This window comes from Hyaena hyaena, unplaced genomic scaffold (assembly GCF_003009895.1).
Source record: "Hyaena hyaena isolate Hyena2069 unplaced genomic scaffold, ASM300989v1 scaffold_453, whole genome shotgun sequence".
NCBI lineage: Eukaryota > Metazoa > Chordata > Mammalia > Carnivora > Hyaenidae > Hyaena > Hyaena hyaena.
In genome coordinates, this window is record NW_024081083.1 from 534,721 (window position 1) to 823,078 (window position 288,358).

Below are 288,358 nucleotides of genomic sequence, written 5' to 3' on the forward strand. Positions count from 1 at the left end.
GATGGATCCAGGAAAGAGTAGGGAAAATGACAAATAAGGGGAGTGAATCACAGGTAGATGACAATCCCCACCTCCCACATGGACAACAGGAAGTCACAACTTGCAGAGCATGTCAGGAGGGGAGGGAGAGGCCACATCCTGCCATCTAGAGCTAACATCTATTGAGTCAGCAGACAGGGAAGCCATGTTTGGAGAGAAGAGGGTTCCAAAAAGAACCCGAACTCTGTCTTCCCCTGGAGGTGAGAAATGTCTGGGAGTGTTGGGAAAACTGCGAATGTTCCCTTTCAGGAACTAGTGAGCCTTTGGTTTCTTGTCAGCATATAAACATGCTTGCGTCCCTACCACCTAAACACACACACACACAAACACACACACACACACACACACACACACACACACACACACTCCACTCTATCTAGACTTTAATAACCATATTGTTTTGCTCCTCATCAGAGTCCTATATTTTAGAAAAGCCGCCTACAAAAATCTCTCCACCTCCCCACCTTACATCTTCTTTTTAATCCATAGCACCCAGCTTCCATTATCATTGCTTCCCCGAAATGGATTGCAGTCAGTTCACAAAATGACCGCTTTTCAAACTCCATACAGTGAATACAATTTCATCATTGTCTGTTTTCACATAAAGACAGAGACCCAAACAATTAATTTTGAAAAGTAAAAAGTTACCCACCAGGTGTTTCAATTTAACATGTAAAGACAATTCTTATTTACATAATGGACTTCTTATAAAAACTAACACTAAAGGGGCACCTGGGGGACTATGTCAGAGAAGTGTCCGAATCTTGGTTTTGACTCAGGTCATGACCTCATGCTTTGTGAGTTCAAGCCCTGAGTCAGGCTCCATGCTGACAGTGTGGAGTCTACTTGGGATTCTTTCTGTCTCTCTTTCTCTGCCCCTTCTCCACTTACACATGCATTCCCTCTCTCTCAAAATAAATAAACAAACATTTTTAAAAGAATGGATCTCAGAAGAGATATTTGGACTAAAATATAATTTTGGAAATCATGAGAGTAAAGAAAATGAGTTGAAACATGAATATGATGATTGAGTGTCTCTTTCCTGTATTTACCTTCTTCTTGTGAAACTACAAGGACATAACATGGTTGACTAGGATCGAAGACTCTCCAGGTCTTGATGAGGAGTGAATAAAAGGGACCCAGTTGGAGTCCTTATGGAGGGACCCATTAGGCAGAAGCCTAATGTAGACCACACTGCAGATATCATCTGTATGCATCTATAAACACTGAGGGGGGCCAGAACAAACTAACAGAAGTGACCTCAATTCATAATACAAAGGAGAAGTGTTTAAAAACTCTTATTGCTGTCATCAGATCTTTGAGAGTATATTACATGCATTACAAATAAAATAAATAAAAGCAGAAGCTATTATGACAGGAACAATCAGTAGACAAGAAAATATTCCTCAAAATGAAAACTATTGGTATCAAAGTTAAAAACTCAACAGATTCTGGGAGAAAGATCTCAGTAAATTTCCCAGGGTGTAGAGTGAAAAGGTGGAAATGGGATAGATGAGAAAAAGCAGTCAGGAGACATTCAGGATCGATTCAGGAGGCCCAACACCCAATTAATGTACTCAAAATGCATTCAGAGGCTCAAAGTGGCTTCTTGATTTCTTTATAGATAAATAATGTGATCATCCTCAGGCACCCCCAACTAATTAGTTGCAGAAACCTATATTCAAGTTCAAATCAATAAATTCAATCCAATGCAATAATTTTAAAGTTCCTTGGGTAAAGCTCCATCCTTTTGATCTCCTCTCCTTCCCTCTGCTCCCCCAAGAGGCCAGGTGGGGAAGAAAAGATGTGACAAGGCAGCATGAGAAAGGACAAGGTAATTCTTCATGTCCATGGGCATACTATCGCCTAGACTCTTCTTCCTCTCTACTAAAGAGTACCAGGGGGGAGCCTGGGTGGCTTAGTCGGTTGGGCGTCCGACTTTCGCTTAGGTCATGATCTCGCGGTTCGAGCCCCGCATCGGGCTCTGTGCTGACGGCCAGCTCAGAGCCTGGAGCCTGTTTCAGTCTGTGACTCCCTCTCTCTCTGACCCTCCCCTGCGCACGCTGTCTCTCTCTCTCTCTCCTAGAAATAAATAAAAAAATAAAAAAAAAAAAAAGAGTACCAGGACTTCGGGAATCCCAGGACTGCTGGTTGTAATAGTTGACCTTATTGTGTCTTTGAATATTCTTGAACCTGCCATTGTGGTCTATCCCTGGTCTCTTTGGCTAAGTGAAGGCCAGGCCTACTGGGGATCCCCGGCTGATGTGGCCTCACTCCAGTTCTCAAAGGCATGTGGAACTCTCTTAGTCTCCTCCTTGTGCTATTCCTAGTCCTTGTAGCTTCTGAACAACTTAGCTTATACTCCTGGGGCCCCTCACCCCTCGCCACAACAGGCTGGGATTGCATCTCAACCAACTTCCATGTGTCCTCTGGGAACTCAAGATTGTTCAGGAAAATAAACCCTGGCTACCTCGTCCTAACTATGTTGGGCCAAGGAGCTTACCTTAGGGTTGCCAACCCCTCAGTGTTGCCTACCCCCAGGAAGTTTATGGAACACCCTGCTCTACTGGCCCAATCAAGGAATAAACATCCACCTCAACTATTTAACATAATCTCCCCAGTGTAGCGAACCCCCCCAGAGAGCACCGATCAAGTTGCATCTCCAACCATTGTCTCCTGTGTTCAACAGTCAGCCACTAGGAACCAGGGGAACAGGGTTGGGGCATTCACTCTTTCTAACTGGACTCTTCTTTGCCCTGTTTTGGGCATTAATTCTCTATGGTCTCATCCACCATGCCTGCCTTTTGATGCGTTAGAGAGATAGGTAAAGGGATTTACAAAGTTTCTATCTCTCTCAGAGATCTCTAGATTTCAAGCCTGTCATTTTGCTTTGACTTCAAATATCCCTTGTTAAGTATCAGAAGCTGAAAATTGTCTCATTTTTGTCTCTTTGCATTTCGACTGTAAAAATTCCAATCCTACTCCCTAGGCAAATTGATACTCCAAGTTAACCAGAGAAAGGGCCAAATGGGAGAGAATATTCACATATTTAAAAATACAAACCCCTCTTAAATTAACATACTCTCTTGAGAACCTAAGAGATTTTCTTGAGCTTTAATGGTTGCCTCTGGAAGTACGGCTGGGGGAGTGAGAACCGACTGGGGAATATACAGCTGGAATTTTTCTTGTGTTTCATCATATGCATTACTTTCGTATTTTATTTTCTTTTACTTTATTTCATTTAATTTCATTTTATTCAGAGAGAGAGTGACAGTGCATGCACAAGTGGGGGAGACGGAGGGGCAGAAGGAGAGAAGGAGAGAAAGAAAATCGTAAGCAGGCTCCTCACTGAGCATGGAGCCTGAAACAGGTTCGATCCCACAATCCTAAGATCATGACCTGAGCTGAAATCAAGAGTCGGATGCTTACCCGACTGAGCCACCCAGGCACCCCAATTACTTTAATACTTTAATTAACACTTTTGTGGCATGGGGAACTGGGAAAATCCCCATCCTATACTTTGAGCAAAGAAGATCCTTTTGCCCAACAAGAGTCACTTCCTCTATACCAGAAAGATGGTGGTAGTGGTGGACAGTGACAAACAACCTCTGTGCTCAGTCGAAATAGTGACTTCTCAAGAGATATCGATCACAGGGGAGGTCACATGAGTGTGATGAGTAGACCCGAAGCAAAGACCCAAGGAGCCTCATCTTGAGTACATCTGGCATGATATCCTGGCCTCATAAATAGCTAGGAGACACATTTCCTGTCATTCAAGCCGGTGAGGGCTGCTGCTTCTATAGTTTGAGTTACATTCTATGATTCCCTTTAGACTGATCTCCAAGCCCCTACTTATTATCCCCTCTATTCTTACTATCATTCACACCCTTATCATTTCTCACCCTAATCAACAGGCTGTTTGCCATTTCTTGCCTTGTCCTCAGCTCTGTACCTGCTGCTCTCACTGGCAGTGAATGAATACATGGATAAATGGCTACTGATTTTGATTCACTAAAACCTATTTGGGGTTCTCCAGCCTCATGATCCTCCTCATTATTCAATCAAGAAAAATGATTGTCATTATAAAGCATTTCTTCAATTCTTGAAACTTTGTTTCACTACTATAAAGGCAAAAATTTACTTAATTGCTAATATGCATATTTTAAATCATGATAAGGGCACCTGGGTGGCTCAGTCAGTTGAGCATCCAACTTTAGCCCAGGTCATGATCTCACCGTTCATGGGCTCGAGCCCTGCATGGGGCTCTACACTGACAGCTCAGAGCCTGGAGCCGCCTTCAACTCTCTGACCCTTTCCCACTCACACTCTGTCTCTCTCTCAAAAATAAATAAACATTTAAAAATTTTTAAAAAATCATGTTGGGGGTGCCTGGGTGGCTCAGTTGGTTAAGCATCTGACTTCTGCTCAAGTCATGATCTCATGGTTCATGGGTTCGAGCCCCATGTCGGGTTCTGTGCTGACAGCTCAGAGCCTGGGGCCTGTTTCAGATTCTATGTCTCCCTCTCTCTCTGACCCTCCCCCACTCGTGCTCTGTCCCAAAAATAAATAAGCTATAAAAAAATTAAAATAAAAAATTATGTTAGAGTATTTTAAAGGCTTACACATACCATTATATTATTTACTTCAGTACATAGATATTTCTGTACTGTTTTCTAGATCATTAACTCCCCCAAATAATTCATTTGACCAATTAATATATAATTTGAGTAAAGGGAAAAAAGACATCCCAACCAATTGTTTAAGTGTTAAGATAAATAAAACAGCTGCCCCTGAAGAATTATAGGACACTACCTCACTTGCTGTTATCTTATTTGGAAATAAAATTACTTCTAAGTCCTTGCTAAATAGTAATGTTTTGTAGCAAAAGAATGGAATGATTTTATAAGAGGACTAGAAATAACATAGCAGATTTTTGAATAAAAGTTTACTTTGAAGGTGGCTTAGAAATTATTACTCCAGGGGCACCTGGGTAGCTCAGTCAGTTAAGCATCCAACTCTTGGTTTCGGCTCAGGTCATGATCTCAAGGTTCGTGAGTTCACACCTCACACCGGGCTCTGTGCTGACAGCGTGAAGCCTTCTTGGGATTCTCTCTCTTTGTCTGTCTCTGCCCCTTTCCACTTCTGCTGTCTCTCTCAAAATCAATTAAAAAAAAAAAAAAGAAATTGTTATTCCACTAAATTCTGCCCATCCCTGCAGGCACACAACATCACATGACCAATCTCTCTCTCTCTCCTCCCCCTGCCCTCTCTTTCCCTCCCTCCCTCTCCCCCATCCTCTCTTTCTCTCTTTCTCCTTCTAAGGTCCATAACTTGACATTTGGAATTTCCCTGTGAATTTAAGCAAACCCTCAGAAGGGCTGGATTTGGGGAATTGATATTATTAGTAATATTCATAGAATGAAATACATACAAGTGCTTTTAGAGAGATACACCAAGCTACAAAATTAGTCACTAGATTTGCTGGCAAACTATTTCTTATTTTTACAGGCCACTCTACCCATTCTTTTTGCCAGGCACAGGGATTAACGAGTACATGTGATAGTTAACAGCTCCCCCAACAATCAGCAAAGCTGACAACAACTTTAGAGTAATTCACATGCTTCGAAATCTCTGACATGCAAAACCGTGAGTTCATCCAACTCTGACATCATGAAGTAATACTATTCTTTTTATCAGTGAAATCACTGGGTCCCTTCTAACCCCCACCCTCCCACGTTTGTCGTTGAGTATTCTCTGAAATGTGTGAATGATTACAAAGGGATTTTCTTTAAAAAATAATTAGAAGAGCAACATGCAAGCTCTTTTGCTCTGCCATGCAAATGAACCCACCAATTATTGAATTAAGCATGGTGTTCTTTTCGCCTTCCCTGAATAGTCTAGATGAGGCTGTCTCTTCTTCAGAGAGGAAAAAAATCCAGTTCAGAACAATGACATCTGCTGATCAATATGTGGGCTAAAAAAACAAAAAACAAAAACCCTGCAACTTAATACATATGAACTGAATCATCCTAAGCCTAAAAAGGAATCATCTAAACAGAGAAATAGGAATTCTTATGAAAATCTAGCAGATTTGAAACTTGAGCTGAATCAGGTACATTGCTGTAACTTCCTGAGCATTTGTGTTGAAAACTAATTAGGAAATCTGGAGATAGTACTTGGTATTCGTAACATGTCCCGGAAACCTTTGTGTCAGTTCTTTCGATTCCAACCTCCCATTTGGAAGCAACCCAGAATCTAACAATCAGACAAGCTTGACTCACCAAGATTCACTCTCTCAACGTATATCACTCAGTGAGAACATGAGAGCAATAACGTGGTGAATGGGGTGAGAGACAGAAAGTAAGAGAAGGCATTCTATGACAATGACAGTAAAACAGCACTCCCTCAAGAGTACGCTCAGCTCTTTATAAAACAAATGTGTTGTTTCTCTGCTTTTGTACATAGATATGTCTTTAAACATGCAAGAGAAACCACACGGAGTAACTGGAAATCAATCATGTCAACATTCCGGTCTGCTTATTTCTAAACCACCGGCTGGAATTCAGCTAACCTAAACTTGACGGAATGTTCATACAACAGCTGGCAACAGGACATTTTTTAAAAAGGGGGGAGAGATTCTGAGCATAATGACAATGAAAATATAACCCATGACATTGCTCTGAGTTTTGACAGACGTTTCAGGTCAGCATAACATATGAGCTCAGAAATGAAGTTCCAGCCATGTACCTTTCAGAAAAAGGCTTTCTGTATAAATAAAGTCGTTACAGAAAATGACTAGCAGCATCATACCCTAAGCATCTTGGCCAATAAGAAATTGAACATTAATGGAAACTGACTATTCCTTACATGTCCCCATGAGCTAATAGATGAAACATCCAAGGCATCTGGAATTACTTGCTCTGTGATGGGCTGTCATACAGTTTATCATCCCGGGACCGATGTGATGTGGCTAGTGCTCTTAAAAGCCCTAGTAATTCTGCTGCTAAACTAAGGAGCAACAGAGGCAGCATTTGCTGATCACCAGGACAGGTGGAAAGAGATGGGACCTGAACAAAACTACTTATCACGCCCCAGTAATATGCACAGAAGAGAAGAACAGGACAGGCACATTATTTTTAAATTGTGTCTGGCCAGCATGTCAGTATTGATTGAAGACTCCAGCAGCAGAGAAAAGAGCCATGTCTGCATTCAGAGACGAAGGGGCAGTTATCCACTCTGGTTCTTGTCAACTGGCTGGATCGGTCTCTAGTTTTGAGGACAAATAACAATAAAAACTGTGAGCATCTTACGGTACCTCCAAAGAAAAGGTCACCGCCACCCCCCAACAAACATTAAAAAATAAAGAAACCAAAACCAAAATAAAACAAAAAAAAACCCTGAGAGTCTTCCCACCCTTCATATTAGAAAGGCAATCTGATGTGAAAATGTTCTCTCGTAAGTGATGGAATGTGCAGTCACGCACCACCAACCTGGTGCTGAATATCAACGTGCCTGTTCTGGAAGAAACGCTTATGGGGTTGGACAGAGCACCCCGTTAGAAAGAGAGGAGCTTCAGTGTGCGAGGGGAGGCTGTGCACTCTATTTCAGGAGACAGGGGTTTATCTTCCAGTGTAGGGCTTTGATGTTATTCATATGCTAACAATATCAGCATTTCCTCACTGCGCTCAATACACAGGGAATAAAAGACATCATTTGCCGACATGAGGCTCCACGCTTTCCGTCCAGCATACGGATCGACAATGTGCGTTCAGCCACCACCGCTAAGCCACCGCATAACCTTGAAATTGTTCTTTTAGCACTTGAAGATTCCGGTCAAAATAATTTGCCATTTTATAGAATAAAATGATGAAACAAAGTATTCCAACTGTATTTGCCCTCCATTCCTAAAATGTAGCTTCAGGGCCCTGAGGGTTCCTTTTCATCTCGTCTGAGCACTGGCATCTGATGTGATTGTTAACATAGCTGGCCACCAGATGAAGTGAATTATCTAAACTGCCAAAGTTCCCACTTTCTTTCCAATTTCAACATCAATTTAACACAGAAACTGAAGGGTATTACGAAAGCTTTAATATGAACCATTCCAGACACAAGGGGAAAATAATAGGGAAGGGTTTTGCAAATAGCCACACAAATATGCAATTTTTGAACCTAAAGATGAGTCAGGAAAATGAATAGAACAACAAAGTGTCCATGGTATGTGCTCTGGCCAACAGTGATGGAGAAGTACCTCTCTGTCTTACATAAACATGCTTTTCAGAACAGGGAAGGGTTTGACCAAAGAAAATAATTGGAGTGAACTTGGTGGGTCATTAACTAAATACAGTCATCAACAGCAAAGTAAAGACTTCTGAGGTAAAACATTTCGAAGTGCATTATCAACGTGGACAGTCTGGAATGTTTTTAATAGTCTCCTCTCTGGGTTATTAGGGGCCTTTTCAATAGACGGCTCACTTTTCTCACGGAAACGGTTTTCTCCATTCGGATCCCGAGCTGTTAACAGAATGCACAAGCATATGTCCTGCATATCTCTTTGAAAATGAGACCACTTCATAGCTAATTCATAACAATAGAAACTGATGCTTTCTCACACAAAATAGAGCACTCGCTAGTATATTCCACATAAATTAAAGCGTACAGATTTAAACCAAAAGGATACAAATTAACATCAATCTTTTTAAACCTTCACAGTATAAATGGCATTAACTTGCAAAATACGTAAAGAGATGTATTCCAACTATACAAATTTGCCCTTACCAAAATATGAGATTGGAAGACTTGAAATAATATCTGAAAAGTCATAATTAGCTAAGATTTGATAATGTTCAAGTTGAATACATACGACTTTGCTGGCTAAAAGCATTCCTGAAAGTTAAGAACATTATTACAGGTTTTCCTCAAGAAAATAGTACTCCTTAGAGTCAACACATGATCTAGATAGACAAATAGAGAGAGAGAGAGAAAGTTAGAAAGTTAGCACTTTTTCTATACAGAACTGCTCCAATCACCATTTCCACCTTAAAAGCATAATTTGGGAAAGTGCAAGACTATTAAAAATACATGCATTGATTGTACAAAACATTAATTACACTCTAGATAAAAGTAAACAGGATACTACCGTATAAGGACTGCATTGACTGTTCCCATATGGATTGCACAGGGAATATTATTGACAAATTCAAAACAACCATATGCAATGTTCAATGGCACTTCCAAATATAAAATACGAATACAGTATTTAATACATTAAAGCATGCTGCATTCCAAATGATCAAGCAATTTACTGAAGATTAGCATTTAAGAAGCAAATAACACTACAAATACCATATGCACCTGTTAATGATTTATTGTTTACACTGGTGATATTCATGAGATTGATCTTATGTTAAAAGCAAGTTTTCAGAAAACTTTCTGGCCTAGCACTCTTTGTGGTAAATTAAAGGAAAATTATAGGGGCGCCTGGGTGACTTATTCGGTTAAGTGTCTGACTTTGGCTCAGGTCATGATCTCACGCTTTGTGGGTGTGAGCCCCACATCGGACTCTGTGCTGACAGCTCAGGGCCTGGCGCCTGCTTCAGATTCTGTGTGTGTGTGTCTCTCTCTCTGTGCCCCTCCACTGTTCATACTCTGTCTCTCAGTCTCTCAGAAATGAATAAAAGCATTAAAAAATTTTTTAATAAAGGAAAATTATAGATCCATCTTGCCCAAAGAGACCTTTGAAATCACATAGTCTTATTTTAAAATGGAAAAACTGAAGCCCTGAAATGTCAAGTTGCTCGCCCAACGTTACAAAGTCCAGAAATGGCAGAGTCCCAGGTCTCCGGGTTCCAAGGCCAGGCCCCAAATGAAAGCTACTCTAATTTGCTCATATTTCCTCAAAACACATATAAGTTTTTAAATCTCCTTAGGCTCCTCTGTTGTCCAACACATCATTTGCAAAAACACCCAACTCTGGGTCTGACCGTGTAACAACACCGATTCTTTCCCGGTGTGATTTCACTGACAATGACTCACACTTCCCTTGGACTCACTGGGGAATACAAGGAGGTTGACCTCAATAGAAAAACAGACATGTCTCCATAAAAGTCAAAACAGAGACGAAGACTATTTAATCCTAAAATGGGTTCCATGGAGAACGCCTTAAAAAAGGATGTTCTGTTCTTCCTTCAGAGCGTTTTGAGACACATACCAAACGTATGCCAAGGCCTCCTCCCCTCTGCCACCAGCCATGGCCGGAAGGAGAACAGAAAAAGCCTAAAAATTAAAGCAGCCTGTATTGCTCTCAAGCACACACTTTGACATTATGTAACTCTCCAACCCTCCTTCCTTATAGCCCATCTGCCTCCAGCAGAAACAAGAAGCTACCACTCTTGAAAAGTGTTAAACCAAATCACTCAAGTGAAACTCCAGACAAAGGCTCAGAAATAAAACAGCAACTTTAAAGAAACCTGGCCAATCTCTCAACATGCACTTTTTCCCCCAACAGAACCTTAGGAACTTTCTTAACACTGAAATGTCAAATACCCAACCAGATTCTTAGTAAATTCGATCAGGACAATAACTGTTTCCCCTTGAACAGCGTTTTCATTTCAAGGCAAACACAGTCCAGCCTAGAACATTCCCTCAAAGCCATGCTGATAATAGGAATTCAATGCTTTCAAAATGAACATCTTGAACGTTCACACCAGAAAGCCTCCAGTTTGGGATTTGAGGAGGGAGAAAGTTAATATTACAATATTACCAAAACAGACCATTTTCATGTTTATTACACAAGTACTGGGTCTTCTATGGATTATGGAAATTGGAGATCCCTTATAAGGCTTAAAAGAACTTGTTATTAAGTTATAAAATCATTCCCTCGCCATCCTATAGTTCGATATCCAATATTGTTTATAAAGTTCTGAGGGCTATCATTAACCAGATGTAGAAAAGGACTCTGCTCCCAGATTAATCACGCTAATCCCTTCCCTGGCTCAGTAAACCCTACTCTTTCATTAAACTAGTTACAAAGAAATTATCTTGTGTTATTTTAACTTTCAAGAAGACAGTTTAAGTAGGTTCAATGTAGTACATAGAAATATCTATAGGAGCCAAGCTACATATTATCTGTGTTGTTGTTCATTGTCACTTTGCAAAAAAAAAAAAAAAAGGAAATAAAAATCAATAAGCCCTAGAGTGTAGGGATTATATGACTAACGTATGTACCCACCTTGTCCACTAACATGATGTAATAGCTACACAAACCAAATGTGATATTAATCATCAGTAATGGGATGCTTACCAGCTTACATACTAGTGGCACTGCCATCTAGGCCCAGAGATTTCCTGGACCAGCGATGGCTGCTGAATCTCTTTTTGGCATGGTATATAGTTACTACACTCTGGATTTCTTTTTTTTTTTTTAACAGATTATTATCTTTTTTAGTTTATTCATTTATTTTGAGAGAAACAGAGAAAGGGTGAGTGGGGAAGGGCAGAGAGAGGGAGTAGTGAGAGAGAATCCCATGAGAAAGGGGGAGAGAGGGGGGAGCAGAGAGAGAGAGAGAGAGAGAGAATCCCAAGCAGAATTTGTGGGGCTCGAATTCACAAAACTGTGATATCATGACCTGTGACCTGAACCAGAAAACAAGAGTTGGACACTTAATTGAATGAGCCACCCAGGGACCCCTGTACTCTGGATTTCTTAAAGTCAAAATCCACAGGGCAACAGTGAGATTATAGGTCTGGATTTAGCCATTTAGAATACAGCAGGTCAAGTAGGGATAGGTGATGTCAGCTCTGTCAGAGTTACTCCTTGGATTTAGACACCTGGGAATGGAAAGGAGTCAGGCTCTCACTAGAGTTCGATCACAAATATCTTCTCAGTGCCTTCTCCAAATCAGTTTTGATACACCTTAGGACTGACCATACTGGATTTTCTCAAAGAAATATTGCCCAGTAAGCACTGCCTTGGTGTAGAGAAGGGGCAATTTAGGAAACTTCTCTGAAATAGGATCTGAGAAGAGAGCTCTTAGTAGAGGATTCCTACTTGCAACCAGTACTTGGGTTTGACTGATTAACATTGAATCAAGACAATTTGTTCTGAGTATTATTCTAATAATCAACTTCGGGCTATCCTGGGAGATAGAGAAGAGACTTTTCTAAATTCACCAAATTCCTTGGCAAAAGAGAAAAAGAAAGCTAGTAATCTTGGCGTGGTCTGTATATAATTATCTACCTTCTTGCTGCTTGAAGTGTGTACCCAGGGATCAGCACACACTGATGGTGGCCTTCAGTGGCCATCTCAGGTGGCCATCAACTGAGAACATGCTAGAAATGCAGATTGTCAGATACCACCAGACCTCTGACAGCAGAATCCATTTTTAACATGATCCCCAGGTGACTTATGTGGACACTGAATTGTGAAAAGCACCAACATAGTTGTGTTTATGAAGGTAGAACCAAAGAGAAGAATTAAACCCAATGTATTATCTTTATTTCTTTCCTGCATCTCGTGGAAAATGTCAGCTTGATATACATCGTATAAGGTCCCAGGGCCACACAAAGGATTTCCTTAACACCACTCAAGAAACCTGTTCCCTCGTATCCCCAAATCATCAAATATCTTGAAACAAATAACAGAAGGCTGAGAGTCAACAGTCAAACAGTGGCTCTCCCGTGCCTGTATTTGTGTGTCCTCAGGTAAATCCATTTCTCTTTCTATGTCCGTTCTCTACTTGCTACTGTGGGGACTCCTGGGATTCAACGCTGGACGAAACAGACATGGTCTCTTTGCTTTCATTCCTCATACATAAGCGCAAGAGCGTTTAAGGCAAAAATGAGCACAGATTTTTTTTTCATGGTAAGTTCGAAGAACAGGAAGCAATGGCTGAGCACAGTGCAGGATATATGGTCACTATTCTGGGGAGTTAACCTGGCATGAGAAGAGTAGTATGACATGTTCACAAGTTTGATCTCGAGCAAAGGGGAGCCATTGCTAGAGGTTGGGGATGGGAATGATGTGAGAAGAAATGGAATTTTAGAGCTATTGCCTGGGGGGCCTTGGTGGCTCAGACGGTTAAGCATCCAGCTTCAGCTCAGGTCATGATCTTGCGGTCCATGGGTTTGAGCCCCGCGTCAGGCTCTGTGCTGACAGCTCAGAGCCTGGAGCCTGCTTCGGATTCTGTATCTCCCTATCTCTCTGACCCCCGCTCACACTATCTCTCTCTGTCTCTGTCTCTGTCTCACTCTCTCAGAAATAAGGCATTTAAAAACAAACAAACAAAAAAAAAAACAGAGCTGTTTCCCCAGTACTGATTCAAGGTCCACACTTGAGAGAAGGGGCTGAACACAGGTTATCCATTAGGAGGATACGGAAGTAAACCATTGAAGAGAAGGTGAGATCTGAAAGTGGGAGAAAGGGCACATAAGGAAATAGTAGGGCTTCAAAATGAAGGCATGTGTGTACAGGGGAAGGGGTAATGGTGGGGGTGACGAGTGAAAGAAGGAGGAGGTGTAGACAAATCCAAAGTTTCCAATAAAAAAATGCTTTTTTTAAATGTTTGTTTATTTTTGAGAGAGAAGGAGAGCGAGCAGGGAAGGGGCAGAGAGAAAGGGATACAGAGAATCCCAAGCAGGCTCCTTTCCATCAGTGCAGAGCACTATGTGGGCTTGAACTCACAGACTGTGAGATCATTACCTGCAAGATCATGACCTGGGCTGAAGTCAGACATTTAACCTCCTGAGCCACCCAGGTGCCCTCTCCAGTAGAAATTTCTAGCAGCAGTTGAAAAGAAGGAGAAGGCTGTTACGTGGAAGAGAGAACACGGTAGCAGGAGAGTCCTCAGTTTTTGTCAGCTCTCCCTCGCATCTTAAAGGTGCATACGTCTCTTGGAGTTGGAAGGACCTTCGCTAACTGCACTTCCTCCTGAAATGTCACACACATCCTCAGAAGTCTTTCCTTCCAAATCTGGGCTCTTCACAATGTCAGCACATCCCATTTTGAGTCTAGCAGGGGGTTTACTGCTTGCCCTTAATCAGTCATCTTGTCTGAGGAGGACATCCTCCTTCCGTCCTGTCTCCCGATATCAGCCCTAAAATATCCTCAGATCTCCTCAAAGCTCCCATTCTCAGTGAGGACTGATGGATGTGGGGGGGAGGGGGGGATGGGCATGGAGGAGGGCACTTTGGGGATAAGCACTGAGTGTTATGTGGAAACTAATTTGACAATAAACTATTTGTAAAAAAAAAAAAAAAAAGATGCGAGGGAGAGGACACAAAACCAGCACCAAAGAGACAACGAAACAGCAGCAAGCAAGACTCTAGTAGTCGTAACGGAACAAAATGTGTTCCGTAGACAGAAAAGAGGACTGATAGAAAGGTTTTCTCGTATCTGTATTCTGTTTGATGGTGACCTGTGTTTTTGTAATTTCTAGGCTTGAGAGGTAATCATCGCAGTGTGGCTCAACTTCATATTTCTGTGGGGTCACAGAGTGCCAGATGCTTTCCTCTCTCTACAAATGATGAAACATGCTCAGAATGCTCAAAACCCCCGTTTCCCAACAAGGTGTCCTGTCCATTAGCTCTCACTGTATTGATGTATACGTGTCCCCATGAATACTAAACACACATGGACCTCACTGAATACCAATTACTGTGTATCCAGGACACTGCGGGGAGAATATTAGAATCCTTTGCCTATCTGGGGGTGCCTGGGTGGCTCAGTCGGTTGGGTGTCTGACTTTGGCTCAGGTCATGATCTCATTGTTCATGGGTTCGAGCCCTGCATCGGGCTCTGTGCTGACAGCTAGCTCAGAGCCTGGAGCCTGCTTCAGATTCTGTGTCTCCCTCTCTCTCTGATCCCACCCTCCCATTCACACTGTCTCTCTCTCTCTCAGAAATAAATAAAACATTTAAAAATTTTAAAAAAAGAATCCTTTGCCTATCTGATTTAGAGATTCAAAAGGAAACCCACATTGGGTAACCGGATGTTCCTTCTAGCAGCAAACTGCTTCCTTAGTCATCACCTTAGGGTGAACCATCAAAAGAATTGCAGAAAATCATATCTGATGAGGCATTAAATGCTGAATTTTATTTAAAACCAGCAGTATAGGAATAAGTCAGGCAGAGAAAGACAGATATCACATGTTTTCACTCATATGAGGAACTCGAGAAACTTAACAGAAGACCATGGGGGAAGGGATGGGGAAAAACAATAGTTACAGAGAGGGAGGCAGGGAGGCAAACCGTAAGAGACTCCTAAATACAAAGAACAAACGGAGGGTTGATGGGGGGTGGAGGGAAATGGGTGATGGGCATGGAGGAGGGCACTTGTTGGGAAGAGCCCTGGGTGTTGTATGTAAGCGATGAATCATGGGAATCTACTCCCAAATCGAAGAGCACACTGTATACATACACTGTGTGTTAGTCAATTTGACAATAAACTCTATTTTATAAGTTAAATTAAGTAATTAGCACTATAGCAGTGCCTGGGTGGCTCAGCCGGCTAAGCGTCAGACTCCTGATCTTGGCTCAGGTCATGATCTCAGTGTTCATGAGTTTGAGCCCTGCGTTGGGCTCTGCACTGACAGGGCAGAGTTTCCTGGAGATTCTGTCTCTCCCTCTCTCTGTCCCTTCCTCACTTGCACTCTCTCTCTCTGTCTCTCTCTCAAAATAAATAATTAAATGTTTTTTAAAAAATAAAATAAAATTAGCTTTATAATCAGTAACTTGAGTGTATTTTCCTTTGTAATTCAACTACCTAAATACGCCTGCCTCTGGCTGAAGTAGCACCAGCCTCTCTGTCCTCAGAGAGAGACTTTAGGGCACTCTCCTTGGGACATCAAATTCTGATTCAAAGACTTGGTGGCAATAAATGGCTTAAGCGGACTCAGAGAAACATGCCACAATTTTCTCTCTTGCTTACCAGCATTAGGAGCTGGCGTGGACTCCCAGGTGAGAAATGGATATTTTGTCACCCACCACAAAAAACCATCACAAGTACTGAGGATAGTTCTGGTGGGTGATCTAAAGAAAGGATTGTGCTGCACACCCTCCCACCCACACAGAGTAAAGAGGAATGGGAACCATGAGAAGTTCTAAGGGTACAATGTGGGCCAGAGCTAGTAGCTTTTGTCTATTATTCATGAGAAGGGACAGTGAGGAGGAGGGAACAGAGAAGGAAGCAGGTGGAAGCATAAAGGTCAGCGTGAGACAAAGAAGCAGAATGCGGCAACCTCAGCACAGTGAACTTATAATTAGTTCAGAAGCAAGAGGCCATGACAGATGAGTCTGCCAATGGCAGGGAGCTTGAACTCGTTCTGATGAACACTATACGTGAAACGAAGTGCCAAAGTGGGCTACAAAACTGGTGGAAATCAGTTCCACAGAGGCTACTTCTCAGCCTGACATTAAGCTAAAGCAGAGGCAGCAAAGGAGCCTCCTTGTCCCTTCCCCTCCCCGCTCCTCTGTCTTCTGGCCAACATTGTGGACTGGTCCAGTTTAGAACCCTGGAGAGACAGGGCAGGATGGGAGTCCGTGCTGGAAAGAGCGTGTGCACACGGAAACAGATCTGGAGTCCAGCCTGTCCAGCTCCTAACTAACTGTGGGGCCTCGGGTAACTCACTCAGCACCCAGCCTCATTTTTCCCACATCACGGATAAGGACTCCGAGGCACAGAGAGGTTAGGCAACAGTTCCGAGAAAGTGAACCTTGAACGGGTCAGCGCTAGAGTCTGCACTCCAGAAATTACTCTCTGTTATCAAAAGTCTTCTTGGAACAAATCTTTTCAACTTCTGCATTTTACAGATGAGAAAACTGAGGCTTTCATTTGTGATGCTATTTAGTTTCCGTCACACAGATGGCCGAGGCAGTCAGCCCATTGCGGGAATCTGAGAGCCTGTTTCCATCGGAAACACTCCCCAGCCCCAAATGACTAATCCGGGGCCTGCCCTGAAGGCAGACATGCTTGGCACATTTTATCCATCCACTTTCCATTGCAGAAAATGCAGTGAGTCATGTTATTTATTCACATGAGATTCATAGAGGGAAAGGCATCTCAGTAAGAAAACCTGATGAATTTGCAACTGGGGTAACTGATTTTATGCTTAACATGAAAGAATAGGAAGAGAGAAAGGGAACCAAATTTTAGCAAGTAGTCGCTAAGCTTGGCACTCTGTTCACTGTGAATGCTGACAAGGAACATCCGATCCTCACGGACGTGGAAAGGTCCTGTGGTCAGAAGGGTCTAGTAAGAGTTAGTAACCATAAGAGTCTTATTTCAGAGGCTATAAATCAAACAAAAGCAATCACACTGTTTAGTAACGTTTAACTGGCTGCAGGGAGCTAAGGCGAACATTGCTACTGAGGAGGAAATCTGATGACCACAGCCTTTGGAATTCAGCCGAAATGTGTAGCTACTCATTGAGTTGGCAGGTGGTGACTGGCAAACTTCCTTGGTACGAGGGCAAGTTTCTCCAGACTGAGCATGCTGATTCAAGCTATAGGAACTTTACCTCACACTGGCACCCACCCGCCCCACCAGGAGGTTCTCAGCTTTGGGGGAGCATTAGCCTCAGGTCCCACTGTAAGCAAAGGGACAGAAAGAGGAAAGAGTTCCTTCTTAAGGATTGTCTGTCCTAAAACCGCCTCTGGGTAAACAATTCCAAATGAAAGAGTGTTGTCTTTCTTCCCCCGCCTTAATATTAATCAGATCCCCCATTACAGCAGCACTGAATTTTCTAAGATGAGAATGATGACACTCTAAGCCAGAGACATCAAAATCCAACTTGAGAACCTCAAGGGATGCTTCCTGAAAGAGAGAAGACGCCATATTTTCTGAGCAAACCTTGCATGGCGCCTTCACATGCAGGAACCCGATCTCTCCATTCACCACGCCTTTAACATGTTACAACTGTGCAGCCCCTTTCCTGGTGTTGCTGCGTCCCATCCACTCACCTCAAGTGGAAGTCCTCTCCCCTGAGCCATCCCCCTAAAGCTTCTGGATTCCAGATTAGAGGTAACAGCAGGGGTGTGGCTGAAGCAAGACCACAGGAATACGATTCTCCAAAGCAACTAGGTCTCCACCAATACAGAAGCAACGAGGAGGGGCCTTGGCAGGGGCGCGCTGCCTGATGGCGCCCATCTTGTGCACTCTTGCACCCTACATCTCCCACCAAGACTGTAGCGTTTCCAAGCGCTGACTCTGCCAAAACCCAGGACCTCAGCGGGACAAGTGCTACGGAGAGTGATTGATTGAAATTCAGAGCACTTTGCGGAATGATTTGTTTGACATTCCCAGTAGGAAACTCTTGTTTGTTGAACTTATTATTCATTCATGTATTCATGAAAAAAATACAATAAATGCATAATCTCTGCATAGTGCCTCAATGATCACATTGAAATGAACCCAGCGCTTTGCAGTGCTAAGCAAGGTCTTCAGCCTGCAACAGAACAGTTTTACATCGCAATATCATTAACTGTGCCTAGAGTTTACATTATGCTTATAAATCAGCAAGGGAAATTTAACCTGCATTGTAATTTAAGGTTATACAGAGAATCGGGCATTAAAAATGCATATGCATAATAATAACTCCTTGCGTGACTTTTTTTTTTTTTCCTTTGGTTTCCCTCTTACTGAGTGATTTAACAATTACCATGTTGAGATGTAACTGAGTCTGTTCAGCTAGTGTTTGTGTTTTGACTTTTTGACAAGGAGAATACAAGCCAGGGGAAATGCGGAAATGATTTCCAACATCCATGGGTAACTTGGGAAAATGGCTCTTTAAATAAGTTATTAGAGGAGAGGAAAAGCCTGCTACAGTCGCGGGGAAAACAAGAGCTGTCAGATGCTGCGTTTGAAAACAACATACGACAGAGGCCCAACGCAGAAGGGTCAGAGCGTTGCGAAGGCACGTTCTGTGTCTGGTCCTTAATGTTTACATTTGCAGCTGCTATGGTGACATTCGCTGCTTCTCCTAGGGCCAGAGGGTGCAGGGAATAAAGGGAAGGACCCTCACAGCATGGTGACCTTCTTTCAAAAGAGAATGTTCCTGTTGGTCATTAGTAGACAAAAAAAGAACTGAAGAACTACATCATGCATGCTCTCACCCCTGAGTTTTCCTTCCTAAGATCTCAAATACCCTTAGGGAAAGGTCTGATACCCCTAGAAAAAGGTCCGATAGAGCATATTCTCTTTTTACAAATGTAATTTACCTGACTTTTCTCCTGCTCACATGGGTAAGACTCATCTGCAAAGGTCATAATGCACACTAATTTCAGGGCTCAATGAGCCAAGAAGAGAAAACAGTAACCTGAAAGTGCTTTCTGAAGCCCCGGCTAGCCAGACTCTCGAGGTCCCTGGTGACCCTGATCATGGTCTAGCTTTGATTCATGTCTCAGGAGTATCTGTCGAACCTGGTGTGCTTATTAAATATCTCGCATCAACTGCGCATCCGGAGCCGTCACCAGCCACCCCCGCGCAGCCTCCGTCAGGCACCTCCACCCAAGTTCTTCAACCAGGATGAATCATGCCCCTTGCCAGTTCCCAAACTCTTGCCTCTTTGCAGTGTGGTCCTTTTTAAAATTTCTGTTTCCCCACCCCTAGCCAGGTGCACACATTTGGAGTCAATACACACCACACATGTCTCACCAACCTATTTTGGGTCTGTCTTTCCGTTTTCAAATGACTCATCAGAACTAGCCTGTGTTCTTCCCTGACCTTCTGCGACAACACTCCAAGACATCTCTGTTTCCAGAAGCTGCACATGTCAGTACACCCAAAGCTGCTGAAATAATTTTCTCCAAAGTCTGGCTCTGCTATATAATTCTGCGGCTTGGGGCGCCTGGGTGGCTCAGTCGGTTGAGCGTCAGACTTCGGCTCAGGTCATTATCTCATGGTTTGTGAATTCAAGCCCCGCATCAGGCTCTGTGCTGACAGCCAGCTCAGAGCCTGGAGCATGCTTCAGGTTCTGTATCGCCCTCTCTCTCTGACCCTCCCCTGCTCACGCTGTGTGTCTCTCTCTCAGAAATAAATAAAAACATTTAAAAAAAATTATAATTCTGAAGCTTATAAACATTTCATTGTTTCTCACTTCCTACTATTTTCATTCAGAAATTTCTTCCCTAGGGGCATCTGGGTGGCTCAGTCCATTAAATGTCTGACTTTTGATTTTGGCTAAGGTCATGATCTCACAGCCATGGGATCAAGCCCGGTATCAGTCTCTGGGCTGACCGCGCAGAACTTGCTTCGGATTCTCTCCCCCCTCTCTCTTTCTGCCCCTCCTCCACTCATTCTCTCTCTCCCCCTCTCCCTCCTCTCTCTCTCTTTCTCTCTCAAAATAAATAAATGAATATAAAAAAGAGAAAAAGAAATTTCTTCCCTAAATTTTAAGACACTTCTCAGAATTCTTCACCACACCCCCTTCTTTTATGTCATTATTCTCCCCGACTTTCCATCCTTGCCCACTTGCCTGTGAAGATGTGGTCTCTCTTCACATAATGCTCTCTTCTCTCTTTAGCCCTCCCATTTTCCTGAACTTGACTGAAAACACTCACCTGCTTTGAAAACCTCAAAATGTATGATTTGAGAAGACAAATGAAATAGGCAAAACTGCAGCAAAGGAAGCAAAGAAAAAAAGTTACACAGATTCTAAAACATTAGAAATGAGAAAGGACCATATGAAGAGAAGTAAAGGAAATTTTTTTAAATCCTGGAAGGATTATAGATTTAAATGCAAAGGAATAAATTTTAAAACACAGATGAAATGCAAGGTGCCTGGGTGGCTCAATCGGTTAAGTGTCGGCAGTCGGTTAAGTGTCCACAGTTGGTTAAGTGTCCGGCTTCAGCTCAGGTCATGATCTTATGGTTTGTGAGTTCAAGCCCCGCATCAGGCTCTGTGCTGACAGCTCAGAGCCTAGAGCTTACTCCAGATTCTGTGTCTCCCTCTTTCCACCCCTCCCCGGCTCATTCACATTCTGTCTCTCTCTCTCTCTCAAAAAGAAAAAATAAATAAAAAAGTAATAAATAAACTACAGATGAAATGCAAAAAAATCATCAAAATAAGTGAAAAAGAAGAGATGGAAAAATCCAAATATATCAGTAATAATAAAAGACATTTCAAAGGCAGGTAAAAATATCAAAACCCTCCACCTTAAAATATCTGACACAGATACCTTCATGGGAAACCTAATACACAATGTATAAATTCTATGTTTTTAAAAGTATTCCAGAGCATGTTACAATTTTTTAAATGTCTTAAATAAATTTACAAATTACCAGAGAGGATACTAAAGTCAAAGAAAAATAGGATTAAAAATTACTCTAGAAGTGCCAGGGTGGCTCCATGTTGGTTAAGCATCCAACTCTTGATTTTAGCTCAGGTTATGATCTCACAGTTGTGAGATTGAGTGCCACAGGTCTGGCTCTACAATGAGTGTGGAGCCTGCTTAAGATTCTCTTTTTCCCTTACCCTCTGCCCCTTCCCCCTTTAATCTTGCTCATGTTAAAAAAAGGGGGGTCACCTGGGTGGCATAGTCAGTTAAGCGTCTGACTCTCAGTTTTCACTCAGGTCATGAACTCACAGTTTGCGGGATTCAACCTCCCTTGGGCTCCATGCTGACAGCACAGAGCCTGCTTGGAATTCTCTCTCTCTCTCTCTCTCTCTCTCTCGCCCTCCCCCACACACACTCTCTCTCTCAAACTTAAAAAATACTATAAACCAATCTCAGTTATGAATGCAAACACAAAATTGTTTATTAAAATGCTAGTACAATGATCCAAAAATGTACTAAATGGGAAATATATTACAAAAAGTAGGATTTCAAATATGAATGTAATTATTAGCAGTGGAATTCAGTATATTAATGAATTTAAAAACCAGGCGATAACCTACCATTTCTGCAATGAAGGAATAAATGGTAATGGATTTGCTCTCCCAGCATAAATAAATAGAAAACTGGATAGATTCCAAGAAACAACTGTTTTCAGACTTTGTGCAACAGGTAGCACATGACTGAGGACAGAGGAAAATTCAGGTTAGTCCTGTGCTCCCTCAGTCGTTCTGCCTGCAGGCACTTTTTAGAGCATAAACATGGAGTGGGATTCCAAGCAAATCACACTTAATGAGTAATGTAAACCTCTACCAAGCCAAGCAGCAAGGAAGTGTAGAGGAATTCTAACTTGAACAGTCTTGAAGCCCACACAGAGCTGAGAAAAGTTCAAGTTCTGATAAGTCATAGTGAAGAGACCTCATTGAGAGCACAGTGCATTGAGGAAAGATCCCCAAAGGATTATGCTTGAAGAGTAGAACTAAACTGTCACTCAGTCCTCCCTAAATAAAGGCTATAGTAGGTCCATGGTAACAAAGTTGAAAATAAGCCTGGAAAAGATAGATGACAACAAAATTTCATACCCTTTAAAGGACAACACAAAAACCAAGATCTTCAACACAATGTCTAACACCTAATAAAAAAATTACTATATGTGTGAGGAAGCATAAAAGCCATCTACGTGAAAAAGAAATAAGTTCGGTTTCTATCTCAGGTCATTCATAAAAACAAATTCCTAATAATCATTTAACAATGAATAGTATGTAGGTGTATATGTATACATGAAGATAATACAATGAATTAATAAACTTAATATGAAACATATTGAATTACATCTATTATATCAACAGATGATATTCATAAAATACTGATATAAGTAATTATAGGGAATATGTTATATTTATAAATAATGCAATAAATTCATAAATAATAACGTAATATATACAATAACATGAATATAAATGAAAATATAAAATGTATTTAATACTCTGTGGCAGAAAAAGCTTTTCTAAGCAAAACATAAAATCTAGGAATTTAAAGGAAAGATGGACACCTTTGACTACTTAATTTTTTAAAGCTAATAGAAAAAATATGGATAAATGAAATTAAAAGACAAGAAAGACATTGACATAAATGTTTGTGACATCTATAATATGCGAAGACCTCCTACAAACTATTTGAGAAATAAGACAATCCAACAAAAGTGTAAACAAAAAGTGCCAATTTGTAGGAAATAAAAAACTCGAATGGCCAATAAACATGAGAAAATCTTAACTGCATTGCTTCTTAGGGAAAGTCAAAATAAGTTATGTTTTATCTTCACCCATTAGTTTTGACAGCAATTAAAAGAATTACTAATATTCACAGTTGACGAGACTGTGAGCAAATGGGCAATTCCATAGAACCTCAATGAGTACACAAATGGGTACTGTTTGAAGATCAATTTGGTAATATCTACAAACATTCAAAAATGCGTATGCACTTTGACCCAACAATCGTACTTCTAAGAATCTGTAACACAGAAACGTTCTAACATGCACATAGTAATGAGGCAATATTAAACTGAGGACTCTGAAGTATGAAAATTTTACATTCAAATCCTACTTCTGACTCTTGTCAGCTGTGGGACCCTGGGAAAGAAGCAATATCTCTGAACCTCAGTTTTCTCATCTTTAAAATGGGAATAGTAATAGGACCTAGTTTACAAGTTCACTGCAAAGAAAGAATCCAGTAATTCACATGAAGGACTTAACATGGGATATGGCATGCCATAAGCCTTCAGTAAAAATAAATTAAAATTTTTCTTCACTCCCTGCTGTATCTGTCAGAACTTAAAACAGTGCCCATCCCATAATAGGAGTTTCATAAACATTTGTTGGCTGAATTTCATGTTTTTATTTCTACCGCAGACCTTATTTCCTCTGGGAAATAATCCCTGTGTTAGACGCTGTCATCTCCCTGATGTGTCACTCGGGCCCCCTTCAAGAATAAAAGACTTAGGACCCCAGCTGCTGGCTGGAAATCGGCCTCAGCAGGAACCTCCTCTGGATCCCAAAGCACACGCCTGCTCCAGGGCCACCCACATCAAGTGACTTGTTGACATAAGGACTTAAAAGCCTAAACCTCCCATTTTAATTCAGTAAAGCCCATCTTCACAACTCCCGAAGGGGTCACCTGAGGTTTCCAATGAGACCATCAGTCTCTCCCACTACCAAGTCCTGCTTCTTTTCCTTCCTTCCCAGGTTTTGACCCCAAGCACATGCCCTACTAAGTCCTCTAAATGCTCATCTCAGAGTCGGCTTCTCCAGGACCCCAACTTGTGACAGTACTGATATCTAAATCTAAAGTAGCTAAAGATCCTCTCCTGGGGACGCCTGGGTGGCTCAGTAAATTGAGTGTCCGACTTCAGCTCAGGTAATGATCTCACAGTTCATGTCTTCGAGCCCCCGCATCAGGCTCTGTGCTGACAGCTCAGAGCCTGGAGCCTGCTTGTGATTCTGTGTGTCCCTCTCTCTCTGGCCCTCCCCTGCTCATGATCTGTCTCTCTCTGTCTCTCAAAAATAAATAAATGTTTAAAAGAAATTTTTTTTAAAAAGACCCTCTCTTTTAATACCCTGCTTTTTTTCCTTCGTAATTTGTGAATAATAGTAATAAGTTTGTGTTAATTTGATATCTCCTGGACTAGACTGTAAGCTAAGCACAGATACTGTTTTTGTCTACACTGTTCATATTTTATCATGAAATTCTAAATAGAATTTTGATTTTTTAAAATATTACATTAAAATATTATTTATCTTGATTACTGAGTTTTGGGGGGGCCTCCTGAAATTTTGTGCCTCACTTCATCTCAGCCTGGCCCCAATTCTGGCAGAAACCATATATTTTTATTATTCTTTGCTCTGTGCTCACTTCAGCACTACATATACTATTATTCTTTGTTTGTTTTGTGTTTTGTGTTCATGTTTACCACACTTAAGGCAATGTCTGACATACCGTAATCACTCAGTAAAATAACAAGTGAATAAACGAATGAATTTACTTACAAGGGGTTTCACCACAATGCTGTTTGTGATAGAAAAAATGTTAACAATCAATAAAAGAAAATTTCAATTCTAATATACCTCTGCTATGTAAATTTTTCTTAGAAGAATGAGACCCACACATACTCACATATGCTAATATGAAAAGGGCTCTGATACATAAAGACAAGTGAAAAAGCGAATTGCAGAATACTACAGAGTATGACATGAGATATATATATATACATACACAGAAAGATAAACAGACATAGATACCTGAATGGATATATAGTATGTTATATACTAAACCCTAACAGAGGTTACCTTTAGGTGAGTGGAACTGTAAGTTTAAGAAGGATGTGAAGGGAAATTGATATCCAGGAATAACCATAGTTCTGAAGGGTTTAAGCTTTCTAAGAACATGCGATCACATGAATTTCTTTTAAATGTTGATTTATTTTTGAGAGGTAGAGAGAGAGCATGAGTAGGGGCGGGGCAGAGAGGGAGGGAGACAGAATCCAAAGCAGGCTCCAGGCTCTGAGCTTTCAGCACAGAGCCCGACGTGGGCTTGAACTCATCAACTGTGAGATCGTGACCTGAGCCAAAGTCAAACGCTTAACCGACTGAGCCACCCAGGCGCCCCAATCACATTAATTTTTAAAACTTAAAAAATTTTTCAGAAAGCTTTTCCATCTCCACAGAGTGTTCCTTAAGGAAAGACTACTGAGTACCCTTTGCTGCAAGCCTCCTAGTATGCAGTGACAACTCTAATTGTTCCCATGATGCACTGTAAGGCTCAAGTGACTCACTTCTGTGTATATTCTGTCTTGGCCATCAGATTGAAAATTCCACGGAGGCTGAGACCGATGGCTCTTTCCAATAATGCCTTCCCAATAATACAGTCTAATGCTATTCTACCCAGCGTTGTACTGACTACCTCATAAATGTGAGGCCATATGGGTCTTACTCATCGTATTTGTATATGGCATACTAATCTGTTACTGTGGGATTTCTCTTTCTATACACACGAGAGATTATAGTGAGTACTTGGCTGAGGCAAAGTTATAAAAACAAATACAAGCCATACTTAGTCTGCAAGTTACCTTCCCACAGAGGTTTCTATGCACCAATATCACTTATGCTAAAACTAATACAATATCCTAGGATACCAACATACTGTCAGGCTATATGAGAAAGCCCTGTGAGACACCATTCAATCAAACAGGGGGTCAAACAGAGGTACCGGGCTGGCTCAGTTGGTAGAGTGTGCAACTCTTGATCTCAGGGCTGTGAATTTGAGCCCCACGTTGGGTGTAGAGATTATTTAAATAAATAAATCTTTTAAAAAATATATAAGGTGTCAAACAATCTCTTCTATCTGTAAAATTTTTCAGACAGTATTGAGTCAGATGAAAGAGGCAATGGTAACAGATGACAGATTTTTAGTGTGGTATCTTGACCCTTCTTCTTCCAATTTCTGATTCTGGAGATAGTTCAGCATGTTGCTTGAGATCCAGGAACTCCCGGGGTGGGGAGGGAGGCGAAGGGGTTGATGACTATGGACATGTCAGTGAAGATCTGGAGGTGAGAAAATTACCAAATGGCCCCCAATGAACCAAGGCCATGGAGGTTTACCTTTATGTCTCTCTTTGTAAATTTCCTGGAGCTGCTACCTATATTGAATTACAGTGTGACATATTTCTTCCAAGTTGACTTATGTTTGCAGGCAGCTTGACGTGAATGGAGCAGGTCCTGACATGAGTTTAAATCTCTAAATGCAGAGAGATTCAATGTAAGTCAGAGTCTTACTATAACATTACCTGTTGACACTGCAGTAAATTAGGAGATCAATTACCTTTAAAATTTCACTGTTCCCACGCTTGCAGTCAGACTCAGACAATCTTCTTATCTACAGATTTGATTGCACAACTACTCGGATTCTAAAATCCTAAAAATTCTAAAATTGGAGGATGGGGAGGAGGAAGAGTGTATTAAAAATGTAAGGGGGAGTGGTTTAAAAAATCTGGCAGCTGAAAGTTATAAATCTTAAAAGCTTATTTTAAATTCTAGCTAAAACGAATCATCTTTATTTAATGTTCTTATTAAAAATGAATGGGATACAACTGCAAACATGTGAAGATTAGCACAGATACTTGGGAGGCAAAAAAAAAAATAGTCACAATTTTCTGGTTTACAATGAAATAACGATGCTTCAAAAAAAATTTTTTTAAGGAAAAAGTGTCACTTGGCACAAACCATGTATTCGTTATCCATCTGTCATCACTTCACTTACTATTTTTCAAGTAATGAAAATTTCTCTGCGCATTCTGCATTTCTCTTCCTGAAGGTCATTGACGGTGCAGAAGAGAAGTCACTACATCCATAAAAACATAAAGACAACAGGCAGCATCTCACATACCATTTAACAGCCAAGGCTCAATTCTGTTTGGAACCTCTTACACCCAATGTTGCTCAGAGAAAGTCTAGTTCATTTGAATAAGATTCAGTGCATAATCAAGCTGGAAAGACAGAGAGTTCGGACTAAAAAGAAGCTCCAGATCAGCTCCAGTTTGGAGAAACCACACTTATGAGACAAAAGGATTGAAACATCTTGTTTTGGATATATTGTGTTTTATAGGAGAATATTCTGATAAAGCTAGGGTTCTACATGAAGGTAGAAGGCTGTTGCAAGTGTCTCTTTCCCTAGAAAGTTCCAAATAACAATTGAGACATCGAAGCTCTTCAACCATGGGTAAGACAATACACTCAGCAAATGGGTTTATAAATAATCCACCCCCGAAAACATTTCAAAAACCTTCCTCCCTCCCTCCCTCCCTCCGGAACCCTCAACTTCAATCCTGAAGCGTAAGGAGCAACATCTGTCATGTCCCCAGAAACAATTCTAGGCACAAAATGATATGCTTCTGGAACAGCAATTTTACATCTCCATGCATGGAATTCATTCTGGAAGCGTGACGATGCTAAGAATGAGCAAGGACTTCAGCATCAGAGAAATATGGTTTTCTTTGCTTTTCACCTTCCTATTCTCCAGACAAATATTTACCTTTGCTACACCTCCATTTCCTCATCTGTAAAGTGGAATAATAGTACCTCACAGCACCTGAGGGTCAATGAGACGTCCACGCACTAAAGCACAGAGCACATTGACGTTACATGCGATTGCTCAACAGGGCTACTTCGCCCTGTTCGTTTCCTTTTCTATGATCGTGTCTTTCTACCTCACAGCATATTTTCTTCAGAGCAAGGGTACCAGCGGTGCCGGGAAAGCTTCACACGTATCAGGCGGCATTTCGGATGTCTAAACCAGTGAACTGTGAATTACGAGAGAGATGAACAAAGTCAACCGCTTCATAAGGACTCAAGCCTTTGAGACCAAGTTAACATTTATCTGTTCTAAGCAACTAACTGGATAAGTTGTCAGGGAATGTTGAGCAAAAAGAAATGGCTATTAAACAAATACGATTCTGGTCAAATGAGCCTAAGCTTCTATGAGTTTTGCGTTATGATTTATGCAGGAATAGACAAGTCAGTGAATTAGCGCTGGGCTCCTTAATGTTCTCTTTCGGGGATTCTTCTGCAAGGGGTCTGTCGTGATAAAACTCCGAGGTGGGTCCATCGTGATAAAACTCCGAGGTTAGCCTGCTGCTTAGAACAAAATATCAAAATGACAGGTAAAATAGTGAAAACTTCCATGTAGTGGGAAGATAACAAATACCACCAATAAATTCATAAATAATACAAATCTGAAAACATTGTTGTAAATCTCTTCCTCTCCCTGTTCCCCAGGAACCATCGACTTACTTCCCCCAGGCATTTGAAAGAGTGACCAGGGTATGAAAACTAAAGGTGTAGCAAGGTAAGCAAAAAAGAGACAGCTGATCGCTCAGGAGAAAGTAAGTGTCAGCACTTACCAAACTACGTGTCCCAATGAATGTACACAAAAGGAAACTTTTGCAGGGTCCTTGGCTTTATAAATACTGGGGGAAAAAAAGGGGGGGAGAGCGCGTATTAAGCAATCACACTCCCTCATTAAAAGCAGCTTGTCGCAGGAAAGCTGGGTCACTGCCAAGATGGCAAATAAGACCGTTCCAAGCCCGGCACCCAAAGCCTGTGTGACACTAGGGGCCACAGCACACCACTTGAAATGATGTGCTTCCTGCCTAGGAAATGATACGGATGGCCGTACCTGACTGAGTGTAACAGGGGCATAATGGCAGGCTGTGAAGGCTGCTTTATTTGGTAATTATTTGGAAATAGGTCTCTATACTCGCTACATAATTTCTCACAGGGATGCTATATCATCTGAGGGCTTCATGTTCTAGTCACCTGGAAAATGTAATCTACAGTGGGGGGGGGGGGAGAACAGCAGGACCGTGATATCTCTACAAGGCGAAAATGCCAGCAGTGAGAGCAGCACACTGATTTAAGGGCTGCTGTCAACATTCGCTTCCTGTGGGCCCCGAGGACAAATACACTCTGGCAGGGAAGCAACTGTGGGTCTTAGAGACAGACAAAGCTCCTAGAACTGATTATTCAGTCGGGTCCCCAGGAAATCTTAACACATTTCATATTTTTCAATTTGAAAGAATGGTACTACTTATCTGGAAACCTCCTCTGTCCCAGAAATATAATCCATCAACAAAAAATATCACATCAGTAAAAAAAGAAAGAAAGAAAAAAGGGAGAATTAAATGTCTGCCTATTTACTGGTTTCTTTTCAAGATCCTATACGCTGATATATGACTGACATCCCTCTGTCCGTCCCCCACCCCTCAAAAAAATCATGACTTAGTGGGACCATTCTTGCCAGGTACAGCAAATGACTCAGTAAAATGCTGCTGGGTTGGGATCTTAGATTCTGTCACAGGACAGTTCATCCCTGGACAGTTTGTATTTAGAAAGCGGATCTAAGACAAATGTACTAAAGAGCCATATAGGGACGGCTGGGTGGCTCAGCTGGTTAAGCCTCTGACACTGGTTTCGGCTCAGGTCTTGATTCCATGGTTTGTGAGTTCAAGCCCCACATCGGGCTCTGTGCTGACAGTGCAGAACCTGCTTGGGATTTTCTTTCTCCCTCTCTCTCTGCCCCTCCCATGCTCATTCTCTCTCTCAAAATGAGTAAACTTTAAAACAAAAATCTTTTAAAGAGCTGGACATAAAGTTGTTCAGATGGGTTTTACTTCTGATATACAAGTTCTGATCTATCGGGAAACCTGAAATTTTCACCATGTATTCTGATATTGTCACTTGGAATTTAACACCTGTGTTAATGTTATCACTGGTCCTAATACTCTTAGCCAATGACTGAGACCAGGCTTTAAGAAGAAGGAGCCTTAAAGGAATTGTTACTCTTTAAATCTGACATATATAGCTACTCTGCCAATTTCTGCAAACATTTAAAAATTCAAAGCACATAGAAACAAGCAAAAATGAAAAACGATACATACAAAGATTCTGTCTCCTCTCTCTGCCCCTACCCTGCTTACACTCTGTCTCTGTCTTTTTGTTTATTTTTGAGAAAATTGTAGAGGTTTAGATTTGTATACAAGTATTTCTAAAAGCCATTACATAAAAGAAATTAAATTCTTTGGCGTGGGGGCCAGGGAATAGTTAGGAACGAGCATACTGCTGTCCTCAATTCTAACTGTAATGTTTTGTTTCTTTAAAAATATCTCAAGTGAGATCACACAAATCTTCAGATTTAATAAATCTGTTTAGTAGATATATACATGCTCCCTAAGGTAGCCTCTGTCCTTGTCTACAAATGTGAAATATTTCCTAATAACATTATTGACATTGGAAGAAGAGGGAAAATAAAATACAAGTAGATGAAATTTGTTTCTCTGTACCTGCAATAAGGGACAAAGAATTTGAGACCATGCATTCTCACCGTCTGTTTGAAAATAAAACAAATTAGGGGCGCCTGGTTGGCCCAGTCGCTTAAGTTTCCAACTTCAGCTCAGGTCAGGATCTTGTGGTTTGTGAGTTCGAGCCCCACATTAGGCTCTGTGCTGACAGCTCAGACCCTGGAGCCTGCTTCCGATTCTGTGTCTCCTCACTCTCCCCCACTTGCAATCAATCTCTCTCTCTCTCTCTAAAATTAATAAACATGAAAAAATAAAAAATAAATAAAAATAAAGTAAAACGAATTAAAAGAATCAGGCCACCTTCTTCCTACTTTCCACTTCCCTCTGCCCTCACTGCCAGAGGATCACAGTCACCTGGTTGCCCTCCAGTGGTTGGCTGCTGGCTGCCAATTCACACAGAACCTGTTAACACATTAGCTAGTGTCTAGTCATCCAAATTACCATTTCAACCTACAGAGAAGCCCACTTGCATGAAAAGGCTGTAAGAAGACAAGTTAACAGTCCAATAATGCTCAATCTTGCAATCAATAGGGAATGCGAATTTCACTGAGCATTCTGTCTTACAATATCCTTTTTTAATTCCAACAATTATTGCAATTAGACAAGAAAGGGAAGAATCATAGTATGATCTTGGCCTGAGAAAGTAAACATGATGGTCCTTTTGGGCAAGCCGTAGAAGAAAAACACAAAGTAGTAAGATTAAATCATTGCTCCCATATCTTCTTCCTCCCAGAGATGTGTTTACCACCACCTTACAGTATTTTTGGGGCAATGGTTTAATCTATTCACTTTAATTTCTTTTTTTTTTTTTTAAATTTGTTAATGTTTATTTACTTTTGAAAGACAGAGAGGTGGAGAAAGAGAGGGAGACACAGAATCCGAAGCAGGCTCCAGGCTCCGAGCTGTCAGCACAGAACCCAATGTGGGGCTTAAACCCACGAATATGACCTGAGCTGAAGTCGGATGCTCAACTGACTGAACCACCCAGGTGCCCCTATTCACTTTAATTTCTTTTTTTTTTAAATGTTTTATTTATTTCTAGGAGAGAGAGAGAGAGAGAGAGACAGCGTGAGCAGGGGAGGGTCAGAGAGAGGNCTGAGGGCTTCATGTTCTAGTCACCTGGAAAATGGGGGGGGGGGGGGGGGGGGGAGGGGAGCACAGAACAGCAGGACCGTGATATCTCTACAAGGCGAAAATGCCAGCAGTGAGAGCAGCACACTGATTTAAGGGCTGCTGTCAACATTCGCTTCCTGTGGGCCCCGAGGACAAATACACTCTGGCAGGGAAGCAACTGTGGGTCTTAGAGACAGACAAAGCTCCTAGAACTGATTATTCAGTCGGGTCCCCAGGAAATCTTAACACATTTCATATTTTTCAATTTGAAAGAATGGTACTACTTATCTGGAAACCTCCTCTGTCCCAGAAATATAATCCATCAACAAAAAATATCACATCAGTAAAAAAAGAAAGAAAGAAAAAAGGGAGAATTAAATGTCTGCCTATTTACTGGTTTCTTTTCAAGATCCTATACGCTGATATATGACTGACATCCCTCTGTCCGTCCCCCACCCCTCAAAAAAATCATGACTTAGTGGGACCATTCTTGCCAGGTACAGCAAATGACTCAGTAAAATGCTGCTGGGTTGGGATCTTAGATTCTGTCACAGGACAGTTCATCCCTGGACAGTTTGTATTTAGAAAGCGGATCTAAGACAAATGTACTAAAGAGCCATATAGGGACGGCTGGGTGGCTCAGCTGGTTAAGCCTCTGACACTGGTTTCGGCTCAGGTCTTGATTCCATGGTTTGTGAGTTCAAGCCCCACATCGGGCTCTGTGCTGACAGTGCAGAACCTGCTTGGGATTTTCTTTCTCCCTCTCTCTCTGCCCCTCCCATGCTCATTCTCTCTCTCAAAATGAGTAAACTTTAAAACAAAAATCTTTTAAAGAGCTGGACATAAAGTTGTTCAGATGGGTTTTACTTCTGATATACAAGTTCTGATCTATCGGGAAACCTGAAATTTTCACCATGTATTCTGATATTGTCACTTGGAATTTAACACCTGTGTTAATGTTATCACTGGTCCTAATACTCTTAGCCAATGACTGAGACCAGGCTTTAAGAAGAAGGAGCCTTAAAGGAATTGTTACTCTTTAAATCTGACATATATAGCTACTCTGCCAATTTCTGCAAACATTTAAAAATTCAAAGCACATAGAAACAAGCAAAAATGAAAAACGATACATACAAAGATTCTGTCTCCTCTCTCTGCCCCTACCCTGCTTACACTCTGTCTCTGTCTTTTTGTTTATTTTTGAGAAAATTGTAGAGGTTTAGATTTGTATACAAGTATTTCTAAAAGCCATTACATAAAAGAAATTAAATTCTTTGGCGTGGGGGCCAGGGAATAGTTAGGAACGAGCATACTGCTGTCCTCAATTCTAACTGTAATGTTTTGTTTCTTTAAAAATATCTCAAGTGAGATCACACAAATCTTCAGATTTAATAAATCTGTTTAGTAGATATATACATGCTCCCTAAGGTAGCCTCTGTCCTTGTCTACAAATGTGAAATATTTCCTAATAACATTATTGACATTGGAAGAAGAGGGAAAATAAAATACAAGTAGATGAAATTTGTTTCTCTGTACCTGCAATAAGGGACAAAGAATTTGAGACCATGCATTCTCACCGTCTGTTTGAAAATAAAACAAATTAGGGGCGCCTGGTTGGCCCAGTCGCTTAAGTTTCCAACTTCAGCTCAGGTCAGGATCTTGTGGTTTGTGAGTTCGAGCCCCACATTAGGCTCTGTGCTGACAGCTCAGACCCTGGAGCCTGCTTCCGATTCTGTGTCTCCTCACTCTCCCCCACTTGCAATCAATCTCTCTCTCTCTCTCTAAAATTAATAAACATGAAAAAATAAAAAATAAATAAAAATAAAGTAAAACGAATTAAAAGAATCAGGCCACCTTCTTCCTACTTTCCACTTCCCTCTGCCCTCACTGCCAGAGGATCACAGTCACCTGGTTGCCCTCCAGTGGTTGGCTGCTGGCTGCCAATTCACACAGAACCTGTTAACACATTAGCTAGTGTCTAGTCATCCAAATTACCATTTCAACCTACAGAGAAGCCCACTTGCATGAAAAGGCTGTAAGAAGACAAGTTAACAGTCCAATAATGCTCAATCTTGCAATCAATAGGGAATGCGAATTTCACTGAGCATTCTGTCTTACAATATCCTTTTTTAATTCCAACAATTATTGCAATTAGACAAGAAAGGGAAGAATCATAGTATGATCTTGGCCTGAGAAAGTAAACATGATGGTCCTTTTGGGCAAGCCGTAGAAGAAAAACACAAAGTAGTAAGATTAAATCATTGCTCCCATATCTTCTTCCTCCCAGAGATGTGTTTACCACCACCTTACAGTATTTTTGGGGCAATGGTTTAATCTATTCACTTTAATTTCTTTTTTTTTTTTTTAAATTTGTTAATGTTTATTTACTTTTGAAAGACAGAGAGGTGGAGAAAGAGAGGGAGACACAGAATCCGAAGCAGGCTCCAGGCTCCGAGCTGTCAGCACAGAACCCAATGTGGGGCTTAAACCCACGAATATGACCTGAGCTGAAGTCGGATGCTCAACTGACTGAACCACCCAGGTGCCCCTATTCACTTTAATTTCTTTTTTTTTTAAATGTTTTATTTATTTCTAGGAGAGAGAGAGAGAGAGAGAGACAGCGTGAGCAGGGGAGGGTCAGAGAGAGGGAGTCACAGACTCTGAAACAGGCTCCAGGCTCTGAGCTGGCAGTCAGCACAGAGCCGGACGCGGGGCTCGAACCCATGAACCGCGAGATCATGACCTAAGCGAAAGTCTGACACTTCACCGACTAAGCCACCCAGGCGCCCCTCTTCACTTTAATTTCTATAGCTAATAAGTAACCTGTGTCATCTGGTCTTAGGCACTTTCACAGTGCTTCCTTTGAAAAATGATCCCACTCTTACCAAGGTGAGGAATTTAGCCCAGTCTTATTTTCCACATTAGGCTGATCTCGGCCAATATAACTTAGGAGTTTAAACACAAATCACTGTTTTACTACACTTTTATATTATATAGAGTATCTTTCAAAGATAATTTTTAATGCTCAAGGATTATCTAGATAGTTCTATATGTTTAACTTGTATCAATGAATAATATCGGTTTTTTTACTCAGACTTCCTCAATTGTTACTTCTTATTTTTGACTTTTGATCATTAGGAGCTGTGCTTTCCAAACTTTAATGTCCATATGAATCACCTAGGGATCTTGTTAAAATCCAGGTTCTAATTTTGGTAGATCTTGGGAGGGGTTTGATATTCTGCATGACTAACTAGCTCCCAGGTGGTTCTGATGCCTCACTTTTCATCGCCAAGGAGCTAAAGTAAAGTTTTCAGTGATACTTAAGTAGTGTGTTTTCTGTGTCTTTGCATATTTGAGAATGCCTTTCTATTGTTTATACATGTGAATAACATTTTCACTAGCAACAGTATACTTGAAGCACAGATTTTTCTCACAAATCTCTTTGGTAGATACCCTATTACCTTCCAGTGTTCTGCCTTGCAGGGAATATTAAGGCTCACCTTACTTGAGACTTTTGAAATACAGCACTAACTTTTTTCCTCCCTGGAAGCATACAAGAGATTTTTCACTCTCACAAGAAATCAAACTTTCACCATAATAAATCTAGACATGTTTCTACTTTCATTTTATTTGGTGAAGGCCTCAGTGAGCACTTTTAATCTGATATTTAAAACTTTTTTCAAGCTTATGAAAAAATTTGTATTCATCCCTGACATGTGCCCTATATTTTTTATTTTCACTTATCAAGGATTCTTATTTTCCTTAAGTCAGATCATCTCCCCTTATTCTTCATACTTATTGATTTGATCAATAATAGCTACAGATTTTAATATTTTACTTGTAATAATTGATAGGACTAGACAGAAAGACAATAAGGATCCAGTAACTTGAATAGTATCAGCCAACTTGATATGACTTTTATACAATACAATGAGATACATTCTTACAATGAGATATGTTACAACAATGAAAATGACAGATGTTTGGCTATAGTTTCTATATTTGCCAACATCAATGGATCTTAGAAACAAAGCTGAAGAGGGGGAAGGCATTTCATAAAAAAGTAGCTTCACTATAAAACTATTTTCATAAAAATAAGCAAAACTAAATAACATATTGTTATTATATATATATAGTAAACGGTAAAGAAAAACAAATAAGAGAGGAATACAATACAACTCACTATACTTCTGGGAGAAATGAATACATAGTATAATTACTTCTTAAGATATTCTTAAAATATTACTTCTTTGTATTTACTTCTTAAAATTTTCAGGAACTTTGGCTTGACGAATTCCTATCCCCTTTTCCTATGCAAAGAAACCGAAAAGTATGGCCAATACATAGAGCAAAAAAATAGTCATCACAAAATGATCTGAAGGGGCCCCCCAAATTAGACTTACTCAATAAAACTTACACATTAGTTAGCATAAATATACTCAAAGAAATTAAGAAAACCATGTATAATGATTAAAGGATGGGGTGCCTGGGAGGCTTAGTTGGTCAGGTGTCTGACTTGGGCTCAGGTCATGATCTCGCAGTTCATGAATTCAAGCTCCACATCAGGCTCTGCGATGACAGTCAGAGCCTGGAGCCTGATTTGGATTCTGAGTCTCCCTCTCTGTCTGCCCCTCCCTCTCTCATGCTCTGTCTCTCAAAAGTAAATAAACTTTTAAAAAAATTTTAAATAGTTTATCGTCAAGTTGGTTTCCATATAACACCAAGTGCTAATCCCACTATATTTTATTTTATTTTTATTTACTTTTATTTTTTAAATAGTTTATTGTCAAGTTCATTTCCATATAACACCCAGTGCTCATCCCCACAAGTGCCCTAAACTTAAAAAAAAAAAAAAAAAAAAAAAAAAAAAGAAGAAGAATTAAAGGATCAAGAGAATGAGAAGACAAACCATCATCTGGGAGAAAATACTCACAACGAACATGGCTAACAAAAGACTGTGATCCAAAATACATAAGAGGAACATTTAAAAGTTGACAATAAGAAAAGGAACACCTAAAGATAAAAACCAACACAGCTATAAAACATATGAAAAGATGCGCCTCATCACAGGTCATCAGGGAATTGCAATTCAAAACAGTAAGAAGCTACCACTGCACACTTAATAGAATGGTAGAAATCCAAAACACTAATAACACCAAATGCTGGCCAGAATGTGCTGCAACAGGACCTCTTATTCATTTGCTGGTTGGAAAGCAAAATGGTACAACCACTCTAGGAGAAATAGCTTGGAAGTTTATTACTGAATGAAGCCTACTCTTACAATATTATGCCGCAGTGACACTCCTTGGTATTAACCCAAATGAGGTGAAAACTTGTCCATGCAAAAACCTGCTTTATAAAAAATATATGCTTGTGGCAGCCTCAGTCATGATGCCTAAATCTTGGGAGCACCTAAGGATGTCCTTCAGTAGGGGATATGAGTAAAGAAACTGGTACCTCCAGAAAATGGAGTTATCAGTCAGCGCTAAAAATAAATGAGCTACCAAGACATTAAAAACATGAATGAACCAGGGCTCCTGGGTGGTTCAGTCGGTTAAGTGCCAACTCCTATTTCAGCTCAGGTCACGATCTCACGGTTTGTGAGTGTGACCCCTGCATCAGGCTCAGGACTGACAGCATGGGGCCTGCTTGGGATTCTTCCTCTCCCTCTCTCTCTCTCTCTCTGCTCCTCCCCTACTCAGGCTCCCTTTCTCTCAAAAAAGTAAACATTAAAAAAAGTTATTTAAAAATTTTTTAAAAACATGGATGAATCTTAAATGCATGTGACATTCTGGGAAAGGTAAAACTATGAAAACAAGAAAAGGATTGGGAGAGGGATGAGAAAGGTAGAAGACAGGGGAGTTTCAGGGCAGGGAATCTAGGTATGATCCCATACTGGTGGAATGCATCACAAAATATAAATTTGTCAAAACCCTTAGGATATACAACACCAAGAGTGAAACCTAATGTGAAGTGTGGCTAAGAGGTGGTAATGATGTGCCTATGTGGGTTCACAAATCTGCACTCTGGTGTAGGATGTTGATGGTGGAGAAGGTTGTTGGGAGAGGTAGACAGTACATGAGAACTCTGTACTTTCTGCTCAGTTTGGCTGCACAACTGAAACTTCCAAAAAATAAGTCTGTGCATGTATACACAGACCAAAAAAAAAAAAAAGGAATTAAAGTAGAGAAAGACAACAATGTCACACAGAAAAGCAGGTATCAGTAAAGAATAAGGCTTTATTTAAAAAAAAGAATCAAACAGAAATTCTGGAGTGGAAAAGTACAATAGCTGAAATGAAAAATGCAATGGAGGTGGTCAGCAGCCGATTTTAGGTGGCAGAAGAAAGAATCAGCAAATTTTATCCAATGTGGGGGACAATAAATAAAAAGAATGAAGAAAAATGAATGGAGTCTCAAAGAGGGGAAGGCACCATGCATACTAGCATATGCCTAATGGGAGTCTCAGATGGAAAGGAAAGGGAGAGGGGAGCAGAAAGAATATACAAAGAAATGATGGTTGGGGCACCTGGATGGCTCAGTTGGTTAAGCATCTGATTCTTGATCTCATCTCAAATCCTGATCTCAGAGTAATGAGTTCAAGCCCTACACTGGGCTCTGTGCTGAGCATGAAGCCTACTTAAAAAAAAGAGAGAGAGAGAGAAATAAAGAAACGATGGTTGAAACATCCCAAAATTTGATGAAGAAGATTCATCTACAACCCAAGAAGCTCAATGAATTCCAAGGAGAAAAAAATTCTCAAGGATATCTACATCTAGATACAACATAATTAAGTTGGTCAAAGACAAAAAAAAAAAAAAAAAAAAAAAGAGAGAGAGAGAGAAAATCTTGAAAGCAGCCAAAGACAGAGAATCCAGGATATACAAGCAATCCTGGGTAAGATTAACAACAAATTTCTTGTCACAAACCTCAAAACAGTCCATTAACATAATCAACGTGTTGAAAGAAAAAAAGATGGTCAACCAAGAATTCTATATCCAGAAAAACGACACTTCAAAAGTGAAAGAGAAATGAAGTCATTCCCAGATCAACAAAAACTGAGAGCATTCATCCCTGATGTACCTGTCCTACCAGAAACACTAAAGGAATTCCTTATAGTTAAATGAAAGAGAGTAATTTGAATCCATATGAGCAAATAGAGAGCATTGGTAAAGATAATTACAGTGGTGACTATCAGAAATAAAAGTCTATTGTTGTAACAATGTTCTTCTCCTACTTGATTTATAAGACAACTTTATAAAGCAATACCTATAAAAATGGGGATTGGCTTACATGTGAAGATTTAATCTGTTTGACCATAATGGCACAAAGGAGTGAGAAGAGAATAAAAGTATGCCAAAGTAAAGTTTTGTGTTCTGTTGAAGTTAAGCAGGTACCATTGCAAACCAAATTGTTGTGAGTTAGGATGTTAAATTTAGTCCCAGAGCAAACACTAAGAAAATAACTTAAAAAAATAGTTAAAGAAATAACAAGGGCAGACATTGGTAGAATGGAATTTTTTGAAAAATACAATCCAACTACGTAAAACATACTTTAAACAAAGAGACCAAAAAGTTGAAAGCAAAAGAATAGAAAACAATCAATGCAACAGGAATCAAAAAGAGAATGAGAGGCACCTTGGTGGCTCAGTGGGTTGAGCGACCAACTCTTGAGTTCAGCTCAGGTCATGATCTCTTGGTTTGTGACATTTAGCCTTGCATCAGGCTCCACCCTCGGCGTGGAGTCTGCTTATGATTCTCTCCCCCCCTCAATCTCTCTCTCTCTCTCTTTCCCTCCCTCCCTTCCTCTCTCAAAAGGACAAGAAAGGAAGGAAGGTAGAAAGGAAGGAAGGGAGGGAGGGAGGGAGGGAGGGAGGGAGGGAGGAAACAAGAATGGTTATAGTAACATCACACACAACACACTTTCAGACAAAATTGTTCATAAATAACCTTAATTTCACCAGTAAGGCAATCAAAGCACAGAGAAGTTAGGTGATTTGTCCAACATCAGAGAGCATACAATTGAGAGGCAGGGAATGAAATTTTGGAAGTCTGGCATCCAGAGACAGAATGAACTTAGAGGAAAATATATAATCCTTGGCTTCTGAATTTCAAAACGAACGCCTAAAATTCATGTTTACACCGGCACTTGGCAAACCTTTGCCCCCTTCCTGTTTTTGTAAGGCCCATGAGCTAAGACTATTTCTTAAAATTTTGAATGGAAAAAAAAAGAAGAAACTTTCATGACACATGAAAATTATATTAAAACATTGTCAGTTCTACGCATTTTGTCAAAATCAAACTTGAATACCCTCATTTGTCATACTATACAGGAGTTCCATGGCTTAGTAGAGAAAAGGTTTCATTTCTATTTTTTGAGCTCAAGGCCAAGACTGAAATTTTTCTGAATGACAAGAACTACCTTCAACCATGATTATCCAGCATTGAATGTCTTGTGCAATTAGTTTTGCCAAAGCCTCTATAATGTTTTTAAACGTAAAAGCTCTCCATCAGATTTTTAGCTTTGGCTGTGACAATGAAGATGGTGCTGGTCTGACCTTCCTATGGAACACAGCCCTGAAAGCTGGACAACATGAAAATTATCTGAAGGTGTTCTAGACAGCTGATTCAGGCAGTATTTAAGGGACTTTGCTTTCCTTGAGAAAAGGAAAACACAGGAAATGAACACTATGCTCACTTTGGCTGTTTTTTTTTCCCCTAAGGACATTCAATTTACAGAACTGAGGAAAGAATGGTACCCAGGCTAAAATAGCAGTCTTGCTGGGCTGACAAGATAGAGATCCAAGTGAGGGCAGCCACAGAAGCTAAAATGTAAGGAGGAGACCTCAGAGACCAGGAGACTAGAGGTAAGAGAACCTCAAAATCTGTCAAAAGATTCCCCTTCTATAGTCAGCCTACAGGCTGTATTAGTATAGAATTATATCACACACACACACACACACACACACACACACACACACACAGTAGAAAACAGCAGGTGGAAGGCTAGAAAGTTAAGCACAGAGGTAAGCAGCCTCCTGGTGCTGAGAAACAGGTGTTGGAGTTCAAGGGCTAGACCTTCTGTATGCTTCGAGAGCGGTACCCACGGGCTAACGACTACATCCTTGGAGTAAGGGGGAAAACCTGAGCCCTAATAAACAGATATTTACAAGACCAAAATGACTGGCCATACTCCTCTCCCTGCCATAAACCTTAACCCACCAAAACCCTCTGTCCACTCTGTTGCCCATGGTCTATTTGGGTAAGCTCTATTACCCTTCGCATGCAGGTATACATTTCACAACCAGCCCTCCAAAGGAAAAAAAATCTGCGTTTGTAGCTTTTGCCAATTTCTATTGTGCACATACTCCCACCATGACCAATTTCAAGCTAGCAGTGTGACTTCACTGAACACCGATTTGAGACAGGATGGGGACATATTACTCTCACCAGCTGGCGTGAGTGGGCTCCAACACGGTTCTGGAACAATGAAGCTTAAACCCTGTAGTTAGTTCCCATCCTCAAACTCAGCAAAGAGGAAGGAGTGACTTTATAAACCCAAATATCTCTTGCAATTTAGCATTCGTTTTAATACTTGGAAATGCTGAATTAATCTGAGTATCTCTTTTCAGAGATGTCCTTTTCTATAAGGTAAGCCTTACCATATAACAGTATTCTTGAACATAATGTCTTCTTATGAAGAAATCTGATGACTACAGCGTGAGTCTCTCTCATTCAAAAACAAAAGAAGTGTCTTAGATGGCAATGAAACAATTTTCTATGGATTTACCTTAAACACATGCTGATTAAACATAGTTTGATTCAACAAATACTTATGGAGTGTGTGCTCTATTTACAGCACTAGGTAATGCAGTGAAGGGTTTCCTGTGTCTTCAACTGTGCTTATCAAAACAAATATTCAACAGTCTAAAAGGAAACTTGTTATAAGGAAGTTTTTATTTTTCAGGATTGCAGCGAAGTGGGGGCAGGGAGTGAGACCCAAACGAAGAGCATGGATACAATAGCACATGTGATAAGGCTGAAAGATTAGAAAATGGAAATTCTGGGTTCCAATCCTCCAGCTGGTACCCTCTTAGTGGTGTGTGAACTCAGTTTGAGGCCACCTCCACTGTGACCCATTACCAAAAGGGGACATGTTTCCATTCTGGCTTCATGAATTTGGGATCTTATTACCTGATTTATGCCTCTCCTCCTCCCCTGGGGAAGGGTAAGCCAAGTTCTTCTGGGCTGTTTGCATATGTCTAAGTCACAGGTTTCTAGCATGTAGGAAAAGTATTCTTTTTCCTCCTGAAATCCTGGCCTTATAATGAATTTACTCCATAACACAGTGCCTCTCTGAGGAAGAAACATCTTATTCCTATAGAGGTGATAGCTTGACTTCCCTATGAACCTTGGTGTATAAAAACATATTCTAGGGCGCCTGGGTGGCTCAGTTGGTTGAGCATCCAACTCTTGGTTTCAACTCAGGTTATGATCCTAGGGTCATGGGATCAAGCCCCGTGTCATGCTTCACACTGAACGTGCAGTCTGCTTGGGATTCTCTCTCCCTCTGCCCCTCCCCCACTCATGCTCTTTCTCTCTAAAATAAAAAAAATAAAATAAGTAAATAACATATATCCTAATATTACATGCTCTATCCTGCTGAAATATGGCATTATATTTGCCTTAGCTTATACGGATTTCTCTTGGGCTAACTTCTGCTTAGCTTTGTTAAACTTAGTTAATCAGATATAGCAATACAGGGAAGTGTACTAGTATTTTACTGCAACTGTAACTAACTACTCTAAATGTAGCAGCTTAAAACAACACAAAGTCTATTATCTCACAGTTCTGGACATGCAGAGCCTGAATTGGTCTCATCAGGCTAAATGTGGGCTAAGTGTGGTATCAGCAGGGCTGAATTCCTTCTGGTGGCTCTAGGGGAAAATCGTTCTCTACCTTTTACAGCTTCTATAGGCCACCTGCCTTATTTGGCTCATCCGCCTTCAAAGCCATCAATGACTGTGGGTGTTTCACACCTCATATCACTCTCATGGTGACTCTCCTGCCTCCCTCTTTCACTTACAAGGACACTTGGAATTACCCTGGGTCAACCAGGATCCACCAGATAATCTCCCCATCTCAAAGTCAGCTGATTAGAACCTTAATTCCCATTTGCCGCAAAATGTAACACATTCACAAATTGCAGGGATTGGGACGTGGACATTTTAGGAGGGCTATTATTCTTCCTGTTGGAGAAGGGGATGGGGTCACAGCTAGAGAAAGACCAAAGAAGATGCAGAAAACGTTTACAAATCCATGTGTTCCCCAAAAAAGTAATGAAGCACTGTTACTACAAAACTAAAATACATACTTTGTAATGGTCATTCCCTCTCTCCTGTGTTTGTGGGGCTGAGGCTCACTCACTCTACAAACAGAATAGCCTTGGGAGCATCTGCATTCTAAAGTAGAAAGGTGCTTAATCTTTTGACTATACTGCAAAAGTTGCTCCATTAGACTTGAAAGTTAAAACACTAAAGTCACTCACCTCACAGAGAAACAGGAGTCCAAAGAGGTGATATAATTCACCTACATTTTCACACTAAGTAAGCCAGAGACTGACTTAGAAACTGGGTGATTCAGGGTGCCCGTGTGGCTCAGTCGATTGAGCATCCACTTCTTTGGCTCAGGTCATGATTCCAGAGTCATGAGTTCAAGCCCAATATGAGGTTCTCCTCTGAGCGTAGAGCCAGATTGGGATTCTCTCTCTCTCTCTCTCTGCCCATCTCCTGTTCCTGCTTGTGCATGTGCACTCTCTCTAAAATACAAAATAAAACAAAACAAAACAAAACAAAACAAAACAAAATAAAATAAAATAAAATAAAATAAAATAAAATAAAATAAAATAAAATAAAAAAGAAACCAGGTCTCTCAATCCTCAGTTCAGGGGTCTTTTCCTATCCAAGGCCACATGCCAGTGACCACGGGTCTTCAGTAACTTTGCTACTGTCAGCATGAAGGAGAAGATGAGTGTAGAACGCATCACTCTTGAAAATGAAAATGATCCCATTCCCTCCAGTGTGATAAAAACCCATCCCACTATCATCTGAATGCTAGTGTAAGTGCTGAGACGATTTATAGGTGCAAGGAAATTGAGTAGACCATAAATTAGTTCCTAACGTTCCTCTGGCAAACAGTGTTGATTAGCTGACACCACAGTTATTCCAAATGCCCTCACAGAAAAGAGGTTAGAAAATACAAATACTCTTTTTTTTCCACACCATCCAGTAAGAAATAAGAAGAATTCTGCCAAAGGGATCAATGATGTTCTGTGAAAGCTTTTGCCCTCGTGACAAATGGACAGTCAGACCTAGGTTGTGTCTTCCTCTTTATTCCTACTTGGAGGACAAGAACTCTTTTGTTTGTTTGCTGCTCTATTCTAAGCCTTAGGAAGTACCTAGACTACACACAGATATTTTGGGGGGAATAAATAAATAGTGTTGAATTATGCCAGAAGTCACAGCAGCTATTTGAAAACAGAGAGGGAAAATCAGGTGAATTCCAGAGATATCTTCCGCGACATCACGGCGCCAGTGAATTAACACCAAAAGCTGCTTCCCTTCCTGTTGTTATGTGACAACATTGAATTCGACTTGATATTCACTCTAAGTCTGGTTGTCTGTTCCTTGCAGCCAAAAGCATTACGAACCCGTGGCGTCACTCTATGGGCTCTACAAGTCTGCACATCAGACCTACGAAAACAGCTGCTGTCAGCAAAGGTAAAATGTATAGGGTGATGATAATGTTCAATGTCTTGATGGAGGTTCAGGTGTGCACTTTTCAAAACTCAGCAAATCTACACTTGGGATGCATGTGTAATTATTCTAATTTTAACTAAGAGAATAAAAGCTGTAAATGAACATTGAACTCTGGATAATGGCATGCACACTGAAGTGTCATCCATCAGGAAGTATACCGATATCTACAATTTACCATGCAGGGCATCAAAAGGAAAAATAGGGGCGCCTGGGTGGCTCAGTCAGTTAAGCATCTGACTTTGGCTCAGGTCATGATCTCACAGTTCATGGGTTCAAGCTCTGCGTGAGGCTCTGCGCTGACAGCTCAGAGCCTGGAGCCTGCTTTGGATTCTGTGTCTCCCTCTCTCTGCCCCTCCCCTGCTCATACTCTGTCTCTCTTTCTCAAAAATAAACATTAAAAAAGTTTTTTAAGGTAAAATATTGACTGAAGTATTGATACATGGTAAAGCAAGTACAACAGAATGTTAGAGACAAGGAGTGGGTAGGTGGGTGTTCACTTTCAACTTTCTTGTAAATTTGAAAATGTTTGTAATAACCCTATCTTATTAATATAGGGGCCAGCCCTGGAGGAAAGGATAGTTTTGAAATTTCTATTTACAAGAGACAGAGTAGCTCTCTGCCTAGGGGTAGGAGGAAAGAGCTTTTCAGGAGAGCATCTCCTGAAACTGTGTAGCAGTCATGGTATTAATCCACACATAATCAAATTCTGGATGGCAATTTCTCTTTGAACTTGACAATATTAATACTAAACTTTCCTGAAAGAATGAATAGATAATAATACTAAGGAATTCACACAAAAAATAAAGTAATAAGGAGGAATTTATTCAGCTGCATATTAAAACAAAATAGAAGGCTAGTAAGGGAGAATTTAGCCTAATTAAAATGTAATATACTCCATTTCTGGAATTACGGTACATATGATATATCTTTTAAAAGCACCTAGAAACACTGAATTCAATGTAACTAACATCACCTAAAAGCAGAGGTGAGATATGCAAAAAGTAAGGGTAGTTTCCAAAAGCCAAAGCCCCAGAGCCCAAATAAGAACCATCTACAGATCCCTCCCCATCTGAGAGTAGAATCCATTTGACCAGTGATCATGTGTGAGAAGAGGGACACCAAAAGGAGAAATTTTAAAGACAAATGATTTCATTAAGCATTGTAACAAATATTTGAAAAACAGGGACAGCTTCATGGGCAAGTGCACTCGCTGATGGTCATCTAAATAAGTAATCTCCAAAATATTTGAAATTACGGTTTGATCAGGAAAAAAATAACTATTGATCATGACCTCTGTAACTGTCAGTTCTCCAAGGAAACAGAACCAATGGGATAGATAGCTATAGATATACATGTGCATATGCATATGTGTACACCTATGTAAATACATATATATTCATATACATATATCTAGGCATATATGTATACATAATGCATATACATAAAGACAAAGATCGCTATGAGAGATCGGGTCACACAACTGTGGAGGCTGAGGATTCCTGTGACCTGCCTTCTGAAAGCTGGAAGATCAGGAAAGCTGGTGGTGTAGTTCAAGTCCAAACCCGAAGAACTTGAGAACTAAGAGGCCAATAGTTTAAGCTCCCATCTGAATCTGCAGGCCCAACATCCCAGGAGTGCACATGTCATAGAGCAGGAGAAGATGGATGTGCCAACTCAAGCAGGGAGCAAACTCCCCCTCCCTCTACCACTTTATTCTACCAAGGCCCTCAGAGTATTGATGGTGCCCACTCACCTCGGTAGGAGCTATCTTCTTTACTTAGTCTACCAATTCAAATGTTCATCCCTTCTGGAGACACCCAGCAGTACTATTTTGTCACCTACCTGGGCACCCTGTAGCCCAGTCAAGTTGACAAATACAAGCAACCATCACAACTCCTGTAGGTTTATGTATATACTATATTTATGTGCTAGATACTAACAAATTATGTATATTATAAAACCATACTCAGAAATGTACATTGAAAATATGAGTTTGCATGGGGCCACACATTCATATGTACATATTCTTAAAAGGATTATCTTGAGCACCTTCTGGAATACTCATGCTCCTCTCCCTCAATTTGAAAACAGTTGGTCTAGGGGCGCCTGGGTGGCTCAGTTGGTTGAGCATTCGACTCTTGATCTTGGCTCAGGTCATGATCTCAGATTTCCTGAGATCAAGCCCCACATCAGGCTCTGTACTGACAGTGTAGAGCCTCTTGCGATTCTGTCTCCCTCTCTCTCTGCCCCTCCCCCTCTTATATTCTCTCTCTCTCTCAAAATAAATAAATAAACATTTTTTTAATGTGATGCTTTAAAAAACAATGTTTGGCTAGGAATCTACCCAAGGGATACAGGAGTGCAGATGCATAGGGGCACATGTACCCCAATGTTCATAGCAGCACTCTCAACAATAGCCACATCATGGAAAGTGCCTAAACATCCATCAACTGATAAATGGATCAAGAAGATGTGGTTTATCTATACAATGGAATACTGCATGGCAATGAGGAAGAATGAAATCTGGCCATTTATAGCAACGTGGATGGAACCCAAGGGAAGTCAGGAAGAGAAGGACAGATACCATATGTTTTCACTCATATGTGGATCTTGAGAAATTTAAAAGAGGACCGTGGGAGAAGGGAATGGGGGAAAAAAGTTACAGAGAGGGATGGAGGTAAACCACAAGAGACTCTTAAAAACTGAGAACAAACTAAGGGTTGCTGGGAGGGTGGGGAAAGTGGGTGATGGGCATGGAGGAGGGCAATTGTTGGGATGAGCACTGGGTATTGTATGGAAACCAATTTTACAATAAATTATATTTTAAAAAAACAATGTGTTATTTCAAATCTACATGCTTTCAATTATTTTTGTTATTTTCCACACACTTTATACTTTAGAAAATGTAGCTGTTTTCATTTGAATAGATGTTTTTTTAAAAACCTGAATGTAGCGGGTGCCTGGGTGGCTCAGTCAGTTAAGCGTCCAACTTCAGCTCAGGTCAAGATCTGAGGGGTTCGGGCTCCATGTCAGGCTCTGTGCTAACAGCTCAGAGCCTGGAGCCTGCTTCAGATTCTGTGTCTCCCTCTCTCTCTGCCCCTTCTCGGCTCACGCTCTATCTCTCCCTCCCTCTCAAAAATAAATAAATGTTTAAAAATTTTTTTAACTAAAAGTAAAACATAATAATTTCTGTTACCTTTTACAGAAAATGAAATCTTAATAATCAAATGAGGAAAGGAAATGGGGTCGGGGGAGTTTCACTTTCTTTTTTCTTTAAACTATATGTTTGTTTAAATATAGAAAACTCCTATTCTTCTTTGCCGGTGTGATTCTGAAGCAGTCTTATCCCATGGGCACAAGTCTGGACTGGAGCTGGGTTGAGTGAAATACTGAAAGCTCCCCATTCCACTGAATCCCCACATCCGTAGACCAAATATAGCCCATGGGCTATCGTTTCCAGCCTCCTCCTCTAGCTGCTGAGGAGGCCACATTTGGCACATAACAGAGAGTATAACCCTTGTGTAAGAACAGGTTCTCATTTTTATTTATTTATTTGGTTGGCAAAGTTCAAAATGTGTTTCATGTTCTTAATCAAATGTTACCAACTGTAATTGGACATCTTGATAAATTTGCCACAATCATGATGATTACTGATTTCAGTACTCAACCCAGATACCTATGCTTCTTGAGCTCATGGGTAAATTCTACCTGTTCTTGCCCCTTGTCTCCTTACAGCTCCAACCCTGCAGGCTTCCCTTGTTATGAGAGTCCTTGCAGAAAGTTCTCTACAGGAGTTCTTCCACCAGCCAGAAATCTATACCTTCCCAAATGACCATTGGAAGTGACCATAGCTTAGAAAACACATGCCACCTTATTGGACGTTGTCATGTATCAGCCTCACAGGAGAATGTGAAAGGTGCTCCTCTGTAAAAAGTGCAAGGGACTGTTACTTAATTTAGTTATTTATCAAATTCTTGCTTCTATCTGCCTGTCAGGTATAATACCAATCTGTGAATGCTGGTAAGCTATCACTGAGGACTACTCCTCATAATATTCATGTAATAGCCCAGAGTATATCAGTATTTGACTGGAAAACTCAAGGCTCCAAACAAAAAGTCCTTATCCAGGTGGCAGTAAGTCCATTAAGGCACTGTAAACTGAACTTACGTGTATGCTAAGTGAATCTGTTTCTAGGAGATTAATAGATACTCTGGGTTCTGATTACATATTACTCAGTCTGCAGTTCTAACCCACAATCTCTAACACCTTGTTTCACTCTGTGCCTTGGAATTTCATTGAGAGTTCCTTAACATGACTGTAATGCCATAAAGCCAGAATGAGCACAGGTCAAGCCCTAAAAAGAAGATGTCAGCAAAAGGAACAAAAAGCAATGCACACCTTGCCAGAAATAATCATATATCCTTAAAACTAACTCTTTACTTTAAAAGGTTAAAGCAATTTTTTCTGCTGCATGAATTACCAAGATCCTGGTTCCAATTTTCACTTATTTTTACTTTGCCAGGTTGGGTCTCAAATTGCATGGTATTGATGCAAACACACTAAAGGGACTTAATGTGAAATATGTGAAATTCAAGCATCAGAAAAGCATCATAAGCAACAAGCAAAAAGGAATAAAATCCAAAACAAAACATTAGAAACAACAAACAACACCCTCATGATCCATTCCCTGAATTTCTAGAACACGTAATCAGTAAGCAGTTATAAAGCCAGAGAGGGGCACCTGAGTGGCTGTTGGTTGAGTGTCCAACTTTTGATTTCAGCTCATAGGATCCAAGGGCCATGGGATCGAACCCTGTGTCAGGCTTTGCTGAACATGGAGCCTGCTTGAAATTTTCTCTCTCTCTCTTTCTCTCTCTCTCTCTCTCCCCCCTTCCTCCCTCCCTCTCTCTCTCTCTCTCTCCCATTGCCTCATTTCTCTGCTTATGCCATCTTTCTCTAAAATAAAAATTAAAAACATAAGTTAAAAAACAAAGGCTAGAGAATTCACTCTTCATAGTAAAACTTAGTCTTCCAGGGAATTTCCACACACCACTATAATCCACCTGACAAATTAAAGAGACAGAACCTCGAGGTAAAATCCTACAGTGGGCAAGAAAGAAACACAATTGGGTATCATTTGTGTCATGAAGATGTATAGGTTCTGAGGACTGATAAATCTGAATTTGGACAGATGTATTTTGCTGTTTTTCTCTCTTTAGTAGAGTACTATGTTCAGAATAAAATGCCTCAAAAAAGTATTTTATATTTATCAATGTTGGAACTTTCGTAGTAAATAAAGTACCTCTTTTTTTTTTTAATGTTTTATTTATTTCTAGGAGAGAGAGAGAGAGACAGCGTGAGTAGGGGAGGGTCAGAGAGAGAGGGAGTCACAGACTGAAACAGGCTCCAGGCTCCAGGCTCTGAGCTGGCAGTCAGCACAGAGCCCGATGCGGGGCTCGAACCCGTGAACCGCGAGATCATGACCTAAGCGAAAGTCGGACGCTTAACCGACTAAGCCACCCAGGTGCCCCNGACTGAAACAGGCTCCAGGCTCCAGGCTCTGAGCTGGCAGTCAGCACAGAGCCCGACGCGGGGCCCGAACCCACGAACCGCGAGATCATGACCTAAGCGAAAGTCAGATGCTTAACCGACTAAGCCACCCAGGCGCCCCATAAAGTACCTCTTTATAGACAAAGATCAGACTCTTTGAAGGGAATCCATTTACAGAGTGGGCCCCAGCCATGAGATGGGGAGAATGTCTACTGAAAAACATTGTATCTGTAAAAAGCTATGCCCATAGTTTTTAAGAACAAATGGACTTGTGAGTCTGTTCTGCATCGTCTTCAGGTCTTCCATCTCTGAACAGCATTGCCAACCAGGGTCTCCTTCCCACACTGCAATGGTGAATAAACTAAGTGTAACATAACCACACAGGAGCTAACATGACTGGGATTAAGTAGGTCCAAGCAAGCACAATGGCTGCATTTCAGGTGGGATGGTTCAATATCAGAATATGTGCCTCTGCACGCCAAGATGCAAAGGGCAGGTAAGCCATTTTGTTTGGTGAAACAGGGTCTTTTCTCCCTCAAGGGAGACTATGCCATGGGGTCAACGCATTAGCAGGTCGGTGTTTCAAAGAAGAAAAGGGATGCTTTTCCTAGGTGCTGGAAAACAGGGTGATTTAGACACACGTGAAAAGTCTAAAAGAACCTGGCTGACTCTTCCCTGACAGAGGAGGAGAGCCACAAATATGATAATAAAATTCCAATTTCATGAAGTCGATGCTAGAGAATGGAAAGACTTCCTATTTCTGCTGTGGGTCACCATGGGGCAGCTTCAAGAGCCATCACCATGGAGGGGTGCCAACCTCAGCTCAGGTCATGATCTAATGGTTCGTGGGTTCGAGCCCTACGTCAAGCTCTATGCTGACAGCTCAGAGCCTGGAGCCTGCTTCAGATTCTGTGTCTCCCTCTCTCTCTGACCCTCCCCTGCTCATGCTGTCTCTGTGTCTCTCTCAGAAACAAATTTAAAAAAAAAAAATTTTTTTTAAAGTTTAAGAAAATTTAAAAAAAAAAGAGCCATCACCATGGAGTTCACACAACACAACAGGAACAATGACCTTGGAATGTCAGTACTGCAAATCCATCACGGTAGCTCTTTATATGTGTTATTTGCCTAACGTATCTTTCTTTTCTGGGCCGTTTTGATAAGTAAGTGGCTCCTTTCTCATTAGTTTCCTCTACAGCTACCTAACAGCTTGATAAGAAATGAAGAGGGGTGCCTGGGTGGCTCATTTGGTTAAGTGTCTGTGGTTGACTGTGGTTCAAGTCATGATCTCATGGGCTCCGTACCAAGCATGGAGCCTGCTTGGGATTCTCTCTCTCTCTCTCTCTCTCTCTCTCTCTCTGCCCCACCCTTACTCATGTCTCTCTCTCAAAATAAATAACTACACATTAAAAAAAACACAATCTCAAATTAAAAAGAATAAATGAAGAAATGTAAATCTCCCCCTTACTAACCAAAGTGCCTTAAATATAGTACATGTTCCATAAATACTCATGGAATCAAACTTTACTTAATCAACATCTGTCTGAGGCAAATACACTCAGAAGTTATTCATCAGGATCCAGGACGCATCACCTGTGTGACTTGGAAAGAGATTTGCTCCCGCTCTAATCCAAGGAAGGGTGTACTCATGAGTATTTATATAAGTAGCACTTATTAGGGGGAAAATCTACAAGCAGAGCAGATGACAGGTGCTCTTAAAAACCTTACCCTTCCCTCTATCCACAATCTCCCACAGTGATTGCATCTCACACTTCCAACCCGTTGAGTTTATAACTTCCCTTCCTGTAGCATTGAGTGTGGATTTTGTCTCCCAAATCCAATCCAGCCCTCTTGAGGTGTAGTGCACTGACCACCGGGGAGGGAGAGCTCAGGACGGCCTGGGGCCCTGTATAGCTTGGGTTCCATCCACTGATGGTCTCTATCAGGTAGATGTGCTGCTTGTGATGAGCAAGGGAGATAGGGGGCACAATGTGAGTTTCTGCTGCTTCTTTATGTCGCCAGGAAGAGCCATGGAAGGTTTCAATTTTTCTGTAGCAGGAGCCATAAAGAACCAAGGGTCTGGGCCTTAGCATGGTGAATGTGAAGAAGCAGGACCAGAGCACCAGTTTTCATGGTGTGGATCATGTCTGAGGGGGTACAGTCCAGAAAGAAACATCGGCATGGCAGATTTCCCAGAGAGGTGCAGATGAGCTACCGTGATGAGCGGTTCTAATTTAGTCCTGGAAGCCCAGCCAAGGCTTGTTCCTGGCCCTCTGACTATTTGGGAAGCACCTAATTAAACATCTTCTGCTTAAACTAGCTACCAAAACTCTTCTCTTCATATCTTTCTCCTTCTATTTTTTCTTTCATTTTTAATAGTTAGGCAAGTTCAAGGGGAAAATAAGATTTGCCTAAGAAACCCTAAGCTTTATATGTCAATACATAAGCATGGCCAACCATAGCACAGAATTTTTACAATGACTCACTAAAGAGGAAAGATGGGGTGTATGAAGTAACGAAGTTCCTGATACAAGGACCCAAAAAGCCTTTCCAGGAACCAGGAGAGGAGCACTGAGCGGCAGGCAAGACAGAATGTATCCATGGGCGCCTGGGTAGCTCAGTAGGTTAAGCATCCAACTCTCGATTTCAGCTCAGGTCACAATCTCACGGTTCGTAGTTTCATGCCCTGTATTGGGTTCTGCGCTAATGGTACAGAGCCAGCTTGCAAGGATTCTCTCTCTCTCTCTCTGCTCTTTCCCTGTTTGCTCCCTCACTCTCTCAAAAGAAATAAAATAGGCATGCCTGGGTGGTTCCGTTGGTTGGGCGGCCGACTTCGGCTCAGGTCATGATCTCGTGGTTCGTGGGTTCAAGCCCCACGTCGGACTCTGTGCTGACAGCTTGGATCCTGGAGCCAGCTTCGGATTCTGTGTCTCCCTCTTTCTCTGACCCTCCCCTGCTCATGCTGCCTCTCTCTCTCTCTCAGAAATAAATAAAACATTTTAAAAAATTAAAAATAAATAAAACGTTGAAAAAATTTTTAAAAAGAAATAAAATAAAACTATATATAAAAAAAAGTATCCAGACTCAAAGTTCCTCACTCACTACTCAGAAGGTCAAACAGCAACAACAAAAACCTGTGGGAAGAAGAACTACCCGGACAGTTCAGGCCTGAATTCATAACTATCAGGGCTGAAGCCTCTCTTCTCCTAACCTAGGATGACAGCATCTTAGAAAAGCGCCACATTCAACATGAAAGAGTTAGAGTAGCAACAGCTGAGCACAGGTGGGCATAAGGGCAACTACTATGTTCTATACTAGGGGGATATGAAAAAATAATCAACAGTTCTTGACCCTCCCCACCATTAGGGAAAAACAGTAATATGGGAGTTGGGGGATGGACGGCAGGTAAGCAGAAAGATGTCTGAGATCAAAAGAGGGATAAACTGCCAAGGTGAGAGTTTTATAGTTGGAGGCAGAGGCCCATTACCACCATGCCACCCCCGAGGCCAGCTGGGCGAGCCACACATCATTGGATGCCAGGTCAGAAAGTTCACAGAACGGGCACACCAAGGAACGTCAGTGAGACAGACTGGTGCCGAAAGTCCAAACAGGAGGAGAAAACTCCAGCAGATGCCAACGAGTCCATATATGACTTTCCTGATGCCAGAATCAAACATAAGCTCTTCCGTGAAAACAGATCACCCATAAGCGGTAAATTAGGACCAAGAGGAGGCATAAAGACTACGTGACAGACTGAGAATGTACCTACAGGTAGGTAAGAAAGAAATTGGACGCTGAGGGTGATAACATCTGAATTGAGCTGAGACGTCATGGACTGGACTGAAAATATATGACTAGAGTCAGTTGTCGGGTCAAGGCAGACTGGGAGACTCAAGGACACAGTGTGCTTAATTACAGAAAACAGAATTTCTTGCAGAAAAACCCATCAGTCATTATGTGTAAATTTTGACCCTACTCTAAGAGCTGGAATGTATTGAGGGCTGGCCAAGCGCCAGTCACTGCCCTAATTAAATGCAATAAACATTATTTCTTTTGATCTTGGTGTGGCCCAATTAGCTTCATTTTCCAGGTAAGAAACTGAATCTCACAAGTATTAGATAACCTATCCAAGGATGAACAAAATTAAAATTATATCTGTGACCAAGATATGATAAAGCCGTTATCTACAGCCAAAGAGTATTTCATAAAATACTCCAGTAAATAGTCAGTTACTTCAAATGTTTTCTTCCTTCTTCATGCTCTCTGCATTATGGGTTGGAAAGGAAGAAGAAAATTCATCTCACCAAAGCGATATTCTTCCCATACCTGGAGTTCGCGTTCCTGGTCTTTTTCTTAATAATATGTCCAACACAGTAGAAACTGACAGTAAATAGACAAAGAAAACAAGAAAAAGAACACAGGTATTTAGATCTGGACAGACGGCAGTTGCAATTAGACATTTCTCACGTCTCCCTCACTATGTGGCTAATTCACATAGAAAGGGCTGGCTACCAGGTACTCTTCAACTCTTAGTCCTGAAACAAGAATTGTGAAATCAATATATGTGTTATTTTAAAAATTCCAGGGGCACCTGGGTGGCTCAGTTGGTTAAACATCCAACTTTGGCTCAGGTCATAAATTTGTGTTTCTTGAGTTCATGCCCCGTGTCAGGCTCCGTGCTGACAGCTCAGAGCCCGGAGTCTGCTTTGGATTCTGTATCTCCCTTTCTCTCTTCCTCTCCCCTGCTCGCTCGCTCTCTCTCTCTCTCTCTCTCTCTCAATAAAGATTTTTTTTAAAAAATTCCAATGCAACCTGATTTTAGGTGGGCCATAAAACTGAATCTGAAAGAACTTGCCAGTGGCATTTCTTTTTCCTGTCACCGTCTGGGGGACTAGGCCCAGATACACTGTTTTCCAATATTCTCCATTAGAACCTACATGATCATTTCTATCCCTTCACAATTCAGGAAGTCGCTCATACCCCCAAATCAGACTACGCAGGCTTACAGAAGAGACCCCATGTGGGATGCACATTGCCCCGCTTTGTTGCCCAGATTCCATTCTCTTGTTCTGTGCTGATCAAGTCATCCCTGATGCTCAGAAGGCAGGCCGGGGCACCAATGGCAAGCTCAGACTGGGACAGCTGGATGGAGTCAGCTCGGACCTGACCGGGAGCCCAGAAACCCTCCTTCCCCAGCCAGGCAGGGCCTGAGGGCTTTGCTGAGGGCTTCCACGGGACAGCCAATGCCACCCAATGGCTTCTGGATAGTTGTCTCCACAACGTGTGCTGCTGCTGTCAGACTGCTGAGCTGGGAACCTTTCCCAGAGCCCCAAAAGCATGTTCTTCTCTGGCCTCTTCTTTCTGCATTTATTTTAGCATTCAAAACACCAGGAATTCCTAAGGATGTCTTGTTTACTTTTGTATATCCCTAACGTAGAGGCTGCAATACAATAAGCACTCACACAATGTTTATTTGAATGAATGAATGAATGAATGAATGATAGAATAATCAGAAAAGGAAGCATAACTACGTAAAAATATATTTAATTTAAAAATAGCTTTTCTGGGGCATCTGGGTGGCTCAGGTGGTGAGGTGCTGACTTTGGCTCAGGTCGTGATCTCACTGTTGGGGGTTCAAGCCCCGTGTTGGGCTCTGTACTGACAGCTAAGAGCCTGGAGCCTGCTTTGGATCCTGTGTCCCCCTCTCTCTGCTCCTCTCCCACTCACACTCTGTCTCTGTCTCAAAAATGAAATAAACATTTTAAAAAACTAAAAATAAAAATAGCTTTTCTTCAACCTGACATCACTGCCCAGATCCAAGGAATGATGCCAGTGCTACCCAAACTTCAATCTAAGAATCACCTAGAGATCTTATAACACAAGTTTTGATTCATTAGGTCTCTGATTGTGCCTGAGTTTCTGCATGTCTGAAAATCTTACAGGTGATCCTACTGGCTCAGACCACATTTCGAGTAGCAATATACTAATCAGCATCAACTAAATGATATTACCATTATTAAGATCTTAGTGAACTTCCTCGGGTAAGGCTAGCTTACCTCTGATTAATAAAATAACCTATGTGTCTTGGCACGCAATAGCGATCAATAAAAAAAAATAAATCAGAATTTCATCAGGAAGAGAGTAAATTTAGTTTATTGATGGGACAAGGAAATGGACCCAGTAATTCAAAAAGGGAGTTTACATGGAAATTCTTCTCATTAGTATGCCTCAGAATGATTTCAGAACCTTCTATCAAGTGAGCACAGTATGGTGAGCATTGGACATTGGTTAAATGCACGTGTGAAATCTATGGTTTTAAAATGTCTTCAGACCAAGGTTTAATTCTTTCAAATGTCTCTGGAACTTCATTTTCAGGAAAATGGAAAAAATAGTGAAAACCTGATCATTATCCCAGGAGAGTTGTAAAATGTTAACATTTGTAACAAAGTAGTGAGCAAAATGGAATTCCTGTTGAGCAAAATGACACACGAAGTTGACTGTGGTTCTCCAGAAGCCAAAGCCTGTGAGAAAGAATGGGAAAGACAATATCTTCCCATCGATAATTTAAAAGCATGACTCTGGAAGAAGATACCCATTTCTTTGCAGTAGACTTCGAACTCTATAGTACATAGAACACTATGGTACACGCTGGCTTCTAGAAATTAAATAATCACAGGAAAGTCTCTACTTAAACTTTATTTCCTAGCAACAAATACGTAAAATCATGGCCATGTACCTGATTAGGAGCTAACATGTAAGTGAGAAAATTAATAGTACTTAGCTAATAAACATAAAACCTGAAACACAGAGGTGAGATGGTGGTGTCCCAAGTGTCCAACTCAACCATCATCAACCACCCAAGCAAGGCCTCCATCTTGTTCTACTTTAATTTCTTTATCCTCAGTTTCCACTCCCAAACCACCCCTGCATCTGTACAAAATTATGCTAATATGTTTAACATTTTTCGTGGACCACTTGGGTATATTTGAAATATGGTGCTGTCTATTGTGTGTTTGTTTTAAATTTGCCCTAAGCAAACTATTTTATAGGTGTTGTAACCTCACATTTTTCCCCTCAATGCCATGTTTGAAATATTTTTCTGTAGAAGGATTTCCTAATACTATTTCTAATTTGTTACCTCTGTCAGTATCTACAACATTTTAGCCATTTATTTCCCTAGAGATAAACACCTAGATTGTCAACCACGCCCTGCCTTACAAATAATGCTTAATGGAACATTCTTATACACACCTCTTCAGGGACCAGAACACAATTTCCACACAAGTGGAATGAATGTATTGTGAGACTCATGCATGCTAAGTTAAACTAAGTATCTCCAGATCATTCTCAAGATTAGCTCTTTGAGCCTATAGCCTCTGCTTTATCCAATGTTCTGGATTTCCTCTTTCCCATAACATTTTTAAAAATACTATAGATATTATTCCTTGTCAGTTTTTGACTTCTCAGATAATGTTTCCTAGCCAATTCCCTGTGAATTGACTTTACTGATGGTGCCCTTCAATTAAGAGAAACTTATATTTTTTTATGTAGTCAAATTTACCATTTTTAAAAATCTTATATGCCTTGTACTTTTAGGGGTTTACTTAATCATTCTTCCACAACTCAGAATTATGGAGATAGCTTCTGCTGTACTTTTTATTCAGTTTACAATTTTACCTTTCGTTTTTAAGCCTGTAATTAATCTAAACTCGATTTTTCTCTAATAGTGCTCTGTTTTCTCACTTTCATCTAATAAAGAAACCACCCTTTTCTATTAGGTCCACTCCTACACATATCAGATTCCAGTGCAGACACAGACTTGTTTTTGAGCACTTACTCTACTACCCAGATCTATTTCTATGTTTCTGCACCACCCTGCCTCATTTCTACAGCTTGGTAGCAATCTTACCTTTCAGGATTTACTTACACTTTTCTGAAATAAACTCACTCACATTATGACATTTTTTAGTTGCTAGATTCAATGTACTAAGACTTGGTTAAGAATTTCTGCATCTCTTTTCATATGTGAGAGCCACAGAAAATTATTCTTTCTTGAACTAGTCGTAACAGATACAATTCCCCGATTTTTTCTGGTTCACAAAACATAGACTGTAACATAAATAGATCCCTCGATTTCAAGGGAAAATAAGTATCACTCTGACCCTAGGAGTTGAATTATGATTGATTTCATCCAATCAAAGGCATTCAGCTCTCCTCCACCAGTGATTTCTCTGGGTATCGGTGTGTGACCCATTTCTGGCGAAGAGACATAATAGGATGTGTGCTTGGGACCTTCCCTTCTTCTTGTACAAGTAGCTGCACTTGGGGAAGGCCTTACCCTGCCTCTTCCTTTGCTTGTGAAGTGTGAGTGTGAGGCTCCCAGTTACAGTATGAAGGAACACTGTGAAGATGAAAAGGAAGTAATAAAGATGGTAGAGAAGACAGCAAGAAAGAAACAAGGCACCTGATGGCATCAGCAAGTATTTTTGTTATGTAAGAAAAATAAACCACTATTTGTTTAAGGATGGCTATGTTTTATAGTGACTTGAAGCTGATTCTTAAATTATACACTTTGTCTTACTGTAGGTTTTCCCAGAAGCAGACCCTAAGATAAGGATTCAAGATGTAAAAACCCTACATAAAATACGTATTAACCGAGTACAAAGGTATACAAAAAGGACAATATATCAAGATGAAATCTGGTTTCTTCTAGTAAGATGGGCTGCTGATTGAACGTTTGAAAATCAATGTAATTCACGACATAAAAAGATTAAATTAGAAAAATCACATGATCATCTCAGTAGATGCAGGAAAATGATTTTATTAAATTAAATATCTATTCATGACTTTAGAAGTTCTACTATAATAGAAATGGACAGGAAGAGTTTATTGTGTGAAAGAGTATCTGTGCATCGTACCGCAAAAATTACCCTGAATGGCAAAATACTGAAAGCTTTACCTCTGAGAATGAGGACAAGATATAGATGTCTTCTGCCATTCTAGTTTAAATTTTCATATAGATCTTTATATAATTTTTTAAGTTTATTTATTTATTTATTTTAAGAGACAGAGAGAGAGAGAGAGAGTGCATGCTAGCTCATGAGTGGGGGAGGGGCAGAGAGAGAGAGGGAGGGAGAGAATCCCAAGCAATCTCCACACTGTCAGCAAAGAGTCCAAAGCAGACTCAAACCCATGAATTGTGAGATCATGACTTGAGCCAAAACCAAGAGTCAGACCCTTAACCAACTGAGCCACCCAGGCATCCCTATTGTCACCACTTCTAATCTCCACTGTCCTGGCCACTACAACAGGCACAACAAGAAAAACATGATAAAAAAGACTGGAAGACGAAAATCAAAACAGTTACTTTATTCTACTTGACATAATAAGTACATTAAAAAACGCCAAAGACTCTACACGTAAACTTCTAGAATTAATACAAGAAGTCAGAGTAGTCACCATATTCAAAATCTGTTTCAGGTTTAAAATCTAATAACAAACAGAATTTGATTTCTTAAAATTGAAAGAACATTTATAGTAAGATTTTAAAGTCACCTAAGAGCTTGGAGCATTATCTACTGAGAATGATGCAAAATCCTAGGAAATACTACTGAGAGAAATTACAGAAGACCTAAGTAAGTAGTGAGATGCAGTATGTTCCAGCATTCACTCTGGAAATCTGGCCATTTCCCTGGCTGGCCTAGGAAATGGAATTCATTGAAATTCCAAACAATGAAATTCCAAACAACGGGATGTATGTTGGGCTGTTCCCCACGATGTGGGTGTGTGTGGAAACTGGCTGGCTTAAATGTTATATGGAAATTTAAAAAAAAAGGATCAATAATAGCCAGGACTTTTTATTCTTTCCAAACAAACAAGAAAACTTCTAGGACCAGACATAAATCTACTTTATTGTTTTTAATTTTTTTAAACATTTATTTATTATTGAGAAACAGAGAGAGACAGAGCATGAGCAGGGGAGGGGCAGAGAGAAGGGGAGACACAAAATCAGAAGCAGACTCCAGGTTCTGAGCTGTCAGCACAGAGCCCGACATGGGGCTCGAACCCACAAACTGCAAGATCATGACCTGAGCTGAAGTCGGACACTTAACCGACTGAGCCACCCAGGCGCCCTCATAAAACTACTTTAATGAAGACAGTGATGTATGGGTGCAAAAGTAGGCAAAGGAACCAATGTAAGAATACAGAGTCCAGGACAAAGTGGCAAATAGGAAACCCCAGACCCTCTTTTCCCCCAACAAGGATGACTCAACAACAATGGACAGACCACTTCTCTTCTGCGAGAAACCTAGAAACCAATTAAGAAAACCCTGGACCCCACAAAAGCACAAAACCAGCCACACTGGAGCCAGTAGGATAATTCACTGCACTCACTCACCTAAACTCTTCACTCTACTCAACATGGCAACATCAGGAGAAAACTCCCAGCTCCCAGCTTCCTTCTGGGGAGGAAAAGAGAAGGCTGACACATATGTCTAACATTTGGACTTTTGGAGAAGTTGTCTGAGAGACTGGTTTCCACAATTTGAGCACTGACAGGAAACAGCACCAGATTGGGGACCAAGAGAAAAAAGGGTTTGGGGCACTCACTTGCAGTATTCCCTCTTCCAGCGTGGTGTGGAATGCAGGAGAAAACCACCCAATTCCCAGGTTCTCCTGGGATAGGAAGGAGTGAAACATATGTCCAACATACTGTCTTTTCTGGGGGCTTCCTGAGGGACTTGTATGGGTCTCCTGTGTCTGAGCACTGATAGGACATAATGGACTCCAGATGCCTGGGTGATGCTGAATGACAAAAGAGAGCTGGCCAGCTTGACGCTGTTCCTGAGGACCTGTGGTATAGTAGTCATGATGGTCCAGCTCCGTGGCCTCTCCCTTGAGGAAACAGAAGAGCAGAGCATGTGTCCAAAATTCTGTCTCAATGCTGAAAGGAAAAAAACCAGCCAACCCGAAATACTCTATCTAGCAAAATTGCACTTCAGAGATGAAGGAAAAATAAAGCTGAGGGTGTTCATCATCACTAAACTTGCCTTAGAAGAAATGCAATTTTGGGGCACCTGGGTGGCTCAGTCAGTTAAGCATCCGACTTCAGCTCAGGTCATGATCTCACGGTGGTGAGTTCAAGATGCACATCGGGCTCTCTGCTGTCAGCATGGATCCACTTCAGATCCCTGTCTCTCTCTCTGCCCTTCCCCCACTCATTTTCTCCCCCCCTCAAAAATACATAAACATTAAAAAAATTGTTTTAAAGATAAGCTATTTCATCTTCATTGATTCTATTCAGCCAAGAAAAGTGTGTACCTGTGTGCATCAAAAGTCACAGAAAAAATTAATTTTTATGGCAACATTATTTAGAATGGTTAAAATTTGGGGAAAAATAAAATGTCTATAAAGAATAGAATGCATAAACTACAGTTTATATAACAGGATAATATACAGCAATAAAAATGAACTAATGATTGCTACATACAGCATCACAGATGAACCTTATAAATGTAACATTAAGCTACAATAGCCAGACACAAAAGAATAATTTATGATTCCATTTTTATAAAATTTGAAAACAGCTAAAACTATGCTATGGTACATAAACCCTGTGGTAACATTTGTAAGTAAGGGTGACAGGAAGAAATTGTCAATACAAGGGGAATTTCTGGAGTTTGGGTACATCCTAGTTCTCATTCTGAGAGGTAGTCACATGGGTGGGTCAATTTTCTCATAAGCCATCAAGCTATATACTTACAATTTGTGCATTTTCCTCTAAGTATGTTAAGAAAAGGGCACGTACTAAAAAGTACCTCTGTTTCTACTGACTCCTATCTGCTTGGTGATCATATCTGCCTTCTAACCCAGGGTAACCCCTGTTTTCTTTTTATCTGACCCACTCTGTGTTTTGTTGTTTCGTGTTTTTTACTTAAGCTTTTTATTTTGATATGCTGTTGACACTTGCGCAATATGGGAGTTGGGGTGCTGACCCAAGGTAGTCAAAATTCCATGTATAACCTTTGACTCCCCCCAAACTTAACTACTAATAGCCTATGTTGGCCAGAAGCCTTGCCAATAAACAGATGATTAACATGTATTTTGTATTTTGCATGTAGTATAGACTAGATTTTTATAATAAAGTAAGCTAGAGAACAGGAAATGCTGTTTAGAAAACCCTAAGAGAAAATACAATGACTGCATTTGCAAAAACAAAAACAAAATACGTGGAAGTGGGCCAGTAGAGGTTAAAACCCATGTTCTTCAAGCACCAACTATAATTGTGGATTCTCAGGCAGTTTTAAGAAATAATATACCAATATCTCATGATCCCTTTACCTACTTTCCTTCAATGGTAATGTTTTGTAAAACGAGAGTAGTTTCACAACCAGGATAATAATGGTGATACAACAAAGAAAAACAACATTCCATCATCACAAGGATCTCTCCCATTGACTTTTATAAATACACCTCCTTTCCTCCCGTCTCAACCCCTAGCACCACCAATCTGTTCTTCATTTCTATAGTTTTGTCCTTTCAATAATGCGAGATAAATAGAATCATACGTTATGGAATCTGTTGGGAATAGCTTTTTTCACTCAGCATAATTCTCTGGAGATTCATCCGGGTCACTGTCTACCAACAGCTCTTTGCATTTTACTGTAGACAAGTATTCCACAGTGTGAATATTCCACAGTTTATTAACCATTCACCTGTTGTTCCCAGTTTGGGGCTATTATAAAGAAAATCACAATACACATTTGTGCACAGGTGAACATAAGTCTTCATCTGTCTGGTTCAAATGGACAAGAGAGCAATTACTGTGTCATACGGTAGTTGCATGGTTAGTTTCCTAAAGAACCTGCCAAACTATTTTCCGGAGTGGCTGGACCATGTTACATTCCCAGCAGCAAGGTACAAATGACCCAGTTTCTCCACTTTCTCATCAGGCTATGATGTTGTCGCTAATTTTTATGTGAGCCTTTCCAATAGATGTGTGGTGACATTATCATGGAGGTTTGGGTTCGGATTCCCCTGTTAACTACTGATGTTGAGTATCTTTTTCATGTGCTTAATTTGCCATCTGTGTATCTTCAGTGAAATGTCTAGACCTTTTGCCCGTGTGATAATTGGACTGTTTGCTTTTATACTGTTGAGTTTTGAGAGTCCTTTATATACCCTAGGAACTAGTCTTTTGTCTGATGTGTGGTTCACTAGTCCTTTGTCACATACACAGGTTTCCTTCCCCTCAGTGGCTCCTTTTCATCTTCCTAACAGCCTTTCACAGAGCAAATTTTTAAATTTTCCTAAAGACCAATTTATCAGCTTTTCCTTTTACAGACTGTGTCTTGGTGTTAAATCTAAAAACATTCGCCCAGCCCTAGATCTTGAAATCTTTCTCTTACAAAGGTTTTTAGTTTTCTATTTTACACATAAGCCTGTGATTCATTTTAACTTTTTCATAAAGTGTGAGGCTTAGGTGTAAGGTTTATATTTTTTTTAACCTACAGATGTTCAATTGATCCAGCACTATTTGTTGAAAATGCTGTTTTAACTCTACGAAATTGATCCTGCATGTTTGTAAAAACTTAAGCAGGCATGTTTGCATGTTTGTGTGTATATGTGTCTGTCTGGGGTGTCTATTCTGTTTCAGCGATGTGTATGTCCATCCTACCCCTAACAGTACATTGTAATTATTATTGTAGCTACACAGTAACTCTTGACACTGGGGAGATGGATTCCTGCCACTCCATTCTTTTTTAAAATTGTTCTAGTTACTGTAATTCCTTTGTCTTCCCATATAAGCTTTTTACACTCTTGTCCATACCTACTATGTGTGTGTATGTGTGTGTGTGTATGTGTATATATATATATATATGTATGTATATATATATGTGTATATATATATGTATATATATGTGTATATATATGTATATATATGTGTGTGTATATATGTATATATATATGTATATATATATGTATATATATATGTACCAGTGATATATGTGTGTATGATATATATATCACTGGTATTTAGATAGGATTTCTATTAAAGCTGTTTATCAATGTGGGGAGATTTGACATCATTATTCTGTGGAGTCTTCCAATACAGAAACCCAGATTTTTCTCCATTTTGGTAGATCTGTACTTTCTTTCACCAGTATTGTGCACTTTTCAGCACGCAAATGCTGTACAGGTTTTGCTCGATCTCCACTGAAGCATTTGATCTTTGTGAGTAACTGTCAATGGTATTTTCATTTCAGTGTGTCTATGTGTTCACTGATAAGTCTATAGACATGTAATGGATTTCATATGTTTATCTTGTATCCTGCAACGATGCTGAACTTGGTTTTTAGGCCTTCTGTTTTACTTATTTATTTCCAATCTTTTTCTCACTTTTTGAATATTGAAGGCCCTAAGAATCTAAAATGTGCTGCTTTCATAATATAAATATCATAAAAATTCTCTCTGAGCTTCTTGGGAGTCGAATGCCACTGGCCACGGACTATTTCCATGTATGTTTTAGATTTTGGAGGTTGTGATCTCCAATTTGGTGGAGCAGGAATTTACCAGCAGGAATTTAATATAATCTGATTTATGCTGTTTGTGTGATCTTACATTTTCTCCCAAAGCACTCTAGGTCTAGTCTTGTCTTAGGACTGACTTTTATGTCACTTAAGAATGTACACGTGCATTATAGTATACTCATAATTAAGAATTCTTTGAAAAGTATTTTTCTTCTATGCAAAGAATTTTTTCCTTCTGGGCTGGTGAGTTAACAAAAGGCTAGAAAAATGCCAGAATTTTTCTAGTCCGTTTTGCACTCAGGGTACATATAGCTCCTTGAGGGCTTAAACTTTAAGCACCTGCAAATTCAAATTTCCTACTTCATTTGCCATGTTTGGCTTCATCATTTACATCAAGTCCTTTGGTTATTAAGACTAGTATCCCATATCTAAGGTAACCACAACATCAACTCCTGTGTGTTTCTCTGGTTTTCCACACCCTCACCCACCTCCATTTTGATTTCCTAATGATTTCCTTTACTTTCTTAGAGCTCAGTTATGCATTTAGCGTGACTTATTATACTTTTCCTGGCACTTCAGGATGTTTTTGGAATATGAACATCTTAATTCTATTAAGATAGATGGAATGTGAGGTGTTATTGTTTTGATTCCACTATTAAATTCTTGTCATTAATGTTTTACTCAGAATTTATCATCTAGGCTCCTAAGTGAAATAGGCTTATAATTTTCTTTGGCTTTGTAACCAAGATTACAGTAGCTTCGGGGCGCCTGGGTGGCTTAGTCGGTTAAGCGTCCGACTTTCACTTAGGTCATGATCTCGTGGTTCGTGGGTTCGAGCCCCACGTCGGGCTCTGTGCTGACTGCCAGCTCAGAGCCTGGAGCCTGTTTCGGAGTCTGTGACTCCCTCTCTCTCTGACCCTCCCCTGCTCGCGCTGTCTCTCTCTCTCCTAGAAATAAATAAAACATTTTTAAAAATTTTTAAAAAAAGATTACGGTAGCTTCTAAATAAGTTGGGTGGCTTAACAGTTTTCTATTCTGGGGGGCAGTCTGCATGATATAGAGATTCTACTACTCAATGTCTTCGTAAAATTCTCTTACTAAGTATTCTGGGTATGAGACTTCAAAGCCAGGAGGTCTTAAATCTCCAATGCAGTGGAGTTTTTTGATGATTATTGGTCTATTCATATTCTCCTTCCTCATATCAACTTTGACATTTTCAAAAATCATTCATTTCCCCTTTTTGAACAGTATGCATATGTTTCTTCATAATATTCTCAATTACTTTATTTCTGTGTTATCTGTGATTATGTGAATTTTTTCTGTACTTTTCTATACTTTGTCTTCTCTCTCTTCTCATCTAGCTTAGATCAGTCTTGGTGGATGTTCGTCTCTTATAAAACTTTCCCAACCAGCTATTGATTTTGTTCTGTACTAAAGAACTTTAGACACAGAATCATAAAGTTAATATCTTCCAGACATTTTTGTTATAAAAATATTTGGTACAGCCATAAATTCAAAATATCATAAAACAAATCAAGAACTTATTTAAATCTAGATAGTGCTTGAGATCAGTGAGGTCTCTTTGCTCTTAAGGCCAGTATTTTAGTAGGCTAGCCCTCTTGTGCCTACTAATCACCTCAATCATGCCATATGTATTACCCATTGTTATGATAAAGAAACCACTACAACACTCCAAGCATCTGAGTTGTTCATACAACAGCTTTATTCCAGCAGTTACTACATCATGATGAATAGCACTTTCCATAATATAAATTATGTTCCTTCAGAAAACAGAAAAACATCATTTATGTTCCTATTGATAAATATGAAGGCTAGGAGAGACCTACCTGTACTTACTTTCTAAAGGAAAGAAAGAGAGAGAGAGAGAGAGAGAGAGAGAGAGAGGAAGGAAGGAAGGAAGGAAGGAAGGAAGGAAGGAAGGAAGGAAAGAAGGAAAGAAGGGAGGGAGGGAGGGAGGGAGGGAGGGAGGGAGGGAGGAAGGAAGGAAGGAAGAAAACAAAGTGACACTTTCATAGGGGAGTGAAACCAAGAATCACAGGGTTTTTAAATCAAAAGTGACCAAAGATGTCAAATAGCTCATTACCCTCATTTTGCATTGAAGAAGTGTTGGCCAGGAGTATGGCCATGTACCAGATGATATCCCTGAACCAGAACTCACTAGATCACTGATTACAGACTGATAAGGAACTGAATTGGTTTTTTCCCTACTGGAACATGCTAGACCAAGAACAAAATTCCTAGACCCTACAGACTTGGGAGTGGTCAGAGAATGGCGAGTGAGAGAGGGGAATAGAACCTAGGGAAGAATCTTACAGAGCAGTTTAATGGGGACACAGGCATCTGAGGACACTACTAAAATTACCAAATGATAATAAATGAGCACGGTCCTTTTTCTTCATGTCACTTCTATAAATCAAAGTCAAAGGTCCCATTTGTTTTTTATTACTCAAGTTGGTATTACCGTCCTCATTGCTCAAACCATGATATCTTTACCTGCAAGTTATCTTCGTGATTATGGAAGGTGGGATGCAAGGAAGGAGGCAAACAGAAAAGAGGCATCCCATTTCTTTCACTAGAAAATGCTAATGATTGCCAGTATTTCCCGCCTGTCACATTTGTAAGGGAGGAGGGAAAGGAAAATATATAACACGATGTAATTTAAATTCGGAGCCTAATCATCAGTGACCTTTAAACTCTGAAATCAGTGCTACTGCCCACACGGCAAATGCAATTATGAGATTTGATTTCCTATACGTTGTAGGCACTGAAACTCTTTTAATTGACACTGATAGATATTTGTAATAACTTCTGTATAAATTAAAAATCAATGCCAATTTCAACTCTCTGGGTAATTTCTTCCTGAACAGACAAACATGTCACAGGTGCTACACATTTGCAAACGGCAAAACAACAAATAAAACAAAACAGAAAGCTGACACAGGGCTCAATTGTTCCAAACCCAGAAACGAGCTTTTGGCTACGGGGCTTACCAAACCCACCGAGCAACCTTGCCAGGTCTATGTCTGCTTCAGCCTTTAGGGAAACTTCCCAAACGTTATGACGGGCAGGGCCCCTCAATCGGCGGGGCTGTTTCTCCACTCCTACCCTCAGACTAAGCCACCAGCACGGTCTCGGCCTCATTCTCATTCCTGAGGCCCTTTTGTTCTGCTTTAGTGGGGACACGGCTGAGCCTAACGGAGCAGACCTCACTCTAGTGAGACTGCACACAGTACCCCGGTTCAGAGACTGCACATGGTTTGCGGGGGTCGCCCTGCAACACGAACTCACTGGACAACAGCCAGGCTCTGGCAGAACCATGCTACCAGAGAAACTCAGCTTACATGCGTACACACACGTGTACACGCGTACACACACACACACCCCCCTAAGTACTTGGAAAGAGGCTTGGTATGGTGGTGGTTCTGACTCCCACGGGCGTCTATGGGCAGGGAGCTGACGACACCTGTCACCACCAGGCAGGGAGACAGGACTGTGCACAGACACTCAGGGTCTCGGAGCACAGGCAGGGTGAAAAGCAGCCTCTCTGATAGAAACAACTACTGCCCTTCTCTAGCGCACTGCGTACCCTCGCCCTTCCCTTCTCAGCTGCTGGCTAGAATTTATGCACTTTCCATACAGCAACTGCCGCAGATCGGGAAAGCTGTCAAGGCTATTATTTCCTTTTTCTGGTCCACATTGATTTCATCTGAGACTGAACATATCCGTAATTGTGCCTGTCGCATCCAGTCTCAAACTTCTATACACTTCGGAAAGTATCCCCCGGTGACATTCGGCCATCTGGAGCGGGGGCTTCTTTACGAGTCCCCCCGTGTACATGATCGGGCCTGGTGGGGGACTACAGTCAAACCATTTTAGGCTTCCTTGTCCACAGGCATGAGCCCAGGAGCATTTCTTATAACGATAAAGAAGAAAACAAGAATTCACACGCTCACCTTAAAAAGAAAATTTACAGGTAAACCGGGTACAATACAAAGTTGTATTCAGCTGCACTGTATCACTTGTACAAAACTAATGGCTGGTCCGATTTTCATACTATTTTTGCATTTGTTATATGTATGTAATTAGAAGACCATAGAACTCAAACACAAGCAGGGGAAGAGATACGTTTCTATGTCCTTTGCGCACGCCTCTATTTCCTAAGGCTTCTATAGTCGTCTTGCATTGCTTCTGTTATAAAATAACAGATAAAAGTTCAGGTAGCAGGAGACGGGCTACGGGAAGAGTGTGCAAGGAGGGGAAGTCTCCTTACAGACCCCGAATGGCCACGTGTGTATAAACAGAAGGAAATGTACAATTGTGTAAATAAACAAACACAGAGCTCTGGAGAAGAGAGATGGGCTCATGAAAACAGCAGAATCGGAATCGCCCCCCAAATATTTTTATGTACACCCACAATGATATTTATACAAACTCGCCATTGGAGATTTCTCATATTACTGTTTTGCCATTTACGCAGCCTTGATGTTGTCGCAGAACCTTCTTTATGACACTCTATTGAGCACCTTAACCTTACCCTGGCGTATAAATTCAAACGGCAGTAAATTACAATATGGGACTCTTCCCGGTAACAGCTCAAAAACTAAAAACTCACCAAACTTTACAAACGCCATGATTTTTTTCTCCCTGCCGGAGAAATAAGGGACCCAGGGAAAAGAGGAGGTGGCTTCAAAGAAAAATAAACAAAAATACTATTCCCTTCTTTCAAGCCAATAACCCTGAATTGTAACTGCCTTGTAAATCTCCACCCACTTGTTCTCCATGTAAATCTCAAACAGTTCTCTTCGTGAACCCTCCCCTAGAAAGGGCTTGCCGGACGTTTATACAGAATCACTACTGGTAGGTTTTTCTGTGCAAGAAAAAAAAAGTCATGGCTGCAGTTTCATGCTTTAGGGGGTGCAAAAATGTATTTCAGGAGACAGCAAGCCTTTTCATTAAAAAAAAAAAAAAGACTTTAGTTCCAACTGTAATTATATTCTCACAAAGAAATTGAGAAATGGGATTTTCTTTTTTTGGTAGATCAATGGCTTTATCCAAGCAACAGCTCATGAATAAATCTCTTTTTAAAAGATCTAAAAATGTGACACAAGCTCATTATTAGAAAATATTCAAATAACTAAGTATATAGCTTTAAGGGGGGAAAATTGTAGTACAGTGTTCTGAACAGCAGCTGCATTCTCAATGATGTAGATTTTTTTTTTTTAATTATTGGGAAAGTACATTTTTGGTTAGATTAAAGTGTATCTTCTCTGAGATCACTTTTCTTACATATTTCAACTGTAACAAAATAATGCAACACTAATCTCTAAGACTTTTTTCGGTAATAGATGTTTTTCCTCAGTAAATCAATGCAAAGGCTAATTGGGGTGGAAGGTGACTATCTCTTGTGGTTATAAATACATTTGCATTGCTATCAATCTTTTCCACTACCAATGTTAAACGAGGCTGAACAACCGAGGGGGGAAAAAAAATAGCAACGTTCCATGTGAGTACATAGTAAATGCTGCCATCAAGTGGCCAAATAGAGAGTTGCCCTAACAAAAGATAAAGTTGTCAACTAAATTACTAACACAATGTTGAAAACCTGGAATCAATCTTGCTCAGAGTTTGATGAGCATTTTTATCATAAATGGGGGCCTTAAAACCAGGATTGATGCGGAAAATGTGCCCCACGGCCTGTTTTTGAACGGCCCTCAAGCTAAAAACGTGGTCCACAAAGCCAAAGCCAAAAACCCTACAATAATACTCTGCAAGTGAATATTCTTTAGCATATTAGTAGTTTATTAGTAAATCAAATGCCCAACGTCAAAACTGGTCTATGGCAATGTTCTATGTTGGTGGCACTGAACTTGAACTATTTCATGTTAAAAAGCATTGAATTCTATCTTCTGATGTCAATAAATTGTTTTAATAATCTTAGCACCTAATATGGACAAACTGTTTTTAGTAACTTCATTGTTCATTGCCTATAATTAACTTTGAGGCAGAGAGGATATCTGAGTGATGAGGAATAGCTCCCCGGGAACTCAGCCTGATACGTTACCACAGTAGGTAATGGGACATACAGATTATTTTTTTAATTTTTAATATTTATTTATTATTGAGAAAGAGAGACAGAGAATGAGCAGGGTAGGGGTAGAGAGAGAGGAAGACACAGAATCTGAAACAGACTCCAGGCTCTGAGCTGGCTGTGAGCACAGAGCCCGATACGGGGCTCGGAACCATGAACCGTGAAATCATGATCAGGGCTGAAGTCAGATGCTTAACCGACTGAGCCACCCAGGCACCCCCTGATTTTTAACTTAATAAAGATGGGCTCCCATATCTCTATGATTAATTGTAATGTTAACTTACTTTTATTTTGCATAGCAGGGAAGAAAACCATGATGCAGAAGTGAGAATGACAAAAACATGCTGTTTTTAATCAACAGATTTTAATGATGTTCGTGAGAAACTAGTTTTTCTTTCATGTATGTAATGGTATATGTCAAAGTGCTGAGCCCAAATGGGGATGTTTATTCTCAAAGACCTTCATGATAGAGGCAATTACATACTTCATCACTGCTTGGTGAACAAATACATTGTAAGCATACATTTCATAAGTAACAGAATTTTGGAAGTAAGAGCTGGTTCTGGGGTTTTCAAAGTTCTGTAAAACCTCTGGGGTAAAGCATTTCTCAAAGTGTGGTCAAAAGATCACCTCCAAAAGAATCACATAGAATGCTTATTCAAAAATGAGATTCTTAGACGTTACCTTGGGCCTACTGAGTTGGAATTCCAAGGAAAAAAGGGTAGAATTTAAATTTTTGACAAACCTTGTAGGTTACTTTCATGACCTTGAAGTTTAAGAACCTCCTCATTTTACTATATGAGAGACAAAAATGAACTGATTTTCTTAAGACCACAAAGGTAGGATTAGAATCAGAAAGAAAAACCAGTCTTCCTGCCCTCCAGTCTAAAATTCATTATCCTAAACTATTCACACCGGGAAATACGTTCCCATCTCAGGTCTCAGAATCTCTGCCCTATAATTGGGAGCCATTAACTGCATACAGAGGAGACACTTCTTGGGGCACCTGGGTGGCTCAGTCAGTTGAGCCACTGGCTCGGGATTTCGGCTCAGGTCATGATCTCATGGTTCATGGGATTGAGCCCTGGGTCAGGCTCTGTGCTGACAGCCCAGAGTCTGCTTAGGATTCTCTCTCCATCTCTCTCTGTCCCTCCCCCACTTGCTCGCACATGCATGTACTCTCTCTCTCTCCCAATAAATAAATAAATAAATAAACGTTAAAAAAAGAGAGACACTTCTTAAGTTATATCTTATGGCCTTAAATAAGCAAAAAATAAAAGGCGCCTCATTTTAACAAGAAGGGATAGCCGTGTGAGTTTTCCTTTCTCGTCATTCATCACCGTTATGACTCATAACAGCTGACTTTCTGAAAAGGGACCAGTGTAAAATGGTCTCTGCCCCTCTGCTTACTATGAAACCCAACAAAAACAAGGTCAAGAAACATAAATCAAAAAATGAACCCCAGCATGTCAGACTGTTTGCCTGCAGAGAGGCTCAGTCATTCCCCCTATGACTGGAGGCCTGTCACAGCAGGCCCCACTGGTCTTCCGACTTGCTCTGAGCACTCCGATGCAACGGAAGGGGTGCTCTCAGATGTCCTGGACTCGGCATGAGAGATGGCGAATCATCCGCTCATGTCTCAGAACACAGAGGTCACCGCGCCAGGAAGACAGCAGGGACAGAAACCACATGGAGAGGCCCAGACATCCCAGCTCTCCAGGCCACCACCACCGAGCCCCCAGAGCCCTGCAGCCACATAAATGAACCCAGGTGACAAAAGCATCCACAGAGATCTGGAGATGTCGTCAGTTGTGGTTGATTTAACTCATTAAGTTTTAGGGTGGTTATTACACAACAAGAGATAATTCACACACAAAGACACAGCCATAGCCCTAAACCACACCATATGAAGAAACCACAACTGTTGCCAAATGCGGTGAAAATAACACAACAGGGGCATGCATGCCCCTGAGGAGAGTGAGGGGTTCGTCACACTAGGTGAGTGGGATGTACCAAGACAAAAAAGAATCACTCTTTGCCAGAATGGCCTGAAGGCTTATGAAGAAGTAGTGGGACCCTCAGTAAACTTTACTTTGTATGACAGAGTAGCAGATATTATCGAGCTGAAAAAGAAACCAGAGATGTGCCAACTTTTCAAGAGCCACTAGGTGAAACAGGGTAAAAGAGAAATTGTCAGGGGCAAGTAGCCTTGCAGAGATGCAGGGAAAATTACTATGAAAAAAAGAAAGAAAGAAGGGGGAGGGGAGAGAAAGGAAGAAGGGAAGGAAAGAGGAAGGGAAGGGGAGGGGAGGGAAGGGGAGGGAAGGGAGGAAAGAAGAGAAAGGGAGGAAGGAAATGGGAGGAAGGAAGACAGGAAGAAATGAAGGAACAGAAAGTGAGGGAGGGAGGGAGGAAGGAAGGGGAAGGGAAGGGAGGAAAGAAAACATTTGTGGCTTCATTAGGTGCCAAGAGATTTCTGGCTAACTCTGAGTTGGTTAAATACCTAGGGTAGAATATTCATGAGAATGTCTTCCAAAGCCATGGTCTATATAAACTTCAAATGCCATGCTGCACTCTACCTAAGCCTCCTCTATACCATCCATCATCAAATAGCTGATTCAGATGTGCATTACAGATCAATAACAGATTTAAAAAAAAATCAGATGGAGCTTACACAAAAGTACTACCAAAAGCCTGAGAAAAATAAAATACGGCAAGCAGAAGGCAGATAAAAATTTGTAGGACTAGAACACATAAGGCCAAAAAATGAAAAACATGTATCTCTTTAAATAAGTTATTTTTAAAATCACACCTCTTCTGAAATAAGAATTCAGACAAGACAAGTGTGCCTGGCTGGCTCCATCGGGAGCACCTGACTCTTGATCTCAGGGTTGTGAGTTCGAGCACCATGTTGGGGTGGAGAGATGACTTAAAAATTAAATCTTAAAAAAAAAAAAATAGAATTCAGACAGGCATTGTAGAACTCAAGGAAAAAGATGACAAAATAAATGTAATGAGAAGTGATGTGTCAGAGTTAAAAAAAAAAAAAGAGAAGAAGGTTTACCTTCATGTAAACCTACATGAAGGTCACATTGAAGGCATCAAAAGGAGAAAACAACAAGCCATTTCTAAAAGCACAACTATACAGAAGGGCATAGATTTTTAAAATATTTTTATTATATTTTTATTTTTTATTATTATTATTAAATAGTTTATTGTTAATTTGGTTTCCATATAACACCCAGTGCTCATCCCCACAAGTGCCCTCCTCCAAGAAGGGCATAGATTTTTAAAGTAGTTGAAAGAAAATTAGTGTTCCAAAGCCAAAGGACACCCAACATGTATAAGTGACCTTCCTAAATATGAAACATAACAATAAATATGGAAGACTATAATAAAAGAAAAATTTATGAAATAAAGGAAGAATCAAACATAGAGCTAGAAGACTGTATGCCAGAAAAACAGTTGTTATAGAATCATCAGCACATAACCTGAGAAACTTACTAGAATTTAATGCTAGAGTACTCTGTAGGGGACAAGAAAGAATCCATTTTTCCTGTAAGAGAGAGTAAAATTTGGCTGACCTCAGACTTAAAACAAAAAGGTCACTACTGTAGAAAGTAACAGAGTGATATCTATCAAGTTCTCAGGGAAGGAGAAAAGAAACCAGGAATGTTCAGTCTTAACAAGTTATCATTCAAGTACAAAGTCATTGACAGCCACAGGAAACAGGCAAAAGATCAGGAGCATATCTTCCTTGAGCAATTCCTTACAACAACACCTGTAGTATGCTACCCCATAAATTGAGAGATGAATAGAGAAATCGTTGTCAAGACTGTGAGAATTTTATTTTATTTTTTTTAATGTTTTTTATTTATTTCTAGGAGAGAGAGAGAGAGAGAGACAGCGCGAGCAGGGGAGGGTCAGAGAGAGAGGGAGTCACAGACTGAAATAGGCTCCAGGCTCTGAGCTGGCAGTCAGCACAGAGCCCGACACGGGGCTCGAACCCACGAACCACGAGATCATGACCTAAGCGAAAGTCGGACGCTTAACTGACTAAGCCACCCAGGCGCCCAAGACTGTGAGAATTTTAAATAGAACAGAACATAAAGGTTAGAGACCATAGCAATTTAGAAATACAATCTACCTGAGGTGATATAAGGGAAGGGGAAGTCGGAATAAAGTAAAACCACACTCATCTCTTAAGAATTAAATAGATACTGAATCTTAAAGTGATAGCTCATTAAACCATGATTTAAGTATATAAACACATGGAGAAAAGATGAACATCTCAGACCATGTGGCAAATAAAAATGATTAAAAACAAAAAGCAGGTCATAAAAAAAATGACAGGTTCAAATAATATGGTGCCCCTTGGTGGCTCAGTTGGCGGAGTCACCAGCTCTTGATTTTAGCACAGGTAATGATCACACAGTTCATGGGTTCGAGCCCCAGGTTGGGCTCTGCGCTGACAGTGTGAAACTTGCCTGGGATTCTCGCTCTCTCTCTCTCTGTCTCTCTCTCTCTCTCTCTCCCTCTGCCTTTCCCCTATTCTCTCTCTCTCAAGAAACAAACTTAAAAATTAAAAAAAAAAAATTTTAAATCGATCAAATTTCCCTGTAGAGATGGGAGACATTCCTCTTCCCTCCTCCACAAGCAGGTGATGAAGCCCTTCCCTGCCTGGGAAACCAAAATTAAACAAATAATAAGAATAAATAAGAGTCCAATTTCAACATACCTCATTGTCTCATTCAACATTTACTCAACAAGATTAATAAGGTTTTTTTATTATTATTTTAGAGAGAGAGCATGCATCAGCTGGGGAGAGGTGCAGAGAAAAAGAGAGAATCTCAAGCAGATTCAACGTTTAGTGTGGAGCCCAACACAGGACTCCATCCCACAACCCTGGGATCCTGACCCAAGCTGAAACCAAGAGTCAATTTGACCTGTCTACTCTGAACTTTTTAAAGATTCTTTCTTTCATTGGCCACCTTTCAGGGTTGCTTTTACAAAAATACTGCCCTCTTTTATGTAATTATGCATCTTTCATTTCACTAGCACAAGGGTCAAGAGGGAGAAGATGAAAAATGAGCTTATTGGAGAGGTGATGGTGACCTGTTGTGACATCCTTCCTCTGACCTTTGCATAGCTTGCATGACATGCTTCCATGCTTTTCACAAGTGGCTGGAGTGTTCTGACAGTCCCTGCAGAGCTGCGGCATAGACCTCTCGGAAAAGACGCCCCGATTTGATTACAAGTAGCCTTGAACAACTGGAAGACTCATGGAAGCTACTGCCTGTTCCAGACACTAAGAGAACCACAAGACCCTCAGAGACAGCTACCTCATCATTCTCCATGACCCAAGGAGACGGGGGGAATGGGGAGGGGATGATGGGTCTCCTTACTGAGGAAGTGATGGCTAGAAGTGGCACTCTAAGTCACATCTGGGAGTCAGAACAGGAAGCCACTAGGAGCTGAGTGAGGGAGATTTCCCAGGGAGGTGGCTAGTTCCAAAGAGACCACGACCATTACAAAGCTGGGCATTCTAGGAAGGAAAGACAGCCTGAGGAGAGAACACCAGTATATACTGTAAGTGCCCAAAGAGAAGAATAAATGGACTCAGTTGGCTTAAATAAGCAAAATATATGAGTTACATATACCTAATCATAAGGTCTTAAAATTCTTTCTAGTTAAGCTCAAACAGTGCAAAGTAGATTTGCTTCAACCTTTCCACTAAAATGGATCTGCCAGTGTACCCCAGTGTTTATAGCAGCACTTCCAAAAATAGCCAAATTATGGAAAGAGCCTGAATGTCTGTCAGCTGATGGATGGATGAAGATGTGGTTTATATACACAATGGATACTACTTGGCAATGAGAAAGAATGAAATCCAGCCATTTGCAGCAATGTGGATGGAACTGGAAGGTATTATGCAGAGTGACAGAAGTCAGTCAGAGAAGGACAGATATCATATTAAAAAAATAATAATAAATAAAATAAAATAGATCCACCAGGTTTTGAGGTGGAGCCCATAAAACAGAGGTAAAACACCAGGAAAAGCTGATCTTTTACGATCCTCTAACAAAAGCATTAAACAATATTCACACGAATTTCCGGACTTGATGGATCTAAATGAGCTTTGAAAACGCATCACTTGGGTGTTATCCTGTGTGAGCTGAGTGGGAACATGACATCTCTTGCTGTCCTAGTGCAAGTGACCTACGTGGCCTACTTACAGGGGCAGGTAGCTGCACAAGCAGTGAAGGCAGCGACATCAAAGAAGAGAAAGCTCCACACGGAACTAACTCCTGACTTGTCCTTACCGTCCAGGTGTGCCCGGGGCCAAGGAGTCACATTTAGGCCATTAACACTTTTATCAGAACCACCTGCTTGAGAAATTACCTACGCCTTCATTCCATGCAGCTTATCCCACAAAAGAGAGAAGGCTGGCTGGATGTCGTGGTCACATGTTTTAGGATTCCCCTTTTCTCAGAGGGGAGGTCAGAAGCTTTTATTGGTAAATGCTAAGGAAAGTGGCAAACGGTGATCATAATGAAAACATGAAGCACCGCCGTGTGGCAGGCCTTCTCACACATGCTCTGCTGCGTGATCCCCAACGAGCAATCATGGCGTGTAATCTTCATTTCCTTTGAGGGGTGAGGATGGGGATGGGCTGGGGAGTGATCGGAGATCTCTAAGTTGGGGAGGATGGTCTTCTTGAATAGAGGAGACCAGAATCTACCACCAACACAGCACGCTGGTAGAAGAGAGTGTGATAACAGTGCATCCTGGGAGCTATGGCCTAAGGGGACCACAGAAAAATTTTTGCTGGCTTAGTTGTCCGTAGGGGACATGAATGCTCTGAATACCGCACTCACTCACTTTTAAATGTTCCAAGTGGCCCGAAACCATAAGCAGCGTCCGATCAACTCTGCTTCACAGAAGACCAGAGCCCTTAGCCCAGATCTCTGGCCTGATTATATTTCCAGGTACTTGTTCAAGACTAGGGTGGGGAAAGGCCTGCCCCTCTTGACTGGGGGTGGATATCTTGCTGACCTTTGAAGCAGGGGCTCAGATTTAATTTGGTTTTAGAAAAATAAAGCAATATGACATTTTATTACCTTCTACTTAATATAATTTTAATGAAACTTCACATATTTAATATCTTGCACTTGAGTATTACAGAGGAAAAACAGCTCTGCCTCATTAGTTTGGCTTTCTCAATCAGACACAGTCAACACAAACTCTCCCTCAGCAATACTGTATCATGCTCAAATAACATCACAGCATTTATTTGTTTGTTTATATATTTTTAGAGAAAGGCAGCATTAGTGGGGGAAAGGGGTAGAAGGAGAAAGAGAGACACAGAGAGAGAGGGAGAGTGAAGGAGAGGGAGAAAGAGAGACAGAGAGAAGGAGAGAGAGACACCTAAGCAGACTCCATGATTAGCACAGAGCCTGATGCAGGGCTCGATCCCACGACCCTGGAATCACAACCTGAGCCAAAATCAAGAGTCGGACCCTCAGCCAACTGAGCCACCCAGGTGCCCCTACATCACTGCATTTAATTTAACCGTTACCCAATGGTTTTAATGTACCATCATTCTATTTGGACACCGCCCCCAACCTGGCTACTGAACAAATTTAAATGTTGAGAGATATTGTCCTCTAACAGCAGTGAGATGAAATCTAGGTAGGAATGGGACAGAATGCTAAATTCAAGGCGCATCACCAGGATTGCTATGGACTTGCTAAAACTGAGTGTCAGTAAGGTGGACGTTAACAGCTCAATGGCTCCGGGAGGCACCTCCCTTTTCCAGCAAGCCCTATCTATGTACAATGGCCCATGCACATGTTGGGGGCAGAGTTAAACCTGTCTGGGACAGAACAGAGTAGCTGTGCAAGCAAGGATGGCCTCTTCTGATCTTTTTGTCTTGTAGCCAGCTGAACACAGCCCTCCAGGACAATCCAGCTCCTGACTCTCAGAACCAGTGACTGTTCTCTTATGTCACAGAAGGGACTTGGTGGATAATCAGTTGAGGATCTTGAGATGGAATTATCCTGGATTACCCAGGTAACTGTGTAATCATAATATGTCCTAATGTAATCATTATGTAATCATAAATGTCCTATGGAAAGGGAGTTAGGAAATCAGAATGAAGAGACCTTAACGTGACTGCAGAAGCAAAGATTAGAGAGATGTGGCCATCTTCTTCCAGAAGAAGCCAACAACCTGATTTTACCCAGTGAAATGGATTCCGGAATTCTGTCCTCCAGAAAAGCAAGGCAATCAATATGTGTCATTTCCAGTCACTAAGTCTATGGCCATTTGTTACAAGTGCAATAAGAAGCTAAGAGATAGCTCTTCGTTTCCATATTAATTCAGAGTGAAAAATCATGAGCTTACGGCGCCTGGTAATTTACATTGTGCTTTTACATGGCTGGCCTAAGAGTAAAAGTGCTCTAATATTGAGTTTCATTTTCCTTTGGGATTCAAGCATTTCAGACTAGAGAGAGAGAGAGCAGAAATCCAGCCACAGCGCTCGTAATGAAAACACGGAGTTCCTACACATGCCAGGGCTTCTCACACCAACTGGTCATCCTCACCAGACGCCTGAAAGGTAAGTGCTAGCTTCTCAGTATTTTACAGAAGAGGAAACAGGTCAGAGACTAAGCAACGTCTATGTCCCCCTCAAACTGCGCCCCTGACAAGCTTCTCCTGCACGCCCTTGCCACCCTCTGAGGACTGGGCGTCACCAGCTGGGCTCTACCGCACCCCCTCCTGAGCCTGCCCCGGGCACTCTGATTTGTGACAGGTGTACCTGCTTGTTCCCCACGCCCATCCTCTCCACGCAGCTTTGAACACAGTGACTGTGCTTCACTTATCTCTACACCTCTACAAGAGTGGCTGGCATTTGGTTGGGGCTTAATAAATATGCGACAAAATTAAGGATTAAATAAGTAACTACAGGGGCGCCTGGGTGGCTTAGTCGGTTAAGCGTCCGGCTTTCGCTTAGGTCATGATCTCGCGGTTCGTGTGTTTGAGCCCCGTGCCAGCTCAGAGCCTGGAGCCTATTTCAGAGTCTGTGTCTCCCTCTCTCTCTGACCCTCCCCTGCTCATGCTGTCTCTCTCTCTCTCCTAGAAATAAAAATAAAAATATTAAAAAATAAATAAGTAAGTAACTACAAAACTTCCCAAAGGGTGACTACCTTTGATGCTCATCTGCCTCTCCAGAGAAGACATTAGTGATCGCCCCCTCCTCCTACAAGTTCTTCTGGTTACTTACGAACAAGTCTAGACAATATATTTCAAACTCAAAAATCGGACAGGAGATAAATAGGTAAATAAGTGAAATAAGGGTCTATGATTCTTATCTCCAGATGTTTTTAACTAATTACTCTGGCTAACTTCAATGTTACATACATTGGTCCTCCTCATTGATCCCATAAAATTCCCCATTTATCTAAAATATACCGTCTTGGATGCCTGGGTGGCTCAGTCAGTTAATCGTCCGACTTCAGCTCCGGTCATGATCTCGCGGTTCATGGGTTCAAGCTCCGCTTCGGGCTCTGTGTTGACAGCCCAGAGCCTGGAGCCTGTTTCAGATTCTGTGTTTCCCTCTCTCTCTGATCCTCCCCTGATCTCTCTCTCTCTCTCTCTCTAAGAAGCAAATAAAACATTAAAAAAATTTTTTAAATATACCATCTCTAGATAAAGCGCCTACACTATTTTTTTTTGACAACCTACCTGGTTGGTAATATTTCTAGTCATTAATTTCAGATTCGGGAAGAGGGACTTCAGCCATTTTTCACAGCCCTGCAGAAGTCACGCACATTTCTGCTGAATCAAGCACAAGATAATGCTACAAGATCCACTCAACTGAAACACATCACCTCAGCCACCATACGTTGCTAACTATTAAAACAAAATGGGAATCGGTTTTCCAGTCCATAGTTTACCTAAAAGTCTCTCTTAGGCAGGTTTGACCTTTACATTATGAATTTCGTTTTGCTGTAAGCTCTTACATTTATATTACTGCTTAACATGCGCTCTTCATAGAAACCTCCCCTAACAATTCCTAACTGTATTTATTCATGCTGAGCCGTCTGCTTAACTACTTGCTGAAAATGCAGTACAGCCACCAGAAAAATAATCTTTGCTGTTATTTCAGAACTGTGAAGGTCAGACCAGTTTCACACAAAAGGAAATGAAATGTTTTGTGTCTTCAGGCCGTGCAGTATAATTTCAACTCTTTTCTTGCTGTTTACGATAGTGCCTTCACCTGGTCCTCATTTTACTCACTCTTTTCCCCTGCCCTCTCCCCCACGCCTTTTTAACTGAACAAGGTTATTTCTCATGCCCTACCATCTACAGAAATTATGTAATATGTACAGCGTCAAATATCTAAGTTAAAAACAGCCTTTGTTACCCGAAAGCAAAAATTGCACTCGTGAAACAGTTCCACAAAGTTCCTTAATCAAGTAATTAATCCCTTGGGTAAAATAATTTCTTTCAGTCCCAGTTTTGTGGAGTCCAATGATCTCACAGATCGCCTCCTGTTGGTTTCCAATTAAACCAGCACACAATGGAGATGTAAGCCCAACCCCAATTTAATCGGCTGCTTTCCAACGGAGTCTTACAGCAGAATGGCTAAGCGCTGGGGTTCGGAAAGACCTGGATTTGAAACTTAGTGCTAGTCAGTTATTTGCCATGTAAACCCAGGTGGGCCACCTAACCTCCCAGATGCTGAATTCAACAAAATGAATGCCCACTGTTTTATGATTATTACCCCCTTGCTTACAGAACTGTGGCAAAATAAACCTCGATACGATGGCAGAATTTGCACATCCTTTTGCAAATATGCACTTGGCACTGAAATCAGGTCAGGACCCTCAGAGTATGAGAAGGGAAGTTCTAGAGGACCAGGCAGTGTGTCAGATTTTGTGCCCACACACAGGACTGGCAAGGTAAAGTGCAAAAAGAACACAGCAGGCTTAGATGGGATTGGGACAAGGGCCTCTGAGCTCATATGTGAGGCACAGCAATATGTAAGATCCCGACAATCTACAAAGGTATTTAAGTAGCCTCACAATCATCCACTGGCTTTCAACCACCACTGCCACAATTCAGTTATGTTAGAGATCAGAGCCCAAGGAGGAGGTGGGGTTATAGCTCACTCAAGAAATTCACACACATCCAGTTTACAACTTTCCTATGCATCATCTTATTACGCACGGATATGAGAATGTTCTCCGATATGTGTTTTCCGAGGGCAGTGGGTTGAACGGTGGCCCCCAGAATACGTAGCCACCCAAACCTTGTGGATGTGACGTTATTTGAAAATGAGAGTCTTTGCAGATGTAGTTAAAGGTCTCAAGATGTGATCATGCAGACTGAACAGGTGGGCCCTAAATCCAATGGCAGTGTCATAGTCCCAGATGGAAAAGGAGCCATAGGCATGGTGTGGGAGGCCATGTAAGGAGAGACACAACCACAGCGCCCCCAGAGGCTCAGTCGGGTTTGAAGCCTGACTTGAGTCCTAGAAGGGAATCAAAGTACTCCTTCCTTCAGCAGCTACTTTATGGAAGGGCACATCTGATGGGCATGGCCCAATAATTCAATTTAAGCTGGGGAATAGAGAGGTGTTTCCTGATATGCCGGCCACCTGAATACCCGGGACATGCCCTTGACCTGTGGACAGCCCTCCTAACTCCAGGTCTTACCAGCCAGTGGATCTGGAGCTGTTAACATCTCACCTTGTTCGGGATCGTGTCAGGAGCCACAGCAGCACAGCGTTGTTCGGAGAACACCAGGGTCTTCGGCTGGGAGAGTCCATGCCCAGGGCACCAAGGCAGTACCTCTTCCCTCTTCCGCTTCCTCCCCTGGAGGCAGGTGCCTCTCCTGCTTCTCTGGCACTTTTCCATGGCCTATGACATGCAATAAACATAAATTCAGTTGCCAGTGTTTCTGACTTGAAGTGTCACCATGTCATTAACTCAGTATCTCTCTTCTGGGAGATGACAAGGACAGTGAGTCTCTGTCCTCTGTGACAGAGAAAGCGAGGAACCGCTGCAGGACTTTGCAGATCTCCAGCATGACAGACAGGTCATCAGAGGAGGCGTGAAATCAACAACTTCTTATGTGCCAAGGTAAGAGGTAGGGGCAGGACAGAGCACGTGAGAATACCTAGAGCCATCGGACGACCAGCTCTGGGGAGGGACATGGAGCTACGTAAGGAAAACCTGACATCCGGAAGGAAAAGATCTACCTGATGGAGGACAGTCACCAGAGCTTGGTGAGATGGGGCGTACACACAAAATCAGGTGGCACAGGAATTATCAGGATGACCCCAAGAGAAGTTCTACTGAACCCAGCCCACAACGGGGGCGGTCTTTCATCTGTGAGACCAACAGTGACAATTAATTAAGCCAGCTCACTCTCGAGGCCCTTCCACTATACTTTATCTTCAAAGAAACAGATAGCCCGCTAAAAAAAATGGAATTCCAAGCCCATTCTATTCATCACTGACTGTATATTCAGGCTGTCTGCTCTATTCTTTGCAGCGTCTAATGTTGTTTTGATTTCTCTTAGGGTTTTATTTTTCTCTCCCACTTCTTTTTGAGCTCTACCAGCTCACTATTCATCTCTTGCTGCCCTTTTATCATTTCGTCTTCACGCTTCTTCATCTCTTCTCAATTCTCCCTTTTCAAAGGGCCATGTCTTCTTTTATTCTGCCAAGTGACTCAGTTTTCCCCTCTCCTTTTTCCCCAAAAGCCTTAGTTCTAAGATAATCACTACACAGAAGCCAACATGAGCTATGTAAAGAGATATTCCCAGAAAAAAACGCTAAATTGTATTTAAAAACAATTCTAGAAGAAAATTTAAAACACTATACCAGAAATTCTATACCACAAAGCATATATACGCCACGGTACCAAATATGTCACAGACACAAAAAAAGAAAAAACAAACAAAAAACAAATGAAAGTAGTAGGGAGCTTTTATATATAATTAATGAAATAGGGGCCCCTGGGTGGTTGAGTCAGTTGTGCATCCAACTCTGGAGTTTGGCTCAAGTCATGGGCTCAAGCCCCACCCTGGGCTCCATGCTGGGTGTGGAACCTGCTTAAGAATCTCTTTCTCCCTCTGACCCTTTTCCCCACTTGTATTCTCTCTCTCTGTAAAAGTAAAATAAAATAAAAATAAATAAAATATTAAATAAAACAATAAAAATTTAAAAATTAATGCAGTAAATAGAAAAATAAAATTGTAATTTAAACGTATGAAACACGAGAAGCATCAGTAAAGAGGAGTGACACTAATGAAAAGTCATGAACAGGGAGAACCATGCTGTTAACACTGAGCAAAATCAAATGAGGGGCGCCTGGGTGGCTTTGTCATATGAGCGTCCGACTTTGGCTCAGGTCACGATCTCACAGTTCGTGGGTTTGAGCCCCGAGTTGGGCTCTGTGCTGACATCTAGGAGCCTGGAGCCTGCTTCAGATTCTGTGTCTCCCTCTCTCTCTGCCCCTCCCCTGCTCATGCTGTCTCTCTCTCTCTCTCTCTCTCTCAAAAGAAACAGTAAAAAAAGATCAAATGAAAAAGAGAAAACACTGTACAAATAGTAGAGAGAGTTCCAAAACAGGAATAAACAATGTTGCTGAAAACGGAAACAAAACAAATAAGACAGAAGTTTCCTAAAAGAGAAAAATGAGGGGGGGGGTGGAGTTCCTGGAATGAAAGTTTGAAAAGGTGTATTTTGCTCCTCCAAAACTGATAAAAAACAATCAACCCCAAGATTTTAATTTTTTTAAGGTTTATTTTTGAGAGAGAGAAAGAGACAGAGTGAGTGGGGGACAGGCAGAGAGAAGGAGACACAGAATCCGAAGCAGGCTCCAGGCTCTGAGCTGTCAGCACGCTTAAATTCATGAACTGTGAGGGGCTCGAACTCTTGAACTGTGAGATCATGACCTGACCTGAGGTAACATGCCCAACCGACTGAGCCACCCAGGGGCCACTCAACCCCAAGGTTTTAAAGAGGAACTCAAAAGATACTATGAGCACCAGGTTAAAAAAAAAAAAAATCCACCAAGTCTCCTGGAGGGGAGTGGGGGACAGGGAACTGAGCTCACTTTCCACAGAGCTCCCACTGACAGAAGACAGCGAGGCAGGGCCATAAGGCCCAAGGGCTAAAGGCTGATGGAGAAATTGTCTTCCCCATGGAGCTATTTTTCACAAATAAAGGCAAATAACACAAATCTGGGACTTGAGAGTAACTGGGAAAATGACAGCTGGAGGACTGGCAGAGTAAATTGATTCTACTCGAATTTTAAAACTTGAAATTGTGGTGAACAAAGAGGAATATAAATGCTGAACACACTGAAAAAAAATCTAACCAACATGGAGAGGAAGAAGGAAGGGAAGAACAAAGTATAAGGAATATAAGCACACCGATTTTTCAAATTTTGTGAAATAATCACGGGATATTGTTTGAAGCTGATAAATGGAGCAATGGAGATAATTATAGTTTAGAATATAAAGGGAAACACTTTAAAGATGATACCAAAAAAAAATACGAGGTAAATTGGGCACCTGGGTGGCTCAGTTGGTTAAGCCTCTGATTCTCATGTTTCAGATCAGGTGATAAACTCACAGTTCCTGAGTTCCAGCCCTGCATCGGGCTCTGTGCTGACAGTGCAGAGCCTGCTTGGGATTCTGTCTCCCTCTGTCTCTGCCCCTACTGTGCTCTTTCTCGCTCTCTCACTCTCTCTCTGTCTCAAAAATAAATAAATTAATTAAATAAAAAATAATAATACAACCAGGTAAATTAATGTAATATGCATACCCTATTATTGCATAACAAGACACTTCATTGATTTTAAGTCTCCATAAATCAATCCATAAATTAAGTGTGAGTCCAGAAAAAGAAACCTCATAAAGGAGTATATTTTTTTACACTAAAAAAAAATGAATTTTAAGGTCAAAAGGTAAACGTGCAAGGGTCAACTGTATGATGATGAATGGTAACTAGACTTCTTGCATTGAGCATGTGGTAGTGTACACAAACACTGAATTATTTAAACATTTTTTTTAACATGTATTTATTTTTGAGAGAGACAGAGTGCAAGCAGGGGAGGGGCAGAGAGAGAGGGAGACACAGAATCTGAAGCAGACTCCAGGCTCTGAGCTGTCAGCACAGAGCCCGATGCGGGGCCTGATCTCACACTGTGAGATCAGGATCTGAGCCAAATTCAGATGCTTGACTGAGTGAGCCACGCAGGTGCCCCACACAAATATTGAATTATTATGTTGAACACCTGACACTAGTACAACGTGATACACCTCAATAAATTTTACCTCAATAAAAATTATTCAATCATTAAAAAAATAAACATGCCAGTGTGGGTAACTTACCTAATTTGACATTAAAATATATTACAGGGGCGCCTGGGTGCCTCAGCTGGTTAAACGTTCAATTCTTGATTTCAGCACAGGCCATGATCTCACAGTTGGTGGCATCAAGCACTGCATCAGGCTCTGCACTGGCAGCGTGGAGCCTACTTGAGATTCTCTCTTCCTCTCTCTCTGCCCCTTTCCCACTCACATGCTCTCTCTCATTCTCAAAAAAAAAAGTATACTTTAAAAACTGTAATAATTGTCATAAAATATATTGCAAAGCTATGGAATTAAAAAGCTGAAAAAGTTGAATGGAGTATAGTCTAGTGACATATAGAAATAGATACAGATATGGAATATGGATATGGAATTTGATAAATGATAAAAACTATATATCTGGAGCAAAAGAGAAAGATTTCCATAATAAAAGAGTGGAAACTAGCACCTATCTGGAAATGGATTAGGCTAGATGCCTATCACTCCTATCGATATAAATTCCAAGTAGATAGAAAGATTTTAAAAGTTGTGAATACACAGTCTTTGACTCAGCCACTCCAACTCTAGAAATCTGTTCAATTTTTATATGCACTAATAAGTAATACTTATGTTAGTATGAAATAATTTCTAGGATTTATTTTTATTTATTTTTAATTTTTTGTTTGTTCATGTTTGAAAGAGAGAGACGGAGTGGGGGGGAGGGTCAGAGAGAGAGAGAGAGAGAGGGAGACACAGAATCTGAAGCAGGCTCCAGGCTCAGAGCTGTCAGCACAGAGTCCAACATGGGGCTCAAACCTATGAACTGCGAAATCATGACCTGAGCCAAAGTCAGACGCTTAACCAACTGAGCCATGCAGGTGCCACTCTAGGGTCTATTTTTAAATTAAAAAGGCAAGGTACAAAGTAGTCTGTCCAGTATGTTAAAACTTATACAAAGATATATATGTTTGTGTAAATGCGCATACATACATATATAGAGATTTTATATACATAGGTAGACATAATATGTATACAGTTTACATAGAGAACGGTTCTATTCAGGATATGCAAGAAACCAGTGTTAGACTGATTGCCTCTGGAGAGGAAGTCTGGTGAACTGCTTACCAGGCTGACGAAGACCTCCCTTTTCCTGTAGAAATATCTGTATGATTCGGATTTCCATTACTGGCATCTATTGCTGTTTGAATTAATAAAAGGACACTTAGAAGCTCCAAGTAGCACAGGTACCCAGACAGGTGGGTGCTGGGTTGCACTCAAGTCTCTTGAGAACTTCTACCCAGCTACTTCCGGGCTACAACCCCAGGAACAATGGACTTTCTGTACAAGCTACAGGCAATGTGGACCGAAGTCATAAAACACTCGGTTATTTAGAAAAGATGCGGAAAGTCAGAGTAATCCTATACTGCTCGAACGTATCATTTTCCAAAGAACTAATTCTAGAGTCAGAGGCCTATCTTAATACCAGGTTGTGAAGACAGAAGGATTATATTCATTGCCCGTAGTCTCAAAAACAAAATAGGGTTTCAGAAATTATGGAATCACAGAATTTACTTCAAGTATCAGATCTGGTCTCCTTCACTTGAGCCCCCCACCCCCACCCCCTTACATGAGGCAGATGCTTTGATTTCAAGCCCCAGTTAGAACAAACTGTGAAAAATAATCGGGACATGTGAGGCCCCAAATACAAGAATCACAGCCAAATTCACTCTTGTGTGACCCAGCCTAACCCAAATATTCAGTTTTCCTAACTGGTATACGGATGCTCAATAAAAATAGATCCCAGTCACACAGTAGAGCTTTGCTTCATTCTTGGTGGTAACTCCTTAGAGCATCAGAACTCCACAAGTAAACCTGACCTTAATTCGAGCCAGAAAGCAAGAAAGGCTTTCAGTGTCACTCCCATGAAAATGCCATACCCCTTCATTCATGCCTTTTTGTTCTGCAACCGTTTTTGCAGAAGGCTACATTTTTTTAAATGTTTTATTTATTTCTAGGAGAGAGAGAGAGACAGCGTGAGGGGGGGTGTTAGAGAGAGAGGGAGTCACAGACTGAAACAGGCTCCAGGCTCTGAGCTGGCAGTCAGCACAGAGCCCAACGCGGGGCTCGAACCCACGAACCGCGAGATCATGACCTAAGCGAAAGTCGGACGCTTAACCGACTAAGCCATCCAGGTGCCCCAAGAAGGCTACATTTTTAAGGCATATGATGATGGTGCATTCAAGGTGATGGAAAGCAAATAAAGAAGAGTGCATCAGTGCCATCTGGTGTAGGTTATCTAAGTCTCTTGAGAACTTCTCACAGGTTAGCAACCCATCATTTCCTAAGCAGGCTACATATGATCAGATGATGAAACAATTCTAGGCACAAAAGAGGAAAGAAATACTGATATGTGCTACCACATGGATGAATCTGGAAGATATGACCCTGAGGGCAAGACCCCCTTTTCAAAAAGCCACATATCATGTGATTCCATTTAGATGAAATGTCTGGAGTAGGTGAGCCAATAGAGACTGAAAGTAGAGGCGAGGTTGCCAGAGGCTGGATGGTGAAAGGAAATGGAAAGTGACTGCTTACTGGGGGCAGCACTTCTTTTTAAGGTGATGGAAACGTCCTGGCATTGAGGAGCGGAGTCGGGTGCACAACAATGTGAATATACTTACTTCCACCAAACTGTACGACTTAAAATGTTCAAAATGATTAATTTTTACTACATGAATTTGATCTCAACAATAGATAGAGACACAGATACATAGATACACAGAATTAAACACCTGTATTGCATATAGAGAAAACCTACAAGACGCCCGGGTGGCTCAGTTGGTTAAGTGTTGGACTGAGGCTCAGGTCATGATCTCCTGGTCCATGGGTTCGAGACCCATGTCAGGATCTGTGCTGGCAGCTTAGAGCCTGGAGCCTGCTTCCGATTCTGTGACACACTTTCTCTCTCTGTCCCTTCCCTGCTTGTGTGTTCGCTCATTCGCTCTCTCTCTCTGTCAAAAATAAACATAAAAAAATTAATAGAAAGAGAGAGTCTGCCTATTTTAAGGATTATTTTAAATCAGAGCATAATACATTTCCAATGACAAACTGTCTAGGAGGAAGAACACTTTTAGATCAGCAAATGGAAGTAACACTGCTCTGCATTCATATTCTTTTTGGACCCTAAATGCATTATGTTTATTGAGCATCACACACTGTGTTATTCACTCTAAGTCTATGATAAAAGTATAAAAGATGGAAAGAGATAAATAAAATCTCATTTTCCCCCAGGAGGAGGACACTTCTTTTGTGAATTGACAGGTATACATATGTGCTGTGTCTAAACCAGCAGACAGACTCAGGACCTCAGCTCGCCCAAACAGAAGATTTGAGTTCTTCTGAGATAAAATGCAACTTAAAGTTTATATTTTTAATCAATAACAAGTATACAACAGAGTAATCGAGTTCATTTCCGGTTCTACTTAACTATTCTTTAGTATTTTCCTCCATTAGGGCAAAATCAGAAGCAATAGAATTTTGCCCATTTCCCTTGCTTGCATTTTGGTTAACATCAGATTCGGGGAAACTACCCTTTGCGTCTAATACTCACAATGTGAATAAATGAATATCACGCTTTACAGTCTACACATAGCGGAAAGCAAAATGTTACGGCGCATTGGCATGGGGTTTTTAAATCTTGAGCTAACCAGATGTCTACATGCCAAAAACAATGTAAGATGATTAATATGAAATGTTCATAATACGTCCGCAAGATACAGAACGCAACTTACATTACCAAGGACTCTTTAATAAAGACCAACTTCCTTGCAAATCACTTCTTATATAAAAAGGTCTTTTTAAGCCTTTTTTTAAATTCTTCATTTATTTTTGAGAGAGAGAACCCCAGACAGACCATGAGTGGGGGAGGAAGAGACAGAGAGAGAGACACAGACTCCAAAGCAGGATCCAGGCTCTGAGCTGTCAGCACAGAGCCAAAAGCAGGGCTTAAACTCAGGAACAGTGAGATCATGACCTGAGTCGAAATCAGACGCTTAACTGACAGAGCCACCCAGGAGGAACCCCTAAAAAGCTCTTTTTAAAAGTGGATTATTATCTTAACAGCATGGGAAACATTTTTTTCATTTTAACTACCATTTTATAACTCAATTAATGTTTGTGTCAGCAACTTTATACATTACCTAAAGGAAAACTGAAGGTCGGCCAGCAGATATTATAACAAAAGGAAGCTTGAAAGAATTACGCTTGCTCTCTGACCTTTTTGAGAACCTGCCCCCAGTCTCCTGAGGGTGCCATTTTCTCCCAGATGAAAAGCAACCCACAGGCAGCCTCCTTTCTGGCTCACTTCCATCTCACTTTGAGGAGGACCGAAGTGCCATTCCTTTGAGTAACTTTCTCCCCTCCCTCATGCATGCACATCATCTCTACAAAGCCTAAATCTGATCCGTCCCTTCTTTCCACTTCCTCCTCTTCCTAGCTCATCTCCCCAGAGATTCCCTTTCTTCCATGTCATTTCCCCTCCTCAGTGGTCATCACCTCATCCCCACAGATTGATGGTTTCCTACCCCAGTAAACAAACACATTTAAGCTCCTCCGATCCTAAAGTCAAAACCAAAGACTCTCCTCCTTGGATCTTGCTCCTCCATACAGTTATTCCTTGATCACTTTTCCTCTTAACTGAGCCTCCTCAAAACAAGAGCATGTCTACAAAGTCTCTTCCCTTGTTTCTTCACCCACTTCTATGGTTTTCATCTTTCGTTCATAAAATACCTTTTAAAAGTCTAAAACATAAAAGCTATTCATGATCTCACTTTTTAAGAAAAAGTATTTCAATTAATAAACAGGGACTCCTGGGTGGCTCAGTTGGTTAAGCATCTGACTTTGGCTTCAATCATGATCTCACAGTTCACGTGTTGGGCTCTGTGCTGACAGCTCAGAGCCTGGAGCCTGCTTCAGATTATGTTTTCCCCTCTCTCTGACCCTCCCCCATTCATGTTCCCTCTCTTTCTCTCACTCTGTCTTTCAAAATAAAACCTTAATTTTTTTTTTAATTTAAATTGTTAATCAAAAATTTCCCCTCTCCATCCATGCCTATCTTTGTCAAAGGGCTCTTAGTAAACTCTGCCAGAGCTTCCTGACCTCTGGCCAAATGGCCATCCTTCCATCCTCTGAAGTAAAGATGAGCCATCTCCAGAATGGTGCAGCAACATACAACGTGCTCTTTTGTCCCCCAGGGGCAATTTATAAAGTCTACAGCCAGGAGAGGCAACAAAAGCATGCCATCCTTTCTAACCACTTCAGCTCTCTGTAACCTGAGAACTTACCCATGCTCCAGGTATTTCCATTAGAAAATAGAGGAAATCTACTCCTTAGGGTTCTAACTGTGAAAGAGGGGGTTGTACATGTATGTCATCATCTCTAGTATAGAAAAACGATAGCAGTGACCAGAATGTATCAAGAAGTTTATCACCAAAGACATACTGTTTGACTATCATCATTCTCTAGGTTTTTTCATTAAGTCAAGGAAAACAAAACTCACATGACTAGAGAGCTGAGAAACTAGAGAGGATACTATCTAATAATCACTTTAAAGCATCTTAAATGGAAAACTACAGGACCTTTCTTTGTTGAAGAGTCTCTGACAGAATCTATCCATTGGTATTCTGAAACTTGCATCTGCTATCTTGTAAAAAGAAGCCATTGACTTAGGACCTGCTCAGGAGAAGCGTTTCAGCCAAGAAGCTCCCTAAATATCATACCATTAGACTTCTAACAGGTTTTCATGTTTGTTGGCATTTATAACAGACAACGGCAGAAGTCTGACAACCTCCTTTTATTTCATTCGGTCTCTGTCCCCTGCAGTTTAACTGGGGTAGGTGACTTGATTTGTGGTTCACACCCAGACTAGCCTCATCAGATGGTTGTTTGCTCACCTACTTAGAGCTCTCTTCAGAAAAAGCTTTTTAATTTTTTGCGATGTGGACAGGCTAAAAATTTTCCAGATCTTTGGGTTCTGGTTTCCTTTTACCTTAATAATTTCTTTCTCCGGCTGTCTCTCTCCTTTCACATTTTACTATGAACCATCAGGAGGAACCAAGATGCTCCTCAACACCTCACTTAGAAATATTCTCAGTTACAAATGGCCAACAGACACACGAAACGATGCTCAGCACCCCTCCTCATCGGGGAAATACAAATCAAAACCACAATGAGATACCACCTCACATCCATCAGAATGGCTAAAATCAATAAGTCAGGCAACAATAGATGTTGGTGAGAATGCAGAAATAGAAGATTTGTTTTGCACTGCTGATGGGAAGGCAAACTGATGCAGCCACTCTGGAAAACAGTATGGAAGTTCCTCAAAAAATTGATACTAGAACTACCTTACAACACAGTAATTGTACTACTAGGTATTTATCCAAGGGCTGTAGGTGTGCTGTTTCAAAGGACACATGCACCCCAATGTTTATACCAGCACTATCGACAATAGCCAAAGTATGGAAAGAACCCAAATGTCCATCGATGGATGAATGGATAAAGAAGATGTGGTACATATACAAAGGAGTACTACTCAGCAATCAAAAAGCATGAAATCTCACCATGTGCAACTACATGGATGGAACCAGAGGGTATTATGCTAAGTGAAATTAGTCAGAGAAAGACAAATATCATATGACTTCACTCAGATGAGGACTTTAAGATACAAAACAGATGAACATAAGGGAAGGGAAGCAAAAATAATATAAAAACAGGCAGAGGCACAAAAACATGAGATTCTTAAATACGGAGAATAAGTAGAGGGTTACTGGAGGGGTTGATGGAGGGAGGATGAGCTACATGGGTAAAGGGCATTAAGGAATTTACTCTTTTTTTTTAATTTTAAATGTTTTTTTATTTTTGAGAGTCAGAGATATAGAGACAGTATGAGCAGGGGAGGGTCAGAGAGAGAGGGAGACACAGAATCCGAAGACAGGCTCCAGGCTCTGAGCTGTCAGCACAGAGTCCGACGCGGGGCTCGAACCCACGAACCGCAAGATCATGACCTGAGCCGAAGTCGGACACTTAACTGACTGAGCCACCCAGGCGCCCCAGCAATCTACTCTTGAAATTGTTGTTACACTATAGGCTAACTAACTTGGATGTAAATTTAAAAAATAAATAACAAATAATAAATAAATAATAAGATAGAATTGAAAAAAAGAAAAAAGAAAAAAAGAAATATTCTCAGCTAAATACTCAATCTCATCACTTGCAAGCTCTGTGTCCCACAAACACCAGGACACAGTTCTGCCATGTTCTTTTCTACCTTATAACACGATCACCTTTTCTTCAGTGTCACAGAGCATGGCCCTTATTTCAGGCACACCTTACCAGAAGGGCCTTTACCATCCATGTTTCTTCTGACACTGTGTTCATGATTATTTATGTGTTCTCTAAGATGGAAGCTTTCTCTGCAGCTCTCTTCCGTCTGAGTCCTCACGAGAATCCCCCTTCACAGTCCTTTCATGGCCATCTCGGCTTTTTCTAGCAGGCCCCTCAAAATTATGCTAACCTCTACCCACAATCCAATTCTAAAGCCGCTGCCACATCTTTAGAGACTTGTTATAGCAGAATTCCATTTGGGGGTTCCAACATCTGAGTAAGTCTGCTCCAGCTGACAGAAGAACACACCACAGATTGGGTGGCTTACACAACATTTCCAGACGCTCGGAAGTCCAGGATCAAGGTACCAGTTCATTTGGTTCCTGGTGACAGTCCTCTTCTTGGCTTGCAGAGAACTGCTTTCTTACTGTGCCCTCACATGGCAGAGAGAGAACTCTGCTCTCTCTTCCTCTTCTTATAAGCTCTAATGCCATCATGGGGACCCTACTCTCATGACCTCATCTAAATCTAGTTACTTCCTAAAATCCCCACTCTAAACATACCACTGCACTGGGAGTTAGGGCTTCATGTATGAACTTGGGGCAGGCGGGAGGGGACGCAAATATTCATTCCATAAAAACTCCGTTATAGAGATGAAGTGGAAGCCCAGAAAGATTGAGCAATGAAGCTAGTTTTTTATGGCCAAACCCCAAATAGAACACATTTCTGATTTTCTAATGCAGTTCTCTTTCTCTGAGGCCACTGTGTCATTAATGAGGTGGAAGAGTAGAGAAAGGGAGAGGGAACATTTGACACTCAACTCAGTCAGTAGAATCCCTACCCTGTCTCTCCACCATCTTTTTTTCCTGTTATCTTCAAAATATCTGGTATCTCCCATTGATTAGTTGCTTGCCCACAACACCTTCCTTGCAGATGTTTGAATTACGACAAACCTGTGCCTCAGTTTCATGCTAAAGATGCAGAAGGGGCTTCTGCCATTTAATTTTTCCTGGGCAGCGTACTTTCTTGTGCTGCTTAAAATAATGGATAGTCATAGCTACCATTCGTCAAGCACCTCCTGGGAGCCAAAGTGTGCTACGAAAAACACATCACATCTTCCTCACCAAAACTCCAGGAAATGAGCTTTATTCATTTTCTTTCTTGAAACAAGGAAAGTGAAGTTTGGAAAGTGAAAGAGCTGCCCAAAGTCATAGAGCCAGAACCAGAGCCATGACCCAGCTTTACCAACTGCGAACGACAAACCTCCCACCACATCGCACTCCGCCCTGGTGCCCAGGGTTCTTCCTCCTGTGGTGAGTCCCCTACGGCCACCTTTCCTTCAGAGCCCCATGCCCCCCTTAGAGATGAGACTCTGGCTCCCCAGCACTGGTGATGACAGTTCAGAAACCGAAAATCCAGAGCTGTTTCTCTTTTAAAACGTGGATGGAGAAGTCTTAATCTGCTTGGCCAGACGGGCTGCCTTGAGGACAAAGACTCAGGACAATTACGTAGTCTGGATCACGAAATCTTTGTCAGGGTAGGTGTCAGAACCTGCTTAATACATGCAGACGGAACTCTTTCTACATAGAAAGCTTTCCGCTTTCTTAAGCACCACATGAGGAATAAATATATTTCACAATTATTTAGGGAAATGCTTTTCTTAAGAGCAGACCCATTATTCAAACAAAATTATTCTGAAAACCTCAGTGTGTCAGTCAGCTTCACTGAAGGGTAGAGATGGCACCAACCGGGTAGTAAAGATGTGTGTGTGAGAGGGGGGGAAGCAACAGGGGTGAGGGAAACCAAAGAAAGCTGAAAAGATACCTGGGGAGGTGGTCCCCGCAGGAAAGCTGTGGGGGGGTCAGCTGTCTGCAGGAGCGCAGCCTCAGGAGCGTGGCCCGAGTGTGGGGCTGTCGCCAATGAGCTCGTGTCCAGAGGGCTGAAGGGAGACTGTCGTCGACTAGCTCATTTTCAGAAGCACGGCCGCTGGAGCGGGGTCACTGATTTGGCAGAGCTTGGGAATTAAGCTGAAAGTTTCTTGTATTAACCGTGGTCACTTGTTCACCACTTGGGACTTCCTGGCATCTGAAAAATAGGTACTTTCAATCCTTAGTTTCCCCTCCCTCCCACGCTTTGGGTCTTCCCTTAGTCAGGCCTGTAGGACAGAGCTCGAGGGACTGTCCAGATGTTTATTTGTGGAGGTATGATATTCAGTTGGTGTTGCCACTTAAGTGATTTGAGCACCAGTGAGTGTGGAGGGAAGAAAGAGCTCCAATTGCCAAACATTTGTAATTCATCATGTATATATGTTTTTGTACCCTGTAAACTTATCATGTGCCATTTTGATAACTTGATAAAAGAGCTGCATGTGAAATATCGAAGGCATCCTGACAAAGTCACTATGGGATGCAGGATCAAAGACAGAAGTGCCTTTCCTCCTTATGCAATGTTTTAAAATGAGATCTTAGGGGCGCCTGGGGGGCTCAGTTGGTTAAGCCTCCAACTTCGGCTCAGGTCATGATCTCATGGTTCGTAAGTTTGAGCCCCACGTCAGGCTTTGTGCTGACAGCTCAGAGCCCGGAGCCTGCTTCGGATTCTGTGTCTCCCTCTCTCTCTGTCCCTCTCCGACTCATGCTTTCTCTGACTCTCTCTCAAAAACAATGTTAAAAAACAAAACAAAACAAATCATAACGAGATTTTAATTTCTAAGGCACAATTTAAGATGATGTAGAATGATATCACATGAGAGCCTGGGAAGAGCACACCTGACTTGTGAAAGCAGTTTTTAAACTGAATGAGGAAGAAGGTCAAAAGAGCAGCTGAAAACCACGGAAGTGGCTGTTATGTACACTACCGGGTTCAAGATGGCCCAGTAATCCACTCAAGTAGATCACTTAGCAGTAACTCTGAAAGTAGTACAGAGTGTCTTCACACTATCGCACAGACAAGTGCTGGGAACAGGAAGACTCCAGTAAAAGCAGAGCGTGATGAATATGACTTAGGAGTCACTGCCAATGGCCATAAGATTTCTGGAACACTCGCATGAGAAGGGAGATGGTGGGGAAGGAACTCAGATGATATACACCTGCGTTGCAGTTGAGGACACCCAAGGTAAAAGGCAGTATGGAAAATATTCAGGCCAAGCAGAGAGGAAAAACAGGGATACAATTATGAAAATACATTGCAGAATGCCAGGACAAAGAAAGAAAATCAGATTAGGCACTAAGTGTGGAAAAAAAAGATTGAATACATAAACTTTAAAGAACACAAAATAGGAAGGGGTGCCTGGGTGGCTCAGTCAGTTAAGTGTCTGAGTCTTGGTCTCTGCTCAGGTCAAGATCTTGCAGTTGGTGAGTTCAAGTCCCACATCAGACTCCATGCTGACAGCACAGAGCCTACTTGGGATTTTTCTGTCTCTCCTTCTCTCTCTGTCCCCCTCTCCCGTTCCCGCGGTCTCTGCCTCTCTCAAAAATAAACGTAAAAAAACTTAAAAACACAAAAGAACACAAAATAAGGAAACACAACATTTAGCAGTGACAGAGAATACCAAATGTCCAAACGGTATCTCATTTTTTACCCCTAAATCCAGAGCATGTGACCGTTTTTTACATGCCAAAAAGCTAATCTCCCAGCAAGCAGAGATAGCAAAAATCGAAGCGACTGTTCTAGGCCACAAAAATGACCAGCAAGAAGGAACTGAATGATAAAGTGGAACTGTCAAGCACCAGGAGAGGATGTGAGCATCTCATGTTAAGATGTGTGATATCTCGCGAAGGGAGCTCAAGACTGTGATTCCGGTTCTACTACTAAAAATGATCCTGATAAGGAAAAAAAAAGGAATAAGCTTGCCCAAAAAAGAAAAAAAAAAAGTGTTTCTTCTGACAAGCTCAGCTTTTAAAAGAATCTGTACCAGAGATGAAATAGTATATGAGAAAAGGTAACATCTCATTTTAAACTCATGAGGTTTTTAAAATTAGTTGAGGATTTGTAAAAAAAAAAAAAAAAAAGTAAAGCCAACAACAAAAAAGGGTTTTATAAACAGTGTTGAGTCAGATGAAGAGAAAGGGCCACAGAAGAATGACAAAGAGACTGTAAGACTTAGCTTCTTTTCACATTTTTTCTAGACTCTTTTTTTTTTTTTTTTTTAATAATCAAGAATAACCTTCAGCCAGGAAAATTAAGGGGGCAGATATGCCAAGAAGGAAATGAAGGCCATCACAGGTACAGATATTTAAAAAGGAGAACTAAGTCTTCAGACCTGGAGATTTCATACGGAGAGACTGTGCAGGTGATAAACAGAGCAAGACAGACGAGAGACAGGAAATGAAATTTTTAATTAAAAAAAAGGAAAAGGTGGATTATACAGCTACAGACTGATAATGTTGATTCTAAGTAAGATTAGACTGAATTATTTAAAAGGCAGTTTATAATATTAGAAATAGAGGGGCACCTGGGTGGCTCAGTTGGTGAAGCATCCGACTTTGGCTCGGGTCATTATCTCAAGGTTTGTGGGTTTGAGCCCTGCGTCGGGCTCTGTGCTGACAGCTCAGAGCCTGGAGCCTCCTTCGGATTCTGTCTCTCTCTCTCTCTGCCCCTCCCCTGCTAATGCTCTGTCTCTCAAAAATACACGTTAAAACAAATTATAACATTAGAAACAGAAATGGTGATTAAGTGCAGTTCTTTTCTTTTTTTTAATGGGATAATGAGAATGGTGGACAAAGAAATGAACTAAACTCTTCCCCTGGATTTCCACCAGCAAGAAGCTGGTGGTAGTTACAGGGAAGAGGATTATGATGTAGTAGAACATTTTGAGATTGTGTTATTGGTTCAGTGAATGGCTACTAACCTTAAGTAAGGATTACAGTGACGTGGCACTGTGTTTTGCCCTGGCTGCCCGCAGTCGGACATTTTTACCAACAAAGGCATAGAATAAATGGCTTTGAATTTATCACTGCCATTAACGGAGGCAACACTGCTGTGTGATGTGACAGGATGAGGGTACAAATGTTTTTAAAGAGACAGGAGTGATGGCTTCCATCCAAGACAGCATTTGACAAGTAGCAGGCCTTATTCTTGTCTCCAAGAGCTGAAGCACATTCTCTGCATGAGAAATCAAGGTGTTGCTCGGTTTTAAACTCTATTGTAAGGGGGATGATAAAAGGTACCTTGCATTAAGAGCTATTATAAATGTCATCACTAATCCTTAGAGCCGTGTTGCCAAGAAGGCATTATCTCCAATTTGCGGTGGGGATACTGATGCTAAGAATTCAAGTAACTTGCCACCATTCTTAGAAGTTAGGTGAAGAAGTAAGAATCATATTAAATTTGTCTGATCTCAAAAATCCATGCTCTTTCCTGCTTTCACATCTAATGTCATATGGGAACCAGATATCTTACTGGCTTCATTTCCAACCCCCGTATGCACTGTGGTGTATCTTCTTTCTCATCATTGTAATTCTTGATGCTATTTAAAAATGGCCCTCCTTTTTATAAAGGGAAGATAGGTTCTCTTTTGGTAAGTAGTGATATTCAGTTAGGTAACAAAATAAGTTACCAAATCTGTCCAATGTGGACTAAGACTGAGGTTGGGAAACTATCTTTGGTCTGCCAGTCAAATCCGGCCCACCTTCTGCTTTGCTTTGGTCCACGAGCTAGGAGTCGTGTTTACATCTACAAGAGGTTGAAGAAAATCCAAAGACTATATCATGGCACGTAAGAATTACATGAAATTCAAATTTCAGTGTCCATAAATAAAGTTTTATGGGAACATAGCCATGCTCATTCATTTACATATTGTCGATGGCTGCTCTCATGCTACAAAGGCAGAGGTCACAGCTGTGACAGAGACCATATGTGGCATTCTTATTGCTCCACACTGCTGTTCAACACACTACAAATCTCAAAGATGCAGTCGTAATTCAACAGCATTGCCAGTGCCACACATATTGTCACATAGACATCTATTTTTTTATTACTAATGCCTACTAATCATGTAAAAAAAAAGTAGAGTGAACTTTAAGTGTAGCACTTTTAAGGCACAGTGGAATGTGGACTATCTGTTACACAATTATATGGCAAAGCATCGTGTTTATTAGGTGATGACGCTGTAGCTATGCGAAAAGAATACAATTTATGGTGACATTACCAGAAGGGGCACTCATCACAGTATCCCCCGGGCTCACAGAAGAGCAACAGCTAGAAAAGTGAGAAAACTTAAAACAGAGTAGCTCATCAGAGAAGAATTGTTTCACAGACACAAAGAAATGAGAACAAGGGTGCAACAAAGTGAAGTCACTTCCCAAACGGCTCACTGTTAGCCACATAGAGCTGTTTACTCATGGTGGGTTAAACTTAACTGTTTGCCTACAGCAGCCGGGAAGTATGTCCAGAGAAAATAAATTTGCTCAACACTAGCTTGCTAGCAAGGACAGGCACTTGGAAGACTCGAAGATATACCGACAGTCAACCAAAAACCAAGGCCAATGATTTCAGGTAGTTTCCCTTAGCCTTGGAGGAGTCAACAGACATTATCAATACTGCCCAGTTTTTGTTTACTAGAGAAGTCAAAGCTGAGCATGAAGTGACTCAAGAATTAGCTTTTATGAATAGCCTCCGTGGAGCAACTGTATCAAAGAATATTTTTAAGGAACTTAGGAAAACACCGATTCGGTGCAAGATGAAATGGAATCTGCTAAGATGTGTGGCCACAAATGCAGGGTGGTAAAAACGTGTGGGGTGGAAGAAGGTATCCTGCACACATTTACAAAGCTCGCAAAACTGTAAAACGTTTAAAGCCCATGTATATGTACGTTACTTGTTAGCAGGTATTTTGTGGAAAATATGTGCATTTGTCATGTAACTGGAACTAGTCAAGGGTGAGTTCACCCTTGTGGTCTCAGCCATCATCACTTCCATTAAGTTCTGCCAGAAATACACACAGAGTGTCCAGACTTGCCCAGGTATGGAGCACTTTGATGGCAGTGGTAAAGTTCTGTGGTGATGTTTCCAGCTCAGGACCAGGACCAAATTTTCTGAGCGAGCATCACCTTTGCCTCTTAGAAACGAATGCTGAATTTTGCTTGTGCGGCAGATGTGATGTTTCCTAATGAACTCAACTTAAAATCACAAGGCAGAACAGCGCTTCTACGTGACACTAACACTGCACGCTGCCGAGTCAATATGGTGGCGGCTAACGTGTAAATCACAAGTGATGTCAAGCTGCTCTGCACAACTTCCCGTGCCATCAAGTTCAAATGGAGCAAAAGGTCCATCCCCACACAAATTTGCAGTGGATCTATTTTCCAAACTCAGCTATAGTTCCAGCTGGACTTTTCGATCTCTGCACAAGTTCAAAGGATATTTCCATCTTCAAAATCCATTTAACCGTAGCACTGAGGAACATTTACTTAGCCTTCAACAGGAAGGGATTATACGGGCAATGAAATGATATACCAAAAGGTGAATGTCAAGAGTGGAATTCTACAAACCTCTTCCAAATGATAAATCTGCTCAATTAAAATCATACATGTGAGGATTGATAACAGTATCTGATGCTATCTACCTACGTAGAGACATTTTCAAAGAGGAAATAGATAAAATCACATTATGAATTGGTGTAAGAGATGAACGTTTACCATTGATTTCAAACACCAATTGAGTGAAAAAGTATCCCCTTGAAATAATCCAACTCTTATCATTAGTAGACTTGCATTACAAAAAAAAAAAATTGTACTCAGGTATTAATATATAGTTTGGATTTCATCAATAGAAAAATTAGTGGAAATTCTTTCTAGTTAGAGTATATAAGAGCCTTTTTGGTCTCTGGGCCCACAAAGCCTAAACTTTACCAAAATGTGCCAACCCTCATTCTAGAGCAGTGCGGGGGTGTTTTTACCTTTAAATACAATTGTAATATGGTGAATTTCCCTGTCTTTCTGGCAAAAGTGCTTTTATATCCCAGCAATACTACTTGATAATACTTCTAGACCTAAGTCCTTTCCTTGGTTATGATCCACGGATTCTCAAGAAGTAAATTTCCTACGAAAGAAACATGTGGGACTGCGGGAGACGGAGGCAGAGAAGAAACTAGTTCTCCTGAACGTCTGCAGAGCTTCGTACTTCCACTTGCTTGTACTCTATGTAGCAAAAGCAGTTTTTTGCTCGATTAATCCAGCTCTAGCACAAAAACCTTAAACACAAGACAAAAACAAAAGCACACCAAACATAGAACTTACGGCCTCTGTTTTGACTTGGGTCTAGGACATTGTTCAAGTGTACTCACTCGATGTGATTTCTAGCAACACACTCAGACGAATACAATTCCAGTAATAATATGTTTTTCTAATTTAGAACCATTAGGTCTGCCTGCCAGCCGCATTTTCTTTTTCTCACCAAAATGGTGATGATCTCTGGACCTTGCCTGTGCAGTATCAGAATACTAACTTCTGGTAACGATGCCCTCAATTCCCTTTGGGTGACACCCCCTTGTACCTCACTTCTCAGTCCAAGGGATCCCCTGACGGTGGGAAAACACCCCCGTGGCCCTGGTAATTGGCTCAGGGGCGGGCCTGCGAACCAATCAAGCAGTAAAGGTCAGTCTTGGGATTCTGTTAAAGGCTGAGGACAGCCGCTCTCGGTATTGGCTGAGGTGACCAGGGCAGAGCGAGGCCGCAGCTGCTGGGGCAGGGGGTGGAGCACTTTACTATCACACATGAAAAGTCTCCCTGGCAATGAAAGCAGCAGAGCAGAAGGCAAAACAAAGAGAGACAGAGAGAGACCGATTTGGGACTCTCCACCGGGATCAGGTAGGTCTGAAGACAGCGCTTGCACGGGACTTAAAGTTACGTGGGAGAATGTCCACCCTGCCAAGTAAGCCACGTGCAATTCACAGGGGCTGGCAGAGTCAGCTATGTGATCGCTCGGAACGAACCCCCGTTAAGTCGGATGCTTCTAGGTAAGGCCTTGTGACCACCAGGTCTCTTCTCCAACTCCTTCTTTGGTCTCCGAACGGCAGTGCTCTGTGTGCGCTGCTTTGTCTTATCTCAGCAGTGGCATCTTTCGGTCAGCCCTGCACCGTCAATACCAATCGGGGAGACTCCTTAGAGCACCTGGCACCAGACTGAACTGGGAGACACCGTCACAGATCTAGGCTCTCCATCTGCAATGATAAAGTCATCCACTTAAAACGGACGGATGACGCTTCATGTCCGCAAACACCCTCGTAGGAGTTCGTTTTTAGAGTGAAACGATTCTGTTTCTTGGCCTTGGTTGATTAGCGGCATTAGTTTTAATTATGTGCTCTATCACGTGGCTCCGGGAGGTGTAGAAGGGGTTTGTCTTGGACCTTCATTAAACAGAGCCCAGATACTCCCTGGTATGTACTTCTTACGACGGGGCTCCAACAAAGCAAAATTCTAACAGGAACAGAAACCCCCTAGAGCACAGAGCTGCATCTCACAGAGACCAGACCAAGTGGAAACTGGGAGTTTTTCAACGCCTACCTCATGTCAGGAGGAGCAGCATCACTTTGCCCACGATGAGAGGAAGGGGGGAAAAGCAAGTTTAAAAAAACTACCTTTATTTTTTATTTCTTTTTCAGTTACATACTTTTAAACAGGGATGTGTTTCATTATTCAGACATTCAGGCAATGTTGACTTCATTAGTGTCGACAGAAAAGAAGCATAAAAATGCAAAACATTGTTGGCTTAACCTGAACATACCTGCATCACCTATTATTGACCAGTTTGTGTTACCAGAAGCCTTACTCCTTGGCATTAAAATGGAGCACTTAAAAATATTGCTAAAAAGCAAATGTCTGCACACTGGTCTTTGCAGCAAATAAGGGTATTTATACTTTTAAAATATTTTAAGTCCATAATTGGATTAATATACACACCTTCTTATGTATAAGGAGTTCAGATCATATAAACACTGTACAGTCCAAAAACCCTACTGAGAATAAAACTAAATAGGCTTATGATAAGAAATACAGATATCGCATGTATTTACAAATATCATAGACACACGAATTTGGTCAAATACTGTAAAGAAAGAAGTGGTTTCACATTATTACGGCCAAAACATCCATCTGCATTGCTCAGGGCAAACAAAAAGAAAACCTCAGTATGCGACTCCTGTCATTTAAGACATCGTGACGGTATACAGACAGACAGAATGGGAAGGGCTGACCAAATTATACAGCAAATGTCTTCGAGGCTGAGCGTGGGCCTCTCAGATCAAGAACTTGAAATGATCAGAGGATTCAGAGCAACGATGATAAACAATGTCCTGATCTGCAGTATTGGTATGGGCGCCTAATTCAACAAAAAAAAAACGATACACCGAACTTTGGGCTACGAAGAAAAATAAATTACAAATACAATCAAATCCCTGTGAATGCAACAACGGAAGTCAGAAATGTAATTTATTCACTTTAATTACGCAGTTTAAATGATACCTTGAGACAATAAAAATAAATAAGCACGCCGGAAGGCATGCTGCTTACAGACAAAGGAAAGGGCTGCGTGGAAAGGGTAAGTAACAATGCCATCAATGGAAGGCGAGTGTGAGGATCTGAAACACATAATTCTCTCTCTAGCCAGTCTTTCTCTTTTAACTCTGCTCGAAAATTCTGGCTGGCAGACTGGGACCAAATACACTTGTGATCTTTATGGCTTCACACAAAGCACACGTAAAACAGTGGAATGGACTTCCTGTGTGTACAGAACTATTACTCTGTTCATATGCAGGCACTTCAACAGACTGGAGGCAAAGCACCTGACCCATCCTTTCCAAAATAATTTTCCGTCATCAAAATTATACTAAAAGGTAGGAAAATTCCAGAGAACCAGCAAAGTTGAATACAAGAGGCTAATGTGCACAGAGGGCAACAGAGTGACCCAGTCTTTATTGCTGGGGGTGGAGGGGTCTTTTTTTTTTTTTTTAAATCAAAGAGCAAATGATTAATCACCAGACACCACTGCATGGCACATCGACGTTTTCTGCTTAAGGGAGAGTGTGATCATTCAGCAGTAGGCTTCAGGGGGCTCTCTCCTCAGACTTCGACCTTATACATCGCGATGGGATTCACATTTGTTTCTTCTCCTTAGTGTATTTAAAAATCAAAAAACAAAACAAAAAAAAAAACCAACATATTTCATTTCTCAGAGTATTCATTTCTTGCTGTCTAACATACAGTATTACCTGGAAGCATAAAGTTACATCATACAAATATTTTGCTTTTTTTTCCCCCTAAGAAAAGCGCTTTTGCCACTTCAGCAACACTGAGCTTCACGAACTGGTGCGACAGAAGCGGAGCTTGTATTCGCCGCATGACCCGCGGTTCTGTTCTAGTGCCGCCCTCGGCCGCGCCCCGAGAGCTTCTTCCTCGGTACCTCTGGGCAGTGACTGTACCACGATTTCACAGAGAGAACGTGAACATGACTCACGGACAGCAGTACCATCGGGAGCACTGAAATCGATGCAGATGTCACACAAGAAATGAACGGCTCGTAAAGTAACTTCTTTTACGCGCTGAGGCAACGGGGCCTTCTCTGCCGCATTATCCACTGGGGGGGGGGCTTCCTGTTTGCTTATGCTCTTACAGAAAGTCATCAAAAACCACATCAGGTATATAACTGGCTGACACGGAAGATGCTATGCTGCTTTCTACAACAGGAGGGGAGCTTCTGAAAACATGTCCTTGGGATGCCAGGCATCGACACCACCTCACTGGTCCGCTCCGTTCACTGACGGGCAAAGCACTCGGGTGCTGACAAAACTTTAAAGCTTCCGTGAAAGTTAAATTAGAAAACAAAACAAAACAAAACAAAACAAAACCATATGAATGTAAGACAACCACAAAATGAAGTATGAGAGTATGACATTTTTGTTTCTAGGAGTGAGTCCTCGGAAACGCACGTGGTCACTACGGAGATGATTTTCATCACAAGACGGCGGACGAGCGCATAAGTAACTCCCCGTGATCTGTCTGTGTCCAGAGTCATTTGTGACGCTGTATGGTTTTCCTTTTCCTTCGTTTGAAGAAACAGCAGCACCTGCGGGTGGAGGGAAACGCTTCTTTTATTACAAGAGTACTGAAAGGGCCTCGGGAAGGATGACGTTAGCCTATTAATTTCAGTGGTCACAGAAAGCAACAGGCTAATGCAAGATACACGGTGAACATGCCAAGGAAGCAAACAGATTAGTGAGCCTACGGCAGAGTTATTGCTGCTGTGTCATCAACGTGCCTTTAAGGAGGAGGGCAAGGCATCTGTGCGACGTTAAAAGGAGCCACTCAGCTGAAAAGGCTTTGCACCCAGATGGGCTGAGAAGCTGCGGAATGCTGAATCCTCACTGACCCGCTGTATCCTGAACACTCATGAGCCTCTGGCAGCGGCAGGCTTTTATGAAACTCACCATACCCATCCTCTCCCTTTCTTCCTGATACTTACATCTGATTGTTAAGGCCAGGAAGAAAGCGAGGAGACGCGTAAGGTGAACTGGAATTAGAGTTAGGAGGAGAGAAGCAATGATGGTGAGGGGCACTGAGGAGGGCACTTGGGATGAGCACTGGGTGTCGTGTGGAAGATATGAACCACAGGAACTTACCCCCAAACCAAGAGCACACTGTACACACTGTACGTTAGCCAATTTAACAACAGATTATATTTAAAAAATTATGAATAAATAGGTGAAAAGAAAAGCAACAATGATCCTAATAGTGAGGATTTTATTCGCAGCAAGAATTCGTTTAGTTTCCAAAAGTTAAGAGGAATCCCAAGCACACTCTTCAATAAACATTTTCCACCAACTTACAAACCAGAAGAGAGAAAAGAACATGAACCAGAATGTCAAGTATGGCCGCCTTTCATTCTGCACAGGTTACGGTCAAGCTTTTCGTAAGTAAATTAAGGTAAAAATTATGCGTAACGTTTAAAATAGCAGAATCTAGGGGATTCCGTTTTGTGGTCTATGAGACAACAGCAGACTGGTTTTTATTGCTAGGTGAAAAACGCTAGCGAGGACCCCTGAGAGGCCTCGTTTCCCCGCAGGAAGTTCTCCTAGTCCGGAGAAGACAGCACACGTAACCCTGGAGAACCATGCCGAGGCTGGTACAAAGTCAAAGCTAAATGGAAAGCACTGAGTAGCAGCTCACAAGGACAACGAAAACAACAACAAATACATGCAGATGCATATTCTAAAAGCCTGGCACCCCCTCAAATAAAGGTCTAATTCTTTTCCTCATGCACAGGTAACCCAAAGTACATCTATCAGAACACCAAGGGGCTGGGCAACACAGACGGAGACTTCCTTTTTTCCACGGAAGTCCGATGTGGGTACGTATAAAAATAGGTCAATCCTGTTTTGTAATTAAAGAAATATTTATATGCATGGTGATTCAATGAACAAAATACTGCCAATTCAAAGCCTGAGCACAATGTGACCTTATAAAGATGTTCCTGTAATTCTCAGCAGCCCAACTGCATAAAAGAATATTCAACGAACGACTTCAAGCTAAGCATAACAGACCATATAACTTCAAGTGGCCTATCCAGCAAAAGACTGTGGAAGATGAAAAAATTACTGGATATCTTTTCTCTCTTTCTGCGAAAGAAATGTAAACAGAAACCCATTCTGTCCAGCTAAATTATATAATCGCTCCACCCACATTATCATTAGTCAAAAATAATTTCAGACCATTTATAGTGACTTATGGCATGACTATGAAATCACTAGGGGGCATTCAAACCCAAATTACACGACTGTGTTTTTTTTTAACCCCACTCAAACAACACATCATGATTAGACTGTGGAGTGTGAATAATTCAAAACTGTATATATCAGTTGATAAAGATTCAACTAGAAATATGTATGGCTATCAATCTTTATGAATTTTCCTCTAAGGTGACTGCCAGAGAAACCAGAGATAAATTACCCAATCAAGGGCCTTGAAAAGAGCCACTTCTGTAAAAGAAGACTCTAGGTACAATAGATTTTTCTTGCATTTATAAAATAAGTCAAATTTATTTGTAACTGTCAGCTACCCAAATACTTTCTCAAGTCTGTTATATACATAAATTTTCTAAAATAAAACAGTGAAATAAAAAGTTATTTAAGTCAAATGGCTAGAGATGAAAATCATGATTCAAAAAAAAAAAACCTTTTAATAAAGGACTTAGGAAAGAGTCAAAAAATGTTCATATTGTTTAAAAAAATTTTTTTAGTTGGTATTGAGAAGAGACCAAATACTCAAAATATTAAATTTAAGAATAGGATCACATTTCAATGGAAATTTATTATTTAATATAAAGTACTACAGATAATGTTCACTGTTCCTAAATACTGACATTTGTCTTTTCAAATTCCAAACTGCAATCTTTTAAAATTTTTTGGCTGAAAAGGTATTCAAAGAAGTGTTTAAAAAAGTGTTTTAAACAAGCCTTTTGGTGCGGGGTATTTAAAGCATTTTCCACACTTGTATTACTAGCAATTCACCTTGTCTGACTTGTTTTTCTAGTAACATTAATCTTCTTTCCAATTCACTAGACAGCAGAGTTCTTCCTATTTCTTAGGTAATCTTTCCTTCAATTATGTATTATTTAACACAGCAAGCCAGCTCAAGCATTTATTTGAGACTAAATAAGATTTTCAAATGAATCATAACAGCAGAGACCTTTTAAATTAAAAAGCAATCTTAAAAAGACATCTATTTTTAAAATGTAAATCCCACAAGAAAAAGAGTACACCCCTGAAACAGACTTGTAGTGAAGCTGGCGTGCTATTTAAAGCACTACCACCAGAGGGCAGCATTGCTGCATGCACTATGAATGCCTCCACATAAAGGCAAGATGCTCTGGAAGTACAATATGGTTGTAAAAGTTGAAAAGAAAACTGCTTTTTACCCTGTGGCTCGTTTCTTAAAACCAAAACAGATGATTTACAGTCTTAGTGATTAAGAAACTGGGTCTCCTATGCATTCCCTTCAATCTAAAACCGTGCTGCTCCCACACAGCCACTCTGTCAACGTGTTTAAGCTCCCCTCAGTCCTCAGAACTCATCTGAATTTATCTTATTTATTTACATATTATCTTACATTGAATGTAAGCTTCGTAAGGGGTTGTCCGTAGAAACACCCCACAAACGGGCACAAAAATGCCACAAAAATCTTTACCAACTAAATGGAAGACTTGCCTCATCATCGCAACTGCTAGTGTAAGAAGCAAGTCAGAAAAGCCTGTTCTAACATTGGAGTTCTTCCCTGGGGCCCACATGCCCTCGCGAAAGCTCACAGAATGCAGACTTTGGTGCCTGTGATGCTTCCCTGGGGAAAAGCGGTTTGTGCCAGACTCTTCAGGGAGACTAATCCCGAGTGGCACCGCTCTGTCTGCGTGCACCTGCCCCCCCCCCACTCCCTGCCCCCCACCCCTCCGCCTCCAGCTTCTCCACCTCCAGGAAGTCCTTGGGCCAGAACCTATGAGCTGAGGACTGGTGATACCAAGTGGCCCGCGTGCCATCCACGTATAACGAGCACAGGCAAATGTGTAAAAAGAGACCATGAGATTTTAACACTTGGTACAGCTGAAAGGGGGAAAAATTTATCGCTAACAGTAACTGTAAATACAGCCAAACGGCAGGAATACTTTGGAATCTTTCCAGATTATGCCTATGTGGTCCCAGCAAGCCAATATGCTCTCTCGGGTCAGGCTCCTGCTTCTGTGATTCCGGACCTAGCCTAAAAGCTTTGAAGCCATGTCTCTACTCTTAAATTCTTGGGAAATGCTGCTTCTGATGAACTTGAGGGTTGTCGCTGTAAAAACTGTTTAGGTAGTAAACAGGAAATCATAGTGGGTCAAAGTCCCTGTCAACTATGAAGAAAGCCTACGGGCCAAGGCACCACTTGTGACATTATACCGCAGTTTCCCCTTTACTCTCTGCCTCTTCTCTTCTTCTCGGATTTGACGGTCTTCCCAGATCCACATCATATACTTCCTTCTCACACAGCTACCCAGAAAATGACACTTGTTTCTCTGTCTGGATCTGAAGTTCCTATCTGTCCTTTCAGCAATAACTCAGTGTCTCCACCTTCAGTTGTGAGACTGGCTTGTACCTCCCAGACCCTACCCACTTAGGACTCTGGAGCCTAGCCTCTCCTTGTCTGGGTTGTTGAGTATATACCTATCTTTAATTCCTTGACAAAGAATTTTCCCCCTCAAAAACCTATAAATGAAATGTACTTTCACATATCTGGATCCCTTATGTAAAATATGCGCAACTGATCGGTTAAGCCAGAAGGGTTTAGACAGAAGCCCAAGTGCGTCCGCGTAACCACTCTAACTGGGAACCACAGATCTAGCCCCATCTTCAACTCCTTCCTCTCCATCCCCATGCTATTGGTCCCTTAAGTCCGAAATGACTTTCAAAGCTGGGTCATCCTCTCGGCCCAGCCTACTTCAGAGCCTGTGGCCTCCACCACTGCTAAGAGCCTCTTAACAGACGTCCAGGCTAAGTCTCCTCCTCTCCCCAGCGCGCCATCCAATCGTGCCTCCTAGAGGTGGCCTCACCCTTTGCCTTCTAAATCTCACCAAAGGCTCTCCACGGTCTAAGACGTTAAGTCCACACGGTTCTTACAATCTGGTTCCAATCTACTTCCACTCTCCTGGTCTCACTCGGCATCAAGCTTCTCGTCCAGGCAGCCCATACTACAGAAGGGAGGGAAGGAGGGAGGATGTACTGATGTGACAGAATCTAATGAGCCCCAGAAAGGACGTAAGCCTCAAAAAGTGCTGCCAAACTAACTGCCTCAAGGCTCAATCTGATTATCCTGTTTCTTGGCTTAAACGCCACAGCTTGCTTCTCTGTCCTGAGACCGGATCATGTCTGTTTCTTCCCTGGCGCTGAGGGTCGCTTGCAAAGGGGCCCTGAGACCAGCTCCCGCCACGGTGCGTTCACACACTCTGTACAGGCCCAGGTTAGTCCTCACGCCTGCTGCATTCTTTCCCGGCTCCCAATGCTGCTCGGCCGCTCACAGCCCATCTCCCGTACCCAAGTCCTGAGCCAAACCTACCAGGGTCGAGAAGCAGGACACAAGTGCCCTTACCCACGAAGAGGTCTCTGATCTCCCAGCCAGCAGCGCACGTTCCCGTCTCTGAAATCCAGCAACACCGTATCCTCTAGGCTAATCCTGGAATACCTTGTATTAGGCCACTGATTCCCAATCCTGCCTGCCCCTGAGAATTAGCTCACAAGCATTTTAACCGTACTGTCAACCAGACCCCCACCACAGACGAGTGAAGTCTCAAACTCTGACAGGGCAGCCTCAGTGCCGGCCTATTCTGCAGACTCCGCAGATGCTGCTGATTCGAAGCCAGGACAGAGGACCACCAAGTGACAGCCACTGGTCACATGCTCTCTGTTCCTAGGGAACACCAGGGCCTTGACTTCTCCTCATAATCATCATATTTCACCAAATACACAGCAATGTTGCGAAAGGGAAAGAAAGAAAAAAAGATGAAAAAAGGCAATGACGTGCTACTTAAAAAGTCAATAATTAAACCAAAGGAAGCCTTGTTTTCCTAAATTCCTGGAAGGAATGGTAAGGTACTATCATTTGTATCACCAGTCTTGAAAAAAAAAAAATTCTCTGCTACAGTGAAGAAGGCAAAAGCTCATTACTAATGAAGGAGCCACTTTATGTGCTGGATGACAGCATAATTTCCATCATTTGGAAACCTTAGATCGAACCTTGAGAGTCTAAAATATCCAGAGGCACTGAGTGGCTCAGCCGGTTGAATGTCTGACTCTTGATTTCAGTTCAGGTCACGATCTCCCAGTTGGTGAGTTCGGGCCCCAAGTTGGCCTCTNGGCACTGAGTGGCTCAGCCGGTTGAATGTCTGACTCTTGATTTCAGTTCAGGTCACGATCTCCCAGTTGGTGAGTTCGGGCCCCAGGCGGGGCTCTATGCTGACAGTGTTCTCTCTCTTTGGGATTCTCTCTCTCTCTCTCTCTCTCTCTCTCTCTCTCTCCCCCCTTCGCTCTCTCTGCCCCTCCACTGTTCTCTCTCCCTCTCAAAATAAACAAACATTCAAAAATAAATAAAATGTCAACTGTCAAATATATTATACTGAATGGGGGGGGTGAGGGGGAGGTCTGCCAATCACAAGGAAGAAGAAAGAAAGGCAGCTGGAAACACACCATGGAGGAGAAATCTTGGCAGGTTCCCAGAACCTAGAGACTGCTGGGAGAGAGAAGAGAAGCCCAAGACGCAACGTGGGATAAAAACCACGCTCACGTGTCTTCGTGACAGACTGAGATGGTACGAATGTAACATCACCCTGATTCGATGGAAACCGGTGTGATGTGTGGAAAGAGTTTTTCACCAGGCGAGAGGCAGGGGAGGCTGGAGGATTTCTGAATCCCATCTGGAGTAAGGCTGTCCTGAAATCATGGGTTGCTAACCAGGTTTTAAAAAAAGAAACAGCTTTCTTAAGCTAGAATTCACATCTCATACAGCTCGCCCTTTTAAAACGTACCATCCAGTGGTTTTTAATATATTCAAAGAGCTCTGCATCCGTCACCGCTATCAAACGTGAAAACACTGTCGCTGCCCCCAAAAGAAACCACCTAACCCCGCCTGTCAGCAGTGACTCCCGCCCCCCAATCCCTGGCCCTCGCCAACGACCGTGTTCTTCTCTCCTGAGTGACCTCTGTGGGCGTTTCACGTAGATGGAATCATAGATATGTGGCCTTTTGTGGCTGGCTTCTTTCACTTGGTATCGTGCGCTTGATTTCAGTGTTCTGCACTGTCAGCTAACGGTCCACTGTACGGACATGCCACATTATGCAATCACAGCTCTCTAGTAGTAACGCATCATCCTGCGTGAGGCCCTAGGGATCTATCTGAAGATGGAAAAGGTCTTGCTTTCAAGAAATTCGAGAAGCTTCAAGAAGCGGGACAGAGATCAAGAGAACATGCCGACAGCAGACTGCAGGAACCCATGGAGCACAGGGTTGGGAATGGAGAATGAAGAGGAGCAGAGGCCAGAGTAGGAGGGGACGAGGGGCCTGGGGCCAGCCACGTCAAGGAACCCGGACTTGAGGCTCCAGGCAAGGGAGGACCCTTCCTTCACGAAGAGCCTTCCAAACAGCACTTGTTTTTTTCTCATCTTGCACCACCTACAGAGGGAAACCCAAACCCATAAACATATACACCCACACCATCATCCCGATGAAATAAATTACTGTGCCATTCTTCCCAGTCACCTCCAGAGAGCATGCTCTGATCACCCTGGCATAAGTAAGGTTTTCCTTCATAAGCGCTTGCAGGTTCCTATACCTTTTCACGGGAGCTGTCAGGTACAAACGAGGCATGGACGCTAGCACACTGCAGTCCTCCCTGCTGCTGTGCAGCCTACTTAAGGGCAAGGGCAGTTTGAGATATCCTAAAACCCAAGCAGTGTAAGTGGTGATTAAATAAACTGGGAAAAGGGCATCGATTTCGTTAAAAGCAGGCACCTGGCACGACATGTGCACAGAACGGCCGGTCTGAGGGAAGAGGGTGGGTATGGACGTAAAAATGTGAGACACTGATGGGAGAAGCACACGGCTGACAGCACACAGACGAGAAAGGTCCCCAGCAGCCGGAAGAGGAGGAACAAACGGGGTGGGAACAACCATCAGGCCCCCGCCGTGCACCACGCAAACTGCATTATCAGCGTTCATTTCCGCAGCAACGACAAAGGAGGTATTCAGGGGCCCATTCTGCACAGCAAGAAGCACGCTTTGAGAAGGTAAGTGTACGTGACACAGGCAGGGGTGTCCCACCTGAGCCTGCCCGCCCAGGACATGCGCCTCCCACCAGGCCACACTGCCACCCTACTTCTGTAACTTGGCTTACGCCTGCACAAACACACGTCAACTGCGGTGTTTTTCTTGAGGTAAAAGTGCACAAGTATGTAGCGGACTAATTCTATTCTCAAATCTACTAAACTAGGTCATACTGTCAATAAGGTGATAAAAATGGATATGTGATCACTATGGGTCTTTAAAAAGAAATGCCCACAACAGAAGTTTCCTCATCTTGCAGCCAGCAACTAGGCATTATGCTGAAATTTATGTAAGGTTTCTTTTGGATGTGAGGAGAATGTTTCAAAATTTAATAACCTAAGTAACTTTCTTTATTTACCCCCAGGCGGAATCAAAATTTGTCCTGAAAACTAAGAGAAACATTTTAAAGATTTTTAAAAAATTTCTTTATACTATTTAATTATTTTTGAGAAAGAGAGAGACAGCATGAGCAAAGGAGGGGCAGAGAGAGAGGGAGACACAGAACTTGAAGCAGGCTCCAGGACAGAGCCTGACAGTGGGTTAGACCTCACGAACTGCGAGGTCATGATCTGAGCCGAAGTAAGACGCTTAGCCAACTGAGCCACCTGGTACCCCAAGACCTTTTTTTTCTTTAAGTTTATTTATTTATTTTGAGAGAGACAGACACAGTGTGAGTAGGGAAGGGGCAGAGAGAGAGGGAGACACAGAACTTGAAGCAGGCTCCAGGACAGAGCCTGACAGTGGGTTAGACCTCACGAACTGCGAGGTCATGATCTGAGCCGAAGTAAGACGCTTAGCCAACTGAGCCACCTGGTACCCCAAGACCTTTTTTTTCTTTAAGTTTATTTATTTATTTTGAGAGAGACAGACACAGTGTGAGTAGGGAAGGGGCAGAGAGAGAGGGAGGGGGAGAGAGAATTCCAAGCAGGCTCCACGCTGCCGGCACAGAGCCCAATGTGGGGCTTGAACCCACAAAGCTGTGAGATCTTGACCTGAGCAGAAACCAAGAGTCGGACACTTAACTGAGTGAGCCACCCAGACACCCTAAGATGAGTATTCTATTTTCTTTAAAATTTTTTAATGTTTATTTATTTTTGAGAGAGAGAAAGAGTGTGTGCGCATGAGAGCACAAGCAGGGGAGGGGCAGAGAGAGAGGGAGACACAGAATCTGAAGCCGACCAGGCTCCAAGTTGTCGGCAGAGACCGATGACAGTCTCGAACTCACGAAACATGAGCTCATGGCCTGAGCCAAAACCAAGAGTCGGATGCTAAATGGACTGAGCCACCCACGTGCCCCAACTAAGAGGAACGTTTTAAACATGGCATTAGGACTAGAAAAAAGAAAAAAGCAGAGGATAGTTTAAATTCAACATGAACTCAACTAACAGAATCTTTTTTCATAATATCTGCAAGTAGCAGGAACTATTTAGGACTTTCCTAACACCCTCTCTCTCCAGTTAATCATGAAATGTACCAGTGTTTTCCCTGTGTTTTCAATGGCAATACAATTAGTAAATGACCTACGGATTTAGTAAAGCTACAGGGGTAGGGGAGATCTGCTACGCGAATGAAAAATTACAAACAGGAAAAAAGAGAGCTGAAAACTCAAAATTCTTCCTGTTTAAACAGCAAATAAAGCCTCCGTGTTATAAAACAAACGCACAAGCATAAGCAGAGTGGGTGTTATCAACTACTCAATTAAAAGGTGCCCCCAAGTCTATGCCACTTAAAGCAAAAAAAAAAAAAAAAAGAAAGTTGCAGCAGGCAAAAGAGCTCCTCAAACAATGAATTCTTGCTTTTCAGACCTCAAATAAATAATAGCAAATATTTTTGAACAACTTTCACCAATTATAATTTCTATGTGGAAAGGCATGCTTTTTACAAAAGCAAAAATCTTTGAAATGACAGTCAAGGGAGCTATTTCTGCCTGCCTACACTTGCAAACTCACCACATGTTCAACACTTTCTGGCAGCTATACACATACACACACAAAAAAAAAATACAGGAAAAAAGAGAGAGAAAGGGAGGGAAGGAGATGGGGGGGAGGGAAATGGGGGAGGGAGAGGGGGGGATAAGAGAGAGAGAGAGAGATCATCAGAAGTAGCCCACATTGAAAACATTACATTGTTTTTCATGCTTAATTTTTTTCCAAGCAGCTTTATCATTTACATTCACAGAAAAACTATTGTGAAGCTAATATGAACACATGCAGCATACTATAAAATTGGTAATTATTCTTATACTTACAGAAAAAAAAAAGGAGCATCTACCCTATAGAAATAATTTTCATGCATCAGCACTCCTTAAAAAATGCTAAAAATTGGCTGTTAATTCTAAGTAAGAAATTGAGCACAGTTCCTAAATATTTTTGTATTATAAAATTTATTTACTGAAATAGCACTGTTTTAAACGTAGTGATTAAAATCACTTGTCGTGCATGCCCTGAAAAAGACCTCCTGGAATAATTGTATGTATGACTATAAATCTCAAACATGCATAGTTTAAGAGCAAAGAAGGAAAACAAATCCGTACTTGGTTTCATCCATCACTTCTACTTCCGTAGGGGCTGTGATGGGTGCATTTGAACGTCCCGCGGTGGGGTCATCTGTGTTTAACTCTCCATTTGTCGAACTTACAACCTGCCAAAGAGAGAAAAAAAATATATATACACATGAGGCAACAGGTTATACAATGATAAAAACTAAGGTTAAAGTATTTAAATTAGAAAGTTAATATGAAGAACACAAAACAATTAGTATGTAGTTGAGTTGTTCATAACTAAATAAAGTAATAGCTCTAATATTTTGGGAAAAATCAAGGCTATCTAATATTGGCTTTTCCAACTAACTTCCTTTTGCCTCAGATTTTTAAGGCTAACTCCTACACCCCAGTCTCCATCAGTCCCCCGAGGCGTGCCCATCTGCACAGGCACCTGGCTACAGCAGGAACTAGTCCCCTCGGGAACATCCATACAGCTCCTTCCGACAGACCTTGCACTTCCATCTGTAACCCCTGCCTGGGTCTCCCCCACATCCCACCAACTCCTTCCCCGGCTGTTCACGCCCCTGGGCCAGGAGTCACTGTGATTTTGCTTTGTGCCTGAAACCTTACATCTTATCGATCAGGGGGGCCTGTTAAATCCTTCCCCAAAACACATCCCCAAATGAGTCAGTTCCTGCCGCCTCTAGTACCACCAGGGCTGTGGTTCAAGCCACCACGATCTCTTGTGGGAATGAGAGTAACAACCTACTAACTGGTGGTCTGCTTTTTTTTTTTTTTACCTGTCCCTTCCCTCCATGAAGGTATGGTCCACACAACAACCAGAGTGCTCATTTTAAGATGGAAATTACATCATGTATAATTACCTGCTTAAACCTTCTCAAGTGTCAACTTCCCAGGTCACTTAAAGATCCATATTCTTTACCCCAATTTACAAAGCCCCACATCCGAATCCTCCCTACCCCTTGATCTCATTTACCTTTTCCTTTGTTCACTAGCCTTCATTCAGTATGTCAAATTATTCCCACCTTGAGGCTTTGGTATTATCTACTCTCAATGCCTGAACCAACTCTCTTCTTGCTTACTGGCTATTTTCCTCTTTCAGATTCTTAAAGAACATCCCTAAAGCAGGCCTTTTCTACCACATAATCTTTCTATACACACTCTGTCCTTTAGACTCTACTGTTAACTCTTTGTAGAGCATTTATCCAGACAGATGATCTTCTAATCATGTGGAATGACACCCTCTCCCACCTCCTCTCGCTCCAGAACAGCAGGAACTTTGTCTTGCTCCCTACTGTATCTACTCACTAAAAACTGGCACAGGACAAGAAGTCAATAAATGATTGTTGAAATAAATGAATGAATGCATGCAAGGATGAATGAAACCCTAAAACAAAATAGAAATCACAGCAAAATACCCATGTTCTCACCCATCCTCTTGGTCCCACAAAGGCACCTTACTATCCTAAACTTACTTGCTTTCCCTTAAACTGCTTCAAAACAATAGTCTTAACACTTTCATTTTCCATTCATTTATTTTTTAACTTCTTACAATCTGTACTCTGTCCCTATACCAGATTTCTATTAAGATCACTCTTGAAGGTTACCAATGATTCCTAGAAAAATATATCCAGCGGTCTTTGCTTGGCCCTCATTTTCCCGGACACTTCTGTATCACTTAGCATGAGCTGGCATTCTAGAATAAGATGGGTCTAGAAACAAAAGTTAGCTCTAACAGCTATGTGACCCGGAAAAGATACGTCATCTTGCTAAACCTCAATGTTCCCAACTACAAAATGGGAAACAGGAATGTCTATTTAACAAGACTGTCATGAGGATGAAAAGGAATCAATGTGTAAACCACAGTACCAGGCATATATCAGGAGCCCCATAAATGGGGGCCATCACTACTCTGCCAGTTTCGCCTGCATCCATGGCTTCAGCTACAACCTCTATGGAAAGTACTTGCCGAGCCAACCACTGACCCACACGTTCACTCAGACCAAGTTCGGTACCTCAAACTCAGTATTTCCAAAATCGAACCTCTCATACCTCTTCTTCAATGTGCTTCTCTTCCTTTATCTATGGTTCCAATTTCCAGGGGTCCCTACTGTATTTCCAGACCTCCAGGCTCAAAATCAAGAACCATCTCAGCAGTTCTCCCATCTGACCTCATCATGAGAAAAACAGTGTAAACGTACCAAACGTATCAAATGTGTCACCACGGTGACAGCGGAATACCGGGTCCATTTACAGAGCCCCATTTTACTGAAACTTCACTAGTTCACATATTCTTAACAAGAGGTTATGACATGCCAAGTAAAGTAACTCTACGCCAACTGCAAATCGAGAAAAATGCAGGAATCATGGAGGCTGAGGTGCCTCCATGGAGGCAAGTGGACCAAGTACCTAGAAATGAACCTACACCTGTGCCCACTGCCGAGAACAGACAAAAACAACCTTGGTCATCTGCAGAGACAACCAACCCAAGGAGAGGAACTCTCTTGTGTCTAAGTCGGCCTCTGTTGAGACACCGGCTCCCTCCTTCCTGGCCTTCTACTGAGTTCCATGGCAATTTTTCCTCTTTATTTCTCCCTCTTTCTGAAAACACGGAACAGTCAATATTTGTTCTAGTTATCAAACATAATTTGGCTCTTTATTCTTAATTTTTACAACACCAGAGCTCCTATGCTGAATTACAAAGGAGCTGGAAAGCAAGATTCTTATCTTACACTCTTGTCGTCGCCACTATCTGTAATGTGCAGGATGCTTTGCATGCAGAAGATAAACTGTTCACTGAACAATTTCCACTGCTCTTCTCTCAACGGAGTATTCACAGGTGTCTCTTCCTTCTCTGTGCGCCATGGCCCTAGATAGCTGGAGGGATCCCCTCTCCATCTCTAGGCAGCTCTTCAAACATGCCTTTCCTTACTTTAAGGGACATAACTGAAAATCTTACATCTCAGGTAGTCTAAGTTTCCAGCAAGAGCAACTGTATGAACATGCAGTAAGTTCATATAATCCGACTTATTTCAGTTCGCACAAAGTCATACCTGACATTAATAAGCTTTATTCTAGTGAAATGTTTTCAACCTCATTCCACCCAGCTGACAGAACCAGACCAGAAGGAAATAACATCTTCCATTATGTACTTCTTTAATGTAATTTTTCTTTGCTTTCCCAGATTCCCCAATTCTCTAAGTAAGGGCTAATATTCCAGGCTAAGAATAGAATCAACATGGTAACAGAGTTCTCCTATAAAAGCGGCCTACTTAATACTGGTGACATGAGAATATATCAAGGTATTAAAACTTTTCTCTTAAGAAAACTATGGTCTTTTTGCAAAGGGGGATTTTACAAAAACAAAAAACAAAAAACAACAGCAAAAAACCCCCAAAGATATAGTACTATGAATAGCATGTCATTATATTCCTGGAGACCTAAATCAAGGAAACAAATGTTCACAAATTATTTTCATAAACCAAATTCTAAAGAATGATCCCATTTATGCGACATTTCTAGAATTATAACTTGAACTAGAACATACAAGTCCATGAAATATTAGCATCCAATGGCTGATTTTTGTAACAAAAGTTTAACTAAAATGACAGCTGCTTTCAAGTCTGAAATTTTAAAAAAATAATTCAGGTGTTTCACAGGGTGTTTTGTTCTTGCTGTTCTTAAAGAAATGTTCTCTGATATCCCCATGGTGATAAGGAACTCAGTATAATTTTTATTTTAAGAGGTTACAGAAAAATAAAATAAATAAAAAGGCAGCCAGATGCAGCATTACTATTAGTGTATCAAAGTTTAAGGGGGCAGAGGAATGTGGAAACAGCCTGAAGCTAAGTGTGGGAGATAAGTGATGGTCCACTTAAGGGCTGCCCACCATACTGATTCCAAAAGAAGTCATTCTCATAGACTTTTGAGTACAAAGATAACACACGGTATCTTTGTCATCAATGACTTTAGAAGGCCAATTAAGTTACTTTCCAAATCCAATGACTTCATACAAATGAGTTGTACCACCATCTTCCTAATTGCTATCTGAGTTATGGTAAGCCCACTACCAGATCTCCATCTAGCCAATAAATATATTAGAAATATTGAAACATTATATACCTCACTTATGCCCTAAGTTTTTTCTAAAAGTAATCTATAAGAAAGCACATTAAGAAATGAAGACATAGTTAAGAGTAATTTCCAAAGACATCACTGGATCTGGGCCAGGTTCACACTTACCACACGAAACCCATGTTCATACGTATTCTAAAGCCTAGAGTGACAATTCTAACTGATGTTCCTGATATTCCATCTGAAAACCCGAAGGCACAGTGACATTCTCACGGACTTTAAACAAGATGCACCAGAATGATTTCCAGTCTCACTTCTGCTTACGCACAAACTAAGCAGAGCCCTATACTCTTTGAGTACTCCAGGCTCTAGGGATGTTACTGGAAATGTTACTGTAGCAGACCCTGAACGTAAGCCTGTAATGCTGATCTATCCTGTGACACTGGGACAAAGGATCTCCTGAGCTGGACGAAGTTGCTGAGCAGGAATGACAGATCTCCCGAAGGCTCACAACTACTCTCCCTGCACAACCTCCCCATAGCAGATTTCAGTGCCCTGGAAAACAGAACAGAAAGATACGAGTGTACTGGTCACTCATTCCTCCCTGTTGTCAGGACCTCTGTATTTTCAAAGACTCAATGGAGAAATCGAAAACTGGTTATTTGCAATGTTTTAGAAAGAGGAGTACTCAGGACGGACACAAGGGAGGACCGGCTGAAATGTGGCACCGACTACTCTGGCTGGGAACCGTGCACGTTACCGTGTGTCTTTCCTGTTCTCATCACCTGCATTTGCATTTCTCAACTCACAGTGACCAGAATATCAGCGTCCAGGAAGACAATGTTATGCATTCGCGCCCATCACCAGATCTGGGGGCACAACACAGGAGCACGGTTTGCGGTTCTGGACTTTCCCCCTGGGCTGGGGGTGGGGGGTGCACGGTGTTCCTTAACTGCAACCCAAGGCTGTACAACCACCGGGAGCTGCACCATCTCACGTAGTTTGCCAGTAGCACCCTCAACGGTAGTCTTCCTCCCTCTGCCGGGAAAGCACCTGTCCACTCTCGGGACCAGGCTCTCAGATGGCCTGGTGTCCAGGAGCTGTGCTACAGCCACGGGCATGGTTCCCAGGGGATGCAAGATGAGCACAGCTTGCTGCCAGTGGCATGTTTTAAAACCTCATTTTGGGGGCCGGGGTGGCTCAGTCGGGTGGGGATCTGACTCTTGATTTCGGCTCAGGTCATGATCTCACAGTTCATGAGATTGAGCCCCACATAGGGCTCTGCGCTGACAGTGTGAATTAGGATTTTCTCTCTCCCTCTCTCTGCCCCTCCCCTGCATGTAAGCTATCTCTAATAAGTAAATTTTAAATAAATAATAAAAGCTCATTTTGGAGAGGCCAGTTTGCCAGGCAGAAACAGATCAAAAAGGGCTAAATGACATTACCTTCCCCTTCAGCCCTACAACAAACTAGATTCCACCTTCTAATTATCTCTCTCCTGTCTCTTCATCTCCGCTGCCCATCACTTCCCTCAGCCAGACCTGCCTTAGACTTCTCTCTCCAATCTAGTCCCTAGTCACCTTTAGAGAAAACACTAATCAGGGTACCTTGCTTATTAGCTCATTCTCTTCACGGCCACCCAATATTCTCAAATAAGTGACAAATGAAATAACAGGATCTGTTAGGTCCTTCATGATTTCTTTCCTGCTGACCTCTCAGTCTTATTTCACAACATACACACCAGCTGGACTGGATCGTAGTGACTCGCTCAGTATGACAGCACATCCTTACAGGTGTTGTTTTCTTGCCTGGGACAGTCCTCCCTTGAGCCGTTTCCCTTCTTCTTCAACTCTAACCCCTACTGATTCTACATGTTAAAAACAAAAAACACAATTCAAGAAGAGATTGCTCTTTCCAGGAAACCTTAACCTATGAAATCCAGGTTAGGTCCTTCCCTATACATTTTCAGAGCACCCCGTACTTCCTCCACTTACCACACTGCCTGTTTAATTAACCTTCCCCATCTCCCCATCAACTGAAAGCTCCATGGGGACAGGCACCTTGTACCTGTTATTCCTCATTTTGATTCAAAGACTCCAGTAGGGTGCCTAGCACCTCCTAGTAGACATTTACATAAATTTGCTGAATAATGCATGGCCAAGAAACTGGAAGTGATGCATCTAAATTTCTCAGCCATATTTAATCAAGGATTCTAAAGGGAGCAGAGAGGGTAAAGATGATTGCCCTGGGAACCTTCCCAAAACATACAACCCAAGAACAGATTCAAAATAAAGTCCTCAGATACTTAACATATTATTTTTAATCTCTCGAGTGGGAAAAGTTCATCAAATGTATAACTGGAGCTTTCTAGTCAGTGAATTAACATGATTACACTAAAGATACTTAATAAAATTAGATAAATCCCACTTTGACAATGCTTTCTTTGGGCTGTACCACTAGACTTCACTTCCCAGAGACTAACCAAGTTTCTTAATCTGAAAAAGCAATAGATTATTCTAGTAGTTAGTATTTCATAAGCCCCACCTTCTATGCCAAATATATTCTAAATTCTCATGACAAAACAATGAGGTGGAAGTATTATTAACATTTCCATTTTACTGATGAATAATCTAAGGCACAGAATGTGAACTTGAGTTTGACTCCAGGGCTTGTGCTCTTAAACACAGGGACATCAACTTGGCAACCTATCTGTCTGATCTGTAAGACATATAGTAACTCTAGAAAAACAAGGAGTTCCTATTTAGACTCCACTATTCAGCTCCAATTAAAAGCACTTCTGAAATGATGAGTATGTGAGGATCCTTCTGTAGGTCAAAATGGCAAGAGGTTTCATCTTGCACGTCAACTGGAAGGAAGCCGCCTGAAACGCTTTGAGGCGCCGAGCTGAGAGCACTTTGGAGTTCCAGGAAAAGAGCACAGTGAAAGGTGCAAGATCAATGCCATGGGCCCCAAATGGCTCACCTGGGGTAACTTGGAGTCTGCTTCCAAATATCCTAAATGTGTACCATATTTATGTATCATCAGATAGCTATTTACTTATTAGGGTAATGTCTTTCCTGATAAAGTACTTGATAACATGTCCTGAGTATTTGTTGAAGGCAATATTTTAATTGCCATATAAAGTCAACATTGGAAACTCTGGTCCAATGGGTTGTATAATGATCATCACGCAGAGAATCTCAAGGCAAATTATTCTCACACTTCTGTATTAACGAAAAGATTTTTCTCTTGATCTCTTCCCTTTATCAGACAATGAGGTTAAAAGAACACATTGTCTCCCTTTCTTCCTTTGTTCTGAATCAAATGCAGTATTCATGTATTATAATAATCATATGAGCTTGGGTTTTAGGCAATTTTCTTTCCTCTTCTTATTACTAGTTTTAAATTACAATTTTTAGTCCAATTATACAAGTGTCATATTGTAACATTTCAAACTTTTTAAGTCGGTCAGATATAGAGCATGAATGAAGTAAAATTTTAGGACAGAACAAGATTCAGGCATGAGCCTACTTAGGCTGCCAGTAAATGTTCACAACAGTTGGACTGGTTTAGTGTCCATCATGTCAGCTTAATTAGTGTTGTAAAATATATTCACGAAGTCAATGAAAACTGTAAAATTTTTTGTTTTACTTATGTTACAGAATTCTAGGAAGTAAAACTGATTGCTTATTAAATATTAGGATGAAGCCAGATGGAGTCTGTGTAGGCAGAAAAGCTTTAAAGAGATGATAAGAAAGGACGAGAGTTGAAACGTCTCTTTTGAAACATATGGAAAAAGAGAACATACAATACCAGAGCTATAAGCCCACAAACTCATTCACCCTTTGACTGTCCAGACATTCCACGAGCCACCTCGGAGAATCCCACAGAGTAAGAAGCAGCTAAGAAAAGACTCGCATGGTAATGGGACAGAAGCTGTAGGAAACCGTTCTAATAGTGTCCTGTCATGACATCCCTGAACACTGAGCAAGACACCTGCCATTATAACAAACAACACTTTAGAAACGGGTCAACAAATACAGACACATACACAATCCAGTTTGTGTTACAAAACTAAATGTAATTCTAGCTATTAACCTTTCCAAGGGTAGAAACTGGAGTCATAATAAAGTTTTACAATTTCGGCATTGTTGCCTCTGAGTCCCTCACTCTAAATTTTTTTTGAACTCTTCAAATATCTCTGTTATGCAGGACTAGAAGTTCCACGGGCTGCAAAGTTCTATAAAAATATTTGGTTACGTAATTTAAATTACCTCTAAAATTTAATGTGAGAAAAACATGAGAACTTAGAAGATTTAATCAAGAATTGACTTTCAGAATTCACAGCAAGAAAGAATAAAATCCAGAGCAGACCCAATAAACCAAATATATATAGATACATATTTTGTATGTAAGAAAAATGCAAATTGCTAAAACATAATGGAAAGTTATTCAAGTGGAAATACGTGGAGGAAAAAACTCAAAACTTTTAAAGAAAGTTCTAAATTGAAATAGGCTGAGATAACACTTATTATCTCAATTACTTTAAACCAGCATTTAATTTACCTTAAGCTAGCATTTTAAAAGAAATAAAAGGCTTGGCAACCTTTCCCTTTCTACAATACACATAAAAGTTGAAAATTTAGGGGGCATGAGAGAGTAAGACATAAGTATCTTGTCTTGTATCCAGAAAAGGGGTTGGGGGAATGAACACATCAAAACAAACAAACAAACAAACAAAGACTGCTTTGAATTTTTATAAAGAAAATTGAAGGAAGTATTCAATAAATACTTGTCCTTGAAATTATTTCCTCCATCTGATATTTTCTATAAATACAAGCAAAATAAACCTTTATAAAAATTAAGGTCATGTTTATTTGACCAGTTAATCAGAAAGTACATTATGAATATGAAGGATGAAAAACTTTCATATCTATTGAGTTGACTTAAGTTTGAAGAAGGCAAAACCAACAAAAGGGAAAAGATAAAGTGTTCTATTACTTAAAGCATTAAAAAAGACTGACATTATTATTGGAAAATCAAGCTTAACACGTATGTCAAATAATACAGTTTGTTTTTCTCTCCTGTTGTGAATATGACTTACTTAACTACTGTTGATTAAACTTGCAAAAATGAACAAAGGTAAAATCGGAGTTTCTATCCCTGGTGGTCTTTCTAGACCATGTTAATTTCACTTTTGGTTAAATACAAAGGAATAGGATTATGGAGAGTTCAGCAACAAGTTTTCCATTAGGATATGAAGTCATGCCATGAGTTCCAAAAAAGGGTTAGTTGTATAAATTTGGGGAATAATCACTCATGCAAAAATCAGAAAATACCTGTACCGAGCCACCATGTCTGTCTGCTGCAAGGTGAGCTCTCAAATGGTGGGGATTTGCCTGCTGGGAGTCCCAAGCTGCCCTGTGGTCTGCCGACTGCCATTTATTTAATGCATGTGGCATGCATGGAAGAAGAAAAACCCAATATGTTAAACATCTCATCCTTATAATATAGAAAACAAACGTACAAAAGGAAATTTAAAATACCCTCACTATTCTGAATCACAGATGCAGTTATCTTTGCATACTGGATGTAGAGAGTTTCTTAGTTAAATGGCTACTATTAGGTGTGGATCAACTACAAAAAATAAAATAGAACCATAGAACTTAGAAGTGAAAGGACTTTAGATACCATGGGCTCCACCCTCCAATTTTATAAATGAAGTTAACCAAGAACCAGGGAGGTACAAGTGATGTGCCCCAGAAAACATTCCAAATACATCACAGAAGTACTAAAAGGCCCACTACATTTTCCTACAGTAGAGGTCCCCATTGGTTTTCTGATGAGGCATTACTTCTAGCAATGTTAAGAAAGATAGTCCTTAAATAGCTGCACTTATCTTAGATCCTAATAAAACCTCTCTCTTGCTTAGTACCGTGTTTCTGATTGTGAGGTTAATATGAGAAAACAGAAAAGTTCTTTGAAAAGCGAACAGTGTTATAGAGAACACTATATAAGGATATGACAAGAAATTTTCTTTGTTGCTCACTGGCAATCCTATTTAAATGAATCCCTTTGCTTCCTTCACCTCTTTTGATCTGGTTCAAATTAAGGGACCCATTCTCAAGACAGGCTGGATAATTCCTGATACTTTCACATGACTTGGCAAATGGGCATGGCAATAACCACAAACTAATAATCTACCAGTAGAATCAGGAGGAGTTGCTTAATAGGGGTCAATGTGTATGTTTCAGAAAATGTGGATGGCACTAATAAAAAGAAGGGGAAGGAATAAAATATTTAAAACTCTTTTACGACTTGGTTCAGCATTAGCTGCTTTGTCGGTGTTATCTTATCTTGAGATACAGAGTATTATTCTCATTTTAATGATGAAGAGATTGAGACTTTAAAGACTTGCCTAAGGTCACAGAAATTGCAAAATACAGCAGCGATTCAAACTCAAGAGCCAACTGCCCTGCTCTGCCAACAGTACTACCTAGCTCCTTAATGCAATTACACATGTTCTCGGGTCGTCAGTCTTCCTTACTTCCTTTCATTTTCAACCTAAGTCAAGAAAAACTTGCCACAAAAAAGAAAAGCGTGCCACAAAGCACTGAGTATACTGGGCTATCGGGAGCCTGAGCCTATCAGTAGCCAGAGCAACCCGGGGCAGGAAGAGACATTAAGTGTAAGTAGGCACAATGAACACATGTCCCACCACTAAGCTTCCCAAATTAAACTGCACAATGCTAAGTTATGTGTGAAGTGTGAGATGGCATGAAGTGTATCTATCGAAACAATTATGACAGTTCTAGGCCTTTTCTTTAAATCCTCCAAGCTCATGACCAGAATGTGGCAGGTGTGTAGCTTAAATTGAGATAGACTACATGAGACCGAATCTGAACAAGAAAGAAGGATAATGGTGCTGAAAGAGACAGATACTTCCATGTTGCCCAGAACGACAGGTGACATGAGAGAGTCCTAGACCACCTTCCAAAGACAAGAAAAGCTCTATCCACAGCCTCTCCTCAGAACCCACTGTTATGTGCACCTGACACTTTGTCTAAAATTTCAGAAAGCCCAGAACTTCAACGATCAACTTCAGGTTACAAATTGTTTATCTGGGGCCACTACAGCATTTCAGTCATTCAATTAAATGTTCTTTTGCGACTGTCAACTTCGGGTTTCCCATAGGACTGAAATGTTTGTTTATTGCTTCACAGATATTTAGGAAAAGACTTTGAGAAACACAACTTTTCCATTATGATGACAATCTGCATGGCCAGGTTTCAAGTTTAATATATAAGCTACCCTAAAGGGTTTCCTGAAAAAACAAAAAACAAAACTCAACTCCCGACATTTAGTGCAAGGACTACACACACACGAATATGGCTCCTACCCTCAGTGAGCTCACAGTCTAGCTAGGCAGACAAGTGTGAAACATATAGAAATTTAAACTTGAAAATGCTTAAACTCTACTTGTACTCAAAAATAAGAATTTCACTTACTGTAAAACCTAACAGCTCAAGTAGTGATCACCAGAGAACATGAATTATTGGTCCTCATCCAAATGAGAAACTGTGATTTATAAAACATCAACCCTAAGTTTTGACTTTTGAGCCATTTCTTTCTAAGCCGACCAGAGTACTCAAGCTATCAGTGAGTAGTAATTTGTATCTGATGTGATTTCTATAGAAGACCCTTTACTGTTCCCATTTTTCTAAGGCAAAATTCTAAACCTATTCTTTTTTAAATTCTAAGGCAAAATTCTACTCTTTTTAAATTGGCTGTACTTTAAAGCATAATATTGTTAAATATCCCCTAAATGGAGCACTTTATTTTGCTACGATTTTTAGTAAGGTATGTTCTTTCCTTTCATTTTCAACTCTTGTTTAACTCAGTGGAACTCCAGTGGGATAAAAGACAGAAGAGGAAGAAAGGCAAACTCACGATCCTTCCCCAGAAAGGGCTATAACTGAAAATTCTAAAGACACAAATTAGCAAAATGTTTTAGGTCAAAAATGGGTTAAATAAAACTTAGTTTTACAAAACTTTCAACAGCTTTCAATTACCCTGCCCAGGAAACACAAACTCCTCACTGTCCATTTATCTTCTATGCCTTGCCTCAAACCTACTCTCAGCTCCAAGCAAACTGAAAAGCTCACTATTCCTCAAACAAACTCTACATTTTTAAAATGCTCCTTCCTATCTAACACTGCCTACTGTCCCCCAAAATGGCCTTATTCCTTCATCTGCCTTTAAAAATTCCATTCATTCTTCAGGCTCATCTCAAAAACCACCTTCTCCATAAAATTGCTATAGATGCCACATAGTCAGTCATCCTCCATAGCACTATATTAATCCGTTTCATGTGATAGAGCTGACATGGTTTGGCAATGTAGTTATTTATGAGCTTATTATAATAATCATGGTAACAGTAACATCAGCCATGAGAGTTGAGATTTACTGAATGCTTCTTATTATGCTAGGAATTAACAGGCATTATTTCTGTTTCACAGATGAGAGAACTGAGGGTTGGAAACATAGAGTCATTTCTTCAGGATCAAGTCATACCCAATTCCAGAGACTGAGTGAGCTCTTAACCACTCACTATAAAATAATTTCTGGGGCGCCTGGCTGGCTCAGTCAGTGAAGCGTCCAACTTCGGCTCAGGTCATGATCTCACGATTTGTGAGTTTGAGCCCCACGCTGGGCTCTGTGCTAACAGCTCAGAGCCTGGAGCCTCTTTTGGATTTTGTGTCTCCCCCTCTCTCTGCCACTCCCCTGCTCATGCTCTGTCTCTCTCTCTGCCTCTCAATGATAAACAAAAACGTTAAAAAATTTTTTTTAAATTTCTCATGGGTCACACTGTTTTCCTTACTTGTGCATTTCTGCAACATGTACAACAGTAGCTTTCAAATAGCAGAACTTCCACGAAGAATTTATTCCACTAAATCAGACTACAGTTAGAAATACCAACTGCTATTATAGTTGATTCCAACAGCATATCCAAATACTTCCATCCTAATAGAATATCAAATATTCTCAAAGTTTATACTAATTTATACCACTAATTCGAAATTTATGACTACCCATTTTCATGGGATTCTTAAACCAGGGAAAAGTGAACATCAGGGGGAAATGGTTTATTTGTTGCAAATCTATGTATTTTCAATCCTTACTATGTGTGTGTACATAACCTGTTTTTTGTCTATTGAAGAAAAAAGCAAGAATTGCAATCCTTCAGTATCTGTCTCCACTGTGTAGATGGTGCACGCGCACATGCGCACACACACACAGCCAGAAGCTATCAGCCGGGCATGGGAAACCACGAAATATATTTAAATGATCAGAAGAAGTACAGAAGGAAATGAAGACATGTCCGATGGGAAAGGGCAGCAAACCTGATTTTTGGATGGCTGCATCTTGTCCCGGTGTGGATGTGCTTCTCTGTTTGACGACAGAGCGGGATCCTGTGGGACTGCGCCCACCGGAGTTGGCTACAAGACAACAACGAGCATCAATACCTTCACCTGCAAAAGTCTTACTCGGAATCACTTAGCTGCTGAATGCAATCAGGGAAAAACTAAAAGACGCTTAACGCCTTAAGAAAAGATACCATCCGTGAACTGTGTCATTAAAAATAAGTTAACACAAGAGAGACTTAGCTACTTTTTAGAGTGTTTTCAAAATATTTATATATTTTATCAAGTATTTACTTTTTTATATCAGTAAAAGACTCTCCGATGCTGTCATTACTTTTGGTCTACTTTCTTATAGCTAAAGAAATGAAAGCACATTGGTTGATGTCTCTCAGTTGCAAAGCCAATGTATAAATCGAATAAATTATTTTAGGAAAATTGAGGAAATGTTTTTTTTTAATAAGCTCAAAAACAGCTTACTGTCAATATTCTGACTCAGGAGAGACTTATAAAAACTTTTATTTTTCATACATATTTCCAAATTTAACAGAAATACTTTAAGCACAGTTTATTCAGACTGATATCATAAATGCCACATATAGTCAAATTTCTTTGTATTAAAGAAAAATACAGACTAAACACTCAGATAAGTCAATTGTTCAAAAACACATGAATCTAAGAGTTTTGGCAGTTCCAAATATGGACAAAAATTCACTAACAGTAAGCCACAATTAAGGAAAATCTTGTAAGACACTCATACTTATTTTAAAAAGAAACTGGTGAGAAAAAGTATTTTAAAAGTGGTTTCCTCACAGAAAGAATTTAGGGGCAACTGAGTGCCTCATTTGGTTGAGTGGTCAACTCTGGATTTTGGCCCAGGTCATGGTCCCAGGGTCGTGGGATTGAGCCCGGCCTCAGGCTCCACACTGAGCATGGAGCCTGCTTGAGATTCGCTCTCTCTCCCCCTTCCTCTGTCCCTTTCTCCCACTCGTGCACTCTCAAAAAAAAAAATTAAATAAAAAAGAAAAAGAAATAAAATAAAATAATTTAATGACAAGTCCCTTCAAGTGATCACCAATCTCAGTTATAATCAAGACAAATTTTCTTAAGTTAAAAAAACCTAGAACAATTTTAAAAACACAAAACATGCTTCAACTTGTAAGTATCTATTCAAGACATAGCCTAAAACTGCTAGTATAAAACTTACAATTTTAAATTACAAATGTTTTGAGAAATGGCTGAAATAAACAAAATGTACAACTAACATCTTTTACAGTAATGGGACATTATGCAAAAAAATATTATACTTCATATTAAGAACTAAATCAGGAATGACAGGGTGCCTGAGTGGCTCAGTCAGTCAAGCGTCTGACTTCAGCTCAAGTCATGATCTTGCAGTTTGTGAGTTCAAGCCCCACATCAGGCTCTGTGCTGACAGCTTGGAGCCTGGAGCCTCCTTCAGATTCTGTCTCCCTCTCTCTCTCTGCCTCTCCCCTGCTTGCCTACTCACTCTCTCCCTCTCTCTCCCTCTCTCTCAAAAATAAATAAGCATTAAAAAATTTAAAGAACTAAATCAGGAACGAAAAGTGCAAAATAACTCATTACTTTAAAAAGCAAGGAGTCCATGGGCTCTTGTATGAGCTCTGTCGGTCAAGTGTCTGGCTCTCGGTTTTGGCTCAGATGGTCATTCTATGGTTTGTGGGTTCGAGCCCCTCACTGAGCTCTGCACTGACAGCCCAGAGCCTGCCTGGGATTCTCTCTCTCCTCTCTCTGCCCCTCCCTGGCTCATGGTCTCTATCTCTCTCTCAAAAAATAAATAAACTTTGAAAAAAAATAATAAATAAATAAATAGCAAGGAGTCCTAATGGCGGATTTTTGTAAAATTCAAAGAATAATGTTAGTATGGTGCTTCTTAAAAAGTCCATTAAAATGAATCCTTTAAAAAAAGTATTTGTACTCACTCACTGAAGAAGCTGTCCTGTGGAAAAGGGAGCACTACAGATAATCTTTCACTATATAACATAAAGTACTCACCAACTGTTTACCAATCCAGTCATATTCATAATCAAACATATATCCTTTTCGATCAAATAAGTCAGTAAAAAGTTTTCTTAGGTAGTCATAATCTGGTTTTTCAAAAAAATCTAGTCTTCTTACATAACGAAGATATGTTGCCATTTCTTCTGGAAAGGAACAAAAATTATTCTGATCACACTTTTCTACATACTTACTGACGATAAAATATCTTAAAGCACACTGTTACAAAAACATGAAACAGTAACAACATTCTAATGCAATTTAAAATTTTGTGAATTTAATCAAAATGAAGTTAAAAAGAGAAGAGAAGGGAAGAAAAACAGGGTCAAAAGAAAAATGAGAAGTTTCATTTAACGAATTCATATGCTTCCTTTCATCAGGAAGGGCTAACAGTTTCGTTATTCTGAAGAGAAACTTTGGATTGTACTAAAGGTTGAATTAGCAATAACGCATTGTTATTTAAACACAAGCATATTACTCGGCAAATTTATTTTAAATGCTGGTAGGAGAAAAACATTACGGGAAAATGTACGTTCTGAGAACTGAACATTTGTCAACTGGATTAATGGATTTAAAGTAAAGAAAACCTTGGGCATTTCAGTCATACTGTTCAATTATATTAAGTAAGCTAAAAAAAAATAAATACAATACTGGTAGGAATTGGTTTATATATGAAAGTATCTGTACTACCTTGATGGATTTTTTTCAGTCACATACACTAACATCCAGAGAGGATTCAAATTCTGAACTTGGGCTATGTGCAGAATCCTAACCAACTGACCCAGCTAAGAGATCTGAGAAATATAACATGGCAACACAGTTTAATTCTTCTTTGGATTTCTGGTCATCTAACAATTATTTGGGTAATGTAGAAATCTTTCTGTGCCACTGCAATTCACAAATGTTTTAGAGATATGTATTTTTAGGCCATAAAAGTGAAGAGGTGAAATGGTGAGCAATCAGTAAAACAGGGTTTCACCATCAGGACACAGAAATTCACTGTGGTTTGTAAGATACGGAAGGTTACCCTCAGGTGCTTTTCTGATCCAGTGCAGACTCAGTAAGAACAGGATCACACCCAGCTCAGTGGGCGGTGAGAGTAGCACCCAGCAAGGACCTTCCTCACAGGGTGACTCCCACCGTTCCACCTTCTAACTAATTACACCTGGTTAATTTACTTTGACACCCCATTTTTTCCTGTAGAAGCTTGTACAGAAATTCCTAGTAACACACAGCCAATCTGCTCCCTGCTATACTGCTAGGGCCAACCAGTACTTTGCTTTTAACATTCTAGTTCTAGATGTTACAGCAAAAGAGAAAAACACGAAATTACAGTTTGCTGTCAAAGAACGATATAAGCAAGCTTGAGGAAGGGCTACCTGAGATTATGCAGCTGCTACTACTACCACCAGAAGGCCAGCTTTGTAGAGGAGGGCCTGTGAATATGGAAGTGAGCTGTGAACGCAGTCTTCTATCTTCATGCTTGGTTCACTTTTTGCTTAATTCATTAGTAACACGTTATTCTTATTCCTTAATTGATTTAGGAATCTCAAGTAAATTCTGGTTGGTTTAATCAAAAGTGTCAAAAAAACTACATTTTCATACCTTCCCCCCTACCATGTAACATTAGCATAAGGTTGGTGAGAATTTAATGTACTCTGAAAACTAAATCATACATCACACTGCTCCTCTGAGCATGACAAGGAGACTCAAGTGACTAGCAGTGGACACCACAACTTCACAGTTGGCATTTCTCAGCAAATATTTTAACTTACTAAAAGCATGTCAGTGATATTTGAACTGATATTGGTCAAGATGGGACTTTCTTCTATTATTAATACCATCTTAACAAACCAAATTTACCAACTGCCCCTGTGGTCTATGCATCAAATGGTGACATCTTTTAAATCCTACTTTGAGCTCATTTAAGTAGGAAAAAAAAGTGTTTATAAACACGAGCAATAACATTAACAGCTCTGGTTTTCTGTGTAGAAACCCAAGTATCAGTGTGGCATTATTCATTACCTGGAAAATTTTCACATAGCACTTCTATTGGTGTGGCTCGTTTTGTATCTCCAATTTTCTGATACCTCTCTTTTAATGTGTCAGCCTAAAACACAAAGGGAAAAAAAAACTCTTGACAAGGGGGTAATTTCAAACTTAACCACTTGCAAGACAGAATCTTACCATAATTACAATGTGGTAAATTCAAAAGGAAACACAAAAACAATTACCTTTAAACCTTGCCAAGGAAGACTGCCCCTCAGAAAATACATGAACATATGACCTAAAGCTTCTAAGTCATCTCTTCTACTTTGTTCTGAAATGTAAGAGAAACATCAATTTCACTTTCCATTCCCAGTTAAGGATGCAAGAATGAAGAAATGATTCTTTTGTTACATGCAAATTGATTCCCAAAGTTCAGTATATAAATAAAAATATCTAGTACTTATAAGCAACAAATCATGTCCAGTTAAACAATGTTTTTAACATTAAAATTACTGTACATCTTTGAAAGATTCTACCGGGCATTCACTTCCCTCCTTAGAAAGTTCCGTGGTCAAATAAAGAGTCAGTGTGTATTGTAGCTCTATCCTAAAGACCCAGGAAATAAGATAAAGGTTCAGAGAAACCCTAGAGATAAAAATGTTTAGCTTCATTGAACCCTGCACTTCCTGAACTTATATGAGCACAAAACATCCATTCTATATAGTCTCCATTAAGTGCAATTAGGATTCTGTGTAATTTTTAAATTACCTTTTAGAGCACCTGTGTTTGACATCATCAACATTAACAACCCCTCTGCCACCACCAAATATCTGCTCCTTTGAACAAACCAACATTCCCAAATTGCTACTGTTGTTTAGTAACGTACGCTGTATAGCACGTAACTGGGTGACAATTAGAAATGAAGACTCAGGAAGGTACTTATAAATACTTGCTGAGTGATTTTTTTTTCAACTTTTGTCACTGAAGTTAAATAATGAAGATTTCTTGCTATTTTAAAATAATATAGGGGCACCTAGGTGGCTCGGTAAGTTAAGCATCTGACGCTGGATTTTGGTTCAGGTCATGAGATCATGGCTTAGGAGATTGAGCCCCGTGTCTAGCTCTGTGCTCAGAGCAGTGCCTGCTTGAGATTCTCTCTTCTTCTCTCCCTCTCTCTCTGCCCCTCCCCTGCTCATGCTCACTTGCTCTCTCTCCTTCAAAATAAATAGCTTTACAAAATACAAAAACTGTAACAATAAGAGGCAAAAACAGTATTTAATTATAAAAGGATGATCATGTGTATGATGTTTTCTCCAAATGAGTACTCATCATACTATCTAAGCAGTACTGAATGGTTTTGAAAAAGAAAACTTTTCAAAGCATGGCTTTGAAGAGGTTATCATTTCTACTGTGCAATCTCATTCTACAACTGTCTTCTGTAACACTTGCTACAGTTCACATATATATGTTGGGTCACTTTTTAGTCAATATCCACCCTCCCACAGAACAGGAGGTTACAATGGCAGATGTTTATTGACTCATTGTAATCAGGACCCTGTGTAATGGCTGCCACAGGGCATACTATTTAAATAAAAATGAAAAGGGGCACCCAGATGGCTCCACTGGTTAAGCATCTGACTTCAGCTCAGGTCATGATCTTACAGTCCGTGAGTTCAAGCTCTGTGTCAGGCTCTGTGCCGACAGCCTGCTTCGGAGTCTGTGTCTCCTTTTCTCTCTGCCCCTCCTCCACACAATCAATCACTTTCTCTCAAAAATAAACCTTAAAAACTTTTAAAGATAAAAATGAATATTTGAAAATACTTAATACTAGATATGTGTCCATTTCCTAGAAGCAAAGGAAGATATCTAGAAGAATATGCATCAAATCATTAGTAGTTAGGGTTAAAAATAGGAGGATTACACAAGAATTTCACCTTCTGATTTCATATACTCAAACTGCACTATAATGGCAATTTTTTCTTTTTTGCATGTATTTCCTACTATAACAATGTAAGCATGAGCTATTAAAAACAGAAAACTTTCAAAATAAGAAAATAGACTTCAGGTCTCTTTACAGCCTTTAATAAAAGTGCTGATGTGAATAATATGGAAAAAAACCCAGAAATACATTTTATATATACAATTTCACCTTCTTAGGTCTTGGGAACCTTAAGAATAAAGAGTCATGCAAAGGAAACAGTTTCTTTCTAAAGACCCACTGAGAATCAGAATCACCTCTAAAACTTTTAAAAACCTCAAATGAGCAGGCCTCATGATGGAGTCTGATTCCTGGGCTAAGACAGGAGCTAGAAGAATGTGCATTTTAAAAGAGCTTAGCAGGTGATTCTGAAATACAGCCAGATTTGATAAGCCCTAAAAAAGAAACTTCCTTTGTTGAAGTATAATCTCCCTATAATAAAACGCACCCATTAAAGGGTCCAGTTTAAAAATTGTTAACAACACACACAAGCAGCACCACAATCGAGAAGTATTTCTGGAGCTCCAAGAAGTTCTCTCGTGCCCCCTGCCTGTTATTCTGCCCTTCCCTGTCTCCAAACCACCACTTCCCTGCTTCTGGGAGCCTACCTTAAATGTGATTTTTTTCTAGAATTTCAAATGAACAACATCATATAGTATGGATCATATAGTATTGGGTCTGAATTCTTTCACTCAACATCATGTTTTTATGTTGCTGCGCGCATTGGTAGTTCATTACTTTTTATTGCTGAGTAGACCATCACAATATATGAATATAGTCACCTCTTGATGGACTATGAATACCTTCCAGTTTGGGAATATTGTGAATAAAGCTTTTATGAACATTCCTGTACAAGCCTTTGTGTGGACATATGTTTCCATTTCACTTGAGTAAATTTTTAGGAGGAGGATTACTGCTTCAGATGGAAAGTGTAATTCTCACATGATGAGACATGAATACACTGTTTCCAAAGGGGTTGTGACATTTTCTATTTCCACCAACAACCTAAGAGAATTCCAGTTGTGCGAGTGCCCATCCCACACGTACCATGGCCACTCTGTTATATTTTAGCCATGCTAGTGGCTGTGAGGTGTTAGCCCACTGTGATTTAATTTGAATTTCACTGGTGACTAACGGTTTTGAACACTGTCTCATGTGTTACTGCTTACTCATACATCTTTCTGCGAAGCGCCTATTTGAATATTTTACTCACTTTTTTTAATTGTACTGTTTGTCTTGTCATAACGTTGTAAGAGTTGTTTGTGTATCCTAGATACAAGTTGTTCTCAGAGAGTAAGTTTTGCAAATACTTTCTCCCAAATTGTAGCTTGCTTTGAAGTTCACATTTTGAAAAACCCCAATTTATCAGGGGTTTTGTTGTTGTGCTTGTTTACGCTTTTTGAAAAAATTTTTTTAACGTTCATTTACTTTTGAGAGAGACAGAGACAGAGAGAAAGAGTGCAAGTGGAGGAGGGGCAGAGAGAAAGGGAGACACAGAATCAAAAGTAGACTCTAGGCTCTGAGCTGTCAGCACAGAGCCCATGGCAGGGCTTGAACTCACAAACCGTGAGATCAGGACCTGGGCTGAAGTTGGTGGACCCTTAACTGACTGAGCCACCCAGACACCTCTTGTTCACACTTTTGTGTATCCTATCTGAGAATCTCTGACTAGTCTAAGGTCACAAAGATATTCTCCTATTTTTCCTTCAAGAAATTTTTACAGTTTTGGATCGTAAATCTGTGATTCATTTAAAGTCATTTTTCTCCTTTTTTGCTCACTGTGGGATAAGGGGTTAAATTCACCTTTTTCAATACTGATATCTAGTTATTATTGTAATTTCTTTCCACCTTGAATTACTTTTGCACCTTCTCAAATATCAGTTGATCATCTATGCAGGGGTCCGTTTCAGGACTCTGTATTCTGACTCATGAAAAAATAATGATAAATGAGGAAACCAGTGATGACAAAACAATCAACTGAGACAACCATCACAATCAAAAGCTGATTATCTGAAACAGTCAATAAAACTAATCCTATCGCTAAAAGAAAATACAAATTACTAGTATCAGAAGGAATAAAGGGTCATCAGGCTGGACCCAGACACACAAAAAGAATGATAGAAGAACACTATGAGCTAACATTATGCCAATAAAATCAACAACTTAGAAGAAATGGACAAGTGTCTTAAAAGATACAAGTTACAAAGAAGATGTGGACGCTTCTATACCAATTAAAGAAATTTAATTTATAATTTCAAATCTTCCCAAAATATAACTGAAGGCCCAGATGGCATCACTGGTGAATTCTATCAAGCAGTTAAGGAATAATACCAACTCTACACAAACTCTTTCAGGAAGCAGAAGAGAAGGGAATCTTTCCCAATTCATTTTCTTAATGATATTATCAGTCAAAGGCATTACAAACAAAGAAAAATACAAGAAACGTTCCTCATCAGCACAGACACAAAATCCTTAAAAATGATAATACATCATGACTAAGTAGGCTTCATCCTATGAAGCTAAACATTCAAAAACCAACTGATACAATTCACCTTATTAATAAAAGACATAAATCATAAGATCACCTCAAAAGATATACAAAAAGTACTTATTAAAATATAACATGCTTTATGATAAGAACACTTATTAAACAAGAAATAGAAAAAAACTTCATTCTGACAATGGACTTCCACGAAAAACCTACAACTAACATAATTCTTACATGGGGAAAGGCAACCTTATAATTAGGAGCAAAACAATAATGTTCACTCTCACATTATCTATTCAGTGTTGTACTGGAAGTTCTTGTTAGTACAAAAAAAAAGCTAGAAGAAAATAAAAGGTATTCAGATTGGATTGAATCTGGATTCAATTCAGATGGGAAATGAAGAAGTGAAATGAGTTTTCTCTGCAGACCATCTAATTGTATATGTGGAAAATCCTAAGTAATCTACCAAAAAAAAAAAAAAAAAACCCCATTAGAACTAGTACATGAGTTCTATCAAGGTTACAGGATACAAGGTCAATATATAAAAATCAACTGTATTTCTATGCATGCAGTGAACAAGTGGAAAACAAATTTTCAGCAGCATCAACAAATATGAAACATGGAGGGATAAATTTATCAATACATATGCAAGACCTGCATATTATAGCATGCAATTTAAAAGACCAAATGATACACAAATACTGACATCTACAGTACTGTTCTTTGTTCAGAAGACGAACTCAATATAGAAAGCAGTTCCCTCTAAATTCCATCCAAAGTTAGAGGTTTTAGTTACCAGAGAGTCAACAAGCCATGATGATTAGGTGATCTTCCCTATATGGCTGTCTCAAAGAACAGTATTATTCTCAAAACTTACACAGTATCTAAAAACTCAAGCCATAAGTATAAGCTAGTAAAATAAACCACTACTGAAAACGCAGCCTGAAATGCTCCTTATCCTCCTAACTTGTCCTGTGTTCTTTCACCCAATGACTAGTCTGGAAGTAAATTTCACCAGGCAGTGCATAATAAGTCACAAGGAAACTAAAGAATTTTTGAAACACAGTAACTAAAGAATACCTCCTGAGGTCTTTAACAGTCTGTTTCATGAAAAAAAAAAAATCTCCCAAAGGTAATTTGGCCCTTATTATATACCCTGTTCACATTTTTTAAAGCACTGTTACAAAGGCCTGTTTGAAAATCGATGTTTCCCAGTAAGCCAAGAATCCTTTTTATAGGGACCCTTGCTATGACACACCAAGAAATTAGAAAGTGATGATTTACAAGAGGTATCATTAAAAAGCCTCTTAAATCGGTTTTCCAATACACTTAAAAGTGATGTAAAGAGTCAATTAAAATGTTGCTTTAAGGAACTATATATCACATAGAATAAATACAACCATAACATATTAAGAGACTAGTATGCGTCAGAGTTATCATACCATGATCTTTCAAAGTTATAGCTACACTCAAAGTATCAGTAATCCCAAATAACAAAACAAAGACTTAGAAAGGTGAAGAGACTTCTAAACGATATATCTGCACTTTGTTGGTAGAACCAATTAGCCAAATATTCACTGTAAACTGCCTGCAATGCTTTTCTCCTTAAAAGTTCTATTCCTTATCTCAACATTAGCTTCCTTGTTTAAACTGATTTTCTTCCTCACGTGCTTAGAACTGTTTCCATCGTGACTGAATTTTGATTCCATTTTCAACAGAAAAATATTCCCTTTGTCATTAATTCATACTTATCTCTATCCAAAAAATATATCAAATGCTTCTAAGCAGAAAACTTTCTAATATACAAATATATATTTGTGAAAATAAGCTCATTAATGCATCTTCCTGCAAAACTGAAAAACAATGAGGCCAAAAGACAAGTTAGTTGAAACTAAACACAGTCAAGATAAGAGCTCAAAAAAACAGGTGACAAAAAACTCTCTCCCAAAACAAAATTTAAATCACTTTATATAAAAACAAAATTAAAACAAAAATTACTACAAGTGAAAGTTTCACTTTATGTTTCCTCCTAAAAAGTTAAAAATTACTTCTCCCCGGGGGCCCCACAAAACAAACAAAAAACAATTCTTCTTCCTCAAGATTCACTGACTGAGCTCATTAACATTTTTCAAAATTACATAATTAAGATGGTTTTACTGTTAAGTGAAAACACAAACCTATTTAGTAAAAGAAAAGACACAATTAAACAAGACTATTTGCAGAAATAACTCACCAGTCCAGATACCTATCTAGCAATATTAAAAATGCATAAGGAAAAAGAAAAAGTTTCCTGAGCAACAGAACACAGAACATGCGTGCAATTCCTGAAGAAATTCTCTTGAAATCCAGTAAGTTTGGCTATCAAGGTGTACTACACACGATAACAAATACGAGGCTAAAAGACATCTGGATACCAAAAAAAAAAAAAAACTATTAAAAACTACACTACCCTCAGACTAATTATAAAGCTACAGTAATCAACACAGTGCAGTATTTGTGAAAAAACAGACCAGTAGATGAATGAAGAGAATTAGCCCCAAAACAGACCCACGTAAATATAGTCAATTCATCTTTGACAACTGAGCAAAGGCATTACCATGGAGGAAAGTTCAGTTTTTTCAACAAATGGTACTGGCACAACTGGATGTCAAGAGATAAAAAAATGAATCTAGCTTCACATCCTACACCCTTTATAAAAATTAACAAAAATGAATCAACGGCCTGTCAAATGGAAAATCACAAAATTCCTAGAATATAATGTAGGAGAAAATTTAGATGGCCGTGGTTTGGAGAGGACTCTTTAGATATGACAACACAGGCATGTCCATGAAAGAAATAACTGATGAGCTGGAGTTCAGCAAAATTAAAATTTTTGCTCAGCTAAAGATGCCTTCAAGAGAATAAATAGATAAGCCAGAGACTGGGAGGAAATATTTGCACAAGATACATCTTTTAAAGAACTAATAACCAAAAGAGACAAAGAATTCTTAAAATCAAAAATAACAAAACAAACAACCTGATTAAAAATGGGCCGAGGACCTTCAAAGATACCTCCCCAAGGAGGAAATATATCTGACAAATAAGCATATGAAAAGATGGTACATACACATTGTATTTCTCAGATATATGTGGTCTTCATCCACAGATCCTGAAAATACTTCAGAACCAGAAAGGTGAAATGGGTGTCTTATTATTAATGAAGGTGAATTCTGGACCTACCCAAGGTCAGGGGCTGATTGCCAGGAAGATTACCCATATGATTACAGAGGTTTGGAACTTTTAGTTGTACCCTCCCCCCACCCCCGCCCGACTGCCAGGAAAGGAAGAGAGGCTGGAGGTTGAATGAGCCAATGGCCACTAGACATTCAATCCTGACTATGTAATGAAGCTCCCATAGAAACCCAAGAGGGCAGCGTTTTGGTCCTTTTGGGAGAGCTTCTACACCTGGGGAATCAGGACACTTCCAAGCCCCACAAGGACAGAGGCTCCTGTTTGGGATTTCACCTTCCACAGCCCTTCATCTGACTGTTGTTCTGTATCCTTTATCATATCCCATAATAAACTGAATCTATGAAATCATTCTAGCAAATAAACTGAACTTCAGGAAGAGGTAGCTAGAACCTCTAACCTGTAGCTGATCAGTCAGAAGTACAGCTAAGCGCCTAGGGCTTGTAAGGGGTGTCCAGAATAGGGGGAGGAGAGCAGTCTTGTAGGACAGAATCCTTAACCTTGGGATCTGAGGCTTCTCCAGCTAGCTAGGGCCAGAAGGAAGTTGAATTCTCAGACATGCTCCTGGAGTCTGAGAACTGCTTGGTGTTGCTGAGGGGGAAAAGCCCTTCTCCACATGGGAGCTCGTCCCAGAAACCTCAAAAGAACTACAAACCCATGAGGATGGTGGAAATGTAAAACGCTAACAAAACAAAGGGCTGACAAGAATGTGGGGCAACAGGAACTCCCATTCTTTGGTGGTAGGAACGCAAAACAGTCTGGCTACTTCAGAAGGCAGCTTGGGGGTGTCTTACAACATACCCTTGCCATAGGATGCAGGATTGAACTCCTTGGGGTTTATCCAGAGAACTGAAAACTTACGTTGACGAAAACCTGTATGTGGATGTTTATCCACAACGTAAGTTGACACCTTTATTCATAGTTCCCAAAACTTACAAGCAAGTAAGTTATCCTTCAGTATATGAGTAGATAAAACTATGGAGGCCCCAGACAATGGAATATTATTCAGCACTAAAAAGAAAGGAGCTATCAAGCCAGGGAAAGACATGGAGAACCCTTAAAAGCATAGCATATTACTTAAAAGAAGCCAGTCTGAAATGGCTACATATGGCTTAATTCTAACTATATGGTATCTGGAAAAGGCGAAACCATGGAGACAATAAATAAAAAGACCAGTGGATGCCAGGGGTTGGGAGGGAGGGAGGTGAAGGTGGGGAAGGAGGGATGACTAGGTAGGGCGAAGAGGATGCCTAGTGGGGTGGAACTTTCCCGTGTAATCCTGTAACAGTGGACATGTGTCCTTAGAAATGTATCCAAACTCGTGGAATGTACAACACCGAGAGGAAATCCCAAAGTAAACTACGGACTCTCGATGATAATGATGTGTCAATGCAGGTTCATCAATTACAACAAACGTGCCCCTCAGGCGGGAAATGGAGCTGGTAGGGGTAATACCTAACCGCCTGTGTGGGGGCAGGAGGAATAAGGAGGATCTGTGCACCGTGTGGCAAATTTTGTTAAGAGTCAAAAACTGTTCTTTAAAAAAAACTGTTCAAAAAATAACATCTGTTTAAATAAAAACAACAACACTACTATCTAAGTGCATTTTCTCTACACTTATTTAGATCAAGGTATACGTCCTAACATTCTCCAACTAAACTTGAGAGATTCACTATGTAATAGTAATCATCCAAAAACGATGAGGCTGAATCATTCAGAAAATGTTAAATTATGCTCATCGTGCTGAAGAAAGCAAGGGATTGTGTGATACATTTTAAACTGTTAAAACATAATTATAAAATGTAAATACAGGCTTCTAAGCTGCTAAAAAGCTGTTTGGGAGGCTAAAAGAGCTGTCCTCAGGAATCTGGGCAATTAACCTAGAAATTATATGAATGTATATGAATTACATCATAAGATGACAGCATGGAAAGAAGGCACTTCTGTAAAACTGTAACTTGCTTGATCCCGTCGCTCCTATTCAGAGAGCTTATTACCACGTAGCGGCTTGAAATGTTCTTCTTCTATGGAACACAGACTTGTATTAACACTTACAAAGCAACAGGCAGTTTAGTCCTCAAATCCTAGTCTCTTTATTAATGAATACTCCATAATAATTTAAAAAACAAGACAATTCTAATGCTACTTACTAGAGAGAAATGCAGAGGATTTCAAATGAGTTCAGCAAAAGCAGCATTTTCATGAAAGGAAAAGAGTGATCCAAAGGAAGATTATAAAATGAGGCTCAAGCATTTGACCAAAAAAAAAAAAAAAAAAAGTCTTCGAAAAGATACTAAACACGAGACCTGTGAGCAGACACAATTTTAAAAAATAACAATTCAACGTGATAATAGTACAGGTTTCCACTAGAGCAGACCAAGGAAATCCGTGTCACACACACCTTTAGTGAGACTGTGTCTCAAACAAGGACTTAATAAGGTATGAGAAGGGACACAAGTGAATCACTACACCTGCGCCTTCTGAACATTAATCATCCAGTTAAGATCAGAACACCTATACCACAGAAATTAAGAGGCTAAATTCCCCAATGTGATTTACAGTACTCTGCAAGCTTTTTCCCTTTTAAACTTAGTACTGTGCACTGATCTCCACAAAGGAAAAATACTTCTAATCTGACCAAATTCTCTATTTTGAAATGGTCAGGTGTGTAAGAAAGTCCTTGAGTGCACAAGAATAAATGAATGAATAAGAAGGCTTTAAATGTAATCACCCAAGTCCAGGCAAAATAGAAAAGACGGAAATTCTATATGCACAAATTAAAAATCACCACTAAAAGGTCACATTTTCACCACTTCTTTTTTGTTATCTGTTTATGACCCTGCACAAAGCCAAGGGCTCTAAACTCCAAACACCACTAACAGGTCCATGTTCACAGCCGTCTCACTTATAAAATGCTTTAACTCTTCAGCACTTAAACTTGCATGACTTTAGCTTACTCTTATTAATTTCTTAAAAAACAGGAACTCATGGAATCTGGCAAACAAATTTTTTCACTGTTAACAGTGCCCGTCTACTTCCAAGTTCTACATCAAAACTGGAAATGGTCCTTTTATAAACAGGAGAGAGTAAGGATTAAAGCGTTTGTTCTTTGCAGTACTTGCCCAAGAAATATTTTGTTTATGTTTTCTTCCTGAAAAAGGAGGAAAAAGAGATTACTGCAATAGTTAAATGCCATTTCCCAAGCTCTGAAGGCTTTTCCTAACAAGGACAAACATATCAGATTCACTCTGCCATTTCTACAAATAGAATGCTGTTACATTTACCATTGTTCAGATAAAAAAACATCGGGCCATAAGGAAGTTGTGACTTCATGTCTCACAATAAAATGGTGGCGAACCTTTGTTAGTTGTTATAAAATAGTCTGTTAGCAGCTACCACAAATGAAAATCTCTCACAGACACAGTTCATAGAAATACAGGTGTGCCGGATTGTAATATCAGACACAATCCTGAAAGTTGTGTGTTTACTCAATCTTATTTTAAATCTATCATGGAAGTTTGCTATTGAAAGGCAACTTTCCTCCCCCATATGACTTGAATGCAGCATGTGCTTTATAATTTTAGATACGTGAAACTTGTCTTAAAGTAAGGCAAACTGACATTTTTCAGGCATTTCAGACAACTGCAAAGAAAAAAATACCATGTCTCCACTATCAGGAGGCTGTCAGGGAAAATTCCAAGGGCTGTTTGTTCTTACTGAGAGAAAGAAGCAGGTACAGCAGGTAAGCAGAAGCAATATAGAGCAGGTAAATCTGGGAAGAATGGTTAGAGAAGAAGCTACCGCCAGGAGTTGATGGCTGGGTCAGGAGACTGCTAAGGTCTTGTACAAAAAGTGACTGTGTGTCTGTAAGGTATGTTTGAGCAGTGATGATGAGTGAGTACTGACTGGTTTACGTTTCTCTGTTCCTCCTTGTGAGTGAGATGTCAGCGATGTAATCGAAAAGCAGAGAATTAAGTTTGACTTTGCCTGATATGAAAACTGACCGTGGTTGAAGACTTAAAAATAAACCACTATAAACATAACCCAGAACTGATTTTTTTAGACAGGCCAGGAAGTAGCTCAATGGGAAAGATTATGACCCCATAAAATGAACCTCAGCCCATAACCCACACCATACAAAAATTTATTCTAGGGGAAAACATAAATATCTGCATCTCATGGGGACAAAGATTTCCTAAGATTCAAATAGTAGCAATCCTAAAACAAAAAACTGGTAAATAATTGACTCCACAAATATTTACAACTTTTGCACATCCACTGGCACCATTAAGAAAATGAGCAGGCCACCCACAGACCAAAAGAATCTATTCAGAGAACACATATTGGGGAAAGAATGTATTTTCAGACTATATAAAGAATTCCTACAATCAACAATAAAATGGCATACATGTCACAAAAGAAGATGTACAAATGGCCAATAAGCAAGCACAAGAAACAGTGCTCAGAATCCTAAGTCAAATACCACTATACATTTACTCCAACGGATAGAACAAAAAAGAAGGCTAACACCAAAAGTTGTCAAGACTATGAAACAAACAGACCTCTCATTTACTGCTAGTGGAAATATAAAATGACATGAATGCTTTGGGAGTACTGGTTGGCAGTTTCCTATGAAGTTAAAAAAATACCCACCATATGACACAATAATTCCAATCTTGGTATATACCCAAGAGAACTGAAAATATATGTGCACTGAAAGATTTAAAAATTCCTAAGATTAAAAAGCTGTTAATAATCAAAATGTTTATCAACATTAGAATAATTTACGGTATACTGATGCAATGGAATACTACTTAGCCTTAAAAAAGAAACAAATTACTGATATTTGAAAAACAAACATTAACCTTACACAGAACAAAAGAAGCCAGATGATTTCATTTATATGAAGTAATTGAATCAGCAAAACTAATCTACTCAAGGGGCACATTAGTCAGTTACTCAGTCCAAGACTCTTGATTTCAGCTCAGGTCATGATCTCACAGTTTCATGAATTCGAAGCCCACATAGGGCTCTGCAATGACAGTGGGGAGCCCAGGTGGCATTCTCTCCCTCTCTCTCTGCCCTTCCCCCACTTGTGCTCTGTTTCTATCAAAATAAACAAAAAAACTTAAAAAAAAAAACTATGCTAGATTAATGATAGAAATCACAGCAATGGCTCCTTTGAGAGAATGTGGGGGAAGAGCAAGAATGAAGTCTATGAGATGATGATAATGTTCTCAATCTTGACAGAGTTGTGGGTTACGAAGGTGTGTACATATGTCAAAAACTACAAATCATACACTCAAAAGTTATAAACTTAATTCAATGTAAACTTTATTTCGATTTAAAAAGTGAACTTTTCAATAAAATAAGAAGTACAACTACTGACAATTCTAGTAGGCTTGCCTGACATACTGTTAGCAGTTACCAATTCCGAAACTAGACTCTGAAGATCCTAGGCTTCTAAAAATGAGTAAACAGAGTAGTGGTGGCCAGATTTCTCACTGTCGGCCCAGAAGACAAAAATACAGACAAGAGAAGGCAATTACAAATATGGAAAAGAGGGCAACTACTTTGTGGTGTCGAACTAAAATTAAAACTATCAATATAAGCTCAAGACTCTTACTAGATAGGCATTAATATGTGCATATATGCACATACATGTGTAGGCATATGTGCATGTGTGTATCTGTGTGTACACATGACCATATACACATGCACATTTCTTAGTTTCACTGCCAAAGAGGCCAGCAATAACACACCAGTAGCGATGAGTATGCCCAGTAGCCAAATCTTGGTTTCTACCTAACATTATCCAATAGAAGGACTCAGAGCTACTTGGAGAAATGTCTATTTCTGGGCTAGAGCACAGAAACTACAAGCTTAATCTAGAATAACTTGTTATGCCAGAAAGTAAAATAGTTCCCAAAGAATCATGAGAACACGCCAGGAGGACAAAGCAGCCAGCCAAACAGAGCAACCAGTGGTCAGACATGGCACAATATGAGTATCAAAATATACATTGACCGTAACACACTATGCTACTGCCATATGCTAGGAATCCATGAGTCCATACTGACAGAAGTCAATAAATGGGAAAAGAAACAAAAGCCTTTGCTTACATTAGATTATCAACCAATGAATACATAAGGAATGATACATTTTTAAAAAATCATCGATGGATGCTAAATCTAGTGGGTAAAATTTAATGGGAACAATATACTTCTATTTACATAATCTCAAAAATCTCAAAATCTCAAAAAAAATCTCAAAATACTTTTAATTACAAAGGAAAAATAGGAAACTTGTAGGCAGAAGAACTTCGCAGACAGTACCATAAGCAAGTGACCAATACTACTTGCAACCAATTGACATCACAGGTCTCCCGACATGATATGCTGACCACATATCACCTGTGAATTTGTGCTACAAATGCATAGTCAAATATAGTCATGAAGAAATGATCAAATTCAAATTAAGGACATCGTACAAAATACCATGTATGTACTACACAGAAATATGAGGGCCATGAACCGTAAAGAAAAGCACGGGAGGGTTCCAGATAAAGAGAGACTAAGGAGGTATGATAAGTAGATGAAATGTGTAGTTCTGAACTGGATTCTGGATGAGGGGTGGGGGGGTGGGAGGTGGATACCTGCAAGAACTCTGTGAGATTGATATTATTTTATCCTTTCTACTAATAAGGAATCCCTTTTAAAAACTTAAATAATTTGCCCGAAGTCATATAGTTTCTACACAGTAAACAAAACTATTAAGGTATTTACTTTTAGTTGTTTGTTTTTTTTTTTTAATTTTTTTTAATGTTTTATTTATTTCTAGGAGAGAGAGAGAGAGACAGCATGAGCAGGGGAGGGCCAGAGAGAGAGGGAGTCACAGACTGAAACAGGCTCCAGGCTCTGAGCTGGCAGTCAGCACAGAGCCCGACGCGGGGCTCGAACCCACGAACCGCGAGATCGTGACCTAAGCGAAAGTCGGACGCTCAACCGACTAAGCCACCCAGGCGCCCCAATTTTTTTTTTAATGTTTATTTATTTTTGAGAGACAGAGACAGAGCAGGAACAGGGCAGGGGCAGAGAGAGAGGGAGACACAGAATCTGAAACAGACTCCAGGCTCTGAGCTGTCAGCACAGAGCCCGATGCGGGGTTTGGACTCACAGAACGGGAGATCATGACTTGAGCCGAAGTCGGGTGCCCAACCAGCTAAGCCACCCAGGTACCCTTAAGGGAGTTACTTTTAGCATTAAATGCCTGGGGAGGATGCCATGTTTCCCTGGCTAGCTGTATCAGAGAGCTAGAGTTTCAATCAAGAATCTTCACATGCTAAATTCAGCCACAATTAAGGATTCTCTCATATTCTTGAATAAAAATTACCAAATGCATGAGCCTAAATGTATCAAAGTTGAACATTTCAAGTTATCATATAAAAACAGACAGTAAAATAAGAAGATCTGTCATGCATTTACTCTAGGGCACCTTACTCTAAAAGAGTTTTCTTTTTTTTAATGTTTTATTTATTTCTGAGAGAGAGAGACAGCATGAGCAGGGGAGGGTGAGAGAGAGAGAGACAGGATCTGAAACAGGCTCCAGGCTCTGAACTAGCTGTCAGCACAGAGCCTGACGCAGGGCTCGAACCCAGGAACCATGAGATCATGACCTGAGCCAAAGTCGGATGCTCAACCAACTGAGCCACCCAGGTGCCCCAAAAGAGTGTTCTTAGATATAAATGAAAGTAAACCCTAGCTAGATGGGATAAATAAAAATTACAACAGACGTGAGTGTAAACCTCCCAAAACAGAACAATAATAACAAATAAAAACTCACACTGAGAGCAGTCACCAAATTCAAATGTCCGTATTTACAAAAGGTGCACATACCTTTTCCTAAGTGTGTGTTTATGCTCATATATCTAGCTGTTCCTGTAAGGCTCTTGTGTTCTCTGTACGGTATGTGTTTCTTTGTCTCCGGATCGATATATTCCTTTGCCAAACCAAAATCTATAATATGAATAACTTGCTGGGTTTTGTTTCCTGGTCGTCCTATTAAGAAGTTCTCAGGTTTTACATCTCTGTATATCAAGTTCTTTGAATGGACATACTCCATGCGAGAAATCTTGAATCACAAAAATAAAAGGAAAGAAAGTTTTATTGTAGGTTTTGACTAGCATAAAAAAGCACAACAGAAGCAAGATGAAACTCTCACAATGAAAACAACATAAAGGAGAAAAAAAATCAGAAATTGTTTTAACCCTTTAAAAGTAACATGGTATCAGTCTACAGGTCCTCAAAAATATATTCAATTATGACTACAAGTTTTTGCTTTGACTATTATAATGATCACTTATCAGTCAAGTATTTGAATTTCATGAATTCTTTTCATACGGGTAACCCTGATTCAATCAGCAGTTATGGATGATGCCGCCTCAGACAACCAAAAAGTTTGACTAACTCTGGAACTGAGATATATAAACAGACGTATTCGTGAAGTTACAATCTGTTCTTATCGATTAACTCAATCATCAAGCAACTTTTACATTATATTAAAGAAACTTAGAGTCTAAACTGTTAAATGAAAACGATGAACACAGTATCTTTGGGATATCTTTCTTTTTCTTTTTTTATAACTTACTCGGGTCTTTCCTTAGGTATTAAACATTTTAAAAGATCTTGAAACCTGAAAACTTTGGGGTACCACTCTAATGATTATACAGTACACTTTCACATTATATAGTGTATATTACACACGACATATAGTATATAGTGAGCATATATACTATACGTTATATTCACATGATATAGTAATATAATATAGTACAAACTGCCACAAAATAGCACATTATAAATAAGAAAATAAAATTGCTTCACTGAGCGATAATAATGGTCAACAACGCAATGTAAACATATAGCTACCTAGGCCTTCTTAGATTGTTAACAAATTCTGGATCATGGTATGCGATGTTCTATGACCTACACTTCTCATTAATGGTATATTATAAGCATTTTCCGGGTTATAAGACATTCTCTTAATACACACTTTTTAATGGCTGCATATTATTTTATGGCTATGAATAATTTACTCAGCTAACTCTATTATTTCTCTCCATTTGGGTTGTTTCCCACTTTATGACAAACAACCTTGCAAAAACAGCTCTAAGTATATATGAGTTGGATAAATTAATGAGTCAATGGAGGAAAACCATTCTGAGACTTCTGTAACCCACTGCTGGTGTGGATTTCAAAATTGCCTTAAATCATCCTCTTAAGCTGGTTTCCCAAAGGCTCCCTGAGATTTCAATAATTTATAAGACTTCCCATTGTTTGTTCTTTTTCTAGGCCATTAGAATTTATGACTAACATTATAAACCCTGTTTCCAACGGCTCTCTTTTCTAAGCATTCATCAGGGACACGAAGAGAGACCATTCTCAGGCTCCGCATTCTGATCTGAAAGCAGTAACATGTTAATTCTTTCACCCAAATAAAATACACTTGGCTCAGTTATTTTAAGGAGAATGCATCCCTAAAAAGACAATGGGAGGAAAAGCAGAAACCTCATGAGGTCACGCGTTCTGTAAAGAGAACAAGACTTTAAACTTTGAATAGAAACGTGTGACCAAATGACCCGTACGACGATTCGATCGGCTGCAGAACCTCTGGCTTGCCTTACCAGCTGGATAGCGATCATGAGAACGGTCTTCAGAGAAAACGTCCTGTCACACAGGTCAAACAAGTCTTCCAAACTGGGTCCGAGCAGTTCGAGCACCATGGCGTTGTATTTACCACAAGGGCCAAAATAGTAAACTTGAGGTATACCATCTGGGGGGGAGAAGAAGGATTTTAATCATTTCCTCATCCTGAATCCCAAATTGCTCTTCCTGGAAAATCAATGAGCAGTTTTAAACATTTTTCTGTGTTTTCGAGAACTGCAGCAGTAGGTTCATTTTTTCCATCTGCACACTTAACTCTTCCCGAGCCAATGTTCTCTCTCACTGTTCCTTCTCCTGGACGTTCACAGTGTAAGTGGTTACACCTCTACTGCAGCTCATTACATTATACACAGGCCTCCACTCTTGGTCTTTAACAGCGCCCCAGAGACAGGAGCTGTGCATTTTAGCCCCATGTTTCCGTGGCCTAGCGAAAAGCTTGTCACATAAGAGAGATTCGATTCCTATTTTAACAAAGAAGTGACTGTTCCCTTTAATAAACATGAGGTAAGCGTCATCCTGGGCTCACCCTCCAAGATTCTCATCTTCTGGTGCACATACCCCATATAACTCCCTCCCGGACTCCAGCCTTGTGATTAGGTTATGTGATGTGACAGAGGTGAGGTAATTAAAGCACCATCAGCGGGACGCACACACACACCCACACAACTGACAAACTTCCCTTCGCCACTGGGAGTCACTATTTTAGCGAAAGCCACTCTTACCAGAGCCAGTCTTGGATGCCTGGGTCAGATCTACCCCTCACATGTGTAAAAGCAGAAAAAAAAGTTCAGAAATAGTCAATGAGAAGCTCACTAAAGTGTATTCCAACTCTGAAATACTATTTCTATTAAGCTATACGCCACTTTTATTATACTATTAAGAGCCTGGAACTGCAATTAAGACATGGATAGTTCCCAGCTACGAAGCTGTAAAAATTATTCCTACAATGCCTTTTTCCCCCTCTCTGCCACTGAGAGTTGTTCTTCTTCATGCTCCTAATTTAGCAATCTCTAGTATCTCATTTCCACGCTTTAGCTTGCTGCTGCTGATCCGTAGGAGGCAAGCAAACCAGATCATCAAGCTTGTAAGAACTATATACGGAATGTAAAAATAAACACGTTCTGGAGCTCTTCAATGAAAGGACTGTCAAAGAGCTTTTCTACTTCCTTCTGAGTCATCACCTACACTCCTAATAACTGAAGTTGTTGTGAAATGATCACTCAATAAGGTAGCAATATATCTGGGTTTATTAAGTGACTGATTTATTCAAAGGTTCAAAGGTTTCCAAGAATAGAAAATCATTTAAGAAATCTCACTGTCTTAATTCAACAAATGCTTACTGGACATCCTCAGGGGATGAGGTGGAACATTAGGGACTAAGAGTAAACAAGACACCATGATCAAGGATAACCCAGGAATGCAAGATTAGGTTAACATTCAAAATCCCACCAATGTAACTCACCACAGTAACAGAATAAATATGAAAAACCATGTCATCATCTTAATAGAGACTGAGAAAGCATCTGCTAATCTGGAACACAAGGTAACATCCTCCACCTGGTAGAGGGTATTTAAGAAAATCTCTCAGCTAACATATTTAATGGTGAAAACCGAATGCTTTCCATTTACCACTGGGAGCAACACAACAATGTCCACTTTCACCTCTTGCATTTAACAATGCAATGAAGTAAAAAGAAGGGGAGGGGAGGGAAGGGGAAGGAAGGGAAAGGATGAAACTAGAAGAAAGAGAAAAAAGAAACAAAAGGCATTCCTGAAAACAAAGAGAGTATGTTATTTTAAGAAAAGGTAAAGTAGGAGCGCCTGGGTGGCTCAGTCAGTTGAGCATCCAACTTAGGCTCAGGTCATGATCTCACAGTCTGTGGGTTCAAGCCCAGCATCGGGCCCTGTGCTGACAGCTCAGAGCCTGGAGCCTGCTTCAGATTCTGTGTCTCCCTCTCTCTCTGTCCCTTCCCTGCTTGTTCTTTGTTTCTCTCTCAAAAATAAACATTTAAAAAAGTTTTTTAAAGAAAGAAAAAGTGAAATAATTACTCATTCTGATTTATCAATAATAAAATTCAAGCTTTCATGTAAAAATCAGATTTGGGCTAAATTCGTATCTGTCAGGATGACCTTTGAAAGCTTCCCCTTCTCTCTCTCCTTCTTTAAATAGATAGATAGAATAAAATTTTATATTAATTAATTTAAAAGAGAAAAAGAGAAAAACACAACACCTTTTTTCTGATAAAACTGTAGTGACATTAACTATTATGACCTAATGTTAGGTAATAAATATGGCAATATTTGAAAATCTATTTCAGTAAACCAGTATTTTCCAAGTGATTAATGCATGTATTTACAAAATGATGCACAGGTAAATGATCTTGTTAAAGCACAATGGATTTTAATGTAAGAGAGAGTAAGAAAAGTTTTAGTGCCCTTTTTCAAAATAAGCAAAGGTATGCATACAACGATGTTCAAGTGCATTATTATTAACAGTAAAAAAAAAAAAAGAAAAAGAAAGAAAAAAGCAATTGGGAACCATCTACACATTCATCAACCCCTAGACTAATTACGCCAATTATGTCATACCCATACTGTGCAACATAACACAACTTTTACCTACCTTTAGAGAAAATTGTGAAGGACAAACTTCTGCTATTTACCTGTTATAATTCTAAAGTGATCAATTAATTTTGTTGCTTACAACAGCCGTGCTTTATTTTTAAAATAAAGTGTCTTTAGTGAGTCATTAAACACACATAGGAAAAGCTATTAGAAGGAAAACCCGCAAAGCTAACAGTGATTACTGGAAGCACAGGTGATTGATTTCTCCTTCCATTTGCCTATTTCTTAACCTTTTCCAAATTGTTATGAAGAGCACATGCTATTCCTGCAATCAGGAATAAAATGCTCAAGATTTAAGTTTTCCTGGGACCACAGAGAAAAACTTGAATTGTTAAAAGATTGAGGATATATTTATTTAATCCACGTACTGTCACTGAGCAAGAAGTAGTGCTCAGCCTCCTCCACACTGAAAATTATATAGGTTTACCTCTACTCTTATGAACGATTAGCTTCATTCTGGAGCTCCTAGAAACAAAGAAAAGTATCCCCAGTGGGAATTTGTCACCCCATCATGTAAGTTTGGCTTCTGCTGCCTTCCCACCACACCTCACTAACAGAAAGAACAGATTCAAAGGGTCAGATGAACTCTGCCTCATTCTGAGCTCTTCTAAAGCTCCATCTCCAAAATGTCTACTCTAGCTCTGTCATCCAAGCCGCCAGCTTCTCTTTTGACCCAACCTTCAAATCTCCTCTTATCAAACTATCTCTATTAAGCATGACATGAAATTTATAATTATTCACACACAATTTCTCCTCGATGAGGAAAGGCATGCTAAGTAAATCTGCTCTGCTTCCGAGATGCCAACTCAGCCTTTGGGAGGAGCCTTACTGCATACCTAAGGCGTACATTCAATCAAGTTATTTACATAACATACCTTTGTGTTTCTATAATAATGCCATGAAAAAGATCAGTAAAGGGACAAAAACTGCTTAGCTTTTTCCAAAATATCCTTTAATGGTTTCAAAGTGTCTCAAAATTATGTACCTCTACCTTATCCAAGATGGCTAAATTCCATAAACAGCATTAGATTTCATTGAGTGAATTAAACAGACACTGAGTCTCCAATTTGAATGAAAATACCTCAGCTTTATCATGGCAACATAATTTTACCTTCAAATCTGAGTCAGCATAAAAGGAGAATAACAAAAGATAATCAACTCTAAATGACTCCTTAAGACACATCATGTTCTTAAGTGTAGAAATGAGTGTAGAAACTTCTTAGGTAAGTATTAATAATGTATTTCACCACGAATTTCATGTCACTGAAGGACAAAATCAAAACCTGTATTTTTTTTTTTTTAATCAACAACCTAAAGCAAACATTGTAAAGGTCAAACTAGAATTTCATTTCCCAGGACAAGTCTGGGCAGTTTTCTAACACTAAGCAAACAAATTACATTGTTAGGAGTTAGGAAACATTGCAAATCACAAACAGGGGCTGGGGGAGTACCCTAGGCAAAAATAAAACAAAAACCTGCTGATATGAGTACAGAAAGCAAGACCACAGGGAAAAGGTTTTCTGGAAGAAAGGCGAAGAAGAGGAGGGCAAGAAAAGAGAGCACACAAGGGCAGAAAGAAGGCTTAGCAGGAAGGGTTAAGTTACTAACCCCTTTATCAAAGTATCAAAGTACCTGGGTACTGAATTGCATGAATGCAATCCCACTCAAGGGCATGAGCAAGCTTGGTCTTATATCTAGGGAATTTTCAAGTATAAACTTACACTTCACACAATTCTAAAATTATTTCTGAGACTACCATAAAAAGCCCATACACTGTGAATTTAAGAAAGTCAGTTCTGATAACTTCCAGTATAACTAGTTTTTAGGGATGAGTACTGGTTCCCTCATTTTCAAGACAAGTATACTTTTTCTCCCAAGAGAAGTTGAAGAACAGGCAAGAATACAAAATTCACATATTATTTGAAATTACAACCTCACCCTTATAGTCTCCCAAAATCAATGTTATTAAACACTTCATTTTATGTTTCAGCTTTCTATTTAAGTGACAAAACAATACTAATTAATTTAAGTCACAAAACAACATTGGGGGTCTAACAAACACTCTGAAAGACTGGGTAGAACTTTGTGTCATGTAGTGAAGTACTTCAGTCCCTTCTAGTTGGGTGACAGTATAGCCTCTCATTAAAAGAAAGAGTATCATGAGGTTTCTTTCCATTTGCAGGTCTGGAGTTTTTCATCTAGGAAGGATTAAAACAAAAGCATTCATGTTCTGATTGGGAAATTTCAACTCTACAGAGGTGGTTAAGAAAACCTAAAATCTGGTTAGAAATACTGTACAGAATTATCACACAGAAAACTTTTTTTCCAAGGAAGTTTTACTTTAAGGCATTCTTAACCTTTAAAAAAATTTTTTTTATGTTTATTTATTTTTGAGAGCAAGAGAGACAGAGTGTGAGTGGGAGAGGGGCAAAGAGAGAGGGAGGCAGAATCCGAAGCAGGCTCCAGGCTCTGAGCTGTCAGCAAAGAGACCGATGCAGGACTCAAACCCACAGACCATAAGATCATGACCTGAGCCAAAGCTGGATGCTTAACCTAAGCAAGTGAGCCACCCAGGCAGTCCTATTAACCTTTAACATAAATGCTTCTATCTCAGCTCAGCAATTCTCGACATGTGGACTGGAGATACATGGGGGAATGGATGGGTGGTCCATGAAACCCTTTCAGGTCAATGACATCAAAATTATTTCTGTAATAACACTAAGATGTCATTTACCTTTTTCACTCTCATTCTCTCACAAGTGAATAGGCTAATTTTCCAGAGGCTACATGACATGTGATATGGCAACAGACTGAATAAAGAAGATGATAGGAGAATCTCTAGGTGTTTTCTCGTAAGCCAGACATTAAAGAAATAAGCAAATTTGTAAAACAAGGGCACTTTTCTCACATTTTTTTTGATTTGGAAAATTTGGTTACTTGTGATTTTAAAATGTTATTGTTATTTTAAAATGATTTCATATACCAATATCTTTCTATTTCTGTTTTAATTTCTCATATGGTAAATATCAATAGCTATAACTCATAACAACTAAAGTTCTCTTGGATCTTCAAAGAGTTTGGAGTAAAAAAAGGATCCTGAGACCCAAAAAGTCTGAGAATGGCTGACCTTGCTGAACAGCAAGCTCTGATATGAACAGCAGGTGCAAGAGTTCCCGACTTGGCAAACAGAGGTTCCATTAAATACCAGAGCACCCAGCACCCACCTTTAGTAATAAAATTCTACCTAATACACCCCAAATAAAATAAAGCCACTGCACTGTAAAAAGAAAAAAAAATAGTCCTTTCTGTGACAATTCTAATTACAAATTCTGAGATAATTCTGAATTTTAAAGAACATTAAAAAAAATAACATCTACAAACAAGTAGTTATTTTTCATTTATATTGAATATTGAACATTATAGGAATAATGAATAAAATCATATTCATTATGTTATGTTTTATTATTCACTTTTGAGTTATTATTCTCAGGGCCTAAATAATTAAGAAAAAAACACAATTTCTGTATCATTTTTACCCCCAAGCTTCCAGTTTACAGAATTTTTCTCACAATGTGTTACTTTATTTTTTTTTTTTATTTTTTTACAGATAGTTTATTGTCAAATTGGTTTCCATATAACACCCGGTGCTCATCCCCACAAGTGCCTTCCTCCATATTTAAATCAAAAATTAAAATGAAGGGGTGCCTGGGTGGCTCAGTCAGTTAAATGTCCAACTTCAGCTCAGGTCATGACCTCATGGTTCTGAGTTCAAGCCCCACATCAGGATCTGTACTGACAGCTCAGTGCCTGGAGCCTGCTTCGAATTTTGTCTTCCATTCCCTCTGTCCCTTTCCCACTCACGTGCTGTCTCTCTCTCAAAAATAAACAAATTTTGTTTGTTTATTTCCATTTAAAATGTTGTTTGTTTTATTCCATTTAAAAAAATGAAATGTGAAGTCATCAAATTGTTTTTAATGGCTTTACATTTTTAATCTTTTACTATTATACAGAGAAATTTGAAAATGAGGCTGTGTCTCAGAAAATTAAATCCGTCACCATTTAGTCCTACCTTATTCCAAGGTATGTTTTTTTTTAAGATTTGTATGTGATTAATTAGCACTAAAAATAATATAATTACTAAACACCATACAACTATCCTAATACCTGCACCATTTAAACCAAACTAAAACCATGATCAGTTAACTCTTCTCTCTTACAGTGATAATGCACAGCATTCTTCAAACGTATACCTTCTCCATCAATTATAATGACTTTAGCACAAAAACTTTGTATTCTTCTATCACAAGTAGCAATGTACATATGTAGTCATGGATAAATTAGTAAACGATCAGCAATGCGTAACTTGCAGAAAATTCTCATACTGAGAAGCCTCTATAAGGAACAGAAGTATTTCATACACTTAAGGTGTCTTCTAAAATCAAGTAAGCAAAGATAGAAAAGGGAACTCTTAGAAGCTGCTGCAACAACCAATATTATCTGAGCTGAGATGCAGTCTACACGAACCACTAACTCACTAATAGAGTGCTCTTCATTATTTTTGTTCATACCAAAATACAACAGGTGATATCCTCATTAGTTTATTCCCTTAACTTTCATGTTTTTTACAATATTGTCTGTTTTTTCCACAAACAGATTACATAGAAAGAGATGAATTTCTTAAGTTTCTTCAAAACAGAGAAACTCCAATCAGGCTTCTCAAGAATAAAAGGAACGTTAGATATTAACACATGTACATAGCCAGGTTTAAAGGTTTTACACTATTACTCACAATCTTTCTTAAAAGTAAGTAGTATGATCAAATTTCCATACATTATAGAATCACCAACAGTCACTGAGCGAGCAGACAGACCTAAATAGTCTTGAAAAGGATGTGAAAATGGAGCTTTCTATACACCAGAGCAAAAACACAGAAGAAACATCTAAATCCTCACTTCTCAACAAGGCACAAATCAAGAAGGCAGAGGGGTCAGTATCAAGAAAGAAGAGAAGCCTTTTAAAGTAACAGCTCTCACAAGGCGACATTACAAAGAGGTATAATTTTGAAACAGCCACCGCTGCTATTATCAAATTAGTGTTTAGAGCTACATAGCTGAGTGCACATCAGAAAGTCAAGGCACTCACTTAGAAACGATTTAACATAAGCATAGTCTCAAATAGTCTATTTAATATCATTTCTATAGTTATAGATTTGCCAACAACAGTAATTTATTTACTTTATTTATTTATTTTTATTTCTGAGAGAGAGAGAGAGAGAGAGACAGCGTGAGCAGGGGAGGGTCAGAAAGAGAGGGAGATACAGAATCTGAAGCAGGCTCCAGGTTCTGAGCTAGCTGTCAGCACAAAGCCCGACAGGGCTCGAACCCACGAACCGAGAGATCATGACCTGAACCGACGTCAGACGCTTAACCTACTGAGCCACCCAGGTGCCCCAACAACAGTAATTTGTAACAGAAAAAAAGATTATTCTACTTCTTTTTGGTAAGTAATAATTTCAGACAAAGAAAGGTTATTTTACTATTATAAAGATATCAGCTAATAAAGAAATTCTGAGGAATAAACAATTGCAGTTTCCCCCAAAACAGCCCATTAAAAACCATCTGATGTGAAAGAAATAACATAAAGAAGCGATACTCAGAATCACTGATCATCAAAGGAAGTTTCTCCATAAATTTCAAAATATACTCCAGGCATTCCCATAAAGTATCAATAATTCAACTAAACTTTTTCTCATGTAAATAAAAAAATCATTCAAATGATTCAATACTTATTCTTCTCTGGAAAGTGATTATTTTTAGACGGCTGAATTGTACAGTTCAGTTAATTAGATAACTATCTACCTATCTCCTTGGTTTACCATTTCCATTAATTTAAAAAATCCTTATCATTGATTTTTCCTTCTGTTTCTAGATGCCTAAAATGAGGAATTAAATTTACCTAATTAGAGAATAATACAAATGAAATAAATTAAAAAATTTTTTGAAACTGTATGGCTATGTTTCTATGTCAGAAATGAAACTCAAAATTTAATAACCTAACAATCTCTTACAATATTAGAATATCAAACATTCAACATCAATCATAGAAGTTTAAAAAAGCTGTAGGAAATTCTGGAGGTTATATATAATAACTTCACATCTAATGAGAAAAAACAGTCTTTCTCATTTAAGAATTTATCATTTCAACCATTTACCAAGGACCACAATTGTCAAGCATTTTGCCCAGTTTCAAGGATAAGAAAGCAAATATGTCATTTCACTGCCCTCAAAGAGACAGACATAAGCAAATAATCACATAATATAATAGAAAACTAAAGATATGTTCAAAATAACTTCAGGTCAAATAATAAGCACTTCTGGAAAGAAACCAATGTCAGAAAATGCACTGCAGAAGAAGTGACATTTAGTGAGGGCCTGAAGAAAGAAGGAATTCACTGAGTAAGAAAGATATTCCACAAAGGAGAATACAGGCAAATGAAAATAATAAGATCTATTCACGAAAGAGTACGTTTAGTGCAACCAAAAAGAGGATAGGAGAAAAGAGAAAGAAGTTCGGACTTTATACTAAATGATATGAGAGAATTCTGTGATCGTCCCAATCGGCTTAAATCAAAGACAAGAAACACATTCAGCAGGAATGGGTGTGCCACTAAATGGAACAAGATAATCCAAAAGAGCAAACAGGTCTCTGGAAAGAGCAAAATCACTGGAAAAGGAGAAAAGAAGGCAGGAAGTGAAATTCTAGGTAGAAAGAATTTCGGATTCCACTAGGGATATACAGGTGTAAGTAGATTTTAAGAATAGAACCAGGAGATAAAGAATTGGAAGTTATCCTTATTTAGGAAGCAATTTCATTGTTTCCTCTCTTCTGTTACAAAAAAAATTCAGGATCATAAGAAGAAAGCCACATTAAAAAAAAAAAAAAAAAACAGGAGCAGAAAGCTAAAGAGAACAGATTCCTTACTCTTTTTTTTTTTTAATTTTTTAATGTTTTATTTATTTCTAGGAGAGAGAGAGAGACAGCATGAGCAGGGGAGGGTCAGAGAGAGAGGGAGTCACAGACTGAAACAGGCTCCAGACTCTGAGCTGGCAGTCAGCACAGAGCCCGACGCGGGGCTCGAACCCACGAACCGTGAGATCATGACCTAAGCGAAAGTCGGACGCTTAACCGACTAAGCCACCCAGGCGCCCCACAGATTCCTTACTTTTGAGAAGCTGTCTCAACCTCAGAATTGTCTACCTCCAAATCCTTATTTATTTTCCCTCACAAAACACCCCTTGACTTATTTAAGCTACTGCTGTCATGATTTTTGTTATTGACAGCTGAATTCATCCATGCCCAATGCAGTGGTCAGCACAGTTTCCTCCCTGTTCCTCTTCTCATGTGACACCCTACCTGAGTGGGAGACCTTATCCATTCCCTTAGCTTTATTTTTTTTAATGTTTTGTTTTGTTTTGTTTTTTATTTCTGACACAGAGGGAGAGAGACAGTGTGAGCAGGGGAGGGTCAAAGAGAGAGAGGGAGACGCAGAATCTGAAGCAGGTTCCAGGCTCTGAGCTGTCAGCACAGAGCCCAACGCAGGGCTCAAACCCACAAACCATAAGATCATGACCTGAGCTGAAGTCAGACGGCTTAACCGACTGAGCCACCCAGGTGCTCCCATTCCCTTAGCTTTAAAACCACCTGTACCGAACAGACCCAGTGAACAAATAACAGAGAAAAGAGGCATGTTCTCAGGGAAATGAGAGAAAGACAGGCAGAACTAGAGAAATCACAGATGTTTTCACATCTCACTAAATAATCCTGAGTAAATCCATCTTTTGACTTCTGCTTTTATTGTGGTAAGGCATACATAATATAAAAATGTGTTCTTTTTTTAAAACTTGTATTTTAAAGTACACAGTTAAGTGCCGTGAGGTAACTATTCACAAGTGCTATGGAACCACCATCACTATCCATCTTTCTTGTCACCTCGTACCCATCCCCTCAGCCCCTGGCAACCACTGTTCTGCTTTCTGTCTCCAGAAACCTGACTCTCTAGGCACTTCAAATAAGGGGAGTCATACAGAATGTGTCCTTTTGTGATGAGCTCATTTTATTTAGCCTAATGACCTCAAGGCTTATCTATCTCATAACATGTGTCTAAAAACACCACATTTCGCTCATCCATTCATCCAGCGATGGACACTTGGGCTGTTTCTGCCTTTTGACTATTGTGAATAATAGGAACACAGGGGTACAAATATCTGTTGGCAGGCAATCTTCTGTATATATAACAAGAAGAAGAACTGCTGCATCAGATGAGAATTTTATGCTTAATTTGTTTTGAGGAACAGCCATACTATTTTCCATAGCATCTGCACCTGTACCATTTTACATTCCCACCAGCAATGCACAAAGATTTCAATGTTTCCACATTCACACCAACACCTGTTATTTACGGGTTTTTGGTTTGTTCCTCTTTTGTTTGAGAACAGCCATTCTATGGGTGTGTAGTGATCTATCTTTGTAGTTTTCATTTACATTTCCCTAATGATTAGTGATACTGAGCATCTTTTTAGGTGCTCTTTGGCCATCTGAGTATCTCTGGAGAAATGTCTATTTAAGCCCGTTGCCCACTTTTCAATTGGACTGTTTGTATTCTTGTGGTCAAGTTTTAGAAATTCTTTAAACAGTCTGGATATTGAGCTACTATACTTATTTTTAAAGAGAACATTAACAAGCAAGCTACTACTCAAATAAAATTTAAAATACCATGAGGGAGTTAAATTACTTTGAATGGCACATTTATGATTAAGAGGAGTCTGAAAATATAATCAAGTATCAATTCCAAAATCAAGCTATTTGAAAATCATCGATCTCTCCCCAATTAAACTTCTGTTTTTCTACAAAGCTCACATGTGTACTCAAAAACGTGTTTAAAATTCATGAGTGATAAAATACTACCTAGTAACCAAATTCACATGATTCACATACAGCAGTCAAAAATAGTCATATTTGTCAGCTTCATGCAATACCACCCGTATTTCAATCTAAGTAAATGCTATGCCATGGAGCTCAGGGGAGCACTGAGGAGCACTGGGGGAGCTCTGGGGAGCACTGGGGAGCACTGGGGAGCTCAGGGGAGCACTGGGGAGCACTGGGGAGCTCAGGGGAGCACTGGGGAGCTCAGGGGAGCACTGGGGAGCACTCTGGTACACACAGACTGTCCTGTTCGTGGTGGTCTCTGTTCACTGCAGCCCTATGGCATTCAAGCGGTAAAGACATAGGTTTCATTTTAATGCTACTTTGACATAATAGAATAATAAGAGGGTACCTCTGGTATTCAATTTAATGACTCCCTAAACTCTAAAGTGACTTATTCATTCTTATCTAATTAAAGTATTCAATCCTATTTTTCCAAATGATAGTTTTACTACTTAAAGTAATGATAGATCTCTTGCCTTTATCAGCCCAGCATCCAATCCTCCTTCTGACTGACACTTCAGTTTCCCGTTAGGCAAACCATCTCACCCCATTCTCAGGCCCTGAGTCCCAGGTAACTCCTAAGATGAGCCTAAGATCCAAGCCTGGGCAATCAAATTCATCATGATTAAAACAAGGAAAAGCACAGGACACAGAATAGGGCCCTAAGAATCAGTCCTAAAACCTCTGCTAGAATTTTTAGGCAAGGAATGCTTTTATAATGGCTAAGTTAGGTTAATGGTAACCACCCTCACTGTCTCATAAAAAGAGCCAAGCAGAAAATGACTCTTACACACACACAAAAAGGTAGAGCACAGAAACAAATACAAGAACATCCCTGATCAAAGTATATGAAGTCCTGGACACAATAATGTCTTAATATATTGGTCCCTTTCCTGAATTCCCAGGATATGAGCCAATTAAGTCTTCCCCTCCCCCCCCCCATTGGCTTCTTAGGGTTTTCTATCCCACTTGCTAGTCCTAAATAACATGTACAGCTTCACTTGCAATTAGTTTTATCTCCCTATTCTTCAAATCTCAGTAGTCAGTGAAAATTCTGATAACTCCTGGAGGACTACCTGTATCAGACTTAAATATGCATTATAAGAAGCCTATAATGGGGCGCCTGGGTGGCTCAGTCGGTTGGGCGTCCGACTTCGGCTCAAGTCATGACCTCGCAGTTCATGGGTTTGAGGCCCGCGTCAGGCTCTGTGCTGACAGCTCAGAGCCTGGAGCCTGCTTCAGATTCTGTCTCTCCCCTGCTCACACTGTCTCTCTCTGTCTCTCAGAAAAAGAATAAAAAAAAAAAAAAAAACATTAAAAAAAAGAAGCCTATAGTGAGAAAAACATTAATACAAAATGTCAACTCATGGTCCCCACAATAACTACTCATTTCAAAAGTATACTCTTAGGGAAAAATAATGTGCAAAATGAATACTGTATTAAGCACTCAACTCTATCAACTAAAATGTAAACACGTGCATACAAAAAGATACGTGGAAAAAAAATTGTATTAAACGTAGGGAAACAAAATATCCCTACATGACTAGAAGCCACCCATACAAAAAATCATTATAGTTAGCAGAATAGATGTAAACAGCAGAAGTATAGCTGTGAGACGCTTCTGCATAAAGTAAATGCAAAATACTATAGGAAAGCTTCTCATTACTTTTTTCCAGTGGCAAAAAATATTCTCACTAATTTTAGACTTTCTACGAAAATACACCTGTATTAACTTCCTACAGCCAATATAAATACTGCTTGCTTGTGGCTTAGAACAGCAATTTATTTGGTCACAGATCTGGAGGCCAGAAATCAGAAAGGAGGTTGGCCAAGCAGAATCCAGGTGTGAGCAGGGGCACGTCCCCGCGGGGGGTACTAAGGGAGAGCCCTAGCAGCCTGTTCCAGGTCCTCGTGGCTGTCAGCATTCCCTGCTTATGGCTCTATCACTCCAATCTCTGTCTCTGTAGCCAATCAGCCTTCTCCTCCGCTGTGTATGTAAAATGTTCTTCCTCCTCTCTTTCACAAGGACATTTATGGCTGTGTTCAAGGGCTATCGAGATAATCCAGAATAATCTACCCATCGCTAGATCCTTAACTTCATCATTCCTGCAGAGGTAAATTTCCAGGTCCCAAGAATTATGATACGGATCTGTTTTAGGGAGCCATTTTTCAGCCTACCATTAAGTCCTAAGTCATTTTAATACCAAAAAGGCTAAGGATATTATTAGCTACTTGCATCTTGTATTCTCAAGTTAAATTTTTTTCACAATGTTCTCTATTCATATTAACATCAACATAGTAAGCTCCAAAGATGTCATAAGTAAAATAAAAAGAGAACATTAAGATTCCAGTAAGGGAATGTCTCGTAAGCATAGCCTTAAGAAGTGATTCATATTCCACCAAATTTAAAATACTATTCTTTGAAACCAAAGAGTGATTAATCAAGACAACTCATTTTATTACAAATTTAAAAATTAATATAAGACTTTACCTCCAGATCCTAACTGCTTGTAGAATCTGTATTCCAAATGTAGCTGTGGTGCTCTGGATTTCATGGGCTCCTAATTAAAAAATAAACAAAAATAACAAAACAATATTTAAGTTACTAAAAGATCTCGGAGTCCCAATTCCAAATGTTATAAATCTTGGCATCAACTCTTACATACCTTAATATTCTACTAGGCAGCTTTTTCTAAACTTAGAACCAAATAAAAGTTAACTTCGAGTTCAATTAAAATCAATTGATGCCATAAATGTATGTAAGTGACTATTAGATGAGGCAGTAAGGAAATCTATGTTTGACTCTTTGACCCTAAGGAAAAATAGACTCCAAACATTCAAGACTAGGGAAATGGTGGCCCTTACTCTTTCTCCTATTCCTAAGAATTCACCTCTGAACTGTGTATTTCTCACATAAAGGTTCAAGGTTAACGAGAACTATAGACAAGAAAGAACAAAGATGAAAATATAAAACTTTCATCAGGAGCAATAATATTTTTTTTAATTTTTTTAGCTAGGGTATAGCTTATAGTAAAACACACCATTCATGAGCATTAGGTCCATGAGCTTAGTTAACTACATACATACCCCTGCAGCCACTACCTCAAAAAACCTCTGGAACATTTCATTTCCATCATCCCTCCCTCAGACACTTTTGGACACTTTTGGAGTCTGTCACCTTTGGATGAGTTTTGTCTGTTGTTGGATTTGATATAAATAACATTATACAGTATATGTTTTATATGTGGGTGTCTGGCTTTGTTCACTCAACATAATGTTTTCAAGATTTATACACACAGAGAAACAACGTTAACAGAAGCAACAGAAATTTTAGACCTAAGAAATAATATAGGTGTGAAAATATCTTCAGGATACTGTACAACAGAGTAACAGGAAATCTGTACAAGACCTAATAGGAAAGTATAACAAACTAACAAGATTTAAACAAAAGCAACAGGACCTCAAAAATATTTTTAAAGCTTCCATAACTGAAATCGTGAACTCAGTCTGCCAGCAGATTAATACAACAGAAGAGAGAATCTGGAAACTGGAAGATACATGGGAAAACATCTACAGAACTAAAAAAATGATGGGGAATGTGTCTATGTAAATTACACAGAATGCATTATGAAGGAAGAAAAATGGAAAATACACACACACAAAAAAAACCATGAGAAATCTGGACAATACAATGAAAAGGTCTAACGGACATCTCAGAAGGAAAAGAGAGAGACAAGCGAGCAGGGGCAGTAACTGAAGAAATAATTGCTATTCATCTGCAAGAACTAATGAAATACAACAAACCACAAATTCAGGAAGAATACGGATCCCAAAGAGAATAACTAAAAACAAGGCTATATCAAAACACAGCATAATGAAAACTATGACCCATGACAAAGACTTGAATCCCAGGGGAGGAAATTATAGTCATAAAGATTATTGTAAGAGAAAACAATCAGCTCAGCTCTTGAGAGGCAGGAGAGTAAAAAAGTTTTAAAAAGCACAGACACGAGGGGCGCCTGGGTGGCTTAGTCGGTTAAGCGTCCGACTTTCGCTTAGGTCATGATCTCGCGGTTCATGGGTTCGGGCCCCGCGTCGGGCTCTGTGCTGACTGCCAGCTCAGAGCCTGGAGCCTGTTTCAGTCTGTGACTCCCTCTCTCTCTGACCCTCCCCTGCTCATGCTGTCTCTCTCTCTCTCTCTCCTNTCCTAGAAATAAATAAAAAAAATTAAAAAAAAAAAAAAAAAAAAAAGCACAGACACGAAAACTAAACTGTCCTGAGTCTGATCCTGAATGCACTGCTTACTAGCTGAGTAGACTTTGGTCAATTACTTAGCCTTATTGTACTTTTCAGTTTCTTCCTCTATAAAAGAGAAATAAAACTTTATCTTTTTTTATTATACATATGTGCATATATTTATTTCTATTATATATATACACATTTATATATATGATTTAAAACAGTGCCTTCCACAAGGTGAGTGCTATCATAACTACAAATTCTTCAGTTAAATGTACAGAAGTACATAACTACACAATGTAATGAAAGATGCCCACTTATGCAATTACTGGTGAAATTAAACACATAACTTATTCAATCATTAAAACTCCCTTGGTAAAAACAGAAACTCAGGTCTAATTTAGATGAGTCAGCTCAGCTTGATTCCAGTATTTCACTAGCAGTAAAATTTTATTATACCACCATATAACAAAAGTCACCTCCCCACGGGTTGACATTTTCATGATTCATGAGCAACAGGTTATTATATAAGTGCAAATAACAACATATGAGAGTGCCAGGTGAGGCGAAATTAACAAATTACCCTGAAACAAACTATTCTTCTGAACTAGGATAAAATTAAATAAAGGTAAAACCCTTTATAAGAGATAGCAGAGCAGAGCTGAGGTCATCAGGGAAATATGCTCTCTGAACAACACTGTTATCAAAATGCCCCTGTTTCTACCAAAATAGAGAAATCAGATAGCATTGAAAGTATCCAAACATAACATTTTTAAGCGATTACTTTTAAAGCAGGCTCTGAAGAAAACTGTGATCTGTTATGATACAATATATACAAATAAGGAAACATATAAGGATGTTTCATACATATTTTATACACATAAATATTTAATAAACTAAGTACCAAACCACGGTCCAATCGTTTCTGTGAAATGTTTTCTGCCCTACCAAACAGATTTTTGGATGAATTTGAGGCGAAGATGATTCTCTGCATAGCATACTTCAATCTCAAAATACTAAAAAAAAAAAAAAAAAAAAAATCCCCCAAAATTGTCAGTTTTACTAAAAAACACTATTATTATATGTAGTGCTGATCGCTGTGCTTTAAAAAGGGACAAATCGGACAGAGAAAGACTGTCCACAAAAAAGGAAGAAGGAGAAAAATAACTAAGGGGAGAGTGATACAGCATGAAGATAAACTAAAGAGAGCTGTACACACGTGTGTACATAAGCAGGCTCTTAGACGACATACTGAATGTTTACTAACAGCGTAAACAAGTCCCAAATCTGAAAATAACAGGACCCATGGGTCACCAATTAATGACAGACAAGGAAAGGACAGTCCACAGCAGTGTCTCCTGCTTTGACACGATGGTTTATGCGCCTTAGATCAGTTCAGCATCATTCGCATCGTCCAGTGAGTGGAGCGGTTCACCCCAGGCTGCTGCAGCAATAACACAGAATATCTGGGTGTTGCTACATTCCTATCCTTGTGTGCCACCCCCACTCTCAACGCCACACATTGTCTAGATCCTGGACCGGTGGCCCAGAACATGGAAAAAGGAAGAATTCCAAAGAAATGAAAGTCAGCAATGCCCTTTCAAACACTGCATTCTGGGCCTCCCTATTCTGATTCATACAGACTAACTCCCCTTGTTCTGATTTCATGCTCAGAAGGGAACCTTGTAAATTTAGCTTGCTTTCTCTGCACACCAGCCTACAGAAAGCAAACATGATGTTTATACTGATATGGGCATTCTGGATGCGTAAGAGTAAGATACCTCATTTTAAATTAGAAGTTAAGTCTTCCAAGTATTTACATCTCTGAAAGCCTGGCTAATTGTGTGAACTGAATGATTGCTGTGAATCCACCTTTAGTTAATAGGGACAATCTCAAGAGATGAGCTAACCAGATCTGCTATCATAAAGCCAAGGGCCAGACCTTAAAACCAAGGTGAATGCATCTAGGTCAAGGCCAGTCCCAACTACATGTCAGCCAGCCAGTCTCCGGGGGCTTAACAACATACGGGCATCTTGACTTCCCAGTGAAAATGCACAGCATTCGTTATGGTGAAATTTGGTCTATACTCACCGAGACACTTCACATTGAGTAATACAGTCTTCTAACTCATTCCCAAAGTTTTTCTATTTCTCTCTAGTGCCTCGTCTTCTAATACTCCTGAAAGATTAATCTCACTTTACCCCAGCAACAGTGGTTATTTTGGCAGAGGCAACATTGACAATGGCAGGCAGACTGGAAAAACCAAGCCAGGCTTAACCTCAGGGAAACCTGGCTGGCAAACCGGACAGAAACGCTGTGCCTGAACAACAAAGCTCTGTCTTCTAAAAATTCCCAGATCTCAACTCTTGCAGAAAAGAGGTGCCTCACAGCTGTCAGAGGGGGCACACTCTGGAACGGTGCCTTGGGACTTGGTTTTCCCTGCTTTCCTCCTCTCACAGCAGTCATTTCTGAACCCCTGAAGGTCAAATAATAGCCACTTTTACCATACACAAAGTATCAATGGAAAAAGAGATACTAAAAGCTACCTGGAAGGACGTTTTCAATTTTTTTCCATGTTTATTTTGGGGGGAAGGAACAGAGAGACGGAGGGGGACAAGAGATATGAAGCAGGCTCTGTGCTGACAGAAGAGAGCCCAATGCGGGGCTCGAACTCACAACCTGAGCCAAAGCTGGATGCTTAACTGACTGAAGCACCCAGGCACCCCTGGGAAGACATTTTCAAAGAATATAATCCAGAATACTAAGGACACATTTGTCCAAATGCCTGGGGAAAAAAAGGGGGAGGGCGCACATGGGTGGCTCAGCTGGTTAAACGTCTGACTTTGGCTCTGGTCATGATCTCAAGGTTCATGGGTTCGAGCACTATGCTGGGCTCTGTGCTGACAGCTCAGAGCCTGGAGCCTGTTTCAGATTCTGTGTCTCCCTCTCTCTCTGACCCTCTCCTGCTCATGCTGTCTCTCTCTCTCTCCGAAATAAATAAAACATTAAAAAAAAAAAAAAGAATTCTTTCTTAAAAAAATGCTTGAATCATTAAGAGAAATTTTGCTTTCTAGTTTTACTCTAATTAAAGACACCAATGGGGCAGCTTCTTCAAATTACAAATTGTGCCAAAACTTAAAAATTAAATTCTATAATGATATCAAAGTAAAGGGATTGAGTTTTCACAGCATGGAACGATACAGATATTTACACATTATCACATACTTGAGGGGCATGCTGATGCTAGGAGCTTAATAAACAACAAACAAACAAAAAACCAGTTATGCATATCACTTTCCCAATAAACACTCAAGTTATAAATGACATGAAAACAAAGAAGTAATTAAAATGAAAACTAATCCGCAAAGAAAAAAACAGAAAAAAATAATTAAGGAAAAAAAGAAACACAAACTTACCAGTTTAATTGCCACATATTCATTTGTATATAAATTTTTCCCTTGAAAAAGAAAGAAAAAAGGTCAGATTCTGTCAATAATTCATTTTTAATGGTACATTATGTAAAACTCTACTTTGGGTGGAAAAAAGCACATAGTACACTTAAATGAAGCAAAGGTTTTTGCTCCATAGATCAAAGCAATGACAAGGAAATCTTAAATTTATCAACCCAAGGACATATTTAGCATTTCACTTGGATTCAGAGTAGAAGGTGATACCTTAAATAAGTTAGCCCACTTACAAAAATGAGAAGATTCTTACTTTGCTGCACTACTGCACACAACTCAGGAAGTAACTCAATAGTCAAACACATGCTAAAATACATTTCAAAACCAGAAGTCCTATATGAAAACAGGAATACAAAATTCCTTTCCCAATTACTGCCTCATTTTAAATCCTTCATTATTACAGTATGTGATCTAATTACAGCTCATATGTCATCTATTAGATATATTATACACACAGAAAAACTCTGGAATATATTAAAGGTGACATAAAGTAAGAAAAGTATTATTCAATAATTGGCTCTGACAAAGTAGCTAATGACTTTGAGGGGAAAATTATTAGCACCTTTCCTTACAATCATATGCTGAATATTTAAAAACATAGATATAAACCATAAAACAAGATAAAATATTTATCACCCAATATATGGAAGTCTTTATGGGCATTTTAAAAGGTGGAAAAGGTAAAAAGAAGATTTTATACAGACTGGAAACCATAAAATATGTTAAACCTCTATATCTGTGTATTGAAAAACATTTGCCATATACAAAGAACAAGTAACTAACAAACCAAAATAAAGATCAATAACTTTAATATGTAAAGAATTCAAATGAATTACAGTGATCTTTGCCATTGCGAATTGAAAATAATCTAGAAAATTCGAATGGGTCGGTCAGCATCTGTAGCCCAAGTAGCACAGAAAATTTTAGAAGCAGTAAGTATACGAAGACAATCTGATAACTAAGTTAATGTGTTTCTTCACAAGTACAGTAAAAAGAACAATAAAATAGAATGTGATTTCTGAATTTCCAGTATTTTTTCAATAAGTATTATTTTTATAATGAGAAAAACAGAAAAATGATAGGTGTTTTTGTTTTGTTTTGCTTTTTAACTGTGACAGTAACCAGCCCTGGCTACTGGACACAGAATGAGCAACTTGGACACAAGAAACTTTCTACCTTAATACCCCTAACGTCCTTTTAGACAGCAGCCAATGAACGGCAGTAAAACTTTTAGGCAAAATTTGTCTCTAAGAGGTTGCTGCCATTGTACAGTAGTGGCTGTTCACTCAAAGACTGTATTACTTTTTTAATCTGGTCCCTATTTTATAAAAATGAATAAAAAAATAAGAGATAAAAAGAAAAACAAACGCAAGCACTCTTCCTAATGCTCAGCAGAAAGGTCTCAGAACCCACGACAGCTGGCACAGATGGAACCGAAGACGAGTGCCAATGTGGCGAAGGGTTAGTTATGCTCCTAAATAAAAATATTTACATATTAAATATCTCATGAATATAAACTGCCGATCCCGTAAATATGAAGACAATCATACCAGAAAACCTATCATATTTTTAGCCAATTAGTTCAACATTCAGATGTGCCTTCATGTACACCTTTGGGAACACACTATATATGAGACTTCAGGCTTCTTCTAGTAGGCACACGGTGAACAATTTAATGATAAGGTGAGGAGCTTTATCTTGAGGAACTGGTGTCTCGCAAAGGAATAATTCAATTTTGAGTGTGAAGACAGAATTTGTATTTCCTAAAAACATGATTATCTTTTCCAAACCATATGATGTTTAGTCACAGGTACACAGGTGAAAATATGCACAAGCCAAGAAGTCAAGTTACACACAGATTCCACAGAACCAAAACATACCAAATTCTTCTTAAAAGTCTGCTTTTATGAGCATTTATATGATCAAATGCCTGCTTTTAGGTCATAGCACAAAGCACTAAATCCTTAAAGCATGATCTTTTTTTGAACATTAGAGATTTTGCTGAACTCTGAGGATTTTATTTTTAACCATGAACAATGCTTAAACAATACATTTGTGTAACACCTGCGTAACCTAACACAGGCACAGCCTCATGCCCTTGGCTCTTAAGCAATGTTTGTTTTAGGCATGAACAAACACATGACGTGCTAGAGGTATGTGCTTGTGTGTATAATGTGAGTGACAGAGAGGGAGTGTATGTATAGAGGGAATCCAGTTAAGACAAGACTCCAAGCAGAGTGGTTCCAATTACCTGATGTTTTAATCCAATTTCAAAGGTCATTGCCAGGAGAGCTTTCGCTCTATTGAACTTGAAAAGATGGTTTTACCAATTTCGAGAGATTTGGGTGGTAATTATTATAGAAAACCCTGTTCTCCAAAAACTAGGTACCAGTTTATAGCAGGAACTATTAATTACCCACCAATATCCATGCCCTCCATTCTATAATAATAGAATAAGTCCATTTTAAAACAGCTGTCTAGCTAGATATTACATTTCCAGCCTCTCTTTCAGCTTGGTGTGGCCATGTGATTAAGTTCCAGGTTATGAGGGGACATAGGTCTGTCATTCCTCTATTCCAAAAATGAATATGTGCTCTCCTGACCCTTTTTCTTCCTCTTGCTGGCTGGCTGGCTGGCTGGCAGATGGCAAAGACAGGGGCAATCACCTTGCACACAGAGGCTGAATCCATATACTGGGGACGCAGTGACGCCCTTACCACCAGAATGCTGTTTTGGCTTCCAAATCTCTGGTCAAGCAGATCCCACAAATCCTGGGCCCTGGCCTGAATAAGACTGGCAAGTTCCCTTCCTTGCTGACCCACAATGAGAACATGGTGGCCAAAGGGGATGAAGTGAAGTCCATGATCAAATTCCAGATGAAGGTGCTGTGTCTGGCAGTGGCTGCTGGCCACATGAAGATGACAGACGATGAGCTTGTGTACAACATCTACTTAGCTGTCAATTTCCTGGTGACACTGATCAGAAGAATTGGCAGAATGTCCGGGCTTTATACATCAAGAGGACCATGGGCAAGCCCCCGCGCCTGTAGTAAGGTGCAGCTTGATAAACCCTAGTGCTGCTATTAAAACAAAAAAAGCCCAAGTGCTCTCCCTCCGGTTTGTGTTATGTCAGAAACCAACAAAAAACCAAAACCAAAAAAAAAAAAACCTATTTTGCTTAACACCTTGTATTCCAGGATCTCTTACAGTACTAGAGTCTGTTACTGATTATTATATTTTTCAGTTAAGTTTTATAATACACTACAGTTAGTAACAGTAGAAAGTCAATAAGCATAAAAATGATGAATGCACTCAAGTCTGCATATCTGATATAGATCATAGGTCCTGCAGAATTTTCAAAACAATTCTTAAATAAAAACAAACAAGAACTGTGAACTACACATAAAAAAAGCAAACAAAAATAAGAGAAGTTACTGAAACTCGTCATATACCTAATTATGTCAAAAGTTACAGCAACTTATTTACACAAGGCATCTCATCAAGCAATTTACAGCAACCTTGCTTTGGGTTCTTTTAGGTGACAGTCAATCAGGTGTCGCCTCCAGAGGGGACCCAGCAGAGGCTCAGGAAAACAAAGTTTATTATACTCACAGGTCCTAGAGGAGAAGTATCATATTTTGGTCAAGTGGTAGAAGACAGAGAAAAGGGAGGAGAAGCCTGGGCCAAAGCCTTTATTGGGGTTTCTACAGAAAGCCAAGGCAAGGCAGGGTAAACAGTTCAGAATGAAGTACTTTGAGTAATTCTGGTAGCAAATCATTCTGGTGGTCTTTGGGCCATAGGAGTGGTCTCTGGCTGTCTTGTACCTAGCCACAGGATGGTTCGTGAAGTGGAAGCCGGCCTCCTCCAGGAATACCCAGGCCAGGCAAAGGAGGGATGGCTCTAGGTTGGTTACTCTGCACATCAAAGGCACGCTCCCAGCTGAATCCTTTGATATGTGAAAAATCGGTGCTAGCCCAGCATGACCAGTATCTCTCCAGTCAGAAAGATTTTTTTAACATGTCAAAACATACCAAAAAACACACAAATATATACAATAAAACACGATATTTTAGCTAGCTATGTTTGTTCTCATTCAGTAACTATCAAAAACACTTCAAGGGGCACCTGGGTGGCTCAGTCAGTTGAGCATCCAACTTGGGCTCAGGTCAGGATCTCACAGTTTGGGTTCAAGCCCCATGTCGGATTCTGTGCTGACAGCTCAGAGCCTGGAGCCTGCTTAGGATTCTGGATCTCCCTCTCTCTCTACCCCTCCCCTGCTCACTCAGTCTCGCTCTCTCAAAAAAAAAAAAGCAAAGGGGCGCCTGGGTGGCTTAGTCGGTTAAGCGTCCGACTTTCACTTAGGTCATGATCTCGCGGTTTGTGGGTTCGAGCCCCGCGTCGGGCTCTGTGCTGACTGCCAGCTCGGAGCCTGGAGCCTGTTTCGGTCTGTGACTCCCTCTCTCTCTGACCCTCCCCTGCTCACGCTGTCTCTCTCTCCTAGAAATAAATAAAACATTTAAAAAAAAAAAAAAAAAAAAAGCAAAATAATTTTTAAAAATTTAAAAGAAGAAATATTTCTAGGGGTTTTGGATGATTGTCTAAGCTAGAAAGAGATTGAAAACAGATAAATTGCAAACCTTACCACCATACATATAAAGATAAAACAAAAATACATTATTCATCATTTCACTTACAAATAAAAATGTACTATTACTTAAATTTTAGATTATTTGCAATGTTTACCTATTTATTTAAATCTCAAGGCCAAAGTTTTATGTCCACCTTTTTTTTTTTTTAAATCATTACTTGTATGACTAGTTTCAATAGTGCTTAATACTGTCTCCTCCTGGGGCATTTAAAAATGACAGGTGGAAGGTATTTGGGGTTGTATGTGGAGGTACAACTTTTATTTAGTGCCCAGGAAGTTGGAAGTTCTAAACAATACGAAATGTCTGGGACAGTCCTCTACAAAAAAATAAACTGCCTAGCCCAAAGTGCCAACAGCATCCTTGTTGAAAATTCCTTACCTAGAACATGTATACCTTATATTCTTTCTCATCCAATACTAATCACAAAAATTTTAGTGCCAGGAATCAAATATACAAGGCGTGTCTATTAATGTTGTTTTCAAACAAGCACTTTAAGAATCCAAACCAGCTTTCAACATCGGCATGTTTATCCAAGTATATGAAGAATGTTTCAACAGCTGTTGTTGTAGAAAGAAATTATTTGGGGCCTTTAAGGAGTAAAATGCCACTTTATTTAGTATCCTATCAATAAGAAGGAATAAAATTAATAAATTAGCTATCTAGGTATAGATGTTATATATTTTATAAATATGCATAAAACACAAACATATAGAGTTTAGATAATACATTTAAATAAATAAATATATACAAATATATAATAAGTAACCATAGACAAATTAGATACAGAGATACAGATAGATAAGTAGATGACAAACGAATGGATGGATGGACAGACTAATAAATCATCTTATTCCTAATCCTAATTATTCACACACCACTAAACAAAGGGGGTATTTTACTGCTTTTTCACTATATACAGAATATATAGTTTCAATATATGGTACACGTAGTTTCTCATATTGCCCCAGTTAAAAGGGTCAGCTAGAATTATTTTGTGTTTATATATACACAGACGTGCATACATACACAGAGATGTGTTTGTAAGCACATATGTATTTATTATGAAATAAATTATATGAAATCACTTTTAAATAAAAATGGCCAAAGCACTAGAGTACTACAGTCACATCCAAAAAGAGAGATAGGGTACATACATACATATAAAATAATATACGCCTATAAAGCTATTTTCTATATATAAATAAATATACTACAACAGGTCATAAGTTTAATTTTAAAACAGAACAAACACTTTGATATATTTTAAGGGTGCAGATCAATGTTTCCCTAAAATATGCGGAAATACTGATGGTCGTTTTACATGATCGTCTGAATTTTGTCTTCACAATCAACTAGGAAAGAGTAATAATTCCATTTTTTTAAATTTATTTTTGAGAGAGACTACCTGTATGTGCATGCTCAAGCGAGGGAGGGTCAGAGAGAGAGGTAGAGAGAGAATCCCAAGCAAGCTCCATGCTGTCAGTGCAGAGCCAGATGTGGAGCTCGATCGTACGAACCATGAGGTCATGACGTGAGCCGAAATCAAGAGTGGCACGCTTAAGTGACTGAGCCATGCAGGTCCTCCTTTTTTTTGTTGTTTATTTATTTATCTTTGGGGGACGGAGGGTGGAGGGGCAGAGAGAGGGGGAGAGAATCCCAAGAAAGAATCATTCCATTTTAAACTTGAGGAATTTGAGGCCCCAAGTGTTTAAATGACTTATGTCTTCCATAATAGCAAGAATAATTTTTATATTTTTCCAGCATTATCAGTGCCTAATCATGCTTCATACATGATAGACACATGATACACTTTGAATAGATGGGTAAATGGAGCTCACAGTTAGACAAGTAAATAACCTACTTTTTCTAATTCCAAAATCAGAAACAGTTCAAGAATTTCAAAATATCTAAGTCAATATCCTTCAAGAAAGTAAACTGTAAAACATTCACCCTTTCAAATATTTGAGTCCCTACTAAAATCCAAGCGTCTGCCACACACATCAATCACAGCTATTAACAAAGTACATCACTGCCTTTTATTGGCTTGCTTCATGTAAAGATTTAATGCACATGAACAACACAAAATATTAAAATGAAGGATGACCTACAATTAGAGTGTTTCACAAGATGAAGAGAAGTAATTGAATAGGTAAACACACAACTGAACTTATTTCTTGTAAGTGGGATTGCATCTAAGGAAAATTGTGAAGCCAAGTGTTTCCTTTTCCTTCTCAAGTTTGTGTTCTTGGTGATCCAGTGACCACAGCCCGCAAGGTACCTCAGTACTGATGCCCATATAACCATGCTGTCCTCTTCTTAATTTCTCTTCCCTCAAGACAGCCACATCTCTACTGTGCTAGGAGTTAAAAACCTGGATTTTGGTCCTGACTGTGTCATTAAACTGCTGTGTGACATCTGGCACATAACTTTCCCTCACCGAGTTTCAATTGCTTTAATGCAGAGTTAGATTTAATGAGATGTTTACCAAACCTGCCTGATTATAAAAAATAAACTGAATCAGCACCTTGTGCCCCTTGTTAAGAATATAGATTTCTGAGCTCCACTCTGAATGTAAGGGGGGAGGGTGTTTTAATGTAAATTTCATTGATTTTTTTCCCCCAGTTTCAGTATATTACCTTCACTTTAAGGCATACAGTGATCCTGCAGTGATCAGTTTTCAAATGTTTTCAAATCTGAAAAAGTAGCCTACATATCATTCTTAAAAATACACTGTAAAAGGCACCTAATGGGTTTTTTTTTTTTTAATCAGCTTGTTGGGGCTTTTTAATTTACTTTCTTTTTACTCAAATTCCAGATGGGCGATCTCAAGTTAAGTACACATTCTCATAGGAGGGAATTCCTTACAAACAAAACTACAAGTACATAAGAAATTTCCAACATTTAAAATTGCGGTTCTTTAAAATTACCACAAGTGAACGACTAAACAGTAACAAAATCATTTTCATTAGAAAGTACTTTTAATTTTTAAAAAATGCTTCAAACACAATGGAATAAACAAAATAGTCTTACCTAATCGTAATTCTCCAAAATTGCCACATCCAATTTTTTTTCCAACTCTAAAGTTAGGTCCAACCATTAAAACTCCAGAAGATGAAGACCCAGTTCCTCGAGTATTGTGTCCCGACCGACCACTAGGTCGTGCCATTCTATCATCAGATTTGTCCTTGTCTTTCTTTTTATTATCCATATCAAGTTTGCGGTACTCCACTTTGAATTCGTTAATCAAGACAAGCACACTGAAATAGGGTGTTGTGAGAACAGGTACATCACTAGGTTAACTGTACCAGGTGGGTAATTGTTAACATTCAAATTGTAGTAGGTAGTCTGTTAACTGGCGCGTGTTCATCCCATTCGTAAAATTTTTCTCAGTTGTCTTTTCAGCAAAACATGTCTTCAAAGTTATCCTTTCAATGATGGAAGTTGATATTGATAGAGAGCTAAAATATTAGGAAAGGAAAGTTAGTCAACTTAGAGAATTGAAAGAATGTATTTTGGGGAAATTAATAACTAAGTTCAGGCAACCAACTATTTCTATTTGTTGATTCCCACTTAAAGTGACCCTTAAAGTGATTCCCACAGTAGACTAAAAGTGACCATTACTGTCTTTCCTATACTTGAATACCAAAGAGATCACAAAGCCAAAACAAAGAAAAACTATTAAAAATTAAAAATGTAATAAAAACGTACTGAGTATTTCATAAGACAATATGATGCATTCACTAACTTAGACCTCCCAACTTAAACCATTTCAATTTTTGCCAGTAAGGCAATATGAGATTTTCCATTTAAAAGCAGAAAAAGAGAATACCTTTTGCAAATCAGTGAAACATTTTAATAAAAATGTCCTTACACATGTCCATACACAATGATTTTCAAAGTCTTCCTAAATGTACATTCTCACTTGATCTTCGTTAATTCAAATATTTATAACCCACTACCTCTACACAGACATGGAGTTCAGAAATGGTAGTGCCAAGAACATTCTTGTCACCCACCACAGGAAACAATTTTATTTTAAGATTTTATTTTTAAGTAATCTGTACACCCAAAGTGGTGCTCAAACTAGACCCCGAGATCAAGAGTCGCATGCTCCACAGGGTGAGCAATTGTTTCTGCCCAGAAAACAATTAATTCTTATGTAACATTTGGAGTAGGCCTTAAAAAATAAATGTCATTTCACAAGGTTAAGAAATACTGGCAGAGATCAACCTCATGATGTGGAGATGGGTGATTTTTTTTTAATTTCCTAATATATGCATAAAACCAGTAAAGTTAAAAAAAAAAAAGGCTTTTGAAGGAGGCTTCCCCATTCATTTTCTCTAGGAATTTCACCCATCTAACATCTCAATTCTGCAAACGTAAGCAATCTTCCTACTTTTGTTTGACCAATTTGAGTGGATTCCTACCCTCTGTAACTAAAGAAGCTTTGACTTCAAAACATAAGGAAACCAGGATCAATATCAGTATCATGTCTATTCCTATGCCTGAAACTGAGTATATAATGCAATCATAACAAAAGTCCAAACAAAATCAGTATTTTCTGATTAATTTCCAAAAATACACCCAATATGCCATTAGTTCTAACACCCAATGTGTTTATACAGTTTCTTATTATATTTGCAGTGTGTGGGGTGCCTAGGTGTCTCAGCTGGTTAAGCTCCGACTTCGGCTCAGGTCATGATTTCACGGTTCGTGGGTTTGAGCCCTGCATCGGGCTCTGTGCTGACACCTAGCTCAGAGCCTGGAGCCTGCTTCGGATTCTTTGTCCCCCTCTCTCTCTAACCCTCCCCTACTTACGCTGTCTCTCTCTTTCTCTCTCAGAAAAAAATAAAACATTAAAAAAATTATATTTGCAGTGGCAGATAGTGAGCCTCTGTTTGGTATATGTAAAACCGAATAAATTCTACACATACTGTTTACTCTGTTTCCAAATATAATAGAGTAACTGATAATGAACTTCTGTCCTACTATAAATGACTGTAAGACTGGACAAAACTTATGAAACACCTGTTTTCAGGCACTGGATAATAGGCACTGTGGTCTATGATCCTTGAGAAAAAGGAAATGCCTAAGGTCAGTCCCACCTTTACCCAAGCTCTCTAGCCAGAAATAATTTTCTGACTATAGCATGGAGAGGTGAAAGGCAGATGGTACACAGTGATCACAAATCAGAGTCACTACTGAAGCAAGTGAGGCAGTGGTACAATGCTAGGGGAAGTAGTGGCAGAGCAGAAAACTAGACTGTACATGTAGGTGGCAGTATTCTGGAATACCTAGTAGACCATGGCTACTATGGGGTTAAATGAATAAAGGACATACTAAAGGCTGCACAGGGCTGGGAGAGCTTTAAGTTCCTATGCAGTCACGATGGAGGAACCACGATAACACCCAGGAATTCTTGTAAGACACCACAAATACCAGGTCTTAAGACTAAGGACCATACCTTAGAATCAAAACTACCCTAGACTGGCCCAACTAAAGCCTAAAACCAAGCCTGGATAAGGTTAAGAATAATCCAATTAAATTAACTCCATTCCAGAAACTCAACATACTTAAATAGACTAAAGACCCAGACTCTTAACAATGTTGAAATTACAATGTCCAGCACATAGTTAAAAATTACCAGAGATGCAAACAAGGAGATTGCCTGCACAGCCAGGAAACCAAGCTGTCAAAGGAAACAGACTCCAAGATGACCCTGATATTGGAAAGAGAAAACAAGCCTTCAAAACTACTAAATAACTATTAAAGTTCTATTAAATTTAAAAAAGAGAATGGGGCAGAAAAAAGTATTTGAATAAATAATGGTTGAAAGTGTCCCAAATTCAGCAAAAACATTAACCTACAAATGTGGAAACTTCAAAAAGATATCAAGAACACTAGAAACCAGAAACGCATGGGTATTCATTTCCTTAAGATATAAAGTACTATTTGAAGCACAAGTAATGTCTCCAGTCATTTATAACAAAAATGGAAGTAAAATATATGGCGACACAAATAGGGGGGTGGTATATGGAATTACATTATTTTCAGATTGTTATATTCATGAGAAATAATGTTAGTTAACAAAACTAAAACTAAAAAAAACTAAAGAGAAAAAGATAATCATAGTTGACAATGTTAACAATGTTGTTTCAGTAAATGATGAAGCAGAAGACAAAAATATTAGGATGTATATTGATAGACTAAATATTACCATCAACAACCCTGTACTGACATTTATAAAATACATCTAAAAGCTGCATAATATTATTTCCTTTAAACTTTCACCAAGAAAGATCATATGCTGCATCATAATTCAAGTGTCATATAACTGAAATACTACAGAGCATATTCTCTGATCAAAACAGAATTAGGGGCACCTGGGTGGCTCAGGAAGTTGATCCCTCAACTCTTAGTTTTGGCTCAGGTCATGATCTCACAGTTCGTGGGATCAAGCCCCAGGAACAGGGGGCTTGACAGTGCAGAGCCTGTTTGGGATTCTCTCTCTCTCTCTCTCTCTCTCTCTCTGTCTCTGTCTCTCTGCCCTCTCCCATTTGTGTTCTTTCTCCCTCTCAAAATAAATAAACAAACATTAAAAAAACAAGTAAATAAGGATTCAAAAACTATGAGATATGCAGAAAATCCACAGAGATTTGAAAATTAAATATACTTAAATAATTCATGAGTTGAAAAACAAATCACATGAGAAATCAGGAAAAAAAAACAATGTAATAATGAAACATTAAATTCTGTAAGCTGCAAATAGATCAATGCCTAGAACCAAACAAAAAAATGCAACCTCAAAGACTCATATGTGAAATGAAAAACTAACTTCAATGCATATACGTAAAAATAAATTGGGTAAAGCATAAAAAAGTGTTAATGAACCTCAAAGGAGTCCAAAGAAATTATCCAGGGAGCAAAATCAATAACATAGAAAATAAACAGAGAAAGTAAATAAAGCCAAAAAATTCATTCTCTAAAAATGGTCAATAAAATTGGTACCTCCTAGCAAAAATGATCAAAAAGAAAAAGAAAATCCACAAAAAAACAAAAAACAAGAATGAAAGAAGGGGTATCACTGAAGATCTTATAGACTTTAAAAAAATAAAGGATAATTTTGAGCGACTTTATGGCAATTAATTTGGTATGGACAAATTTCTTGAAAAATCCAACACATGGTTACAAGATGAAACAAAAAATACAAACAGCTCTGTATATATTTTAAATTTTTAATTTTTTTAGAAAAGTCTCTTAGATATTCGAGTGCGGATTCTAGTTATATGAAGTTCTAGAATCGGCAAAAATAAGTTGTGGTGATAGAAATCACATCAGTATTGCCTAGGGTGCTGGGAACTCTGAGTGAAAAGTAGCATGAGGGAACTTTGTGGGGAAAGGAAATGCATATCTTAACTGATGAGAATTACAAAGGTGTACACATTTGTCTAAACTCATCAAACTATACTCTGTATTGTATTATATGTCAGGGACACTTCAAAGTGTGAGTTTTATTTTTTAAATGTAACTTTTAGAAATAACACACATCCAAAAAACTAAATGCTATATCTGAAAGCATACGTATTTTCCCTACTATAACATTACCATAAAAATTACCTTAAAATGCTATTTTTTTAAGTAAAGGAACATATCGGTATTTTATTTTAGATGTTTTAGAGGCCCTTTCTATATTTATATTACTTCTAAAAGTAATTTTCATTTTATAATTTTTCATGTTATTTTCAATATGCAGCTTTTTGTGTATATCTCATCAAATACCCAAAACACATTCAACATATAATAGGAATTCAAATGATAAAGATACAGTAAAAATACCCCTTGGGATACCCATACCCTTTGTCCTTCATCTCCCTTGCCTACCCATAGGTAATAACCATACATTACCTTCAGTTTGGTATGTACGCTCCAGGCCCTTTTTGTAATGCCTTTTTTTATAATACATGCATATCCAGAAAGCGGTATTTATAGGTTTGCTATTTGTTTTACAGAAGTCCTCGTGAAACCTCTAAAGAACCAAAATTGCCTCACGACAGAAACAGCATTTGCGTCTTTCCTACATTACAGCGCTATTGCCCTTTCCCTTGCACACCTCTCTACCCGACATGGACCATTGAGGAGCAAGGATCAGCATACTGAATGGGGAGACAAAGAGTCATGAGACAAACCAGAATCTCTCCCCCAAAGTTCTGGAGCCAAAGGCCAAGCCTAAAAGTGGGACGTGGGGAGACAGCGGTAGAAATAAGCAATCGATTGGCGTAAAATTGAACTTCAAAATTGGAACAAGTATTCTTTTTTTTTTTTTTTTAATATTTTTATTTATTTCTAGGAGAGAGAGAGAGAGACAGCGTGAGCAGGGGAGGGTCAGAGAGAGAGGATGTCACAGACTGAAACAGGCTCCAGGTTCTGAGCTGGCAGTCAGCACAGAGCCCGACGCGGGGCTCGAACCCACAAACCGCGAGATCATGACCTAAGCGAAAGTCGGACGCTTAACTGACTAAGCCACCCAGGCGCCCCGGAACAAGTATTCTTAATATCTGAAAAGAAGTCCATTGCTAAAAGTGAACTTATTGTTATAAATATGTGACAAGAAAGCAACAGAAATTCACTAAGATATCATCTATGAGTGGCAAAAGGGGAATAATCAAAGGAGATATAGGATAAATACTGGTTAGGGAGAAATGAAGCCATTTCCTTTTTACTCCCTCCAGGTTACCACATTCAAGAAACATCATAAACCTGTAATAATACATGTTTTAGTCTTGAAAATATTTTTAACAAATTAGATTTTTGTATTAAAATATTCTCTTACTAAGGATCTCAAACAGTGCTAGGACTTTCCCTATTATAACAACTGTCCAACAGTGTCAGAATTGCCTACACTACGGCTATTAGCTATAGCCACATATTCCAGCCTGCAAACGAAATGTAGCCTGCTACTTGTTTTGAACAGCCTACAGATTAAGAATGGTCTTTACATTGTTACATGAATGGGGAAAAATTAAAACAATGATAATATTTTGTGACACATGGAAATTGTATGACAAACTGTACTGTTCACAAATAGTTTTAAGGACGAACCCAAGTTAATTCGTTTACATATCTTCATGGCTGCCTCATGCTACAGGAGCTGAGTAGTTGTGAGAGACCATGTGTGGCACTCTTACTATTCCATACTGTGCACAGCATACCACAAACTGCTGTCAGTGTCACGCTTTTAAAGCACAGTGGAGTGAGGACTGTGTATTTCAGGTGAGATGGCAAAGCAATGTGTTTATTATAACAGTCTACTAAAGAATAACAATACACTTGAACATGATCAAAACTACCAGCTTTCTACTGCAGGATAACAAATTACCAAAAACTTAATTCAGTTTCCATGGATCACAAGTCTGGGCACAGCTCAACGGAGTCATTTGCTCAGGGTTTCACAGGCTTCATTCAAGGTATCAGCCGGCTGCAATCTCATCTGGAGGCTAAAGAAGGAAAGAATTCTCTTCCAAGCCCCTTCAGATTATAGGCAGAATTCACATCATTGCCATGGATAAGTAAGGGCCCCTGCTTTTTGCTCGTTCTCAGATGGAGGTCACCCTCAGGTCCTACATGGTGCCTACAGTTCCTAGAAGCTACCTACATACAGTTCATTGCCACATGGGTTTCTCCAACACAACCACTCACTTCTTTGAGTTTCCAAAAAAAAAATCCTGAGCTCTGATTTACTAAGAATGAGTCTTATGTAAGGTTAAATAACCTTCCCTCGTCCCTAAGTCCCAATCTTTGTACCCTGTTCCAACACACTGGTTCTCCCAGGTCTTGGGAATCCTTGCTATATCCTTCCAGACCTCTTTGATGCTACTGCCTACGTAGGATTAGGAAAAAAAACTCTTGGAACACCAACTAGTTGTGAAGACTGCACAAGGTTTAATCTACGCTTCTTTTATTCATTATAAAATTCAATTACACTAGGAGACTTCGAAGGATATTCTTACATTGTGTGCAATATTATAACTGCCTGTTGAACGTGAAGACAAGGACTCTTATAAGTAACTTTGTGATCTCTGAACCTAGGATACTACTGGGCATGTAGGACAGTTAAGAGATACTGTAGATTAATAAATTTATTTCTGTCTCTAAACATTTCCAGGTTTCAGTCATATGATTCCAACTTAGAGCCCTCCCAGTTACATATCATCAGACCCCCTAACATCAGGCTCTTCATTCATCTGAAACACCTCGGTGAACCTCATTCTCATATGCCCATCAGTGTGTTACCAGAGGTCCCACGAATTTCCTGGGTGAGATGGCATTCCCTTGCCTGAAGTATTCTGTTAATATTGTCTGCATTTCTGCTTTCTGTACTGATTCATCCTACCACCAGAGAAAAATCAGTTCTCAAAAGTAAAGATATTTTTTCAGTTCTAACACCAGTAGACCATGAGTCACTAACCCAAATGTCCAAATGAGTAAGGCAGATAATATACATGAGTGAATCAAGCAGAGAACAAGACAAGAAGAAATACTGGAAACTACAGCAAACTGGAAAGCAAATACCCATTTAAAAGGGGCAGCTATTACTCAGCTATAAGCAAGTGTTGCCATTCAGGAATCTAGATGTTTCCATTTTTCAAAAAAATCCAGAAGCCTATATTTTTATGTAAAATCTTCATAGTTGCTATTTGCTGAGCACTTATTATGTTATGTACTTTAAATAGATTAACTCATCAATTCTCAAAACTGTAAGTACAATTACAACGAACCCCTACATTTACCAAGAAGGAAACTAATATGTAAAGAAATTACACCACCATGACCAGCATCAACAAGTCTGTACGTGGTATAGCTGTAAGATGATGAACAAAAAGTAGAATTCCTGAGTTCATATTATTGTCCACTTCACCTCCTACCATATAGCCTGGACCTTTGTCTCTGGATCTGTAGCATGGGACTGCTCTGTTTTGCCAGCCTACATTCTCAGTATCTACAGCACCTTAATGTTGCCAGATCCTAATTTGAACCAACATGAGGTAAAGGAGGGAACCCACCATGCAATAACCCCAATTCATATACACAGGATTCCAAGACATTTATGAACAGAAAGAAGAAACAAATCATTAACCTACAAAAGTGCAATATGCTATCTTACTCTGATATACATATCTTTCTATTACAACATATTTTTAAGAAGAATTAACAACTGTAACTATGAATATCCATATTAATAAAAACACTTGGAGACGTGAAATATTAACAAACTTTTGGAAGATGGGAAGAAAAGCAAATAATGACAGATGAAACAATGAAGGAAGCAAAGGCCCAAATTAGGTGCCACAAAAGACAACAGGTGAGGGGCGCGTGGGTGGCTCAGTCGGTTAAGCATCTGACTTCAGCTCAGGTCATGATCTTGCGGGTCTCGAATTCCAGCCCCGCATGTCGGACTCTGTGCTGACAGCTTAGAGCCTGGAGCCTGCTTTGGATTCTGTGTCTCCTTCTCTCTCGGCCCCTCCCCCACTTGAGCACTCTCTCAAAAATAAACAAATGTTAAAAACAATTTTTTTAATAAATTGATCTGCCAGACAAAAGTCCACAAAGGCTTCCTAAAGGAAGTGACATGAACTGGTAAGCACAAGAAAGGGAAGGGAGGCAGGGGTAAAATGGGGCAATGGGAAAATTGTTACTAACTACTATTACTATTTCTTATGTTGAAGAGCAAAACAAAAACAAATCTCTAAAGAAACCAAAGGAGAATGTGGGGGAGGGGAAATTATACTCTGGCATCATATCCCCATTTGGCATTGTGAAGAACTCCTTGCCTAAAGACTGGTTCCCCGAGTGTTTACTGCATGTGGAATCTAACAGTCACTAAGCTCCAGCACGTATACGTGACGCCAGGAGACTGATGAACCAACAATCCAGAATCACTGTACTTGTGAAGAAAGCTGGTGATCGCCGAAAGCAAATAAAAAATCAGGGGAAAGTAGACCATGCAAGCAAAAGAAGAGGAAAACGACAAAAAATAAAAACAATTAGACCCTCAGAGGTTTTTGAGAACAGTAATGATAAAATAATGCTACATTAAATGGAATACCCAAGTGGGGAAACCATCTTAATAGCTAAAACAAGAACAAAACAAATAAAGGAAAAGAGAATGATGTAATCCAATACCTCCAGCCTTGAACTAATAATAGTAATTAACAGGGAGGCCAGGGAAAATTAAGAGAAAGAAATTTTCAAAAAAAAAATTTCCTCAGCTAGAGCAAAAAGGGTCCATACAGTGCTAATCAAGAAAGGTACCCTATGTTTACTGCAGCATTATTTAAAACAGTCAAATTATGGAAGCAGCCCAGCTGTCCATCGACAGATAAATGGATAGAGGATGCAGTATATAGATACGATGGAATATTAATCAGCCATAAAAAGGAATAAAATCCTGCCATTTGCAACAACATAGATGAACTAAGACAGTACAGTGCTAAGCAAAATAAGTCAGTCAGAGAAAGACAAATACTGTATGATTTCACTAAGTGGAATTTAAGAACAGAAACAAACAAAAGTAGAGAGAGAGAGAGAGACAAACCAATAAAAAATTCTTAACCAGATGCGAGGTGGGGGGAAGGATGAGTGAAATAGGTGGAGTAGGTGATGGGGATTAAAGAGCACACTTATCATGATGGGTACATAGTAAAGTAGACAATTGCTAAATAACTGAACCTTACACCTGAAACTAATATAATACTATATGTTGACTGTACTGGAATAAAAACTAAAAAACAATTTTAAAAACTTTTTAAAGGTAAGAAACCAGGGAGAGGAGTAGCCTGGGTGGCTCAATCATCTGAGCATCCAACTCTTGATTTTGGCTCAGGTCATGATCTCACAGTTCATGGGCTCAAGCTCCATGTTGGGCTTTGCACTGACAGCAAAGAGCCTGCTTTGGATGCTCTGTCTCCCTTTCCCTCTGCCCCTCCCACACTTGCGCTCTCTTTCTCAAAATTAATATTTAAAAAAATTTTTTTAGTAAAAAGAAAAATAATAAATAAAAAGGTAATTAATCTAAGGAGCCTGGATGGCACAGGCAGTTAAGCATCCAACTCTTGGTTTCAGCTCAGGTCATGATCTCATGGTTCCTGGGCTCGAGCCCCATGTTGGCCTTTGCACTGCTGGGATTATCTTTGTCTCCCTCTCTTTCTGCCCTTCCCCCTAACTCATGCACACATAACAAACAAACAAGTAAAATTAACCCTATCATACTACTTGGTTCTATTCCATGTCCTAACAGTAGAAGCAGGATTTTCAGCTTTTAGAATCAATCATACCCCCAAAAATGCAAGATAAATATTAGAGAACATAAAGTTTTCCGTCCTTGATACAACTGACAAATGGCCAGCTGTTAAGGGGAATTAGAAAGAGTGAATGGGAAAACAGAAATAAGAATATCTGCACCTTACCAAGTATAAAGTAACAAGATAATGTAAATTTTGTTACAACAAAAAAAGAGATGTAAGAATGTTATTTAAAATGTCAAAGGTAAGCAATAGAAGAAGTAAACACAGGAACTATCCAAACATTTACAGCATTTACAGACAGAAGGGTAAATAGGAATGTGTGAGCTAAAAATCTCATCACTCTAGTAGCAAATTATAAGATAATGCAAATGCAAAAATAAATAAATAAATAAAGACAATTTTACTTCTTCCCTTTCAATATAATGTTTGTATTGTTTTTGACCTCAGAGGAAAAGCTTTCATTTCAAACTTTCACCATTGAATATGATGTTAGCAAATGGGCTTGTTACATGTGGTCTTTGTTATGGTAAGGTACATTCCTTCTATACATAATATGTATGTATTGTAAATACAAAGAAATTGTAATACAATTTCTTATGAGTTTTATCCTGAAGGAATGTTGAATTCTGTCAAATGCATTTTCTGAACCTATTAAAATACTCGTACAATTTTTATGTTTTATTCTGTGCATGTAGTGTATTACATTTTTCGATGAGCAAAAGTTGAAGCATTATTACATTCCAGGCTTACATTCCACTCGATCCTTTAAATGCTGTAGTAAATTCAGTTTGCCAGTACTGTGTGCATCAATATTTATCAGGAAAATTGATCTATAATATTCTTTTCCTGTAGTGCCCTTATCTGGCTTTGGCATCAGGGTAATGTTGGCCTTGTGAAATGACTTTAGGAGTGTTACCTCCTCTTCAATATTTTGGAAGAGCGTCAGAAGAACTGGTGTTAGTTCTTCTTTAAATGTTTAGTAGAATTCACCAGTAAAGACATCTGGTCCTGTTTTTTTGTTGTTGCTGTTGGGAGATTTTTTATTACAAATCCAACCTCCTTGTATTTATAAGTCTATTCAAATTTTCTATTTCCTCCTGACTCAGTCTTGGTAGGTTGTGTGTTTATAGGACTTCGTTTCCTCCATATTACACAATTTGTTGGCATATAATTACCTATAATAATCACTTAAGAGCCTTTGTATTTCTGCCGTATCAGTTGCAATATCTCTTTTATTTCTAATTTTATTTGAGTATTCTTTTTTTCTTAATCTAGCTCAGACTTTATCAGTTTTACCCTTAAAATACATCTTAGTTTCAAAATATTTTCTCTTGTTTTTCTAGTTTCTATTTCAGTTGTTTCTGCTCTGATCTCTGTTATATCCTTCCTTCTGCTAATCTAGAACCAAGTTTGTTCTTTTCCGACTTCTTCTTTGCCTTGAGGTACAAAGTTTTATGTTCATTTATTTGAGGTTCTTTCCGTTTTCTTTTTTTTAATTTTTTAATGTTTACTTATTTTTGAGAGAGCGAGAGAGAGACAGAACATGAGCAAAGGAGGGACAGAGAAAGAGGGAGACACAGAATCTGAAGCAGGCTCCATGCTCTGAGCTGTTAGGACAGAGTTCGATACGGGGCTTGAACCCACAAACTGTGAGATTATGACCTGAGCCAAAGTCAGACACTTAACTGACTGAGTCACCCAGGTGCCTCTTCCTTTATTCTTAATGTAGGCATTTATCACTATAAATTTCCACCCAAAACTGCTTTAGCTATATCCCATAACTTTTGGTATGATGTGCTTCCAAAACACTACCAAAAATTGTTACCTATAACAAACAAATTTAGTAAAGTTATAGTATACAAAACCAACATATAAAAATCAATTGAATTTCCATAACTAACAATGAATGCTTTGGAAAAGAAATTATGAAGGCAATCCCATTTACAAAAGGATCCAAAAAATTAAATTCTTAGAAATAAATTTAACCAAGGAGGTCAAAGACCTATATACTGAAAACTCTAAGATATTAAGGAGAGACTGAAGAAGGCACAAATACATCAAAGGACAGCTTATATTCTTAGATTGATAAAATCAGTAATGTTACAATGATCAAATAATCCTAAGTGATCTACAAATTCAATGCAATCCTTATCAAAATCCCAACAGCTTTTTTCACAGATACAGAAAAAACAATCCTAAAATTCATATAGAACCATAAAAGACTCTAAATACCAAAGCAATTCTGAGGAAGAACAAAACTGAGGGCAACACACTTCCTGATTTTGATCTGTATTACATAATTACAGTAATCAAAACAGTATGGTATTAACATTAAAACACACACACACACACACACACACACACACAACAGAGAGCCCAGAAATAAATCTACACATATATGGTCAACTAATTTTTGATGAGGCCACCAAAAACACACAATGGGTAAAGGACTGTCTCTTCAATAAATGGTTTTGGGGAAACTAGATATCGGCATGCAAATGAATCAAACCAGACCTCTATCTAACAACATTCACAAAAATTAACTCATAGTGGGTTACAGACTTAAATATAACACTGGAAACCAAAACTACTAAGAGAAAACACAAAAAGAAAGCTTCTTGACACTGGTCTTGTCAATGATATTTTTGGAAAGGATACCAAAGCACAGCATAGCTAACAGGTATATGAAAAGGTGTTCAACATCACGAATCATGAAGCAAATGCAAATCAAAACCACAACTGCTTTATACCTGTTAGGGTGGCTATTACCAAAAAGGAATTAACAAATGTGGGCAAGGATATGGAGAAAAGCAAGCTCTTGTGCACTGTTACTGAGAATATAACTGGTATAGCCATTATGGAAAATATGGGAGTTCCTCAAAAAAATCAAAAACAGAATTACTATGTGATCCAGCAATCCCACTTCTGGGTCTACATCCAAAGGAAACTAAAATAAGTGTCTCAAAGATATGGCTGCACTCTCATGTTCATTGAAGAATTATTCTCAAAAGCCAAGGTATGAAAACAACCTAAGTGTCTGTCACAGGTGAATGGGAAAATAAGATATGATATAGTCAATGGAGCATTATTCAGGCAAAAAAAACGAAGGAAATTCTGCCACTGGAATAACACAGATGAAGGGAGAGAAAGGGTATTATGCTGAGTGAAATTCTCCAGATAGAGAGAGACAAAACTTTATGGAATCACTGATTTGTGCAACCTTTAAAATTTTTTAAAAATAAAAAAATAAAAAAGCCAAACTCATAGAAACAGAGAGTAGAATGGGAGATGCAGGGGGCTGCAAGACACGGAGAGATGTAGGTCAAAGGGCAAACTTTCGGTTATAAGATCAGTAAATTCTGAGGATCTAATATACAGCAGGCTGATTATTGTTAGCAATATTGTATTTTAATACTGTATTATTGTATATTGAAAACTTGCTGGAAGGAGATCTAAATGTCCTCAGCACTCACAAAAACAACAATGAAAAAAGGTAACTATGTGATGGATTTGTTAAATTACTCGATTGTGGTAATCATTTTCCAATGTATACAAAACATTGCATTGTATACTTTATGTGTAATTTTGTCAATTGTTCCTTGGCAAAGTTGGAAAAAAATTAAATTAAAATTGGAAAAAATTTAATTCAAAATGTGACATAGAATCAAAGACAAAAGTAGATGTACATTCTTTAAAATTATAGAAATAACCACCTAAAGCATTTAAAACTGAAATAATTAAAAGTGGTTTTAGGGGCACCTGGGTGGCTTAGTCGGTTGGGCGTCCGACTTTCGCTTAGGTCATGATCTCGCTGTTCATGGGTTTGAGCCCCGCGTCGGGCTCTGTGCTGACTGCCAGCTCAGAGCCTGGAGCCTGTTTCAGAGTCTGTGTCTCCCTCTCTCTCTGACCCTCCCCCGCTCACACTGTCTCTCTCTCCTAGAAATAAATAAAACATTTTTAAAAAAGTGGTTTTAAACATCCTCAGATTCAGAGACAGTTTACATACGGGGTTTGAGACAGAAGAAGGAATCTAGAACCAGACCTGGGAAAATTTATAATCTATATACTTAAACATTAAAGTCTCTGAAAAATAAATTCCTTTTCAGCTTCAGAGCAGCCTTTCCTGAAAAATATCAAAATGATCCATCCTTTAAACAACAAATTGTCTCCTATCTATGATCCTGATTAAACAACCCTGTACAAAGGAATCTTCTTTTCCCCTTTTATAACATACTGACAAGTGTGTGAGCATGTGAGCAGGGGTAGGGCAGAGAGAGAGAGAGTAATCCCAAGCAATCTCCGCACTGTCAGTGTAAAGTCTAACTCAGGGCTCGATCCCATGAACCAAAAGAATATGACTTCAGCCAAAATCAAGAGTCAGACGCTTACCCGACCGAGACACTGAGGCACCCCCATGGATAGGCTTTTAATTTTTCCTCAAGAAAAAAAGCGGTATTGAAAAATTCAAACACTAGAGATATCTTACAAGAGATTAATCTTTCTGTTCTTAGCATATATAGTCATTAATTTAATAAAAATGTTAACTCTACTATGAATAACTAGGTTAAGTTTCATCCTAAAATAACAGAAATACTGCCAAAACTTGATAAGAATATTTCAAATTATTGAAAAGTAAAGTAGTAAGTGCTTCTACCAATCACAGTTTTTGTTTTGGTTTCATTTAGTATGAATGACAATGGAGTCCACCAATACTGGAAATGGTGGTAGAATTCTTAACCTGAAATCCATGGACCTCTTGAACATTTTCTGAAGACAGAATCCACAGCTTTCAACAGACTGTCCGAAGATTATGTGACTCAAAAAAAGTTAAGAACTACTGAAAAGTGTACTGTTATTTTCTCAGTAAATTACTTTATAGGTATACTTTTAGGAACAATCTATCCTAAAAACCAAGCAATGTCTGTACTTTATTTAAAAGCCAACCTTGTTATCAAAAAGTATTTAGGGCAGTTTTCAATATACACACTACAAAACAACTGAGAAAAATTTCAAGTGAGGAAATCCGGCAAGAAGTTAAGTCATGTTAGAAACAGAACTATGTGGGGCTCCTGGGTGGCTCAGTCGGTTGAGCATCCCACTCTGGATTTCAGCACAGGTCAAGATTCCAGGGTCACGAGATAGAGTCACATCATGCTCTGTGCTGAACGTGGAAACTGCTTAAGATTCTCTCTCTCCCTCTGCCCCTCTCCCTTGCTCATGCTGTCTCCAAAATTAAAAAAAAAATTTTTTTAAAGAAATTTAAAGCAAAAGAAATATAACTCTGTAATACTAAATACAAATGGATACCATGACGTTCACTACCCATACTTAACAAATTTATTTTTCTGATTTCTGACTGTCACACAAAAACAGAAATATCAGCAGATATAAGATTCAGAGCATCCATTAAAGTCACTCCGGTTGCTAAACGCCCACACATAATTCTAGTATTGTATTATACCTATAGATACAGTCAAGAGCAATAAGAGAACATTTCTCTCAGAAGTTTTAAGTTCAAAAACTACAAGGAAGAGAATGGAAAAACATAGCTTGAAAACTTAAAAATGAGGCATCCAGAGATATCAAAACTACTGAGAGAAGAAAGTTTCATACAAGTATGCGTGGCATATGCTTCCTTTTAACACAAATTAAATAATGATCCATATGGCTTAAGGATGTTTTAACTTTTATAAGCGATACCTCCGTTTAGCTGAAACCCTAAATCTTCTACAACCAAACAGAAAGGACATGGATTTAGTTAATGTACTTAAAAGTATATGAATGTGCATAAATAGTAATAAAATATTTCCAAATTATGTTTGATCCTATCATTATTCTCAGCATACTGACTGCAATATCTATATTTAAGACAGAACTTATTAAAGGGATATATTTTTAAATTATCCTCAAGACTAAATACAGATAATCAACTGCCTTGCTTTTCATAAGCAATTACAATTTTGATGTAGTAACATCCACTAATAAAGATAAAAAAGAGCTGCTAAACACAGAAAACATTAGACATAATCTGATTAGATGAACAGAAATATAGACCACTGGCATACTTCTAATTTAATGATCACTGATGAATCTTCAAAACAGAAAACAGAAAATCAGGTTCTCTAATCTTCCTGGCCCAATAATTTAATACGTTATGGACCCAACTGAGCTTCTCTTAGATGGCGACTGGAGGAAACAAAGCAGTCTGAGAACTTATCCATATAGTAACTTCTACCTCATAAAAAACCACCCAGACCCAGCTAAGGCTTTCAAATACTAATGAGCAATTCTAACAATTTCTAAAGGCTGATTAATACTCTACCTAGCTTCCAAAATATCGCTGCAATACACACAGAACCACTCCATGCACCTGCCATATCAAGTATGAACATTTCCTACGGTTATCTTTTCATGTTGAACATGTCAGTCAATGTTTTTTGCAAATACAAAATTAGACGTGATGGAAATTTTAAAATTAACTTTCTGGGGCACCTGGGTGGCTCAGTCAGTTAAGCATCTGACTTCGGCTCCAGTCATGATCTCACAGTTCGTGGTTTCAAGCCCTGTGTTGGGCTCTGTGCTGACAGCTCAGAGCCTGGAGCCTGTCTCAGATTCTGTTTCTCTCTCTCTCTCTCTCTCTCTCTCTCAGAGCCTGGAGCCTGTCTCAGATTCTGTTTCTTTCTCTCTCTCTCTCTCTCTGTTCACCCCTGCCTGTGTTCTGTCTCTCAAAAATAAACATTAAAAAAGTTGAAAAAATTAGATAAAAAATAAAATTAACTTTTTCTCACATGTTATTTGTCAGAGCATCAATTTCTCACTGCTTTGATATCCTTAATGAAAAGTCCACATTGAGTATATTATGAAATAATCCATTCAGTGTTTCAAATGTCTTACTAAGTCTCTAAAAATTACATTACGATACAAGGCTCCAGGCTTCTCCGAAATTTAAATGAGTAAGGATATCTGTGATGTGATGGCTGGCCATTACCTCACATGCTGCTATTAGCAGCAAATGTCCCAGTTACTGGCTTCTGGCATGAGCTCAGCTGTGGTTGTCTAAGAAAAGACGAAACACTTATTTTTAAAAGCTCAATCATTAACTGTAATGTCAAAAATGGAGATTAATTTCTCTAATTACATACTACAGAAACTTATTTTGTCTCACAGATACGTAGTAACTTTCATCTACAACACTTTACATTTGGAAACCTGATTTCAGTGATGCCCCTTGTATATGCATGTCAAGACCCAGGATATTCTAGTCTTTAAAAACAGTCAGCAGTTCTATGAGAGCTGGGTTCTCCGAACCGCAGATCATGACTCTAAGTTAGTGGTATGTTAAATTCATGTAACAGGTCTCAAGCAGCACTTGTTTAAATGAAATCGTATTAAATAGAAAAGAAAATGGAGTACATATAGGTCATCAAGAATAGTTTTTTCAATGAGATTTTTGTTTTTGTTCTTTATATCAATGTATATGTATCACTGGGTCACGATATAAGATTTTTTTTTAGGTTGTGATAAATATATTTCTATGAGTTGTGGTCAAAAAGTATTTCCAAGTTTCCAAGTTTATAGTCCAAGATACAGAAATACGTAATAGCATAGGAGTATCAAAACATACGATATTATAATCAGTGATAACTGAGTCCATTTTTAAAGAGAAAATTTGTTCAAGTGTCAATTTTCGTACAGTAGTTTCAGTAAACATTACTGAATAGCTAATAAGTTAAATTTTTTTAATGTGTATTAATTTTTTGAGAGAGAGAGAGAGAAAGATACAGCCAGGGATGAGTTGGGGAGGGACTGAGAGAGGAGGAGACACAGAATCTGAAGCAGGCTCTAGGCTCTGAGCTGTCAGCACAGAGCCTGATGCGGAGGTGGGGAAGAGGGAGACTCGAACTGTGAGATCATGTCCTGAGCCGAAGTTGGATGTTTAACTGACTGAGCCACCCAGGTGCCCCTAATGAAGTTAACTTTCTAACCATCCTGGTCTGACCATAGTTTCTAGTAACTACGATATGACTATTTCATAGGTCCTCAAAACAGCTTTCATTCCTCCTCTTTTCAATTTCAGAGGTCAATTTATACTCTCACTGGTAAGCAATACCCCTTATCATAGCTAAAGAGTTTAAATAGTTGGTACAGGAGGGAATGTTTCATTTGAAAATGTCGAGTGCCCTAAACATTTATTATATACACAGCTTGAGAAGCATACATCACACTCATCTCCTGATTCTTTAAGCACGATGGGAATGAAAAGTCAAGTAGAGATGATATCAAATTTGTATCAGTGAAAAATTCATCATATCAATGGCCATGAACAGGTCGTCTCCTCATCTATAAACACAAACATGGCTGAAAACCCCAAGCCATTAAGGAAAGTCGTGTTCTGTTTGGGGGCACTTACTTTCATTCAACAAACACTTACTGAATATCTCCTCTCTACCAGGCACAGTGCAAGGGTCTGGGGATACAACAATGAACCTGGCCCAGAGAAAATCTCACCACGCCTCTTCAACACTACCTACTTCCATGACGCCCTTAACTGTAGTATATTTTTTTACTCTGACTAAAAAGGATGTTCTCCTTTACCTGAGCAAAACTAAGAACGGTTGGTTTCCAGGGGTTGTATTCTAGAAAGCTGCAGCAAAACCCTGAAATAGGAACCACTGGACCATTGCTCCGAGGGAAGATCTGTTCCTGCAAGAGTGTGGCCACAACATGTTCATCCAATGATTAACACACAACCTTGTTTCACAGGTGTTTCTGTTTAAAGACGCCTTATTTAATACATGTTACTAAGTCATTAACATTGAACTCAGAGCCAACAGCACTAAAACTCATGCCTAAACTAAAGCCAAGCAACATACATTTTCTCCATAAAGCATATGACAGCCTTTTTGAGTTTGGGAACACTAGACAGTACTGTGGTACTATGTTGGGGGGCATTTTAAGCAGCAAAATCACCCAAAAAGGCATTTAAAAGGCCCCCAAAAGCAAAACAAAAAGGTACAACATCATCTTGTTCAACTTTAGGTGGGAACATGCACAACGGTAGCAAGGAGAGAAAACTGCAAATATAGAATCTGTTAATAATCAGGATCAGCCCCAACTGATGAAGAGAATATTCTCTTTAAATACATTCCCATCTAATAAGAAATGACAGACTTTGAATACCATCATTATGCAACTCTTAATGAACTAATGAAAGTAGGAAAGTATCAATTGCTGCTAACTTCACAAAAAGACAACTTTTGAACTTCCTCATGGAAGAAGAGAACATGATGAAACCTCTACATCTTACAACCAATTTACAGGAAAGGCAAGGTACAATGCTTTCCCTTTTCAACCCTGAGACAGCCCACTTTTTAATCTGATGTCCTCAGCGCAGGGAGATTTTATGCAACTCTGTCTCCCCATTATCTATTATAACACATAATACAGAGCAGAATTTGTTAAAGGCCTACGGCATAAATGAGTGAATTAATGAATGAATGAACAGAGTAACTACCTCCTGGAAGGTTAGGAATGTTAATTTCTAAGATCATGTCTTTTTCAAGGAAAGAAGGAAAGAAACAGGTATTGGACAGGCAGGCAATTTATAACTCTAACAGATGCTACCAGGGGAGTAACACCTCACAAATCAAAGGTCATTTATACTGTGATTTCAACTCTCCAAAGCAGAGCTATGAACCAGAAGAAAAGACTTTACTAAAGGAGGTCACAAAATGCATATTCCACTCACTAAACAAAAAGAGCCCCTGCACTATATTTTACCTTAATTTTAAAATAATCCTGATCAGTTTATTATCAGAAATCAAACATAAAAGGGAAAATTGAAGTGACTAGTCAAAATATGACAGCGAACCAAGAAGACAAATCACCTTATACACCTCGCTAAATTCAGTCTATGCATAACAGCACACTAACTGATGAGCGGAATGAGATCCCTAGCTCTGCCAGATCTGACTCTGTTTAGAAAAGAGACATTGTACTACCTTGAAAAGGTTATCGTTTGAAAAAATACTAAAAGAAAACACTGCAGGATAAATTCAATCTTCTCATTTGTCTAAGAGGCCAGGGACTGATAATGCCAGATAAATGAGAAAGTACTTCAGAAAAGTCAGTAGCTGTGTCATATATATTTCTCACAATGAAACTATATTTTTCTTCTTAATTATAGTGCCAATTTCCTAATTTAGAAACATTTAATTATGAATAACAGTCTCCTGTAGGCAAAGGTCACAGAATTAAAAGGTTCGTTCAAGGGAATCAAGGCTTGAGAATTTTATTTAGGAAGTTAATAGTGTCAATTTTCATCCTAGAAAGAACTTAACATTGTAACTGACAGTAAATCATGAAAAACCAAGTCAACTTCTACACAATTCTAGAATGAAACAGGCAACAAGTGGTAGAAAATCTTAAACTGCCGCTTCTCCAGACTAAGGATATCTTTGTGCCCAGATCAAACCAAGAGAATCCTACTCAAAAGTTAAGTGCAAGAGCCTAAAGAGAGACACAAAATTTAAAGACACTTCAGTTCCCAATATGAATGGCAGGGTTAAGGTCTAGTTTTTCTTACAGAGATCAAGGCTCTCTTACCTGAGCAAAGAAAAAAGCTCCAAAACATAATGAAGCCTGCATTCCCTAAAAACTGGGACACCTCCCAAAATCACTATCTGTCTAATAGGTTTACAGCAATAAAAACTACCATGCTCAAAACTATGTTATTGTCATGCTGTTCTGGCGTGCAGCCTAATTAACAACCTAATTAGTAAAAAATAATTCAATATAGCAAATTTAAATTTTAGGAATTGCTTACTACTAGAACTCTTCTATATTCTGGTGGAAATGCAAAATGGTATATAGCTGCTTAGGAAAAGTGTGGCACTTTCCTATAAAGTTACACACACACTTTCCTTATAAACCAACAATTCCAACCCTAGAAATTTATCCAAGTGAAATGAAAACTTAAAATTGCCAAAAAGAAAAAAAAAACTGCACACAGATGTTTGGGCAGTTTTATTCCTAATTGCCAAAAACGGGAAACGAACTCTTCAAACAGTGAATGGATAAACACGCTGAGACACATGCACATAAGGGAATACTGATCAGCAGCAAAAAGGACACATGTTTCCCCATGGATGAATCTCAAATACACTATGCAAAGTGGAAGAAGCTAGCTTCAAAATGCTACGTACCTCATGCTACCCTGACAAAGTCAAAATTTCAGAAACCAGGAAGAGACCAGGGATTGCTAGGGGCTGGGAGTGGGAAAAGGGGCTGACTACAATGGGGCAGCAGGAGGGAATATTTTGGGCTAAGAGGATTGTTTTGTGCATCAATTATAGGGGGAGAGAATTTTAGCGTGCAAACATTTAAGAATAGGAGAAAAAGAGGTGCCTGGGCGGTCCAGTTGGTTAAGTGGCCGACGCCAGATTTTGTCTCAGATAATGAGCTCATGGTCTGTAAGACAGAGCCCCACGTTAGGCTCTGCACTGAGAGCACAGAACCTACTTGGAATTCTGCTTCCTGGTCTTTCTACTCCCCCCCCCCCACACACACACATACTGGCTCTCTGTCTCTCAATAACAAGTAAAACATTTTTTAAAAGAGAAAGAAAAAACTGTTTATCTAATATAAAAAAATACCTTACCAAACAAAATCAGAATTAAGTGGAAGGCTCAAAAAACTGAGCATTTCCTTAAATTTTACAGATAGCCCATAAATGCATTTAATTTCAACTTCCACCGTTTAAAAAAAAAAAAAGAAAACCTTTCTATAAAGTATTTCTCTACTTTAATGTCAGAGTACTGAAGTCAGATGCTTGTGTTTATTATTTTATTTAAAGGGGAGCCAATGTATTTGTGAGAGGTGTCTCAGACAACTCTGGCAGTTCAGACTAAAGTGGTTTGGAGTGAGCAGGGTGCCTCTGGAAGCATTTCATCAAGGTTTCCCCAAGTTAAATCTCCTTAATAAAAAAGAGAAAAAGATCAATCCATTCATTCAACAAACAAGCAATCACAAGAGGCCTATCATGTGCCAAAACCAGAAGTCAAATGGCACCGAGGACAATCACAATCCCTGCCACATCACACAGCTTAAACAAGTAATAATAATATAAAGTATGATACGTACACGAGAATCACGGTGCTTTCTGAGCACACGGCAAGGGTACCTAACCTAACTACAGAAGCTCTGTATCTCCCATTAGAATCTATACCTTCAAATGCCTACTATCTTCGTGAACTCAGAAACACAGCTATAAAAGCATGCACGACAGTGGTCACTATCCCTTCATCCTCAATGTTTGGGAGGGAAAGAAAGCAAAGACCATGCACACAGAACACTATCCAGCAGTGCAGTAATCACTCCCCTACAGTAAGGTACTACCTTATATGCAGAGTTGTCACCTGACCACCAGCAGGGCACTTTTCCTGAGTCAAAACACCATAATCATGAACTTCTCTTGTTGAGAAGTATTGTTTTATAGGAGGGTGGGGAGGGTGAAATAATAAAGAAAAAGAGAGAAAAGGAAAAACTAGTTAAGATGGTGGAGGAAAAAAGCCTAAGTATATAGATTCTTGCAGTGAGGTCTTAAAAACAAATTAAGGAAGTTTAAGGAAACTAAAACAGAGGCATTACAACCACACCCCTGCTTCTTTCTGTTATGAAAAAGGAAGCCAAGATATGTAAAAAGAGGGCTGCCTGCAGGTGCTTTGGCATGAAGTTACCAGGCACCGAGGTAAAATTACATAACCCCAAGGACTAAAACGAGTGTGTGATGAATATTCAGCTATGCCAGTTACCAAAAACATTTTCCATCCCAAGCATCCTCATTACACAATGCTTCTGGGACCACACTGGGGCCCACAGGACCAGGGTTAATAGCTTAGTGCCAAAAAAACAGAAAAGCTTCCAACAACTGTTAAACAAACATGGATTAAAATAAAGTGCCTCTTGGTATGTAGAGATTTACAAGAGGAGAAACGTGAGAGAAATTTACTAGCATCTTACTGAAAGTCCATTTCAGAGGAATGAGATGCGGAGTACTTTCTATCAAGAAGCAAGAGGTGGAAACAAATTAATGCAGTTCCACAGGCCCTTTTCCAAAGTTCTTGCAGTCAAACATGGCTGGGAACCTGACTTTTAGGAGAGTCTGACAGGTGATACAGTGTGTATGTACCATATAGTCTGTGAAAAGGCTGAGATGACACAGGCAGGACATTATAATCAAACACTATTTCTGCACTGAAACCTACAAATTCGTGAAATAAAAACACAACAGTTCAAAACAAGTTTTATGGGAAAAAAAAACAATTTGTGCCTAACATACAAGAAAATATTTTTGGTTTTCAGAGCATTGTGGATGTTAGAATTATTGATAAGAAATTAAGGTCCCACAGAATTGTACCCATTACTCAATTACTAACTGTATGTGCAAAATGTTACTACTAATCTCACTGTCATGTGCTGGTTTTCTTGCGGAATTTTGGTGAACACAAAATAGTTCTAAAAGTCTTCTCCAGGTTCACAGAGAACATGTCTCGTACACTCTATCCACTCCTAAATTTTTTTTTTTAACGTTTATTTTTATCTTTGAAAGAAGAAAGAGCAGAGAGAGACAGTAACAGAGGATCTGAAGCAGGTTCCATGTTGACAGCAGAAAACCCTATGCGGGGCTGGAGCTAACAAACCATGAGATCATGACCTGAGCCAAAGTCACACCCTTAAGCGACTGAGCCACCCAGGCACCCCCACATTTAAATTTCTTTACCACAAATTCTCCTAGTAGGGCAAGTTTACAAAAATCTAACCCCTAAAATTTACAGAGGAACTGCCAAATCCAATTTTGTCTCCATGAAAGCAATGTTCCTTGAATGGAATTTAACATATTGAACTCATCATAAAACAATTTGTTCTCATTTTACCACAAAAAGCTGTAACTGGTAAAGGTGTCTGTGACCTAGGAAGCTGCAGCAAATGAGTCACAAAAAAGGACCCTGATTTGTCATAAATGACAAGATACAGTAACAATAAAATCCTATTATCATAGTGCATTTATACGTATACAGGTACTGACTATGTACAATATAGACAATATACTACATACACAATATACTATTACTGAAACAAACTGTTTCCACTTGGGGGAACATAGGGATATTCCTCATCAACAAAGGTATAAAAGAGAGTAAGCAGTACATGTATAGTTATACTATACTATTAAGACCTCTTCCATCCTTATGTTCCAGAAAAATACAACTCAATGATATTATAAATATAAGGTAAAACTAATTAATCTTTGAAGAGCAACAAATCTTGCCTTCTTACACTTTACATAAGTTTAAAGATATGACTGTTTTTATCACTTAGGTTTCGTAAGATTTTCAGGGGCATCTGAGATGGTGCCTTAATTTATTCTTGATAAATTTCCCTTTAAGTAGTTTTCCAAACTTTAAAAATCCTCTAATTTTGCTGCTGGACTTAGCAACAATTGCTAATAAGCAATGAATACAATGGCCTCACAAAGAATTCTGGGTATGAAACTATAAAGAGAAGTAACTTTTAACCTGGTCATCTTGCAAATGTTTTCTGTGTTTCTTGTCCCACTTTCATACCCTTATCCCAATTAAAAAGGGAACTTGAAAGTTAAGAGCTATGTAAAAAGACGAGGAGAAATCAGTCATTTTCAAACTCAACAGCACACTGGAATCACCTATAGAAACACTAAAATGTATCAATGCCCCAGCGCTACCCACCCCCCACACCCTTAGATTCAGACATCAATTAGTCAGGATAAAATCCCAGTATCTACCACTTTGTTTAAGGTCCCCAGAAAATGTTAATGTGAAGTCAGGGCTGAGAGCCACTGGTGTTCACTGCCTTTTCCACAAATGCTTTTTTCTTATTTTTTTAAAAAAAAAATTAATCTTTATTTTTCAGAGATAGAAAAGAGAGACAGAGAGTAAGCAGGAGAGGGGCAGAGAGAGAGGAAGACACAGAATCTGAAGCAGGCTCCAGGCTCTGAACTGTCACTACAGACCCCAATGCGGGGCTCAGGAGCTGTGAGATCATGACCTGAGCCAAAGTTAGACATTTAACTGACTTGAGCCACCCAGGCTCCCCTCTCTTATTTTTAACTCAGTGACAGCACCCCCAGCCCTACAGCAAAGGCTACAAGGATTACCTTTAAAATTATCCATTTTTCTTTTCCTTTCCTGGATCACAGAAAAAAAATTTACTAATTTTCAACTGGAATATTTTAAACAAGTGCATATAAGTAAAAATTCACTTCAACTTGTCTCATATTCTCATTCCCAACCATCAGGATTTTATTTTTCAGTCAGTCTTCAAAAACAACTTCATTAGGAGTTGGTAATTGGAACGTGTATAAATAGCATAGCATATAATACATACATACAATATACATTCCAGTTACCAGCCTTAACAGATCATCAGAAAATACTTAAAGGGGAGGGCACTTTGGGGATGAGCACTGAGTGTTATGTAGAAACTAATTTGACAATAAACTATTTGTAAAAAAATAAATAAATAAATAAATAAAAAAAAAGAAAATACTTAAAGGAATGATTTCAAAGAGTTGATTACATTTTGATATTTCATTAAGTGCAAATATTTTCAGAACCTCCAGTGTCTAAAGGAACATGAGCCACAATATGCCCTGACATTCATGCGAATGTCATTAATAATCTACCATTTTTAAACAAAAATTGCCATTACAAGATTCATCTGTAAGATGTGTATTTTTGATTCATATTGTTTTCGCACCTCTAGAATAAAAGAACACAAAATATTATAAAACTCTTATAAAAATCTGCATCTACAATACCAGTGTTTAAAAATGTCACCACCAACTGACATCTACTAGCTTCTCCTCCAAAACAATACTAATTAATGTTTGCACTTCAAATCAGGATTTTATTAAAAGGCCTTGTAGCCATGTATTTGCACACCATAAAACTAGTGGAACACCAGGAATTTTCTCTCTTCTCAACATATGACATTACCTGCTATATTTGCCTACCATTTGAAAATATTCATGGCTAGAATACAAAATAGGTATTTCACAAAAATAGAAAATAAACATGACACAGACTGGCTGTAAGGGGAAAAAACATTTTCACTTCCCTTTTTACAAAAGGAAACTCTGACTATAACTCTGACTCTAATACAACACACTCTAAATCAATGCCAAGTATACCACCTGAAATTTAAACCAAACTAGTTAAAAAAAAAAAAAAAGGTAACACAATTAATAATCACAAAATATTCAGAAGTCTGCTTTTATACAGTACACTTGTAGTAAAAAATGTGTCACATGGCCAAATTCAACTTAAAATTTTAAGGTAAATAACTTGAACAAGTACAGTTCTAAAAGCAAAGCATCAATACGTTTCAGGCACACTTTATTCAAGATAATGTACAATAAAAGCAGAATTGTATGTTAAAGTCTAAGTTGGTAAAACATCCTACCCCAGGATTCTATTTTTTCCCTCCTCAAAAGAAATTACTATTTTTCCTGATGGCAAAAATATTACATATTATAGCAGAAAATCCAAACAATACAGAGAAGCATAAAAAGTATAAAAATTACAATCACCCTAAATGTCACTATTTATAAATAAATGTTATTAACATAAATACCCTTGCAGAGAATGGATGGATTTACTCTATATATTTACAAGTGCAACTACAACGATAAGTTAAAATCCTGTATATTTACATACACATATCTCAATATACATGTACAATACACACACCCACAGATTCTTTTACATATACTAATGGCAAAGAAACCTTTAAGATAACCACTTTCTTGAACTTAAAAATATATAAATTATTCTACTTCCGCATTTTCATTTAAGTAGGCCAGGTTTGAGGTTACTTGGTGGGTGGGGGGGTGTGTGTGTGTTGCTACGCTTGAGGGAAGATTTAAAAATCTCTCAGTCTGCTTTACCTAAAAAAAAAAATCCTCTAGCTAAAATTTTCCAAAGCCTGGAAACATATATCTGTACTAACAGCAGTTGACTGACTGCTTTCCAGAACTAGCCCATGGTCCCAAGCAAAACTGCAAAGCAGACAAATGTTTGCATGGCGTCCCACCTCTTGGGTCAGAAAGAGCACTGCACCAGCAATTAGCACCAGCATTAGCGTAGGAGATTCTACCCACCAGGTGTGTGGCTTGAGCATCTCACTCAACCTTCCCAGGATTCATTTCATTACATTTCAATTCCTAAATTCTGTGATTCGCCCCTGCCTCCCCAAGCCCCCACCTTTTTTTTTTTTTTTTTTTTTGCTTTTCTCCAGATGGGTAAAATCTATCCTTTCCAACTATCTTATTTACTATGATTCCACAATTCAAATGGAACCCTTCCTCTGACCGAAAAACTCCCATTTCCCCAAGGTACCTATTGTCCTCTAGGTGTGAAAAAAGAAATGTGATGAGATCAAAGATCTGGGCAATTTGCAACTTCCGAAGAGAAGAGAGGGCAGAAAAAAAAAATGTTAAGTAAGTTCACAGGTATAAGTTTTAAGTAAATTCACAAGTACAAATTTTTAATTTAAAGTTATAACAGTTCTATGAGTTCCATGGGAAAAAAGTATAATGTTACAACTCAGATAACTGATTTTATTGACTCAGTCAATAAGAAAACTAGCAGTGTTTTAGCCCCTAAAATATTCATACCTGAGCATATTTAAGATAGGAACATAGAAGCAGCTCTCTAATCTTTATCCATTACATTTGTACAACGCTTTAAAGTTCAAAGTGTATTTGTATGCATTATTTATGTTCATTCTCAAAACAAGTAGATGCAGTGGTCACTATCGATTGCCTCTCTAACATACCCATTTGTCTCATGTTCTTTTTTCCCACGATTTTTAAAAATATCCACCCTTTCGGAGCTCATGGGTGGCTCAGTTGGTTAAGCGTCCAACTTTAGCTCAGGTCATGATCTCACAGTTTGTTAGTTCAAGCCCCACATCAGGCTCTGTACTGACAGCTCAGAGCCTGGAGACTGTTTCAGATTCTGTGTTTCCTCCTCTGCTTGCACTCTGTCTCTCTTTCTCTCTCATGCTCTCTCAAAAATAAATAAATGTTAAAAAATAAAAAAAAAATATCCAGCCTTCACCATGTCACTCAGGAAAATGTGACCCCATTCCCAATTGCAGGGGATACATCCTGATTAACAAAAGTCAGCCATGATAACCCTATTCCCTCTGTCACGACTGGCTAGGAAGTACACATGACCTAATTCTGGTCAATAAAACATGAAAGGAAAAGTATGCTGGTAAGCTTGTGCAAAACATTTCCTGGCCAATGCATGTCTAGATGCGATCTTGCTACCAGCCTGAGGATGCATCCAACACAAAGAGGAGAGCAGAGCCAAAAAAAAGAAAAAAAAATCACAGAGAGGCAGACCAAAGCTCTGAAAAACGAGCCTACCTCAACTCTTCAGTGTTCCATGTCAGAAACTACCTACTGCATTTCAGGCAGTATAATGTGGCAACACCAAGATAAATAGCCTACCCTGTCTGTCTTTCCTTCCCCCACCTGGACCTCCTTTCCTATACCTAAAAGTTTTCCTTTTTACTTGAGCTGAGCTAGGCAAGACAGGAGGGGAGCTACTCTATGCTGTGAGGCCAGCATGCTTTGTACCAAGCTCAAGGGCTCCTGCTACACATCAAGGGTATGGCATTTCCTCTTCCAAGGAACAACTTCCTCTACCAATTCACTCCAGCAGCCCCTACGCAGGCTGAACAGATGCTGGGATTCTAGGAAGGCTCCTCTCTACATAAAAACTGAAAGGTACAATATGAAATCAGATTAGGGACCATATAGGGAAATGTCAGAGAACCACAGCTTGATCACCTGACTATATAATTAAACAATCACGCTAAGGTCTGAATGAATACCGCCAGGAATACCAGAATTTATTTCTTTTTTTATAAGAGGATGCTATTAAATCACTCTCTAAGAGAGAGCATGAACTAGATGATGTAATAGTAGTAGACAGCCTCTTTAATATATTAACCAAGAGCTCATAAGTTAGTTAAAAAGGGGATCAAAGGGGCGCCTGGGTGGCTTAGTTGGTTAAGTGTCCGACTTTCGCTTAGGTCATGATCTCGCAGTTTGTGGGTTTGAGCCCCACGTCGGGCTCTGTGCTAACTGCCAGCTCAGAGCCTGGAGCCTATTTCAGAGTCTGTATCTCCCTCTCTCTCTGACCTTTCCCTGCTCACGCTGTCTCTCTCTCTCTCTCTCCTAGAAATAAATAAAAATATTTAAAAAATAAATAAATAATAAAAATTAAAAAATAAAAAGGGGATCATAAAAAAATCAACATATCTTAAACACTTTATTGCAAGTAAAATATAAAAATGCACATTTCCAAGACAATCTTTGAATGTAAGGCCAAGGCCTTTCCTTCAAGTATGGATTTACAAACATCAGTTCTATTTTGTTTCTTGCAAAAACCACACCTACTATACATCACCTGTGATTCCATTTTTTGTTTCTTAAACACAGAAAGACATCTCACAAAGCTTAAAAGCAATCTTATTATGGAATCTTTTCAGATTTTTAGGGGTTCTTTCCCTAATTTTTAAAAAGTTATCTTACCCACACTTACTTTAACTATAATTTATTTTAACTACTCACCTGTTTTGAAAGGAGTCACAAGTTTTCATACAAGTAACTTTGCCTCCAAAGTTCACTGAATAACGTTTCATTAAACTATGTAATTACATCATAAAGTATAAGTGCCATTAAAAACTTGCTGGGTGTAAATACAAATAAGTCTTGGTAAGTATAAAATAACTAGTGGGATTAAAAGTTCAAAAACAAAGTTGAGAGGGGCACCTGGGTCACTCAGTCAGTTGAGTATGTGGCTCTTGGTCTGGGCTCAGGTCATGATCTCACGGTTCATGGGATCAAGTCCTGCATCAGGCCTCTGTGCTGACAGCATGGAGCCTGCTTAGGATTCATTCTCTCTCATTCTCTCTCTCTCGCTCTCTCTCTTCCCCCCCCATCCTCCCCTGCTTGCGTGCACACGCGCGCGCGCACACACACACACACTCTCTCTCTCTCTCAAAATAAAAAAAACATTTAAAAAATATTTTAAAAAGGGGTGCCTGGGTGGTCCTAAGCGTCCGACTTGAGGTTAGGTCATGATTTCATGATTCATGAGTTCAAGCCCTGCGTCAGGCTCTGTGCTGACAGCTCGGAGCCTGAAGCTGTTTCAGATTCTATCTCCCTCTTTCAGCCCCTTCCTCCCTCACACCCCACGTCTCTCTCTCTCTTTCTCAAAAATAAACATTTAAAAATGTTTTTAATATAAAAGAAAACACTAGAGACTAGTCAACTGTTATTCGATGTAGCATGGGCTTCAAGCAGTCAATGAATGAAAAGTATCAATCTTCTGAGTGGGTTTGAACAGGTAGGGTTAAGAGAGTCTCCTGAAATAGGCTATTCCCAAGAGTCTTTGCCTAGTCTATCCACCAATCAACCTTCTACCAACTCACATGTATCTTAAGAAAAAGAGTACCATGAGATTTTACTTAATTCCAGGGAAAGCTATTTGAAAAAACATGGGTATAACTTAGGCATATGTAGACATAACTTAGCTATGGATTTCCATGAAATTAAATTATAACTGTGTGATATATCTATCATTAGTAAAGAAAATGACCAAAGTGTGTGTCTTTTCTAACAAATCCAGACACACTTCAAGATCATTGTTAATAATTCTTTTCTCATTAAAAAAAAATGATGGGCAGGGACTGGCAGGAGAGAATATAATCACCCACTTACTATAGTGTAAGAACAAATCACCACACATCTTCCTGAGATCCCATAATAGGAGGAAACTCAAGCATTTAGGGTTTCTAAATCCCAGCTTTGAGAAAGGAGCTAGAAAAAAAACATGGCTAATAGCAGCCTCCAATGTGTCTGTAAAATTTATTTGTCCTCACATCTCTCTCTCCTTCCTTATTTTCTGAGTAATACAGAGCCTCTCCAAAGACATTTCACGTAAATGGATAGCACACACTTGATTCTACACATCGAGAATCCCAAATACAGTTCTGTCCTGTAGACCATCACTAAAGTATATTCCGAGGTAGCTTTAGTCACCAGAAATCTTCTGTCTGTTTCTACAGAATCTGTGTAAGGAGAGAACTACAGATACCTCAAAAACTGCCATTTCCAGAAAAAAAGTTACACCTTGAAGAACTAACACCCAGACATACACTAACACCACCAATCAATACCACTAAGCACCGACCACTCAAGAAAACACAAAAAAAGATGGTAGATTAGAAATAAACAGATCATTGGTGAGTTTAAGACTCTGAAGTCAGGAAAAAAAAATGATTAAAATACACACTCTGCTAGATCTTAAAAAGCTTGCTTCAACTCTGGATGACTGTTTCCTAATGTCAAAAACAAGAGCTATACAACACCCAACAAATAGAGTTGTCTTAACAGTATCATCTATAGGCCCTTCACAAAATAGGCACCTAATAAATTTTAACAGGTATTAGTGTTGTCATTGGAAGGTTCAAGATAAAACAAATTCAGTTATAATGTTAATCCTTTTTGGACACCTAGAGGGATATGGTTAATAAAATCCATCAAACAATTTTCCTTGTGAGTCTACATCGATTTAAATACTGTTATTGTGAGGGTAATATTTTTTGAAGCACTTCTTTGATAGTGACAAAGTTTGGGGTTAAATTATTTTAGGGTCATTTAATATCTAAGATAACTAAAAACCTTATACATATCATCTAGAACTGTGGACGTTTCCCATTGTATCATTCCACTGTTATGGTCAATTCTATGTGCAGATTCCTTACATTTCACTTTATCCATAATGAATCTTGCCTTCGAATGTATTAATAATCTAACTCTCCAATGACCTGTGTTTTGCTTTGTTGTTTAATATTTCGGCATTCCCAAGGGGCACATGGGGCTCAGTCAGCTGAGCCTATGACTTCAGCTCAGGTCATGATTTGACGGTTTGTGGGTTCAAGCCCCGCGTCGGGCTCTGTGCTGACAGCTCAGAGCCTGGAGCCTGTCTTCAGATTCTGTGTATCCCTCTCTCTCTGTCCTCCCACACATGCTTTCGCACTCTCTCTCCCTGTCTCTCTCTCTCAAAAATAAACATTTAAAAAATTTACTATTTCAGCAATCCTCCTATTTAGTTTGACATACCCTTTGGGAAACCCTCTGAAACTTAAACAACCACTTGTTCCATCCTGAAAAGCTCTGAATCTATAAACTACACCAGAATAATAGTCTATTGCCAGTACGGAGGGGATTACAGAGAGGACAGAGAAATAAACAGAGAGCTTCCCGTTCCTTCCAAAGGCACATTTTCACAGCCTGGATTCATTTCATATAAAACCAATTACCAGATTACCAGACACACCCATATTCAAGTTTGAGTAAAGAAACAGGACAAAGCCAGGTATGAAGCAGCGTTTTAGATTAGATACTTTTCTGCTTTCTTCCATTAGGATGAATGGTAACCGCTTGATTATTCTGTTATAGTTTGTTTTCTTGAACTTAACTGTCCTTATTTGCCGACCTACTTCCTCTAAGCCTAAAAACTGTACATTTGGACCTTTATATCTCAAACTGACTCATTTTTAAATACAAGGTATTCTGGACTTCCATGGCCTGATCTCCACCTATTTTCACAGCTTCCTCTCCCACACAGACCTCCTGGCACAGCAGCCTCGTGTCCAGCCCAACAAGCCCTGTAATACCCAACCACACACACCCCCATACACACACATGCATGAAGCCCCCATTTTGCCCCTTAAAATATTTTAATGCCCAAATGGAGTGTTACCAGCTCTAAAGTCATTCACAATTCCCCAGTCAAAAATTAATCTCTCTCTCTCTCTCTCTCTCTCTCTCTCTCACACACACACACACACACACACCATCCTTCCACGCGTCTCTAATAAATCCCACAGGTGTCTTGTGTTGCAATTATCTCTGTGCGTGTCCGAGTCTCCCTTGAAGACAGCTACTGGGTCTGATTCATCTGAGTCTACCCACCCTTCCACCCTGATCACAGAGTAAAAGTCCTTTGCACATGGTACAGGTCCAGGTTGAACTAAACTATTCCTTGATTTTTATCCCAGCCGTTTCCTTTGAAGGGATAAATGAATAGCACGAGTTGAACATTTTGTTAATGGTTACCGCTTCAAATCTAACAATGAAAATGTCAATAATTACATAATGCGTTGAGTTTCTGAGTTGATGAGTGGCAGAGGAGGGCAATGAGCACAAGAAATCATTATGGAAGGCAATCATTTTCTAAGACCCGCCCCTGTCAAAAGTCTCATATATAGCAACATTAAAATTAACCTTTCTGCCCCCATTCTAATAAAAACCAGCATCTCCAGAAACAAAGCAAACAAGTCTGTACGCTCCAGAGAATCTATGCCCATGCAGTTTATTTGGCATCTTTCTTTCAATGCCCATGAATACAACTGTCACCTGATGTCCATCTATCAAAGCTAATGTACACAAAATACAGAATACAGATGGAGAAAAGTTTGGGAATAGTTATGAAATACACTAAGCACATTTCTCCACCCCATCCCCCAAAAAAGTTACTTAAAATGTCACAAACTATATCAGATTTTTGGTGGAAAACGTTTTCTTCAACTGGCCTCATAATCTTTCTAATCCTGACTCATTCTTATAATTTGCGTGTTTTCTTCCACTCTCTACCTACAGAGAAAGCAAATATTCCTCACAAATACATACATGGCTTTAAAACGTGGACACTGTTTAATTTTAAAAAGTATCCCAACTTAGATGTAGCTCAACATCCTTTCTTCTCTGGGAGCAAATGTCATTCACAAGAAACAACTGCACAGAAAATGAATATTGACTTATTTTCTTAACTTAGTTTAAAAAAATCAGTAGGTTTCTAGTTTTCCAATTCAAGTCGACTTTCTAAAACAAAAGGTTAAAAAGGGGTCACTCACTGGCCAGCCTCCGTACTCATTACAACAGAGTTACAACTAATTCGCACAGTGTAGCAACAGTAGCCATCTCCCACACTGACTCTCCCTCTCTCTCTCCCACCCATTAACTTTTTCTCCTTCCCGGGGGTGGGGAACTGGAAAGGTCCTAATACAGGCCTAACTGCCCTCACCCCACGAGCACACACACATCTCCAATCACCACCCCCCACCCCCAGAAAAGAAATGTGGGAGCCCTGGACGCTTCCGTGTGTCACTTCCCCTGCATGTGAGATAAACAAACAAACCAGTACCGTAACAGCATCCAGCAGAGAAATTTTGTTAGCCAAGACTAATGCCCCGGTTAAGTTTTGATCTAAGTCGAAAGCTCTATGAAATAGGTAAATCCCTGCCCCCACCCCCTCCAACAAACACCCCAGCGGGAAGTTTACCCCTGGAATGAATGCTGGCCCCTGACACCTCCTTCCAGCAGCCCGACGCCTCCCGTCCGCCCGCGCGAACCCCCCACTCCGAAGGTAATTATCTTGGACACAATCGGGAGCTCTGGGGCTGCGCTCGCGACCTCAAAACCCCTCCCCGAGGAAGCCCCCGCCTCCTCGCGGCTCGCCCACCTCCCCCGCGTCCCCACTCGCGCCGCACAGCTCGGCAACTTCTGCACCCGCCCGGCCCGCCGCCCGCGGCCCCCTCCCCGCGCGCCCAGCCCTCCGCGCCCTCACCGCCAGCAGCGGCCCCTCCCGCCCGCCCGCCCGCCGGGGTCCTCGCCCACCCCCTCCTCCGCGGCCCCCGCCCGCGGCGCCGCCCCCGCCGCACCCCCAGCCCTCCCGGCCCGGGACCCCAGCCCACCCAGCCCCACCCGGGAAGGAGGGAGCCGCGGCCGCGCCGAGGCTGCCGCCGGGCCGGGGCCGCGCGCCGCCGCGGAGGGGGCTTTACCTCAGAGGCGCGGCCGCGAGCTGCGGGGTCGGTCCCGGGCGCGGGCGGCGCCCCCTGCTCCGTCAGTCAGCGGCGGCGGGGGCAGCGGCGGCGGCACATCACACCCGCCGGCGACCGGAGGAGGAAAGCGAGCCACGCAGGGAGGGAACGAGCGAGGTAGGGGGGGAAGGAACGAGCGAGGGAAGGAACGCAGCTCGGCTCGGACTCGGTCCCCGCACTACTGCCGGTGCCTCCTACCGCCGCCTCTGGCCGGAGAGTCGCCGCCCGGGTCGCTGCTGTCGCCACCGATGCAGCCGGGAATGAATGCACAGCGGCGCCTCGCTTATCCGGAGGTCAAACATCCTTCTGCCTCGGGCATCCGGATCGGCGCCGGACCCGGAAGTGAACACACGGAAAAAAAATAAAAAAGGAAAGCGTCTCTCTAGCGGCGGCGGCCCCCAAGCTCCCGCATCAGCGAAAAGAGCCGAGTGGAGCCGAAGATTACACCGGCCTGCTCGGATTGGCCGGCTCGCCGACCGGAAGACAGGCGGCGCGTTCATTGGCTGGCCAGGCGTATAAAAGCCAAGCCACTCCTCCATCCCCCACCTCCGCACGAGCGGTGCGTGAGGGGGAACGTGGAGTAATAGTGGATACGGGTACGTTTCCCTGGGCGAGGCCCGGGGCGGAGAGGCTGGACTAGGTCTCTGGGGAGACCTGGAAGGAAAAAACGCTCCCGTGATTAAGGAGAGCTACCAAAAATTCCGCGTCTTGGGTGAGCAAAGAGCCTAAGGGCGCCATTGTGCCAAGTCGGGTTGGCGAGGCTTTGCCGAGCACAGCCCTCCAGGTGCAGGATTTTAGGGCCCTGGCCTAAAGGAGTGACCTCACTGGGTTGACGTTTCTCCCCCCCCCCCCTTTTTTGTAACCCCTGTGCTGTAGCAGGGATGCAGCCAATTGGAGATAGGAACTGTGGCTCAAGTTTGCATCCTATCTGCAGTGTATAGAGAAGCCCGTTGGTGAGCTCGGGTCGTCCTGTATAACGTGATAGTTACCAGCCCAGTGTTGCAAATGAACCTTCTGGAGTTTCCAGAGGCCAAACATCCCTCAGGTCGTCGAGGCGAGGAACCCAAACTGGAACCGGCGTTTTCTCCCTCCACTTCGCAGTCCAGTCCGCCCGCCCTGAAAAGGCAGAAGTTGCCATACTCTCCCTCTCTTGCAGTTGGTTAATGGAGATGAAAATACTGTCACTTTGTAAGATCGCCATGGAAATGGATTCACCATGAAGGCATTTGCAGAGGACTCTGAAAATATATTTTTTAATTGTTAGTTATTACCTAATATGACTTAGGTCTCAAGTTCTTAAGACAAACATTAAGATGTGCATGAAGAAAAACCATAGCCTGGCTCTGTTTAAAAATTCATTCATCAAACAGTTACATGTTTTGATACACTCTGTATCAAGAAGCTTGAGTCTCTATCTCACACTCTCAGGAAAAACTTAGAAGTCTCCAATGAAACCAGTGCACTTAAAATAATTGAGGATTGATCTTATTCTCCCTCTACCTTACCAGACTGATGGTAAGGTTACTGTGTAAACTTCAGAGGTGTGATCATATGGAAAGAGGCTGTTTTTGTTTTCTATTACAATAGATTTTTTAAAACTTTTTTCTTTTGCCACTCGCGTCACACTCTTTCCTAAACTGGAGGTGAAGACCTAACTATCAGTTAGTACTGGTAATAAGAGTACTGCTTCTGAGTTTCCATGCCACCATCATTTCATTAAAGACTGAGAAGCAACTAAGATTTTTTCATGATCAGACTTGAGAATAATTTGCCTAATCAAATATATATCCCAAGGTTTCTGATCTATTCCAGGGTCCAATACCGGACAGGAAACAAAGTTAACACTATCTCAATAAATTTTAAAAAATGTATGCAGTACAGGGAACTCTAAATACTATAGTCAACAACCAACAAACAATTTTGTACTCTACTTCACAAAACTCACTTTAGATCGAGAATACCTCCTTCCCACCCCTCAAAGCTCTGAAAAATGTTTAAGAAATACATGCATATTGGGCCACCTAGGTGGCTTAGTCGGTTGAGCATCCAACGTCAGTTCAGTGTCATGATTTCATGGTTTGTGAGTTCAAGCCCCACATCGAGCTCGCTCTCATCAGTGTAGAGCCTGCCTCAGATCCTCTGTGCCCCTCTCTCTGCCCCTCCCTTGCTGCACTCTCCCCAAATAAATATTTTTTGAAAAATAAATGCAGGTATATAAATATATGATTAAATCACATGTGTTTGTGAATAGGATAAAGACTTACATGTTTTAACCCTTCAGTAAAGACTTTTCTGTTGACATTAGGCCTAGAACTTGCTATAGATTAAGATTGGTGAGTAACCTAGATAGGGAAACAATGAAATATAGTCACAGCAGTCTCTTGTAAGAAAAATTTGCCAGTGTGAAAATAGCTTGTGTTAATGAGGAAAAACCACAGGCATCTCAACCAAAACTTAGTTCTGCAGCATAATATCTCAACATCAGCAGACATCACAATTTTTCATCTATATGATACATCAACTACAACTAATTTTTATGTTTCCTAGCATTGCCACTCTTCAGGTACTTATATTCTATTAACATTTTTCATGTTTCCAAAGCATTGTCACATTTTACCCCCAGATCTTTATTTTACTGAACGTATGCCTCTGTTGATACAAGTAAATATTTGTTCCATTGTTTAGGCAAGGAACAACTATCAAGATTACCTTGAAAAACGGGATAAAAGAGCCAACAGAAGTTTTCCCTATATATTTCTATTAATATGAGAGGAGAAAGTTCCTTCAAAATGCTGCATTTATTAGGAAAAAAACAAGATTCATCAAGTGGGTGTTGGTGGACGGAAGAAAAAGAAAGTAAAATTTTCTAGGGGCCTTTAATTTCACATCTGAGACAGTGTAAATATTCCAGTGTCACTTTCCATGTTTTGATTCTTCTCTCTTTTCCACTCACACCTCTGCATCCCTAGCCACATCAACACACACCCATCCCCATGGAGAGAATGTCAAAATAAGGCCTTCAATGAGAGTTTTAAGCAGGAAAACGATTCCATTTCCTTCTTGCTTCCACTTGAAGTCTGACTGCTTACAAAAAGGGACAGTGGCCAGCTTTACTCTCCACAAAATAAACCTACATTCTCTCTCTCAAGCAAAGCGCTTGTAGGACATGAAAAGAAAGCATTTTGTCAAAAGAGAAATTTGATAATTCCAAGTTCCTAGTGTACCATTGAGGACTGTGAGAGCACTAATGCAGAGATTTGTAGTATAATCATTTCCATCATACACACCCCATTCATACTATTAAACTACTCAGCCAAACTTGTTTTGCAGAAATTAAACAAGAAATAACCCCCATATACAAATGGGCACCAAAGATGAACCTAGCCCTCTAGAGTGGTCAGGGCATCAACTACGTGGCCAATGTGACTGAGTTAAATACAGGCAGATATTTCCCAACAAACAACGTAACAAGCAACATTTGTACAAAGTCCTTTTAATTATTCTTTCTGATTCTGATAACAACCCTGTGAAGTAATACAGCAGCTGCTCTTATTTTTTCCTGTTAGGAATGAGAATTGATGGTCTCAAAGAGGTTAATTAGCTTGCTCAAGATGATGTGATAATTAAATATATTTAAATATAAAATCATGAGATTAAGATATTTACAAAACCTTTTGAAAATAAAAACAGGAAACACTCATTCTGTTCTTTCAAATATTTTATTTAACTGTAATGGCAAACCTAGAATAGTGATTGATTGACAGAGGCTAGGACTTCAGGAATTGCCAAACTCTTTCTTTCCTTTTCTTTATTGTCCTTAAGGTAAACTACCTAGAAGAAAGATACAATCAAGAAAAAGTAAATGCTCAAGTAGAAACAAGAAGGGTGAAAAATGAGACATTGTCATTAACAGCCAGAGCCCGGGAGCACACCAAAGTGTTTTGCTAAGACCAGAAGAATAACCTTTTCCCCCGTCAAGCCTACAGTTAAGAGGAGGGGAAGGAAAGATTCTGGGAGAAAGCCAGTCCCAGACAACAACCAGGTACAAGAATCACAAAACTTTTCCGAAAGGTTTTCTTGTGTTTTATAATTATAATCTTAAGTAATGTGTGATAAAAATCACTTTGTCAAGACTCCTTGTTTTCGCTCAGGCTCACAGAACAAAATATCATAGGTTGGGTGGCTTCAACAACAGAAGGTATTTGCTCACAGTTCTGGAGGCCAGAAGTCTGAGATCAGGGCCTTACCATGGTCAGATTCTATTGAAAACTCTCTTCCTGGCTGTCAGATGTCTGGCCGCCTTCTCACTGTGTGTTGTTATGGACTTTCCTCAGTGCATGGGATCTCTCTCACTCTCTCTCTAGCTCTTCTTAAAAGGGCACTGATCCTATCACAAGGGCCCCACCTTTATGACCCCTACTAAACCTCGTTATTTCCTAAATCTCTAAATATCATCATATTAGGGGGTGAGGCATCAACATAGGAATTTCAAGGAGGAGGACACAATTCAGGACGTGCCAATCATCAAAGGAATACTTCCTATGTAAAGAGTATACCATCTATAAACAAAAGAAAAATTAAAGATTTGGACATTTTTTAAGGAAGACGATTGGTAGACAAATAATTTTAAACCTTCAAAGAGGAAAAAAAATACATTCTTTAAAAAAAATGAGCTTTAGGGGCACCTGGGCGGCTCAGTCGGTTAAGTATCCAACTTCAGCTCAGGTCATGATATCTCGGTTCATGGGTTCAAGCCCCGCGTCAGACTCTGTGCTGATAGCTAGCTCAAAGCCTAGAGCCTGTTTCAGATTCTGTATCTCCCTCTCTCTCTGACCCTCCTCTGCTCGTGCTGTCTCTCTCTTTCAGAAATAAATAAAACATTTAAAAATTTTTTAAATTAAAATTAGATAAAAATTTTAAAAAGAGGTTTAATAAAGGAAACTGCCTCTAGAGAAATGCTATAAACACTATGAAAAGTGTAAAAAAGAGTCTTGCCAAAAAGAATGGCTAAATCTCTAGCTAGGCAATTTAATTTTTGTGTTTTTCCATTAGCAGGCCTGAATTTTGGCAGCTTTTAGGTAAGTGTGGCTATCTGAAGAATGTTTTGTGATAAATGGAAGAGTTAGCTAAAGCCGTGGTTTATTTATTTACTTATTTATTTATTTATTTTGGTATTCGTTTTAAGAAGAGCTTGAATTCTGGGTATGTGAATCTAAGGTTTAGAGATGGTTGTAATGATTGGGCCCTCCTCCGTTTCCCATCTTTTGGTATTCTTTCACTCCCCACAACTATATTTTCCAATAACTACCTCACAGCCCACCCCACTGCATGAGCCAAATCTGACCAAGACTGAGTGTCTCATCAGCCCTCACCCATGGGAATCATGCAGTCCTCCGGCTGAGGATGTTGAGTGCCACTCTGGGTAACTGTGCTCCTTCCCTACCAGTTTTCCCCTATAATATTTTCCCAGTCCATAGCACTGATCACCTCCTTCAGTGTCCTTTTCTAACTAAAACTATATGCTTTCCCAGAACCCCATCCAACATGGAAAATTGTTCTGTAGTCCCCGCTCTGACTACACCCTAGGTCCCTAGCCAGGGTCCTGCTGGATGGGTTACACTCAGACCAGAGAACTTCTCCAAATACCACACACTGACTCGGCTTACTGGTTTACTGTATCCTTCTTCCGGACAAGACCACATTGGTACTAAAGCTTATCTAAGTCATGTCTGACCTTCATGTGCCCTTTGAACAGGAAACAGAGGATGACTTTGTTGGGGTCAGCGTCTGTGTCTAATTGTTTCTTTAGTCTCTGTCATGCTTCGTCTTAAATTCAGCCCCCTCTTCACCAACCACTACTGCTAAATTCCTGACGTGTCTTCATCCTCCCTCTCTTCCTATTACGCTATTGTTGCCGCATCGGACTGAACAAGATGGCAGGGTCAACAAAAGTTAACCCTTCTGTGGGAGGATACCCTACTTAGAGCCTCACTTCCGTCTGGCTCTCCTTCTCCTTCTCCTTCCCTTATAAGTCGGATTATACCACTTTGCAGTTCCTATCTCCCTTCCTTTCACCGTGTAAGTCTTCTTTTTTTTTTTAAAAAAGTTATTTTTAAAAGGAACCGGGTTTTTTTTTAATATTTTTATTTATTTCTAGATAGAGACAGCGTGAGCAGGGGAGGGTCAGAGAGAGAGGGAGAAACAGACTCTGAAACAGGCTCCAGGCTCTGAGCTGGCAGTCAGCACAGAGCCCGACGCGGGGCTCGAACCCACGAACCGCGAGATCATGACCTAAGCGAAAGTCGGACGCTTAACCGACTAAGCCACCCAGGCGCCCCACAGTGTAAGTCTTCTGAACCTCAGTTGGCTCAACTATAAAATGAGTCAGTATTTCCTATATCACACTGATTTCGGGAAGATTAAACGCAATGACATAGCTGTAATGCACTTACCACAGCTTCTGGCATAGAGTAAGCAGTAAGAATATATGTATTGTTGGCTGTCATGTGACCCTTACGAAACTGCATTTTCTAACATGAATGGTAATAAAAAGTGGAATATATCAGGTCCCCAAGATGTTCTGTAGCTTTAAAAGTCCAAGACATGCAGAATGGGATTTGTGTCTAGAGGCAAAACGTTATTTAAATTTGCCTCAGGCTCTATTTCTCTTGATTTCACCATGTATGTTTGGACATGTATATTATGGCGGCTGTCCAGCACCTGTTTACCCTTCTTAAATAGCCCCCAGATTTACTTTTGGTGGATTTTCTCCCTCTTATCATAGTCCCTGACCAGGGGCTCTGTGGTATGAGGCTCAGAAGGAGTAATGGGCAACACGTTGCCTAAACAATGCCAAATGGATGCTCTCTCCCTAGATTTGAATCTTAAGCAGAGGTACATGGAATCTAAAAACATTTGGAATGGCATTCCATTCCAAGAGCAGCACCTCGACCACAGAGCTTCTGCCCTACGATAGTGAGTATGATCCTGTATCCTAGCCTTTGGAGCATTCTGGATTCTGCCCAGACTAGGACCTCCAGCTTCCTGTCAATTCCATAACACATCTCGCCCCCCTCCCCATCCCCAAGTATAGATACAACTTTCATACAACTCTGTTTTGCTTGCATTACCCAGAGTCCGTTTCTACTGTTCGCAACAGGAAGAATCCTGATCACTAGGCTTTGATCCTGGCTTTTGATTCAGCTCAGAGCCATCTTCTACTTACATCCTTTCCTGTGTGGCCTGGTTCTGTGTTCACATGAACATTTGAATTCCGAGCTGTGGTTCAGACCTGCTGTGCTCCTTTGGCTTCACCCTCATATAATCTTGTGAGGATCCCTGGCTTTAGGCTCATATTCTCCTGACTGACAAAGCCGGCCACACCCTGCTAAAGCCTTGGATTTCAGTGCAGCTGTCTGCTTCAGTCACCAGGAGCCCTACCTCAGCTTCTGGCTGAGACCCTGCCAAGGGCAGACTTGACCCTTTGGACTGTGACTTAATGCTTTGTGTTCTGCCAGCTTGCATGACCTGATGTAACTGAGGAGAAACTTCAACCAAATGCCAATACCTGCTGCTTTCTAGAACTGTCACTCTCGTTCATACGAGCATATGTTTGTCAATCCCTGTCATGGTCATCACAGACAGTCTCACCCTGTATCTCATTTCCTTCTCATATATTACCTGTGTTCTTTTGCTCTTGTTGACTCATATCAGCAAAGACAAATCAGCTTGGTCTCTTTACAATGAAACACACATTGTGTATTCTAAAGTTACCCTAGCTATTTTAGTATTCAGTGATGGGGTAGTCTTTGTTTTTGCAACTCCCTTATCAACTTAGTTCTGATCTTGGAATATTGAAGAGAATCTATGTGTGCAGTGTTTGGGATGCTGTCTTCAGTTTCCTCCTCCGTGCCTCTGAACAAGACATTTCCATATCTTACTGGAAATCTCTCGGTGGTGTTGACTAGGCTACAGAGTCACAATCAAGGTTACAAAAAAGAAAATAGAAGCTGGCTTTAGCATTCATACCCAGATAAGGAAAACCCAATTGTATGTGATGGCTACAGTAGATGTTCATCATCGTTATCATCATCGTTGTCGTCGTCATCGTCTTTCTGTTGTTAGCATTAAACTCAATAGTTAAAACATTGTCCACAGCCATAGAAATAATTATCTGGCAGATATTGACAAGATGATTGTTAAGTAGAGAGAAAAGAGGATGATTCTATCCTGCACATGTTAAATGATGTTTTAAAAACTTGTATTGCCAAGTGATTTTAAAACATAGTAGTTTGACTATATATCCTTCATGAGATATATCCTAAGGACAAATAAAATTACAAAAAAATGTGGTTTTTGTTTTGTTTTATTTTGGCTTTCAGTAATCATATTGTTGGTAGTAGTATTGATATTGTTTTTCTGAGACTGTGATATAGGATAAAGCAAAATGAGTAATTATGGCATATTTTAATTCTGCCATCCCTGATATTGATATAGATGGGGCGGGGGGAGGGGGGGGAGACCAGCTACAGGACACCTGAGTGCCTCAGTCAGTTGGCCATCTGACTTTGGCTCAGGTCATGATCTCATGGTTCATGAGTTCGAGCCCCACATTAAGCTCTGCGTTGATAGCATGTAGCCTTCTTGGTATTCTCTCTCTCTCCCTCTATCTCTGTCCCTCCCCCCACCCCACCTCTTTCTCTCTCTCTCTCTCAAAATAAATAAATTTAAAAAAGAAAAACACCAACTAAACAGCCCTGTTTCCTGAATTTGAATTGGAAATTCAAATAAACTTGCCCAAGGTCACACACAAAGAAATCATCATGAACTGACAGCTATTTTCTATAGATACGTTTTAGCTCAGTTCACCAAGCAGGGTTGGAAACAAACCTCACTCAGTTGCAGTGAATACCCTGAGCACCCATACATTACAAATAGTGGAAACTTTAAAAGAAAGAGAAGCAGAAAATGGCACAGTATTAGTTTCCAATGGATGCTGTAATAAATCACCAGAAATTTAGAGGCTTAGAACAGCACAAATTTTATGTTATAGGTCTGGAAGTCAGAAGTCCAAAATGGTTCTCACCGAGTCAAATCTCAGTGTTGGTAAGGCTGTGTTCCTCCTGAAGACTTTCAAGGAGAATTAATTTCCTTGTATTCTCCAGATTCTAGAGGCTTCCTGAGTTCCTTATTAGAGCCCCTTTTCATTTTTTAAACTTTTTTTAAATGTTTACTTATTCTTGAGAGAGACAGACAGACAGACAGACAGAGAGACAGAGTGCAAGAGGGAGAGGGGCAGAGACAGGGAGACACAGAATCCGAAGAAGGCTCCAGGCTCCTAGCTGTCAGCACAGAGCCTGACACAGGGCTTGACCTCACAAACCGCAAGACCATGACCTGAGCCAAAGTCAGACACCCAACCAACTGAGCCACCCAGGCGCCCCAAGGCCTCTTTTCATTTTTAAGGCCAGCCTCTCATCACTGAATTCTGCTTCTCTTACCACTTCTCCTCTGCCACTGTCTCCCCTGTCTTCCTCTTTCCCTCATAAGAACTGCTGTGATTGCATTGAGTCCACCAGGGATAATCCAGGATAATCTCCCTGTCTCACAATTCTTAACTTAATCTCAAAGCAAAGCCCCATTTGCTCTGTGCGATAATATAGTGACAGGTTCTGGGGATTAAGGTGTTAACATCTTTGGGGACCATTATTCTGAGAAGCACCAAGTCAAATAGAAGGGTTTGAGGATTTTATTAATTTTTTTTTAATGTTGAGTATAGGTGGCACACAATGTTACATTAGTTCACTGTGTTGTAATTCAACTTCTGCGGTGCTAGTGTCAAGTGTAGCTACCATCTGACACCATACAATACTGTTACAATGTTATTGACTATGTTCCCTATGCTGTGCCTTTTATTCCTCTGACTTATTGATTCCCTAACTGGACACCTGTTCCTCCCACTCCCCCTCACCCGTTTGCTCATCCCTCCACTGGCCTTCCCTCTGACAACCATCAGTTTGTTCTCTCTATATTTACGGATCTGATTCTGCTTTTTTTGTTTTGTTTTGTTTTTTCATTGTTTTGTTGCATTTGAGTATTTCTTTAAAAAGGTAGATCCTAAGCCCGATTGCTGACTTAAGAACCCAATACCTACAAACATCACTCTTAGAATCAATCATTTTATCACTATTGCCTGTAAGCTTTATGTAACAGTAACTGGGATAGAGTGAAACTAACAACTATTGAGTGCCTAAATAACGAGTGTTAGGCACTTTCTAGAAAACATCTCTTAATTATCATAGAGAGGTATCATTTTCTTCTTTTCTTTTTTAAATTTTATTTTAGAGAGAGAGGACAGGGGAGAGGGGCAGAGGGAGAGGGTGAGAGAATCTTAAGCAGGCTCCACCCTCAGCACAGAGACCAACTCAGGGTTCAATCCTATGACCCTGGGATCATGATCTGAGTTGAAATCAAGAGTCAGAGGCTCAACCAACTGAGCCACCCAGGGGCCCTCATTTTCTTCTTTTCATAGATGAGAAAAGTAAGGCTCAGAGAGAATTTAAGTAAAGTGTTTGTGTCACTCAGCTAGTAAATGGCAGAGCTAGGATTTGAATACAGATGCGTCTGACTCCAAAGTCCATGTATTTATGCTGCTGTTCATGATGTAGCAGAAGAGGTAAATAAGGACACTCTGGCACATACTAGCAGACTGAGGAATTCCTTAGTAAAACACTACTCCTCTGCATAGAAACTGGCAAAGGAGTGAAGGAGGGAAGGAGGAACACAGGAAGGGGAAGAGGAATCCTAAATTAGTAATTTATACCAAGCTGAATTAGAGCGACTGTAAGTACAGATATGGGAGAGAGATGGAGAATGACAGGCTGAGGGAAAACTAAGACCTTTTTCTATGCACAGCTTTAAGCATTGTAGTACTCACCGGAAACAGCACCCGTCAGAGAATTACTCCAGTTTGTAGTCATGCTTCTTAATCAACTCTTCTTCCAAATGTCAAATCCCAAAGAGTGAGAGGTTCTTTGAACCAAAGCATCAATATTTACATGTATACAGTTGGCTTCATTGTACAGTATATTGCTCTTTTCAGCCACATATGTACACAATAGTCATTAATAACTAATTTTTGCAAACATTCTCCAACTTTGAACTCCTTAAAATTCTGTATATCAGATACTCTTTTCACCTAGTTTATCCTTAAGGACTCAGTAGGAGGTTACATTGTTTGAAATTAGGTTTGTTCGAACATGCCCTGGTTAGACTTGGCTTTGATAAGAGGATGTCCCTGTAATTAAAGGGTCTGCCATTAATTAGCAAGAGAGGTGTTTGTTTGAGAGTATAACTTTAAACTGCCTTATCAAATAATACTTCTTGAAAATGAATCTGAAAAATATATTTAGAGGGTTTTCTAAATTATATACAGTCTAATTTCTGGAGATCCTCTCATATCTATCATTGTATTTAGTCAGATAGACCTGGCCCACCTTATTTTGTGTCTCCTCCGCTGCCCCCAATTCATAGCTTTATAGATTTGCTTTACCATACTGTTCCCTTCTGTTATGACCTTGCTGACATCAAGGGACATTATGAGGAACAGCCCTGTGAAACTCATTATAGTAATTACTATCAGAATATTTTTAGGGATAATATTGGCTACATCACATCATGTCTTCTCCATGAAGCCCCAAGGAACACATTTCTCAGTTACAACACCAGGTACAGCTATGCTTTTTTTAAACAGCTAGTTTGCTCTCATCTTAACAGATGTCATAAATCACTTAGCTCTTATATTTACTTCTGGAGCTGATTTTTAGAAGGCCTAGAACTAGCTCTGGAGCCTATTTCTAAATAGCCCATGTATCTTATGCATGTTGGTCAACCAGCTCTGGAATAATCTGTTTTATATATTCTTACTTCTCACATTATTTTTAGCTTTTATCTTTTATCGGTTGTGGTTCTTTTGATAGTGATGCAGAAGGATAGAAAATATGTGAAAAAATTTTCTAAATATTTAGCACATTCCATGAAAATGATTAATGTTGTCCTTTTGAAATTTGGAGAGTGTATTTGGGCTGGCGTGACCTAAATATGATACTCTGAAATGTCACACCAGGAGTTCCATAGAGGCGCCTCAAAGAGAAAGGCGCTCTTCTTCTGAAGCAGCCCAAACTGAGGTACAAGGAAACCCTTATGACTGTCAATTACGACAAATATGCTATTAAATCAAGATATTTTTCCTCAGAGAAAACGAGCAGCATTTTCAAATATAGTCCCAAACAGAGAGGCAAAGGCAGGCAATCATTTGCACCAGAAGATGCTTTTCACATGGCATTCTTTATATAGTGCCTCAAAATGTATATTCACCAGGACTTATTTATTTGGCAGTGGTTAATGATGCCCCCAAGCCACTCTCAACTAAACCATCATGAATGATGGAAGAAAAAATTTTAAATACAAAATGACTCTCAAGGGGCGCCTGGGTGGCTTAATCGGTTAAGCGTCCAACTTTCGCTTAGGTCATGATCTCGCGGTTCGTGGGTTCAAGCCCCGCATCGGGCTCTGTGCTGACTGCCAGCTCAGAGCCTGGAGCCTATTTCAGAGTCTGTATCTCCCTCTCTCTCTGACCCTCCCCTGCTCACGCTGTCTCTTTCTCTCTCTCCTAGAAATAAATAAAAATATTTTTAAAAAAATGACTCTCAGATCATTACACATCAAATAAATATAATACGAACACAAATAATAATAAAGATACCACTGAACATTTATTGAGTGCCTACCATATACCAGGTACTCCTTTAATTTCAGAACCCTGGTGAGTGAGGACTTTTGTTAAGTCCATTTTGCAAATGAGGCATGTCAAGGCAAGTGACTGGAGAATTCTGGAAAAGGCCTGACATAATTCAGTTTCCATGGGAAGATCTCCCTTGTGGCTTTGAAGGGGTGAGACTCTATGGGCAGTTCTGTGGGAGGTTGTTGTAACAGTGCACACACAACACGGTGGCCAGGAACAGAGAGGTAATAATGGAGGTGCAGGGAGGTGTTCGATTCAGAATGTAACGTGTGTGTGTGTGTGTGTGTGTGTGTGTGTGTGTGTGTGTTACGGCACACCACTTTTTTTTCTCCAAGCCAAGTGGCTTTCATTAGGCTAAATGAAGGTTATCAAATGTCAAGTGTTCACAATTTAAAGTGCCCCTGTCATTCCAGTCCATGCTGAGGGTGAAGCCAGGGACTTCTTTGCTTCATGATTTGATGCTACCCGTGTGGTCTGCCTTCCAGGGAAGGGTTGTGATTTTGTTGTGGGAAGAATAAGGGAAAACTGCCTCCTTCCTTACTCTGTTCCCGTTTGGTAGATGCCACGTCAGTTCTCCTTTGAACAGATCATTATAACCACTGTGTTTAGGAACACGGGGGAGCAGAAGATAGGGAGAAAAAAACCTCTGAAATAACTTTAGATCCTCAAACCTCTCACTTTATTTCTTGACTTTTCCCTTCCACATGCCTCAGCCACCCACCTCACCCTAATACAGAGTTTTCCCCTGTAACGTACGCAATGCAGCAGGGACTCTAACAGCCTGGGAAGTCTGGGGTGAAAATGTGAGAATCAGCCCACATCTTTGTCAGGTCTCAGCCTAAGGAACATGACTAAAATGAGTTTATCATGAGTTGTCAAATCTATGCTTCTGAAAAACAAAACGTGCCACAAAATGATCTAGCATGATGCTGTAGATGCCTGAGCCCATAAAAACTCTAATTCTTTTTTTAATGATTATTTATTTTGAGAGAGAGAGAGAGCACGAGCAGGGGAGGGGCAGAGAGAGAATCCCAAGCAGGCACCATGCTGTTGGTGCAGAGCCTGATGCAGGGCTCGAACTCAAAGACCCATGGGATCATGACCTGAGCTGAAACCGAGAGTCGGATACTTAACCAGCTGAGCCACCCAGGTGCCCCCAAGGCTCTCTAATTCTTACCCCCTTCTTGCCTCAAATGCATTTTCTCCCTTTAGGTCTCTCCCTTGTGGTCTCACTAATCAGAGTTTCCCATGTATCTCTCTAAGGTCTACAAGTTGATGATATGTTTCACGGATTCTCTAATATGGTAGGAGAATGCCACCTTACCATTGGGCAGGCCTGAACAAGATGTAGGATGGGGTGGGCAGTCACAAGGGGTGTCTCTGTAAGTTTGTAGCTGCCCACTACAAATGTATGTGTGTGTAACATGTTGCCTTTATATATATATACATGTTATGTGTTATGTAGTCTATATGTGTGTATATCATATATAAGCACATTTATGTATATCACATATAACAGAATACAGGTAGGTGTTCTGTTGTGGAGTGTAGTTGTTTTTATGTCACCCATCCACCACCACCACTACCCCAGCACACACATACTTTTAGAGACATTGACTCCGTATTGCCTCATGTGAGCAAATAAATTGAACCACATTAACCTCCAAAAACCTCCTGAACCCATGTGTCTTTCAGAGTAAAGTTTTGTTGATCTCTGGTATAAATGTGGGTTTTTTCCCCCCCTTTTTAATTCCATCGCTTTCTACAAACTGTAGACTCCCATATCCCAGATTGGATTATGATGACTGCCTTCATAAAATTACTGGAAATAAAGCATAGGAAGTAAAGTACCTCTGTCTTTGGGAGCTAAGTCAGATCCAAGTGAAATGAATTCTGCTTTTCTCCCACTTCTAGAACCTGAGCTAGTCCCAAAATCATTCTTTGGTTCAAATCTTCTACACCCTAGGCCTCTGTACATTAGAACAAAGTCTCTATGATCATTTCTCCCTGGCCTCTTTAGTTACCTTTCCTGTTCTCCACACTAACCCACCTCAGTACCCACACAAACCACCCCATTAACTAGAATGACGTAAATTGCTAAGATGACCCTTAACCAAACTTCTGTCTCTAGATATCTTCAAAGTTAGGAGTGGGGCCATTTCCTGCAACTTCTAATTTCTAGACCTCAACTTCCCAATCTTAATCTCCAGATCTTATAATACTTTAGATTTTTTTTAATGACTTCAGTAATTCACCTGTGTTTGAAGGCAGCTTTACCTTTGGCACAATTCCTAGCCTTCTTCTGATATTATACTTTCTCCTGAGCTATTCACTGCTTGACTCTCTGGTACTATTTTATTGTTCCCTGGTTACTTAGAAATACTTTACCCATTATTGTAGCCCCAGTTTATCCTCTACACCCTTCTCCAACCCAGATTTTCCAAGCCAGATTAGCTCGTGTGCCCAACTTTTCCTTCTAAAACACGACATAGTAGAAGTTTTCTGAAGTTAGCAATGGAAGGCCTAAGTTGATCCATTCCATCATTGGTGTGTAACCTTGGACAAGATACTAAATCCATTTGAGCTTCAATTACCACACCTGTAAAATGAGAATAACACTGAAACCTGCTTTCCAGGACTGTTTGTAAGGATCAAATGGCACCAACCATGTTGAGAGCTCTGTAAACTATAAAAGACTATACACAGCAACTTTCTCTAATTTTCTAAGTTATCACCCACTATCAGATCGATTTTCTGGGTACATTACTCTGTCTAACAGTGGCCTAATGATCATTGTAGCAAACTGGTTAAGAAGTTATTTCAAAACAGGCAGGACCTTCCTCGGGTCCTCCTCTCAAAATTACAAACATAAGAGACCCCTTACTTCACCAATGTGACTTACATCCGGTGGTATGGTGCTCAGTGTTTAACTTCTGGCTCTCTGAAGAGGAGAAGGGAGCTATGATTTGCAGAATTTGCTAGTTTCTGTTGTGTAAATATTCCCACCATGTCCAATTGTAAGTTACCACAGTGGTACCAATCATCTTACAAAATTCCTCATTATTTAGCATTTGGCTGTCCAGCACATCACCGTTTCAATCTTCCTTATTATTACCATACTAAGAATACTTCTCGGTATGAATATAGGTCCTAGAAAAATATTCTGGACACTGATACTGGCCAAGACACTCCAGCTTTTGTCCTTTATTCTTTATCAGTTAGAGATCACAAAATAGCCTTTTCTATAATAATATCCCTTTTGATTGCAAAACTCCTGAAAATAAAGACCTCCTTTTATTTTCCTCATTAGTGGAATGGCTCTTTGATGCTCAGGATAGCATTTCATTTTAACTTAATTAACTCTCAAGGGTTTAAAGACCATGGAGTACATTTTGGAAGATTAACAGATAATACAATGACTGTTAAAGTTGAAATTATAATCAAAATTGCAGTGCCTATAAAACTAGCACCAGCTACAAAAATATCTAATATTAATATGTATTTTAAGAATATTAACTAAGGTCTCTCTGCATTTTAGATATTAGATACTGCATTTGCTTTATCTTTCGCGGGCTGATGGTTCTCTGATGGTTGATGTTGTAACAAGACCATCACCATGGAGAGAATGCACTGGCAACATGCCCACCACTCCAAATGCACACATGCTTCTGAGAATTGATGTGGTTTCCACTGACTCTTGGAGGTGGAAGTGCCAGGGGAATTCTGGCTGACTCAGACCATTTCCAAATTGAAGAGCTTTTAGGCATGTAATTTCTGGTCTGCTCATAGTTTTGAGTTAACTTCACTGCATTCTCATACATTAATTTATTATCGTTGCTATTGTTGTTTTGGGATCCTTGCCGCCGTCACAGGCCGACCCCCTGATTAAAGCTAAACCTTTATATAGTTTTCTGTAGGCCAGGGATGAATGAGAAAGATCACAACCTCAGAGCTAAGTTCAAATGGAAATCATATTACCACACTGTGATGAAAAACATATTGACATATCAAGCCTTTTGGCATACCGTCAGAATAGGCTTATCCATTTGTGGTCTGAGTCATTCTATACATTCATCTTTTAATTTTTTTTTAACTGTTTATTTATTTTTGAGAGAGAGAGAGTGTGAGTGAAGGAGGGGCAAAGAGATAGGGAGTCAGAGGATCCAAAGCAGGCTTCCGTACTGACAGCAGAGAGTCCTATGCGGGGCTCAAACTCACAAACCATGAGATCATGACCTGAGCTGAAATTGGATGCTTAACTGACTGAGCCACCCAGAAGCCCCTACATATTCACCTTGCAGAGAAAAAAAAAAAGATGTTAGCACCAACTGATGTTTTCACCTATTTCCTATTTCCTTTCAGTTCTCTTCCAATCTGTACTAAGGGGGACAACAGAAGATAAAGCATCATACCAAAATTTCATGTTTGAAGGTTGCTTACAGCAAGACTTTTGAAACCATGCTGAAAGGAGCATTGAACAGGTGATATGTTATACATTTTGGAATGATTTATATTTTGCCTTCCTTACGATGACCTTAATTATTATAAAAAGGATAAAGTTGGCCATGTAGAAATCTTAACATTGCCATAGATGACCTCATGAATTGGTTCAGCACAAAAGTAGAAAATAGTCACTGTATATGGCTAAGCTCTTCTTACAAGTTATACTTTTATTAAAAATTCCACTTTCTGGGGCACCTGAGTGGCTCAGTCGGTTAAGCGTCTGACTTCAGCTTAGTACATGATCTCACGGTTCGTGGGTTCGAGCCCGGTGTTGGGCTCTGTGTTGACAGGTCAGAGCCTGGAGCGTGTTTCAGATTCTGTGTCTCCTTCTTTCTCTCTGACCCTCCCCTGCTCATGCTGTCTCTCTCTCTCCCAGAAATAAATAAAATATTTTAAAAAATATTCCACTTTCTTGGGGCACCTGGGTGGCTTAGTTGGTTAATCATCCAGCTTTGACTCAGGTCATAATCTCACGGTTTAGGGTTTTAAGCCCCGCATCAGGCTCTGTGCTGACAGCTCGGAGCCTTGAGCCTGCTTCGAATTCTGTGTCTCCCTCTCTCTCTCCCTCCCCTGCTTGCTAGCTTTCTCTCTCTCTCTCTCTCTCTCTCTCTCAAAAATAAATAAAAACATTAATTTTTTTTTAAATTACACTTTCTCAGAGCACCTGGGTGGCACAGTCGATTGAGCATTGGACGTTTGAATTTGGCTCAGGTCATGATCTCATGATATGTGAGTTCAAGCCCCACATTGGGCTCTGCTCTAACAGCTTGGAGCCTGCTTAGGATTCTCTCCCCGCCACCCTCTCTGTCCCTCCCTTACTCATGCCCTGTCTCTAAATAAATAAATACACATTTTTTAAAAACTACATTTTCTTGAGACCACAAAATTGGAGTAAAAGGCAAGATTGTTCCTTGTACATTAAAAATACTTGGAGGAATTTGGGGACCCTGCGTGACTCAGTTGGTTAAATATCTCACATCAGCTCAGGTCATGATCTCATGGTCATTGGGTTTGAGCCCCACGTAGGGCTCTGTGCTGACAGCTCAGAGCCCGGAGCCTGCTTCAGATTCTGTGTCTCCCTCTCTCTCTGCCCCTCTGCCTCTCTCTCTCTCTCTCTCTCTCTCACTCCCCCCCTCACTTTCTCTCTGTCTCTCAAAAATAAACAAACATTAAAAAAAATTTTAATACTTGGGAGAATTTGAATTTATATAGGAATATTTCCTCAAAAAACATGTCAAAATATTTCCAGTTACTGATGTTAGAATTGATACCAGCCAATTTCCAAGTACTGTATTACTTCTGTCAGAAGCACCAAAGATTATTTTCTAATGTTTTATTATTTATTTTTGAGAGGGAGAGAGAGAGGAATAAGGGCAGAGAGAGAGGGAAACAGAGGATCTGAAGTGAGCTTTGTGCAGTCAGCAGAGAGTCCCATTCAGGGTTTGAACTCACAAACTGTGAGATCATGACCTGGGTAGAAGTTGGACACTTAACCCATTGAGCCACCCAGGGGCCTCTACCAAAGAGCATTTTTGAAAGGGCATGAATTCTCCTACAGCTTAAATATTATGAGAAATATCCTAATTACCTAGAAGAATCCTTTATGGCTGAATCATTTGTGAAAAGTTATCTCAGATTATTTTATTCTGTTCATGTTTTTCAGCTTCTGAAATTAGACCATGAAGGTGCATACATTTGCAACCAATTTCCTTTTAATTGTCCTAACTATACAAACTTTATATTTTGGTGTATATAGCTGACTTTCTTTACTCTAACTGAAATTTTTATTAAAATAATTATAGATTTATATGCATTTTAAAGAAATGATACAGAGATCCCTTGTATGCTATTTCCAGTTTACCCCAAAAGATAACATTTGGCTAAACTATAGTATAATATCACAACCAGGATATTGGCATTAATAAAATCCATCAACTTTATTCCAATTTCCCCAGTTTTACTTATACCCCATTGCGTGTACGTGAACTTCTATATAATATTATCACTTGTGTAAGTTCATATATCTACCACAGCTGTCATACTAAACACCCCAAGGATCCCCTGCTTTCTCTTTGTAAAATAAATGTCGTGCCTCTATAAACACACTCCCTTCCTCTCACCTCCTCTGAAAGGACCCTCCTCACTCCAGCTCCTGGCAGCCTGTCCTCACTAAAAGTTTGTTATTTCAAAAGTGTTACATAAATGGAACCATACAGTAAGTAACCTTTTGGAATTGGCTTATTAGCCTAGCATAATTTCCTGGTGCTTCCTCCAAGTTGTAGCATGTATCAATATCCCATTCTTTTTTTGTTGCTGAGTAGTTTTCCATGCTACATATTTACCCCAGTTTCTTGAACCACTCACCTATAGAAAGACATCTTGGCTGATTCCAATTTTTAGTTGCTATGGATACGCTGCTATGAACATTTGAGTACAGTTTTTTGTGTGAGCGTGAGTATTCATTTTTCCAGGATAAATGCCCAGAAATGCAATCACTGAGTTGGGTAGTAGTTAGATGTTTGACTTTTTTTCAACTGCCAAACTGTTTTCCAGAGCAGCCCCACCGTTTTACACTTGTGTCAGCAATGCACAAGTGCCCCAGTCCTCCACATCCTCACCAGCATTTGCTGCTGTCACTATTTTTTATTTTAGCCACTCTGGTGCATGTGCAGTGATTTCTCATTATTGTTTTAATTTGCCTTTCCCTAAATGCTAAAGATTTTGAACATCTTGTCATGTGATTCCTTGTCATCCATATAGGTTTGAAGTTAAGTTTGAGGTTGTGTGTATGTGTGTGTGTGTATTTTCATTTTGCTTATTCAATTGCTTGTTCACCTGCCCCAGCTCTATTTGTTAAAAAATCTACCATTCGCCTTTGAATTGGTTTGGCCCCTTTGTAAAGAACCAATCAGGTATATTTGTGTGGGTCTATTTCTAAGTTTTCTATTCCGTTCCATTGACTTCTATGAGTATCCCTCTCCTAATACAACATTCTGGATGACTGTAGCTATATAATTATAAAGCCATAATATCAGAAGGAGTAATACTTTTCTCTTTATTCTTTTTTTTCATGATTGTTAAAGCTATTCTTGGCCTGTAACTCCCCATATAAATTTTCAAATAAGCTTGTTTATGTCCTCAAAAACTCTTGCTGGAATTTGTATAAGCTTTGCATTAAATCTATAGAAGAATTTGAGGAGGATTGATGTCTTTATTCAGTTGAGATTTCCAACCTGTGAACTTGATATGTCTCTCCATTTAGTTATGTCTTCTTTGATTTCCTTTGTCAGCATTTAAAAATTTTACCATTTTGGAATTTTCAGCATACAGATTCTGTACATGGCTTCTTATAGGCATATCTAAGTATGACATTTACTTTGGAGCAATTATAAATGATAATTGCGTTATTTTTAAACATTTTATAATGTTTTATTTATTTTTGAGAGAAAGAAACAGAGTGCAAGTGGGGGAGGGGCAGGGAGAGAGGAAGACACAGAATCTGAAGCGGACCCCAGGCTCTGAGCTCTCAGTACAGAGCCTAATGTGGGATCAAACTGTGAGATCATGGCCTGAGCCAAAGTTGGACACTTAACTGACTGAGCCACCCAGGCACCAATGTAATTGCATTATTAATTGTGTTTTTTGAGTATCCGTTGTTAGTATATAGAAATATGTTTGATTTTTGTGTATTGATCTTGTACTCTGTGATCTTACTAAACTTCCTTACTAGTCTGTAGGGCTTTATTTTGTAGATGTCTTGGGGTTTTCTGTGCAGACAATCATGTCATCTCCCAAGAGAGATTGTTTTATGTCTTCCTTTCTAAAATGTATGCCTTTTATTTTCTTTTCTTGCCTTATCACAGTGGTTAGCGCTCCCAGTGCTACGGTGATTAAGATGGTGAAAGTGGATGTACTTACCTTGACCTTAGTCTTCCACCATCAAGTGTGATAGCAGTTACATATCAGGTTGTGCTAATTATCTGATATTCCTAATTTTCTGGAAGGTTTGATCATGAACAGGTTTATGCAGTCAAACACTTTTTCTACATCAACTGACATGATGCTATGATTTTTCTTCTTTAGCCTATGATATGGTAGATTATAGTGATTGATTTTTGAGTATTTAACTAGCCTTGTAAAACTGGAATAAATCCCTGGTATACAATTTTTTTTAACACACTGTTAGGATTGGTTTGCTAATATTTTGTTTAAAGATTTTTGCATCTATGTTCATAAGAAATATTAGTCTGTACTTTTGCTATTTGTTTGGTTTTCGGTGCTGACTTTGTTTGGCTTTGGTGTCAGGGTAATATTAGCCTCATAAAATAAGTCAAGAAGCATCATCTCCTCTTCTTTTATCTGGAAGAGATTGTGTAAAATTGGTATTAGTTCATCTTTAAAAGAGGTTCCATACTGGTCCCTCCCCGCCCCACCTCCCCCTGCTGCCCTGGGTGTTTCTGAGTGAGGGAGCGAAGTTTTGGGCCTGTGGGGACAAAGAGATCTCCCAGATCAGGCTACTGAGTCTCATTTGCTAGCTCTGTGTATCTCCCTCACTATCTCTCAATGGGAAAGAATTGAAAATGAGAGTCTCAGATCCAGCAGAGGAAAACAGTACCTCCTCCAATCTCTTATTTCTGGCAATGTTCCCAATCGATCCCGTTTATTGGGGTGTCAGGCTCACTTGAAGTTAGAGGGACTCCAGTGTGATCTGGGGGAGGGAATGAGGCCCCCTATCCCCCCGAGCTGCCTTCTACTGCTAAGTTTAAAGTCAAGAAACTCTGGGTCTAGATGATTTTCTTCTGTTGGGTAGAAGTACAGGAGACACTCAAACTACCTTCCTTCTAAATACATTTTACATCTCTCCTTCAGTTGTCTCTTGCACCCTTTCTAAGCTTTATAAGTTATACTTAGGAGGAAGGCACAGGGGAAAAAGAGATCTACACCACCTTGTCTCACTTGAAAGTGACCTTCACTTTTTATCAGAGATACACAAGGACTGACTCAGTTCCAAAAGGTCTTGAATTACTTGAATTCTGCATTAGCGGACAAGGATTTACCATGAAGATGAAGAAGATGAGGAGACAGAACCATTCATCATTGGAATTGACCCCAAGCTGACACAGCACAAATGAACAAAGAGAAAAAACAAACCAACAACATGAAACAGGGAACAAAGTTCTTTTCTCTGTAATGGTTGCTGGCCAGCTCATCTTTTCTGGGTATTTACCTCTCTGTTTCCTGTTTTCAGTGTAAAGCAGGGTTTTTTAATATCTAACATTGTATTACATGGACTGGAAAAGATTTGTGAAACTTGGACGGCAGCTGTAGCTATCAAACAGGAGATTCAGAAGTTTAGCTCAAAGTCTTGGGCGAGCACAGAACGTTTTATCACCTAGCCGCTCTAAATTAAATGAGACATCAGGATGGTGATTAGCAGCAACGTGTATTTATTCCTCATATTATTGTCTTATCTTCCCTCTTTTCCTTTTCTATCCTCATTTGTTGAGAAACCATGTTGCTTCCTTGAGAAGCACTACATGGATATTATTTCCTACCTGGGAGAGAAGCTATTTTAATTCCATACACTCATTATCAATTAATTTTTGCCTGTGAAAGTGAAACCAAATATTATTTATTGAAACTCCTTGCTGAAATTTCATTTAAATAGGCCAATATTTGAGATTCTAAAAGAGAGTAGCACGTCCTTTGGCTAGAGCAGATTGCATTAAAATAACAGAGGAACTCATCTTAGACACAGCTTGGGCTCTGTGCTTGTTGTTTTTGAAACCAGCCTAACAATCACTTACCTAAGAGTTTTCTAAACTCTTCATTGATGTACTCTGACTTTTTAAATATCTATTTACTTTTGAGAGGGGGGGTGGAGGGGCACAGAGAGAGGGCGACACAGAATCCAAAGCAGACTCCAGGCTCTGAGCTGTCAGCACAGAACCCGATGCGGGGCTTGAACCCACAGACTGCGAGAACATGACCTGAGACGAAATCAGATGCTTAACCGACCCAGCCACCCAGGTGCCCCAGTTCTGACTTAAGGATGATCCACCCACTTTGAGGTTGGTGCTCCCATGTGCAAAGAACAACGTAGCAGAAGGAAATTACTTTGCAAAGTTATACTATGCAAATAGTTGTTATGCGACCCAACTCCATGTGACACTAGTGTAAGAAGCACATTAGGCAGAGTCATAACAATATACCCGGTGGTGTTCCCCAAACTGTCAAGGAATAGATCTAACTCACTACAAAAGCCAACTGATTTAAAGTAATATTTACCGATGAGTATTACTACTCTTAAGAAAATGCTCATAATAGCAACTGTATTTGGGCTCCAAAAATAGTACTCTCCCACTGCACACACACTACTAGCAAAAGAGGTTCAACTGGAAATCTTGAAAGGAATGCTTCTGTGTTACGAAATATCTGCAGATTCTTTAGAACTGTGTTAAGTTTACTTAAATAGAACATGTTCAAAATCGTGCTGTACTTAGCCTTCAGAATTCTTCTGAATCACAGAAGAATGTTTATATTTTTACATGATACCAGGAGTGGCCCCCGCAGTCACCGGAATTTGTGAAGACATGGAAAACACAGCTAAAACCTACCTAGCATTGATTCTATGCTATTTGTAGGTTTCTCAAGAAAGTATTAGGCTGCCTTATTTATTACAGCCCATGTTAATATATTCAGGTGACTTAGCATTATAGTCTATTATTTCTGTATTCATGAATTAACTTTTTAGGTTCTGGGTAACCTAACTCTCTATTCCACATGAAAGAACACAGTCTCTGCTTGCTTATGCTTTCTCAGTGATAGCCAAGGACTTTATTGGAAGACTAGTCCACACCAGTTAGTAGTTTGTGAACTCCTTGAGAATAGGGATCCAGTCTTACATATCTGCATAGACCTGGAACGTGACTTGGCACCACGTCTTATATATAATGGCCTAATGGGTGTTCCTCATCTATTTGTTCAATTTTTGTAAAGGAACTAAAATTGCTTGAACTAATATTTATATACAAAGCATGTGCTAGGCCATAATCTTCACAAATCTCTCAAGGAACTCACATATGGGTTAAGCAATCTTTTGATGGCACATAACAGAATATACACCAAAACCCAGCTTAGGTAACAGAAGGAATTTATCAGCTTGTATAGCTAAAAATTCTAGCTATAGGTGAGGTTTCAGGTACGGCTTCAAGACTGCTCTGGCTGAATTTCTCTGTAGTTTTCTTAGCCCTGCCCTCTTTCATGTGTCAAACTCAATGTCAGCTGACATCCTTCTGGTAGAATAATGGCTGCAGCTGCTCCAGGACTCCCATCAACACAGGGCACCATATAGAGAGACAGAGTGTCCCTTATAGTAGAAGAGTTAGTACATATCCCAAAAGCCCCCCTAAAATGTCTCTCCATACAGCTTTAGCCTAAATGGGGTGAAATGACTGACTTACAGCCATCAAAGTCAACTCTTAGAGGTAAGATCAGGTTTAATCTTTGCCAAACTTCCGCTGGCTGGGAAATATACAGGATTTTCCCAAGACAGCAGATGAGAGAACTGAATCCTGGGTATGTAACTGACATATGTCCACTAGCCCTATCATTGGCCTCACTTAGTCTCAGAGACTTCAAGCGTTGCTTAAAGTGGAGAGGGGTTTCCAACTGGGTTCTGATTCCGAAGAAGCTTGCGTTTTTCTTACGTCACATCGTATCACGTGTCTGGAGAAATGACCAGAAAGCATAAAACATCATCCTTGTCCTAACTTTAGAAAACTAGAACTGGCGGCACCTGGGTGGCTCAGTCATTTAAGCGTCCAACCTCTGCTCAGGTCATGATCTCACGGTTTGTGAGTTTGCGCCGGATGCGGGGCTCTGTGCTGACAGCTCAGAGCCTGGAGCCTGCTTCAGATTCTGTGTCTCCCTCTCTCTCTGCCCCTCCCCGACTTGTGCTCTGTCTCTTTCTGTCTCTCTCAAAAATAAACCAACATAAAAAAGGAAGAAAACTAAAACTGAAGTAGTCCTAAAATCCTAGGAAGAAATATGACTTAAATAGAATGTCTTCCCCACCCCATCCCTCAACCTGCATCCTACTTCCACCTTTCCTAATGCACTAGAATCTTTCCCATCTTTCCAACCCCAACCAAGCACTCTCATGTTTCCAGGGCAGTGGTCCATGCTCCAAAATGGTCTCCCTCTCTTAATTTTTATTGACCATCCATGCCTTTACATGTTAGATGAAACAATTCACCACTACTAATAATAATGCACAATAACCACTTCTGGGGTTATTTGCAACATCCTTCATGTACTTGGTGGACACAATGCCTCACACTCCTTGCCCCCAAGAATCTCTCCGTGAGGAATTTCAAGGGGGAGAGATACCAAAAGGTGAGTGAGAATTTTGTTGCAGATAACCTTCCCAGAATCCCGGGGCTCCAACTCTGGAAGCGATTGTTTCCCTTATCTCCATGCATGAGCTTCTAGGCATGCCAAATGGTCTTTTCCCAAGACTTTTGTTTTCTTCCTAGAGCGCTCCCATTGGAGCCTCTTCTTGTCTCACTCCCATACATTTTCAAGCACTTTTTTTTTATATTGAAAAGTTGTCATTTGAGGGGTGCCTGGGTGGCTCAGTCAGTTGAGCATACGACTTTGGCTCAGGTCATGATCTCACGGTTCGTGCGTTCGAGCCCCACATCGGGCTCTGTGCTGACAGCTCAGGGCCTGGAGCCTGTTTCTGATTCTGTGTTTCCCTCTCTCTCTACCCCTCCCCCACTCATGCTGTGCTTCTCTCTGTCTCAATAATAATAAACATTAAAAAAATTTAAATAAGTAAAAAATAATAAAAGTTGTCATTTGATTGGTGTTTGTGTGTGTGTGTCAGCATTGGTGATGGCTGTTTCATTTGCAGCTGGTTCTTTTCTCTAGCTGCTTAACTTAAGAATAATTATCTTCACTTAAAAAGGACTCCCAGGAGCACCTGGGTGGCTCAGTCAGTTAAGTATCAGATTCTTGATTTTGGTTTAGGTCATGACGTCACAGTTCATGGGTTCAAGCCTCACATTGGGCTCTGTGCTGACAGCACCGAGTCTGCTTGGGGTTCTGTCTCCTGGCTCTCTGCCCCTCCCCACTCCCCAGATAAATAAATAAATAATTTTAAAAGACTTCCAGATTCAAATTGCCTTTGAATATTATTTTATCCTCCACACCCCTCCAACGCAAATAGGTTTCACTTTCCTAACGTCTTTAAACACAAAAAGAACTGATAAGAGAAGAAAGCCTGAAATGAAAGCACAGTATGCCTAAAAAGGCTAGAAATTCATCTTTTAGAGATGATACGTTTTGGAATTTACTCATTAAAATGTCATTTAGCTCTTTCTTAGTCAGGTAAAGCCAACCACAGCTGAATTCTAAATTCAGGAGCCTGGAAAGGGGTTCAGTGGTACAATTTTGTTGAAGTCCCAATGGCTTCAGGGCGGGGGAAAGGGAAGTTACAATATCTCAAATTGGCAGCGTGTATCTGGCCGGATCTAGTTTGGGCTGGTGAGAGCCAGACCAAGGATTCTTTAGGACTCTTTTAAGAGAGCCAGAATTAGACTATGGGTTTTAGGTTACTGACCCTGGCTTTGATGCATGTGGGCCGACAAGAAGTCTGTGTTTAATTGTTTTACCCTCATAAGCCTTACCAATGTTTTCCCCTGCGTTGCGATCACAAGCATGTTTGCTGCTTAGCTGCCTGCATATAGGCCATCCCTTCCCGCCCACGACCCACACATAGAAATACTGCTCTTTCAATATTCTGAGCTGTTCAGCCACTGCAGAATCAACCCACACACAGTAACTGTTAAAGTACTTATTATGTCCTTCTTAGACTCTGATATGTGAAATTCCGTTGTTTTTCCTAATTGAATGCAAAATTTTACGTATTTACAGCCTTTTTCCTGAGATGAATTTTAAAAGACCCTTAATGATCTCTGCAAGATAACTTCACAATTGTTAGAATTTTGCATAATTCTTACTGCTAGCAGAATGGGGTTTCTTTTAAGGGAAAAAAAAGCCTGGAATTATATAAACCAGGAGATTTCAGATACGGGTGGCAATTCACTTGGACATAATCATTTAAACTGAAATTAACTGGATGGCTCAGTCGGTTGAGCGTCTGGCTTTGGCTCAGGTCATGATCTCATGGTTCGTGGGTTCGAGCCCCGCGTCGGGCTCTGTGCTGACAGCTCAGAGCCTGGAGCCTGTCCTCAGATTCTGTGTCTCCGTCTCTTTCTGACCCTCCCCTGCATATGCTGTCTCTCTCTCTCTGTCTCAGAAATAAAACATTATAAAAAATAAACTGAAATTAACTGATGGGTGTGGTTCTGTCTGCCAACTTTGTAGAGCATTCCCCACACTTGTAATGTGACAGCACACTGGGGAACGAGGGTGCATGTGGGGCAGATTCAGTGTTTCCATTAAGAGAGCTCCTGCACACTGTTACTGGCTGAATATAAAGTATTCTCCCTGCCCACTCAAGAAAAGGCAAGGCCAACCTGAAACAGAGAATCAGAACTGGATAGTGGTTAATGTTGGAATCACAAGATACAAGTTGGGAACACAAGTGAAGGGTTTTAAAAGTTATACAAAAAGGCAATTTGACACCATTGTACGTTTCTATGAATCATATGTGAAATTTGATTATTGGTTCTTCTTAAGCAGCAAAGCAGCAATCTTAGAGCTATTTTTTTTTTTTTGCATACGTAAAACTTAATTGCTATTTTTAGATCGAAATTATGTGAAGAAAGCTGGGGTGGGCTGATCCTGCCTCTCCAACTTTCATGAAACATTTATTATTAAGAGTCAGTCAGGGCTGAGTACAGGGAAGTAACAGGAAAAGCAAAAAGGATCCCTACATTTGAGGAGCTCTGTCTAGTGTGAAGGAAAACATTTAAACAAATAGTAAACATCTAACAAAATAAACTCTACAGTGGAGAGACCCCAGCAAAGACTGACTGACAATGAAGATGATTTAGTAGGCTAGAGTGTTAAGATAGGACGAATGTTTAAAGGGGATCAGTGTGTAAGCGATCAGGTTAAAGATGGATCATTTTCTGTTATGAAACCTTTAGTTCCCTGTGTAACCTTGTAACTTAAGGGCATGGATAATGAATCCTCAAACAATGTGGTCCTCTGTGTATCCTTCTTTAATTTTTTTAAATGTTTATTCATTTTTGAAAGAGAGAAAGACAAAGCATGAGCGAGGGAAAGGCAGAGAGAGAAAGGAAAACACAATGTGAAACATGCTCCAGATTCTGAGCTGTCAACAAAGAGCCCAACGCGGGACTCAAACCCACAAACTAAGAGATCATGACCTGAGCCAAAGTCAGATGTCTAAACAACTGAGCTACCCAGGCGTCCCGCTCTCTGTATCCTTATTTCCCATATGAGGATCCGTAGGTCCTCACTGGTCTCTGCTCTAAGGCCAACCTTGTATTCAGTCAAAAAGGATTTAAGATCTCTGAGTCAACTCCCAGGGAACATCCCTACATCAGAGCAAAGTGGGGTTGAACAGGGTGGTTACAATTATGGAAAGCAGGCATGAGAGGAGATGCAGTGTGCTAGACCCTCACTGAGAGCACTCAGATAAAAGAACATATTTATCTATGGAGTGCTAACTATGTTGTCATCTAATTTAAACCTATGAGTCAATTAAGCGCTAACTTCAGCTCAGGTCATGATCTTGCTGCTCCTGAGTTCGAGCCCCTCATCGGTCTCTATGCTGAGCACTCAGAACCTAGAGCTTGTGTCTCCCTCTCTCTCAGCCCTTCCCCTGCTCACACTCTGTCTCTCTCTGTCTCTCTTTTTCTCTCTCAAAAATAAAATAAACAATGGGGCACCTGGGTGGCTCAGTCAGTTAAGCATTCGACTTCAACTCAGGTCATGATCTCACGGTTCCTGAGTTTTGAGCCCCACATCGGGCTCTGTGCTGACAAGCTCAGAGCCTGGAGCTCGCTTCAGATTCTGTGTCTCCCTCTCTCTCTCTCTGCCCCTCCCCCTCTCTCACTCTGTCTCTCTCTGTCTCTCAAAAATAAATAAACATTAAAAAGATAAAACAAACATTTAATTTTTTTAAATAAACCTATGAGGTTTAAGTTAAGGCTGAGAGAAGTCCAGTAGCCTGAGATCACAGAGGCAGTATTAGAGCTGAGACTCTAACACAGTTTCTCTGACCTCAAAGGTGACATGCGTCCATTCTAACCAGTCAGGCAGAGAGTTACTTTCAGAGAGAATGACATTTTTGTTGATTGTTTCCTTGGCTGTGCAGAGGCTTTTTATGATGTAGTCCCAATCATTTATTTTTTTGCTTTTGTTTTCCTTGCCTGAGGAGACATATCTAGAAATATGCTGCCATAGCCAGTGTCAAAGAGGTTAGTGCCTGAGTTCTCTTCCAGAATTTTTATGGTTTCAGGTCTCATATTTAGGTCTTCATTCCATTTTGAATTTATTTTTGTGTATGGTGTAAGAAAGCAGTCCACTTTCATTCTTCGCCACGTAGCTGTCGACTTGTCCCAAAACCATTGAAGAGACTGTCTTTTTCCCATTGGATATTCCTTCCTGCTTTAATGAATGGAAAAAGAAGAGGTGATATATAAAAGAATGAAATCTTGCCATTCACAATGATATGGATGGAGCTAGAGAGTATTATGCTGAGCAAAATAAGTCAAAGAAAGACAAATACCATATGATTTCACTCATATGTGGAATTTAAGAAACAAAATAAACAAGCAAAGGGGGAAAAGAGAGAAGCAAACTAAGAAATAGTTTCAACTAGAGAGAATGAACTGATTACCAGAAGGGAGGTGGATAAGAAGATGGGTGAAACAGGTGAGGGGGATGAAAGGGGTGAGCACCTGGTGATGCATGGAAGTGTTGAATCACTATACTGTACACCTGAAACTGATATAACACTGTGTTAACTAACTGGAATTTAAATAATAACTAAAGAATAAAAATAATAAATAATTTATAATATATAGTGTATATAATAAGCAAAATATATAATATATAATATAAATAAAATAAATACCAAGTAAGTTTAATATCTAATGAGAAAAAGAGAGAGAGAGAATGACATTGCATCCCATTTCCTTTTTTTTTTTTTTTTTGAGAGAGAGAGAGAGAAAGGGAGCAAGAGACCCAAGTGGGGGATGGACAGAGGGAGAGGAGAGAGAGAACCTCTCGGGCATGGAGCCTGAGGCAGAGCTGCATCTCATGAAAGTGGGATCATGACCTTTGCCCGACTGAGCCATCCATGTGCCCCTGCATCATGTTTCTTAAACTGGGTGGTGGGTACACTGGAGATCATTATTTGGTATTTCTTTGAACTTTATATATATATTATAATTAGGATTTTAAATCGCTTCTATATTTACTAAAACAAACTGAAAAGGTAGAATTAAATGGGAATAGTGGATGACCCAGAGCTGTATAAAGAGGTGTTACTGCATTTAAAAACAAAAAGAGAGGGAGAGGATTTGGAAGACAGTCAGTTGGCCTCAGCAGGACCCCACCAGGAATATCAAAAGTGTTCTGACGGAAGAAACAGTATGCTGGGAAGTCTAGAAGCAATCAGGGAGCTCCAGAAGAGTTTTCTGGTAGAGAACAGGGCACCAGGGACCCACTGGAATTGAAGGAAATCACACAAGCCTAGCAGGAAGCAAATCAGGGCTCTACTCCTACTCGGATCTAGGAAATAAGGTAAGGTCATGGTCACTAGAACTGGAACCTCGGAAACAAAGAGGTAGGACCTCTATAGCAAGGCAGAGCCCATGCCAGAACTAAAGCATAAGGCATAGCCTAACTAAAGTAAGAACTCCACAATGCACAGTCCTCTGCAAGCTGAGCTAGAGTTTTAAAGTCCTTTTTGGGGAGTGGGAAAGGTGGGGAAAGGGTAGGGAAAAGATGAGGACAGTGTCAAGTATATAGAGCTCTGAAGGTATGGAGACAAGGATTATGACAAGTCCCTAAACCATGAGAGGGAGAAAAATACTGCCCATAGCAGATATCTGTTGGTTTTTCCCTGCCCTTCCGGTAATAGTTGCCTGCTTCCTTTTGAGACCCCCCTCCCCATCCCTCATGAGTAAAGGCATAACAGTACATACATCAAAGAGCCTTGCCCACCCTAGGCCCAGGGCCCTACCTAGGTAAATTGTTCTCTCCCTCTCTCTCTCTCTCTCCCTCTCTTGCAGCATTTGAAGCTAAAAGGAAAAATGGAAGAGATGAAAAATAATCGATGCTGTTTCACTCCTGATTCTGGACTTCAGTGGGACACGTAGATCACCAACACTATTTTGATTTCAGTCCTTATTGAAGTCTGTGTCTTCAGCATTTCCTGGATTTGGGAAGTATCCATGTCCCCCTAGTGAATGACTTCTCATTTAGATGAGCTAAAGTCGTTTCTGTTGCCTACAACCAAAGTAGCGTAAGTGATTCAGCATTGAAGATGAAAGCAAGGTTCTGGTTCTTTTCAGAATTAGCCTTCCCTAAGGTAAAGTTGGGATCAATGTCCCTGCAGTTTAGAGAGCCCCAAAGAGCCGCCTTCTATCTGAAGAACGATATTTCTCCAGGAGCCTACCAAGCAAGGCAGAGCCTTCCGTCTTAACCTCCTCCCACCCCACTTTCTGACAGCTAAGGAATACATTCTCCAAAGCCCCAAATTGCTTAAGGCTTGACCTAGTTCTCTAGGATCTCTTTAAAATTTAAAACATGTCTAAGTTCGTAGGCTTGCTAAATAGTTTCTTTCATGCTCGAAGTTTGAAAGGAACGCCAGATCTAAAATAAATGCATTATCATACAAACAATATATTTTCCTATGGACTGAAATGGACTGAAAATTATTGTGAACAGGTAAATATTTTTCACTTAAATTTCATCAGGCTAACATGACCATTTTACTAAAATGTGATCAGGAAAATGACACTTCTCTTACGAAAAAGCTACAGAGGAAAATAATCCTTTTGCTATCCATGATGAAAGATTTTTTCAAAAAGCATCCCATTTAAGAATTTACAAACTTGTACAGACACGATCACTTTTTTCCACATCTTTGATTCCATCACAGCATTTCCATTATGAAAATTTGGAATGCCGTAAATGGGGAAGATAGAACAATGAGCCCAAAACTACAAAGAGGAAACTAGAGTTATTCATAATCGTTCTCCCTGGCAATCAATATGGCATTGATTTTCTATTCTCGCTCCTCTTGCAGAAATGTCCTTGGCTTGAAACTCAACCTAAGCTAGGAAATATCAGCAAATAAAGCAATTCCAACCTAAGGAAATGGAAAGAGAAAACAAGATAGTGAAAGCCTGGATCTACTTCAGAGGTGAAAATAACTGTCAACTGTCAGTTAAGTCTACTGGTCAGGAAACAGGGGTAAGGTGGCCCAGCCTATGAGTAGGGCCCACGCGAACTTCCAGGTTTCATTCTGAGCTATAGCTAAAGACTACACCGATATCGTAATTGGAGCATCTCCAGGGGCCACGAGCATCCAGGTCTGGATGGATTCACATCACCACTGCTACAAAATCTACTCCAAGTGCATGGCCCTCTGACCGTGAGTCAATGGCATTATCTGAGTACCTGAGGAAAAGTAGAATCTCATTCAAATTTAAAAGGAATTGATCAAATTGGAAAAATGTTTCAACTATCGTGCATTAAAGCACAAGCCATTTAAGAAGCCCTGGGGAAGTTCATTCCAGAAGTGGAGCACAGTAATTTCTTACAAAATGGAACATGTTGAGGCCTACATTAAGCAATTCACAGATAAAGATCAAAGCCCACATTTCCAACTGGGAAAACTGGATTCAAAATAAAGGAACATCCAATCACAGACTTTTGCTTGGTAAGTGTCAGTTCAGTAGTTTTTGAGCAATTCAATAAACATGACTTTCCAGGGACAAGTCTGTGGTTGCTTTCTTGATCTTATAACATGGCTTTTCATCATTATTAATCAAATCCAAGCGTTCATACACACACGCAGCAGACTTGGGGGAAGATGAACTGCGTCTGCCTCTCAATCACAAAAGTAGTTGTAGGACATCTGCTTTTAAATATTTCTTTCCTTCGGTTTCTTTTCTAAAATACAGTTTCTGGGAAACATTTACTGTGTAACAAGGCTTCCATCCAAGAGGAGACCGCAATTATTTGACATCAAAGGTACTAAGATGGGTCGCTTAAATAATCGTCAAAGAACTTTTCAAAACAGAACCATGAAAAGATCATTTCATTTTCCGGAGTGCAACTTTTGGATCATAGTCACGTCAACTTTCCCAAGGCAAAGCTTCTTGTAACCACATAGGAAATGTACGTATCTTGTTGCACGTGGTAAAGTCTTATAGCAGGAAAGTCTTACAATCCAACTTGGCAAGTAAAGGGTGTAATCCATGTCAAAAAGGAAAAAGCCAACAGCACCACACCCAAACTGAAATCTGCAGTGTCCATGTGGGTGGTTCCCTCGATTCAGGCATGCTCACCCTCTTGTCAAGCATCTCTCTTCAGAACCTTCCAGACTGGTGACAGAGAGATTTCCTGAACTACGCCTACACGGACTTCCTTCTGCCAAAGCATGGAATAAGCCCGACAGCTCTTTTCCCTTCAGCCCACCTCTATTACTTGCATGAGAAACAAAAACAAAAGCCACCGTAGGCTTTGTAAGCACATACCTTTTAATCAATTACAGTAACTCTGACGCGACCCTGAGGGATCGGTAATTATACAGATATCTTCTCCATGCAGGAGTTTTCTACATTCATAGAATCATGGAGCTGGAAGTGACTTCATAATTCACATAATCCAACTCTTCACTTATTGATGCGGAAATTCTGTCCAAGACACAGGCTCCCTGTCTCCTCCAAAGCATGAAAATGAATACTTTTTGCCACATCTGCCATTCCGTTGGCATTCTTCTCTATTCTCTTATTATGCACGCTGGAATCACTCATTTAGTCTGGGTAGTTGAAAAAAAACTTTAGCAATAAACTATACAATTGACTCTGCAAATTACACAAATATATTACTTTGGCTAAAACACACATTTAAATGACTATGTAATATGCCCTCATTTATGTAGAAGGCAAATGCTTTGTGTAAATTATTTTGAATTAGGCTATGGTCCATTAGGAGCACATGATAGTAATTAGATGTCAAACCTATAACTGAATGAGAGCTGTTAGGCCAATTTTGTGGTAGATCTATCGTGGTATCAGATACCACTGAACTAGATGACCCTATAGCACATCTTCCAGGCACTCCAGAATACACCATCCTTTGAAGTAAAACAGGGACTTAATGGGAATCCAGGCAGTTCAACGCTTTCTGTCAGGTATCATTTGCTACTAATACTGCAACTGATAAGAAATTCGTATGATGACTGAACATAGGGAAACTTCTGGCAACAGATCCCAACGGAAACGCGGGGGGTCTGGGATCTGTTATCTGGTATGCTAGGATTTCAAATAAAAGTAAACACGTCATAAGGCACGTTTCTCTGGCAACCTATTCATTCAAATTTAATCACATGATCACCTGGAATGAAATAGCCACTGAAGACAATATACAGAGCAAGACATGAGTGTTTACACATCCAGTGTCTCCTGGATACTTCATGCCTCCTGTCCTACTGTAACGCTCCTCAGCATACGCATTACACTCTCCAGAGGGTCCTGGCACGACAATGAACCTCAGGCTCAGCCTAGAATAAGGATTGAGGAACACGGGATGGAAGGGTTGCTTCATTTGTTTCCCAGAAGTTCGAAGTCGATGAATGACAACAAATTCCTAGGCCGTGCTTACAAAACAAACAGACGCACAAATAAGCACATAAAACCTTTCATCTCTTTAAGTTGCTGGGCTGAAATGGCCAAACAGAAACTTCAGAATTTGATCTGCTGGGCAGTTGAATAATCTCAACTGAATCCACGGCTCTTCTCCACGGCTGTGACAAATAGAGCAGTTACAGAAAAAGTGTGGATCTAAAAGGAGAGGAATGAAGATATGTGGAAGGCATAGAATTTCTCAAAGGGGATAAGTCTGCAACTGTCTTGCTTGAAGCGCTTGTAATAGCCTTACCTGAGGAAGTTACCAAACAAGGGAAATCTGAGTCCCTGTGCCAGACCTCCACCGACCCTGATAATCTCCAGGCCTATAATTAGAGTCCCTAGAAAATAGCCCTCGGAGGTTCTATTTGATTTCTATAACAACAGCAACACCCCTCTGGGCCTGGAGAGGCCTGCTTTCAGCTCCCACAATAACCAAATTTTCACCTAAAATTCTCAGACCGGAGTCCATACACATGCATCCCTAGCACATGAAGAAGAGGCAGGATGCCTTTAAGAAAGTACCCTGTAATCTGCTAGTCCATTTGATGATTTTCTTTCCATATTTCCACAAAGGAAACTATTCATTTACCAGAACGACTATGCAGTGGGAAAAGGGAAATACCCAGACCTCTCGGGGTGTACTGGACATTGGCTCTGAGCTAAGACTAATTTTCAGGAATGTGGGGAGACTGTTGGTATGGACCCCTGACTAGGATGGAGGCTAAAAGAGATCAGGTAATGACTATAGTCGTGACCTGAATCCAGCTCATGGAGGCCCAGAAGGTTTATGATCAGATCCGATGATTTTCCTGGTTCCTAAGTATGCTACCCGTACAGATAACCTCAGCAATTGACCAAATCCCAGCTGGATTTGATGGGATTCCTGACCACTGAAGCACCAAAATGCGCTTTTCCAGTATAATTATTAATGATACTCCTTTTCATTATCAAAAATATACTGGTTTTAATGATAAACTATATGGTCACCCTAGCCTATTGTGGTAGGAAAGACCAAGGAAAAGTCTTAGAACTACCTCTTCCCAATAGAAAGTAAATGGAAAGCCATATAATATCCTTGGGAGGAGGTTAGGAAAGGTGGGGTAGAAATACAAAGTTAAATGCTACCCTCAAAGACTTAAAAGATGCAGAGGTAGCTTGTTTGACCTATGCAGAAATCACCTGAGTCTCCCAGTAATGTCTTAAACATTCTCGCCCAGTTGATAATCATGAACTCAATCTATTTTTCAAATCGTAGAGTCCAATCCAGATATCATTTCTTTACTGGAGAAAATAAAAACAGTTTTTGGTTTATGTCTATTGATCTCACCAACGTGATTTCAATAAACAACCTCAGAAGGTTATTATCACTTGGCAGGAGCACTACTATACTGGTCTTCTCTGAGGAGTATGGGAGCTCTTGAACTCTGTGCCAATTTGGCAATAGCACCCCTGATTGTCTCATCATTTCGTAGGACATCATGCTAATCGAATATATTCCTGTTTCCTGCTGCGAATCCCCAGTAACAGAAAGTAGCGATGACTTTAGAAGGGCTTCTCACCTATCTGAGGCACATAGGGATATCCCTATCAATATGAAGGACAGCTTAGTACACCTTGCATTGGAGAGCAGTAAAGAAGGCATAACGCTTGATAAGCCTCATTGGATCTTGGAAATCACGTATAATACAGGTGTGCTTCTTTGACTCATTTACAAGAAAGCCCAAATGGCTGCAAATTTCGAGTGGAACGTGGGATATGAGAAGGCCAGAAAATGTAAGCTTCACAGCAGGCAGCTCTTTATGACCTAGTGAATCCAGCAGGACTCAAAAATTCCACGGCAGATTGGAATGCTATCTAAACCCTATGAAAATTCCAATGAACAAATCACCGTAGAGGCCCCTGAGATGTTTGAGTGTAAGCACATGCTCCTTGACAAGTAATGCTTCTCCTTTTGAGAAACAGCTGTTGGCTTGCTATTGGTTCCTGGTGGGGGGTGAACACTTGTCCTGAGAACTCCATTCATGAACCTTCTATTCCAAGTGAGATGTTTGTAATAAAACTGGACATTCCTTGAGATATTCTTTGCCTGCAATGAGCGGTTAACACAATGGTGACCCTGAGAAGTAATAGAACCTAAGCATGAGCTGCTGCAGAGCCTGTTTCAGATCCTCTGCCCTCTTCTCTCTCTCTGCCCTTCCCCCTCTTGCACCCTCACACCCTCTCTTTTTCTCTCTTAGAATAAATAAACTTTAAAAAAAAAACCCAAGGAGACTTGGGGGCTTAGTCGTTTAAGCATCCGACTTTGGCTCTGGTCATGATCTCAAGATTCGTGAGTTCAAGTCCCTGTCATGCTCTATGCTGACAGCTCAGAGCCTGGAGCCTGCATCAGATTCTGTGTCTCCCTCTCTTTCTGCCCCTACCCCACTCATTCTCTGTCTTGCTCTCTCTCTCAAAAATAAAGATTTAAAAATATTAAATAAATAAAAATCTGATTCCGTGAAAGCAATTGATGTTTAGCACAACCTGGTTTCAAGACAACACAATTTCTGTGTTCCAAAAGAATTTTGACAACTCCTTACAATTTATTGAAATGAGATTTAACTTTTGGGGGGCAGAACATCATATGCTAACAAACACGATGAGAAGTTGACTATCGTCTTTCCTTTAGATACCAGAGGTGACCGGTAATGGGAGTTCTTGAATCCAGTCTCTAGAAGTCTCCTGTGTTTATCTAGATTTCACTGGAGGGCTGAGGGTACAGTGCAAGGTGTTGGTTCCAGAAGTCTAAAAGGAGACTGAACAGGGCAAGGTAAGATATTTCCCTTAAGCACCCGGAAGCAGCAGCATAAAGGAGGTGAGAATAAAACATGATAGAGGAGGGATACCAACGACAAAGAAAACGTGACCAATGAAGTCAGGTGTTGGGAAAGCAGAAATAAATCTGAAAGTAGAAAGGTTAGGAGAAAGGCTTTCTGCATAGAATTTACACATGTTGCCAAAGTAGCTGTGTGGTATGAGAACAGCCCAGAAAAAGTTGAGGTGACGCAGGACCAGGCACCTGGTCAGAAATCCTCTGGGCCACAGTGAGGAGGCTGAATTTCAGGTAGCAGCTTATTAGCATGGTAAAGCCTCTTGATTCCAGCCTAGGCATCAGTGATTACCAAGCCTAGTGGACTGGAGAGTCAGGTCTGCTTTCCCCTGCAGACGTGCCCCCAGCACAGTCAATGGGAGGCGAGCTCTGCCACTGGGGGATGCCTCCCATATCCCTTCTGGGTCACTGGGCTACGTGTGCCTGTGAAGAGGAAAGGTGATACCCTCTGCCTCCTCGAGTAACGCGAGGATTCTCAGAATTTCTTCCGCCCGTATTTGAAGAAAGAACTGGGCTGCTTACGCATAAAGAGGTTCCCTCCACACCAAGCAATTTGTCTTGCTCTGACACATTTGAGGGATTAGAAATTGTTCCGTGGCACCCCACTGCCTTTACATGGCTGAAAAACTTCAAAATCCCTAAGAAAAAGAAAAGTCGTTCTTGTGGGCAATGTTATTTATCGTGTAGTGGTGCAAAATTCCAACAGCTCATAAGAGAGAAGAAAGCATCCCAAACTTAAACTTGGTAGGTAAAACATGGAGTGACTTGAAAGAAATTAGTGCTGTCATTTGGAAAGTTCTAAACAATACCTTTTAAATAAAATTCAGCAAGAGGGGCACCTGGCTGGCTTAGTCGGTAGTATGCAATTCTTGATCTCAAGATTGTGTGTTCAAGCCCCATATTGGGTGCAGGGATTACTTAAAAATAAAATTTAAAAAAAATTCAGGAATAACTTTATACAAATGGCACCATAACTTAAAGCCAACGTTATTTTCTAGATAGTGATTTCTGAACTCCGAAGCGGCTTATGTTTTTCTAGTTTGCCATAGGTTCATGAAGACCTTTAAGTCCCAACCATTTAATGTTTGATAACCTCAAATGCATTATGTTTAATTCTATACTTCCATGACGTGGTTTTATATTTTGTTAACAGGTTCTCAGTGAATAGTTACCTGCAGTTGAAAGTAACTAGTGGGCCAAAATAAAAATAAAGGAATCATATATTGAAATTTCATTACATGAAAAAGGAAAGACATCATTAATTTCTAAACCTAATGTAAATGGCAAAGAACAAAAACATTTTTTTTCAACATAGCAATAACTGATACCTTATATAGTCAGTGAGGCCATACCTACTATCAGTAAACAAAAGAGACCACAATTTTTTGGGGCGCCCGGGTGGCTTAGTCGGTTGGGCGTCCAACTTTCGCTCAGGTCATGATCTCGCGGTTCGTGGGTTCGAGCCCCGCGTCGGTCTCTGTGCTGACTGCCAGCTCAGAGCCTGGAGCCTGTTTCAGAGTCTGTGACTCCCTCTCTCTCTGACCCTCCCCTGCTCGCGCTGTCTCTCTCTCTCTCCTAGAAATAAATAAAACATTAAAAAAAATTTTAAAAAAAAGAGACCACAATTTTTGCCACCATGGAACTTACGCCAAGATTATCTCTGACTTCTTTCCTTCGGTATTTCCAGCATTTACTAGCTATCAAGCCTTATCATACTGATTACTGCATGATCTCAAGTTTATTTTTTTCTGCTCCCCTAACTAATGGATTGATTGAGACTTTCATTACTACTTTTAATGTTTATTTATTTATGACCAAGTCATCCATGCACATTCATTATTTTAAAATATTATTAAGTACCAAATATGAAACAGTATTCAAGCAGTGAAAAGTCTCTCTCCCATACCTGTCTGTCCTCCCTTACTCTTTCCAAAGGCAAGCTCCCTTTCCAGTTTTATTTTGTATATCTGGACAGATTTTTCAATACATATATAAGTGTTTTTTTTTGTATTTTATATACATAACATAATATATATTCTATTTTATAGAATAAATATATACTCCCTATTGCATAGGATGTTAGTTTTTAAAGCTGATATATTTGGAAGATCTTTCTGTATGAACACATACTTGCCTCATTTTTTTAATTGCTTGATAAGTGGATGTATACCAACCCACGATTTGCTTAAATAATCCACTATTGTTTTAGTCAGGATAGCCTGGGTTATATTACAGAAGCAAATAGTCCTACAAATCCCAATTGTTTATTTCTTGCTTCCAAAATGTCTGTTGAGGATCTGGGCAACTATCCAGGGCAAATGCCTTTCCATATGGCCACTCAGTGCTCATTTGTTAGCAGTTCCACCATTCTATAGCTGTACCATCTGGAACAAGTGGACTCCTTAGTTGATGCGGCAGAGGAAGAGAGTTTTGGCCCAGGAGGAAACCTACATTGCTTCAGCCTGGAAGAGATACACATGCTCTCCATGCAACCAATTTGCCAGAACTCATACCATGGCCTCTCGTAACTGCAGTGAGAGTAGGGAAGTAAAATTCTCCCATGTACCCAAAGGAGGGGAGAGCTGACCACGCAATTAACCGAAGTCCTTTGAAAAACTATATTCGACAGCCATGTTATTGGTCTGAACCAAGACTCTTAAGGAAGTACCTCCCATACCTATCATGTTTAATAAATATGTGTTAGCTAGCTAGCTTTAACTGAGTACTCATGACCGTTGATAGCATAGCCTGTCAATGAATAGCATTTTGCAAGTATAAGATGGCTTGGTCAAACAGTACCATCACAAGGAAGATCTGAATTATTGCTACATTTTCAGAAAAGGCAATGTTTGAGGAATTGTTTTAATACTCGTTTGGTTCATAAATCAGTAAATTATATAACCTTTTGGAGACTGACAGCCACAAGAAAGATAGATGAGTATACCTATGTTTGTAACAGCATTATTCACAATAAGCAAAGAGTGGAAGCAACCTAAGTGTCCACCCACAGATGAATGGATAAACAAGACATGGTCTGTCCCCTGCCATGGGATATTATTCAGCCTTAAAAAGGAAGGAAACTCTGACACGTGTTACAACATGGATGAACCTTAGATAGACTCAGGGATGAGCGTGGATGAGGACATTATGCTAACCGAAACAAGCCAGTCCCTGAAGGGGAACTCCTGTATGACCTATGAAGTACCTAGAGCAGCCAAATTCAAAGAGACAGAAAGTAAACTGGTGGCCACCAGAGGCCGGGGGCGGGAAGAGGTAAAGGGAACTGGAAGTTCATGTTTAATAGGTACAGAGTTTTAGTTTTGCAAGATGAAAAGAGTTTTGGAGGTGGACAGTTGTGCAACAGTGTGAAGGTACCTGAAGCCACTGAATTGCACCCTTTAAAATGGTCAAGATGGTAAATCTTATGTTCTGCTATTTTAGATAGAAAAGAAAGACAAGCGAGAAAATGTCTTTAAAAAAATGGCTGCAAAAATTTTGGGAACCAACTCGAAACAGCTCTAATTCCTTAAAGAAACTTAGGAAGAAGTTGACATGAGAGCAGTGAACTAGGCAGCGAGAAAGAGGTTGTGTTCAGAGAACAAGAAATATGAGTCAATGATGTGGAACATTAAAGAGTTTCAGGTGGTGGTGGCGAGGTCTAGGATCTGGCTAGGATCTAGGATCTGGTCTAGGAGCAGGTGGGTGAGGTGGAGTAAAGGAAAAACGAATGGAATATTTGCATGTCAAAGAACAAAGAAGCCAGAATGCTCTACTGGATATCCATACGGATGTTTAAATCAGCCATGAGGATGGCAGAGACTGAAATCAAGAGGAAAACTGTGAGCAAGGGGTCCAATTCTATGAATGAGCAAATAGATAAGAGAGTTCCTCTTATTTGATCAGCATTCCTAGACACTATTTAATCCCTGGATATCCAGCTTACACCCAGTGAGCTCATAGAAGGTGGCCTGTATAAATGAGAATGACAGTTGGCTAGCTGAGAGGAGAAATGTAGGCATTCCATGCACTTCCCCAGTCTGCAAGTCTGCACATTCCTCCCCTGTACAAAATCCGTACGGGAAAGCATATTACGAACGGAAGCTATTTTGTGAACACAGAATGAGAGGCACAGAGGGTGAGCAGTGGTTGAGAAGGGAGGAGGGACAATTGTAACATCTAAATGCTTTAGACCCTATAATAACCTGAGGTGTCAGCCTCGGAGCTATGGTCACCTGCCACGGCGATTGGGTAGAGCATTACAGGGCCAGAGTATCCCCTCTCCACTGGACGTGCTGAGTGGATATTGCTAAGATTTTTTTTTTCTCTGACCTCTCCCTTTTTCTAGGCATTCATGCTGATTACCCAACTTTTGCTGACTCGTTTCTTCCTTTAGAAAAACAATTGCATTGGGGCGCCTGGGTGGCTCAGTCGGTGAAGCAGCAGACATCAGCTCAGGTCATTTCAGGTTTGTGGGTTCAAGCCCTTCTTCAGCCTCTGTGCTGACAGCTCAGAGCCTAGAGCTGCTTTGGATTCTGTGTCTCCCTCTCTCTCTGCGCCTCCCCTACTCGTGCTCTGTCTCTCAAAAAATAAAACGATAAGAAAAATGTAAAGAAACGAAAAGAAAGGAAAACAATTGCAGATAACCAGTCACAATATGATTAAGGAGACATTCTGCCTCTGGCCGTAAGGTGGGCATTTGCTATCGACTGAATCTTTGTGTCTCCCCCGAAATTATATACTGTAGTCCTAATCCCCGTTGTGATGGTATTTGGAGGGGGGTCTCCAGGTTGTGATTAATACCCTTCTGAAAGGAGAAAGGGACAGGAGAACTGTCTCTGAGTGTGAGTACCCCAGAAAGGCCATATGAGGATAAAAGTAGGAAGAGACCCTCATCAAGACTTCGACCATGCAGGCACCTGGCTTTGAACTTCTGGCCTCAGCACTGGGAGAAAGAAATGTTTGTTGTTTAAGCCACCTAGTCTGTGGTATTTGTTGCGGCAGCCGGAACTATCTGACACAGCATTTTTCTGATATCGTTCATTGATATTGGTTTTAGTAAACTCTAAGAGCAATGTCTTTGCCTTACTTTACAGCAGTATCATTATTTTGTCATTCAGCTTCTTTAAGTTTCTGATGTCTTGTTGGCCCCATCATTATTTATCTTAATTATTCTTTGACTAATCCATTCATTTCAGTGAGGCGTCCAAGTAAAAAGCATTCTCATCATTAATTTCTGCGTTAGGATCCCAAGAATCCTAAACTGAGCTGTGTCCATCACGGAGAGACATGAATCTCTGGCTCTAATAAAATTATGTATCAGAAATTGCCTGTAATCCAAGTCTTTCTGATAAAACTAACAACAAAAATATTTACGGTCATGAAAACAAACAAACAAACAAACAAACAATTCCTAAAAGAAGGATGTCCAAGCTGGACCAAGGTCCACTCTAAGGGAAGTGGGTTTTTAATCCTAACTCTGGGGGAGGCACCACTAATTGGATCTTACGTGGGCATTTGTCCAATTTTATTATTTTTAATTTTTTTAATGTTTATATTTATTTTTGAGACAGAGAGAGACAGGAGCATGCGTGGGAGTGGGGGTGTGGAGGGGCAGAGAGAGGGAGACACAGAATCTGAAACAGGCTCCAGGCTCTGAGCTGTCAGCACAGAGCCTGCTCGTGGCTCCAACTCGTCAACCGCGAGATCACAACCTGAGCCGAAGTTGGCTGCTCAACCGACTGGGCCAGCCAGGCGCCCCAATTTTGAAAGGCCATTTTTACCTACTGCATCTTACTCTTTGTTGGGAGGTGATTTAACACTTTCAAGTCTCTAGAGAACCATTCAGGATAATATCACATTAAGAAGAAAATGCTCTCTGGTATCCCAAGTATGAAATGGCTTTTCATTCACTTATCTTAGCTCCAGAATTTCAATTTACTTTCCCTTTTATAATGGATGCCCCATTAAACCTATAGATGGATGGGAATGTTGATATGTATGTCTTATGCCAAATTACTTAGCTTTGGATTTTTGAGCTTAAAAACAACATTTTCCTTATAAGAGCAATCTGTGTCAATTACCAAATCATTAGAAAATACAAGAGAGTAGAAACAAGCAAAATAAACCAGGCAATGGCCATGATCCCAATCTTAGTCACATGTAACATTTGGTGACATATCTTTCCAAAATAGTTTTTTTCTCTTTCCCAGGTGGCATCTCTTTTCAGACATTTATTAGGTGTCATAAATGCAATCATACACACCATATTTGGTAAGTTGTTGTTTTCTGCCTGTATTGTGAACACCTTTTGGTGTTGATACATAAAGATCCATATCTCTTGGTAACAGCTCTATGGCATTTCCCTGTACACATATGCCATACTTTAATTATTACTCCAAAAATGGACATTTAGGTGGTTTCCAAACTTTTCACTCTTATAAATAACTCTGCTATGAACATCCTCATATCTATACTGTTTGTGATTCATTGATTCTTTAAAGTTTATTTTAATTTCTTTTTGAGAGAGATAGAGAGCAAGCAGGGGAGGGATAGAGAGAGAGGAAGACAGAATTCCAAGCAGGCTCCACATTGCCAGTGCAGAGCCCAACATGGGGCTTGAATTCACCAATCGTGAGATCATGACCTGAGCCAAAATCAAGAGTCAGACGCTTAACCAACTGAACCACCCAGGCACCCCCGCAATTCATTCTTTGGGGTATATTTCTAGTAATCGAATTTTCCCTGAGGAAATAGTTTCTCTGCTTATGTCCAATCTATACAAAGTTTGTTCTGTTTCACTATCTGATTCCAGGTATATGAGAATGCAGATTTTTCTATACCCTCACCAATACGAGGAATTATTACTCCTTTTTCCCCCTGCCAAATGACAGACACAGCTGGGTAGTGACTTTGAACTTCTGCTTGAATGTAGGTTTGCTGTTCTGCCAAACTTTAAGAAGAAATAAGACACAAAATGGAGACTGAGTTTAGTCATCTCTGGATATTGGTCAGTTTCTCCATTTTATTCCTTGCCCTACATCTCCCTATTTTTGTTCTTTGCTTCATTAGGGGAGAAAAAATATCTCTGAGACTGAAGCAGAGCACCAGCCCTTTTATTTCTGAAATTAGTACCACCAACTCACACACACCCAAGTTTGAAACGGTGGAGTTTCCCTCACACCCAGTGTCTATACTGGCATAATAACACAATAAAATAGACCTTTCTTTTAAAATGTGTCTTGCATCTACACTTTCATCACCATAATTGATGACATCTTTATTTTACCCATTTTCCAAGGCTGAGTTTACATACTGCACTGTCCCTAACTCCCTACCCAATCTTTTCCTCATAATAAATTATGTAACTTACTACATATGTCATGTCGTGACATGTGTCCTTCCTGGTATAAGGAGTGATCTTTTCAAGTGTCTGCGTACTGACTGAGAGCATAAGCTCCTTGACAGAAATCTGATTTCTTAGGTTTCTCCGAGTCTTTGCAAATGTAACATCTTCTTACTTCCACTCTTGCCCTTTCTACAATATCCATCCTCAAATGTGTTCCACATGAAAGCAAATCACCTTAAAATCTCACAGCCTCCTGCAGTAACCATCTTTTTCTTCGTAACCAAATTAGAAAGTTGAATAGGCTCTTGCTAATCCATGTCCTGTTCTCACATTTACTCCTCATTACAATCTAGTTGGGCTCCACCAACCCCCACCCAATTTGGGGGAATCTCTTTTAAATGCCAGAATTATGTATTTCATTTTTTAAAAAAGGTTTTTAATGTTTTTATTTATTTCTGAGAAGCAGAGAGAGCGACAGTATGAGCAGGGGAGGGTCAGAGAGAGAGGGAGACACAGAATCTGAAGCAGGCTCTAGGCTCTGAGCTAGCTGTCAGCACAGAGCCCAATGCGGGGCTCGAGCCCACAAACCGTGACATCATGACCTGAGCCGAAGTTGGACGCTTAACTGACTGAGCCACCCAGACACCCCTATGTATTTCATTTTTTAACAACAAAACTAAATTCAATTGGATACTCCCCTGATCAAAATGTCCCTCTGTTGTTACAAAAATAGCCAAAATGTTTAAACATGGACATATCTGTCCTCAATCTCACCTTACACTTATTTCTCTGTATTCCTGATACATCAACCCTTTCTTATTTCCTGGGACATAGCATGCTTCTATCCATTCTCTTGACTGAAACTCTCTCTCTCTCTCTCTCTCTCTCTCTCTCTCTCTATATATATATATATATATATCTTAGCCTGTGCAACTCATAGTTATCATTAAGTCTTACGTTAAATATAGTTCAGGTCCTCCTGACATATGATACTGTTTCCGTAATGACACTTACCGCAAATGTATTTAATTAATTATTAGGATAGTTATTTAATGGATCTTTCCTCTACAAACTGTAAGGTCCATGAAGTAAGGGACTGTATCTATCTTCATCTTCTTTGTATTCCCAGCACCTAGCACAGTGACTGGCCCATAGAAGAATTCCATAAGTGTTTGTTAAATGGATGATAGTAAGATGGAAACAGGAAAGAGTGGATGGAGATGTCTTAAAATGACATCTTAAATGACAAGTTGAGGAAATTGCTTTTGTGATTATGTTCTTCTCTGTGAAGTAAGAAATGAGAAAATCTGTGGGTAACTAAGAATTTGGAAGTGAGGTATCTGGGTGGATCAGTTGGTTAAGTGTCTGTTTCTGGATCTCAGCTCAGGTCTTGATCTCAGGATCGTGAATTCAAGCCCTACGTTGGGTTCTGCACTGGATGTGGAGCCTACTTTAAAAAAAAAGAATTTAGAAGTAGACAAGAGGGTATCAGAGCTTTGAGGATAATGAGAAATATTTTGGAATAATATGGTGAAGAATTGGAGAGTGGGCTAAGTAACATAAATATCTTTTTAGGGTTTGTGAGATTTAAAGTACAGAGTCATGACTTTGGGCAATATAAACCTGTCTAGTGTAGGATTCTCTCCACCATAATGTTGGGGCCTGGATGGGCTTGGTGAGGAGGCAGAACAGAAGAACAATCAAGTGAAGGAAGTTTAATATGTTGGCAAAAGAATGTTGAAGTATTGAATCATAGTAACTACGCTATATAAGAGGAAATAAAGTAAAAGTGTTAATTGTCAGAGAAAGATAAAAGGTCAAAGAACTGGAGATGTAATAGGGCTTTAGAAAAATTGTGGTGGAAATATAATTCAAGAAGAAACTGGAGAAAGGGGAAGTTTTGGTGCCAGCACAGAATACTTAAATTAGTCATTCTGATGGCGGAGTGTTTTCAGTTCATTAAAAGTCGCAAGGAACAACCACAGAAGTGGGTGACGAAGGTGCTATGAATAAGTCATAGGAGATGTGGGAGGCAGGTGGTGGGCCATCCAGGAGACTGAGTCACCTACAATGAAAACGTAGCTCCCAGTGGAGAATAAGAGTGAGCTAGGTGCCAAGCATTTCACAGGATGGAGGGGAAAGGACCAGAGTGTTGGAAATATGGTTCTGAAGCTTCCTAAAATTGAATCTATGAAAGCATATGAAATTGCCTGAGGGGAGGTCAGAGTCCCAGAAAATGAAATATCAATACTTACAGAGCAAGGAAAGGAAGCCCAGTACCTTAAAAGGATGGGACATCATGATCAGATAGGGAAGATGAATACCAATACAGAGTATTGAAGGTAAAGAAAGTCACAGCAATTGGAAAATGCCTTGCATGTATTAAAAATGAAATAAAAAAAAAAGAGAGACATCAATGAAATCAATGGTTGAAAAGAGATAATGATTATATTTGGTGATTAATGAGTTGTTGGTACTCGTGGAGAGTTGTACAGTGAGCACAGGCATCAAATCCAATATTTTAATTGTAGGTCTTGTTAGATCTTCAGCGAAATATCATTATTAGGCATCCAGTGAGAGGTCCTATCATTTTTTTCCCCGCATTAAAGCACCTGTCACCTGACACCATTATAACATTGCTTTTACAATTTCTTGGAAGACCCCATCTCCTCTGGATTGGCTAATGATTTGTTTTGTCCCAGTCTTCCTACCCTCCTTTTTGTTAAAGCTTAGGCTAGTCTCATGAGAGTACTGTAGTTCAACTGCTTCCCTATTGAGAAATTGTCACAAATTAAAAAGATGCGGTCTGATAAATTTGGAAAAGCCACTATAGCATTATTAATATTTAGACAAATGTCTCTTGCTGGGTATCTTTGCTTGGCTCTATTGATCTTTTGCTGTGTGAGTGTGATCTGGCTTGGAACATGTACTATGTTGTGAAGCATTTACTTGAAGATTTATTGAGTATATATATATTTTTATACTGGAAGTAGAGTAAGGTATCAATCATTGTATCACCTGAGATAATCTTTTTAATTGTGTATAAAAAGGATTTTTGCTTGAAAACACAGACTATCTGGACTATATACTACTATTTTTTGGAAGCAAAAATACACATATAACAGTGCATTGAAGACAGTCATATTTCCACAGCCAATATCTATTGAGCGCCTGCTGTGAGCACACTCCGTACTAGCAACTCTCACTAGGGTGGGGCCTAAGGCAGAGACAATGTGGCTTCCAGAAGATGAGAGCCTTTAGGGAAAAGCAAACATTGAACAAATATCAGCATGATGATAAATAAGTATTAAGGGGGAAATATCTGGTGCTGTGGTAATATGTGATAGGGGATTGGAAAGACACAAGCCGCCATGTTGAAAGAGGTTATTTTCTGAAAATGAAAGAAGATTAGAAATGATTTTATATTTTTTTACTTTTTCAAACTTTGCATTTTGTTACCAGAAAAGATACAAAATTCACAGAGTGAAAAAAATCAAAGCATTTTGGTTCTGTTTCATCTCTTCTTATCAACAACTTTAGAAATTTAAAGCTTAGGGGCACCTGGGTGGCTCAGTGGGTTAAGAGTCTGACTTGGGCTCAGGTCATGATCTCACAGTTCATGAGTTCAAGCCCCACATCAGGCTCTGTGTTGACAGCTCAGAGCCTGGAGCTGCTTTGGATTCTGTCTCTTTCTCCCTCTCTCTGACCCTCCCCTACTCATACTCTGTCTCTTTCTCTCTCTCTCTCAAAAATAAATTTTAAAAAATTAAAAAAATGAAATTTAAAGCTTATTTTAAAACACATTACAATCTAAACTAAGACACACTGCATGTTTTTTTTTCCTGGATTAGTCAATGACAGATGCTGATTTTTTTTCTAATCCTGAATATATATTTTCTTTAATTTGAGAAAAAAAGAGAACATGAGCAGGGGAGAGGGGCAAAGGGGGAGAGAGAGAGAGAGAGAGAGAGAGAGAGAATCTTAGGCAGGCTTCACACTCAGCTCAGAGCCCAACACAGGGCTCGATTCCATAACCCTGGGATCATGACCTGAGTCAAAATCAAGAGTTGAATGATCAATTGACTGAGCCACCCAGGTGTCCTTTTTTCTAATCCTGAATATTCTAAGAACACTTGGGTTAAAGAAAAGATTCAGGGTCAGCCAACAAAAAAAAGCATGTATGAAGAAACTCAAAGATTCAAAGACAAGTTTCATGCTCTGCTTCTCTTAGAATTATGAACAGTTTGTACCTTAGTTTCTCCAAAAGAAGAAGGCAGAGACTGGGAACTACCCCAGAACCGTATATAGGTAGATCAGGAATCTGTTCAAAATTACTGCAAGCAGTGCTCACATTTATTGCCATTAAACTACACCATTAAAGGATAGTTGGTGGAAAATTCAATATCAGACTCTTTCTGGTGATAACTGTAGAGAAATCACTATCTTTTTTTAAAAAATTTTTAATGTTTTATTTCTTTCTGAGAGAGAGAGAGAGAGACAGCGTGAGCAGGGGAGAGTCAGAGAGAGAGGGAGACACAGAATCTGAAGCAGGCTCCAGGCTCTGAGCTAGCTGTTAGCACAGAGCCCGATGCGGGGCTCAAACCCATACACCATGAGATCATGACCTGAGCTGAAGTCGGACGCTTAACTGACTGAGCCACCCAGGTGCCCCTGAGAAATCACTTTCATAACCATGTATTCTATGTTTTTCTTTCTGAGTTTTGAAATGACACCCTTAATATTCCCATACAGGAAAAAAACATCTAAATCAGAACCAGGAATGTTTACCAACAACTTTGTGCATGAGGGCCTTCTATAAAGGAGAAGAAACTAATTGACAGTAAGCAGTTAAAAATATATGCCCATCTAGATTACCTATACCACACACACGTGATATTTCAAAAGGATTAAAGATTAAATGCACTCAACACTAAAAATATACCATGCATAATTTAATATTCCTGATCTTGTAGGCTCTTCAAGTCCATCATTATGAACATCATTCACTGTAGAAATGTAAAGTGTCCAGTTATAGAAAGCTGGGTAGATACGCTTCTGTGATAAATATAAATCAGAGCAATTCTTCATTTTTCAAAAGAGGATGAGTTATCACTTTGGCCTAGTAACTGGTATCTTATGTGAACTAGTTGGTTTTTATAGCTATAAAAGGAATACTTCAGGATGTATGCTTAAGAGTATATAATGTTATATGTGAGCTTCCTTTAAGCCAAATTTCGAAATTAAAATACGCCAAATCAAAGCATCACTAAAAATAAAGTTTAGTAGACAACATGACATTTGTTTAGTTTTTAGGAAGATATCAGTGATGAATGAAGTTTGGGCAAAACAGCAAGTGATTCAATGGAAAACTGCAACAGGGATTATGGCGGTTACGGTCCTGGCAACTTGCAAACGTCATTGAAGCACTTAAGAAATACTGTGTAAAAATGCTAATAAATCAGAGCCAGCCATCATTAATAATCCATGACAGAAGGGGAAAGGAAGAGAAAAGAAAGAGAGGGTAAGGCAGGAGCGAGCATTCAGTAACAAGATATTCAGTAAAGCACAAAGTGTACAATAATTAGAATTATTTATATCACTGGAGGACCCAAGAAAGGCTTTCTAGTTCATAGTTCAATGAATAATTAGGGGGCTTAATAAGCATATTGTCAGATTATGAGCTTTTCACTTATTCCATTAGATTTTAAGTGTGTGTGTGTGTGTGTGTGTGCATGTACCATTTAAAAGTACATGGTATCCTGGAGCACCTGGGTGACTCAGTGGACTAAGGGTCCAACTCTTGATCTCTGCTCAGGTCATGATCTCCTGTTCATGAGTTGGATCCCCACATCAGGCTCTGTGCAGACAGCACAAATTCTGCCCATCCCCTGCTTTTGCCTGTGCACACGCACTCTCTCTTGCACTCTCTCTCTCAAAATAAATAAATAGACTTAAAAAAATTTTTTTAAATGAAGGCACATGGTATCTGACTGGGTACATATAATGTGGTCAAGTTTGTACTTCTTTCAGGTTCCTAAATATATTACAATTCCAAACAAAAAGCAGCAAATATATTGCCATCAGGGCTGTATTGGAAATTCATCAATAGACCAATTCTCCCTGGTGATATCTGAAAATAACTGTTACTTTCACATTACTCATATATAAAGAACTGAAAATGCTTTCAATACCCATTTGCTGTTTCCATTCAAGGTTATTATCCGTATCTTATCAATGATACCAGAATTCATAGTGAGAAGTGCACCATCCTAATTTTTAAGCACTGAACAGGGTATTAATCTGGCTGTTACAATATGGTGTGCTAAATGGAGTAATAGGGAAAGCAGATGTGGTATTATCAAGGCAATGATGTCAGAGGTCAAGGAAAGCCTCCTGCAGGAAGCGACATGTAATATGAGGAATAAAGAATAAGATGTAGACAAGCAATGACGGAGGAGGAGTGTAGTGGAGAATAGAATTCAAGGAGAAGGAATGTCACATGCAAACCCTAAAAGTGAGAGGGAACAAGGTAATCTGGAAAATGGAAAGCAATTTCATTTATATTGAGTGTAGACGGTGGGGTGTGAAGTGATGATAGGTGAGCCAGGAGACCCAATTAATCATAGAGGTATGAGGTCCATGGAGGGGCAGAGTCTTTAGCAGAGGAATGGCATGACCAAGTCCACGGCAATTGTAGTGATCCACACAAGGGTTGATAAAGACTTTCAGCAGTGGTTGTACCTGCATTAGATGATAGCTGGATAGAGTTGTTGAAGCGGATGGAAAGCTGTAGGAGGCAAAATTAACTATTTTTACTGTTGAATTACAAGTTCCTGAAGGAATTTCTGATTGTCACTTTACCCCATATTATGTAGTGCTGAGCAAATAAATATTCAGCAAAAAATTTGTTGAGAAGATGAATGAATGAAACAAACTCAGATTTCTTTTCCTTTGCAACCTAACTTGGTAGAAGAATTCTTATCTTTATTTTATTGTATTGAATTATAACCACTGGCCCTGCCTGGAGTGTTTGGTTTCTTCAAGCTATGCCGACCTATGAAAGAGAAATTATTATTCCCCAAATTTTCATGTGAAAAACTTCAAAATGTAGAAGAGTAGAAAGAATGCTACAATGAATAACCAAATACTCAATACCTTGTTAAATTTTTCATTATTTCTTGTGTGTGTGTGTGCATGCGCCGGATGTAGGTGTAGCACTTGAAAGTTGCAGACATCATACTTCACGCCTAAATAGTTCAGCTATAACTGCAAAAATAAGGATCTTTTCATGTAAAACTATGATAGCATATTGGCCCTAAAAAGACTAACAGTAATTCCCTAATATAATCATTTTCAAATTTCTCCAATTATATATAAAATATCTTTTATATATATTTTTTCAAATCAGGATCCAACCCAAGTTCACAGCTAAAGTGTGAACTACTTGGTTGCTAGGTGTCTGGAAAGGAGAGTTTTCAGAGTAAAGAATGAAAGTGACTGAATTACTGAACCTGAGGGAAAAGTGCTGAGGGCAACTTAATAGTCAACAGAAAACATTGGGCACCCGGGTTTATTTCCTAATTTGAAGTACTTTCTGTTTCCTTAACCAGCAAGTTCTGTTGGCAAGTGCATTGTATTTCTGAGTCCTGGCTCAAAGGCTTCGTCTCTTTATGGGTCTCCTCTCACTCCCCAGAGAATGACCTCTGTCTACGTGACCAAACGTGGTGCTCCATGCCCTAGGTAATCACTTGATAAAAGATCGGACTCTGTCACTAGCAGGAATTGAATGAGTATATACAGATGGTCAGGTGAAAATCTATTATTCCTTTAAGGTGAAAAACAAAACCACTCAACAAATAATAAATTCTTCATTTGCTGAATCGTCTTTATAGAAAAAATAGCCCATTGGCTTAAGGTGCTTATATCATGGAACACTTTGCATGGTGCTTCTGACCAAGTCTGGGTCTGGAGACAAAGGACCAGCTGAGATAAATGGCAGATAAATTTGGACATTAGTCTCCACCACTGTACCTGCCAAATCAACAAAGCGTAGAATATATTAAGTGCAAATATGTGAGCCAACTTTCAAGGACTAAAATTTTTGTCTTCCTTTCACATTCCTTTGGCCCTCGCCTCCCTTCCTTTTTAATGGAAATACCAGTAGGAATTTGACAGTGATGGACAGCCTCGTGGGCACAAAAACAAAATTTGCAGGTCTGGTGCAGGGTCTCTGTCCCTAGTTGTACAAGACTGAAAGTGATCATAATTTGTATCCTTCACGTATATTCAGATGAACTATGGTGCTCCGCAGTGATGACAATCTCTTCTAAAATTATGAAACTTCAGGGGCGCCTGGATGGCTTAGTCGGTTAAGCGTCCAACTTTCGCTTGGGTCATGATCTCGCGGTTCGTGGGTTCGAGCCCCGCGTCAGGCTCTGTGCTGACTGCCAGCTCAGAGCCTGGAGCCTGTTTCAGTCTGTGACTCCCTCTCTCTCTGACCCTCCCCTGCTCACACTGTCTCTCTCTCTCTCTCTCCTAGAAATAAATAAAAAACATTTAAAAAAAAAATAAAATAAAATTATGAAACTTCAGACAGTTAGCTCAGTCATTTGCGGGAGTCTAAGTGAATATTGGCTTATGTGTTGTAGCTTCTGGCCATAGAAAGTCCCTGCGAGCTGTGTTAGAGAGGATGGAGGAACAAGAGAGTTTCTGAATGACTGGGGTAGTTCCTTGATGGGCCTTCTTCCCTGTACAACTTATAAATAATATATATGGAACTATATCATAAATTCTCATTTTATGTTAAGACAAACACCCTGATTTTTCCATGCGGGTTATTTCTGAAATAGAAATGTTGGCAAGGTGATGTTAGCGCCCTGGTGATGGGGCAGTAGTAGAGGTTTTGAAAAGCTTGTGCGGGAACAATAGTCCTTTTCAATTGTACACATCCGTTTTAGGTTTGAGGCTTCCACTGCTACTTGTACAGCCTGGCCTTGATGGTAAGCTGGTGTCTCTACTCTTAATGTCTTCCCCTAGCCTTTATTTCAGGCAAGCTGCCTTGTTTCCATTTGCTCCATGCTCAGCTAATCCAGCCTCTTACCTGATGCTACACTTGAAGGGCACAAAGTTAGAGGCGTAGGGCATCTCTATGCAGATATTAGGACAACACTATATAGAGCATTCTTTCAACATTCCTACATCACCGGAGTTAAAGGAAAATGCACATTATTGAAATACCGCAGTAAATAGAGTTCCGGACCCAGGTTATTAGTAATGCTTCAGGACATTGCCATTTTCTGTTAAAGCTGAGTCAGAGATAAAACTCACAAAACTGGAAACACCACCAGAGGGGACAGCAACGGAAGGTTAGATATGCTTCGGGATATCTTAGCAACCGCAGTCATAAATTGTATGGCAGTATGCTCATGATAGAAGGGATTAATGGTGGGAGCAGGAATTCCTAATCACAGTGTGTGGCAGATGAGTGGGAGATGAAGAGAAGGTAGCCTTTGGATTACCGTGCACAACCTTCAGCCAAGTGTACCCTCATTAAGCTTGTCCATCAGCAATGCTCTGCAGAAAAATATAGTTTGCTCCTCTCCACTACCATAAACACCTTCATATTCTTTCCCAGAGCTTTCTACATACTAAACTCCCTTTCTGGCTGCCATTTTGAATCTCAAAAAGAAAACCTTCCTTATAACACGAAATCAGTTGATTGTCTTAACCAATATAACATTGAACTGAAAACATTATTTTTTTACATTTATTTATTTTTGAGAGATAGAGTGAGACAGAGTGTGAGCAGAGGAGGGGTAGAGAGAGAAGGAGACACAGAATCTGAAGCAGGCTCCAGGCTCTGAGCAAACACTCAGCACAGAGCGCGATGCAGGGCTCGAACCCGTGAACTGTGAGATCATGACCTGAGCTGAAGCTGGACGCTTAACTGACTGAGTCACCTGGGTGCCCCTGAACTGAGAACATTATTAATAGTTGTTATTATGGAGAAATTTAGTACTCTTGATGGGAAGTTGTTCAAGGAAGTAGACACATGTGACACTGTCTGTAGCACTGTATTACCCACGATGCACACATTTCAGACTTTTACTCACTTAGCAACATGCTAAAAATCACCAAAGCATATGGAAAACTTCACTTTGTTTAGAAAATGTAGTCACTGAAAAAAATGCAGGAATTGCCCAAAAGGGAGCATTAAAAGGAAACTCTCTCTACTGTTTGGTCAAAGAGGGTGTCAGGATTTCAGTAGCATCTTCATGTAATCATGTAGGGCGGAAATCAGAGTCCTGGATTGAGCCTGAGATAAGATTCAAGCCCACCAAGCTCATGTGAGGAACTGCTGGGCGGGACTTTCATGAGTCCATTTGCATGAGAGTTTCTCATTAAAGAGGAAGGAATGTGTAGAAAGAACAAGGAGATTTTGGCCTCAGTTATCACTGTTCCCCCAGCCAGGGCCCCACATGTAGAACTTATGGAGAAGGAGGCAGAAGGCATGAGTCATATAATCAAACTCCCTGAGACATACCCGCAGGAAGGTAGAACATGACCTCAGGAGGCAGGAAAGAGATTCCTTTTCTTTCCAGATAGAACAGACTTTGACTTGGGTGCAGTGGGAATCCAATATGGGAAGGGTATAGAGATGGCACCCTTGCTATGGCTGATCACCAGCTTACCATAGGGCTAAAAGCACAAGAGTCAAAAGATGCCCTTGGGTGGCTTAGGCCAAAGTGGAAGATTATGAGTTTTTTGTAAGCTCATGGGAACCATTATTGGAAAATCCCTGAAAAAAATTGGTGAAACTTTACGGGGTGCCAGAATTCTTGCAAAAACAGGCAGGGGAATAAGCCAGTGTTCTCACATGAACTCTAGCTCACCCGTCATAATGACCTAAGCCAACATTTCTTCCAAACACCTTATGTGTCCTAAATCATCAATCTTATGAAATAGATGCTGTTGTTATCCCTGATTTCTTTAAAAATTTTTTTAACATTTTATATTTATTTTCGAGACAGACAGAAACAAAGCATGAGTGGGGGAGGTGCAGAGAGAGAGGGAGATGCAGAATCCGAAGCAGGGTCCAGGCGCCGAGCTGTCAGCACAGAGCCTGACGCGGGGCTCGGACTCATCAACCGCCAGATCATGACCTGAGCCAAAGTCGGCTGCTCAACCGACTCAGCCACCCGGGTCCCCCACCATGATTACTTTTAGATGAGCAAAATGAGTCATTGAGAAATTGAGTGACAAAGATCACACAGTGACTAAGAGGAGAAGTCCCAGATCAGACACACTTAGGCAGTTTGACTCCTGACCCCACTCTTTAGCCTTATAAATCTAAGTAAAAATTAGAGACTGCTTATATTACTATAAGTTAATTAGTGTTGAAAGATTTCTAAATATTGTTTGCTTTGAAAGACAAATAGTTCTTTAACTTAATTTAACTGGAATTACTTATTCCTTAATTTGGGCTGTTTTATCTAAATACTCATGAATAATCCTCATATGATTAAAGCAAAATTAAAAATATAAAGTGATTGGTTGATAGAGCTTGATGTATGGAATGAATCTGAAGTAAGACAAAACTAGTCCCATACTGATTCTTTGGCCACACTTTTCTTACCCTAGTTGAATTTCCTTTCTGAGAGGTTCTTGTTGATGACAAGAAAAGAAAGAAGTTCCAAAAAAAATCACCAGAAACACGTAAATAGTGTTGATAGCGGTAAGCTAGCCAGGAAATGATGGAGAGAAAGAATAATATCAAACTCAGGACTAGGAAGGCCAACCTTTCTACTCCTGAATCCTTTTGGAAAGTAGAACCCTTAAAACTTGAGAATGGGATGTGCATCTGATGAGAGAAGGCTCTATTTGATCATTAGGAATGCTAGAGATGTCTTTTAGATGTAGTTGTTTGTTTGGTTGGGAGTTCTGGTCTTTGACAATTTAGCCTGTGGGGGGTTAAGACCACCTTTTTAAACCTTTTAATCTAGGCTACATTGTGTGTGTGTGTGTGTGTGTGTGTGTGTGTGTGTTAAGAACACTTAACGTGAGATCAGATCTCTCCACACACCGTGAAGTACACAATGCCATGTTGTTAAGTATAGGCATTATGTTGCACAGCAGATCTCTGGAAGTTAGTCATTTACCTTAACTGGGGGTGATATCCATTGAATAACAGTTCCTCATTACCCCTACCTTCCTGCGTCTAGCAATCACTCTTAGGGTTTCTGCTTCCATGAGTTTGACTATTTCAGTACCTCTTGTAAGCGAGGTCAGGCAGTATTTGTCCTTCCATGACCACCTTATTTCATCTCACGTAACATCCTCCAGGCCTGTCCATGCTGTCAGAAATAGCAAGATTTCCCCCTTTTTGTAAGACTGAATAATATTTCATTGTATGTATATTTCACATTTCTTTGTCTATTCATCTGTCGAAAGAGGTATGGTCCTGGCATAAAGACAGGCCAGTGGGAGAGAACAGAGAGCCCAGACATAAACCCACACATATACAGGCAGTTGATCTTTGGCAAGGGTGCCAAGAACATACAATGGGCTACTTTCTGTTCAAGTTTTACTCCAGGCTTAAGTGGCCGAGGCAAGCGTGAATTTAGATTTCGTTCTGGCTTCCCGTGATAGGCAAAAGAGGAAGTGATTCAGGGGCCAAAAAAATGGCCTGGGGTTAAAATCTATTAAGTCTGAGGCCCAGCTCAGAGGACCTTGATCAGGGGCAGGGATCAGAGATAAATATCAGTAAGTTCACTGTGTATTAACCCATTACAATAGGCTAGGAGCCAAAGTTCCGAGTCTAAGTGCCTCACCTGTAAAATGATGACAGCATTATATATCCTACTTCCTAGAGTTATTTTCTATAATGTTGTTTATTTTAAAAGAGACAGAGGCTACACGACTGAGGGACGGGCAGAGAGAAAGGAACAAAGAGAATCCCAAGCCCTGATGTGGGGTTTGAACCCCCAGAGCCTCCAGATCATGACCTGAGCAAAAACCTTGAGTCAGACACTTAACTGACTGAGCCACCCAGGTGCCTCCCCCCTGAGAGTTTCTTTGAAGGTTAAGTAGGACAATGTACATGTAAGTTCCTAGAAAAACATAAAAACCTTTTGTTTTTAATAAGCAGTATTGAAATACATGATTTTATATTTATATGCTCTAATTTTCCATTAATATTATTAATTAATGGTCTTAATTATCTGAGTAAATTAGGATTCTACATTAGTAGCAAAAGCAGAGATTTTCAAATATGTTTTAGAAAGTAAAGGCCTTTCAACATTACGACTCCCTGCACTCCTGTTCAAGCCAGGTGACTTTCTATTAATGTATTTTTTATTCCTTCTTAAATTGTGAGAGACTTGAGTTCAAGGAGTATTGGATTTATCTTTATTCTCAAGTTTCTGTCACTGAATAAAAGTATGTGACACAGGTAAATCACTATGCAAGCAATCAGTGATTCATTAATAGACACCAAGGTGAATATGTGAAGAAAGTACGAAAGAATTTTCACCCAATGAAAGGTGTACATACTTTTTGAAATGTTTATTTTATTTTTGAGAGAGAGAGAAGGTGCACAAGCAGGGAAGGGGCAGAGAGTGGAAGACAGAGGATCTGAAGCAGGTTCTGTGCTATCAGCACAGAGTCAGCACAGAGCCTGAAGCAGGGCTCGAACTCACAAACTGTGAGGTCATGACATGAGCCGAAGTTGGTCCTTTAACCAACTGAATCACTCAGGCACCCTGAAGAGTATACATTCTTAAATAATTTGGGGGAGGACAAAAGTTTTGGATTATTTGTTAAATTAGTAAATTCCATTAAATTGTTCAATTCTGGTTTAAGGTGCTTTGAGGAATATGAATTCTTTCCTTTCAAGTTTATTTATTTTTGAGAGAGATAGAGACAGTGTAACTAGGGGAAGGGCAGAGAGAGAGAGAGGAAGAGAGAGAATCCCAAGCAGGCTCTGCACTGTCAGCACAGAGCCTGATGTGGGGCTTGAACTCATCAAACCACGAAATCAAAACCTGAGCTGAAACCAAAAGTCGAGCGCTTAACCAACTGAACCACCCAGCTGCCCCGAACATAAATTCTTTTAAGCTACTAGGATGTTTTTAGTTAAACTAAAACTCTCATTTGCTAATGGCACCCTAATGATCTTTAAGCATTAATGAAAACTGCCTAATTTATGCCTGAGGCTAATTCACCCGACGAAGTACTGCCCAGACTACAGGATGAAGAGAAAGGTAAATGGCTTCTACCCAGTGTCCGAGGAGACAAGGCACCAAAAAACACTTCTGAGAAGGAAGAGCAGTGGGTTTTACTCCCTCTGCCACCAGCCACCTGTATGACCTTGGCCCATCAAGGCTTATTCCCTAACCCTGAAACAAGCATCGGCTCTCAACCAAGAAAAACAAAGACATAGTATATACAGATGTCATTCCCGAGTCTTCTGGACAAATTCTAAGATTTTATCATACCGGCAGAAAAGTACAAAACCTCCCCAAGAAAATGTTGCATTTTGCTTTTGTCTGCTTTGTTCCTGTTATTGGTGGGACCCTGGAGCTTACGCCTGTATTCCCCCTAAAATGTGGGGAACCCCCAGAACTCCTTAATGGATCTTCCACACTACAGTTCTGTGATCCAAGACAACCACTGGATGTTTGTGTAGAAGGAGACAAAGCTGGCCATGAGCCAGAACTGGTTCTAGTTATTAAGCCAAAGCCTGCCCCTCAACATAATGAGCTTTTGAAGAGGCTAAAACTGTTTTTATTCTTACAGGCAGCAGCCTGCTTATAATGAAAGAATAACTGAGTCTAAGGGAGGAATGTTCTATTGCCTTCAAAGTTAATATCCACATCAAATGAATCTGCCGTAGACAATTACAGTTACATAAATTAGAAAGGATGGTCATCATTTCCCCCTTAGAATGTAACCACATGCAACAGGGAATTTCTTCAAGGTTACCCACGGTATTGTAAAGATTTACACTTGTTCTATGCAAAATGTGAAACGCTCTTTTCTAAAAAAAAAAAAAGTAAACAAGATAAACCATTTTCGACATCTCATGGAGAAAAAGAGAACGAAACCGCATGTTCCAATTAGCATAAAGACACAAAAGAGATTTTCTTTTCTGCTGACCTCTCACGTCTCTGATAGGAGACATTATGTCTGGTAGGAGTCATCAAGGGGGCATCATAAGTATTTTGTAGCATGACATAAACAAAAGCAGAAGGGAGAAGAAAACTGTAACCACAATAGTAATAATGAAACAGTGTAACATTTTACTAACCTTTCAAAATGTCCAAGATTAGGGAGTGACGCTACACTAGTGAGTCCTCGTGCTGGGTAAAGTCAGAACTGGAATATTTCCTAGCAATTCTAAAGGCAAGAAAAACAGAATCCAGATAATCATTACGAAAGCTTACGATGATGAGAATATTAGAAATATCAAGGTTTTCCCCCTTGATATTTGAAATGGCAAGACCAGAAAAAAAAATATATATACTCTGCCATTTTATATTACGTATTAAAACAAATCTGCCTTTATCTCAAAGTAGACTAGCCTGGGTAATAAGTTGTAACTGGCTCTAATTTATATGAATAGCATCAGGGATGGACAAGATTTCTATAAGAAAACCATTCATCTGTTAGCTAATGCTTTCAGGATTCAGAATTTTGTTGAATATACTTGATGGGAGACAGTCCTCTGTGGGGCTTCCACATTTCTGCACGTCTTATAAGCGAGGTACTACCCGTTTTTCTGGACAATCTCAAAGATGTTTGCATAGTGAGCACACTTGGAGAATAAACTGTTGCCCTTTGGAACAAAGGGAAGTTTTATTTACAGCCCAGAAAAGAGGGATAGTATTAGCCTCGAGAGCAATGGGCGGCCATGCATAATACCCGGTGCAACAAAGATAACCCCTCCCACCAGAGCGTGCTTACTGCCCAGTATGGAAGTTTCTGGCTCTCTCGTCTCAGGGTTTTCCTCCTGTAACACAGCCACCTGTGTGTTGCACCTGTCACCTGGCCCTCTTTATATTGTCCTGCGGACGATGGGGCTCAGTGAACCAGCACAGAAATGCTGACACCCTGGCGACTCCTACTGATGTCCTTCCTCTCTGATCCAGGGCTCTCGTGTTTTCTACTAGCGTCCCTGAGACTGTGACAAGCTAACTTGCGAGGCAGCAAGGAGAGTAAAAATCTCAGAGCCTTCGCAGCTCTTGACAATACTCACATTGCACAAATAGTGTTCTCTTCCCTGGAGTTTTTGTAGGTGATGAAAAAATTTCATGCATTTAAAGCAGATAATTTTTCGGGAGGTATAGTGTGGAGATGACATACAGATGCGTGTGTAAATTCTGATTGACCACGCCCATAACCTCTCATAGATACCAGAAGGAGCAGTTCCAGAAATTCTCTATTATCTGGGTTTATAGAGCTGATACAACTTAGGGACAAAACTCCTGTGAGTCTGAGATATAGTCCGTAATGCCAATTTGTTCATTACTATACAAGAGATATTTCCAAGCAGGTCAGAAGTTTGCTGAAAAAGAAAGTGAAGCGCCATTTTTCTCCTATAGGCGCGTCAGGTGTAATAGTGGAAAAAGATACTTAAGTGTTCGCAAGGGTTAGTGCAGTGGGGTCTGTTACATACATGACCACTTTAGGTCCTATTCCAGGTTGACTATTCACACTGATTCGTCAAGGCCTCTCTCTTCTGGATAATGCTGAATAACTACAGATGGTACCTGGAAGGCTTTTTCCTTTCCGGAATCTATCCAGACCATTTCCTCTCTGTGGACGGCTTTTTTCTTCAGACAGATTACAATTCGAGTAGTCAGGCTTTGACTTTTTATGCCACTATCGGTTTCTAGTAACTTAATTTCACTGAAAATACTACCTTTGGACCTTGGCCGGACTTTGTTGTTTCTCTGTCTTCTCTGTCACACATTTATAGGTAACAAAACAACTCGTTTCAAAAGGTGTGTTTTCACTCTCAGATAGTTTGGAGTTGCTTCACCTTATTCTCTAAACACACAGAATTAGCTGTAGTCTTTGTGGTTTGCATCCTTTGGTTCTCAAAGAGAGGTGCCTGGGCCACCATCGCTGACTTCGGCTCAGGTCATGATCTCATGGTTCGTGGGTTGACAGCTCAGAGCCTGGAGCCTGCCTCGGATTCTGGGTCTCCCTGTCTCTCTGCCCCTCCCCTGCTCATGCTCTCTCTCCTTCTCCCTCTGAGAAATAAATAAACATTAAAAAATATATAATAAATAAGTTGGCCACTGAACTAGAACTTGAACATTTTTATTGTGTACAAAAACTGATGTCAATCTTTATTATGATCGGGGGGATGCATGGTATCTCTCTGTACTATATTTACAACTTGCTTTGAGTCTATAACTATTTCACAATTAGAAGTTTTTTTTAAAAAAATGCTTTGAGGGGCGCCTGGGTGGCTTAGTCGGTTGAGCGTCCGACTTTCGCTTGGGTCATGATCTCGCGGTTCGTGGGTTCGAGCCCTGCGTCGGGCTCTGTGCTGACTGCCAGCTCGGAGCCTGGAGCCTGTTTCAGTCTGTGACTCCCTCTCTCTCTGACCCTCCCCTGCTCACGNCTCCCTCTCTCTCTGACCCTCCCCTGCTCACGCTGTCTCTCTCTCTCTCTCCTAGAAATAAATAAAACATTAAAAAAAAAGAAGAAGTTTTAAAAAAATAAATAAATAAATAAATGCTTTGAAAACGTGTAGTTTTTAAAAGGAAGAGAATTTTGCTTTTATACGAAAAGAATCTGATGGCACGTAACTTAGCAAACTATGACGCTTACCAAGCAACCTGTATTGTACTGAAATCTCTCTCTTTTGTTCTTCATACTCATGAGAGAAAGAGAGAAACACATGAGTTTCAAAGATACGACACCTCCTTGGCAACTGCATGACAAACTCCATACAATTAAATTGATAGTCCTTTCATTTAAAAAATTACACAGAATGTGTGATTATGTTAACTAAGAATTTTGCGATCTCTGGTTATCACGTTTCATTCACCAATGTTGAGGTGCAAGTTTCATAGATTTTCACGGCTGTGATTAGGCTTCAAAGTATTAAAATGACCATGTGTTCGAGATCGGCCTTGGTGTTACTTCAGGTTTTCTGAGAAGCAGATGCCAAGATAGGATTCGACAAGCAGGAAGTTTATTTGTGAAGGATAAAGGGAAGGAAGTAGAAAGAGGCTGAAGGAGACAGCCAACCGCAATGCAGGTCTAACCCTGTGACGCATGAAGGAAAGGAAAGGATAGAAAAGAAATCGCAGACTGTAGGGGTCTAAGTGAGTTTTGGCCATCTCACGGGTGAGTCCTTTTTAAAAAAATTTTTTTAAATGTTTATTTATTTTTTTTGAGAGAGAGACTGAGCGCAAGCAGGGGAGGGGCGGACAGAATCCAAAGCAGGCTCCAGGCTCTGGACCATCAGCACAGACTCCGAGGCAGGGTCAAACTCTGAGATTGTGACCTGAGCCTAAGTCGGATGCTCAACTATGGAGCCCGGCGGGACACCCCCGAGGGTGAGTCCTTGAGTGGAAAATGCCTTGTAATGAGCCCTGTGTCCAGCAGCCATAAGTGTGCCCTGCTAAGGCCTCTGTGCTCAGCCACTGGCCGGGAACAGCCCGGGGAACTGTGTCCTCAGGTCGTGTGCTGATGTGGACCCAGATCGCTGGGCTGTCCATCAACCGTGCGCTCTGCAGCAGCAGATCTGAGTGGTGCATTTTTGCGGCTACCAGAGGTTTTAGCCAAGTCGTCTCAAAAACATAAAATGCATAACTGCAAAAGCAGTATGTGCTCTGCCTGTTCAAACTACGTAATTATCTAGACATAGTGGTGTCACATTGCAGAACTTCCAAGTCACCTTTGTCATCCCTGGAAATCTCCAAGATGAGTACAACAGATGGTGACTAAGGTATTGTTAAAGTAATTCAGTGCTGAAGTTTTTCTTTTTTTTTTTAATGTTTATTTTTGACAGAGAGAGAGAGAGAGAGAGCAAGTGGGTCAGGGACAGAGTGAGAGGGAGACACAGAATCCGAAGCAGGCTCCAGGCTCTGAGCTGTCAGCACAGAGCCCGACGCGGGGCTCAACCTCACGAACCCTGAGATCATGACCTGAGCTGAAGTCGGACCCTTAATCCACTGAGCCACCCAGGCGCCCCAGTGCTGAAGTTTTTGAAAAATGTGGTTAAAGACTAGAATATTGTACTGTATCATGTGAAGCAATTAGTACAATAGCTTGCACATCAACAAGCTATATGTAATTCTTATTCTGCCATCCATACGGTAGGCTGTGTAGTGCAGGACACAGAGCCACAACCCAGGTCTGGTAGTACCTCTAAGAGTAAAGCTATACATACCTTTCAGAGCGCTATGAAGGATCCAGATGTTCACATAAAAGCCATTAATGACTTTTGGGGTGCCTGGGTGGCTCAGTTGGTTGAGCGTTCGACTTTGACTCAGATCATGATCTCATGGCTCATGGGTTTGAGCCCCGCATGGGGCTCTGTGCTGACAGCTCAGAGCCTGGAGCCTGCTTCAAATTCTGTGTCTCCCTCTCTCTGCCCCTCCCCCACTCATGCTCTGTTTCTCTCTGTCTCACTAATAATAAACATTAAAAAATATATTTAAAAATGACTTTACTTTTAATTAAAAGACTTAAGGCTTTAGAGAAATTATAGGTTTGCTGAAAATTGGAGTGGAAAGTACAAAGAACTCACAAATACCCTTTCTCCTTGCCCTCGCTTCCACAGTTTCCCCAATTATTAGTATCTGGCATTGGTGTTGTATATTTGATGAGCCAGTATTGACATGCCATTATTTACTAAAGTCCATAGTTTTTAAAAGATCTTTTTAAATGTTTATTTATTTTTGAGAGTCAGAGAGAAAATGAGTGGGAGAGAAGTAGAGAGAGAGGGAGACAGAATCTGAAGCAGTCTTCAGGCTCTGAGCTGTCAGCACAGAGCCTGATGCAGGGCTTGAACTCACGAACTCTGAAATCATGACCTGAGCTGAAGTCGGCCGCTTAACCGACTGAGCTACCCAGGCGCCCCAACTAAAGTCCATAGTTTGTGAGTTTGAGTCCTGGAATTCTGTCTCTTCCTCTCTCTTTGCCCCTTCCCCACTTGCACTCCCTCACTCTCAAAATAAATAAATAAAATTTTAAAAATTAAGTAAGAGATCTATTGTGCAGCCCTTTTAAAAAGTAAAACTAATACCTTTATGAACTCTTGCCTGCTATGATTTTTTAAAAATTTTTTAATGTTTATTTTTGAGAGAGAGACAGAGACAGAGTGTGAGCAGTGGAAGGCGGAGAAAGAGACATACACACAATCTGAAGCAGGCTCCAGGCTCTGAGCTGTCAGCACAGAACTGGACATGGGGCTCAAACTCACAAACCACAAGATCATGACCTGAACCAAAGTTGGATGCTTAACCAACTGAGCCACCCAGGCGCCCCTAATTGTGTTTTTAGGCAGTGGTAGGAAATGATAAAGCAGGGAAAACAAAGAGAGATTTTTTTCTGCTTGACTCAAAGAGACCCTCATATCTTTCTAGTAGAAAACAAAACTTTAATCATGTGTGGAACTTTCTGGAAAGAACTTAGTTGTTTATGGCTGTTTTCACCTTAACCTCACCTATTAATTAACATCCTTTGGCAAGTAAACTTTGACACTCTGTCCTGAATCAAAGTGTGCTTTTGCAAAACTTTGTGAACAGTATTGTTGATGGTTTTTAAAGCCATGTTCACTGAAAAAAGAAAAAAAAACAACATAAGGTAATGCTGGATTGTAGGAAAGGCATTAATTTTCTTCTTCTAGCTTTTCAGTCAATGAGGATATATTTTAAATCCTTTCCATCCTCTTTAAAAGAAAATCTCTATGAAGAGAAACAGATGGTCGACTCCACCTAGCACACCTGTTTTACTGGTTACTCTTAGACAAAGCTTCAGACATAAAAGACTCATGCTGATTTACTAAAAATACTGTGTAATTATAAAACACATGTGCCTCTACAGAGTGTGAGGGACTTGGGTGTTTTCCACATTTTAAAAACTACCATTGTCATTAATAAGAAAAAAGATTTTACTTGAAAATGAGGAGAGGTCACCTGCATTTTTGTTCAAAATATAAAAGTAAAGCACATTAAATGTTTAGAATATGACAAAAACCATGTGAGATTTCAGCGTCTAGAGATAATCACTATTCATAATTTGAGTAACATACTTCCGGGTGTCTCTCAACATATGGGCTTATGAGATTAGGATAATACTATATAGGTTGTGTGGTAATCCGTTTTTTAAAATCAGCCTTACATTCTGTGCAGTTTTCCATGGTCACTGCAGATGCAATTAATCACTATCTTTTTTTAGGAATGTATAGTATTCTGATGTATGACTATATCATAATTTGTTCTATAAATCTCTTATTTAAAATTTTTTACTGTTTATTTTTGAGAGAATGAGTAAGCGAGTGAGCGGGTGTGGGGGAGGGGCAGAGAGAAAGACACACACAGAATCTGAAAAAGGCTCCAGGCTCTGAGCTGTCAGCACCGAGCCTGATGTGAGGCTTGAATTCACAAACTGTGAGATCATGACCTGAGCCCATTTAACTGACTGAGCCACCCAGGCATGGCACTTTTTTTTTTCTTTTAAGAGAGAGCGCACACACAAGTGGGGACAGGAGCAGAGAGGGAGAGAGAGAGAGAATAAAAAGAGAGAGAGAGAGGGAGAGAGAGAGAGAATATCAGGCAGACTCCACACATAGCACAGAGCCTGTACAATTCAGGGATTGATCTCGCAACCATGAAATGAGCCAAAATCAAGAGTCAGTGGTTTAACAGACTGAGCCATCCAGGTGCCCTGAGTTTACTGAATTTCTAAAGGAGCTGCTTTTCCTACATTTCGGTTTGAAAGCTTCAGAACATTATCCCTAAACGCCCAGGCAAACTGCTAGAATTCTGCCAAGAAAAAAAAAAAAAGAAAGAAAAAAGTGTATTACCAGGACAAAAAGCTTTGAAAGGCTTTGTTTTCTACTCTCAGGAGAGAGTCCACATGACAGTTGTGAAAAATAATTTCTAATAGTCATTACCTAAGGAACTCGGTTAGTCACTGGCAGTGAAAGTCAAGGCACACCAAAGGACACAGAACTAATCTAGGTTTGTACATGCGTGCTTTCAGCCTACGGTGCCTGTGAATTCTTGTATTGCTCCCTAAAATGATAGTATGCAACAGCTACGCTCTGTCTGTCTCATTTACACCAAAGAGCCTGAAACTCAAGAAGTGAATGAGGACAACAGCATGCCACCGTTGTGAAAATCATGTAGCCACCTGTGTCCCCACTTACACTTTAATCAGGGGAGTAACATCGTGTCCAGAGAGCAAGCCACCCTCAGTTAATGCTGTTCTACTGTGTCCTGAGGAACATGGTAAATTCAGACATCTGCTCAACACCACCTTGAGGCTCTGCGTTATCCCAGGGGCTCTAAAGAAGGCAGAGGCAGATGAAAGCTTTTCTTATTCTCTCTGAGCCTTAGAAACCACCCTTCCAGCCTTGCAAACCAGAGAGAAAAAATAGAAAGAAGTATAACCTATGTGGTCTCTGATACAACGTATGCAGATTTCCTGTACAGAAACAGCGAGGAGAGACTTGGGCTTGAATTGCCGGTCATCAAGAAACAGATCTACAACAGGATTTCTCAGACCATATCTCGAGGAGAGAGGAAGCCCCTCTGCTTTCAGGGGTGAGAAGAAAAAGATCTTCACTTAATGTGCGTGGCATGGACACAATACGCATTCCAAGAATGGTCCTTGAAAGGCATAGGATCATTCACGCGGTCAAGACCCAAGTCACTCAAGACGAAAAATACAAATGTGATTTTCTTCTTCCTTAACTCTGTCTTTAGAGAAAGGATGGGGAAAGGTGCCAAATGTCTGTATAAACCAGAATAAAATGCAATTTGCTTAAATGTACAAAATCCTGTCTTGTTCATACGGTCACTACTGATTTTGCAAGGCTATCTTATTTCCTTGTGGGTGGGCATTTATCTCATAATTTTCTTGTATTCCTTCCTAGCGAATATGAGTATTTATTTATAGATGGCTTTTGTGAGGGTTTGGGCAAATGAGCAAATGTCATACAGTTGTATGACACAATGTACTTATAATTGTGCCTTGAAGATATTATAAACTCCATTAAAGAATGCTGCAAGACATGGTCTGTTTCAAAAAATTGAATAAAAACACATGTAACAATTTTTATAGAGTGTAGTGAATGGCCACTAAAAATAGGCCAGTTGGTATTCTGTGTGTATTACGTGTGTGTGGGTGCATGTGCTTGTATGTATGCTTTCCCTTCCGTGGTGGAAAATCAAATTTAGTCCCAGACATGATAAATAATCAAGCATCTAAACACAACATTTTATAACAGTTTAATTCCCAGGTAACAATACATGTTTTAAAAACCTTTATTTTTTCCTGCAAAAATGACAATCAAAATGGAACTGTTGGCTCTTTGCTCTTCCATGAAAGGCTGTCAGTAGACATATCTCTAAAGCTAAACTGGAATTTCCAGTTTTGTGAGTCTCCCTTTTTAACCACAACCCTTTATATTCAGAGGACCCAAGAGTGTCTTATGTTCCTGAAATATACACCCACACGCCCACACTCCCTTCTAGATAACTAACGGGCAATTGAAAGACATTGACTGCATGCATTTCTTTTTGTTACAAAAGTGTTTCATTTAGATGCTTATGTAAACCAGTTATAATCTGGATTTTTCATAGTGATTTACATTAACATCATTATTCTTTATGGACGTTTAATAATGGGTAAAATTATGGAATGCTCCATTAACTACAGAATAATCTTAAAAGCATTTATGGACATTTTAAACTATAACAGACTATTTTCAATAAATATATGCAATAATCTACATACATTGAATTTTGCATTAATTATAAATGAGATAAAATAGGCTGACTAGATGTGAACACCAAAATTCTAAAATAAAAAAATAGGCGGATTCTTACAACTACTGCAGAGTAGTATAATGACAGTAGTATGATAACATTGAGAGTATTTTCAAACATGTTTTGGTTGTCAGGATTTTTTTTATTTCTTTTTTTTTTAACATTTATTTATATTTAAGAGAGAGAGGGGCAGAGAGAGAGAGAGAGAGAGAGAGAGAGGAACAGAGGATCTGAATTTGGCTCCATACTGACAGCAGAAAGCCCAAAGTGGGGCTCAAACTGCATGATCTAAACCGATGTCGGACACTTAACTGGCTGACCTATCCAGGCACCCCAGGAGAGTCTTTTTAATAAGACTTTACAGGGCACACAGGAAAAAAAAAAAGTAATAAAACCAATAATTTGTATGGTCTACTTTTGTCCATACAGTCCACTCTCCGTCAATTAAACAGATTTGGTTCTTCTGTTATCTTAAAATATTTATAATGATATTACTATTTATTAGGCACTTAAGTGCCAGGTGCTGTGCTATACTGAATCCTTAAAACAACACTATGGGGGCGTGTGGGTGGTTCAGTCAGTTAACCGTCTGACTTCAGCTCAGGTCATGATCTTGCAGTTCATGAGTTGGAGTCCAGCGTCAGGCTGTGTGCTGACAGCTCAGAGCCTGGAGCCTGCTTCGGAATCTGTGTCTCCCTCTCTCTCTGCCCCTCCCCTGCTCACACGCTGTCTCTCTCTCAAAAATAAACATTAAAAAGTTTTTTTAAAAAACACTACGAAGTAAGTATGATTACAGCCATTTTACAGATGAAGAGACTGATTTAAGATTAAGTAACTCGCCCAAGGGCAAGTACTTGTTGAGCCTATATTATGTGTCAAGCACCCTGCTAGATGCTGAGGATATGGTAGCCAACTAAAAAATTCCTGATCTCAGTGGGGGATTAGGAGGAGAGACAAAAACAAAAAATTGGAAAGACAAATGGCTAAAATAATCACCTTTGTGTGAAGCGCGGTAGCACAAGTATATATACCTGTTGGGGCTGTGGCATTGCTGGCCCTCAGATGCTCCTCCCTAACATCCCTGGGTCATAGAGTTCACGCAGAAGCATCTCATGGATATCCTAGTATCCTGCCCTGTTTCTGCTCTCAAGCAGGTTACAGGAACAGAATACAGAAAAATCTTTTATTTGTATTACTGGCGAAGCTATCATCTGGCTCCTCCCGTCAACCACACAAAAAGCTAGACGGAAACATGCCTGGAGGGATGACCCACATTCCATATCAGAAGCTTACTGCCAGCCTCAGGAGTCAAGCTTTACCCCAACATGGCCAGACTAGGTCTCAGACACCGGGTGGACAGTCAGGCTATTCAAACTGGTACACCAGAACAGATGGCTATCAGTTCATAGAGGCGATCACTATCTCATTTATGGATTGTTTTATGATTTTATGGGGGCCATATTTTGGGGTAAGTTCCAGTTGCCTCTTGGGGCAAGGGCCACACCTCTGAGAACACCGTCGATCAGACTTATGGTCTATTTTAACCTAAGACTGCTTCCTCCCTTGAATACGCACCTTGTGACATCAACAATACACAGGATCGCTTTTAAACACTTAACTTGAACAGACACCTTGTGTGTGCATTATTGGGAGTCTCTCAATATGTAATTTGCATTAGTAGCCTTCAAAATGCCCATTACCACCCAGAGAAGCAAATCCACAGGGTCGCCCCATGTGCGCCAGGCATTAGTACCTTGGTAATATTTCAGGAAACAAGTCAACGCGGTTGTACAAAATCTCTTTTAAACTGTGTTCCACTTGGGGGCGCCTGGGTGGCTCAGTTGGTTTAGCATCTGACTCTTGATTTCCACTCAGGTCATGATATCATGGTTTCATGAGTTCACGCCCCGTGTCGGGCTCAGTGCTGATGGCACGGAGCCTGTTGGGGATACTCTCTCTCTCCTCTCTCTCTTCCCCTCCTTTCCTCCTTCCACCCCCCGTCAAAATAAATAAATAAACTTAAAAAAAAATTTGTCCCTCTTGGAAGATGTATTAGTCAGCTAGTGGTGCTGTGACAAAGTACCATAGCCTAGGTGCTTACACAACTGAAGTTTAGTTTCTCAAGGTCCTGGAGGTGAGAAGTCTAAGATGAAAGTGCTCACGTGATTGGTCTCTTCTGTGGCCTTTTTCCTGGCTGGTAAACAGCTGTTGTCTCTGTGTCCTCACACAGCCTTCCATGTATGTGCACCTTTGTGTCCATGTCCGTGTGTGGGGCCTAATTTTCTCTTCTTACAAGGACACCAGTTATATTGGATCAGGGTCCACCGTAATGACCTCATTTTAACTCAATTACCTCTTTATAAGCCCTGTCTCCAAATACAGTCACATTCTGAGGTCCTGGGAGTTGGGGCTTCAACATATGAATTTGGGGGAGGGCAGGGTGAGGGCAAATTACAGGCCATAATAGGGGCGTTCACCAGAGATGAGGGCATTCCCTGTCCAACCCATCATTTTGTGACCGAGTGTAGTTTTATGGTAGCTCCTCAAATCCTAGCACCTCCTAAGTTTCTCCCTACCCCTGTACAGAGGAGGGTCGCTTCCTCCAGCACGGTGTTCGTAGAGAGGGGTGTACACCCCAGGATGTGAAGCTAGGTGGTAGAAATAACTTTGAATGACACAGTGAAAGTGATTGAATTCCCCTGCAGATCGGAGGAAGTCATCTGGCAGTCTGAGTTTGCTAGTAATGTTTTTAACACTTGCTAATTCCTCCCTACTCATTGCCGTCCCCTTCCCCTCCCTTTTCCTAAACAAACAGAAATCCGGGCCTCCAGCTCAAGAGCCTTTGGCAAGCAACCGCATCCACCCCTCACTAAATACTATTTTTATTGTATGTTTATTTTCACTGAGTCCATGAGGTCACCCACCATTCCGTTTGCGGCGATTCTGTTTTCCAATTAAATTCATGATATATATATTTTTTACTTCACACAGAGTGTTTAAGTTAAAAAAATCAAGCGTTGAAAGACAAATATTAATGATCGTACTCGTGACTGGCACATATGGAAACATCATGAAGGCGATTTACAAAGGATCTTAGCAATGCTGCTTTCACACGTACGATCAGCAGAAATATTGGCCTTCTAGGATCTGAGTTGTCCAGGAAGGACACTCGTCAGAGCAAGGGGACTTCTAGATCCAACCTGAGCCACCAGTCAGCACTGTGGTTGGTACGTGTTTCCAGGGTCCAACTTCCCTCCCCTGAGGGACACTCTTTCTCCACTGCAGGCTGGGAGGGGACAGGGCTGCCTGCCCCGTGTGTTCTCGGGAAAATGTCATATCCAGGGTGGAAACAGACCTCTGCGCACAGGGCGGCACCTCCATCTCTGGAACCTTTCCCTTTCCCTTCATCTCCAATGTTGAAGCAGCTAATCCTAGAAGTTTAGCGCTGGCACTTGTAGACAGAGCAACATTACTGGCTTGGATCTGAAACTTGCAGGAAATCCCAGCATGTCTTTGTTTTTTGTTTATTTCTTTGTTTATTTTTTTTCCTTTTATAGTTTACTGTCAAGTTGGTTTCCATACAGCATGTTTTTGATTCGTAGTTCTTTTCCTACCTTGTTCTCTCTCTTTGCCGCGCTTTTGTTTTACAATGTGTGGTTTCGTTCCAGCTCAAAAAAGGAGCTTGGTTTATGGTTTGTTTGGTTTTTTTTGAAACATTCTAGCATAAATAAATAAAATATGTTTTATTTGCAAGACTAAGATATTTTCCTCCCATTCGGATTGGTTAAATATTCTTCTTTCTGTGGTAGTTTTGGAAGAATTACTAATCTGTGGTGGAAATGTATATTAAACAAAGCAAACAGTTTCCAAAATGGCATTTCTGGTAAAGTATTACTTACTTTGTTCATTTTTTTTATTTCAGAGAGAGCGAGCAAGCAGGGGAAAAGGTAGAGAGAGAGAACCTTAGGCAGGCTCCATGCTCAGCACAGAGCCCGATATGGGGCTCGATCCCATGACCCTGAGATCATGAAATCTAGAGTCTGACGCTCAATTGATTGAGCTACCCAGGCTCCCTTTAAGTACTCCTTTTAAAAAGCACTATATGGGAGTGCCTGGGGGGCTCAGCCAGTTAAATGTCTGACCTCAGCTCAGGGTCGTGATCTTGAGGTTTGTGATTTATACCCCCACATTGGGCTGATAGCACAGAGCCCACTTCAGATCCTCTGTCCCCCTCTCTCTCTGCCCCTGCCCTGCTAGTGCTCTCTCACACTCTCTCTTTCTAAAAAATAAATGTTTTTTTAAAAAGGATAAAACTATGTATTTGAAAAAAAAGCATTATATGTGTATATATAAGTATGTATTTATAGATATAGATATTATGTAAACAACTGAATCATACGTAATTGGAAAACAACACCATAATGTTAGTAATGGTTCTTTAGCTGAGGGATTATAAGAATTTTTAATTTTATTCTTTACATGTTTCTACATGTTTTCAATTTTCTACATTTAATTTTTCTTTTGTTTAAAATTATAAAAATATTGTTAAATTTAAAATGAACCTCATGTGAAAACTAAACAAAATAAAGTAATTCTAGTCAAATGTTTCCAAGAGAAAGTCTCTACCATCTAAAGCTGACCAAGGCTGCTGGACTAGAAATTGCTCTTTTAGAAATTTCTTTTGCCCTTTGCCGAGAAAGGGATAGAAATGCTATAGTTAGTCCTGAACTATTTTCTACCAAGAAATATGGTGTTAGGTGAGACACAGGGTCAACAAAACAAAACAAGTTTGGCTGAATTTCTTAGCCCTAGGTTAGATGATATCTGTCTTTCTTCTTGAAGAAATAAATAATAATAATAAGTTAAAAAATAATAATAGCTTTTAGCACAGGATTAGTGAAACCAAAATAGCAAGTGAAAAGTAGCAGGCACCGAGATAGAGCATATCAATAACCATTTACATTATTTTATTTCTTATGGACCATTTATTTTGGCCTCTCACACTATAATGCTTTTTCCATGGCAATGGTTCTCTATCTCTTTAACCCCCATCATCCATTCAATCCAACATGGCTCCTCAGGGTAACTAATTTTCCACCGGGCAAGCAAGAGAGCTTTATATAGGTGCAAATCAGAATGGGAAGTAATTTTACTTAGATAAAATTATTTCTAGTTGCTTCTGATATCCCCCCACTTTGATAACTACTGTTCTATAGTATTTTATTTCCTTTTATTGAACATTTAGACCCACATCACATATGGGGGGGGAGGGAAGCGTTACAATATTCTACTAAACATTGTGAGCATTCTCCCTTCACCCTTCCTCAGTGTGCCTTAATTTTCTGTCCTGTCTCCACCCATGTGCTTCAGAGAAAAGTGACTTCCTCTCCAGCCCTGGAGCCAGACCTGGATGGTTTAAGGATAATCTCAAATACTTGCAACATTGATTGTGGTAGGAATAGGGCCCAAGGAAGTCAGCTGTGGCATCCCCCCAGCCATAGAATTGCTCAGAAATGAACAACAGCCAATGTGAGTCAATGGACTGGTTGGAAAGAAATTTCCTTACTGTTAGGAGGAAGCCCCCAAAAGAGACAAGTTTTTCTATGAAAGCCATTTTGTGCTGTTGTGAAGCACCCTACTATTTCAGCCTCTCCCCAGCGAAGGAAGCTGAATTTGGAAACAGAATGATTCCTTTTTTTTCTAAAAAAAATTTTTAATGTTTTATTTATTTCTGAGAGACAGAGAGAGGCAGCGTGAGCAGGGGAGGGTCAGAGAGAG

The 288,358-nt window shown here is 40.0% G+C and overlaps 1 protein-coding gene and 1 long non-coding RNA gene across 5 annotated transcripts; one reads left to right on the plus strand and one right to left on the minus strand.

Moving 5' to 3' along the window:
• Positions 1–80,079: 80,079 nt before the first annotated feature.
• On the plus strand, positions 80,080–80,824 carry LOC120246099. The gene is made up of 2 exons (XR_005531969.1): positions 80,080–80,225; positions 80,666–80,824. It is a non-coding gene; the product is annotated as an uncharacterized LOC120246099 (long non-coding RNA).
• Positions 80,825–104,058: 23,234 nt separating this feature from the next.
• On the minus strand, positions 104,059–213,548 carry CSNK1G3 (casein kinase 1 gamma 3). 4 transcript variants are annotated; one of them, XM_039253425.1, is made up of 13 exons: positions 213,133–213,547; positions 177,899–178,326; positions 170,173–170,213; positions 165,008–165,077; positions 150,867–151,015; positions 149,080–149,314; positions 133,736–133,821; positions 133,527–133,611; positions 131,499–131,644; positions 129,447–129,542; positions 115,999–116,105; positions 115,415–115,438; positions 104,059–105,697 (listed from the first exon to the last, which is right to left on the minus strand). In XM_039253425.1, the coding sequence occupies exons 2-13, from the start codon at positions 178,074–178,076 to the stop codon at positions 105,643–105,645; spliced, it is 1,272 nt and encodes a 423-aa protein (XP_039109356.1). In that variant the 5' UTR covers positions 178,077–178,326; positions 213,133–213,547; the 3' UTR covers positions 104,059–105,642. The 4 variants fall into 4 exon arrangements, with proteins under 4 accessions (XP_039109356.1, XP_039109355.1, XP_039109357.1 ...); XM_039253424.1 differs by having other exon boundaries at positions 131,499–131,647; XM_039253426.1 differs by lacking the exon at positions 115,415–115,438 and having other exon boundaries at positions 131,499–131,647; positions 213,133–213,548.
• Between the last annotated feature and the right edge of the window lie 74,810 nt (positions 213,549–288,358).

Bases quoted from the DNA above. Each gene is read 5' to 3' on its own strand.
- CSNK1G3 (XM_039253424.1), bottom strand. From the start codon at position 178,076: ATGGATAATAAAAAGAAAGACAAGGACAAATCTGATGATAGAATGGCA. The intron at 133,612-133,735 runs GTAATTGTTTTT...TTTGTGTTTTAG, and splicing joins TTCCTTGGCAAGGTTTAAAG to GCTGACACATTAAAAGAGAG. The intron at 131,648-133,526 runs GTAATGAATAAT...GTTCCTTTCCAG, and splicing joins GCTATGTGAAAATTTTCCAG to AAGAAATGGCAACATATCTT.